General features: G+C 48.3%; 10 protein-coding genes, 1 long non-coding RNA gene, 1 other non-coding gene and 4 pseudogenes across 37 annotated transcripts; 9 read left to right on the top strand and 7 right to left on the bottom strand.

Annotated features, from left to right (window-relative positions):
- On the top strand, window positions 21,240-22,169 carry OR5BA7P (olfactory receptor family 5 subfamily BA member 7, pseudogene; annotated as a pseudogene).
- Window positions 28,528-29,455, top strand: OR5BA7BP (olfactory receptor family 5 subfamily BA member 7B, pseudogene; annotated as a pseudogene).
- OR5BA5P (olfactory receptor family 5 subfamily BA member 5, pseudogene) lies at window positions 48,708-49,663 on the top strand (annotated as a pseudogene).
- OR5BA6P (olfactory receptor family 5 subfamily BA member 6, pseudogene) lies at window positions 65,070-66,003 on the top strand (annotated as a pseudogene).
- Window positions 103,580-148,923, bottom strand: CTNND1 (catenin delta 1). Of its 16 annotated transcripts, XM_059874697.1 has the most exons (23): window positions 148,678-148,909; window positions 141,361-141,440; window positions 126,331-126,467; window positions 125,681-125,797; window positions 124,233-124,499; window positions 122,249-122,320; window positions 121,365-121,517; window positions 120,425-120,960; window positions 116,826-117,289; window positions 115,490-115,673; window positions 114,582-114,699; window positions 114,043-114,196; window positions 113,667-113,684; window positions 113,174-113,242; window positions 112,155-112,282; window positions 111,902-112,052; window positions 110,980-111,172; window positions 110,516-110,630; window positions 109,929-110,016; window positions 107,540-107,602; window positions 106,767-106,870; window positions 106,259-106,341; window positions 103,878-105,997 (listed from the first exon to the last, which is right to left on the bottom strand). In XM_059874697.1, exons 5-23 carry the CDS (start codon window positions 124,425-124,427, stop codon window positions 105,916-105,918), a joined length of 2,970 nt encoding a protein of 989 aa, XP_059730680.1. In that variant the 5' UTR covers window positions 124,428-124,499; window positions 125,681-125,797; window positions 126,331-126,467; window positions 141,361-141,440; window positions 148,678-148,909; the 3' UTR covers window positions 103,878-105,915. The 16 variants fall into 16 exon arrangements, with proteins under 16 accessions (NP_001179331.2, XP_059730680.1, XP_059730682.1 ...); XM_059874699.1 differs by lacking the exon at window positions 126,331-126,467; XM_010812882.4 differs by lacking the exon at window positions 141,361-141,440.
- Window positions 148,924-154,609: 5,686 nt separating this feature from the next.
- Window positions 154,610-163,564, top strand: BTBD18 (BTB domain containing 18). Its single transcript, XM_059875179.1, has 5 exons — window positions 154,610-155,505; window positions 155,675-155,787; window positions 155,923-156,040; window positions 156,671-156,838; window positions 160,976-163,564. Exons 4-5 carry the CDS (start codon window positions 156,715-156,717, stop codon window positions 163,033-163,035), a joined length of 2,184 nt encoding a protein of 727 aa, XP_059731162.1. The 5' UTR covers window positions 154,610-155,505; window positions 155,675-155,787; window positions 155,923-156,040; window positions 156,671-156,714; the 3' UTR covers window positions 163,036-163,564.
- An 84-nt stretch (window positions 163,565-163,648) lies between these two features.
- On the bottom strand, window positions 163,649-165,288 carry SELENOH (selenoprotein H). Of its 2 annotated transcripts, none has more exons than NM_001164092.1 (4): window positions 165,017-165,288; window positions 164,794-164,939; window positions 164,555-164,684; window positions 163,649-163,833 (listed from the first exon to the last, which is right to left on the bottom strand). In NM_001164092.1, the coding sequence occupies exons 1-3, from the start codon at window positions 165,139-165,141 to the stop codon at window positions 164,584-164,586; spliced, it is 372 nt and encodes a 123-aa protein (NP_001157564.1). In that variant the 5' UTR covers window positions 165,142-165,288; the 3' UTR covers window positions 163,649-163,833; window positions 164,555-164,583. The 2 variants fall into 2 exon arrangements, with proteins under 2 accessions (NP_001157564.1, NP_001308256.1); NM_001321327.1 differs by having other exon boundaries at window positions 164,580-164,684.
- A 1,048-nt stretch (window positions 165,289-166,336) lies between these two features.
- Window positions 166,337-175,033, bottom strand: TMX2 (thioredoxin related transmembrane protein 2). 2 transcript variants are annotated; one of them, XM_005200957.3, is made up of 8 exons: window positions 174,810-175,033; window positions 169,842-169,902; window positions 169,496-169,609; window positions 168,660-168,736; window positions 168,329-168,435; window positions 168,092-168,157; window positions 167,883-168,012; window positions 166,337-167,190 (listed from the first exon to the last, which is right to left on the bottom strand). In XM_005200957.3, the coding sequence occupies exons 1-8, from the start codon at window positions 174,996-174,998 to the stop codon at window positions 167,044-167,046; spliced, it is 891 nt and encodes a 296-aa protein (XP_005201014.1). In that variant the 5' UTR covers window positions 174,999-175,033; the 3' UTR covers window positions 166,337-167,043.
- Window positions 175,034-175,428: 395 nt separating this feature from the next.
- On the top strand, window positions 175,429-184,025 carry MED19 (mediator complex subunit 19). Its single transcript, NM_001105348.1, has 5 exons — window positions 175,429-175,673; window positions 181,307-181,563; window positions 182,683-182,779; window positions 183,090-183,184; window positions 183,276-184,025. Exons 1-5 carry the CDS (start codon window positions 175,457-175,459, stop codon window positions 183,342-183,344), a joined length of 735 nt encoding a protein of 244 aa, NP_001098818.1. The 5' UTR covers window positions 175,429-175,456; the 3' UTR covers window positions 183,345-184,025.
- Window positions 184,026-185,037: 1,012 nt separating this feature from the next.
- ZDHHC5 (zinc finger DHHC-type palmitoyltransferase 5) lies at window positions 185,038-207,326 on the bottom strand. Of its 3 annotated transcripts, none has more exons than XM_024975334.2 (12): window positions 207,266-207,326; window positions 203,218-204,415; window positions 195,784-195,905; window positions 191,666-191,823; window positions 190,347-190,519; window positions 190,105-190,207; window positions 189,460-189,551; window positions 188,915-189,047; window positions 188,366-188,489; window positions 187,960-188,072; window positions 186,655-187,511; window positions 185,038-186,251 (listed from the first exon to the last, which is right to left on the bottom strand). In XM_024975334.2, exons 2-12 carry the CDS (start codon window positions 203,319-203,321, stop codon window positions 186,086-186,088), a joined length of 2,145 nt encoding a protein of 714 aa, XP_024831102.1. In that variant the 5' UTR covers window positions 203,322-204,415; window positions 207,266-207,326; the 3' UTR covers window positions 185,038-186,085. The 3 variants fall into 3 exon arrangements, with proteins under 3 accessions (XP_024831102.1, XP_005201016.1, NP_001179692.1); XM_005200959.4 differs by lacking the exon at window positions 207,266-207,326 and adding an exon at window positions 206,663-207,030; NM_001192763.3 differs by lacking the exon at window positions 207,266-207,326 and having other exon boundaries at window positions 185,040-186,251; window positions 203,218-203,321.
- On the top strand, window positions 207,132-212,389 carry LOC112441555 (basic proline-rich protein-like). 2 transcript variants are annotated; one of them, XR_009490728.1, is made up of 2 exons: window positions 207,132-208,208; window positions 208,481-212,389. XR_009490728.1 is itself a non-coding variant. In XM_024975610.2 (2 exons), exons 1-2 carry the CDS (start codon window positions 207,199-207,201, stop codon window positions 208,498-208,500), a joined length of 603 nt encoding a protein of 200 aa, XP_024831378.2. In that variant the 5' UTR covers window positions 207,132-207,198; the 3' UTR covers window positions 208,501-212,389. The 2 variants fall into 2 exon arrangements, 1 of the variants encoding a protein (XP_024831378.2); XM_024975610.2 differs by having other exon boundaries at window positions 207,132-207,781.
- A 25-nt stretch (window positions 212,390-212,414) lies between these two features.
- Window positions 212,415-222,512, bottom strand: CLP1 (cleavage factor polyribonucleotide kinase subunit 1). Of its 6 annotated transcripts, none has more exons than XM_059874608.1 (3): window positions 222,427-222,512; window positions 214,085-214,732; window positions 212,415-213,479 (listed from the first exon to the last, which is right to left on the bottom strand). In XM_059874608.1, the coding sequence occupies exons 2-3, from the start codon at window positions 214,688-214,690 to the stop codon at window positions 212,808-212,810; spliced, it is 1,278 nt and encodes a 425-aa protein (XP_059730591.1). In that variant the 5' UTR covers window positions 214,691-214,732; window positions 222,427-222,512; the 3' UTR covers window positions 212,415-212,807. The 6 variants fall into 6 exon arrangements, with proteins under 6 accessions (XP_059730591.1, XP_024830855.1, XP_005216587.1 ...); XM_024975087.2 differs by lacking the exon at window positions 222,427-222,512 and adding an exon at window positions 220,923-221,072; XM_005216530.5 differs by lacking the exon at window positions 222,427-222,512 and adding an exon at window positions 214,998-215,591.
- Window positions 220,508-225,039, top strand: YPEL4 (yippee like 4). Its single transcript, NM_001303510.1, is given in 5 exon segments — window positions 220,508-220,618; window positions 222,872-223,196; window positions 223,383-223,426; window positions 223,764-223,872; window positions 224,024-225,039. Coding segments are annotated over 4 exon segments (384 nt in total). The 5' UTR covers window positions 220,508-220,618; window positions 222,872-223,055; the 3' UTR covers window positions 224,114-225,039.
- Window positions 225,040-227,865: 2,826 nt separating this feature from the next.
- MIR130A (microRNA mir-130a) lies at window positions 227,866-227,954 on the bottom strand. Its single transcript, NR_030799.1, has one exon. It is a non-coding gene; the product is annotated as a microRNA mir-130a (primary transcript).
- Window positions 227,955-239,130: 11,176 nt separating this feature from the next.
- Window positions 239,131-252,697, top strand: LOC112441661 (uncharacterized). The gene is made up of 3 exons (XR_003029522.2): window positions 239,131-239,788; window positions 240,271-240,330; window positions 252,505-252,697. It is a non-coding gene; the product is annotated as an uncharacterized lncRNA (long non-coding RNA).
- A 123-nt stretch (window positions 252,698-252,820) lies between these two features.
- SERPING1 (serpin family G member 1) lies at window positions 252,821-265,989 on the bottom strand. Its single transcript, NM_174821.3, has 8 exons — window positions 265,949-265,989; window positions 265,440-265,517; window positions 264,016-264,433; window positions 261,724-261,858; window positions 259,459-259,662; window positions 259,137-259,276; window positions 254,226-254,427; window positions 252,821-253,278 (listed from the first exon to the last, which is right to left on the bottom strand). The coding sequence occupies exons 2-8, from the start codon at window positions 265,491-265,493 to the stop codon at window positions 253,025-253,027; spliced, it is 1,407 nt and encodes a 468-aa protein (NP_777246.2). The 5' UTR covers window positions 265,494-265,517; window positions 265,949-265,989; the 3' UTR covers window positions 252,821-253,024.
- Window positions 265,990-276,571: the final 10,582 nt, after the last annotated feature.

Genomic DNA, 276,571 nt, shown 5'->3' with positions numbered 1-276,571 from the left:
CCTTAAGATGTTGGTAGCATCCCCACCTCACCAGGTGTGACAACAAAAGACGTCTCCTTGCTGTTGCTGTTCAGTTACTACACTGTGTCCGACGCTCTTGCAACCCCACGGACTGTAGCCTGCCAGGCTCATCTGTGCGTGGAGTTCTCTGGGCAAGAATCCTGGAGCGGGTTGTCATTTTCTTCTCCAGGAGATCTTCCTGATGCAGGGATCGACCCTGCTTCTCCTGCATTGGCAAGCAGATTCTTTACCATCTGAGCCACCAGGGAAGCTAAAAGATGTCCCCAGATGTTTCAAAATGTCCCCCGGGGGAGGAAGGAAGGCAGCTGGTTGGGACCTCTAGGCTTAGAGGACTTCCCTCCTCACCTTCCGTTCCTTCTACAGAAAGCAGGGCTGGGTCTCAGTCCTCCCTATCCGCTCCCTCGTAGCTGCTTCTTCCGAGCAATTCCTGAAGGTTATCTCCTTATCACATTTAAGGGCTTATGGCTGCTTCCTTCAGATTCATAGATGAAAAGGAGGAAGTGGTGATCATGGAGAAAAATCAAATTCTCAGAGGGCAGGGAGGAGAGGAAGAACCAAGAAGCGACTCAGGAGTTCAGATCCTATGGTAACCAAAGGTCCTGACAGACTGAGGCAGCATCGTCCAACAGAAACACCATGCAAGCCACAAACACAGGTCACACATGTTATTTACCTTTCCTGGTGGTACGTCACATTTAAAAAAAAAATTAAACAGGCAAAATTAATTTCAAAAATATATTTTACTTAACCCAATATGTCAATAGTCACTTCAACATGTAATCAATGTTTTAAAATTAGTAATAAGCTATGTTCTATTCTTTTTTCCCACAGGAAGTCTTCTACATCTGAAGTGTATCTTTCTCTTATATTTCAGTTTGGACCAGCCGTCTTTCAAGGGCTCAACAGCCATGTTGGCTAGCGGCTTCCATACTAGCCATGGCAGGACCGGGTTTTCTTTCAGAGGTTGAGGTTGCCCCCTGCCCCTCTCCCGGAACCAGAGAGCTTCCAGAGGCCACGATCTTAGCAACACAGTGAGGCAATCCAGTCTCCAAGTAGATATTCGTAATTTAGAGAACAAGATGCCCATTTCAAGGGGCCCCCGTCCCATCCAACGCAGCGTCCGCTCCTGGGCACATAAACAAAGCAGGCTGCGGGTTGTCCATTGGGTCCTTTTCCGAGAGGTGGACCTCAAACGTTCCACGCCACACCCCTCGAAAGGAAGAAAGTTCTAAATCCTCAGGGCGTACATTACGCTAACCCCACCCTGCACACGGACTTTCCCCCCGCCGTCAGCGAATTCCACCTGGCCTACACACACCCTGCTTCTCCGCAGAAGCTTGCTGTGCTCATTGCTCGCCCGACTCGAGACTGAAGACCCAAGAGGCCCTCAGACCTGGCCCTGTGTGCCATCGTCGGTTCACCAGCCCTTCAGCCACATCTGCTTGCTGCTAGACAGAGGTCGCGCTCAGTGGAGCGGAGAGCCTCAGTTCAGTTGATGAAGTCCCAAGCCTGAGGGACACATTCCTGGTTAAGGTACCAGACATAGGAGAGGGGCCCTTGTTGGAAACTTATAACCACTTCCCAGGCGGCACTAGTGGTAAAGAACACGCCTGCCAGTGCAGCAGACATAAGAGACTTGGGTTTGATCCCTGGGTCCAGAAGACCCCCTGGAGGAGGGCATGGCAACCCAGTTCAGTATTCTTGGCTGGAGAATCCCATGGACAGAGGAGCCTGGTGGGCTACAGTCCATAAGGTTGCAAAGAGTCAGACACCACCGAAGCAAATGAGCACGCTCAGTGAGCGGGACTCTCCCTCGCTTGTACCTGTTCTGCCAGGATACATCTCCTGAAATCTACTCATCACTGTTCACAGGTCCTGCAGGGCCTTGGATGGAAAAAGACAGGAAAACGGCTGAGGCTAAGACCAGCTAAGGGGGATCGCAGTTTCCAGTTCAAGATGGCGGAGTAGAAGGACACACGTTCATCTCCTCCTGCCAGAGCAGTCGCTGACAGTCATCAACAGGAGGACGCTGGAACCCACAGAAACAACACAACAAAAAAAGACCAGCTCAGGAAAAGAAATTCCAAAAGTTTCCAAACATTTTTTCACTGGATATGTTCCAGATAATCATTCAGCAGATCTAAAGGTGTTTATTTTTTTTCTTCTTTCTAATCTTTGAACCCCTAGTACATGATCTCTGACATATAGTAAGATCTCCATTAATACATGGATGAAGGGACTTTCCTGGTGGGCCAGTGGTTAAGAATCTGCCTTCCAACGCAGGGAGCAAAGGTTCGATCACTGATGATCATTGTCCAGGAACTGAGATCCCACATGTCGTCAGGGAACTCAGCCTTCACACTGCAACTAAAGAGGAGCCCTTGTGCTTCAGCGAAGACCCAGCACAGCCAAAAAAAAAGGTATAAAAGTGTTGTACGAGGAGGCAAATTCAGCCCACATGCTGGGAGAGGAGGGAGGTCTCTGAGAGGTCTCCATGTCAGAAGCTAAGGAAGGAATGATCCATCACCTACAGTCCTCTAGAGTCCTGACCCTTCACACAGAGGCTTGGGTGGACAGCTGGATTTATGACTCCCGAAGTCAGTCACTGCATCCTGCCTGCGCCAAGTCTGCGGCCCAGACAACCCCACAACGTGTCTGATCATTCAAGCCCAGTCCCAACCCTGCCGCTGCTGCTAAGTCGCTTCAGTTGTGTCTGACTCTGTGCGACCCCATAAACGGCAACCCACCAGGCTCCCCCGTCCCTGGGATTCTCCAGGCAAGAACACTGGAGTGGGTTGCCATTTCCTTCTCCAATGCAGGAAAGTGGAAAGTGAAAGTGAAGTCACTCGGTTGTGTCCAACTCTTAGCGACCCCATGGACTGCAGCCTACCAGGCTCCTCTGTCCATGGGATTTTCCAGGCAAGAGTACTGGAGTGGGGTGCCATTGCCTTCTCCGAGCCCCAACCCTACAGACGCTAATCCAGTCCCCTTCCATTGGGGCCATGGTTCAAGTTCCACTCCCTTCCCCATGTTTAGGAGTTCTCTTCAGTTCTGGCTCTCAGGGATTTTCTTTCCTGAGATTTGAGTTCAATCATATCTTTCAAATTATTTTATTAGGGCTTTTTTCCCCCTGCATTTCTGTGTTTGAGATAGAAAGGGGTTCCAGTCTCCTCTATTAAAGTAACCACAATAAACCCAAAATGGACTCATGCTAAGCCCCATATCAACAAAGCAAAACTTAACTAAATTTCTCTGCTCCCCCAGAAAAGGAAGCCCCGGTCCACCCAACACTGCTTGCCTACTCAGCACAAGTCACCTGATCAGCATCCAAGACTTCACTTTTCTCTGTGTAAGGAAACAACCCTGCTTTACCCAATCAGCAAGTGCCCAGTTTCGTTTTGTTTTCTAACTTTTTTAACCATATAGCACAGGAATTTTTATTCAATATGTTGTAATTAACTATGTTCAGTCGCTCAGTCATGGCCAACTCTTTGCAACCCCAATAGGCAGACTGTAGCCTGCCAGTCTCCTCTGTCCAAGGGGTTCTCTAGGCAAGAATACTGGGGTGGGTTGCCATTTCCTTCTCCTGGAATAACTATAATGAAATGCAATCTGCAAAAAATCAAACAAAAACCAAATGCCCAGTTTAACTTCCTTGTTCCTACTCACGTTGGCCTGTAAAAATCTCTCGCATTGCATAGCTCTTCAGAGCTCTTCCCAGTCTGCTAGACTAGATGCTGTCACTGAATAAAAGTCTATCGGATCACTAAATTATCTGTGGAAAGTTTTCTTCTAATATAGCTAAGTCTCCCATACTGACTTCAAGTGCTGTAGTTTTGTTGTTGTTTTTCAGTCGCTAAGTCCTGTCTGACTCTTTGTGCCCCATGGACTGCAGCACGCCAGGCTCCTCTGTCCTCCACCATCTCCCAGAGTTTGCTCAGACTCATGTCCATTGAGTCGATGATGCTATCCAACCATCTCATCCTCTGTCGCCCCCTTCTCCTTTTGCCTTCGATCTTTCCCAGCATCAGGGTCTTTTCTAGTGAGTCAGCACTTCACATCAGGTGGCCAAAGTACGGGAGCTTCAGCTTCAGCATCAGCCCTTCCAGTGAATATTCAGGGTTGTGTTAGGCTTATGCAAATCTGACCGTCCAAAGTCCCTGCTGAAAACCCTTCACTGATGCCCCACTTCCTTCAGAGTAGAGTCCAAAGAAGACATAGCATGACTCGAAAGGTCCTGCGTGACATGACCTAGTTGATTTCCTGGGTCGCCTCTCAAGCAACCCCATCCTCATGCCCTTCACGCTAACATCCCTGCAATATCTGCTGTGCCCCCCAAATCAGCTACGGTCTCTTACACCTCCTCCCTTCACATATGCTATGTATCCGCCTGGAAGATTCTTCCCACTCACCCAGACGTCCTTTCCCACAGTAAGCAATCCCTCATATCAACTCTGCGAGTTTGAGTCAAACCTCCACTTCCACATTTCTGCTCTCTTAGTCCACCCCAACTTGTCTCACTGTATGTTATAATTATCTATCCTCATGGGTTTTTTATTTTCTCAGGAAACACTTGCCCCACCCACCAGGTTAAGCTTCCAGCAATCACTGTGTTCTATTAATATAAAACTCTGCCCAGAGACAAATTTTCCAGGAGGGTGACACACCAAGGCTTCAGAGCTCCTTACCTACCAGGACTCTCCCAAGGCCCTGGGAAGGCCGTAGCTATGTGCTCACATCATCAGATGTCTTTTTGTAAAGTTTTAGAAAGAAGGTATTTTTAGCCGCAATTGGTTAAAACCACTGCCTCTTTCCACCTTGATTTCCCCCGCATCCCTGTACCTTTCTGCAGCTGTAGAGTGGCTGCTGAATGTGAGACCCAGCTAAGGGGTGGTTGAGATGGGAATACACTCTGCTTGGGTTTATTGCATATATTCTTATGATTTCTAAATAGCCTGGCATTTAGTTCAGTTATTGGTGGTCATTCCAGGACTTCCCAGGTGGCCGTAGTGGTGAAGAACCCACCTGCCAGTGCAGGAGACATAAGAGACACTGGTTTGATCCCTGGGTGGGGAAGATCCCATGAAGGACGGCATGGCAACAGACTCCAGTATTCTCGCCTGGAGAATCCCATGGACAGAGAAGTCTGGCAGCTACAGTCCATAAAGTCGCAAAGAGTTGGACACAACTGAAGCAACTTGGCACACATTGGTATTCATCCCAGTGGAGAACAGCTTTCAGGACATCACCCATTCTGCCAGCTCTCCCAGCATTAGGCATGATGGTGCGGAGTCAGAACTCAGATGACTGCACTCCTGTGGCCACAGCACTCAGATGCACACGGGCCTGAAATGCTCAGAGAATATACTCACAGATCAGATCAGATCAGATCAGCCGCTCAGTCATGTCCGACTCTTTGCAACCCCATGAATCGCAGCACGCCAGGCCTCCCTGTCCATCACCAACTCCCAGAGTTCACCCAGACTCACGTCCATCAAGTCAGCGATGCCACCAGCCATCTCATCCTCTGTCGTCCCCTTCTCCTCCTGCCCCCAATCCCTCCCAACATCAGAGTCTTTTCCAATGAGTCAACTCTTCGCATGAGGTGGCCAAAGTACTGGAGTTTCAGCTTTAGCATCATTGCTTCCAAAGAAATCCCAGGGCTGATCTCCTTCAGAATGGACTGGTTGGATCTCCTTGCAGTCCAAGGGACTCTCAAGAGTCTTCTCCAATACCACAGTTCAAAAGCATCCATTCTTCGGCGCTCAGCCTTCTTCACAGTCCAACTCTCACATCCATACATGACCACTGGAAAAACCATAGCCTTGACTACACGAACCTTTGTTGGCAAAGTAATGTCTCTGCTTTTGAATATGCTATCTAGGTTGGTCATAACTTTCCTTCCAAGGAGTAAGCATCTTTTAATTTCATGGCTGCAGTCACCATCTGCAGTGATTTTGGAGCCCAGAAAAATAAAGTCTGACACTGTTTCCACTGTTTCCCCATCTATTTCCCATGAAGTGATGGGACCGGATGCCATGATCTTCATTTTCTGAATGTTGAGCTTTAAGCCAACTTTTTCACTCTCCACTTTCACTTTCATCAAGAGGCTTTTTAGTTCCTCTTCACTTTCTGCCATAAGGGTGGTGTCATCTGCCTATCTGAGGTTATTGATATTTCTCCCTGCAATCTTGATTCCAATGTGTGCTTCATTCAGCTTGGCATTTCACATGATGTACCCTGCATATAAGTTAAATAAACTGGGTGACAAAATACAGCTTTGACGTACTCCTTTCCCAATTTGGAGCCAGTCCATTGTTCTATGTCTGGTTCTAACTGTTTTCCCTTTACTTCATTTTCCTTTTACTTCATTGCTTTTATTCATTTAAAATTATTTTTATCTAGCTATATAGTATGAATTGAAGCAGTATTTGAGTCAATACCTAATACGTTTTATTAGTCTATTAAAAGAAGACACCAACTGAGAAACTTTTTCTCCCATGGGAAGGTTATATATTTACTAATGACTAGTGTTTGCTGGTTCCAAATAGGAAAAGGAGTTTGTCAAGGCTGTATATTGTCACCCTGCTTATTTAACTTATATGCAGAGTACATCATGAGAAACGCTGAACTGGAAGAAACACAAGCTGGAATCTAGATTGCCGGGAGAAATATCAATAACCTCAGATATGCAGATGACACCACCCTTATGGCAGAAAGTGAAGAGGAACTCAAAAGCCTCTTGATGAAAGTGAAAGTGGAGAGTGAAAAAGTTGTCTTAAAGCTCAACATTCAGAAAACGAAGATTATGGCATCTGGTCCCATCACTTCATGGCAAATAGATGGGGAAACAGTGGAAACAGTGTCAGACTTTATTTTTCTGGGCTCCAAAATCACTATAGATGGTGACTGCAGCCATGAAATTAAAAGATGCGTACTCCTTGGAAGGAAAGTTATGACCAACTAAATAGCATATTCAAAAGCAGAGACATTACTTTGCCAACAAAGGTTCGTGTAGTCAAGGCTATGGTTTTTCCAATGGTCATGTATGGATGTGAGAGTTGGACTGTGAAGAAGGCTGAGCACTGAAGAATGGATGCTTTTGAACTGTGGTATTGGAGAAGACTCTTGAGAGTCCGTTGGACTGCAAGGAGATCCAACCAGTCCATTCTGAAGGAGATCAGCCCTGGGATTTCTTTGGAAGCAATGATGCTAAAGCTGAAACTCCAGTACTTTGGCCACCTCATGCGAAGAGTTGACTCGTTGGAAAAGACTCTGATGTTGGGAGGGATTGGGGGCAGGAGGAGAAGGGGACCACAGAGAATGAGATGGTTGGATGGCATCGCTGACTTGATGGACGTGAGTCTGGGTGAACTCCGGGAGTTGGTGATGGACAGGGAGGTCTGGCGTGCTGCGATTCATGGGGTTGCAAAGAGTCGGACACGACTGAGCGACTGAATTGAACTGATGCAATATTGCTCTTTACAGCATTGGACCTTGCTTCTATCACCAGTCTCATCCACAGCTGGGTATTGTTTTTGCTTTGGCTCCATCCCTTCATTCTTTCTGGAGTTATTTCTCCACTGATCTCCAGTAGCATATTGGGCACCTACTGACCTTGGGAGTTCCTCTTTCAGTATCCTATCATTTTGCCTTTTCATACTGTTCATGGGGTTCTCAAGGCAAGAATACTGAAGTGGTTTGCCATTGCCTTCTCCAGTGGACCACATTCTGTCAGACCTCTCCACCATGACCCGCCTGTCTTGGGTTGCCCCACGGGCATGGTTTAGTTTCATTGAGTTAGACAAGGCCGTGGTCCTAGTGTGATTAGATTGACTAGTTTCCTGTGAATATGGTTTCAGTGTGTGTGCCCTCTGATGCCCTCTTGCAACATCTACCTTCTTACTTGGGTTTCTCTTCCCTTGGGCTAGAGATACCCGTGGGGTATCTTTTCACGGCTGCTCCAGCAAAGGGCAGCCGCTGTTCCTTACCTTGGACCAGGGGTATCTCCTCACCGTTTGCTGCCATGCAAATAGGTTCATTAGGAAAGACTCAGAGGGAAAAAAAAAAAAAGATTTGACACCAAGATGTTTTGCTCAGATGGAAAAGAATCCGCCTACAATGCAGGAGACCCAGGTTTGATCCTTGGGTTGGGAAGGTCCCCTGGAGAAGGAAATGGCAACCCACTCCAGTATTCTTGCCTGGAGAATCCCATGGACGGAGGAGCCGGGCGGGCTACTGTCCATGGGATCACAAAGAGTCAGACACGACTGTGTGACTGGATAACCATGCCCCATCCTCACCTTTCCTCTAAAAAGGCTGGGCGGAAAGCTTTCAGTAATCTTGGGATTCTTAAGGCATGAGCCATCCACCTCTTTATATGGCCCTGTAATAAATGTTTCCCTGTTTCAAAAAAAAAAAAGTAGGGAACTTTGGACCCAGACATGCATAAAAGAGAATTGCTGTGTGACAGTGAAGGCCGAAACGGGTAGAACCCTGGGGAGAAGTGTGGCCAGCCCACCAGCACTGGGGAAGCAAAAGCTCCTCTCACAGCCCCCAGAAGGGAACAACATGCCAACACCCAGGGCTCGGGCTCCTCTGACTTCTCCAAAACCACGAGACATACGCTTTTGCTGTTTCGGTCACCCGGTTTCTGGTACCCATTACAGCAGCCCTGAAGCTAACGCAATGACCACGTCTCAGAAGTCACACGTCATCACTGCTTCTGCCTTCTGTTTATCGGGAGTGAGTCACCCTAGGTCCAGCCCAGGCTCCAGGGGAGGGGGACTAAGCCTAACCTCCTGAAAGGAGGACTCTCAGGATTTGTGTACCTGCTTCAGAACCACCACCAGTTCCGTGGAATAGGTCTGGAATCTAATAATAAATTCTCCTCCTTAGTTTAAGATGGCTCAGATTGGATTCTCTAGGCCTGCACTTAAATGTATATTTTTATTAATTTTTTTTGGAATATACTTGATTTACAACGTTGTTTCTGCTGTACGGCAAAGTGAATGAATTCTGTATATGCGCGCATATGAATACATACACGTGTGTGCATGCTAAGTCACTTCAGTTGTGTCCAGCTGCTTTCGACCCCATGGACTGTAGCCCACCAGGCTCCTCTGGATTCTCCAGGAAATAATATTGGAGTGGGCTGTCATGCCCTCCTCCAGGGTATATATATATATATCCACTCTTTTTTAAATTATTTTCCCATATAGGTCATCACAGAGTACGGGGTAGAGTTCTCTGTGCTGTACAGCAGGACCTTATTAGCTATCTATTTTATATATAGCAGTGTGTACATGCACTTAAATGTCTTTATTAAGTTCTTTATCTGTCACTCCTTTCTAATAAGTTCTTAAGGTTAAATTTTTAACTCTGACTCCCAGAAATATAATCTAGGGCTGAGAATATTTGTTCTAAAAATCGATTAATTGTGCTGAAATAACAACGTACCTCACTTGTGTAGCACTTAAGACTTCACATGGCACTTTCCCTGAAACCTGTGAGAGAGCAAGCAACAGGAAGACTGTGAAGCTTCTAAAAGAATGAAAAGTTATGATTTCACTACTAAATACATATTCAGTAACAACTAATTGATACCTGGCTTTTTACCCTTACCTAAGTACATCATGAGAAATGCTGGACTGGAAGAAACACAAGCTGGAATCAAGACTGCCGGGAGAAATATCAATAACCTCAGATATGCAGATGACACCACCCTTATGGCAGAAAGTGAAGAGGAACTCAAAAGCCTCTTGATGAAAGTGAAAGTGGAGACTGAAAAAGCTGGCTTAAAGCTCAACATTCAGAAAATGAAGATCATGGCATCCGGTCCCATCACTTCATGGGAAATAGATGGGGAAACAGTGGAAACAGTGTCAGACTTTATTTTTCTGGGTTCCAAAATCACTGCAGATGGTGACTGCAGCCATGAAATTAAAAGATGCTTACTCCTTGGAAGGAAAGTTATGACCAACTAAATAGCATATTCAAAAGCAGAGACATTACTTTGACAACAAAGGTTCGTGTAGTCAAGGCTATGGTTTTTCCTGTGGTCATGTATGGATGTGAGAGTTGGACTGTGAAGAAGGCTGAGCACCAAAGAATGGATGCTTTTGAACTGTGGTGTTGGAGAAGACTCTTGAGAGTCCCTTGGACTGCAAGGAGATCCAACCAGTCCATTCTGAAGGAGATCAGCCCTGGGATTTCTTTGGAAGCAATGATGCTAAAGCTGAAACTCCAGTACTTTGGCCACCTCATGCAAAGAGTTGACTCATTGGAAAAGACTCTGATGCTGGGAGGGATTGGGGGCAAGAGGAGAAGGGGACGACAGAGGATGAGATGGCTGGATGGCATCACTGACTCGATGGACGTGAGTCTGGGTGAACTCCGGGAGTTGGTGATGGACAGGGAGGCCTGGCGTGCTGCGATTCATGGGGTCGCAAAGAGTTGGACACGACTGAGCGACTGATCTGATCTGATCTGAAGTATATAAAACTTTTTATGTAACTTCATACATTCATGTATTCCCCACATGTTTATGGTCTACTCTGTATCTGAAGCTCAACTAAGTCTTGGAGGTAATGTGATAAGGAAGAAACTCCCTGTCCTCACGGAATATATAGTCTTGCATTCAAATCCTTGTCACGCTGTGTCCCAACCACCCCTGACTGGCTCTGCCTGCAACAGTCCACCTCTTCAGCTTGGGCCTCACTGAGCATCCCCGTTTTCTGGGTTCTGGGTGGAATATTGAGGCCAAGAGCCCCCGTCTTCGAGAAGTGGCTGCTCTAGAGGGGGCCAGATGGTCAGAGAAACACACTTGTCTGAAGTTTAATTTTAATGTTCTGTGAATACTTTTTCCCCTTGAACGCTGCAGGGGATCTGGGCCAAAGACTGTGAGTGGGTGAAAAGGAATAGAGAAATGAAACACTAAAAATGACAAACAAGGGAAGCAATGATACATTCTCACTTCAGAAATAACCAAGAAGAGATTGCAGGGCGGGGCTGATGTAGGTGTATGCAAATGATATGTAAATATGACATCCACACCAGCTCAAATTGTTACAGTCCTTTTATTTTGCATAGTTGAGTGTTGGTCCCTGGAAATGTTCTCCTGGGACTTATGGTGCAAAATTATTGACTGTTAACCTCACCCTCAGTAGCTATTTAATCAGGTGATTGAGTTGAAACACTTCTTCCCCATCTGGCCCTTAGCATCTCTTTTTGCACGACCGAGTTAGATGTGTAATCTTCGAGGTTTCTTCTGTGTTTATATATGGTCTCCAAACAGAGAGTCATCATTTTCTTTGCCCTCAGTATTTCCAAAGAAACTACCCCCAGGATCTTAACATTTCTTGAAAGATCACATCGTGGTGAATAGGCAGAAGATAAAGAGAGGATAGGAAAAGAGAGCCGTGGGAGGGCCAACAACAAAAGGAAGCATAAGAGAAGATACAAGCATAGAGATGACCCTGATAAAAAGGTCGTAGAAAATTTCCCCACAGCTTCCTAGGATCCACAGAAATGTGGAGCCATGGGTCATCTGTTCCCTCCCAGCAGGAGCATTGGCCAGGATGCTAGGTACATGGTGGGCTTCCCAGGTGGTTTATGCCAGTGGAGGAGACGCGGGAGACACGGGTTCAATCCCTGGGTCAGGAAGATCCCCTGAAGAAGAGGATGAAAACCCACTCCAGTGTCCTTGCCCGGTGAATCTCATGGACAGAGGAGCCTGGCGGGCTGCAGTCCATGCAGTCACAAGAGTTGGACACGACTGAGCAACTTCACTTTTACAGCATATCCTGCGTCAGTGTTTGGAACAAAATACATAAAACACAGAACATGCAGACACCTTGCTCCCTGCCCTTCAAGGTGCCTAGAGTTTGGCTGAAGAGGCAATACTGCCACATGTTTAGTGATTTTCAAAATGAGCTTAAGGTAGTTTATAAACCAAGGGCTAAGTGCATGTCCATGGTGAAAATGCTGTAGGATTTCAGAAGAAAGGAATATGGCTTTCAGTTCAGGTGATCTAGAGGAGGGGGATTTTTCAGCTTATTTTTTATATAAATGTTAAAGATTACTTTCCATTTGTAGGTATTATAAAATATTGGCTATATTCCCCATGGAGGGAGAGAATCTTAAATTGGACATTTAAATATAGGAAAGATACATCTTAATTGGAGAAGAAAGAAATCTATCCTAAGCTTAAGGAACAAGAACAAGACAGGAAGCAGAGCAGAACATTACATGCAACAGCTGAACGGATGGAGACCTGAGCATCCACGCTGAGAACCATGGGAGACGGAGCTGAAAGGTCAGCCAGAGGAACAGGCAGCTACAACCATGTTTCGGAAAAACGTCGTCCTCAGCGTCTTCAGTCCTTGAGGTTGTAATCAAGCCACATTAACACCAGCGGCTATTTGTGACTGGGGGAGAGTGTTTTGTAGTCATCAGCTCTCAAAGGCTCACTGCATCTACTTCCCACACACAGCTCCATCCTGGAATGAAGCACGTCAGCTTCAGTGAGCTTTATTTGCAGGAAGGTTAGCGATCCGCTGGCTAGAAGAGAAGCGGTGAGGGGTGAGAGGTGGTGTGAGTGAGAAAGGGAGCTGGAGGTAGGAGGCTGGGGTTACAGACTGTGAAAAAGGGGGAGGGGAGGAGGGGTGCCTGAGAGGTGATCTTTAGGAAGCAGAAATAGGTTCAGACAAAACTCCTTGCCACATGCTGTATGCAGCTCGGGGTCATTTCAGCACCCTGTGACTGGACAGCGCTCCCTCCAGGCCACTCAGAAGCTGGATGCAGTATCTGGTTCCAGTTCTGCCTCACATTCGCCTTTCTCTCCTTCATTCCAATCATAATGTACCAGTCACAGCCGTTCACCAATCTTCGGCCGGCTACTCTCATGATTTCTGACACCACCTTGGAGATACCAGCTCTTACTATCCCAAGGAAAATCTAGTCCACTACGACGGAATCAGATGGGTTACCCTTTTTGTCTTTGTTTCCATTCAAACCAAACCATATTTGGAAATTAGTGAATCTAAATTGCCATCTCTAATCAATTAAGTTCTCACTAACTGAGGCACACTTTGTGCCAGGCACCAAACCAGTCTTCACACTTCATGTGCCGTATTTCAATTGGTTCTTTGACATTTCTTGCAAGCAAGACTCTTCAACCCTCCTTTACAAATGAGGAACCTGGAAGTCAAAGACACAAGGTAATTTTTCCAAGGCTACACAATTAATGCATATCAGAGCCCGGATTTAAGCCTGGTTTAAGTTATTTCCAAGGCCACATTAGTGTGGACCACAGAATTTTAGGTGAAACAAAGATAACAAATTTATCTTCATAGTGATATTTTTAATTTGCACATGTTATATTTGCACATTAGGAGTGCAATGTGGTGGTCCAGTGGTTAAGACTCTGTGCTTACACGGAGGAAGCCATGGATCCCCTGGTCGGGGAACTAAGATCCACAAGCTTCGTGGCATGGCCAATTAAAAAAAAAAAATGTTTTGCCTATGTTAATTTGACGAGTTCCTAGAGTCCTTTGTACAGTTCCTAACAGGTACCCATTCCTGCTTCCTTCAGATATCAACAAGGACTTATCTAAGACAAAGAAACCACATGCAGTTTTTTGTAAATGATAGATATTTAACTGAGAGATATCAAATGAATTAAAAAATAAATTCCTACACACATGTAGGAATTTATAAAATTGGATAAATCCACATTGATAAAAATGGATTTGAATATGGAAAGAGAGAAAATACTCAAAGTGGGATAAGAGAAAGCTTTCATTTTTCCTCCATAGAGAAAACAGTTCAAATATAGACACAAAATCCGTCCAGGTCACAGATGAATCCACGGATGCAGAACCACAGGTACAGAAAGCTGACTGTAAAGTTACACTCGAATTTTCAGCTGTGCAGACAGCAGGCACTCCAAACCCCTGTGTTGCTCAAAAGTAAACCATTCACTCATTTAATAATTCCATTTAATTCAGTCGATTGTGTTTCTAAGCCCCTCCTAAGAACTAAGCCCTCTTCCCTTCAATCTTTTCCTCTAAATTTGCCATCCTCTGACATGAGCTTACTCTTCTTTGTATATTTACTTCCTGGGAGACAGTTGGTCATTCCTCTCCTCTGCTTTACACTCTGTAGGTCTATAAAAGGGCTTCCCAGGTGGCGCTCGGGGTGAAGAACACGCCTGCCAATGCGGGAGATGTAAGAGACGTAGGTTTAATCCCCGGGAGGAAGACAGGGCAACCCACTCCAGTCGTCTTGGTGAGAGAAGTCCATCGACAGAGGAAGCTGGTGGGCTGCAGTCCATGCCTCCGAGCACAAGGTCTGTAAGAAAACATCTGCTTGATTGATTCCATTTCAAAACAGAGAAGGAAGACAATGAGTTTATCCACATTTGGCAAACATTGTCTCATGTCAATCTTCACCATCACCCTTTGGGGTAAGTACTTTATCCTGTTTTGCAAAGGCAACTGACTCAAGGTTATACAACTTGTAAAAGTGATGAATCTAGGTTGTCTTAACCTATTTAATAATTGCAGAAGTCATGCTCTTTCTATCTCATTCTCTCCACACTTGCATGTAAATTGGCTCCTTTGGGCTCAGGCAGTCTGGACAATCCACACCACCCACAGGCATGCCTCCATTGCTCCATGTGCACTTGTGTAATTTACAGGCAACACGTGGTTATCAGCATCTGTGGGGAGAGAGCAATTATACCGACTTTCCAAACATATCACGTTTGTCTCGGGAACCCACAAGGTAATTTGTTTTTATAGCAGATTTTCCCCCAATCATGGTTTCCTCAAGCTAACACTAAGATAAATTTGAACTTTCTAAGTGCCCAGCAATGGCAGGATAAAAGTGGCTGAGCTGAGGAAGGCAAATCCCTGGTGGGGCTTGGGAAGCAGTGCCCGTGGGGAGAGCTGGCCGCACCACCGTGCCCACAGGCAGAGTGTCAGCCTGCCAGGGCTGCCGTGAAAAGCACCACAGAGTCAGGCACTGAAACAACAGGAATGTACTCCCTCACGGTTTTGGAGGCTGGATGCCAAACCCAGGTGCCGTCCGTCAGTTTCTGGGGAAGCCTCTCTCTTCCTGGCCTGTAGACAGTCAACTTCCTGCCACATCTTCCCATGGCCTCTGCTGTGTCTGCAGACACACAGGGAGAGAAAGACAGGCTTGCTGCCTCTTCCTCTTTCTGCAAAAAATCTATTCCTGGGAATTGCCTGGAGGCCCAGCGGTTAGGACTCTGCACTTCCACTGCAGGGGGGAACAGGTTCGATCTCCGGTCAGGGAACTAAGATCCAGCATATTGCACAGAGTGGCCAAAAAATAACAAATAAATAAGAAACATCATTCCAATCAGATTAGGGTGCTATCCTTATGAATTCTTTTAACCTGGATCCTTGACTATCTCCCTAATGACACTATCTCCTTATAGAAGATTGAGGCTTTGGTATATGATTTGGGGGGGACCCTGAACAACAGAGACCCTGAACTTGGAAATTAACACAAGTCAACAGAAGATGAAGAAGATAATGAACGAAATGAGGGTGAAGCAGAGGAAGAAACAAGCAGTAGCTGTACTTTACTGAGTGTCTGCTGTGCCCGAGGCAGGGCTTTCATAAGTAACGCTGTTTAATTCTCAGGACAAGCATGGAAGTGAGATTCCAGTACCCTTCCATTCATTTTTTTATTATTATTATAGTAAATTACACATAACAGTGAAAGAGGAGAGTGAAAAAGTTGGTTTGAAACTCAACATTCAGAAAACAAAGATCATGACATCTGGCCACGTCACTTCATGGCAAGTAGATGGGGAAACAGTGGAAACAGTGACAGATTTCATTTTGGGGGCCCCAAAATCACTGCAGTTGGTGACTACAGCCATGAAATTAAAAGATACTTGCTCCTTGGAAGAAAAGTTATGACCAGCCTAAACAGCATATTCAAAAGCAGAGACATTACTTTGCCAACAAAGGTCCATCTAGGAAAGGGGCTCAGCCTAGCCTGACCCGCCCTAGACTCACTCTCCGTGGAGCTCAGCATCACGGACTCGTCCTGCAGGGTTGGAGCCCAGGGCAGGTCCTCAGTGTCCAGCCAAGGTCCCCTGGGCCCTTCAGCAGAATAGCTGGGAAAACTGGCCTCCAGATTCCAGAAAGCCCCCACAGGGGCAAGACAACAATCCCTGCACCTAGAATTCAGAGTCCAGGGAGGAGGCTGGACGGCTCCCACCTCTCCTTCTGAGTCTCCCTGCAGCCAAGGTGGAACCACCAGCACCAGCTCCTCAAGGAGACCCTAACTTCCTCTGCCTCAAGACCAGACCAAGTGACCAGATTCTGCAGGGCATCATCCCTTCTGCCCTGAGACTGACCCTCCCAGAGTCCCAGGAGAGGAGGTGGGCCCGGTGTGTTTCAGGGCCTCCCTGAGCTCTGAGCCACCACAGCACCTGGGGTCATGAGGGGCAGAGCCAGCTGATGAACTGGCAGGAGCGGAGGCGGCCTCGGCTTCAGTCCTGAGGGCCGCTCCCTGTTCCCCTGAGCCGGGTGCCTGCCATCAGCTCTGAGTCCAGGAACAGCTCTAGAGAGAAGCCCAAAGACACGGGCTGGAGTGGACGTGAGTCCTGGAATCCCCCGCGTGCCTGGTGGGGAGGATCCTGAGTTCCCACTGGAGCTGTGCCAGGTGGGAGCACTGCCCGCTGAGGTGGGTGATTGTCCATCGGAACCCCTACTGAGTTCCCCAACCAGAGCTGGTTCAGAGAGCTGAGGTCGCCTGTTCTCTCCTCCTTCCTCTCCCCCAAATCTGGATGCACCCCACCCCCTACTCTGCCAGGCTGTAAGCATTTCCTGAGACCCCACTGCATTCAGGGATCCCCAGAAATCTCGCCCAGTGCCCCATGTTCAGAATGTAACTTGGGGCTAGGTGAAAGTTATCGCGCATCGAGTGTCTACCCTGCTTCCAGACGTGTGCTGAGTCACTGACACACGCTGTCTTGCTCCCTCGCAGGAACTGAGGAGACTGAGGCTCCCCAACGCCAGGTCCCCCGACTCTCCTCACATGCTTTTGGCCACGTGAACGCTTGCCGAAGCGGTGAGCTCCCTCCCCAGGCTGTCACCTGTTACCATCTCCTCCATCGAGCTCCACCTCCCTCAGTTTTCAGGGTCCAGCCCCGTCCCCCTCCTCAACTTTCTGAAGCCCTCACGGCCTCTCCAATGCTTCCTCCTGCCGAGTGGGCACCCCCCAAGTTCACTCCAGGGTCACAGGGTCAGTTTCTCTCTCAGCAATATTTAAAGATCCTAAATGACCAAGGCCTGGCTTTATGCTATTTTGAACAGTTGTTTAAATACTTTTGAACAAAGGGAATGGTTCAAATAGCTTTTGGTATCAGTCATTGTTCAAATATTTGCTGTTCACTTGATACAAAACTCAGAACAGCCTCTGCTTTCAGAAGTTAGTGTGATAGGGGAAAAAAAGCAACCTAGCAGAGGGGAAAGAAAACCATGGAAACATTGACCAAGCCCTGTTCAACAATACTTCATGCATCTGTGTGAGTCAGACTCACCCGCAGATTACAGCTGCACACAGCAAGGGAGTTCAGCTGGGGGAGGGGAGGGCGGCTAGCAGGGCTGCGGGAGGACTCTGCAGGCTTCGTGGAGGACATCTGGAGGCCCTTCACTAACTGGGAGCTCGGGGTGCATCTCTGAGGCTGTCAGTCAAGGTGATCATCCTTGAGAATTATTGATAGAGGTGCCTCGGAAGGAATCAAGCGTTCATCTGGGACTTGGGACAGGAGTAGCCAATTAGTAGGGAGCATAGTCTGTCTGGACTGGGGAAGATGGTAAGACGTGGGGAGCTGGGGAAGAGCACTGGAAACCTCCTTTACTGGGAAGCAGGATGAAGTTCAGCCCAAGCACAGGGCTGGATGTGATGGTTTGTGGCGGGTGGGGTGGGCCGGGAATCAGGCTGTCCTCCTAGGAGAGAAAAAGGAAAATGCTACTTTTCTTTGTGGATCAGAGGCTCATGGACGTTTGGATCTGGACAAAAGTAAACCCCCAAAGTAAGAAAGTTAGAAAGGGAGGAGTGTATATGACAAATACGTGGGGCATCAGGTGGAGAAACAGGATCCCAGGCAGGAAGCCGACTTCGCAGGTTAGACTTCAAGGCTCAACCATGCAATAGGATTCTGCCACACCGCCAGGACCCTGACTTCCAGCGATGCATAGCATAACCTTTGCAATAAACAGAAGGTTGCTCTGTGAAGGGCACAGGGTGTTCCAGTGAATTCCTCACATCCCAGAATCAGGAGACCAGCTGGGGGAGGAAAGAGAGGCCGCAGGGCAAGAGACAAGATTCCTGGAACTGATAGCCCTTCCCGTCTTCAGACCGGGGTGGTGTCCCTTTGGGGATAAGGGAAGACTTTCCGAAGAGCTCATGGGCCAAAAGGAACAAGTTTCCAGAACCGCAATTCACGCTTTTGTGAAAACAGCGTCCCTGAACGCGCACCTGTAGTCAAGCGCTGTGCTGCTTTCTCACGTTCATTTCCACAGTTGCCTTATCCCACTTCTAAGAGGAGATATCCCGCCTACCAGTAGAAGGCATTCCACCAGCACACAGAACAGCCAGGATACCGCAGGCAGAAAAATAAAGTCATAAACAGCTGCTGAAAACGTAAATGACTTTCATGACTTTATTTAAACAAACTGATTTTATAAAATGCATGAATATAAGCCTAGAAAAATATTTAACTCAGGTGGGAATCTTTCCGCAAAATGGAGAGAGCGTCTTTCAAAAGCAGCAGCTGACTGCTGCTCTGCGACCCCCTAGAAGCTTGGGATGGGGCGGGGGGAGGGGCAGGCTCAGGACGGAGGCAGCGCGTGTGAACCTGTGCCTGACTCGGCAGCGCGTGTGAACCTGTGCCTGACTCGTGTTGTACGGCAGAAACAACCACGTGGCAGAGCAAGGATCCTCCAGTTAAAAATGAGTTTTAAAAAGCAAACACATCACTGTGTGATTCTCGGCACTGAGAAGGAGCTCAGGGGATTAAACGACATCACCATAACAAGACGCCTTCTGTCCCATTTATTCATTTATGTTAACGAGGTTTCACAGAAGCTGCCGCTTCACGTGTAGTGTGTCTACCAGGGATTACCGCCGTGAGTGGACAAGGTACTTACATAGATCCTTGTGAGCTGGTCAGACGCTCCTTAAGTTGCCTCCTGCAGTCAGCTATGGAGACTCCTTTTCCTGGACACGTCTGGGTGGGTTCTTTGTGTGCTGTGGGGGCTGTGCTGGTGCCAAGATCTGTACCCAGGCAAGAAGTTCCGGGAAGGAGCCCTGAGTCGCAGTCAGGTTGTCAGCACCAGGCCTGACTTCAGGTATCTTTCATGCACAACCTTGATTTTGCTATCGAGGGATCAGAGGACTAGAGAGAGTCGAGCCAGACCCAGGAAGCAGGTCTCCTTGGTCCTGTCCACGGCTCCTCCTTCCTCCCCCGTCCCGTCACAGGAGGCGGGACGAAGATGAGGCTGTGGCATGTTCTTCTGTCAACTTCAATGCTTTTCCCTCCGTGTCCTCGATACAGGCCACCAGGCTTGGATGAAGAGGTTGGTGAGGTGCCCCTGGGCTTGGTTTGCAGAACTTTAGCCCAAACTCTCAACGAAGAAGGATTTGAGGAACAGAAGAGAGAAGAAAGTGTGGGGAAGAAAGAGAGGACCCTGGGCCTCTCCAGTCCTCCTAGGGAGAAACGTCCTGGAGGACCGTCCAGGAAGCCCCAGCACACCATGTACAGTCTGGTCTCTGAGGTGACATTTAACTCAGTAGATTCTCAGAGGACGAAACGGTTATGGTATAGATGGGGGGTGCCCGGAGGATGCTTAAGAACCACATAGGATGAATAGTCATACGTGCCGTCACACGGGTGAGCCCTGCAAAGATGAAGTGAAAGCAGGCAGGCCCCAAAGACCACAGATTGTGTGAACCCTATGACATGGAACATCTAGAGTAGGCGAATTCATAGAGCCAGAAAGTGGATTAATCGTTGCCAAGGGCTGGGGGAAGAGGAAAACAAGAGGTGACTGGTAATAGTTAACCGAGTTTTCTTTCTTTGGTGATGAAAGTGCTCTGCAATTAAACATTAGGGGTGGTTATGAAATGTTATAAATAGACAAACAACCACTGGTTTGTACGCCTTTAAACAGTGAAGTTTACGATATGTGAATGACATCGTGATTTTAAACGTCGGAATGAGGACTTCACTGGGGGTCCAGAGGTTAAGAATCCGCCTGCCCATGCAGGCAGGGGACACAGGTTCAGCCCCTGCTTCAGGAAGATTCCACATGCCACAGGGCACCTAAGCCCACGCACCACAACCACGAAGCCCAGTGCCTAGGGCCCAGCTCTGCAAGAAGCAAAGCCACTGCCCTAAGAAGCCCACACCCCGCAAGGAGAGAGGAGCGCCCAACTCATCACAGCCAGCAAAACCTGAGCACCGCGACGACCCAGCGCAGCCAAATAAACACCAAATAACTTTTTTAAAAAGAATAGAATGAAATCATCGTCAAATAGACTCATGAGCATTATTTGTGGATATACGCACAACAGAGGGGGGGAGTGACCTCATGTTTATTGATAACCTACTGTGTCCCACACATTCAAAGGTTTTAGATTTTATTTTCATTTCCACCAAAAAGCCACCTGAGAAGTAGACATCTTTTCCCTACTTTAAAGATGAGAAAAACAAGGCTCACGAATACAGCTTATCCAAAGAGACAGTACGAGTCAGCGGCACAGTCAGAACTAAGACAGGTCTGTCTGGCCGCAGTGCCCGTGTCCTATCCACTGTGATGTGATATTTTCCATTATTTCTTTTTCTTAATATTTGTTCATTTGTCTGGCTGTGCCAGGTCTTCGGTGAGGAGTATCTGATCTTTAGTTGCAGCAGCACACACTTAGGGGCAGCCTATGGGATCTAGTTCCCAGACCAGGATCCCAAACCGGAACCCCTGCCTTGGAAACATGAAGCCTTAGCCACTGGACCACCAGGGAAGCCCCCCATTTCTTCTTCTAAACGAAGACACTCACTTGACGTTCCCCCTCAACACACCTTGCACGTGCACGGGTGGGCACGCTCAGTAATACTGTCTGAACGGTGCTCAGTTGCCACCTCTGCAGGTGACGCCTGGAGAACTAGCCCTGCCGCTGGAAACTACACCCCCGACACCCAGCTCATCTTGCGGGGATTCTCCAATGACCTAGACCTCCAGAAGCTTCTCTCTGGAGGCTTGCTGCTCATCTATGTCATGACCATGGTGGGAAACCTGGGGATGGTGGCGCTCAGCCTCATGGACTCCCGCCTCTGCAGTCCCGTGGATTCTTTCTCAGCGTCCTCTCTTTCCTTGATATCTGCTACTCCTCTGTGGTCACACCCAGGCTGCTGGTTGACTTTCTGGCCTCTGACAGGTCCATCCCCTTCAAGGGCTGCGTGGTCCAGATGACCTTCTTTGTGATGCACGCCGCAGCTGAGAGCTTCCTGCTGGCTTCCATGGCCTGTGACCGCTGCACAGCCACCTGCTGACCTCTCCACTACGGCTCCGTCATGACCAGGGGCACCTGTCTCCAGCTGGTGGCTGCTTCCTCACTTTCAGTGGTGCTAATTCTGCTATCGAGACTGGGAATGTCTTTGCCCTGCCTTTCTGCGGGCCCAACCAGGTACTGCACTACTTCTGTGACATCCAACCCCTTCTCCACCAGGCCTGTGCCGACACAGCCATGGCAGGAGTGGTCCTCTATATCTTCTCTGCCCTGGCTACCTATCTACCTACTGCCCTCATCCTCACCTCCTACAGCCTGGTCTTGGTGGCCATTGGGAGGATGCGCTTGGCAGCTGGGAAGGAGAAGGCCCTCTCCATGTGTGCCTCCCACTTCCTGGCCATTGCCACCTTCCACAGCACCGTGATTTCACCTACGTCCAGCCTCATGGATCCACCGATGACACCAGTGGCCAGGTCGTGTCTGTCTGCTGCACCTTCATAACCCCCATGCTCACCCCCGTCATCTAGAGCCTCCGCAACAAGGAGGTGAAGGAGGCCCTGCATAGGAAGCTCCAGGTCAATATCTTTCCCTGCTGAGCCCTGCAAGGCTGTTGGAATGAAGAAGGCATCAGTCAGTTCAGTCATCAGTCAGTTCAGTCGCTCGGTCATGTTCAACTATTTGCAACCTCATGGACTGCAGCACGCCATGCCTCCCTGTCCATCACCAACTCCTGGAGCTTGCTTAAACTCATGCCCATTGAGTTGGTGATGCTATCCAACTATCTCATCCTGCGTCCCCTTCTCCTCCCGCCTTCAGTCTTTCCCAGCATCAGGGTCTTTTCTAATGAGTCAGTTCTTCGCCTCATGTGGCCAAAGGATTGGAGTTTCAGCTTCAGCATCAGTCCTTCCAATGAATATTCAAGACTGATTTCCTTTAGGATGGACTCATTGGATCTCCTTGCAGTCCAAGGGACTCTCAAGAGTCTTCCCCAACACCACAGTTCAAAAGCATCAATAATTTGGTGCTTAGCTTTCTTTATAGTCCAACTCTCACATCCATACATGACTACTAGAAAAACCATAGCTTTGACTACATGGACCTTTGTTGACAAAGTAATGTCTCTGCTTTTTAATAAGCTGTCTAGGTTGGTCATAGCTTTTCTTCCAAGGAGCAAGCGTCTTCTAATTTCATGGCTGCAGTCATCATCTGCAGTGATTTTGGAGCCCCCCCAAAATAACTCTGTCTCTGTTTCCACTGTTTCCCCATCTATTTGCCATGAAGTGATGGGACCAGGAAAGCATAGCATCTTCCAAATCACATGAAGAATTGATCTGACCAAGAACAGCCTGGTTTTGGAGGAGGTGGTAGAAGTAAGAGAGAAACACAAATACCGTACTTGGTGCAGAGCACTGCAGCTTTAGAGTAAATCAGTACCCATTCACATATTGAATCTTTGCCACCATTTGTGAGGGAGTCGTGTGGAGATGACCTCATTTTACAAATGAAGGCTATGCGACTCAGTAAAAGTGAATTAGCTTCCTGAAGCCACACAGCTGATGAGAGAGTGAAACTTCAGCGTCAGGATGTCCACATCAAAACCAGATATTTCAATTACACCACGATCACAAGTCAAGTCTCTTATTGGTGGCTCATCATGACTCCCAGGGAACCTCAGACCAGGGGCAGCACAATCTTCTGGTTTTCCCCAGGTTTAGTGACGTGGGGTAGGCTCCAGTGACTCATGCTTTCCTTCTGCTCCTAAAGGAAAGAAGACCAGGTCAGAAGTGTCCTTTGCATTTTCCTGCTGCTGCATTTGATAAGCTGTCCCATTAAATAAACCTCAGGGTCAAGAGAGAACTCTCCTCACACCCCTGCTTCCTAGCCAGAAGTATGTATGTGTGAATGTGAGGGAGGAGATCTAAGCAGTTACAGCATTATATAAGAGACTGTGCCTTAGGATACTGACTCCAAAAAGTTATATTTGGCCTAAGCATCTTTAAATGTGCATGTATTATGATGAGTATATGTGTTTTAGAGAATCACAGAAATGAAGACGCTGAACTTGACCTAATTTAAGGTTGAATGCTGGACTGGATGGCATGCTCTTAAACTAATGCAAATTCTTAACCTGGAGAGAGTTGGCTTCATTCTGAGATGTTTGGATCATGCAAAGGATTTTTTTCACATCTATCTCAAGGATGTTACTCTAACTTTAGAAAATCTTACTATATAAATAGGCTTATCACAGGATCATCTTTGAAAACAAAAAATTAGAAGAAATCTAAATGTTCTAATGCTCCAATACTTCGGCCACGTGATGCTGGGAAAGATTGAGGGCAGGAGGATAAGAAGGCAAAAGGGGATGACATGGCACTGACTCAATGGTCATGAATTTGAGAAAACTTGGGGAGATAATGAAGGACAGAGAAGCCCAGTGTGCGGCAGTCCATGGGGTCGCAAGGAGTCAGACACGACTTAGAGACTCAACAGTAACAACACCTTAAATTGACACAATGCGATAGGTCAAATATATTTCAATTTGAAAAACAAAATTAGGATTCCAAGGTTCAAACATGTGCAAATCAGACAGTATGATAAATTAACTGAGATTTACCTCTCATCCAGCTTCAACAATTAACAATTTATAGTATCTCCACCATCAGCACTCTTCCCACTCACATTTTAACTTTTAATATGCTGCTGCTGCTGCTAAGTCGCTTCAGTCATGTCCGACTCTGTGCGACCCCACAGACGGCAGCCCAACAGGCTCCCCCGTCCCTGGGATTCTCCAGGCAAGAACACTGGAGTGGGGTGCCATTGCCTTCTCCAACACATGAAAGTGAAAAGTGAAAGTGAAGTCGCTCAGTCATGTCTGACTCTTAGCAACCCCATGGACTGCAGCCCACCAGGTTCCTCCGCCCATGGGATTTTCCGGGCAAGAGTACTGGAGTGGGGTGCCATTGCCTTCTCTGAACTTTTAATATAATCTGTTATAATTATAATGTATTTTAACATAATTTTTAAAGTTGCAAGAATCATACAGGAAATCTATGTACCCTTTAGACTCACCAACTGTTTATATTTTGCACCATCACATATACATATTTGTACATATATACATACATGTACATAATACCTATATAAAATATTAATGTGTGCATGTGTGTGCTCAGTCATGTCCGACTCTGCAACCCCATGGACTGTAACCTGCCAGGCTCCACTGTCCATGGAATTTTCCAGGCAAGAATCCTGGAGTCAGTTGCCATTTCCTACTCCACATAAAATATTAACGAATATAATTCACTCAAAACCTTTATCACTCAATACTTCAGTGAGAAGTTCCTAGGAATAGCCCATACAGTTATCAAAACTGGGACATTGTGCAGTGATACAGTACTGTTATCTAATCCACAGTTCATATTTCGATTTGTCAATTCTGTCCAAAATGTCCTTTATATTTTTCCCTATGCATACACTCAGATAATTTTAAAGAAAATCCCTATGTTTTATCATTTCCTGCTACTTCATCTTATGACCGCACGTGTCCTCTTTTTCACGTTGATGCCTAGACTTTGCTCCTGGTCTTCCCACTGGGAAATCCAGGCCTGACTCAGAGCAGAGTGGAACCATCGCATCTCAGCCAGGAGTTCACAGGGCCAGATGCTCTGTACTTCTCTTCAGTTCAAACACTCATGATTCCAGAACCTCCACCACCCCTACTCCAGGAGCCTCAGCTGAGCCATCAAGGGACAGGCTCAGGGGAGCAGTGTCAGCTGACAAATAGAGAGGAGGCCCTCTCCCCACCACCCACAAAGCAGAGTCAGAGAGAGGAAAAGAGGGGGAAAGCCACAGCTGGGAGATGATCCGAATGCATTTTTGCTCCTGGTTAACCATTCCCTTGGCTCCTCCTTACACCCATTGGCATTTCCTGTGCTTAAATGCTAGCTTTGTTTCTGAAAATACAATTTTCTAAATTGCTAATATAAATAAACCCGTTCTGTTGACAAGGCTCCCAGCGCCTCCTTAGATGAGTCCCTGGTGGCTGATGCCAGGAGAGCTTCCCAGAGAGGGTCAGGCCCCAGGATGCCTGCCCCAGGGTGCCCACCCCCTCAGGGCTCCACCACGGCTGGGACACAGAACAGCAAGGAAAGGGGCTCAGCACGGCCTGACCCGCCCTAGACTCACTCTCCGTGGAGCTCAGCATCACCGACTCGTCCTCCAGGGTTGGAGCCCAGGGCAGGTCCTCAGTGTCCAGCCAAGGTACCCTGGGCCCTTCGGTAGAATAGATGGGAAAACTGGCCTCCAGATTCCAGAAAGCCCCCACAGGGGCAAGACAACAATCCCTTCACCCAGAACTCAGAGTCCAGGGAGGAGGCTGGACGGCTCCCACCTCTCCTTCTGAGTCTCCCTGCAGCCAAGGTGGAACCACCAGCACCAGCTCCTCAAGGAGACCCTAACTTCCTCTGCCTCAAGACCAGACCAAGTGACCAGATTCTGCAGGGCATCATCCCTTCTGCCCTGAGACTGACCCTCCCAGAGTCCCAGGAGAGGAGGTGGGCCTGGTGTGTTTCAGGGCCTCCCGGAGCTCTGAGCCGCCACAGCACCTGGGGTCATGAGGAGCAGAGCCAGCCTGATGAACTGGCAGGAGCGGAGGCGGCCTCGGCTTCAGTCCTGAGGGCCGCTCCCTGTTCCCCTGAGCCGGGTGCCTGCCATCAGCTCTGAGTCCAGGAACAGCTCTAGAGAGAAGCCCAAAGACACGGGCTGGAGTGGACGTGAGTCCTGGAATCCCCCGCGTGCCTGGTGGGGAGGATCCTGAGTTCCCACTGGAGCTGTGCCAGGTGGGGGCACCGCCCGATGAGGTGGGTGATTGTCCATCGGACATCCTACTGAGTTCCCCCACCAGAGTTGGTTCAGAGAGCTGAGGTTGCCTATTCTCTCCTCCTTCCTCTCCCCCAAATCTGGACGCACCCCACCCCCTACTCTGCCAGCCTGTAAGCATTTCCTGAGACCCCACTGCCTTCAGGGGTCTGAGACCATCCCTTCCAGCCCCCGACTCACTACATGTTCATAATCTAACTTAGGGTGGGATGAAAGTTAATGTGTCAAAAAAAAAAAAAAAGAAAGTTAATGTGTCTACCCTGTTTCCAGAAGTGTGCTAAATATACTGACACATATTGTCTTCCCGTCCAAATAGAAACTTAGAAAACTGCAGCTCAGAGTCCCTCTTGGCAATGCACTTTGCCCAGTAAATGTTTACCGAGGAGGGTAACTCCCACTTCCAGGCTGTCGCACAGCCTCATCTCCTCCATCGACCACAGGTTCAGCGCTGTTCAGTGTCCAGCCCTGTCCCTCCCCTTCCTGAATACCTTGCGGGCCACTTACAAGGATTCCTACTGCGGAGCGGTCACCAGGCAAACTCACTTCTGTGTCATGAGAGTCAGTTTGTCTCTCAACAATATTTCAAGATCCTAAATGACCCAAGCCACGTTTGATGCTCTTTCGAAGAGTAGTTGTTTGAATACTATTGAACAACATCAATTGTTCAAATATGGGTAACAGTAATTGTTCAAATATTTGCTATTCACTTGATAAATACAAAACTTAGAGCAGCCTCTGCTCTCAGAAGCCACAATGTGATAGAGGGGAAAAAAAAAAAAACCAGTAAGGGGCAGGAGGAAGACTTGGAAACGTTGACCAAGCCCTGTTAATAGAGTCTAAGTACATCCGTGTGAGTCAAGTTCAACCTCCAGCTTGCAACAGCACACAGAACGGGAACGATCAGGGCGAGGGAGGCTGGCTCACAGGGCTGAGAGATGATGCCTCACGCTCACAGAGGAAATCTGGAGAACCTCAGAACGCGTCCGCAAGGCTGTTAGTCAAGGTCATCGTGACTGAGAGTTATTATAGAAGAGCCTCTGAAGGAATCAAGTGCTCATCTCGGAGCTGGGGATGGGCGTAGTAAGTTAGGAGGGAACCTAGCCTGTCTGGGCCGGGGGATGATGATAAGAGGTGAGGAGCTGGGGATGAGGACCAAGAAGTTTCATTTATTGGAAAGCAGGATCAAGGAACTCAGCTGAAACCTAATACTAGATGCGACCGTGTGCCTATGTGTGAGGGTCCAGGGAATCCAGCTGTCATCCCAGGAGAGAAAAGGAAAACCATTAATATTCACTGGACCAGAGACTCATGGACATTTTCATTTGGGCAAAAGTACGGCCTTCAAGCAAGAGAGTTAGAAAAGGGAGAGAGAATATGAAAATACCTGGTATTTTTCTACTGGTAAAGCAACTGGGATACAGGGAAGGAAGCATCAAGGTTGAGCCCTGGGACAGGATTCTGCCCCCGGGACCCTGACTCTCAGTGCTCCGTATTGCGACCTGTATGTGTAGACGCATCACCGGAGAACTGCGACATGACCTCAGATTCATTGTTTACTTCACTCCAGATATTCAGAGGACTTCACAATTCATTTCTTTTTTTATCAAGGCCACAGAGAAATCCTGAATAGATGTACCTTCTCTATTTCATAGGGGAGAAAAATCAGGCTCATGGATGCAGCTTATCCAAGCAGACACAGCCGGTCAGTGCCATTGTCAGAATCAAGACTCAGGTCTGTCTGGCTTCACAGCCCAGCTCCTGTCCACTATGGCATGATACTTCCTGCTCTTCCTTTTTATAACATTTATCTACTTGTCTGACTGTACTCTATCTTCGTTGCAGCCTGTGGGATCTAGTTCCCTGACCAGGATGCAAAACCAGACCCCCGGCCTTGGAAACGTGAAGTCTTAGCCACTGGACCACCAGGGAAGTCCCTCCATTTCTTCTTGAAGCAGATTATACCCGCGTGGTATTCTTCCTCACTGTACCTTGCACGGATGGGCACGCTCAGTAGTACTGTCTGAGTGATGATCAGTTGCCACCTCTGCAGGTGACGCCTGGAGAACTAGCCCTGCCGCTGGAAACTACACCCCCATCACCCGGCTCATCTTGCGGGGATTCTCCAATGACCCAGACCTCCAGAAGCTTCTCTCTGGAGGCTTGCTGCTCATCTATGTCATGACCGTGGTGGGAAACCTGGGGATGGTGGCGCTCAGCCTCATGGAGTCCTGCCTCCACAGTCCCGTGGATTCTTTCTCAGCGTCCTCTCTTTCCTTGATATCTGCTACTCCTCTGTGGTCACACCCAGGCTGCTCGTCGACTTTCTGGCCTCTGACAGGTCCATCCCCTTCAAGGGCTGCTTGGTCCAGATGACCTTCTTTGTAATGCACGCCGCAGCTGAGAGCTTCCTGCTGGCTTCCATGGTCTGTGACCGCTGCACGGCCACCTGCCGACCTCTCCACTATGGCTCCGTCATGACCAGGGGCACCTGTCTCCAGCTGGTAGCTGCTTCCTCGCTTTCGGTGAAGCTAATTCTGCTATCGAGACTGGGGATGTCTTTGCCCTGCCTTTCTGTGGGCCCAACCAGGTACTGCACTACTTCTGTGACATCCAACCCCTTCTCCTCTGGGCCTGTGCCAACACAGCCATGGCAGGAGTGGTCCTCTATCTTCTCTGCCCTGGCTACCTATCTACCTGCTGCCCTCGTCCTCACCTCCTACGGCCTGATCTTGCTGGCCATTGGGAGGATGCGCTTGGCAGCTGGGAAGGAGAAGGCCCTCTCCACGTGTGCCTCCCACTTCCTGGCCATTGCCACCTTCCACAGCACCGTGATTTCACCTACGTCCAGCCTCATGGATCCACCGATGACACCAGTGGCCAGGTCGTGTCTGTCTGCTGCACCATCATAACCCCCATGCTCACCCCCGTCATCTAGAGCCTCCGCAACAAGGAAGTGAAGGAGGCCCTGCAGAGGAAGCTCCAGGTCAATATCTTTCCCTGCTGAGCCCTGCAAGGCTGCTGGAATGAGGAAGGCATAGCATCTTCCAAATCACACGAAGAATTGATCTGACCAAGAGCAGCCTGACTTTGAAGGAGGTGGTAGAAGTAAGAGAGAAACACAGATACCATACTTGGTGCAGAGCACTTGAGCTTTAAAGTAACTCAGTACCCATTCACATATTGAATCTTTGCCACCATTTGTGAGGGAGCTGTGTCAAGATGACCTCGTTTTACAAATGAAGGGTATGTGACTCAGTAAAAGTGAATTAACTTCCTGAAGCCACACAGCTGATGAGAGAGTGAGACTTCAGCATCAGGATGTCTGCATCAAAACCAGATATTTCGATTACACCACGATCACAAGTCAAGTCTCTTATTGGTGGCTCATCATGACTCCCAGGGAACCTCAGACCAGGGGCAGCACAATCTTCTGGTTTTCCCCAGGTTTAGTGACGTGGGGTAGGCTCCAGTGACTCATGCTTTCCTCCTGCTCCTAAAGGAAAGAGAACCAGGTCAGAAGTGTCCTTTGCATCTTACTGCTGCTGCCTTTATAAGCTGTCCCATTAAATAAAACCTCAGTATGAAGAGAGAACTCTCCTCACTTTCCTCATACATCTGTTTTCTAGCGGAAAGTCTATGTCTCAGAATTCTCAGGGGTCTGCGTGTGTGAGTGAGAGAGAGAGAGGGAGATCAATGCAATCATAGTATTATATAAGATGCTGTGCTTTAGGAGAGGGACTCAAGTATATATATGTATACATATACTCCTTCCCAGCTGCTGAGCGCATCCTCCCAATGGCCAGCAAGATCAGGCCGTAGGAGGTGAGGACGAGGGCAGCAGGTAGGTAGGCAGCCAGGGCAGAGAAGATATAGAGGACGACTCCTGCCATATACATACAAATATATATATACATACATATATTTGACCTAAATATCTTTAAGTATACCTGTAATATGGTGAGTGCATGTGTTCCAGAGAACACACAAATGAAGAAGCCGAACCTGACTCAGTTCAAGGCTGAACAGTTGACTTGAAGCTAAGCTCTTAAACTAAGGCCAAGACGTCATCTGGCCTGTGTGGGCCTCACTCTAGATTTGGGGATCATCAGTAACCTTTTTTCAGGTTTATCTTAAGGATGTAATTCTAAATACAGGAAATCTTACTATGCGTGCATGCTAAGATGCTTCAGTTGTGTCTGACTCTTTGCAACCTTATAGACCACAGCCCACCAGGCTCCTCTGTCCTTGGGATTCTCCAGGCAATAATACTGGAGTGGGTCACCATGCCTTCCTCCAGGGGATCTTCCCAACCCAGGAACTGAAGCAGCGTCTCTTAAGTCTCCTGCCTTGGCAGGGGGTGCCATCTGGGAAGCCCAAATCTTACTATGCAAATAGATTTATCACAGCATCACTTTTCAAAGCGAGAAACTAGAAGAAACCTGAATGTTCAAATACTTCAGTCCTTTGGCCACCTGATGCAAAGAGCCGATTCATTGGAAAAGACCCTGATGCTGGGAAAGATTGAGGGCAAGAGGAGAAGGGGACGACAGAGGATGAGATGGTTGGATGGTATCACCGACTCAATGGACATGGGTTTGAGCAAACTCCAGGAGATAGTGAAGGACAGGGAGCCTGGCATGCTGCAGTCCTCGGGGTCACAAACACAAAGAGTCGGACTTGTTAGCAACAACAGCAACAAACGTCCAAAGGAGAAAACCAATTAAGAGATTTCCCCACCCCCGACGGATTATGATATAGCCAGTGTTACGCTTGTGAAGATGACAGAATACACGGAAAGCAGCAGGTCAGAACATCTGTGTAATGGTGACTATGAGATAAAAATGAGTAGAAAAACCCTGGGAGGACCGCACAGAAGTGTAAATGGTGAGTGTATTAGAGTCGTAGCACAACGGGAAAACCTTTTTCTATCTTTCTCAAAAATTTTACAAAAAAAAAAAAGATTTTACAAAACTTACTTAATGAACGTGTTCAATTTTGACATTTTATTCTAAAAATGACTCATTAAAAATTCCTTTCAGGCAAGCTAAGTATGAAGATTTCTTACTTTTGTCTCCCTCCAGAAAATAAATATTTACTAAATTCCTCCTATGTTCTACATTCCTTTAACTAATAAAGCACATTTTCAGTACAGGACACCAACTAAGGTCAGGACTAGAACATTAGGGTGAAAAGACTTGTGAAAACTTACTTTAATTCACTCAGCTGTAAAAATATACAGGAGGCAATTAGGTACAAGTGTGGTAGGCCCTACCTAGATGAAAAGTCAGAGCATGTAGTAGTCAGATAGTTTACGCTACAGTAACAAAGAAGCCCCACAAGGCAACTCAACACCACAAAGGCTTCTTCCTGCACTAGACTGGAGACAGACCAGGGACTCTCCAGGGCAACCTTTGTCCACCCATCAGTATTCGAGCCTCTTTCATTCGACAGCGCCATCATCTCAATCTCAAAGTGTCTGCCAAGATTTTAATACTGAGGGAAACGATCAAGAAGGTCATGAAGAGTGCTTTCAGTAACCTGGCCCGAGGTTGGCTCACATCAATTCAACCACTTATGGCCTTAAGATAACTGCAAAAGAGACTGGGAAATGCAACCTTCCTAGTCCAGACATAGGAAAACTAAATGAGATTTTATGAGCACCTAGCTTTGCCTCTCACTGGCCAACCATGCAGTTGATTACACCATCATCCATACAGAGTTCTGTATTTATTTCAGATTAAATCTGAAATAAACTGCCGGCTAACTCGTGCGTCTACACAGTTGAGGTGGACTTACGGTGTGTGCTTAGTTGCTCAGTCGTGTCCAACTCTTTGCGACCCCATGGACTGTAGCCCACCAGGCTCCTCTGTCCATGGAGATTCTCCAGGGAAAAATACTGGAGTGGGTTGCCATGCCCTCCTCCAGGGGGACCTTCCCAACCCAGGGATCGAGCCCAGGTTTCCCACGTTGCAGGAGGATTCATTACCTCTGAGCCACCAGGGAAGCCCAAGGATACTAGAGTGGGTAGCCTCTCCCTTCTCCAGGGGATCTTCCTGACCCAGGAATCAAACCAGAGTCTCCTGCATTCCAGGCAGATTCTTTACCAGCTGAGCCACCAGGGAAGCCTGTTTCTTAGGGTGGAAGTGTTTGAACATCCTTTGACTGTGCTGAACTACCTCTGCTGAATCTTTTTTGAATCACACTAAGTTCATGATAGTACAACTGACAAGCAGTAAAACTAACTCTGAGACCAGCTAGCTGACTGTTGCCTGAATTTGGAGGTCATAGTCCTCTTGAACTCTAAAACTATAGCACAGGACATGTATACACTGCTGTTGCTTAGTCACTAAGTCGCATCTGACTCTTTTGTGACCCCATGGACTGCAACCCGCCAGGCTCCTCTGTCCATGGGATTTTCCAGGCAAGAATACTGGAGTGGGTTGCCATTTCCTCCTCCAGGGGATCTTCCCCACCCAGGGATCGAACTTGCGTTTCCTGCATTGGCAGGCAGATTCTCTACCACTGAGCCACCTGGGAAGCACATGCTTCTTAGACAAGGCTTAAATGTGACAAAATATATGCAAAATTTAAATTTAACTAAAAATAAAATATTATCTGTGGGGCAAATTTCCTTAAAATTACATAATAAATACACACCAAAGGCCAAGAATACAGATGAATACCAATGAAGGCTTTAATGACTACTCTTTTGTTCTGAGGCTTTTAAACATAAAGAAGTCCAAGCCTTAGTTAATAGCCCTGTGCATTCTACTCTGAAGCACACATTACCATATGTAAAACAGATAGCTGGTGGGAAGGTGCTGTGTATCAGACAGAGCTCAGCTCAAGCTCTGTGATGACCTGGAGGGGAGGGATGGTGGAGGTGGGGGGCTCAGGAAAGAGGGAGTATATGTATACCAAGAGCTATACTTCGCTGTTCAGCAGAAAATAATACCACGCTGTAAAGCAATTATACTCCAATTTAACAAAAAAAGAGAAAATACATTAGAAAAAATAAATGACGACTCGGTGATAAAGGAAAATATATAAATAAAACAAAATTAAGGCACAATTCAGCAATATTTACTAAGAAGAACTTTATCCAAGTTTAAACCGTGTAATGTATCACCCAGGATTGGGTTCGTACAAACACCTGCGTTCCTCAAGAGAGAATGAGAAACCACAAAAAAGAAAAGCATTTTGAAAACATGAAAGTCAGAAAACAGAAAGTACAAGTTAAGTGGGCATGTAATATGACTCTAGGGTACAATTTTAAAATAATAGACAATCCGTTGCTATCCACTTCAACAATACAAATGTTGAACAAATATTTATACTTTCAACCTGAGGAGTGGCAAAGTGGTGTCCTGTCCCATTCACCATTGTGTCTTCAAGTCTAGTACACTGCCTGGCACGTTGTAGACACTTGACAGGTTTTCCCCATCAATGAGTGGACGGGCCTCTACATGCTCGTTTTCCTTGGACAAGTGGCCTCATCATCACCTGCAAGCTTTTGAGAAATGGAGAATCTGGGACCCCACCCCAGAACTACCAGATCCGAATCTGTGATGGTTTTCTGTAAATTGGACTGACTACGTTGGGGAACAATTTGGCATCAAATTAAAAAATTGTCCCAGTCTTCCTGACCTGCATGGGAGACTCCAAGATGGGGGAGTAGAAGGACGTGTGCTCACCGTCTCCTGCGAGAACTCCAAAATTACAGCTCGCTGCTGAACAGCCGTCCACAGGAGAAGGTTGGATCCCACCAGAAAAAGACACCCCACATCCAAGGGCAAAGGAGAAGCCCCAGCAAGACAGTAGGAGAGGCGAAATCGCGTTTGGAATCAAACCCCATACCCACCAGACACCAAGCCAGAACTGTGTTTGAGCGTCTCCTGCGGAGGTCCAGGTCAGCAGTGGCCTGCTGCACAGGCGGGGGCTCTGGGGGCAGCACACCTGGGTGTGCCATGAGCCCTCTTGGAACAAGTCACCATTAACCCCACCGCAGAGCCGCCAGAACTTACACAGGACTGGGAAATAGCCTCTTGGAGGGCATAAACAAAAGCTTGAGTGCAATGAAACTATGAGCCATGCCGTGTGGGGCCACCCAAGACAGACAGGTGGTGGTGGAGAGTTCTGACAAAATGTGGTCCACTGGAGAAGGGAATGGCAAACCACTTCAGCATTCTTGCCTTGAGAACCCAATGAACAGTGTGAAAAGGCAAAAAGATAGGACACTGAAAGATGAACTCCTCAGGTCAGTAGGTGCCCAATATGCTACTGGAGATCAGTGGAGAAATAACTCCAGAAAGAATGAAGAGACAAAGACAAAGCAAAAACAACATCCAGTTGTGGATTTGACTGGTGATGGAAGTAAAGTCCAATGCTGTGAAGAGCAATAATACATAGGAACCTGGAATGTTAGGTCCATGAATCAAGGCAAATTGGAAATGGTCAAACAAGAGACGGCAAGAGTGAATATCGACATTTTGGAAATCGCCAAACTAAAATGGACTGGAATGGGTGAATTTAACTCAGATGACCATTATATCTACTACTGTGGGCAAGAATCCCTTAGAAGAAATGGAGTAACCATCATGGTCAACCAAAGAGTCTGAAATGCAGTACTTGGATGCAATCTCAAAAATGACAGAATGATCTCTATTCATTTCCAAGGCAAACCATTCAATATCACAGTAATCCAAGTCTATGCCCCAACCAGTAATGTTGAAGAAGTTGAAGTTGAACGGTTCTATGGAGACCTACAAGACCTTCTGGAACTAACAGTGAAAAAAGATGTCCTTTTCATTATAGGGGACTAGAATGCAAAAGTAAGAAGTTAAGAAATACCTGGAGTAAGATGCAAATTTGGCCTTGGAATACAGAACGAAGCAGGGCAAAGGCTAATAGAGTCTGCCAAGAGAACGCACTGGTCATAGCAAACACCCTCTTCCAACAACACAAGAGACGACTCTACACATGGACATCACCAGATGGTCAATAATGAGATCAGATTGATTATATTCTTTGCAGTCAAAGATGGAGAAGCTCTAACAGTCAGCAGAAACAAGACCGGGACCTGACTGTGGCTCAGATCATGAACTCCTTATTGCCAAATTCAGACCTAAATTAAAGAAAATAGGGGAAACCACTAGACCAGATATGACCTAAATCAAATCCCTTATGATTATACAGAGGAAGTGAGAAATAGATTCAAGGGATTAGATCTGATGGACAGAGTGCTTGATGAACTATGGACACAGGTTCATGACATTGTCCAGGAGGCAGGGATCAAGACCATCCCCAAGAAAAAGAAATGCAAAAAAAGCAAAATGGCTGCCTGAGGAGGCCTTAAAAATAGCTGTGAAAAGAAGAGAAGCGAAAGGCAAAGAAGAAAAGGAAAGATAAACCCATTTGAATGCAGAGTTCCAAAGAATAGCAAAGAGAGATAAGAAAGCCTTCCTCAGTGATCAGTGCAACGAAATAGAGGAAAACAATAGAATGGGAAAGACTAGAGATCTCTTCAAGAAAATTAGAGATACCAAGGGAACATTTCATGCAAAGATGGGCACAATAAAGGACAGAAATGATATGGACCTAATAGAAGCAGAAGATGTTAAGAGGTAGAAAGAATACACAGAAGAATTATACAGAAAAGATCTTCATGACCCAGATAATCACAATGGTGTGATCACTCACCTAGAGCCAGACATCCTGGAATGTGAAGTCAAGTGAGCCTTAGGAAGCATCACTACAAACAGAGCTAGTAGAAGTGATGGAATTACAGCTGAGCTATTTCAAATCCTGAAAGATGATGCTGTGAAAGTGCTGCACTCAATATGTCAGCAAATCTGGAAAACTCAGCAGTGGCCACAGGACTGGAAAAGGTCAATTTTCATTCCATTCCCAAAGAAAGGCAATGCCAAAGAATGTTCAGACTAGAACACAATTGCACTCATCTCACATGCTAGTTAAGTAATGCTCAAAATTCTCCAAGCCAGGCTTCAACAGTACGTGAACTGTGAACTTCCAGATGTTCAAGCTGGATTTAGAAGAGGCAGAAGAACCAGAGATCAAATTGTCAACATTCGTTGAATCATCAAAAAAGCAAGAGAGTTCCAGAAAAACATCTACTTCTGCTTTATTGACTATGACAAAGCCTTTGATTGTGTGGATCACAACAAACTGTTGAAAATTTTAAAAGAGATGGGAATACCAGACCACATGACCTGCCTCCTGAGAAACTTGTATGCAGGTCAGGAAGCAACAGTTAGAACTGGACATGGAACAACAGACTGGTTCCAAATCAGAAAAGGAGTACGTCAAGGCTGTATATTGTCACCCTGCTTATTTAATTCATATGCAAAGTACATCATGAGAAATGCTGGGCTAGGTGAAGCACAAGCTGGAATCAAGATTTCTGGGAGAAATATCAATAACCTCAGATATGCAGATGACACCACCCTTATGGCAGAAAGTAAAGAATTAAAGAGCCTTGTGATGAAAGTGAAAGAGGAGAGTGAAGAAGTTGGCTTAAAACTCAACATTCAGAAAACTAAGATCATGGCATCTGGTCCTGTCACTTCATGGCAAATAGATGGGAAAACAATGGAAACAGTGAGAGACTATTTTCTTGGCTCCAAAATCACTGCAGATGGTGATTGCAGCCATGAAATTAAAAGACGCTTACTCCTTGGAAGGAAAGTTATGACAAACCTAGACAGCATATTAAAAAGCAGAGACATTATTTTGCCAATAAAGATCCATCTCGTCAAGGCTATGGTTTTTCCATAGCAGTCATGTAGGATGTGACAGTTGGGCTATAAAGAAAGCTGAGCGCCAAATTATTGATGCTTTTGAACTATGATGTTGGAGAAGACTCTTGAGAGTGCCTTGGACTGCAAGGAGATCCAACCAATCTATCTTAAAGGAAGTCAGTCCTGAGTGTTCATTGGAAGGACTAATGCTGAAGCTGAAACTCCAATCCTTGGGCCACCTGATGCGAAGAGCTGACTCTTTGGAAAAGACCCTGATGCTGGGAAAGATTGAGGGCAGGAGGAGAAGGAGGCGACAGAGGATGACATGGCTGGATGGCATCACCGACTTGATGGACATGAGTTTGTGTAAACTCCGGGCATTGGTGACGGGCGGGGAGGCCTGGCGTGCTGTGGTTCATGGGGTTGCAGAGTCAGAGACAACTGAGCAACTGAACTGAACTAAAAAGTTGAACATGTTCATCCACTATGATTCAGCAGTTCTATGCGTAGGCATATAATCAGGAGAAATTTGTACGTTTTCATTGTAAAACATATACCAGAAATGCTGAAAGCAGCACCGCTTCTCAGAGCCAAAAATGTGAAAGCGAGACAAACATCTGTCACCTGTGGGAACGGAGGAGCGGAACAGAAACCCAACAGCAGCAAAAACAAAGGAGCTGCAGGTCTGTACTTCAAGACAAACATGTCTCTAAAACATAAGGTTGAAGGAAATGAGGAAGTAGCGGAAGACTGCTCATATTATTATTGCATCATTGTAATGTTTAAGGACAGGTAAGGGTCTAGCAATTCCACTCCCAGGTACAAAGCTTAAAGAAACAAAAACACTGTTTTGAAAAGATACCTGTGTTCATTGTTCACAGCAGTGTTATTTACAGCTGCCGAGGCATGGGAGCAACCGCAGTGCCCATCAACAGATGAGTGGATAAAGAAGAAGGTGGCGTGTGTGCGTGGTATGTGTGCGTACGTATATATATGTTGCTCTTTTGTTCACTCACTAAGTTCTGTCTCAAGTCTTTTGTGACTCCATGGACTGTGGCCCTCCAGGCTCCTCTGTCCTTTGGATTTCCCAGGCAAGAATATTGGATTGGGTTGACATTTCCCTCTGCAGGGGATCTTCCCAATCCAGGGATTGAACCTTCATGTCATGCCTTGGCAGGAGGATTCTTTATCACTGAGCCTATGTATAGGGCTTCCCTGGTGGCTACAGGGCTATAGCCTTACATACAATGCTTATATATAGATATGGCTTATTATATATATAGGGCTTATAAATATATATAATCTATATCAGGAAAAAGAAGGAAATTTTGCCACTTGCAGCTACATGTATGGATTTGGAGAGTATTATGCTAAGTGATAGGATTACCAGACCACCTGACCTGCCTTTTGAGACACCTATATTGAGATCAGGAAGCAACAGTTAAAACTGGACATGGTTCCAAATAGAACAGACTGGTTCCAGATAGGAAAAGGAGTACGTCAAGGCTGTATATTGTCACCCTGCTTATTTAATTTATATGCAGAGTACATCATGAGAAACGCTGGGCTGGATGAAGCACAAGCTGGAATCAAGATTGCCAGGAGAAATATCAATAACCTCAGATATGATATGCAGATGACACCACCCTTATGGCAGAAAGTGAAGAAGAACTAAAGAGCCTCTTGATGAAAGTGAAAGAGGAGAGTGAAAAAGTTGGCTTAAAGCTCAACATTCAGAAAACAAAGATCACGGCATTTGGTCCCATCACTTCATGGCAAATAGATGGAGAAACAGTGGAAACAGTGGCTGACTTTATTTTTCTGGGCTCCAAAATCACTGCAGACAGTGATTAAAGCCATGAAATTAAAAGATGCTTGCTCCTTCAAAGAAAAGCAATAACCAACCTAGACAGCATATTAAAAAGCAGAGAGATTACTTTGTCAACAAAGGTCCATGTAGTCAAAGCTATGTTTTTTCCAGTGGTCATGGATATATGTGACAGTTGGACTGTGAAGAAAGCTGAGTGCCGAAGAATTGATGCTTTTGAACTGTGGTGTTGGAGAAGACTTTTGAGAGTCCCTTGGACTGCAAGGAGATCCAACCAGTCCATCCTAAAGGAGATCAGTCCTGGGTGTTTATTGGAGGGACTGATGTTGAAGCTGAAACTCCAATACTCTGGCCACCTGATGTGAAGAGCTGACTCATTTGAAAAGACCCTGATGTTGGGAAAGATTGAGGGCAGGAAGAGAAGGGGACGATAGAGGATGAGATGGTTGAATGGCATCACCAAAGAGTCGCAAAGAGTCGGACACGACTGAGCGACTGAACTGAACTGATGCTAAGTGAAATAAGTCAGACAGAGAAAGACAAATACTGTATGATATCACTTTTATGTGGAATCTAAAAAATACAACAAACTACTGAATATAACAAAAAAGTAGCAGACTCACAGATACAGACAGAGAACAAGCTGGTGGTTACCACTGGGACAGGGCGGAGAGGGTTACCATGGGGGTAGGAGAGTGGATGGTACAAACGTTTGAGTGTAAAATACTCAAGGATGCATTGAACAACATAAGGAACACAGCCAATATTCTGTAATGACTGTTAAACCATTATAATATTTAGAACTGTATGCACTGATGGTAAAGCTATTTAAAATAAAGCAAGGAGTGATTACACAAAATTTGGGATAGTGCTTACCTCTTGTTGGGATGAAAACATGGGTGAAATTAGAGAGAGGAACACAGGAATATTCTTAGGTCGCAACTCTCGATGCGTAATCTGTGGAACACCAGCGTCTGTGTCCCCTGGGAGCTAGTTAGAAGCACAGAGTCTCAGGCTGTTCCCCAAATCTACCGAATCAGAATTTGTATTTTAACATGATGATCAGATGATTCACAAGCACATTAAAGATACTTGTAAGTTTCTATTTTAAGATAGATAGTGCATAAATACGTGTTTGTTTTAGCAATATTCTTTAAATGGTGTAGATTTGCATGGGTGGATGTTGAGGCAGGGTGGGGGGCGGGTACTGTTAAACTATGACTGCTCAGAATTGACAGAGAGTCTTTTGCCATCTAGCAGACAAGGAACTCAAAAGCGACTTGCACAATAATATGTAGGGTATGACACCAGGCAGCTTGGGATTGATCACAGTTCTGCCTCTTTCTAGCTGAATGATCTTAGGGATTTGTGCCTCAGATTTTTCATCTGTAAAATAAGAATAGTAATAGAACCTAATATTGGCATTGAGGCGCTAAACAGACTTAATACATGTATTAATGAAACACTTAAGACACTGCTTGGCACACATAAATGTTCAATAATTACTACCTACTATTATTATCTGTGGATTCATAGCTGTACTATAATAGAGCAATACAGATTTGCTCAGAAAAATTATCCAAAACTTGGAAATACTGGAAAAAGGTGAGCAGCATGTCTTTTCAGGGTCATTCTAAGGCTTTCTCTAACTCCTTGGGCAGCCAAGGATTTATTTAGGAAAATGAACCTGGTTTGATTGTTCACTATTGATTAAAGTTCCAGACTTAGTGAAGTTGTGTATTACTCAGAGTTTTGTCCAGTAGAAATGCAAACGGTATCTGTCTTATAGAAAATATCACCCCAGAGTTTACATTTTACTGCCATATAGCACAAGAACCGTTGGATATCTAACCCAACAATCTTCCCTGCATTCTAAACTTTCTTTCATTATGTTGATGGAGTTTCTTTTGTTAATTTTATCAAGTTTACTGCCTATAGTGATCTTTCAAATGCTCCTTGAATTAGCCTTAATAGCTTACTCTTTTCTTCCTTGATAAATTGCATAACCTCTTTGATGTGTTTCTCTTACATTTGTAGAAGTCACAGTTTTCAGTTTTGAAAACTGGGTTTTCATAGACTAAAGGATACAAGCCAAGTCTATGATAATGGTTGTCTCTAAAGAAAGAGAGGCTTGGAACTAGGATAGATCACATGGGGATTTCAGTGACCTTTAATGTATTATTTCTCTGATTTAAAAATAAAAGAGAGATCTGTGATATGTGGCAGAAGCCAACACATTATAAAGCAATTATCATCCAGTTAAAAATTAAAAAAAAAATCTGAAGGGGCTTCCTTGGTGGCTCAGTGGTAAAGAATCCACCTGCCAACGCAGGAGACACAGGTCTGATCCCTGGTCCAGGAGGTTCCCGTGGGCCGTGGAGCAATTGAGCCTGTCCCCACAACGCCTGAGCTCGCTCGCTGGAGCCGGGAGCTGCACCTGCTGAAGTCCGTATGCCTATGGCCAGTGCTCCCCAGAAGAGAAGCCGCTGCAGTAAGAAGCCCGCGTGCTGCAGGGGGGACTCGTGCCTGCTCGCTGTATCGAGGGGAAGGCCCCAGCAGCAAGGAAGACCCAACACCGCCAACAGTAAAGAAAGAAAGAAAATTACAAAATACATAAAATTTTTATGAAAAGATCTGAAGCATAGATAGTACAAACATCTACAGTTACTAAGCCAAAATAGTGGACATACGATATCATATTCGTCTCTGGGTGTTTTTAAGTTTCCCCAAAAGTGAAGCAGTAAAGTACCTAAGCAACTTTTAGGGCAAGATAGAAAGTACTATGCACTCATTAATCCCAAATTATTGATCCCACAGCATTTAAGAGGATGGAGGCTTTGTCTAAAGATTGTACACTGGGGGCCCAGGAGACATGAAGTAAAGCTCTGAGTCCAAAACTAATTAGCTGCGTGACCTTGGGTAGGAAACTTCCTTTCTTTGAATATCAGTTTTGTTGTCTGTAAGATAAATACTGAAAAATTATTTTCTTTACTTCACCCTACTTATGAATTTTGAACTGTAAATGGCGTGAAAAGAATTGCAAGAAAGTTTTTTTCTGTGGTGCTTCAGAGCTCTTTAAAATTAGTATTAATATGCACTCCCATGTTTATGGAAACATCTCTCAGGATAGCCATATGTGGAGACAACCCGAATGTCCATCACCGGATGAATGGATACGGAACGTGTGGTGTGAATATTCAACGGGATGTTCTCCAGCCGTGAGAAAGGCCATCGTGCCATTTGCAGCAACAGAGAATGGACTCTGAGAGCAGGAAGCTAAGGGAGAGAAGTCAGACAGAGACACACAAATACCACATGACACCACTTACATGAAGAATCTAAAAAACATCTGAACTCTACAAACAGAGGAAAATGGTGGTTGCCAGGCACTGGGAAGTGAGCCAGGTCTGATGCTGTTAGAGGCACAAACTTGCACCAAATGGTAAATCCTAGAGACCTAGTGCAGAAACAGTGAATACAGACAATACTTCTTATGGTCATCAAACCTTTTAAGAGACTCTGTGTGTGTTTGTCTTAATCGCTCAGTCATGTCCAGCTGCTTGCAACACTGTGGGCTGTAGCTCCCCAGGCTCCCCTGTCCACAGGATTCTCCAGGCAAGAACACTGGAGTGGGCTGACCCAGGGATGGAACCCAGGTCTCCTGCATTGCCAGGCAAATTCTTTACCGTCTGAGCCACCAGGGAAGCCTAAGAGACTAGATCTTCATTAATCCAACCACCAAAAAGAAACAATACTTATATGACAATTAGAGGTGCTACTTATCATTACAAGGGCAACTATACATAAAACTATCAAATTAGCATGTTAAACACCTTAAATTGGCACAAGAAATATGATATGTCAAGTGGATTTCAATTTGAAAAATAAAATTAGGATTCAAAGGTTCAAACATATACAAGGCAGATAGTATGATAAATTAATTCAGATTTACTTCTTATCCAACTTGAACAGTTAACAATTTTAGCATTTTTACCATCAGCTCTCCTCCCACTCAGATTTTAACTTTTAATATAACTTATTTGATAATTGTAATGTATTTTAACATAACTTTTTAAGTTGCAAAAATAATACAGGCTTCCCTCCTAGCGCAGTCGGTAATGAATCTGCCTGCAATGCAGGAGACCCAGGTTTGATTTCTGGTCAGGGAAGATCCCCTGGAGAAAGAAATGGCAACCCACTCTAGTATTTTTGCCTGGGAAATCCCATGGACAGAGAAGACTGGTGGTGCACAAGAGTCGGACATGACTTAGAGACTAAACCACACCACATACACCCTTTAGCCTCACCAATTCTTTATTTTTGCCCCATTTATATACACAAGGCGATGGCACCTCACTCCAGTACTCTTGTCTGGAAAATCCCATGGATGGAGGAGCCTGGTGGGCTGCAGTCCATGGGGTCACTAAGAGTCGGACACGACTGAGCGACCTCACTTTCACTTTTCACTTTCGTGCATTGGAGAAGGAAATGGCAACCCACTCCAGTGTTCTTGCCTGGAGAGTCCCAGGGACGGGGGAGCCTGGTGGGCTGCGGTCTATGGGGTTGCACAGAGTCGGACACAACTGAAGCGACTTAGCTGCAGCAGCAGCAGCATATAAACATATGTACATAATAAACACATAAAATATTAATGCATGCATGTGTTTGCTCAGTCTTGTCCAACTCTTTGCAATCCTCTGGACTGTAGCTTGCCAGGCTCCTCTGTCGTGGGATTTTCCAGGTAAGAGTACTGGAGTTGGTTGCCATTTCCTACTCCACATAAACTATTCATGTATGTAACATTCAGAACCATTATCACTAGGCACTTTAGTGAGCAGTTCCTAGGAAAACCCCATAGAGTTACCAAAACTGGGACACCTTGCCGTGATATAGTTTTGTCATCTAATCCACGGTTCATATTTAGACTTGTCTGCTGCTGCTAAGTCACTTCAGTCGTGTCCGACTCTGTACGACCCCAAAGATGACAGCCCACCAGGCTCCCCCGTCCCTGGGATTCTCCAGGCAAGAACACTGGAGTGGGTTGCCATTTCCTTCTCCAATGCATGGAAGTGAAAAGTCAAAGTGAAGTCACTCAGTCGTGTCTGACTCTTAGCAACCCCATGGACTGCAGCCCACCAGGCTCCTCCGTCCATGGGATTCTCCAGGCAAGAGCACTAGAGTGGGGTGCCATTGCCTTCTCCGTTAGACTTGTCAATTCTCTCCAAAATATATTCTTTATTTTTCCCTATGCGTCCACCTGATAATCTTAAAGAAATTTCCAGAATCCCTAAGTGTATCTTTTCCTGGACTTTATTTTAATGAACACTTGTTTTTCAGTCACTCAGTTGTGTCCGACTCTTTGAAACGCCATGGACTATAGCACGCCAGGCCTCCCTGTCCTTCACCACCTCCCAGAGTTTACCCAAACTCATGTCCACTGAGTCAGTGATGCTATCCAGCCATCTCCTCCTCTTTAATGACCATATGTGACCATTTCTCGATGTCGTTGCCCTAGTTCCTGGTCTTCCCATTGGGTAATCCAGGCCTGACTCAGAGCAGAGTGGAACCATAGCATCTCAGCTGAGAGCCGCTGGGTCATGTACCCTGTACTTCTCTTCAGCTCAAACACTCATGATTCCAGAACCTCCACCACCCCTACTCCAGGAGCCTCAGCTGAGCCATCAAGGGACAGGCTCAGGGAGCAGTGTCAGCTGACGAATAGAGAGGAGGCCCTCTCCCCACCACCCACAAAGCAGAGTCAGAGAGAGGAAAAGAGGGCGAAAGCCACAGCTGGGAGATGATCCAAATGCATTTTTGCTCCTGGTTAACCATTCCCTTGGCTCCTCCTTACACCCATTGGCATTTCCTGTGCTTAAATGCTAGCTTCACTTCTGAAAATAAAATTTTCTAAATTGCTAATATAAATAAACCACCCATTCTGTTGACAAGATTCCCAACACCTCCTTGGATGATTCCCTGGTGGCTGATGCCAGGAGAGCTTCCCAGAGAGGGTCAGGCCCCAGGATGCCTGTCCCTGTGTCCCCAACCTGCTCAGGGCTCCAGCAGGGCTGGGACACAGAACAGCAAGGAAAGGGGATCAGCACGGCCTGACCCGCCCTAGACTCACTCTCCGTGGGGCTCAGCATCACCAACTCGTCCTCCAGGGTTGGAGCCCAGGGCAGGTCCTCAGTGTCCAGCCAAGGTCCCCTGGGCTCTTTAGTAGACTAGCTGGGAAAACTGGCCTCCAGATTCCAGAAAGCCCCCACAGGGGGCAAGACAACATCCCTTCACCCAGAATTCAGAGTCCAGGGAGGAGGCTGGACGGCTCCCACCTCTCCTTCTGAGTGTCCCTACAGCCAAGGTGGAACCACCAGCACCAGCTCCTCAAGGAGACCCTAACTTCCTTTTCCTCAAGACCAAACTAAGTAACCAGATTGTGCAGGGCATCATCCCTTCTGCCCTGAGACTGACCCTCCGGCAGTCCCAGGACAGGAGGTGGGCCTGGTGTGTTTCAGGGCCTCCCGGAGCTCTGAGCCGCCACAGCACCTGGGGTCATGAGGGGCAGAGCCAGCTGATGAACTGGCAGGAGCAGAGGTGGCCTCGGCTTCAGTCCTGAGGGCCACTCCCTGTTCCCCTGAGCCGGGTGCCTGCCATCAGCTCTGAGTCCAGGAACAGCTCTAGAGAGAACCCCAAAGACACGGGCTGGAGTGGACGTGAGTCCTGGAACACCCCGCGTGCCTGGTGGGGAGGATCCTGAGTTCCCACTGGAACTGTACCAGGTGGGAGCACTGCCCGCTGAGGTGGGTGATTGTCCATCGGAAGTCCTGCTGAGTTCCCCCACCAGAGCTGGTTCAGAGAGCTGAGGTTGCCTGTTCTCTCCTCCTTCCTCTCCCCCAAATCTGGACGCACCCCACCCCCTACTCTGCCAGCCTGTAAGCATTTCCTGAGACCCCACTGCCTTCAGGGGTCCTGCCCACTACGTGTTCCTAATCTAACCTGGGCGTGAAAGCTAACATAACTTGCAGGTCTACCCTGTCTCCAGAAGCGTGCTAAGTGCATTAACACGCGTTCCGTCCCTATCGCACAGAATCTGAGGAGAACTGAGCAAGCTGAGGCTCAAGGAGGTTGAGTTGCTCTGCCGAGTCTCCTGACTCTTCCTCTGCATTTTTGCCCAGTGGAAATGTTCTGTTTACCGAGGAGGCTAATTCCCACTCCAGGCTGTCACACACCCTCCTCTGCACCGTCAAGCTGCCCCGTCGTCGCTGTTCAGGCCCCAGCCCCTCTCCCTCTCTGAAGCCCTCACTGTTCACTGCAACGGCTCCTACCACAGAGTGGGCACCACGCAATTCACCCCATGTCCCAGGAGCGGGTCTGTGTCTCAACAATATTTCAAGGTCCTAAATGACCAAAGCCCTGCTTTATGCTATTTTGACAATTGTTGTTTAAATACTTTTGAACAACTGCAATTGTTCGAATATTTTTTGCATAACAGAGACTATTCAAGAATTTGCTCTTTGCTGGATACAAAACCGAGAATAGCCTCTGCTTGAGAAGTTCTAATGTAATAAAGAAACAAAACAATGCAGTTGGAAGTGGGTGGGGAAGGAAGACTCAGAAAGGTTGACCAAGCCCGGATAAGCGAGTGTAAATGCATCTGAGTCACATTCAGCCTCCAGCTTGCAGCAGCACACACGAGGGAATTCCGCTGGGTGAGGGGAGGCCCCTGGCAGGGCTGAGGCAGGACTTCGCAGGCGTCATGGAGGACATCCGCAGGCTCTTCGCTAGCTGGGAGCCTCGGGTCCGTCTGCAAGGCTGTCAGTCAAGGCCGTCGTCAGTGAGGATTATCGTAGATGGGCCTCTGAAGGACTCACGTGTTCCTCTGGGAGTCGGGCGGGAGGAGTAGGTGAGGAGGGAACCTAGTCTGTCTGGACCAGGGAAGATGGTGAGAAAGGGGGAGCGGGAGAGGAGGACCAGAGCCCTCACTTACTGGGAAGCAGGATGGAGGCGCTCAGCCTAAACCCAGAGCTGAACGACTCCGTGTGTGTGTGTGTCAGTGTGTGTGAGTGTGTGTGAAAGTGTGTGTGAGTATGTGGGTGTGTGTGTGTGAGTGGATGTGTGTCTGAGCGTGTGTGTGAGTGTGTGTGTGAGGGTGTGTGTGTGAGTATGAGTATCGTGAGAGTGTGTGTGAGAGTGTGTGAGTGAGTGTGTGTGATGTGTGGGGGTGTGTGTGTGTTTGTGTGAGTGTGAGTTGTGTGTGTGAGTGAGTGTGTGCGAGTGTGTGTATGAGTGTGTATGAGTGTAAGAGTGTGTGAGTGTAAAAGTGTGTGTGTCTAAGTGTGTGAGTGTGTGTATGTGAGTGTGTGTGTGTGTGTGTGTGTGTGTGTGCGTGTAATCTGGCTGTCATCCTATGAGAGCAAAAGATAAACATCAACATTCATTGTGGACCGGAGACTCATGGACATTTTCATTTGGGCAACATTAAGCCCTAAACCAAGAAAGTTACAAAAGGAGGAGCGAATATGAAAATTACACTAGTCACCTAGGTGGGGAAACGGAAGTCCAGGGCAGGAAGCTGATTTTGCCGTTTACATTTCAAGGCTGAATCATATGAGACGATTCCACCACACCAGCGGGACCCTGACTTTCAGCGCTGCATACTGTGACCTGTATTTAGGGGTACAGGCACAAGAGAATGGGGATGACCTTACATTTACTGATGATTCACTATGTTCCTGGAGAAGGCAATGGCACCCACTCCAGTCCTCTTGCCTGGAAAATCCCATGGACGGAGGAGCCTGGTGGGCTGCAGTCCATGGGGTCGCTAAGAGTCAGCACGACTGATCGACTTCACTTTCCCTTTTCCCTTTCATGCATTGAAGAAGGAAATGGCAACCCACTCCAGTGTTCTTGCCTGGAGAATCCCAGGGACGGGGGAGCCTGGTGGGCTGCCGTCTATGGGGTCACACAGAGTCGGACACGACTGAAGTGACTTAGCAGCACTATGTTCCAGATATGCAGAGGTGTTCACAATTTGTTTTTTTTCACCTAGGGCACAGAGCAACCCTAAATAGATACATTTTCCCTCTTCCATAGTGACACAAATAAGGCCATGGATTAAGCCTATCCAAGGAGACACAACCCGTGTCTCAGCCGCTGACACAAACACCGCCACTGTCAGAACTAAGACTCAGGTCCGCCTGGCCTCCCAGCCCACGTCCCGTCCACTATGGAGACTCAGGTCCGCCTGGCCTCGCAGCCCACGTCCCGTCCACTATGGAGACTCAGGTCCGCCTGGCCTCGCAGCCCACGTCCTGTCCACTGTGGAGACTCAGGTCCGCCTGGCCTCGCAGCCCACGTCGCATCCACTGTGGCAGGACGCTCCTCGTTTACTTTTTAAATACGTATTTGTCTGACTGTGCCAGGTCTTCGTTGCCACATGTGGGATCTAGTTCCCTGACCAGGATTCGAACCCAGGCCCCCTGCACTGGGAGCGCAGTGTCTTAGCCGCTGGATCACCAACGAAGGCCCCATTACTTCCTTTCGAAAAAGACTTATACCTGCTTGGTGTTCTCCTGTATTGTACCTTGCACAGGTGGGCACGCTCAGTAGTACTGTCTGAGTGATGATCAGTTGCCACCTCTGCAGATGACGCCTGGAGAACTAGCCCTGCCGCTGGCAACTACACCCCTGACACCCAGCTCATCTTGCGGGGATTCTCCAATGACCCAGACCTCCAGAAGCTTCTCTCTGGAGGCTTGCTGCTCATTTATGTCATGACCGTGGTGGGAAACCTGGGGATGGTGGCGCTCAGCCTCATGGAGTCCTGCCTCCGCAGTCCCGTGGACTTCTTCCTCAGCATCCTCTCTTTCCTTGATATCTGCTACTCCTCTGTGGTCACACCCAGGCTGCTCGTCGACTTTCTGGCCTCTGACAGGTCCATCCCCTTCAACGGCTGCGTGGTCCAGATGACCTTCTTTGTGATACACGCCACAGCTGAGAGCTTCCTGCTGGCTTCCATGGCCTGCGACCGCTGCACAGGCCACCTGCCGACCTCTCCACTACGGCTCCGTCATGACCAGGGGCACCTGTCTCCAGCTGGTGGCTGCTTCCTTGCTTTCGGTGGCGCTAATCTTGCCATCGAGACTGGGAATGTCTTTGCCCTGCCTTTCTGCGGGCCCAACCAGGTACTGCACTACTTCTGTGACATCCAACCCCTTCTCTGCTGGGCCTGTGCCAACACAGCCATGGCAGGAGTGGTCCTCTATATCTTCTCTGCCCTGGCTATCTATCTACCTGCTGCCCTCATCCTTACCTCCTACGGCCTGGTCTTGGTGGCCATTGGGAGGATGCGCTTGGCAGCTGGGAAGGAGAAGGCCCTCTCCACGTGTGCCTCCCACTTCCTGGCCATTGCCACCTTCCACAGCACCATGATTTCACCTACGTCCAGCCTCATGGATCCACCGACGATACCAGTGGCCAGGTCGTGTCTGTCTGCTGCACCATCATAACCCCCATGCTCACCCCCGTCATCGAGAGCCTCTGCAACAAGGAGGTGAAGGAGGCCCTGCAGAGGAAGCTCCTGCTAAACCCTGCGAGGTTGTTTGTTGGCAAGAGGAAGGCATAGCGTCTTCCCAATCAGACTGTGAACCATCCCAGCCAGGAGCAGCCTGGTTTGGAAGGAGAGGGAGGAAGTTAGAAAGAAACAGCAGTATCATAGTCTGTGATGGTCTTATTTTCCAATGAAGGATATTCATCCTGTAAAAACAAACTATTTAAAATCATACAGTTGGTGAGAGAGTGAGTATTCACAATCAGAGCTTCCACACAAAAATCAGAGCTATTTCAATTACCCACAGCCACACGCCGTTTATCAGCAGCTCATCATAACTCCCAGGAAACATCACACCAGGGGCAACACAATTATTCTGGTTTTCCCACTGACTCAGTGGCGTGGGGGTAGGCTCCAGGGGCTCAGTTCCTCCTTCCTGTTCCAAACAGAAGATGACCTGGGTAGAAGGGTCCTTATTTCTCACTGCTGCTATGTTTTCATGAGCTGTCCTGTTAAATAAAACCTCAGGATCAAAACAGAACTTTCCCAATACATGTTTTTCTAGACAGACATTTGTACATCTTTTAATTCTCCAGAGTGTATGTGTGTGTATGTGTGTGTGTGAGAGAGAGAGAAAGACATTTAGGCAGCTACAGCATGGTCTAAGATACGGTGCTTTAGGAGGCTGATCCGAAAAAATTCTATCTTAGGAATTCCCTGGCTGTCCAGCAGTTAGCCCTGGGTGCTCCCACCACAGGGGGCATGCCTTCCAACCCTAGTGAATTAAGATCCTGCAAGCTGCTCAAGGCAACTCCCCCCAAAAAACTGTCTATCTGGCCTGAATAGTTTTAACTATACATGTAATATGAATATATATGTTTTAGAGAATCATACAAATGAAAAAGCGGAACCTGACCTAATTCAGGGTTGAAGGCTGGACTAGAAGGCCTGCTCCTAAGTTAACACAAAGTCTTCATCTGCACTGAGTCGGATTCACCCTGATAATCGGAATCACTAAAAAGCCTTTTTTCAGATCTTTCTTAGGGATGTTATTCTAAATTTGAAAGTCTTACTATACAAATAGGTTTATCACAGTATCATTTTTTAAAAACAAAAAAATTAGCAGAAATGTAAACGCTTAAAGAAGGAATACTATTTAAAGACTCACTCCCTGCATGGATTATGATAGAACCCCTAAATGTTATGAAGACTACATAATCCAGGGAAAACAGCAGGTCAGAACATCTAGAGTGTGATAAAAATGAGTAACAAAAAGCCTGGGAAAGTATTGGGGGCCAGAGTGAGGTACTCCGCCCGTGGCAAAGGTTATGAGGAAGGAGGCTCGACATACGCAAAGGCGGGATCGAGCCTCAGGAGTCCCCCTGGAAATCCTCGAGCATCTACCCCCATAACCAGAGCCTGCCTACTTTACTATTTTGTGCTCTCACCTACACCTCTGACTACGGGGGGCTGTCCCCCACCACCTCTTTCAGAGAAGGAGTTAACTTAGAGCTCCAGTTAATAAAAACTCCTGGGCGTGACAAGAGTGTTTTAACCTACAAACTCCTCTGAAGGTTCTCTAGCCTGCCTGACAGGCTTGTCCGGCCACATGTGATTGCTCACAGCATCCCAACCGTGAGAGGCACGAGATGCTTTAAACCTTCTAAAAACAGGTTCCTTAGAAAAGTTAGAAAACTATTAGTATAAGTATAATGGGCTGATTAGAAATTGTATTGGTGGAGGGTTTTTTCATTTGTTGAGCCAATGTTTGTTGCTAAGACTCCACATCCCCTGCCCTTACACACATTAATGAATATATAGAAGAAATAAGTATTAACCTTTGATATTAATCACGTTAGACCTTAGGCTAAGTAAATTCTTTCCTTAACTAAAACCCACTATACCCTCACCCTACAGGAATGTAACTTTATTTGGGTGGCGTCTGTTTTAAGAATAATCACCCCTGGAGAAATAAGTGTCCTGCTTGACTGACCACTGTCACAAGGAGAGGGTCATAAACTGTCAGCAGGCCCCCCTGGCCAGAAGATGATGTAACACCCCTAAGACCTCTGTATACATTTGTATGAAGCACCTGACTTTGATAAAAGTCAGGACTGCTGACCCCACGTGACTTTTGCCTAACATCTCAGTGTATAAAAGTAGACCATGGAAAATAAAGAATTGGGATCAGTTTCTCGAAATACTGGTCTCCCCATGTCTCTCTCTCTCTCACTCTGGCTGAGTCTCCATCTGGAGCGCGGAACCCGCCATGCTTACTAATTATGCCTGGGCTTCTAAGATCCGACCGGGGAGGCCTCAGTGTCTCCTCTCCTTCAGGAGAACAGAAGGACACTTGCGGCCTACATAAGTGGTGCAAGCTTCTTGTCTTGAAGTTTTATTGGTCTCCCGCGTAAACCAAGCTACTCAGCCTCTTTTCTCCACTGAATTTTCCTACTGAGCTATCCTCATCCTATTACTCTTTATATCTTTGATAAAATATTTAAATAAATAGGTCGCCGACACCGTCCCCGCTTCGAATACCCTGGATCAGCCGGGGCTGGACCCCGGCAGGAAAGTGTATATATAACAGAATCACTTTACTGTGGACCGGAAATTAATACAGTATTGTAAATCAACTATATGTCCATCAACTAGACTTCAAATAAAAATTTTTTTTTAAGTTGTATAGAGTGCTTTAAATTACCTGGCCTGAGGTTGGATCATAGCACTTCAACCCACATGCCATTCACCTGAAACCCAATCACATGACTTCAACATAACTGTAATGGAGACTGGGGAATATAGCCTTCTTTTTAATCCAGACATAGAAAAACTAAGTGATATTTAATAGATACATAGCTTTGCCTCTGTCACTGGCCAACTGGGCAGCTGATTACACCATCATCTGTATGAAGTTCTAAAACACCACCAGATTAACGTTGAAATAAACTGCTGGTTAACTCACACTTCTACGTAATTGAGGTGGACCGTTTCTTTGGGTGGGAACGTTTAAGCGTCCTTTGCCTGTGCTGAGCTACTTCTGTTGAGTGTTTTTTGAATCACAGACTAAGTTCATGGTTTCCTACAAGCAGTAAAATTGCTAGTTGACAGCTGCCTGAGGTTGGAGGTCGCACTTCCCTTGAATTCTAAAACTAAATGATGGGGCTTCCCTGGTAGTCCAGTGGTTAAGCCTCCGCCTTGAAATGCAAGACGGTTCAATCCCTGGTCTGGGAAGATCCCACATGTGCATGCGTGCTAAATCTCCTCGGTCGTGTCCAACTCTCTGTGACCCTATGGCCCACCAGGCCACCCTGTCCATGGGATTCTCCAGGCAAGAATACTGGAGTGGATTACCATGCCCTCCTCCAGGGGTTCTTCCCGATCCAGAAATCAAACCTGCGTCTCTTAAGTCTCTTGCATTGGCGGGTGGGTTCTTTACCACTAGCACCGCCTGGGAAGCCCTACATGCTGTGGAGCAACCCAGCCCGTGGGCCACAACTGCTGAGCCCGCATTCTAGGGCCAGTGAGCCTCAACTACTGAAGCCCACTCGCCTAGAGCCTGTGCTTCAGTAATAAGACAAGCCAGCTCAATGAGTAGACCGAGCACTGAAGGAAGAAAAGCCCCCGCTCAGAGCAACCAGAGAAAGCCCACATGTAGCAACAAAGACCCACCACAGCCAATAATAATAATAAAACAAATAAATAATTTTTTTAAAAAAAACTCATTTTCTCAAAAAAATAAGGCACAATCTGGTAGTATTTACTAAGAGGAATCTTATCTAAGTTTAAACCCTGTAATACATCACCCAAGAGTGAAGTGAAATGGCTCAGTCGTGCCCGACTCTTTTCGACCCCATGGACTGTAGCCTACCAGGCTCCATCCATGGGATTTTCCAGGCAAGAGTACTGGAGTGGGTTGCCATTTCCTTCTCCAGGGGACGTGTCCCCCTCATTGCAGGCAGACGCTTTACCATCTGAGCCACCGGGGAGGCCCCACCCAAGAGTGGGTACATGCAAACACCTATATTCCGCAAGGGAGAATAAGAAATCACAAAAAGGAAAGCGTTTTGAAAACACGAAAGTCAGGAAACAAAAAGTGCAAGATAGATGTGTATGTGATATGTCTCTACTCCACTATACTGATGCTGAACACATATTTATACTTTCAATCTGAAGAGCGGCAAATTAATATCCTGTCCCGTTCCCTGTTCTCTCCTCAACATCCAGGACAGTGCCTGATTGATTATAGCCACTTGTTAAAATATGCTCCATCAATGAGTGGATGGGCCTCTACCAGCTTTTCCCCTTGGACCTGAGGCATGGTCACTCCCTGAGAGCGTTTGAGAAATGGAGAATCTGGGACCCCACCCAGACCTACCAAATCAGAATCTGCATTTTAACAAGACCCCCAGGTGACTGGGGTACACATTAAATTCTGAGAAGCACCGATACACGTGCCACAATTGAGCGCTAAACTCAAGAATAAACATGGTATGCAATGCTCCTCCCAGGGCTCACAGTTTACCTGGGAGCACGTTCCCAGCGGAGCCAAAGCAGGACAAAACCAAGATATGACAGAACTCTGTCCTCTTCCTTGACCCCTTCACCACCATCTGTAACCCACATCAGTTCAGTTCACTCGTGTCCGACTCTGCAACCCCATGGACTGCAGCACGCCAGGCCTCCCTGTCCATCACCAACTCCCAGAGTTCACTCAGACTCATGTCCATTGAGCCAGTGATGCCATCGAACCATCTCATCCTCTGTCGTCCCCTTCTCCTCCTGCCCTCAATCTTTCTCAGCATCAGGGTCTTTTCAAATGAGTCAGCTCTTCACATCAGGTGGCCAAAGTATTGGAGTTTCAGCTTCAACATCAGTCCTTCCAATAAACACTCAGGACTGATCTCCTTTAGGATGGACTGGTTGGATCTCCTTGCAGTCCAAGGGCCTCTCAAGAGTCTTCTTCAACAACACAGTTCAAAAGCATCAATTCTTCAGTGCTCAGCTTTCTTTATAGTCCAACTCTCACATCCATACATGACCACTGGAAAAACCATAGCCTTGACTAGACAGACCTTTGTTGGCAAAGTAATATCTCTGCATATGCTGTCTAGGTTGGGCACAACTTTCCTTCCAAGGAGTAAGCATCTTTTAATTTCATGGCTGTAGTCACCATCTGCAGTGATTTTGGAGCCCAAAAAAATAAAGTCAGCCACTGTTTCCACTGTTTCTCCATCTATTTGCCATGAAGTGATGGGACCAGATGCCATGATCTTCGTTTTCTGAATGTTGAGCTTTAAGCCAACTTTTTCACTCTCCTCTTTCACTTTCATCAAGATGTAAGTGAAACCTACATCAGCGGTCCCTAATCTTTTTGTCCCCAGGAATCGACTTCGTGGAAGATAATTTTTCCACCAACTGCGATGGAAGGATTGTTGCAGGATGGTTCAAGTGCATTATATTTGTTGTGTGCTTTATTTCTACTGGGGTTTCCCTGATAGCTCAGTGGGTAAAGAATCCGCCTGCAATGCAGGAGACCCCGGTTTGATTCCTCTGTCAGGAAGATCGCTGGAGAAGGGATAGGCTACCCACTCCAGTATTCTCAGGCTTCCCTGGTGGCTCAGCTGGTAAAGAATCTGCCTGCATGTGGGAGACCTGGCTGCAATCCTTGGGTTGGGAAGATCCCCTGAAGAAGGGAAAGGCTACCCACTCCAGTGTTCTGGCCTGGAGAATTCGATGGACTGTATAGTCTGTAGGGTCGCAGAGTCAGACACGACTGAGTGACTTTCACTCATTTCTATTATCATTATATTAGCTTTGCCTCAGACCATCAGGCATTAGATCCTGAGGTGGGGGACCCCTGATGTACCTAAAAACGAGCATTAAGAGGAGATTCAGTGTGAACAAGGGCATCGTGTTGCCTAAGGGTGGGCTGATAGGACAGAAATGTCACTACCATTGTCTTAACCTTGGTGGGAAGAGTTGCCATCACGGGTAAACACTGTGTATGACTGTGGCTTCCCTTCCATAGTGTCCTCCTGGTAAGTGGACAGTCGCAACTCGGGGCTACCTTTCTGAGGCCCCCTTGCATACAGACACCGCCGTGTGAGCAGGTCTCACCAAAGGAATGCTACTGGAGGAGACATGCCATCCCAAGGACGGATTTTTTTTTTTTTTTCCAAGGATGGATTTTTAAGAAGTCAGTGGGTGTTACGACTTCTTGGCTCTCTTTCCTCTGCTGACAGGTGGAACAGGGAACTTCTAAAGGGCATCGCAGAGACACAGGGAAGGAACCTGGTTTCCTAAGTCGGTGGAGAAATGCTGCCTTGTAACCAGCAACAAAAAATAAACTCTTATTTTGTTAAGTCACTGAAATTTAGGGGTTGTTAACTAAAGCTGTTAGAGTTTCCATAACTGAAACAAGCAACTTCTGGGTATTTGGGACTTTTCACAAACTGGTAGAGTCCTCTCCTTACACCCAGGAGCCTTTCTGGGTGCTTCCATCATCTCTGCATTGATTCCAGCTTCCTACACCCAGGAAGAGCACCGGTCAAAGTGAAACCTAAAGTAAGCTAGGTCAATGTCATGTTGACAGCGGCGACTCTTTCCCTAGATATGCTGTGAGGTGAATGTTGTTGTCTTCCTCTTACTGCTGAAGGAAAGAGGATCTAAGTGAGGCAACTCTCCCAACGTCTCACAGTCTGTGAGAAGACGTGCAGGATCTGGATGGCCGATGAACATCCGAAAACCTCCCTAGCAACGAGGGAGAGAAAAAGTAAAGTCCCAAGATACAGCTCTGTACCCTCCAAAGTAGTGACATTAAAGAGCAGACAATCCCAGTGTCAGGGTGGCTCTGTGCAAACTGGACTGACCACTGCTGAGAATTGTTGTGGCTGTTTGGTCACGAACTTGTGTGGATTCTTTGTGACCCCAGGGACCGCGGCACGCCAGGTCTCCTCAGCCTGCTCAGACTCGCATCCACGGACTCGGTGATGCCATCCAACCATCTCATCCTCTGCCGCTCCCTTCCCCCCTTCCCCTCAGTCTTTCCCAGCATCAGGGTCTTTTCCAGTGAGCTAGCTTTCCGCATCAGGAGGCCCAAGTATTGGAGCTTCAGCATCAGTCCTTCCAATGAATATTCAGGGTTGATTTCCTTTAGGATGGACTGGTCTGAGCTCCTTGCTGTCCAAGGAAAATCAGCCAGTGTTTCCGCGTCCACGGAAGCAGGTCACCGCCCATGTGTGAGTGAGAACTCTGGCAGCCGGGCGTTCCCTCGTTACAGAGGTGGAGACAGGCGCACGGGCAGCTGAGAAGGCGGTCACCACGGAGCTACCGTTGGTGGGACACCTGAAGCCACTGCCGGAACTGGGATCGAACCGGGATCTTTAGGTCTTCGGTCTAACACCCTCCCAGCTGAGCTATTCTACTTCTGAGAATAAGTGGCAACAAATTAAGAAGTTGAACACATACATACTCTAGGATCCAGCCTGAGCAGAATTTCCATAAAACAGAAATCCTTGCACATTTGCATTACGAACCAGGTACCTGAAACACTCATGGCAGCACTTCTCTCGGCAAAAGAGTCAAAGCAGCACAAATGTCTGTCAACAGTAGGAACGGATGAATAAAATGGAGCTTATTCATAACAGAAGCTAAACAGCAGCAAAAATAAATGAACTGCAGGTCCATTTATATCAAAATAACATGCCATTCATTACATACCATTCCGTATCAAAATGAGTGTCTCTAAAACATATAAGGTTAAGTGAAATAAGAAAGTAACAGAGGAATGCATACAGTATTATTTCATTTATAGAGTTAGAAAACAGGAAATGACCCAGCAATTACTCCTGGCTATATGTATCCAAAAGAAATAAAAACACTAATTTGAAAAGATACGCACACCCCAGTGTTCACAGCAGCATTATTTACAGTTCCCAAGACATGGAAGCAATCTAGGTACCCATCAACAGATGAATGGATAAAGAAGATGCGGGTGTGTGTGTGTGTGTGGGTGTGTGTGTGTACAGTGGAATACTACTTGGTTCCAAAAAAGGAATGAATTTTTGCCATTTGCAGCAACATAGACGGACTCGGAGGGGATTATGCTAAGTGAAATAAGTCAGACAAACACAAATACTGCGTGATTTAAAAAAATACGGCAGGGCTTCCCTGGTGGCTCAGTGGTGAAGACTGCCGGCCAGTGTCGGAGACACGGGTTCCGTCCCTGGGCCAGGAAGATCCCACCCGCCGCGGAGCAACTAAAACTGCACCGCGAGTACTGACCCTATGCTCCGGAGCCCGGAAGCCGCAACTACCGAACCCCATGCGCAGATTCCCGACGCCCGCGTGCCCAGAGCCACGCCTGGCAACAGGAGAAGCCGCCGCAATGAGAAGCCCGCCCACCACAGCCAGGGAGGAGCCCCCACGCGCCGCAGCTAGAGAAAGCCCCCGTGCGGCAAGGAGGACCCAGGGAAGCCAGAATATAAAACAAATAAATAAAATTTAAAACGCATTATTAATAAAAATACAGCAAATAGTGACTGTTCCAGAAAAGTAGCAGGCTCATAGGGCTGGCGCTGGCGGTAAAGAACCTGCCTGCCAATGCAGGAGAACTAACAGACGCTGGTTTGATCCCTGGGTTGGGAAGATCCCCTGGCGGAGGAAATGGCAACCCACTCCAGTACTCTTGCCTGGAAATCCCCATGGACAGAGAAGCCTGGCAGGCTACAGTCCACGTAGGTCACAAAGAGTCCAACACGAACGACTAAAGTGACTTAGCCGGGCTGGGGAGGGCCAGGAGCACTGCAGGGGTGGGGGAGTGCGAGGGACAAGCACTGGGCGGAAGGCAGGCTCGAGGATGCGCTGTACAAGCCGAGAGCTTCAGCCACCCTTTGTAACAACTCGAAATGGAACATAACCCTTTAAACTTGCATTTAAAAATCATCAGGCTTAAAATTTAAAAAGAAAAGTAAAACTAAACAACTGTCATATTTAGAAATGTATTCACAGATGGTAAAGCTATTTAAAATAAAGCAAGAAGTGGTTACAGAAAATTTGGGATTTCTCTGGTTGCGGAGAAAAGGGGGGTGAAATTAGGGAGAGGCTCACAGGAGCGTTCTCAGAGCAGGATGCCCAGCGTGTAATCTGCGGACCACCACCATCTCTGCCACGAGGGAGCTGGTTAGAAACACAGAACCCCAGGATCCTCCCAAACCTACTGAGTCAGCCTCTGCATTTTACCATGATCCCCAGGTGACTCATAACCACATAAAAGATGCTGGCAACGTATTTTTAAGGTAGACAGTGCAAGTGCGTGCCTGCTAAAGCACTTCAGTCGTGTCTGACTCTTTGCCCACTATGGACTGCAGCCCGCCAGGCTCCTCTGTCCATGGGATTCTCCAGGCAAGAATACTGGAGTGGGTTGCCATGCCCTCCTCCAGGGGATCTGCCTGACCCAGGGATCAAACCCAGGTCTCCTGCATCTCCTGCATTAGCAGGCAGATTCTTTACTGCAGAGCCACCTGGGAAGCCCCAAATAGGGCATACATGGGTGTTTAACAATGTTCTTCAAATGGGGTTGATTTTATACACTTTTGCAAGTATATTTTACAATTGAGAACATTTTTAAATGCATAGTTCAAGTAGTTTTAAAATATTTTTCAGAATAAGCATAAAAACAAAGACCATGTATATATATAAGGGAAGACCACAAAGATGACAAAGAACTGAAACCAAACCCAGATAGTTATACTCAAAATCCAGTGCTGTCTCCACCCTTCTGTGCCTTTGCCCCAAGGCATTAAATGAACAGACTCCCAGGAATTGATCCTTTTCCAATTCTTCCTGCAACTGCATGGGCCAAAGGCCACAAGAAAAATAGAAAACTAATGGATGCTTTGGTGATTTGATCATTCTTACTTAGATATTCTGGGGTGACCTAGGAAAGTTATTTGCCTATTCAGGTAATCCCTGCCTCTCTTGGAAATATTTTCCTGAAAAATGTTTCAGAAAGTGGAATCCTAGAAATCCGAACTTTGTACTTAAATGTTTTATGTTTAGAAGGAAAGGAAAGAGAGAAGCAATACAATTCAGAATCCAAAAAAAAAAAAAAATTGTGAAGTCTCAAATATGATACAAACACTTAATTTGATTTTGCACCTGAATGAAACAGCAAATAATATGTACAATCTGATACCAGACAGTCTGGGATTGATCATAGTTCTGCCACTTTCTATCTGTATGATCTTAGGGATTTGTGCCTCAGTTTTTTTCAACTATTAAATGAGAATAAAAATAGTACCTAATATTAGTATTGAGGAACTAAAACGCACTTAATACATGTAAAACCCTTAAGAGACTGCTTGGCATAGATAAATGGTCAACAAATAGTAGCTACTATCATAGAAGAATTGAGTCTTTTGAGCTGTGGTGTTGGAGAAGACTCTTTCGAGTCCCTTGGGCTACAAGGAGATCCAACCAGTCCATCCTAAAGGAGATCAGTCCTGGGTGTTCACTGGAAGGGCTAATGTTGAAGCTGAAACTCCAGTACTTTGGCCACCTCATGTGAAGAGCTGACTCATCTGAAAAGACCCTGATGCTAGGAAAGATTGAAGGCGGAAGGAGAAGGGGATGACAGAGGATGAGATGGCTGGATGGCATCACCGACTTGATGGATATGAGTTTGAGTAAACTCCAGGAGTTGGTGATGGACAGGGAGGCCTGGCGTGCTGCGATTCATGGGGTCACAAAGAGTTGGACACGACTGAGCGACTGAACTGAACTGAACTGATCATCAATATTATTTATTAATTCATAACTGTATTAAAATGTAGAAATATAAACTTGCTAATAAAAACTGTCCAAAACTTGTAAATAATGGGAAAAAGTGAATAGCATGTCTTTTCAGGGTCATTCTAAGACATTACCTAACAAGACCTCCTGAAGATTAATTTAGGAAAATAAATCTACTTTCATTCACTGTTTACTATTTATTAAAAGTTCCAGATTCAGTGAAGTTACTATAGATATTAACTTACAGATTTTTGCCCCACAGAAATGCAAGTAATACCTGTGTTGCAGAAAAAAATAACCCCAAAGTGCCTACGTCCTTATCCTCCAGCTTCAACTATGAACAATTTATAGCTTCACTACTATTACAACTTCTCCCACCCAGATTTTTTTTCACTCTTTCAATATAGTTTAATATTTTACATTTATAATGTATTTTAACACAATTTTTAAACTTGCAAGAATAATATAAGAACATTGTGTCCTTTGGAGTTACTGTTTCTAATTTGCTCCACTTATTTAATATAAAACACTTTAAATATTCACATATAATTTATTCAAAACCATTTGTCACTAAACACTTTAATGAGCAGTTCCCAAGAACAGACAGTAGAGTTATCAAAATTGGGACATTTTAGAGTGATACAGTACTGTTATCCAATTCACAGTTCATATTAAGATCTTGTCAATTATCTTCAAAATGTTGTTTACATTTTTCACCATGGACCCATCCAGATTATTTTAAAGAAAATCTCCATGTCCTGCTACTTTATTTTAATGACCATATATATTTTTTATTTCATGTTGATGCCTAGACTTTGCTCCTGGTCTTCCCACTGGGAAATCCAGGCCTGACTCAGAGCAGAGTGGAACCATCGCATCTCAGCCAGGAGTTCACAGGGCCAGATGCTCTGTACTTCTCTTCAGTTCAAACACTCATGATTCCAGAACCTCCACCACCCCTACTCCAGGAGCCTCAGCTGAGCCATCAAGGGACAGGCTCAGGGGAGCAGTGTCAGCTGACAAATAGAGAGGAGGCCCTCTCCCCACCACCCACAAAGCAGAGTCAGAAAGAGGAAAAGAGGGGGAAAGCCACAGCTGGGAGATGATCCGAATGCATTTTTGCTCCTGGTTAACCATTCCCTTGGCTCCTCCTTACACCCATTGGCATTTCCTGTGCTTAAATGCTAGCTTTGTTTCTGAAAATACAATTTTCTAAATTGCTAATATAAATAAACCACCCATTCTGTTGACAAGGCTCCCAGCGCCTCCTTAGATGAGTCCCTGGTGGCTGATGCCAGGAGAGCTTCCCAGACAGGGTCAGGCCCCAGGATGCCTGCCCCAGGGTGCCCACCCCCTCAGGGCTCCACCACGGCTGGGACACAGGAACAGCAAGGAAAGGGGCTCAGCACGGCCTGACCCGCCCTAGACTCACTCTCCGTGGAGCTCAGCGTCACCAACTTGTCCTCCAGGGTTGGAGCCCAGGACAGGTCCTCAGTGTCCAGCCAAGGTCCCCTGGGCTCTTTAGTAGACTAGCTGGGAAAACTGGCCTCCAGATTCCAGAAAGCCCCCACAGGGGGCAAGATAATGTCTCTTCACCCAGAATTCAGAGTCCAGGGAGGAAGCTGGACGGCTCCCACCTCTCCTTCTGAGTCTCCCTGCGGCCAAGGTGGAACCACCAGCACCAGCTCCTCAAGGAGACCCTAACTTCCTCTGCCTCAAGGCCAAACCAAGTGACCAGATTCTGCAGGGCATCATCCCTTCTGCCCTGAGACTGACCCTCCCGCAGTCCCAGGAGAGGAGGTGGGCCCGGTGTGTTTCAGGGCCTCCCTGAGCTCTGAGCCGCCACAGCACCTGGGGTCATGAGGGGCAGAGCCAGCTGATGAACTGGCAGGAGCGGAGGCGGCCTCGGCTTCAGTCCTGAGGGCCACTCCCTGTTCCCCTGAGCCGGGTGCCTGCCATCAGCTCTGAGTCCAGAAACAGCTCTAGAGAGAAGCCCAAAGACACAGGCTGGAGTGGACGTGAGTCTTGGAACACCCGAGTGCCTGGTGGGGAGGATCCTGAGTTCCCACTGGAGCTGTGCCAGGTGGGAGCACTGCCCACTGAGGTGGGTGATTGTCCATCGGACGTCCTACTGAGTTCCCCCACCAGAGCTGGTTCAGAGAGCTGAGGTCACCTGTTCTCTCCTCCTTCCTCTCCCCCAAATCTGGACGCACCCCACCCCCTACTCTGCCAGCCTGTAAGCATTTCCTGAGACCCCACTGCCTTCAGGGGTCCTGCCCACTACGTGTTGCTAATCTAACTTGGAGTGGCGTGAAAGTTAATGTGTTACCCTGTTTCCGGAACCGTGCTAAGTATAGTGACACATGCTATCTCTCTACCTCGTGGAAACTGAGGAAACTGAGGCTCAAACTGTCCTTGCCATGCATTTTTTGCCCAGTAAACGTTTACAGAGGAGATTAATTCCCACTTCCAGGCTGTTGCACACCCTCATCTCTTCCACAAGGCTCCCCCTTCCTGATTTGTCAAGGTCCAGCCCCGTCCCTTCTCTTTCTGAAGCCCTCGCTGGTCACTAGAAAGGGTCCTCGAAGGCTCCTTTATTCCTGAGTCACAGGAGTCAGTTTGCTTTCAACATTATTTCAAGATCCTAAATGGTCAAAGTCATGCTTTATGCTATTCTGAAAAGTAATTGTTTAAATACTGCTGAACGACCTCAATTGTTCAAATATTCTTGCATAACTGTAACTGTTCAAATATTTGCTATTCTCTTGATACAAAACCTAGAACAGTCTCTGCTTTCAGAAGTTACAGTGTGATAGAGAAACAAAACAACCCAGGAGGGGGGAAAGAAAGTCTCGGAAACGTTGACCAAGCCTGGATAAGCGAGTCTAAATGCATCTGTGTGAGTCACAGTCAGCCTCCAGCTTGCAGCAGCACACACGAGGGAATTCCGCTGGGTGAGGGGAGGCCCCTGGCAGGGCTGAGGCAGGACTTCGCAGGCGTCATGGAGGACATCCGCAGGCTCTTCGCTAGCTGGGAGCCTCGGGTCCGTCTGCAAGGCTGTCAGTCAAGGCCGTCGTCAGTGAGGATTATCGTAGATGGGCCTCTGAAGGACTCACGTGTTCCTCTGGGAGTCGGGCGGGAGGAGTAGGTGAGGAGGGAACCTAGTCTGTCTGGACCAGGGAAGATGGTGAGAAAGGGGGAGCGGGAGAGGAGGACCAGAGCCCTCACTTACTGGGAAGCAGGATGGAGGCGCTCAGCCTAAACCCAGAGCTGAACGACTCCGTGTGTGTGTGTGTCAGTGTAAGAGTGTGTGTGTGTGTCAATGCAAGAGTGTGTGTGTATGTGTGTGTGTGTTTGTGTGAGTATATGTGTGTGTGAGTGTGAGTGTATGTGAGTCTGTGTATGAGTGTGTGTGTGTCAGTGTGTGTAAGAGTGTGTGTGAGTGTGTGGGTGTGGGTGTGTCTGTGTGAGTGTATGTGTGAATGTGAGTGTATGTGAGTCTGTGTATGACTGTGAGAGTGTGTATGTGTGGGTGCGTGTGTGTGAGTGTGTGTGTGTGTGAGTGTGAGTGTATGTGAGTCTGTGTATGAGTGTGAGAGTGTGTGGGTGTGGGTACGTGTGTGTGAGTGTGTGTGTGAGTGTGTGGGTGTATGTGTGTGTGAGTGTGTGTGCATCAAAGGAATCTGGCTGTCATCTTATGAGAGAAAAAGAAAACCATTAATATTCATTCTGGACCAGAGACTCTTCATTTGTGCAAAATTAAGTCCTTCAACCAAGAAGTAGAAAGGGAAGAGTGAATATGAAAAATGCCGAGGGCCCTGGTGAAGAAGCAGGGATGCGGGACCGGAAGCGTCCAGTCTGAGCCGTGTGCCTGGATCCTGCCACGCCGCCAGGACCCTGCCTTTCAGTGCTGCGTCCTGTGACCTGCCTGTGTAGAAGCAGGCACGAGAGAGTGGGGAAGGCACCTCACCTTCCCTGATGACTCACTGTGCTCCGGACAGTCAGAGCTTTTCCATTCATTCAGTTCACCCAAGCCACAGAGCAGTCCTGAGTAGATACATGATGTCTATTTCACAGGTAAGAAAAACAAGACTCAAAGACAACTTATCCAAGGAGACACAGCCAGTGAGAGGCGAGCTGAAATGAAGACGGGGGTCTGTCTGCCTTCACAGCTCATGTCCTGTCCACTAGAGCGTGACTCTCCCACGCATCTTGCAGAAGAGGACTTACACGCGCCTGGCGTTCCTCCTCGTTGTACCTTGCACAAGCGGACACACTCAGCAAAAATATCTGTTAAAAAAAGAAGACTACTACTATCCCTAAGTAGTCTAGGGATAGAAAACTAGTCTTTTCCCCACAAAGGTAGTTATAATTCTCCTCATGAAACCAAACAGAAAATAAAGATTAATTATTTGTAGAGCCAGTAATTACATTGAGGGGAGGAAGAAGGAACAGCAATATTATTCTTATCAACACAAATTTAGTTCTGCTATATAATTTACATGCAGGATCCAACTGAATCCTTACAAGAAACCTCGTGAAACAGGTTAGAATAAATCACCTGTCTACAGTTAGGGAAACTGAGTCTCAGAATGGTTAAGTGAGCTGCTCAAACTTATGGAAGTAGTAAGTGTCTGAGTGATGCTCAGTTGCCACCTCTGCAGGTGACGCCTGGAGAACTAGCCCGGCCACTGGAAACTACACCCCCGTCACCCGGCTCATCTTGCGGGGATTCTCCAACGACCCAGACCTCCAGAAGCTTCTCTCTGGAGGCTTCCTGCTCATCTATGTCATGACCATGGTGGGAAACCTGGGGATGGTGGCGCTCAGCCTCATGGAGTCCTGCCTCCGAAGTCCCGTGGACTTCTTTCTCAGCGTCCTCTCTTTCCTTGATATCTGCTACTCCTCTGTGGTCACACCCAGGCTGCTGGTCGACTTTCTGGCCTCTGACAGGTCCATCCCCTTCAACGGCTGCTTGGTCCAGATGACCTTCTTTGTGATGCACGCCACAGCTGAGAGCTTCCTGCTGGCTTCCATGGCCTGTGACCACTGCACGGCCACCTGCTGACCTCTCCACTACGGCTCCGTCATGACCAGGGGCACCTGTCTCCAGCTGGTGGCTGCTTCCTCGCTTTCAGTGGCGCTAATTCTGCTATCGAGACTGGGAATGTCTTTGCCCTGCCTTTCTGCGGGCCCAACCAGGTACTGCACTACTTCTGTGGCATCCAACCCCTTCTCCGCTGGGCCTGTGCCAACACAGCCATGGCAGGAGTGGTCCTCTATATCTTCTCTGCCCTGGCTACCTATCTACCTGCTGCCCTCGTCCTCACCTCCTACGGCCTGGCCTTGGTGGCCATTGGGAGGATGTGCTTGGCAGCTGGGAAGGAGAAGGCCCTCTCCACGTGTGCCTCCCACTTCCTGGCCATTGCCACCTTCCACAGCACCGTGATTTCACCTACGTCCAGCCTCATGGATCCACCGACGATACCAGTGACCAGGTAGTGTCTGTCTGCTGCACCATCATAACCCCCATGCTCACCCCCGTCATCTAGAGCCTCCGCAACAAGGAGGTGAAGGAGGCCCTGCAGAGGAAGCTCCCGCTAAACCCTGCGAGGTTGTTTGTTGGCAAGACGAAGGCATAGCGTCTTCCCAGTCAGACTGTGAACCGTCCCAGCCAGGAGCAGCCTGGTTTGGAAGGAGGGGGAGGAAGTAAGAAAGAAACAGCAAATACCATACTTTATACAGAGTGTTGCTAAAGCAGCTTTGCATCCATTATCATATTCAGTCTTTGCCATTGCACCGTGGAGCAGCCATCCTAAGGATGATCTCACTTTACAATTGAAGGAGATTTCACTCAGTAAACACAAGTTAATAAACTGAAGCAATTCGTGACAGAGTAAGTATTGTATTTAGAATTATAAAGAATTATATTTAGCCTGAACATCTTTGAATATGCATATAGGGGCTTCTCTGGTAGTCCGGTGGCTAAGAGTCCGTGCTCTCAATGCAGGGGGCCTGGGTTTGATCCCTGGTCAGGGAACTAGATCCCACATGCCAACTAAGACCTTGTTGTTCAGTCACTCAGTCGTGTCCGACTCTGCGACCTCATGGACTACAGCACACCAGGCTTCCCTGTCCTTCACCATCTGTCCGAGTTTGCGCAAACTCATGTCCGTGGAATCAGTGATGCCATCCAACCACCTCATCCTCTAAGACCTAGCACAGTCAAATAAATAAAAATAAATATTTAAAATAAACCAATAAATGCACATGCTATATGGTGAGTATATGTGTTTTAGAGGCTCACACAAATGAGGAACATGAACTTGACATCCTTCGAGGCTGGACGCAGGACTGGAAGGCACGCTCTTAAACTAAGGCAACATTTTTTTAATGCTTCCCTCTTGGCAATTTTTTGTTTGTTCTCCTGGGTCTTCGTTGCTGTGCGCAGGGCTCTCTCTGGTTGCAGAGCTCGGGGCTACTCTGCTGCAGTGCAGAGGCTGCTCACTGTGGCCGCGTCCCTTGCTGCGGAGCAGACACTCAGGAGCCGCAGCTCGCAGACTCTAGAGCGGGCTCAGGAGTTTGGCACACCGGCCCAGCTGTTTCGTGGCTTGTGAAGTCCTCCCACACCAGGAATCGAACCTGTGTCCTCCCCATTAGCAGGCCGACTCCGGCCCACTGTACCACCAGGGACGTCAAGACAGAGTCTGAACCCGGACCATGATGGCCTCACTCTGAGCTTTTGGGATCATCAAAAGACTTTTTTCAGATCTCTCTTAAGGATGTGATTCTAGATACAGACAATCTTACTATACAAAGAGGGTTATCACAGCATCATGTTTGAAAACAAAAACTTGAGAGAAATCTAAATATTCAAAGAAGGAAAAAACTAAACCCCTAAATGTCATGGTTGATGGAGAGACATAATAACATGGAAAACAGGAAGTCAGAACAGCGTGATTGCAACAATGTGATAAAAAGGAGTAGGAAAAACCCCGAGGTACACACAGTGATTCAAATGATGGTAAATGATGGTCTTACTAGAATAGTGGCTTGTGAGAAGACATTTTTCTATTTTTCTCAAAAATTTTACAAAACTTTTTTAATAAGCATGTTCAATTTTGATATTTTATTCTAAAAATGGATAATTTAAAAATCCTTTCCAGTAAATTAAGCATGAAAATATTTTACTTTTTGTGTCTCTTTCTAGAAAGTAAATATTTACTAAATTCTTCCTATGCATCACATTCCTTTAACTAATAAACCAAGTTTTTAGTACACACCTACAATTAAGGTCAGGACTAGAACATTATGGTAAAGAGACTTGATAAAAATTAACCTAATTCACTCACCTGTAAAAATACGTATGAGGTCATCTGGTCACCACCGGGTGGTGGGACCTGCCTAGGTTAATATCCAGAACATGCATTAGGTAGCTTTATGCTACAGTGACAACCCCACAATGTCCACCAGTTAACACCACAAAGGCTTTTACCCATACTAAGCTGGGGAAACACCAGGTGACTCGCCAGGGCAGACTTTATCCATCTGTCAATATCTGGACCCCTTTCCTCCGACAATGCCATCATCTCAAACTCGAAGAGCCCTCCAAGACTGTCAGGGGAAATAATCAAGAAGGTCATGGAGCGAGCTCTTAAGTGTCTGGCCTGAGGTTGGCTCGCATCACCTCACCCTCTTACAGCTTTAACATAACTGCAGAAGAGACTGGGAAATACAGCCTTCTTAGTCCAGACACAGAAAAAGTAAATGAGATTTCATAAACACATAGCTTTGTCTCTGTTACTGGCCATTGGGCAGTTGATTACACCATCTTCTGTACGGGGTTCTAAAACACCACCAGATTAAATCTGAAATAAGCCTCTGGTCTACTCATGTGCGTGCGTGCGAAGTCGCTTCAGTGTCTGACTCTTTGGACTGTAGCCCGCCAGGCTTCTCTGTCCCAGGGATTCTCCAGGCAAGAATACTGGAGGGGGTTGCCGCACCCTTCTCCAGGTTAACTCATGCTTCTACATAACTGAGGTGAACTGTTTCCTAGGGTGGAAATGTTTGAACAGCCTTTGCCTGTGCTGAGCTACCTCTGTTGTTTTTTGAGCTACACGCGCAGACCGTGGTGCCACCACAAGAGCAAAATGAACTCTGAGACCTGCTAGTTCACAGTCGCCTCAAGTTGCAGGTCGCAGTTCCCTGGAATTCTAAATCTACTGCAAAATGCAACACATTTCAAAATATAATACGTACACACACTATGATTCAGCAATTCAGTGAGCAGGCATACAATCAAGAGAAATTCTTGCAGATTCGCATTTTGAAATATATACCAGGAATGCTTAAAGCAACACTATTTCTCACAGCAAAAAAAATGCGAACGCAACTGTAGGAACAGATGAATGAAACAGCGCATGTTCATACACCAAAAACTAAACAGCAGCAAAAAGAAAAGAAGTACAGGTTATTATCAAAATAAATGTCTCTAAAACATAAGACTGAATGAAATGAGAAAGTAACGGAAGAATGCACTCAGTGTTACTCCATCTATAGAGTTCAAAAATAGATAATGACCCAGCAATCATTCCTGGGTGTGTACATACACATATATGTAAATATATCTCTCCAAAAGAAACAAAAACACTAATTTGAAAACAGGCACACACCCCAACGCTCATAGCAGCATTATTTACAATTGCCAAGGTATGGAACCAACTAAATGCCCATCAACGGATAAAAATAGATAAGAATTTATTATATAAAAATGCATCTTATTTATATAAAAGTTTATCCATTTATCAGTGGATAAAAATGAGGTGGTATGGACACACGCACACACACACACACACACACACGCACACACACACACACTGGAATCACAACGGACACACACACACACACGCACACTGGAATCACAACGGACACACACACACACACACACAATGGAATCACAATGGACACACACACACACACACACACTGGAATCACACTCAGCCATAACAGAAAAGCAAGTTTTGCCACTTGCAGCAAGACAGATGGCCTTGGAGGACATTGTGCTAAGTGATAAAAGTCAAACAGAGAAATACAAATAATGCATGACATCATTTATATGTGGAATCTAAAAACTACTACAGACTAGTGAATATAACAAAAACATGGCAGGCAGCGGAGCGAGGGTCACTGTGGGGGCAGCCGAGTAGGGGGCGCAAACTGCTGGCTGTAAAACAGACCAAGTGTGCTTTGTCCGTGAGGAGCCTAGCCAATATTCTGTAATAACTCTAAGTGCAAAGCAAGTTCTTAAAATTTTTTAAAAATTTAAATGAGCAAAATTAAACAATTATAATATTTAGAAATGTATTCATAGATGGTAAAGCTGTTTAAAGCAAGGAGTGATTACACAAAATTTGGGATAATACTTACCTCTTATCGGGGAGAAAAAGAAGGTGAAATTGTTACCAAGTCCAAGCTCACACTGCTCACCCCATGGACAGGCCAATAAATCCAAGAAACAGGTGCTGAGCCAAGGAATACAACTTTATTCAGTCATATTTGGCTGACTGAGAGGATGACAAATTACTGTCTCAAAATAACCATCTTACGGGGGGCCTGGATGCCAGATTCTTTTATAGAAGGGAGATGGGGAGGGTGCTCGAGGAAATAAATAAAAAGGCCGTTAATCTTAGTCTTGTAACTGTCTTCCAGAAGGCACGCCTTCAGCACGGGATGTCTTGCTGCCCTCCTTTCTGCCCTCCACAGGTGCGCGGGGCCTGGACAAAGGCACTTTAGTTTCACAGTCTGGCAAAGGGGCAGGGTTCCCCGAGGCAGGCCAGGATGTGTGATGATAACAGCAAAAGCAGAAGAGCAAGTCGAAGAAACAGTTCTGATGTGGAGTCAGAATCGGCTCGTCCTGGCCACAGGATGAGGAAGAGGCTCGCAGGCGCGTCCTGAGGTCTGCTACGGGAGATGTAAACTGGGCCACCACCGTCTCCATCACCCGGGAGCTGCTGAGAAACACAGAGCCTCCAGCTCGTCCCCAAACCCACGGATTCCGCATCTGCATTTTAACGTGGTCCTCAGGCGACTCTCAACCACATACCACATACCCGCAGAGTTCTATTTTTAAGGTAGATACTGCATGTGCTTTCGAGCTCAGTCATGTTCGACTCTTTGTGACCCGGTGGACTGCAGCCAACCAGGCTCCTCTGTCCTTGGAATTGCCTAGGCAAGAATACTGGAGTGGGTTGCCGTGCCCTCCTTCCAGGAATCTTCTCAACCCAGGGTACAAACCCGCGTCTCTCGTGTCTCCTGCATTGGCAGGCGGATTCCTTACCACTGTGCCCCTGGGAAGCCCAGACAGTGCGTATACAGGTGTTTACTTTAGCAATATTCTTCAAACTGCAGGTTTCATACACTTTCACTTGTGTATTTTGCAATTAAGAACATTTTTTCAATACACAGTTTGAATAGTTTTTAAGTATTCCTCAGAATAAATATAAAAACAAAGATCACATATAAAAAGGAGGAAGATAACAGAACTGAAATCAAACTCAGATATTTAGACTCAAAATCCAGTGCTGTTTCCATTCTTCCCTGCCTTTGCCCCAAGGCAGTCAATGAATGGACCCCCAGGAATTGATCAATTTCCACTTCCTGCAACTGCATGGGGCAAAGGCCACAATGAAAATAGAAGACTATTGGAAGCTTTGGCGACTGATCATTGGTACCTAGATATTCAGGGGTGGGCTAGGAAACTATTTTCCTACTCAGATAATCCCTGCCTTTGGAAACTTTTTTCTTTTTTCCTAAAAAATGTTCCTGAAATTGAAATGCCTGAAATTTGAATGTTGTATGTATATGTTTTGTCCATTTGGAAGGAAAGTAGGGAGAGAAGTGATACAATTCAGAGACCGAAAAAATATTATGAAGTCTCAAATGTGATATAAACACTTAATTTATATCTGAAGGTTATACACTGTATACGGAGAAGGCAATGGCACCCCACTCCAGTACTCTTGCCTGGAAAATTCCATGGACGGAGGAGCCTGGTGGGCTACAGTCCATGGAGTCGTGAAGAGTCAGACACGACTGAGTGACTTCACTTTCACTTTTCACTTTCACGCATTGGAGAAGGAAATGGCAACCCACTCCGGTGTTCTTGCCTGGAGAATCGCAGGGACTGGGGAGTCTGGTAGGCTGCCGTCTACGGGGTTGCACAGAGTCGGACACGACTGAAGCAGCAGCGGCGGCGGCGGCGGCATACACCGTGTATCTAAGTATTTAACTTATTAACAAGAGATTATACTTTAAATACTGATAACACATGTGCATACTCTCAGACGTGTCAAGCTCTTTGCAGCCCCATGGATTGTAGCCTGCCAGGCTCCTCTGTCCATGGAATTTTCCAGGTAAGAATACTGATAAACAAATTTTCTTTTTTTTTTTTTCTCATGGCTTGCAGGATCTTAGTTCCTTGACCAGGGATGGAACCCAGGCTTACACAGTGAAATCACCAGGTTTTAATTGCTGGACCACCAGGGAATTCTCTCAGATTTAATTTTCTCCTGGAACTTTGCAATTCACAAGTCCTGATGTATTTTGTTTATTTGAAATGGTATTTGAAAGGACAAAATCTAATTTTAATGTTGGATATAAAGATCTGCTGACAGTAATTAGGCAAATGATAGAGTAGGAAACTGTGGAACTATGAAAATGACTTTCCAACGCTCTTCTAAAATTTGTAAAGAGAAAATGTAACACTGATTGTCTTTCTCCCTTCATAAAGGAGACTGCAACCAGCTAAATCACAGTCTGCAGTTTGGTGGACTGTGAACTTCCCTCTGTTGAGGGTTAGCTGATGCTGATACTCAGCTTCTTAGGAAGAGGTGCTTATCCAAACTGCTCCAAATTCACCTGTGTGAAGAGTTTGACTTTTTTTTCTTGACAAGGTCTTTTGAGTTCCTCTTTCTGGAGTGAAAGTGTTGGTCTCTCAGACCTGTCCGACACTTTGTGATCCCATGATGGACTGTATCCCGCCAGGCTCCTCTGTCCATGGATTTTCCAAGCAACAATACTAGCGTGGGTAGCCATATTCCTCTCCAGGGGATCTTTCCAACCCAGGGATCGAACCTGGGTCTGCATGGCAGGTGGACTCTTTATCATCTGAGCCACCAGGGAAGCCCTTTCTGAAATAGGAGATGGCAACCCACTGGGGTATTCTTCTTTGGAAAGTCCCCATGGACAGAGGAGCCTGGAGGGCTACAGTCCACGGGGTCTCAAGGAATCGGACACAACTGAGCGACAGACACACACACACACTCTGCCAGATAGCAAAAGCATTCTCTTGGGCAATTCTGGGCAATCACAATCAGTTTAAAAGTACCCTCCGACCCTTCCCTAACACCCACCCATACACACACTCCTTCCTTTCCCAGAGCTGAGAGTACCAAGGAGTCAGGGTGGAATAGATAGCATCGTTGCCTGGTCCTCTGTCGTGGTGTCTCCGTGCTGGCCTTTCCCCTGACTTCCTCTTTCCGCCTGTTTCCAGTTGCCAGGTGACGTCATGGTCCTGACTCCATATCCGAAGGCCACGCTAGTCGCTCGGCCTCTCCTGGTGCACTCTCAGAGGGGTTGGCCACACTTGATACACTCTCAGAGGGGTTGGCCACACTCACCCTCTCCCATGCCACGTGGGGTCTCTGTCCAGCCCGGCCGTACACACACTTCTTTCCACCGCTCCTTGAAGTAATGGTTCCCTTACTTCCAGATGGCGGCTCTAGAGACTGGACCACAGGATTCCTTCTGGATTCAGCGGCCCAACCCCCTAAACTCACTACAGCTCTTTCCTAACTTGCAAGCCTAGGGGATTTTTATCTGGAGAGAAAGAAAAGCTCTGGAAAAACCTGGTTCTGACTGAGCACCTATTCTTGTATGCCTGTGGTTAAGGCACAAGTGTATGCCCTGGGTCACTGAAGACTCTAGCTTTTGAAGTTCAAAAGCTTTTTATCACAAAAGTTTTATCTCTGCCCTGAGTTTCCAAAACATATTTTAAACCTCAAAGGCCAGGGATTGACTTTTTTGGTATTTGCGCTATGCGGCACTAACCTTAGCCCAAGGTGTGGCTGCCAAGAGGTCTCTTTTGAAGAGGGAAAGATCATTGAGTTTGTTTGTTTGTTTGTTTAATTATTTTTTTAAAAATCAGTGTATCAAAATAAGATTCTACTATATCTAATTGTAAACATTCACACATTTTCTCCACCACTACACCTTATCTTTTAACCACAAACTTTGGAAATATATGTACAGCATTTTGTACATGTGTTTTAAATTTTGTTGTTCTCCTTTATAATTGAACACAGTTGTCAAACTTACTTAAATTCAATAAGCATCAAATTTACTTTTTTTGGCATATCCAATGGTATCTTTCTTTGTCTCAGTTGTAAAATCATTAACATCAGCATTTTACTTTTTCACTTTCCACTATACTTCTATAAATAAGGGTGAATATGCAATAAAATGTTCAAGTAGTTACACAAACATTGCCATATTTAGATGGGAGCACTACTCAGATGAAACTATTGGCTGACAGACAGCAGGACTCTGAGGGAGCATAAAGTGGTTATTTGTCTACAGAAACAGAAAAGTCAAATTTGGTCTAAGAAGGGAGTTTAGAGGTGCAGCTATATATGAAAGGACCGGTTGTATAAAAGTTAATGATTCCCTGGATTTTGATCCACTCATTTTTTGTTCACCCTTACCTATCTTCACATGTCTAGGTGGAAGCAATGAAAACAATTCTACTTATAACAGTTTTGAAAGTGTGAAACTGTTAGTCATTCTGTCGTGTCTGCCTCTTCTTGACCTCATGGACTGTAGCCCTCCAGGTGTCCCAGTCCATGGGATTCTCCAGGCCAGAGTACTGGAGTGGGTTGCCATTCACTTCTCCAGGGAATCTTCCCAAGCCAGGGATCAAACCCGGGTCTCCTGCCTTGCATGACATTCTTCACCATCTGAGCCACCGGGGAAGCCCTGTAATGGCTTTATCAAAACATAATTCCTGTATCCTACAGTTCACCTAAGCACAAAAAAATCCACACCTCGCCTCTTCCTTTGTCTCTCCTTTACTGTTACACTCACAAAATTTCTGATACCAGATGTTTGGGGTTTCCCCTGCACAACAAGCAATTCTCTGTGATACCAGCTAGATGTTCTACAATTCACCAACCAAAGTCAGCCCAGACCCCACAGGTGAGGGCTCAGTCCCACACGACTGTTCTCCACTTCAGACACCAAGCCAAGCAGTAGTCCCTAGGTTATCCACAACTTCAGTCTGACTCGCTTGCAAACTGGAGGTTTCCATGACTGCCCTCACCTCACCCTTGGACTCAATTATTTGCTGTAACAGCTCATAGAACTCAGGGAAACACTGACCTGCCTTTATCAGTTTATCGTAAAATGAAAGGCATGAAGGGGACTTCCCTGGTGGTCCAGTGGCTGAGAATCCACCTTGCAGTTCAGGAGACACGGGGTTGATCCCTGGTCAGGGAACTAAGATCCCACATGCCGAGGAGTAACTTAGCCCACGAGCTGCAACCACGGAGCCTGCGCACGGCAACTAGAGTCCACGTGCCACGAAAGACCCCACACAGAGAGACAAGGATGCTGCGGGCCACGACCTGGCACAGCCAAATAAACAAGTATTTGTAAAAGGTGTGATAAAGGACACAGATGAAGAGACAAAGGAAGAGACACGTGAGGCAAGGCCCAGCAGGGACCTAAGTTCAGGATCTTCTGTCCGTGGAGAGTTGGGATGCACCATCCTCCCAACATGCAGATGTGTTCACCAACCCAGAAGGTTCCAAACCCTAACCCTACTATTGAAATTTTTATGGAGACTTCATCATGTAGGCATGATGAGTTATTCATTCCATTTCCTCTCCCCTCTCTGGAGTATGGGCAGTGGGGAATGGACAATCCTTTTCATGGCTGAATAATGTTCCATTGGATCTACACCATTTAATGTATCCATTCATCAGTTAATAGACATTTGGATTGTTTTCCCCTTTTAACTATGGTGAATACTGCTGCTAGGAACAGTCATGTACAAGTTCATGCACAAGTATGAACACATATTTTTAATTCTCTAGGAACAGAATCGCTGGGTCATGCAGAAGCCCTAAGCTTAATCTGTTCAGGAGCTACCAGACTGTTTTCCAAAGTGTCTATGTCATTTTACATTCCCACCAGCAGTGTCTGAGGACTCCGGTTTCCTCCCATTCTTACTAATACTTGTTCATATCCGTCTTTTACCATTAAAAACATCCCCATGAATGTGAAGTGATATGTCTTGCTGTGGTTTTGATTTTCATTTTCTTGATGACCAAAAATGTCAAAAATCTTTTTATGTGCTTATTGACCATTTGTATATCTTTTTTGGAGTCAATGTGTATTCAGATTGAATGCCCATTATTAATTGGGTTATTTTCATTATTGAGTTTATGTGTTCTTTATATATTGTAGATACAAAGTCCTTTACAGATAATACAATTGGCAAATATTTCTTTCATTCAATAAAATGTCTTTTCATTCTTTTGAAAGTGTCCTTTAATGCACAAAACTTTTTAACTTTGATGAAGTCTACTTTACCTATTGATATGGGATGATTTTTTTGTCACCTCCAGCTCCCCCCAGAAAATTCAGATGTTGAAACCCTGATCCCTAATATGATCGTATTGGGTGATGGGGCCTTTAGGAGATAATTATATCTAGACGAGGTTGTGAAGGAAGGGCCCTCATGGTGAGATCGATGTGCTCGTAAGAAGAAACGCCAGAGCACTTGTTCTTTCCCCGTTTCCTCCTTCCTTTCCTGCTTTTTCTTTCTTTGGAGGACATAGTGAGAAGGCAGGTATCTGCAAGCCAGTAAGAGAGCTTTCACCAGAACTTGACTCCCCTAGCACTCTGATCCCAGACGTCCAGCCTCTGGAGCGGTGAGGAATAAATTTCTCTTGTTGAAGCCACCCAGTCTGTGGCATTGTGTTGTGGCAACCTGAGTGAAGAATTTATTTATTTTTTGTTTGCTTGTTTCTCTTGCTCCCGGTCATATCTAAGAATCCATTGCCAGATCCAAGGTCACGAAGAATTTTTTTTTCAATATTTTTGGAATAGAGTTGATTTACAATGTTGTGTTAGTTTCTGCTGTGCAACAAAGTGAATGGTTGTGTATATACATATATATATACATTCACTCAGTCTTAAGATTCCTTTCCCATATATGCCATTGCAGAGTATTGAGTGGCACTCTCTGTGCCATACAGCACTTTCTTATTAATCACCTATTTCATATGTAGCAGTGTGTATGCCTCAATCCCAGTCTCCCAATTATAGCCCTACCTCATTTATCCCCTGGTAACTATAAGGTTGCTTTCTCCATCTATGACTCTACCTTTGTTTTGTAAATAAGTTCATTCTTACCCTTTTTTTTTAAGATTCCACATATAAGTGATATCATGGTATTTGTCTTTCTGTGTCTGACTTACTCTACTCTGTAAGACAATCTCTAGGCCCATCCATGTCCCTGCAAATGGCATGATCTTACTCTTTTTTATGGCAGTGTAGTATTTCATTGTGTATCTATGCCACATCTCCTTTATCCATTCCTCTGCTGATGGGCATTTGGGTTGCTTCCATGTCCTGGTTATTGTAAATAGGGCTGCAATGAAAAATTGGGGGTACATGTATCTTTTCAAATTATGGTTTTCTCTGGATATCTGCCCAGGAGTGGGATTGCTAGGTCATATGGTAGTTCTATTTTCAGTTTTTGAAGGAAGCTCCATACTGTTCTCTGTAGTGGCTGGACCAATATTCACTCCCACCAACAGTGTAGGAGGGTTCCCTTTTCTCCACACCCTCTCCAGCACTTTTTAAATGATTTATTTAGTTTATTTTTGGCAGTATGCAGGCTCTCCCTAGCTGTGGCAAGCAGGGGCTCCTCTTCATTGCGGTGGCCGGGCTTCTCCTTGCGGTGGCTTCTCTTGCTGCGGAGCATGGATTCTAGGCACCCCGGCTTCCATGGCTGCAGCCCACGGGCTCAGTAGCTGTGGCACTCGGGCTTAGCTGTCCCAGTGCGTGTGGAACCTTCCCAGACCAGGGATCAAACCTATATGTCCTGCACTGGCAGGCAGATTCTCATCCACTGTATTACCAAGGAGGTCCTCTCCAGAATTTATTGATTGTAGATTTTTTGATGATGGCCATTCTGACCATCATCAGATGGTATGAGATGATATCTCATTGCACTTTTAACTTGCGTCTCTCTAATAATTAGTGATGTTGAGCATCTTTTCTCTGCTTTTTGGCCATCTGTATGTCTTCTTTGGAAAAATGTCTATTTAGGTCTTCTGCCCATTTTCTGACTGGGTGGTTAGGGTTTGTTTTTTTTTTTAAATACTGAGCTGCGTGAGATGTTTGTATATTTTGGAAATTAATCCCTTGTCAGTTGCTTCATTGGCAAATATTTTCTCCCATTCTGAGGCTTGTCGGTCGTGAAGATTTACCTGCATGTTTTCTTCTAACAGATTTTAGGTTTTAGCTCTTAGACTTGGATCTCTGATTCACTTTTGGTTTAGTTTGTATATAGTGTGAGCTAGAGATTCTGCTTCACTCTTCTGTATGTGGATACCCAATTGACTCAGCACCATGTAAGGAAGAGATTGTTCTCTATTAAATACTCTTGGCACTGATCAAAAATCAACTGGCCATAAATATATAGGTTTATTTTTGAACTCTCCATTCTATTTCATTGATCTATATGCCTATTCTTATGCCAGTTTCCACACTGTTTTGATGGCTGTAGCTTTGTACTAGGTTTTGAAATTAGTAAGTGCGAGTCTTTCAACTTTTTTTTTCTAGATTGTTTTGGCTATTCTTGGTCCCTTGAATTTCCATATGAATTTTAGCTTCTCCATTTCTGCTAATAAGCCAGTTTGAATTATGATAAGGATTGAGTTAAATCTGTAGATTCTAATTGAAGAGTATTGTCATTTTAAAAATAGTAAAACTTCTTACCCATGAACAGGGTACATCTTTCAGTTAATGTAGATCTTTTATTTTGTTCAACAGTATGTTGCCATTTTCAGAGATTAAATTCTGGACTTCTTTGTTAAATTTATTCCTATGTATTTTATTCTTTTTTCACATGACCTTAATTTGTTTTCTTAACTGCATTTTTGGATTGGTCATTGCAAATGTGTGTAAATACAATTGATTTCTAACAACTTTATTGAGATATTCATAAACCATACATCTCACTCATTTAAAGTGTGTGATTCAATGGTAGAAGTAAATTGATTTTTGTATATCCTATATCTTATTAACTTACTGAATTCTTTCATTCTAACAGTTTTGGGTGGATTTCTTCAGAACACAGGATCATATTACCTGTGAAAAGAGATAGTTTTATTTCCTTTTTTAAAAATCTGGATTCATTCTCCCCACCCCAACCCTCACCTCCATCAGCACTCCTCAGCCTCACTGCTAATATCACTGGAAAGAAACTCCAGTACCATAAAAGTTGTGAGAGCAGACATCCTTTTCTCTTTCCTTTTTTCCTTTCCTTTCCTTTCATCTTCTCTTTCCTTCCTCTTTTCTAGGGGAAAATCATTTAATTTTTCATCAGTAAGTATTATGTTAGCCAAGAGTTTTTCATTGAGGTCCTTTATTGGATTGGGGAAATTTCCTTCTATTCCTAATTTGTTGAATGTTTTTATAAAGAAAGTGTGTTGTATTTTTCTCAAATATTTCTTTCTGCTTCTATTGATTTATATTATGTCAGTAATAATGTCCCCTTATCCTTATTCTTAATTTTAGTCACTTCAGTCTTCTCTCCTTTTTTCGTCCGTTTTGCTAAGTTTATCAATTTTGTTGATCTTTCCAAGGAACCAACTTTTAGTTTGTGTATTTTTCTCTATCAGTTTTCTGTTCTCTATTTAATTTTCATTCTATATTTGTTTCTCTTGCTTGCTTTAGCTTTTGCTCATCTTTTCCCCTTAAATGTCTTTAGGTGGAAGTTTAAGTTATTGATTTCAGATTATTCTTCTTTTATAAAATTGATGTTGACATCTGTAAATTTCCCTCAAAGTACTGTTTTAGCTGTATCCCATAAATTTTATTATATTGTGCCTTCAATTTTTTTCATCTCGTATTTTCTAATTTTCCTTGTGATTTCTCTCTGATTCATTGATTAAGGAGTATATTAATTCCCCCTATCTGTTAATTTCCAAAATTCCTTTCAGTTCATGATCTATAATTTTGTTTCATGTGGTTAGAGCACACTAACCAGTTTCCATCTTTTCACGTCTGCCGATGCTTGTCTGGCCTGCTGTCTGTTCTGGAGGACGCTCCATGTGCACATGGGAATAATTTATATTCTGCTCCTGCGGAGCACAGTGCTCTACGGACGTCTGTTGGGATGCACGGGTTTATATTGTTCAGCTCTACTTCCCGTTAGTCTCCTGCCCACTTGTTCTGTTATTGAAAGTGAGGTGTTAAAGTCTCCAGCGATTATTGTCAAATTGTCCAGCTCTCACGTTGCTTTTGTCAGTTTTTGCTCCCTATATTCTGGGACTCTGTTGTCAGAGAGATATATATATAGTAGTTGTTATGTCTTCTTGATGCATGGGCCCTTCTTTCATTGTAAAATGTCCGTCTTTATCTCTAGTTTTTTTGGTTTTGTTTTAAATCTATTGTCTGATATTATTATAGTCCCTCCAGATTTCTCTTGAGGTGCTGTTCATTTTCTTCATTTTTTTGTCCTATTCTTTGGATTTCACAATCCCTTTTGACCTATTTTCAAGTTCACTAATTCTTTCTTTATCCAGTTCAAATCCACTCTTGATCCTCTCCAGTGAGTTTTCTAGTTATTTTACTTAAAACTTCACTAATTCCATTAGATTCTTTCTATAATTTCTGTTGAAATTCTGTAGATCTGTAGATAGTAAGACATTATTATCATAGCCTCTTTCACTTCTTTAAGCATGGTTTCCTATGGTCTTTGAATATACGAAACAATGACTACTTTGAAGTCTTTGTTAAGTCTGACATCTCTCCCTCTCACAGGCAGTTTCTGTTGCCTATTTTTTATCTTGTGTATGAGTCACACTTTCTGGTTTCTTTAAAAGTTACCTAATTGCTGAAATCAGACACTCCACTCCACATAATATATTGCAGCAACTCCAGATACTACCCTCTTCCCTCTGTCTCTAAGGCTTGTTATTGCTGTTTGTATGTTTTTATTATTAACTTTCATTGGCATGTGTTGATTTACAGTGTTCTGTTAGCTTCTGCTGTACAGCAAAGTGAGTCAGTTATACACATACATATATTCACTCTTTTTTAGATTCTTTCCCCACACAGGTCATCACAGAGTGTTGACTAGTCCCCTGGTTACACAGTATGCTCTCATCAGTTACTGTCTATGCGCAGCAGTGCGATACGTCACTCCCAGTCTCCTGGTTCATCCCTCACACCCCCCAGGTCTCTAACCTTTGTTCTCAGCATGCTGTCTGTCAGCTGCAAGAGCCACAGGCGTGCAGCTCAATTCCTGTCAGTGGCTGGGTCAGCAGCTCAGTCTGTCAAGTAAATAAAAATGAAGCAAGTGTCTAAGACTTACTAATGCATATGGAATAATCCTGCTTTGAGACTCCAGGATATACACCTAAGCTAGCTTTACATTCTCCAATGCATGCTAATAATCCAAGTCAATCACAGAGGATAAAAGCCGAACCATGACCCCATGAAATTCATCACAACTCCTTGCCATGTCTTTGACAAGATTTAAGTAGGAAGCTTAGAAGGACAACTCTGAATGGCTTTCATTCTAAGAGGTTAATGGAGATGATCAAGTAGTAATACCTCCTTGTTGCTCTCTGATTGACGGAAGAACCCCTCCTTTTTCTCTGCCTTTGGAGTAGGCCCAGGTTTGCCAGAATATAGCAGAATGAGGATGAAAGTTGGAGAGAATACGCCCAGGGCTGTCATTAGATTTTTCCTGGTAATAATCACAAATGTTAATGTGTTCCCTTTACATCACTGCAAGTGATCCAAGCAGAATCAAAATCCAACACAATATAATGTAAAGAGATTTGCCTGATCAATCAATTCCAATTTGGGAAATCTATATTACTGAGCATGTAATACATGTATACAAAGATAGGCAAAAAGATATTCAGTGAAGCATTATTTGAAAGGGAAATACTTGTCCATCAGCAGGAGAAAAATGTACATCAATACAAAAAAGATCAAATAAATTTGAAGTGAAAGTGAAGTTGCTCACTGACTCTTTGTGACCCCCACGGACTGTAGCCTACTAGGCTCCTCTGTCCATGGGATTTTCCAGGCAAGAATACTGGAGTGGGTTACCATTTCCTTCTCCAGGAGATCTTCCCGACCCAGGGATCGAACCTGGGTCTCCCACATTGTAGGCAGACGCTTTACCGTCTGAGCCACCAGGGTACCATATGATAAAATACTGTGCATAGGGATTGATATGGGCAGATATATTGTAAATTATATTGTTAAGTTTCAGAGAAAGACACACAGAAGAAAGAGGTGAAGGAAGGACAAAGGGAGAAAGGAAGAAGAAAAGAAAAGAAAGCAGAAAAGAGGAAGGGAAGGCGGAATACAGAAGAAAGCTATATACAGAGGTGCCTTTCTTTAGGCCGCATAAACACATAGGAAAGTTTCTGGATGAAATACTTAACAGTGGATTTTTTATCCTGTGAAAAATTGAAATGGGTTTGAGGGTAGAGAGGAAAAAGGGAAGATTTTGATATTCTATTAGCTTCTGTGTTCTTTGAATTTTCTGCTCATTGAAAAGTAACTGAGTGCCCATCTTTGGTTCCGCTTTTACCCTCTGTGACGGGCCTCAATTCTTAGCATGCATGGCAGGCACAAAGTGAATCTAAGTGCCATCTGCCCTTTACAGAGCCCATCTTTGGGTGAAATGTTCCCTTGGTGTCTCCAGTTTTCTTGAAGAGATCTCTAGTCTTTCTCATTCTATTGTTTTCCTCTATTTCTTTGCACTGTTCACTTAAGAAGGCTCTCGTATCTCTCCCTGCATTCTCTGGAACTCTGCATTCAGTTGAGTCTATTGCTCCCTTTCTCCTTTACCTTTCACTTCTCTTCCTTTCTCAGCTATTTGTAAGGTCTCCTCAGACAACAACTTCGTCTTCTTGCATTTCTTTTTCTTGTTGACGGTTTTAGTCAGTCACTGGAAGGACTGATGCTGAGGCTGAAACTCCAGTACTTTAGCCACCTGATGCACAGAGCTGACTCACTGGAAAAGACCCCGATGCTGGGAAAGATTGAAGGCAGGAGAAGGGGGCAACAGAGGATGAGATGGTTGGATGGCATCACCGACTCAATGGACATGACTCTGAGCAAACTCCAGGAGATAGTAAAGAACAGGGAAGCCTGGCATGCTGTAGCCCACGCGGTCATAAAGAGTCAGACGCAACTTAACAACTGAACAACGACAAGTATTGTCAGACTTCTGTGGTGGCCCAGGAGCTAGCACTCAAGGCTCCCAATGCAGAGGGCCAGAGTTCAATTCCTGGTCGGGGAGCTAGATGCTACACGCAACTACCGAAGATCCCACATGCCAACTAAGACCCGGTGCAGCCGAATAAATAAAACACTTAAAACAAACAAACAAAAAAAGTAACGAAATAGGAAATAAAGAACATTGGTATCACCCAGAACTGAGTTGGAAATTCTCTCCACCATTTACCGTGTGACCTGGGGTGAGTGGCCTTTCCAGTTCAGTTCTATCACAGTTACGGTAAAGACAACACAGCAGCCTTCTGGGACGCTGTAGCATTAAATGAGATAAGGTATGAAAAGGCTTCTATCACAGTCTCTGGGAAAAGCTGACACTCAAAAAAAACGTTCCCTTCTGGCTAGATCACTGTGTGCTGAACTTTTAAGAGCACCTTCTCACGTCACAGACACTAAAGCGCAAATGCTGCTACTACTACTAACAAAACTTAATAGTTACTGAGCTCCCCGCAGGTGTCACTCTCCCATGTGTTTCATAGGCATCCTCTCATTCAGACCCCTATGAGATACATAGCATTATTACCCCAATATTAAGGATAAGGGCAGAGACACAACTTATCACCAAGTTGTTTTTTTTTTCCTTTTGGCCATGGGATCTTAGTGACCCAACCAGGGGTTGAACCCAGGCCCAGAAGTGAGAGCCTAGAGTCCTAACCACTGGACCCACAGGGAATTCCCAAAGACCAAGTTTCTAAGACTCCAAAGGTATCATTCTTAACAACTATGCTTTGCTCATTGACATTTTAAAAGACTTTGATATATTAGTAAATTGATTTACCAATTCAAGCTGGATTTTGAAAAGGCAGAGGAAACAGAGATCAAATTGCCAACATCCACTGGATCATCGAAAAAGCAAGAGACTTTCAGAAAAACATCTACTTTGCTTTATTGACTATGTCAAAGCCTTTGACTGTATGGGTCACAACAAATTGTGGAAAATTCAAGAGAAGGGAATACCAGACCACCTGACCTGCCTCTTGAGAAATCTGTATGCAGGTCAAGAAGCAACAGTTAGAACTGGACATGGAACAACAGACTGGTTCCAAATAGGGAAAGGAGTATGTCAAGGCTGTATATTGTCATCCTGCTTATTTAACTTATACGCAGAACACATCATGAGAAACGCTGGGCTGGAAGAAGCACAAGCTGGAATCAAGATCGCCGAGAGAAATATCAATAACCTCAGATATGCAGATGACACCACTCTTATGGCAGAAAGTGAAGAAGAACTAAAGATCCTCTTAATGAAAGTGAAAGAGGAGAGTAAAAAAGTTGGCTTAAAGCTCAACATTCAGAAAACTAAGATCATGGCATTTGGTCCCATCACTTCATGGCAAATAGATGGGGAAACAATGGAAACAGTGAGAGACTTTATTTTGGGGTGCCAAAATCACTGCAGATGGTGACTGCAGGAAAGTTATGATCGACCTAAACAGTATATTAAAAAGCAGAGACATTACTTTGCCAACAAAGGTCCATCTATTCAAAGCTATGGTTTTTCCAGTAGTCATGTATGGATGTGAGAGTGGACTATAAAGAAAGCCGAGCAAGAAAGACTTGATGCTTTTGAACTGTAATGTTGGAGAAGACTCTTGAGAGTCCCTTGGACTGCAAGGAGATCCAACCAGTCCATCCTAAATGAAATCAGTCCTGAGTGTTCATTGGAAGGACTGATGCTGAAGCTAAAACTCCAATACTTTGGCCACTTGATGTGAAGAATTGACTCACTAGAAAAGACCCCGATGCTGGGAAAGATTGAAGGCGGGAAGAGACGGGGACGGCAGAGGATGAGATGGCTGGATGGCATCACCAACTCAAAGGACATGAGTCTGAGTAAGCTCCGGGAGTTGGTGATGGACAGGGAGGCCTGGCGTGCTGCAGTCCATGGGGTCGCAAAGAGCTGGACACAACTGAGGGCCTGAACAGAACTCACCAATGTAGACATCTCTCAGCAACGTATGAACGTCTTCAGCACACTCTTAGTTATATCCGCATTGGAAATGTTTGGCTACTTTTATAAACTCCTAAAGTGAGAGTACTTTATTATCATTTGCATTTGCAATATTTTTATTACTGGCAAGAGTAAACAGTTTTCCATAAATTTATTACTTGTATAACTTTTTATCATTAATTTATGGTAATAAAGTCTCCTGAGCATATATTACCTGAACTTTTTGTATAATTAACGCTATAACCATTTGTCATCTTTGCTGTAATTTTGCCACTTTGTGTGTCTCATTTTATCTTGGTTACTTGCATAAAGAAAATTTAAATGTTGGTGTAATCTAGTGTGTCTTTTCTTTTTTTAATTTATTTTTATGACTTAAAAGTTCGTACGTTAAAAAAAAAAAAAAAAAGACTAAAGACAGGCCACAGACTGAAAGAAAATATTTGCAAGACAGTTACCTGAAGAAGGATTATTATCCAAAATATATGAAGAAATCTTAAACCTCAACAATAAGAAAACAAACAATGCAATTTAAAAATGGACAAGACACCTGATCAGACACCTCACAGAAGAAGATATACAAGTGACAGATAAAGATATGAGATAAGCACTTAAGGAATCACAACTTAACACAACAATGAAACACCCCTACACAGCTCCTGGAATGAGTGAAATCCAAAAGAGCAGCAGCACCCGTGTTGATGAGGACGCAGGGCAGTAGGAGTCTCTCACTCGTCACTAACGGGAATGCAAATGCCACAGACACTTTGGAGGGCAGTTTGGCAGCTTTTTACAAAACGAACCATACTCTCACCATACGATTCAATAAACACACTCTTTGGTATTGCCCCAAACGACTCTGAAATTTTATATCCACACAATACTTGAATGAATGAATGTTTACAGCAGCTTTACTCAAAACTTTTAAAATTTGGAAGTAACCAGAACAAATAATTCTAAAATTTGCATGGAAACACAAAAGATCCCAAATAGCCAGATCAACCTTGATAAAGAAGAACAAATCTGGAAGTATCCCATTTACTGGTTTCAACTATACTACAAAGCTACAGCAATCAAAACAGCTAGGTACTGACACAAAAGCAAACACATAAATCAATGGATCAGAAGAGAGACCAGAAATAAACCATATACAAAAATAAACTCAAAATGGACTAAGAACTTAAATGTAAGTCCTGAAACCATAAACCTTCTAGAAGAAAATGTAGGCAGTAGACTCTTTGACAACAGTCTTAGCAATTGGCAGGGGTGGGGAGTGGGGTAGGATCTTTCTTCTCAGGAAAGGAAAGAAAAGTGAAAATAAATGGAACTACATCAAACTAAAAAACTTTTTCACAGCAAAGTAAACTATCAGAACAAAAAGGCAAGACTACTGAATGGGAGAAGATATTTACAAACGATATATCCAATAAGAGGTTAATATCCAAATTATACAAAGAAGTCATAAAACTCAACATCAGGAAACTTTATGCTGGTCCAGTGGTTAAGACTGTGCTTTCACTGCCAAGGGCCTTGGTTTGATCCCTGGTGAAGGAACTAAGATCCCATAAGCTGCAAGGCATATACAGGAAAAAAAAAAAAAAACAACTAGGCAGCAAAAAAGCAACTGGATTTAAAAACGGGCAGAGGACCTGGATATTTTCAAAGAAGACATACAGATGGCTAAAGACACATGAAAAGATACTCAACATCACTAACCATCAGGGAAACTAAAATCAAAACCACAGTGAGATCTCACCTCACACCCATCAGAAGGGCTATCATCAAAAGGACAGCTAGTGTTGGTGAGGATGTAGAGAAGAGGAAACCCTCATGCACTGTTCGTGGGAATGTAAATCGGTACAGCCACTATGGAAAACAGTTTGGAGCTTCCTCAAAAAATTAAAAATAGAGCTGCCATCTGATCAAGCAACTTCACTTATGAATATTTTCCCAAGAAAAGCAAAAAACTAATTTGAAAAGATATTTATTTGCACACCAATATTCATTGTAGCATTATTTACAATAGCCAAGATATGGATGCACCGTAAGTTGAAAAGGAGAAGGTGATGGCACCCCACTCCAGTACTTTTGCCTGGAAATCCCATGGATGGAGGAGCCTGGTGGGCTGCAGTCCATGGAGTCACGAAGAGTCAGACACGACTGAGCGACTTCACTTTCACTTCCCACTTTCATGTACTGGAGAAGGAAATGGCAACCCACTCCAGTGGTCTTGCCTGGAGAATCCCAGGGGCAGGGGAGCCTGGTGGGCTGCCGTCTATGGGGTTGCACAGAGTCGGACACAACTGAAGCGACTTAGCAGCAGCAGTAGCAGTAAGTTGAAAAAGAAAATCTTGCCATTTGCAACAACATGGATGGATCTAGAGGGCATTATGCTAAGTGAAATAAGACAGAGAAAGAAAAATAATGCGTGATATCACTTATATGTGGGTAACTAAAAACAAACAAAAGAAAATAAAAACAAACTCACAGATAGTAGAAATAAATGGGTAGTTAGTTGCCAGAGGGGAACGGGATAGGGAGGGATAAATAGGTGAAGGGAATGAAGAGATATGAACCTCCAGTTATAAAATAAATAAGCCACAAGAAAGACTTCCAGCATAGGCATATGGTCAATAATATTTTATTAACTTGTTATGGGGCTAGATGACTACTAGACTTACCACACTGACCATTTCATAACGCATGCCAATGCCAGATCACTATGTAGCACACCTAAAACATTGTATGCCAACCATATTTCAATTTTATTAAAAAGTTCATAATCTATTGACACTTTTTAATCATGCAAAATAATTAGAGACTAATGTGAAAATACAGTTGACCCTCAAACAACATGGGTTTTAATGGTGCATGGGTCCACTTCTATGAGGATTTTCTCCAATAAATATGTACCACAGTATAACACAATCCATGGTTGGTTGAATCTGCAGATGTGGAAACTCAGATACAGAAAGACAACTGTAAAGTTATATGGTTATTTTTTTACTGTGTGTAGCATCGGAGCACCTAACCCCATCTTGTTTAAGGATTAGCTCTATATAGTTGAAGCCTAAATTGCTTGGTTGAAATAAATATTATAGGAGTTGAGGTCTAAGCAGACACTGACTAGATTTGACATTTCAAAGAAGCTTCCCAAGAGGTTAGGATTGATTAGAAAAACAAAAATGTCCTTTAATAGGTGAATGGATAAACACACCATGGTATATTCATACAATGGAATCTTTTTCAGTAACTTTTTTGTTTGTTTTTTTTAGGTAAGATGTGGATTTATTCAGATTCAGAGAGAAGCACACTCCATAGAGTGTGGGCCATCACAGAGGGTAAATGGATCGGGGGCAGGGGGTGGGGGGGTGCTTATTCAGCAATTAAAAAAAAAAAGAGAAAAAGAGCTATCAAGTCATTAAAAGACATAAAGGAAACAAACACGTATTGCTAAACAAAATAAGACAATCTGAAAAACGTGCACGAGTCTAACTATAGACATTTTGAAAGAGGCAAAACTATGGAGGCAGTAAAACACAAACAACAAGAAAAATCACAAAATCACGACAGAAAAGTCACTGCCAAGGATTAGGGAGGAAGGATTAGAGGAACTCAGGACTTTTAAAGTAGTGAAGCCTTTCCATGGGATACTGTAACAGTGGAAACACCATCCATTTGTCAAACCCACAGAAAGAGAAACTCACCCAGAGAGGGATCCCTTACGTAAACGATGGACTTCAGTTAATAACAGTGTATCAACCAATGTTGGCTCATGAATACATGATATTAATAATAGAGGAAGCTGATTTGGGGGTGGAGGCTGGGGGTAAGTAGGGAGACAGTAAGTGACAGGGTATCTGGAAGCTCTCTGTACTTTCCAAATTTTTTGTAACTGCTCTGAAAAACATATCATTACTTTTTTCCAAAGAGTTTCAAGCTCTTCTCCCCAAAATCCAATATTCACCCATTTTTAAATATAACCTAAAAATATAAATATATTTAGATATAACTTTAAAAGCTAAGAAATGGGGACTTCCCTGGTGGTCCAGTGGTTAGGAACCCACATTCCAGTGCAGGGGACGAAGGTTCGATCCCTGGTTGGGGAACCAAGATCCCACGTGCCACGGGGCAACTAAGCTGACACAGCAACAAAGACTCAGCACAGTCAAAACAATACATTTTAAAATCTAAGTAAATGCAGTATGTGGTGTGAGAGGAAAAAAAGCTTTAGATTTTTTTTCCTAATTGTTAACTCCATCATCTCAACACCATCTACTGACTTTTCTCCCCTCCGCTTTGTGATGCTTTATAATAGTCTTATGTACAGAAGGACCTATTTCTGTGCTAACTCATTTAACGCTTTAAATTACAAATTCAAAATGATCTAGTCATCCCCCGGTAAGTTTGTTTATTCTTAGCTTTCTGTGTCCGTAGTTGCTGCAAAACAACTCTATTTCCTTTCAGATCATAGACTGTCAGAGCTGATAGGAACCTGAATGACAATATCCGAATGGCTCATTTTCTAGATGAGGAAACTGAGGGCCTCGAGTACATAGACTAAACTGCGACCATGCAACAGGTTAGAGAAAGCAGTAGTACCTAAGTGTTTATCCCCTGTGTCAAAAGATAATCTAGATTTTCCAGTTTTTCAAATGGTTTAACATTAGAAAATTTCAGAGATGTGTTCACTGATTAATTGGGCTTTAGCAGGCCAAAAAAGGGGGACCCACTTCAAGTGAGCCTCAGGAAATCTCGGAGAAGACAGAACACTGGAGCTCTATTTGCGCCTATCCCTTAGCCAAATCTCTGAGTTCTAGAATGGAGGGAACTATAAGAAACGGCAAAAGCAGATGGGTAAAGCCACTCTTAAGCAGGGCTAGGTGAGTGAAGGGTCGTCACTAGAGCCGAAGACCCAGAGTTGGCCAACGAGGACGTCTACTCACCAAAGGAAGGAATTTTATTGCCATTTCAAGGCAGGAACAGCACAGGAAAAAGAGAGCAGTGGTCTGAGCAGAGGTGCCAAAGGGGAGATCGCTGGAGCCACGGCAGAAAGAACAAGCAGAAAGCAGGCGAGTCTCCGGAGAGCTCAGCACACCAACGGCCACCGGGCTTGGGGTTCACAGTCCCAAACGCTGACGTGATATTTACTCCAGCCTGGAGTCTCTGAGAGGATGTGGTGCGGGATTTTGTTCTAATATTAACAAAACAGACCTCCTCCTCCTCCTCAGGACAGAACAAGGGTTGCTCCCACTGGTCCTGTTTGCGCACACTTCACTGTAGTACCTGGCTTGTATGCAGACCCTCTGAAGGATTTTCATTAGGTAGTACAACTTCTATATGCGGTAAGACATTCCCGACGGAATAGCCTTTCTCGAAAACAGTTCGGTTCCGGTGTACCAAGAGCCTTGAAAATGCCGTTAGCTTTTGACCCAGAAATTCCTCTTCTGAGGAAATAGTCCAGATGACAAAGATTGACACACAAAGGTGTTTATTACAGCATATTTATAATACTATACATAAGGAGCATACCTAAGTATCCAACAACCGGGCAAAAGTTAAATAAATAATGGTATATCCATTTGATTAAATACCATGCAGCCATGAAAAACAAAAACAAAATACGGTCTTGAAGAATTAACTGGGAAATATTATAAAACAATGTTAGACAAGAGAAGCCGGCAACTGTGTTGTTGGTATTGTATAAGCTCTATTATTTTTTTTTAATAGGAAAATACTAGATGGAAGCATGCCTTTGGATGATAAGACCCAAGATTATGATTAACTTTATAGCTTCTGCTTAAAAAAAAAAAAAAAACTTTCTGTACTTTCTAAATTGTTTTCAACTATGATATTTTTTAAAATGCTTAAAGCCAGTAAAAACAATCAATTAAAACCAACTTACTCAGTGACCTTCTCTACTCTGTCACCAGTTTTAAACCTCAAGAATGTACCTGGACTTGCCAGCATTTTAGGAGTAATCCCGCAAGCCTGCTTACTGCACCTGCTACCCCGTTTACCAGGCCGCCTAACCCAGAACCGCGGGCTGCCACTGCAACGGCGCGTCTGAGACGACGCAAGCGTGCACACGCACAGGACATCTTGCTTTGGGCGGGGATCTGCGTCTCCAGAAGCAGGGGCGTTTCCACTCGAGACTGGGGAAAGCAAATACACCGAGAATGGGTTTAAGACCAAGGAAAAGGGAGCAAAGTGGCTTCCTTGGACGTCACTTGGCCGTCTAAGTTTAGGACTTTCCTGGAAATGAGACCTAACTCCACTATCAGACTCCAGAGCTTCTCCAACAATGGTGGGGGCGGGGGACGGCTTCACTACAGCCCTAGAGGACCAGGATCCCGAGTTTGAACCATTGTAGCCACAGGAATTCCAGTTGAGCTATTTCAAAGCCTGAAAGACGATGCTGTGAAAGTGCTGCACTCAGTATGCCAGCAAATTTGGAAAACTCAGCAGTGGCCACAGGACTGGAAAAGGTCCGTTTTCATTCTAATCTCAAAGAAAGGCAATGCCAAAGAGTTCTCAAACTACGGCACAATTGCACTCATCTCACACGCTAGTAAAGTAATGCTCAAAATTCTCCAAGCCAGGCTTCAGCAATACATGAACTGTGAACTTCCAGATGTTCAAGCTGGTTTTAGGAAAGGTAGAGGAACCAGAGATCAATTGCCAACATCCACTGGATCATGGAAAAAGCAAGAGAGTTCCAGAAAAACATCTATTTCTGCTTTATTGACTATACCAAAGCCTTTGACTGTGTGGGTCACAAGAAACTGTGGAAAATTCTGAAAGAGATGGGAATACCAGACCACCTGATCTGCCTCTTGAGAAACCTGTATGCAGGTCAGGAAGCAACAGTTAGAACTGGACATGGAACAACAGACTGGTTCCAAATAGGGAAAGGAGTCCTTCAAGGCTGTATATTGTCACCCTGCTTATTTAACTGCTATGCAGAGTACATCATGAGAAACGCTGGACTGGAAGAAGCGCAAGCTGGAATCAAGATTGCCGGGAGAAATATCAGTAACTTCAGATATGCAGATGACCCCACCCTTATGGCAGAAAGTGAAGAGGAACTAAAAAGCCTCTTGATGAAAATGAAAGAGGAGAGTGGAAAAGTTGGCTTAAAGCTCAACATTCAGAAAATGAAGATCATGGCATCTGGTCCCATCACTTCATGGGAAATAGATGGGGAAACAGTGGAAACAGTGTCAGACTTTATTTTGGGGGGGCTCCAAAATCACTGCGCATGGTGATTGCAGCCATGAAATTAAAAGATGCTTACTCCTTGAAAGGAAAGTTATGACCAACCTAGACAGCATATTCAAAAGCAGAGACATTACTTTGCCAACAAAGGTCCGTCTAGTCAAGGCTATGGTTTTTCCTGTGGTCATGTATGGATGTGAGAGTTGGACTGTGAAGAAAGCTGAGCACTGAAGACTTGATTTTGAACTGTGGTGTTGGAGAAGACTCTTGAGAGTCCCTTGGACTGCAAGGAGATCCAACCAGTCCATTCTAAAGGAGGTCAGTCCTGGTGTTCTTTGGAAGGACTGATGCTAAAGCTGAAATTCCAGTAGTTTGGCCACCTCATGTGAAGAGTTGACTCATTGGAAAAGACTCTGATGCTGGGAGGGATTGGGGGGCAGGAGGAGAAGGGGACGACAGAGGATGAGATGGCTGGATGGCATCACTGACTCGATGGACATGAGTTTGAGTGAACTCCGGGAGTTAGTGATGGACAGGGAGGCCTGGCATGCTGCAATTCATGGGGTCTCAAAGAGTCAGACACGATTGAGCACTTGAACTGAACTGAGCCACAGGTAAGTGACTGGGAGGGGAAGAGGAAACAGACGGTGAAGATAAACTGAGTCTGTAGAGCACACTTCCTCTAATTTTACCGCACTTAAGAATTAACCAGGGAGACTGCTTAAATTCTTGATTCCCAACCTCTACCACCAAAAACTGATTTAATAGGGTAGAGCCTGATTTGGGGTAGAGCCAAAGAATACTGCATTTTTATCAAGCAATCCCATCACCACCACCCCCAAAAGGCTTCCCAAGGTGATGAGCACAGCTTTAAAAATCTAGAAACTCTGAAATTATAGGCAAAACACTGTGTGTGTGTGTGTGTGTACGCGCGCGCGCACGCACACACACTTTTCTGAAGAAAGTTCATCGCTATCATCAGATTCTCATGGAGTCATGCAATTCAAGATGGCTAAGACCTGTCTTGAGGAGCACAAAAAGAATTAGGGAAGCTTCATTCAGGTGTTAAGTCGGAGGGACAAGGGCAACATTAAAAAAAAAAAAAAGAACAAAAACCGTCGAACTCTTAGAAACACCGCAAAACCAAGGACGAGGGAAGTCAAAGTCAGTGAGGTGGAGGAGACTGAGGATGAACCGAAATCACTTTCACCTGTGAATCTGGATGGTTAGCAGCTTGCATTTATTAGCCCCAGGACCGTGGTGGGTGGATGTGTGGCTTCAGGGGGTCAGGGGGACCTCAGCTACAGGGGACAGTAACGGGAGGGAAGGTCAGTGCGTTTGCCTCAGCGGAGACCCCAAGGTTGTGGAGAGCGGGGAAGAAAAGGTGGTTACCTGCTGGGTTTTACAGCCTGCAGTTCGGCAGCTGCGAGAAGCTAGAGTCCCTGCAGCAGCAGGTGTGGGGGGCACACCTGAGGCAGCTCAGCCGCGAAGGGGCAGGAATGACGGAAGAGGCCGCCGTCCCCGACCCCCCAACACCATCCGTCACGGCGCACAGAGGGCCAGACCAGAGGCTGTGAGGGGAGACTTCAGCAAGGAGGCCTCCTGGAGCCCTGCTGAGAGCGGGGTCACAGAGGGGGCCGGGGTTCCAGCCCGCACTCTAGAAGATGCTCAGAGACACCGGCTCGGTTACAAGAGGGAGCATCGTTTCCACACCCTCTTCGTGGCCCTTGGCGGCCTGGGAAATGACTATCACAAATTATTACCATAAATGGTTTGGCTCCTGGGAATCTGGGGGAGAAGGGAAACACGATGTGTGGCTGAGTCCTTTTGCTGTCCACTGAAACTATCGCAGCGTGGTTAATCGGTTATACTCCAGTATAGAATAAAAAGTTCAAAAAAGTTTACCTCCTGGATCAAATCCTCATTAACTAAATTCCCCTGAAAACAAACTTCTCATTCCGTTTGTGATATCACAGCAGTTTCATAGCTTATTTCCCTACTTCCAGTCTTTTGCCCTAGAGCTCAAGGGATAGTCTTTAATTGTTCCCCTAATAGAGATTTTTTAAGCTTTAGAACCCTGTTTTTTTTTTTTTCTAATTTTATTTTATTTTTAAACTTTACATAATTGTATTAGTTTTGCCAAATATCAAAATGAATCCGCCACAGGTATACATGTGTTTTTAAATGAAATTTATTAAATTGGAAGCCCCATTTAGTAAAAGTTAGAAGCAAATGTTCTTATTAAAATGCATTGGTGAGCCGATGTCCCCTCTGTTGGGCACCACTCTGCCATCCCTATAGCTACTCTGGAGGCGACACCACAGAACCCTAGGTGTCCCGGGTGGTTTGAAACCCACTGGCCCGCTTCCAGCAGCAAAAGTCCTTATAACCCAAGCATTACAGCTGTGCCTCCACCCCTCTTCCTAGTACCATTTCCTGATACCCTCTCTGCACCCCTGTGCCACAAATACCTAGAACACTTAGCTCCCAAATGGATTTTCACTACTTGTCAAAACTTCTGATTACAAGGAGTTTCAAACATACATAAAACCCCAATCTAATATTGTAATAAACTTCCATCTACGCATAACCCAGTTTTAATGGTTATCAGCTCACAGCCAATCTTGTTTCGTTTCTACCTCCCTATCACAGCAATTAAACAATATCCACTCTTACCCCACACGACTTGGAAGTAAATTTCCTCCTCACGTTCCCTTCACTAGAACTTCATGACATCGCTCGGTTTGACAAGGAATTAATTATAACCAACAATACCAGTGTCACATCTAAAAAATAATCCCTTAGTAAAAATCAAGTATCTAAAGTTCAAATAACACTAGATTTGAACTAGTGTTCCAGTTTCCTCATAAAAAGTTTTCATATCATGATCCAAATAAGTTTCATGCATTGTGATCGATGTGTTTTAATCTAGAGATTGTTATCTTTCAGTCTGCAGGTATGCATGCTTCTATCTTTTTCCTTCTTGCAATTAACTTATTTTAAAAATTAGGTTGTTTTGTGATTCTTACCCCATTTTGCTAATTGCATCCCCATGGTGTAGTTTTAACATTTCCCACATCCTCTGTATTTCCTATAAAATAGTAATCAGATAAAGATGGAGAAGGCAATGGCAACCCACTCCAGTGTTCTTGCCTGGAGAATCCCAGGGACAGGGAAGCTGGTGGGCTGTCGTCTATGGGGTCGCAGAGTCGGACACAACTTAAGTGACTTAGCAGCAGCATGTAAAGAGGTTTGATTTGACTTTGGTTTTGAAAAACCACTTTGTAATACTATCTGATTCTCCTTTTGTGACGTTAGCCACGGCTGATCCTCAGTGCTCAAGACCTGTTTATTCAGGATTGCAAAAGGGCAATATCTCAATCACTCTGTTTGTTAGATGAAATGTTTTTATAAAATAAACTTCCCCTTACCTACAAAGATGCCCACACCTCAATACTTGTGCACATTATTCTGTCGGCCCGGCATGACACATCTCCAGCTGACGGAATGCTAGCTGTCCTTTCAGACCGACCTAAACATCGCCTCAGTGAAGGCTTGCCTCCCTGCCAGCAGAGTTCACCCTTCTTCTAATGCTGGAAACATATCATTATAACACTTATCTCACTGACTCACAGATTTAATGCCTCTATCCCTGGGACTCAAAACAGAAATAGCCTTTGGCTCTAGCATCTGAGTATTTACTGAACAAATATGTGCAGGGTTTCACTTTAGAAAGTCATTACATAGGTGACATTATATGAAATGCAAGTCACAGAGCAGCTCACAATGAGATGACCATCACTAGAATGGGGGGCCTGGTGGGCTGCCGTCCGTGGGTCGCACAGAGTCGGACGCGACTGAAGCGACTTAGCAGCAGCAGCAGAATAAGAGCAGAATTCAAGACACATTACAAGTAAAGGCGGAGTAGAGCTGAGATACCAAGTGGCCACCATCAAACTTTAACCTGACCGCGGGGAGACCTTGGGGCCTACCTTTTAAAAAATACAAAGAAGATATGGCGAGAATCAGGTGGAACTGGGTTTCTTCCTGGGAATTCCATCAGCAACAAGTCAGAAGCAAGCTAAATCTGAACCCTGGTGGTACATCAGTATTTAAAAAGGGAAAGTAGTCCTGAAAGAGGACAAGAAGAACTAGAGAATTCATTTCCTAGCATGCTGGTGATGAAACTAGAGAACTCTCTGGCTGGTAAGCAGTTTTTTTTTTTTTTTTAAGAAGCTGCATGGTTTCCTAAGGCAAAGAGAAATAACGAGCCTCAGAGAGTAGGCTTTGCCTTGATGTTTCATTTTTGGATTTATTTTTTCCTTCTGATCCTCTATGCTATTTATTTGAGTCTTGCTCTGGGGTTTGGAAACACGGAGGGTACAGATTCAATTTTCTTTTTTTTTTTTTTTAATTCCAATTCATTTTAACTGTTCTTCCTTTGATGTAAAACTAAGGTTCCAAATCCTGAAGAACTCCAGGAGTCAGCAGTTCAGTCAGCAAGGTATAAAAATATTCTGTCCTCAACTTCTTGTCTTTAAATCAGGTTGACCAATCTACACACAAGACAGCAAATAATTTTTATTTAAATTTTAACTTTGCTTTGTTGGAGATTTCTCGGCCCTGATCTCTGCCTCTTCTTCCACGTCATTGGCTGTTCTTGTTCTGAACACGCTCTGTCCCAGAACTGTTCTAGAGGAAGGCTCCTCACCGCCCCTGACCTGTATTATAGAGAAGGCTCCTCACCGCCCCTGAACTGTATTATAGAGAAGGCTCCTCACCTCCCCTGAACTGTATTATAGAGAAGACTCCTTCACACCCTAACCGTTTAAACCCCCCCCTTTGAACCCCCCCCCTGAACTGTATTATAGAGAAGACTCCTCACCACCCCTGAACCTGTATATAGAGAAGACTCCTCACCACCCCCCTGAACTCCCGCCCTGAATTTATAGAGAAGACTCCTCCACCACCCCAACCGGGGTGCTATTATAGAGAAGACTCCCCCTCCTTTAAACCCACCCCTAACCTGTATTATAGAGAAGACTCCTCACCGCCCCTGAACTGTATTATAGAGAAGACTCCTCACCACCCCAACCTGTATTATGAGAAGACCCTCACCACCCCTAACCTGTATTATAGAGAGACTCCTCACCGCCCCTGAACTGTATTATAGAGAAGCTCACCGCCCCTGAACTGTATTATAGAGAAGACTCCTCACCACCCCTGACCTGTATTATAGAGAAGACTCCTCACCGCCCCTAACCTGTATTATAGAGAAGACATAGAGAAGACTCCTCACCGCCCCTGAACTGTATTATAGAGAAGACTCCTCACCACCCCTAACCTGTTTTATAGAGAAGACTCCTCACCACCCCTGAACTGTATTATAGAGAAGACTCCTCACCACCCCTAACCTGTATTATAGAGAAGACTCCTCACCGCCCCTGAACTGTATTATAGAGAAGACTCCTCACCACCCCAACCTGTATTATAGAGAAGACTCCTCACCGCCCCTAACCTGTATTATAGAGAAGACTCCTCACCGCCCCTAACTGTATTATAGAGGAAGGCTCCTCACCGCCCCTAACCTGTATTATAGAGAAGACTCCTCACCACCCCTGAACTGTATTATAGAGAAGACTCCTCACCACCCCTAACCTGTATTATAGAGAAGACTCCTCACCGCCCCTAACCTGTATTATAGAGGAAGGCTCCTCACCGCCCCTAACCTGTATTATAGAGAAGACTCCTCACCACCCCTGAACTGTATTATAGAGAAGACTCCTCACCACCCCTAACCTGTATTATAGAGAAGGCTCCTCACCGCCCCTGAACTCTATTATAGAGGAAGGGTCCTTACCGCCCCTGAACTCTATTATAGAGGAAGGGTCCTCACCGCCCCTGAACTCTATTACAGAGAAGGCTCCTCACCGCCCCTGAGCTGTACTGTAGAGGAATGCTCTTCTCCCCTCCCTGTATCCCCTTCCCTGGAAGCTGAGATTGTTCTATCAGAGGAAGGGCCAGATCTGAAACCCCATCTGCTTCTTGCCTTCTTCCTTCTCTACTTGTTTTAAGGTGATAATCTCTATTTTTTTAGTGGTTATTCTAGCTAATACATGTTTCACAAAAGTCGTAGTTACTCAGTACCCTCATTTTCCTCCTGAATATGAAAACATGGAAATTAGTTTCTGGTATCCCCAAGTTACGTGCTATTGTCCAGTACTTTAATCTTGTCCATATATCCCTTCCACAAACTATATATATTTTTTTAGTTAATGGTAACTTACCAACGTTATTCACCACTTTCTGTGTTCCTTTTTGCCTCTAATTTTCCACATAAGATCATTTTCCTCTGCCTCCTGAATCCTGTATTATTACCACCTGTGCAAACTCTGCTTTTGTCTGAAAACGTTTCTAATTAGCCCTCTTAAAAAATAAAAAGTTTTAATAAGTGTCAGCTTCCGTGATAACCATTCTTTTGTTAATAGGATGCAGTGTAAGAACTCCAGTGTTTTCCGGCATTTACTGTTGATGTTAGCAAGTCACCCAGCTGGGCTGCTTTCTAATGTCTATCTGCATTTTACCTCTAGCTGCTCAAGAGAGAATTTCACCTCAGTCTCTAGATATGAGTTGCTTTATATCTTGCTTGGAATTCACTGGGATTCCGTGCTTTTCATCAAACCTGAAAATGTACCAACGGTTACCTCCTTGGATATCACCTCGTCTCCTCCTGGAGCTCCAGATACCACACTAGATCTTATTCTTGTCTGCTTCTCAACGTTGTCGCCGTTTCCCGTGCTTTCTTTCCGTCTCTTTGGACAGCGTTCTGTATAATTTCTTGAGATCTTCCAATTCAGTAGAACCCCAATTGCTCCAATCAACTTAATCTTCATCTTTATTTCAAATTTGTCACTTCTCCTGCAGAACAACTTTTCCCAAAAACATCTGCTGGGTTGTCTTTCGCCATTTCTTACCGTCAGACTTTAGTTCATGAGTCAAAAAGTTTTCTTTGGCCCCTTGTCCACTCATGGTGTCTTACTTCTTATGCACCTTATAATTTTTAAGCAGGGCCGTTCGTGTGTTTTGGGAGTTTATATACAGGATTTGAGGCCTTCAAGGGATTGCATCTACTTCTGAAAATCACCTGAAGGCACAAGCAACTGTAAGATAGAGTCGGGGCGGCGGCGGCAGGGTCCAGAAAAGAACCAGATATAGCTTTTGGACATTAAAGAAGCCATTTCAGGCCTAAGCCATTTGGTGACCCACGCCTGGCCACTATGCTTACCCTTAAACAGGCCACAGTAATAAAGGTCTAAAGGGAACAGACGAACAAATTGTTATCCTGCAAGAGAAGTAACAGTAACCAAAGTAATTCATCCGTTGTAGAGACTTCCCAGTTCTAATAGTCTGAAGCTCTTTCTTGAGCTGTTTTTCAGAATTTAGCCCTCCTCCCCTTTCAGGGTACTCAACTACCAGAGCAACTGGAAACCAAAGGATGATGAAGTTGACTTTAACTGGCTTCAATCAACTAAAGCTTGGACTCTGTTGATCCTAGCCCCAATCCTAGGAATCCTCATGCTCAAACCCCTTCGTGAAGATGTACCCTTAGCTTGAAACTTCCCCAGTTTTGCTGTTCAGAGAGACATTACTTTGGGAAAGATCTCTGGTGTTCTCCTCCCTTTTCTGATCTTTAACTTGGCTGTGTCTTTTGGCCGGGCTCCCACCAAGAGGCGAGTCCAGTTTTAGGGTAATACCATCAAGGTTGAGACAAATTCAGTTCCTTGCTGCCTTCTATATCTTGTTCACCTTTACACTGAGGGTATCCGTTTTACCTGGAGTCACCTTCTAGATTCATTTCCTGTTTCCCATACTCTCCACTGTTATTGTTCACAGGTGGTGCTAGTGGTAAAGAATCTGTCTGCCAATGCAGGAGATGCAAGAGACACGGGTCTGACCCCTGGGTCGGGAAGATTCCCTGGAGTAGGAAATGGCAACCCAGTCCAGTAGTCTCGACTGGAAAATTTCATGGACAGAGTCTGGTGGTCTACAGTCCACAGGGTCACAAAGAGTCAGACATGACTGACTGAGCACAATACAGTATTTTGTCCATAGTAACTAAAATGGGTAGTAAAACCTGCTGAGCTTGGCAAAAGCTAGCTCCAGTTGTCACGTACTTCCTACAGTTTCCCCTGCATTTTGGAGATCTATGAATTTCTTACTTTTGTGCTTATTCAGCAATGTTTATAATTATTTTTTTTTAACAAATACATTTTACCCAGTATCTTGTTTTTGCTGAAAGTCTTCCCAGGGTATTCAGTCCACAATGCCAAAAAACAGAAGCCTGAATTGGTTCCAGCTATACACGGAGAAGGCAGTGGCACCCCACTCCAGTACTCTTGCCTGGAAAATCCCATGGACAGAGGAGCCTGGTGGGCTGCAGTCCATGGGGTCGCTAAGAGTCGGACACAACTGAGCGACTTCACTTTCACTTTTCAGTTTCATGCATTGGAGAAGGAAATGGAAACCCATTCCAGTGTTCTTGCCTGGAAAATCCCAGGGGCGGGGCGGGGGGGGGGGCGCGGGGGGGGGGGCCTGGTGGGCTGCCGTCTATGGGGTCGCACAGAGTCAGACGTGACTGAAGTGACTTAGCAGCATACACACTACATTCTCCTGACCCTTGAGTCTGACAAGAGTGGGCTGTAAAAAGGCCCAGAGTGCCAAGTTCGCAAAAGGCCAGTGCTAACTTTGCCTTAAAGATGGAGCAAAGGAAGAAGACTAGAGCAGTGAGGTGCCCAGCACATTACCATGAATATCTCGTATTTCTCTTTCTCGGGCACAAATGCCTATGGCATTCAAACTACTGTCCATTAACACTAGAAATACCTGGGGAGAGACAGCAAGATAGTAACCCTTCTGTATCCTAAATAAAACTGGAAGAAGCTGTCTTTTCAAACAATAAAGACAGAAACATACACGGTGAGAAGCATGGTATTTTGCCTCAGCTAAGTAGCTAGTTGCCACATGCTCACACTATTGGTGGCTCCCGCAACTGCACTGACACGCGCAAGGCTCTTGACTCAACCCACTCATGGGTAGTGGGCCCTGATCGTTTCTAGAGGTCAGGAGTCCAGTCTTTCACCGTCACTGACTGGGTTAAATTCTCTGCGGAACTAAGATTCCGAGAGTCACGTGGTGCAGCCAAAAACACTTTGCTCCTACAATGTTTTTTCTGTTTTCTTTAGATAGGTTGTCCTTGGGAGTGATTTTCTTTGGATAGGTTGTCCTTAGAAGTGATCTAAATTTCCAGACACATCTCCCTGGTTTTGGTCAATGGGGCCACTTGCTCCCCAGTTGGGATACTCTATTTGTAGCCAAAAATGACATTTTTGTTAAAATTTGTTAGGGAATTCTCTACTGCTCTGGAGGCTCCATATCAAGGGAGAAGTTCATCTCCCATCCACAGAGATGGCATGATTTTGCAAAAGACGTTTCTCCTACCTACATGCCTGTCACCAGTATCTTAAATTCTACAGTCAATTCATACCTTTGAGACAAACGTTGTTTCCTCAATGAACTCTTTTTTTGTGTGGCTGTCACCACACCCACCATGAAACTAGTATTACTGCCAGTGGTGCTGAAGCCAGTCATCCTGGATTCTATTATAGCCTGAGGCTGAAATCTTAAGCAAGTCTTCAGATCAGTGTCTCAAGTTGCAATTAACTCACCACAGGTATTTGAATAACCTAGGTTACTTAAGATTTCAGGATTCCTGAGTCCCACCTATTGAAGCAATTTTTGGAAAAGCAGCATGGAAATCTGCATTTTTAACAAGCTTCCCAGGTAATTCCTGTGTACTTGCTCCAATCTGTAAGACTACCTGTAGGTGGTCTACAACTATCTATGAAAATACCAAGATGAATCTTTACTATCCAGTACTTCAGAAATAAACAGTGAAAAATAATGGTCTAGATGGTCTAGAATAACTGGTTCTTAGCTCTTCCTGGCAGAGAAGGCAATGGCACCCCACTCCAGTACTCTTGCCTGGAAAATCCCAGGGACAGGGGAGCCTGGTGGGCTGCCGTCTATGGGGTCGCACAGAGTCGGACACGACTGAAGCGACTTAGCAGCAGCAGCAGCAGCTCTTCCTGGGTGAGCTATTTCTAATTTGTAACAAAGCACATTAGTTCAGGAAGAAACCAGTGGCTAAGTGAGGTCACAGCTCTGAGCTCAGTCACACAGTATGTCACAGTGAGACTCACTGCAGCTACTACTTCACAAACATGCTCACAAAAAAAGCATCACTGAGGCAGAAGAGTGGCTGGGCATAACCTATTACCACCTCTGCTGGGAGTGGGGAATAAAAACTCAGGCTGTAAAGATCAGGGAATAAGTTGGCAAATCTTGACAAAATACACAGGATTCCTAAAGCTGGTGTTGAGAGACACCAAGAGGCTTCAAAAGTGTTACTAAATCAGTACCAAGAAACAAGATATATGGACTCTGTAGATCCTTCTTTCTAACACCTTGTTTTAGTTAAGGGCGGAGGAATGTTTTAAAAAGAGCACATTGCTATCGATATGAGAAAGGGTCCATCCGTTTCATTCTCTCATCTAAACCTCATGTACACAACAATGCCTGATACCTGGAAGATGCTGAGGAAATATTTATTGAATGAGATAAAACAAATGGACCAATCCAGGGAGAGGAGAGTAACGTTTGTGTAGCTCAATGCCAGCGGATAATAAATTTAACAGAAATGAAGGCTATTCACCAATAGCCAGCATTTTCTACATTTAAAAAAGACACTCAAGCAGGGCTACCGAATCTCTCTATAAAGCAAACTCTAAGAGCTTTCCGGCTCTGCGCTTCACCTTTCTAAAACTACAACTGCCGGACACAAATCAAGCTTTGAAAGGTATCAGCTACAATGCTAAGATGTCCTGGTCTTACTAGTCCAAGAAAGTTTTCATACCTGAGACCTAGTTCAACAAAATTGAGATGTGAGCATCACCAGCAATAGCTATACATCTTTAATCTAAAGACTAGGCATACAAGAAGCGTTTTACATCCATTCTCGTCTTAACAAGCTAACAAGGCCCCTTTCCAGAGGTCTTAATCCTTGGCCTCTACACTGTAGACAACCCCTGGTAATCTGAGTACTTGCTACCCACCCATGCTACTTGGTAGGACACGGAGGAAGCGATGGGCCTGCCCCTTACCGTCTTACTAAAGGATGGCAGACAGCCTGAGAAGCAACCTCATGGCCCAGTGAGCCTTTTAATTCTTCATTTCCATACTTATTAGGATGACAGCTGGAGTTGGTAGCTTCTAATCTACTCATAAATATGTTCAAGAGGGTCATGTATTGCAGAGCTCTACTCAATGTTAGTTTTGACAGATGTCACAAAAGAATCCCAGTGACTAAGAAATTTATTAATTCTTTATACTTCAGTTTCCTATCTAAGTTAAGCAATAAGCTTCCCATGCTCTACATTTGATTTTTAAGAATCTTCGGAGGAAAAGTGTTTCATATATAATTAAAAGAATGTTCCTTGTTAAGAGCTGGCATTGGGCTCAAAATTAATCCATGCTGGTACAATCCCCTTCTGGGTGCTCTGGAGAGAAAAAGGACACTGATATATAATGAAGTAATCGAGATGAAAAGGAGAGAAGAGATACAAGCTTAAAGTGAAGAAATGACACAGACCCCCCACATACACACTTTAAAAACTTTATTTGTATAAAAACTCATTTGTTTTTAAAGCATTAACAAGAGAGAAAGAAAAACAGGAAAGGCCTGGCGCAGAAGACACGCCCCTCAGTGTTCGGTGGGAAGCTGGGATTTTTGGTTCTCTGAAATTGAATGTTTAGTGTTTTAATAAATGAAAATAACAGTTAAAGGTCCCCAAAAGCCTATGGCTGTTCTATTACCCACACCCCACCGACAAAAAGAGCACCAGGAAAAGAGCAGAAAAAGACGAGAGAAACCAAGAGTGGAGCCAGGGCTGGACGGGCCGTCTCCCCTGTGCAGTACGCTTAGTCAGAGAGGAAGAGGCTCCTTTTTGCCAGAAAAGGAGTGGGAAGCAATGTGAGGAGGCAAAGGGGTAAATAAGGAACTTTAATGCATAGGAGAAGGGGGGTTGGGGGGTGGGTTGTGCACTTTTCTCCTACCCCAAAGCCTCAATATATTAGGGAAGGGGGAGGGAGGAGAATAAAGATTTCCAGTTGCATTTGAACAGCGCTTTTAGATTGAGGGGAGGAGTAAAAAGTAAATAAGGGACAGGGTTTAAAAAAAAAAAAATCAACCGCATAGCAGCCGATTCCTCTAGCCCAACCTGCAAATATACACTAACAGGAGGAGGGAAGGGGCGGGGCAGGCAGGGCGGGGCGGGAGGCGGGGATGGACACGCCTTCCCTGTCACCCCTTCAGAGGTGATGGTGATCCTGGGCAACCAACCTCATCTGGAGACTCATCAGAACAGGACTTTTGCAAAACCCCAACATATACAGTTGAGCAAAAACCTTCTATGGCTGAAGTCAGAGGCTGTTCCAATTCCCAGTGGAGAGACAGAGGGTCTCTAGGTCCCTTCTCTTCTTTCTGCTATTTGGGGCCAACAGTAGGTCAAAAAGCAACAAAGTATAATTTGCAAAATCATGAGAAATGAGACTGCAGAGGCAAAGAAAGGCACATGGAAGGGAAGGAGGAGATGCACCCCAGGCCAAAGGCACAAAGACGAGGCAGAGCCAGGGGCAAACCCCACCTTTTCAGGGTAGAGGGGGCAGGAGTATGTACATCAAGTCCTTTAGTCAGCCAGCCAGTCCAGGGTGGGGCGGGGGCAGGACGGGGCTGCAGGGGTGAGGACAGGAGACAGCAGGGCAGGGGGAGCCAGCTGGGAAGCTTCCTGCCAGTTTCGGACTAAGTGAAACATGTACATTCCTACTAGCTCCTCCCAGAGGCTCTTCTCCTCCCCGAAGACATCCTTCTGCTCCTTTGCACCCAAAAAAGTCTTCCTTGACACGTTCTCCTCTTTCTACAGCCTCTTGCAAACAGCCAGGCCGAGTCAGCAGACATTACCACGGACTGGGGGAGGAGGGTTCGGGACAGCCTCAGGGGGGCAGACGTGGCAGCCGGGGTTGGCAGGAGGCTTGGGAAAGAGATTTGGGGTGCAGGTCCTTGGGTGGTCCCGCCCCACAGAGGATCAGGGCAAGGTCTCTTACTCTCCGCTCTAGGAAACCTTCACTTAGTCAAGGGCCCTTGCCAAGTGGGATGTGCCAATGTTGCCGGCCTTCTTTGCTTCAAAAATAGTCATTAGGAATAAAAGAAGAGCTCACACTTTCCATTCTCAAAAAAAAAAAAAAAAAAAAGTCCCTTCCCCACCAGGAAAAGAAAAATCTTGATTAAGAATCATCAGTTTATCAGATTGCTGGACACGGCATGTATAGCATGTAACTTCCGGTTCTTTCCAAGGTTTCCAGTGAAGGTTCCCACTCTCTCCCTCCCTCCACCAAGGCCAAGAGTTCCAGGGAGAGCTGGCAAAAAGAGCTAATCTGCAGCAGTTTCTCAAGATATGTCTATAACTGAGTCAGGCTTCTCGGGAGTGACTGGAGGGGTCTGGAGGGGGGAAGAGGGACAATTAAGCTTCACTGGAAGCAGTTAGGGAGTTGATGGAAAGAAGGCAGCCACTTCAGGGCCATCAAGGCAGGAGGCAGCCTGGCAGTTGGCACAACAGTCCAGCGAAGAAAGGGAAAATCATCAGTCCATTTCACCACCAAAAAATAAAAGTACATATATTATAAGCCCGGATGTAGCGGAGAGAGTGGTGCTAAATCTTCTGCTGTAGGGGAAAAAAAAGAGAAAGACATGTTAGTAAGGTTGGCAATAAGGAGAACCAAAAGACAGAGGAACAAATCTGGAGGGAAGGAAGTGGCATAAATGGAAAATCAGATCACCAGCGGCCTCCTAAGAGGTGACAATCACAGAAGCAGCGCCCCTACACCCCACGTGGCCGAGAGCAATCAGATCCGCATGATTGGCAAACCGCTGGCACACAGAGCCTCGTTCCTCGAGGACCATCTTGGGGGTGGCGAGGACATACCATGGCAGGGCAAGACATGGGCTCCCCCTCATCCAAAACAACACATCCAACTCCTCCTCCAGAGACTCCTGCCCCTCGTCCTGCTGTGAAACATGCCATGTGTTAGTAGGAGAGCAAGGAAACAGGAACCTCACGAATGAGTGCAGACCCAGGGAAAACCCCCACATCTGTGAGGTCAAACAGGAGGAGGCAGCAGTAGTGAGGGAACGGCAAGATAGTCCAGAAAAGTCAGGAAGAGAAAGCGAGTGCTGTGAGGGAAAATCAGCTGGCGTTAGTCACACACGCAACACATTCACAACCTTGCTTCTCCCATCTCGACCATCACAGAATTAACGGCCCAAGAAATCTCAACATGAATCAAAAGTCCTACTTTTTCCCTAAAAAAAAAAAAAAGCCTCAAGAAAAGGATGCCATCTTCCACTATACCCTCTTCTCCTAATTCACAGAACATGCAGGCTTCAAAACAGAAGTGGCCTGAGAGGGCCAACAGTACATAAAGAGGATTTACCATCAGGGGTGCTCCCTTCAGTGGCTCCATTTCGCCTAGGTCTCCGGGTCGGTCCAGTGTTCTGTTGTGGTCCCCTCTTTCATTGAGTGTGGAATAGTTGTTATCTAGTTTAAAAAAAGAAAAGGAAAACTGTACACAGAGAGACGGTGTCCCCTCCAGAAGGGCATTACGGTCTGGCAGGCCTGGACATAAAAAACGTACATCTCCCTGGGAGGGCAATACATGCCGCATGTGATAATGAAGCTAAACTGAAGAGACCTGTCTATGCAGAGAACTGGGGTTAGAAGACAAGAGGTGAGGCGAGCTGCAATGGTAAGGCAAGACCTAACGAAGTAGCCAGGACTTCAACCAAGCCTTTGGGGAGAAGACAGCTTAGAGAGCAGTTGGGAAGGGCATTCCAACAGGAGACATCACAAGAGCAAAATAAAGAGAGTACGGAGTGAAGAGACAGGCCAGCAAGTAGACCAGGCGGGCTGCAGCAGGGAGAGCGGGCCGGCCAGCCGCTGCAGCAGGCTGTGAAGGGACACAAACGAACTTCTGCGGTGACGCAGAGGCACAGAGTGGTTTCTTTTTAGCCTCTGAACATTTGGAAATGTGGCGAAAGGTAGACAGATCAGGTTTTACTAAATCTCTTCGAACCCCTCCAGTGAACATGCAGCCAGCGCTCTTGAGGACGGCAAACAGCCAGGCTGCTGGAGAGAAGTGCGGTGCTAGACAGTCCTCGTCCCAGTGACCTGCTCCTCCACATGCTTAGGCACGGATTAATCACCTACCTAACGATTTCGTATTTGATCCCATACTGCTCATCTGAATTTCTTCCCGATCAGGTTTCTTATCTATAGGGAGTCAGAAAGTTATCCAGGTCAAAAACCGACTCTTCAAACTTTACACTCATCATAAAATCACTCTCGGTCTGTCTCTCCTTCCCCTCCCTCTCATCAAAGTTTTACTGAGCACCACCCACAACTGCCAAGCTCTAGATAAAAAGAGATCCCTCTCCTACAGACTCTAATATAAGAAACCATTCACTCTACGCCAGGGGGCTTCAAACCATTAGGTCTCAAAGCTCCTTTATATTCTTAGAAATTACGAGGCTCCGAAGAGCGCTCACGGGTGCAGGTTACTTGTATTAACAGTTATGGCACTAAGAAATTTTAAATACTCATTTCATTTAAAAATAACAGTAAACCTATTCCATGTTAACATAAATCATACTTTTAATTTTTAAAAAAAGCATTATTTTACATTTTTGCACATCTTTGGAGTTGGCTTAAGAGAAGGTAGCTAGACTCCCATATTTGCCTTTGTAATTCAATCTGTTGGGATGTTATTTAGGAGAAGGCAATGGCACCCCACTCCAGTACTCTTGCCTGGAAAATCCCATGGACGTAGGACCCTGGTAGGCTGCAGTCCATGGGGTCGCTAAGAGTCGGACATGACTGAGCGACTTCACTTTCATGCATTGGAGAAGGAAATGGCAACCCACTCCAGTGTTCTTGCCTGGAGAATCCCAGGGACGGGGGAGCCTGGTGGGCTGCCGTCTATGGGGTCGCACAGAGTTGGACACGACTGAAGCAACTTAGCAGCAGTAGCAGCAGGGATGTTATTTGGGATGAACTGTATGAAGAAAATCCAGCCTCACACAGATAAGAAGTTGGAAAAGGGAGGAGAATTTTAACAGTCCTTCAGATGATGGTGACCATTCTTTATAGTATACTAATACTCAACAAGTAGAGTTTTCTTTAAGGTCAGCACAATGTGGAATCTGAATCCAAACCAACGCTCTCTTCATCTTCTGTTAAATTAAAACCCATTTGTCTGTTTTGCACTTTGAATGGATCAATTAACCCTGTATGATTTTGAAAATCATGCATTGGTCACCTGGAAAATATACTGGTTCACAGTTATGCAGATCTTCTAAAGTTAACATATTTCATGATATAATATATTAAAAAAAAATCACACTCACTAAAATCACCAATGAGTTTATCAAAAAGTACATTAAATATTGGGATTTTACCAGGCTCACAGTGGCAGATACAAGTCTTCCAAAATTAAAATTTTCACTTGAAAATTCAGGCAGCAAGTACTTGTCAGTTACTTTTTCCCAAACTGACAAGCTCTCTGCATTCATTTTTAAGTAAAAATGGTGTTTCCAAAAAAAAAAAAAAAAGGTGGCTTAGTTCACCTAGTAACTCAAACAGCACAATTCTCCCCCTCAAGATAACCGTCAGGCTCTGGTGCGCTGCGGGCGCCGTGTGAGCACTCCCTACAGCATCTACGCAGAACATCAAGGAATCCTCAAGAGTAGAACCCATAAAATCAGTAACTGTTACAGTTCATCAAGTACGTTCTGAAGTGAGACTGGCTCGTTTCCCCCCCCCCTGCCCAAACTCGCTCCTCTTGTAACAGCAAGTAAGTGGCAACAAAGACTCCAACAGCTGGCCTGGTTTGGGATCACTGCCTGGTTTGCGCTCAGCCCCCAGCAATAGAGCAAGCACCCCCCATGCTTCTGTACCGTCAGTACCATGTCAACAGATTTGATGATCCTCAGACCACATTTCAGGCAAAACCCCAGTGTCGTTAAGACAATAAGGACTATAAAAGACACAAGTGACAATCACGTCACAAAACAAGATATGTCATTTGTCTTTTGAAGAAAGTGTTTGCTCACACGGCAGTATTTAAAAGACAGAACCCAGAAGAACAGAGCTATGTCTGGAAACAAGTCGTTTTTGTTGTCCCTTTCCTGGTTTGCCTGTACTTTCTAATTTTTCAACAGTAAACGTACACTACTTGGTATTATATGAAAATTTAAAAGGGAAGAACAATCCTTTTGCAATATTCAGATCTCCCTTAGACTGATGGTAGGGTTATGTCCTGATAACCTAAGCAGAGAAACCAGAGCAGGGCTCACTATCGGCCATCTGTAGTCCACAGGCAGAGTCGGGGGTCACACCCAGGCCAACTGCCTGTCTTATCTTCTGATGCTCTCCTATTTTGTAAAGGCCCGTGCTATAATCCCGAGGTGAAGTATAACCTCCTCCACCAAAAGACAAGCTTGTTCAGAAGTAAATGCATATCTTATTCAGTTAGATGGCAGGCCCACTAGAGAACAGCAGAGGTGGAGTGAAAACAGAGAGGCGTCCCCTCACCCTGTACCTGATCTCTGGCTCCGGTCAATGAGAGGGAGCGTGCTGTCATCATAGGAGTGGCTGCTCTGGCTCCGAGAAGCATTGTTCAGGCTCACCTGGGGGCACACGCGAAACGCAGTCACGTCGCAGAGTACCGAATTCACCCACGCCCTGCTCCTCAATGGGCCCAGACTTTAGGGCCTTATTCCCAAGTACACTTCTTACCAAAAGGTGACCTGCACGGGTTAAACAAACACCTATATACTGAGACAAAAGTAGGATGCGATGGCTTTGATCTGTGTTTCTGAACCAATTACAAAGGCACCAAACGCTCACACTATCCAAAGGAAATACAGTCTCAGAAAATGGCAAACTCCTTCAAAGGGCCACCGGTCAACACTGCCAGCAGCACTCACACTGCGCTACGACACAGCGCAAGACCAGGACTACTTCCGGCACCATTTGGGGGGAAAGTAAATAAATGATTTCTTTACACAGAGACGTGGGTCAAAAGTAGACTCAGTGTGACAGTGAAACAGAAGCAGCAAAGAAAGAAGCATTACCTGAAACCAAGGGGAAGAGAGGGGAAAGCCTCAGTCCCAAGAGTCACTCTACCTGAAAGTCTGACTTCTTCCAGCCTTCCTTCTCCAGTGGCTTCCGCAGCTCCTTATACCCCCAGATCGTCTGTAACACAAGCGCGGCTGCTCGAACTTCTTTTTCTGAGCGGTTCCTTTTAGGGAAATAAAACCAGATGGAATGTGGATGTAAGACCAGGAAAGAAGCTGAGAGCATGTCCTCTCTAATACAATGTAACATAAGAATATAAGTCCCCAAATAGGCAAGACCAGGTTTTCACCAAGTCCAGTATTTTAACTCAAACAGTAACAAAAAAATGTCTGACGGAAGAGTCTTATCAATTTATGGGTCAACATTAAGACAGAAAAGAGAGCAATATCTCCTTCATTCTTTACAGGTAAAAAAGGGAAAACAGCCTGCAGAATCGACAGGGCAGAGCCCCTCCCCAGCGCCCTCTCCCGCACTCACGTGCCCCAGCTGTGACCGGTAAGTGTTACTCTCACCCTGATTTGTTGATCAAAACCAGCTTCTCAATACCCTGGGTCTCCCGGAGCTTTTTGGCAGCCTCCAAGTTCTCAGCGATAACTTCGTTGATGGTGTTCAGAATAGAGACCACAGTGTCCTCAGAGAAATTCTGCGAAGAGCTCTGCTGCCCTCCTGGCAGATTCTTGACCAAGTTAGGAATGGCATGTTTACCTACAGCGGTAAGACGGGAGGCATGTACACAAGGGAGAGCCAGCGGAGCCAGGCTCTGAGGAGCCCAACACTCACTGCACTGACCATATCAAGAGCGGGGACCACCCATGAGAATCAGCTTCATGCTCCTGTAGGACTGTCACTTCAGAAGGGCAAAGGACCAGGAACAGCCATGAATGCACTGTCCTTCCTGTCTGTCTACTTATTCTCCCCCTTCAGTCACATTAAAACAATCTGGATACTTTATGTCAAATACACTACACGGTCCCGGCAGGTCTCTTGGTGAGAACAGCACATTGAATACTACAGTAGTTTAATACAACAATCACTGTGAATTTGAAAAAAAACAAAAACTGGGCTCTGCTTTATTAACTCTGGAGAAATTACTTAACGTCCCGACCCTCAGTTTTCTTTTTCCATTTAAAAAAAAAAGAAAAAGTACCTTTGTAAAACAGTGACATTTAAATGAGAACATACAGATATGCTTAACAATCCCTAGAAACAAAGTACATGCTCAACAAATAAGGTATGATTTTTCAACTTTTAAAGAGTCATCACCTCTTCTCTTTCCAAGAACCATTAGAATATAATCCTCTCTAATGCCCCAGATTCACAAACTATGGAGGACTAGGATTCTTCCTCAGCTGTTTCAACAAATAAACTCAGCACCTGCTGAATAGAAGGTGCGGTAGCAGATGCTGAGGTGGCGGCTAACAGCCAGCTCCTTACCAATCAACTCTTTGTTGCGCGCATCCACAGCAAGGTTTCTCAGGGCTCCAGATGCAGCTTTCACAACCCGCTCGTGTTCATTGGTCAGGAGGTCAGCAATGGCGGAAAGAGCTTTCTCTTGACGCAGAGCTGAGCGGATGTATCGACCATACTACAAGGAGCACATGGAAAGAAGCAGAACAGATTACAAACGATAGCAAAAGAGTAAGCTAAGTCCTTCCATCCCCAAATGCATCTTATACAAGGGTCTCACCGTCCAGCGCCCAGCACACAAGTTCTGGATGGCCCCAGCTGACGCTTCTAGGATGGCGGGATTCTTGCTCTCTTTGAGGAGTGAGATGTATATCCGAACCACCTCCGGCTGAAATAAAAGCTCATAACCTGCACAAGAAAGGGCAAGAAAGCAGAGGGTGCTTAGCAGTGCCTACAGAGCAGGCTCTGGCTGACTACAGACCAGTGTTAGGGTTGACTCTGGGTTGATGGGTTTATGTCCCTATACAAGCAGGCTCTCTAAACACCTTCCCCCAACCCAAGAGCAAAGTCAGATTTGACTACATGCCTCCTCAAGAATAATTCGTCCATGTCAAAAGCAGGACATGTATCAACTCATATGCAATTCCTCTCTCTCCTTCCTAGTCTCTTTTCTAGCCACAGTTTACTCTGGCCATGCCCAGCTCTCAAGGGCTTCACTTACTCATCAACGGCACTGAAGAGTTAAAGATTTCTCATCTCAAATGATGGAGAAGGAAATGGCAACCCACTCCAGTGTTCTTGCCTGGAGAATCTCAGGGATGGCGGAGCCTGGTGGGCTGCCATCTATGGGGTGGCACAGAGTCAGACACAACTGAAGCGACTTAGCAGCAGCAGCATCTCAAATGAATTATCTCTAACTTAAGTGAGTCATCCTGCTCACCCTAACTATGATTAAGCCAAAGGGTCTCTCATAGATTTAACAACATCTAAATTTTAATATCCACGGAGAGCTGTGAATTTTGGACTCACCATATTGATGAACATAAAAAGTTCCTGGTCTAGACTACCATCAAGTCCTTACCCTCAAGTAATCTGAATAACTGCCATGACAAGAAGTCCTTTGAAAGTCAGTTATAATATTTCAAATTTCCAAATACTTTAATCACCACTTCAAATTCCTTAAGTCGGGGGGACAGGACAGTGAACACACTGTATAACCTAGTGGTAGGCTGCCAAACAGTTCATGCGTGGACGATGTTTACGAGAACCATGGAGCCTGAGAAGAGTAAGATAACGTACCTCGAGCAGGACTAGTTCTTTTAGGGAAGTCCACTGTATCGTTTGTTGGATCCTCTGTGGGTTTTTTCCCTTTGGAAATTTAAAAAAGAAAGTGGGGGGAGAAGGAAGTTTAAGAAAGGAAGAGTCCACTCAGTATATTCTTTATTCTTCAGTCAGAATGTTCCCATCAGAGATGCATCAAGAGGGGCATAAGACAAAACAACAAAGAAACCAAGACAGGATCCCCAAGAGCAGAACACGCGCAGCAGCCGGGTGAGCTAAGGATGGCAGCTAGTGCTGCTGCTGTCCTCCGTGCCGGGAACAGGGGCTGCTGCCCAGAAACAGGTGCCGGGAGCCGCTCGCTCAGAAGAGCGCGACCAGGCTCAGCGGCCTTCCTCCAATGAATTTTCCTACATGCATCCACAGGGAAGGGTTAGGCAAGGAAATGCCAAGAACGCTAAAACCCAAACATGCAAATTAGAGGTAGGTAAGCCGCTTAAAAGATTCCACTCACCTCTGGAGAACCACTCATCTTCCAGCGCGTCACCCAAGGTGGAAAGGAGAGGAGAGAAATGAAGGAAGAAAAACGCAGGAGAGAGTTGTCAACAGGATCACGGGAAAACAAGCAGGGAAGCACAGAGGAAAAGACAAACACAGGAAACAGAGGAGGAGGGGGAGAAGGCCCCAGGTCAGCTGGCTCTCAGCCTTCACTGCCCAACTATTGATCCTGACACCACCACCACCAGCACCAGCGTGAAGCACACGGCACAGGGGACATCCCCGACTGGGCAGACTCCAGCACTGCTCAGCACGCGTTCCACACGCACAGCCAGACAGCTTCCTCTCCCCGTCCTGCACGAACGAGCGGGGGAGCGGGAAGCAAGCCTCACCTTTGCCTTTCTTGGCCCCAAAGCAGCTGGCAGCATGCGGCCCGGTACTGTTGGCGACGCTGGGAGGCGCCTCCTGGTAGCGCTCTGCTTGCGGGATCTCCCGGTGAACTTGATAGGACAGGTTCCGAAGGAGGCAGACGCAGTTCTCGACAAGCTTGGGGTCACAAAGAAAAGGCCCAGTGAGAGAGAACGACAGGGGACCTTCCAGCACGCACAGGTTTCCACGATGAGCCTCAAAAGCACAGCCCCACTCATTATCTCCCATAATGCCTCTTAAGTGCCCCCAAGCTTCTCAGATTCTTTCAGCCTCAGGCTAATAAAGGTTTATGCTACCATTTGGTGTGCAACATAAAACTCAACGTCACATTGACTTTTTCCTAATTAGAAAAAAATGGAAGTATGGCTAAACAGCTCTAAAATATGTAGGTAGAGGAAATTCCAAAGCAAACAGTTTTCCTCTAAGGTGGGGGCCGGTACAGGTATCTAACGTTATTTGAAAGCCTGAGATGATAGGTCTGTCTTACGGGTACCTGACCTACCTTGCTATCCGAATCTTTCTGTCCAATCTCAGCCTGGACAATGAAAATGAGAGCATCCACCAACCCATCGCACTCCCGAAGTTTCCGGCGTGCTTCACTCCTCTCCGAGCTGACATTCCTGAGGGGAAAGGGGAAGCTTCGAGATGCCTGAACTCCAGAAAGCCTCTCTTAGTACCCCTAGGCCCTGCAAGCCTCCTTACTGCCTTTCCGCGGTCACAAACAAAGAGTATCTGTTAGGGGAGGCACTAAAGCTGACGGAGAGCGGACGTTCCTGCTTTCAGGACACTTATGACCAGGCCAGGGGTGGGCACATAGATGGAGCAGACCAACAGCAACAACGTCAGACAGAACAGACGCTGCTCGTGGGCAAGCGCAAATGTCGAGTGGCGGCAGGGCACACAGGCACATGTCCCGAAGAGAGAACACACTGCAGCTTATAGGACACAAGACAGAGAACTCGGGAGAACGTTCTGGAAGACAAACACCTGAGTCTGGCCTCAAAACAGAAACAAGCAGCTGCGCCCTGCAGACAGGGAAGGGCTCTGCCCACTCTGTCCTTCCAGTATGCTGCACCCATGTGCTGCATGTATCGCAGTCTGACTTGAAACACAATTAAAGGCACAGACACACACAAGCCCAGGACTAGACAACGGCCTTACACCGTTGGTTTTGAACAAATTATATTAACAAAGTCAAAGAGGCACAGAAGTGAGGAAGATGTGTGGGAACCGCAAGTAAAGCATACAGTATGCCAGGGGGTAGCAATGGGCAGACGCACAGGACAGGGTCATGGACGCAACACAGACCGGCACGGAGCCTAAACGACAGACTACGGGATTTAACGTGCTTCCAAAGCAGTTTCAGTCTTTAGAAGCCCAGTCCTCCCACGCTCCCAGCCCCTCTGTTACCTGAGGCAGCCGGCGGTATTGGTGAGCACGGACTCCCACTCGACGTGGCGTGGCTTACAGTCTTCGCTAGGTTCCCGCTCCCACCCCGAATGGGGAATGATCACTTCATCCGTTAAGGCGTGCAGCGCGTGGTCCACGATCTCCATTTTTATGGAGTCATGGGATGAGAGATTCCACAGGGTTCCTGGCAGAGACCACTCATCAGACAGTTCTCCAGCACCAAGACAGTACGTCTGAAGAATGCCAAAGAGAAGCCCCTTTCCCAGCATTTCTCAGTCTTCCCCAATGACCAAATACCTTGTAACAATATTCAAGCTTTAGTTTGTTACTCATGACAACGTGTTTTACATTATGGCTCAATACAAACATACACATCATGAAGTAAGGTTTCTAAAACAATAATTACTATAAGCAATACTTTCTGGGCCCGCTATACCCATTTGTTAATCTCACCAGCACTGACATTTTGGGCCAGATAATTTTTGTTGTGGAGAGCTATCCCGCCCATCATTAAATGAGTAAATGTCAGGAGAAGGCAATGGCACCCCACTCCAGTACTCTCGCCTGGAAAATCCCATGGACGGAGGAGCCTGGTAGGCTGCAGTCCATGGGGTCGCTAGGAGTTGGACACGACTGAGCGACTTCACCTTCACTTTTCACTTTCATGCATTGGAGACGGAAATGGCAACCCACTCCAGTGTTCTTGCCTGGAGAATCCCAGGGACGGGGGAGCCTGGTGTGCCGCCGTCTATGGGGTCGCACAGAGTTGGACACGACTGATGCGACTTAGCAGCAGCACAGCAGCAGCAGGCCTTCACTCATCAGACACCGATGGCACTCTGTCCCAACCCCCAAAGCCCCAGGTTCTGACAATGCACACACTGCACACACTGCAATGTCCTCTGGGGGCAAGCTCGCCCCGACTGAGAATGATCATCTGTGCTGTTTCTCTTCCTTTCTTTCTCCTGGGCTGCTGACTGTGATCCACACAGGCTAGCGGAACACGCCCCAGTCACCTCAGAACGACTACTGGGCAGTGACACAGGTCCGCCGTCACCAGCTCCTGTGAGTTTAAAACAGGAGCCAAGGATCTGGAATTTTAAGGGAAGTCTTCTGCGTTTAACACATTAGCAAACAATGCTTTAAAATCAGACTTCCCTGGTGGCTCAGACAGTAAAGAATCTGCCTGCAGTATAGGAGACCCAAGTGCAATCCCTGGGTCAGGAAGATCACCTGGAGAAACGAATGGCAACCCACTCTGGCGTTTAAAATCTGGAAAACCTTGCACAATCTCCGACCCTAAACCTAGAGGCTCCCCCTCGGGCCTGGAACTCACCAGTAATCACTTCAGTGAGGTCCATGTCACGGGCCTTTCGGAGCAATCGCACGAGAGCAGGAACACCGTCACAGTTTTTTATAGCGATCTTGTTCTCCTGGTCACGCCCAAAAGAGATATTCTTGAGAGCGCCACAGGCTCCAAGGTGCACCTCCTTTTTGGGGTGGTCTAACAATCCCACCAGCACTGGGACGCCCTTGAGCTTCCGGACGTCCGTCTTCACCTTGTCGTTGCGGTAGCACAAGTGCTGCAGGTACGCAGCCGCGTTGGACTTGACGGCGTCCAGGCGGAACCCCAGCATGGCGATCACCTCGGGCAGCTCCGGCTGTCTCCAGTTGGGGGGCGGGGGCCCGCCCTTGCGCAGGCTGTCCAAGCTTGCCAGACTCCCTCGTTCGTGCTGGGCCAGAGGCGCCCAGTAGTACTGGTCTGATGGCACCTCCTCACCAATCATGTCTTCATAGCTCCTGCGGTGTCAGAAGGACCAAGAGAGAAAAAAGAATACACCGAGGTGTCATGCATGGTTCTTTGGAGAGCTCTCATTACCCCTCATCTTCAAGGAAGGAAGAACCCCAGCTCTAGTATACTAGATCTCATGTCTCCTTTGCATAAAGAATATACTGATCGATTTTTCTTAAAGAGATAAGACAATAATTTTACAGGCATCTGCGATTAGATTAAAGCTATCATTTTTTTCTGTGACGTTTACTAGCAACAAACATTTGGACAGTTGATCACAAAAAAGAACCAAATCCTGACTGCTTAGTGCTTGAATGGTACCTGATACCTAGTAAGTTCTCCAGATAGAGACTGAAATAAACCTTCAGACAGCAGAGTTAAGGAAACCAACGAACTTGGCAGCAGAGAAATCAGGGAACAACGTTTGACACCAGCTCTCGTGAGGCATTTACACACAGGAAACAGCTGATGGGATAAGGCTCTTAAACACATTTCACCTGTAAGCCTGTCCTTACCCTATTTTGGGAATTATTTTTTAAAGCGAGAAAGCGAGATTCTTACAGAGTCTCTCTTTTTTTTGCAAGTAACGGCAGTAGAGGACACGAAGGACTTAGCTTTGGTACTGACGAGCTGTAAGCTTGAACGTGAGTTTGCACAGTTCATCCCAAGGTCATCTCTGCTACTCAACAAATGGGTTTGAGACAGGATTTCTAGTCTCCAATTTCTAAAGACAACACTTCCAGTTCTGCCAAAATACACTCTAATGGCCACCATCACATTTGGGATACCCAGCCACTGAGAAAAGAGCCAGAGCCAGAGCCACCGAAGGTGAAGAAGAATCTAACCCGGGACAGGCTTCCTCCTCGGTGCTACCGACCACCACTAGAGGGTGAGTCTGTCACACTGTTATTTACTCCTAACAGCCAGGAAGGAAGAGACCCATCATCTTCGAGCTCATCTCACTCAGTGGCTCCCGCAGGAGAGGGGAGAATCCATTGTGCGGAGCACTCCAAAGAAGCCTCTCGTTTACTCCACAAAACCACTGCCCCGTCAGCAAACCCTCGAGGTTAGCCTGAGCAGAGGGCCGGCCTCAGAGCTGCCAAAGTTACGCTCAAATACAGTTCAAATGGACAAAGCAGTCAGTCAAAAAAAAAAAAATCACTATTTTTTAATATCACTGAAACAAAATACACAGGTCATATAGCTAAGAGTTCAGAGTCGGCTGCGAAACAGCACAGCAGGTAAGATTCCATTTCAGAGGGAAAATAAGGTCAGAGTGTGTTTACTTGTGTAAGGAAAAGAACACAAAAGAAAAGCATAACAATGTTAAGGGAAGTGCTTTATCAGTGGATGGTTTGATGGTTTTACTCTTATTATTATTTTAATATAAAGCAATTGCAGAACAATCACCATAACGATTTTGGTCACGTTTACAAGTGGGTCATGACATTCTTTCCTTTGTCTTACAAATAACAAAGCTGTGCCCAGAAGGATCAGATGACTCGCCTTCGGCTACCTGGCTAACGGCAAAGGCCCGGCTAGAACCCAGGCCTCAGGTCCAGAGCTTCCTCCACTCATCTCTCGGCCCCGCGGTTTTCACTTGACCTTGCAGTGCTCTCCGAGGCCGAGAACAGGAAGGAGCAAATGTTCTTGGCTAGTCGAGCAGGTTTCTAAGTCCAGCACCACCCTGGGATAAACCCAAGAACCAAGCCAAACCCTCTTTATGTCAACTGCTCCAACCAGGGACAAGTGAATGACCTAGCCACCAGCACTCACTCAACCCACTCAGTCCACTAATGAGGAAGTCAGGAAAAGCACGCCTGTCGCCAGGAGAAGGTGCCGCCACCCGAGGCCGCCTCCTTTGGTGATGGCTGTACCTGGTGTGCCCCCCAGCCCCACCCCGGGAATAAAACATGAGTCACATGGGAGCTGGATTTGCTGTCCAAAAGATTCCTGAAAGGTGAGTGACTCAGGCTTAGATAATGGGGCCTCTAGCCTGGGCCCAGCCCCGTCTGCTGTTAACCAAAGCTACCTAATATGAGTAAAATGAGCACCAAGGCATCTGCTTTAGAAAGTCATGACCTCACACAGAAATTCAGCAACAGCTGGTAGGATATTCTTACCATTAAGACATCCGTAAATCTTCTCCTAGAATTCTTCTTATTTCTCTTTGCTCAGAAAACACTGCTCTCTGATTTATTCTAAAACAAGGTTGGCAGCCCATGGGCCACATCAGCCCTGAAACTAAGAACGGTTTTCACATTTTTTTGTGGTTTTTGCTCAGTCACTAAGTCATGATCGACTCTTGTTGACCCCATGGACTGCAGCATGCCAGGCTCCCCTGTCCTCCACTATTTCCCAGAGTTTGCTCAAATTCATGCCCACTGAGTTGGTCATGCTATCTAACCATATCATTTCATATTTTTAAAAGGTTGTAAAATGAACAATGACATACAACAAAAACAATATATCATTTGCAAAGCCTAAATCAGTTCCATGGTCCTTTATAAGGTTTAGGGCTTTCCTGATAGCTCAAATGGCAAAGATTCTGCCTTCAATGCAGAAGACCTGGGTTCAATCCCTAGGTCAGGAAGATCCCCTGGAGAAGGGAATGGCAACCCACTCCAGCATTCTTGCCTGGAGAATTCCATGGACAGAGGAGCCTGGTGGGCTACAGTCCATGGAGTCCTCCCACACGACTGAGCGACTAACACTTTCACTTTCAACTGTCCATCCGGCTCCTGAAAGCCTAAAATCCTTAACCTTGTTCTTAACACCAAACAAGAAGTGGAAGAAATTCACAAGAACAAGTATTCAATAGCTTCAGATATCAGGTTCCAAACGGGGGCGTCAAATCTTAGGCAGAAAATAAACCAACTCTTGACACAGAACCAAAGGCCTCTCCTCAGGACACAGACCAATTAACTGTCACAGGTTGTTTTCTATAATTAGAATATATGATATTTATAATGAAAAGGAGACCAAAAAAGTCAAGTCAGCATTTAGTAAAATCAGAAGAGGGACGATGAGGATGGTCTCCTACAGACACAGGCCGGGGAGGGGCCCAACTGCCTGCGCTCCCCGCGAGGAAGCGCACCCCTTCCGTCTGCCAGAGGCGCCCCGCCGCCCTCCTCCCTGCCCACCTGAGGCGCCGCCGCGGGTCAGAGGGCGTCCCCGTCCGCCGGCCCGTGCCGTAATCGGACATCATGCCGTAATCCACGTCATCGTAGCCCATGCTTCGCTGGTCATCCTCCAGCCCGTAGGGCTCCGGATGGAAGCGGTGCAGGTCCACACTGCTCCCGCCCACCCGGACCTGGGGCTGCGGCCCGTAGACGTCCTGCCGGCTGGGCGCCCGGTAACCTTCCATGCTGGGCCGGTACCGCTCCTCGATGCGGGTCACCCGCGACAGGCTGCCGTAGTTGTCGCCGCTCCCGGGATACCCGTCCTCGTAGTGGCGGCTGTATCCGTCGGGAGGGTAGTGGAAGTTCCTGGGGAGGGTGGCCGTGCCTGCTTGCCCCACGTAGGGACCAGGGCCCCCGTTGCCGTTCTTGCGGAAGTCACGCCCCAGAGTCTGGATGTAGCTGTTCGACACCGCCGAGGCGTCTACAGGCAGCCCGTCGGGCCCCATAGGGACTGGCTGCACCGTCCGCGTCGTCACCGTCTTCACCACTTTCTTGACCTTCGAGTAAGGAAACAGAAAACGAACGTTAATGACGTGAACAAATTAAGCGTAAACTCTAGACCCCTCTAAGAAATAACCCTGTGTCCCCAGCTTGCTTTCCCTAGAAATGCCGAGCAATCTCACCGCCTCCCCGTCGATCTTCCGGGAAGTCTGCCGGGAACAACACCGCACTGGCAGTCACAGTGCCTCAAGGAAAGCTGCTGAGACTCCCTTCCTCATTCCATCAGGTTTTCTCATATCTCTTCCAGCTTCCCTGTGCAGCCCGGGAGCACTTTCTCTACGCTTCACTACAGATCACTGGCACTTCTGCCACCCTAGTGAACTGCCCAGCCCTTCCCCCTGATAAAGGCCACAGGAAGACCTCCGCCCTCACCCCAGACCTCACACAAGGCTCAGCTTACTGTGGTCTCTGTGCGCCGAGTGGTTCCGTCGTCCGAGGTCTCCACGGAGACCACAGACATGGCACCCTCGGGGTCCTCTTCCGTGTAGGTCTCCACAATCTGCCCCGGCTCCTGCATCCTGGGGACAGTGCTGTACAGAAGGTGGCTGTGATCCTACACGGCAGAGAGAAGAAGGAAAGAGCCACTCCTAAGCCATATACACTAATGATCCATCCCAAGGGGCAGCACAGTCTCCCTGAAGACAACACATCTTCTGTGGGCCCATAATTTTTAGGAGTGACTGTTCCCACTTTCCCAACTTGTACAAAAGGGCAGAAGATACAAGTTCCCAGTCCCATTCACCTAACAAACAGGAACTGAGTTAACTACAGCTACATCAGCACCCCCAGTGGCAGAGGCAGCAGACAGCACCCCAGGTCTAGTCATCCAAGTGAGCATGAACTGTGTAAAAAGCAGCTGTATCTGTATCTGAGTGATCCTTCAAATAAAACTAAGTTTACCCAATAAGAACCTTTAAGATGAACCAGAAAACCTCAGTAAGAGCCATCTTCTGAATGGCTCAATGTGATTTTTCAGATATGCCTAAGGCTCAAGACCAGCTAGATTTCAGGTAGGGATTTCTGCAAAGTAGAACCACACCCACTCTAGAAAAGGGATGCAGTAATGGAGGGATCAAACACTAAATCAATGGCCAATATAAGTCCAAAATAAAACCATATATATACTTTGAAGCTCCACTTTTTTTCATTTTTTTCCACTAAATGAAACTAATTAACGAGAGTTTACAACGTGCCAGGTAATTTAGAAGACACCAATATGCTCTCAAGCTGGGAAAGTAAAAAAGATATGAACAAGCAACCCAGACCTTGAACCAAAAGAGGTACCTGGGGTCCGTTGAGGCTTAGATCTGAAAATTTCTGTCGCTCAAGGTCAGCATCGCCCACAAAGCGGCCGTTCTGAAACAGAGCCCACAAGAAGACAATTCACTTTGTGGCCTTCTTCTGCTCCATCAAACACAAACGACCTTTTTCCAAACAGGAAAAGGGCTTTCAAGAAGGCATTTGTGGCCCAGAGTCCGTCTGTCAGTACAGATAAAAGAACCACATCGTGCCTTAGACTCAGCACCTCAGACGCGCAACTGGGCCTGGAGCTCAGGTGGCCTGGGCCTCTGGAACTTACGATGGTGAGGGCTCTGAGGCAGAGGTGTTTGTGCACGTTGGTCAGTTTTGTTCAGCGCCTCCCTAGCACCCTCAACAGTGCCTGCACATACTAGGCACTCAAAACTCTTTTCTGAATAAGGTAAGTTCCCTGTGAAATCTTTTTGGAAAGCCATAAGAACATAGGAAAGTTGGAAAAGCTAGGGTGGGGGGTTTCCAAAAGCCTTTACTGTTTCATGCATCTTCATGCTCTACAACCATGGGAAACGCCCACACCAGGCGGCTTTCTACAGAAAGAAGCAAGAGGTACGAGTTTCTCTTTTCAAGCAGGAAGAAAATAAGCATCTCAGCCCCCTTCAAGCAAACAAATGTCTCAGTATCTTCATTACCAATTATAAGATCCACAGAACACATTCAAAAATGCCATTCTTAAGTTGCTCCATCTGAAGCAGCAGGAAATAATCTAACGACCGTATACTATGTAAAAACACATTTGACTACTCCCCTTCACAAAGCCTACAGTGAGATCAGCCACCTTGAGAGACTCTTCCCCTACCCTACTCGCATTACGTAGGTCATGTAATGCTGTAGGGAAAGGAAGTTAAACATTATTTTCAGGAAGAAGGAAGGGTGTGGTTTCACTGCTGAGCAGAAGTTAAAAATAAAAGAGAGAGACTCCATGTACTAAATCCTGGAATTCCCCACCACCTCCAAGGCTGAGCGCTCCTGCTCTCCTTTGCAATATATACCCCTCCAACCCTCAGCCTCTATTCTTGTTCCTGTAAAAATCCTAGAAGCCCTGCAAACACATGGCTTCCAAATTCCTGATCGTCCCCAATTGAAATTACATCCTCTCACTCAACAAGCTCCGTAGCCTGAGGGACCTTCTCCATTTCAAACATTAATAAGCAATCGTGAGCATGAGCGTTGCTCTTGATTCCCATCAGGATCTCCTAAGATGAACTCTATCAGGCAATGCCTATTACACACACACATACACACGCACACACGCGCACACACACAGACAAAACCTCAGACAGATTACATCACAGCAAAGTCAGACTACAGAAACCATAGGAAACACAAGATACTTCTCGTTTCGAACACCAACTCACTTCAGAGTCACATCCGAGTCAGCCAACCCAGAGACCACTGGCTCCTGCGGTCATCTGGCTTAAATAGCAGCATGATGCTCCCTCGCCAACTCTAACCAAAAGAATTAACAATGACCCCCTTCTCCAAAAAATGACTTGAACAGCCAACAAAAAAAGTGTGGAGCGGGAATACACAATTTACCAACACTGCCACGCCTCTGAGCAAACTGCTCTGTGAGGGAGAATGAGAATGCAAGATGTCCAACTTCCCCAACCACGAAGCAGGCATTTAATATCCTTAATTTTTGATATGGAGGAAGAGGGAAACCAGGGGGGAAAAAAAGAAGTTAACTTGAGCACAGCTTCAAATTATATGATCTGCCACTACCAGAACGGCATCCCGACCCAGAAACCCCACTGCAGCCGACAGGAAGTCAGATGGATGCTTCGAGAGAGATGTCCACGTAACTCGGCAGAGCAGCAATGTCCTGTCTCAATCAGTACCGAGCACCCTGCGAAGGTGATCACTAGGCAGGGGCACGGGATGCCCGCCGTGCGGAGAGCAGCCTCCCCGAGGGGTCCGTGTCTGCGGGCAGGCCTGGCGGACGGAGGGTTACCTGGTGCCGGCGGGTGAGCGTGCCGTTGGCCAGGAGCGGGCTGGCGTCCTGCGGGGAGACGCGGACGCGCTCCAGCTGCGCCGAGACGTGGCGCCGCTCCTCCTCCAGCGCCCGGGTCAGCTTCTCAAATTGCGCCTCCTGCTCCTTCACGGAGGCCAGGATGCTGGCGGGCGACTCCACCTCCGAGTCGTCCATGGAGGTGAGGGCAGGGCAAGAGAAGATGGCCCACTGAGGGAGGGGGGGAGGGAGGAGGCCCCTCACTGCACACTACCGGGGAGGCGAGAGAGGGAAGAGAAGGGCACAGGTCAGAGAGGACAGGTGCACGATTCACCCCAGAGCCAGAGATGCCCCTCGCGGTCTGCCTGCAGCGCAGAGAGAGAGCCGCCACCAAGCCTGGGCCCGCCACCGGCGCCTGCACAAGCAGGGTCCTCTGCCCACGACCCTCTGTAACAGCGCCTGGGACCGCCGCTGAAAGCGAAGGTGCGACCAGCCCCGTGCCCTGCACGGTCAGTAAGAGAGGACGGGGCTCAGGACTGCTCACACAGGAGATTCAAGTCAGGCTCCTTTTCTCAGCGAAGCTGCAACTCCGCACCACAGACAAGCATTCAGGGTCCGGCGGGACAAGCCGCCTCTCGAGACAGAGGGGCAGGACAGATCTTAGTTCACGTCTCCCAGATCCGAACACCGAAACTGCGGCAGTGGTGACAAAACATACTAAAGGAACTTGCCAAGTCATAATACCAAGAAGGGGGAGAAGTGAAAAAATATTCCTACCGTCAAAGGCAGGAAATACAACTAAGGCCCTCAAATTGAGTACATACATAAAGGGGCTTTTCTACTCTTCAAAACTGTACTACAATATTGAAGGCAGAATGTGTGCCTTGGCTAACGGACAAGAAAGCAGCAGAATAAAAAAGACTACGTGCAAACAGGAGCCATTTTCAGTGGCCTCCACATCTCTTTGTGGAGTAGGAAAAGGAGCCATCATATGAAACTATAATCAAGTTATCCCTTCTAGCAGTTCGTAGACTAACCTTTAGTCGATGGCTGGGACTTCCTACATCCCTGTCATCCTGAAGAAAGCTCTAAATAGGCTCCATTTTTACATCTTTACTTATTCCAACTAAAGGCAAACATCCAAGCACCTAGAGAGGATTTGTAACTACCACCACAAATGACAGTTACTCAGAACTGAAGAGTGCCCCATACCCTGTGACGTGAACTACCGAGTTGGCTAATAGGTGGAGGGGCACCGCAGTTACACTGTTGGATTGATTAGGGATTCTCTCTTACAAGTTGGCAGTGGGAGACTTTCTGGGGGAGTCCCAGATGTACTATGTTGAAAGGTGGGTTTCAGAATAAACCCTCTATTTCCCACCCTCTCATCAACACCTCCAGAAAAAAAGCACTTAATTTTTTATTGTTAATAAACATATTTATATACACACCTGTTAAGAGAAGGTCGCAACTGATTGGTTTAACAGAAAACAGCCCAGGCTAGATCCAAAGTGTCATGGGAGAAGCATCCCAGCCACCACAGCAAGGAGGAAGCAGGAAGGAGAGAGCTGTAGGAATACGTGGAGGAAAAACAGGAGTGAGAGGAAAATAAAATATATCTAATGTATTAAAAAAAAAAAAAAACGAGCAAGGGCAGATATGGGGGAAAAAACAATCTAGGAATGGGGGTAATTTAAAACATGACCTAGAATTGCTTAATGTGACAGATGCCCTTTGGACTTGACTGTTTTCAAATACACGGACCCTGAATGTAGTTTTCAATAAAACTGGATTCTGCGGTCATGTCAGAGTTTCCCCACCTGTACTTCTGCAGAGCACTAGGAGCAGGTTATAATACGGATAGAAATTCATTTACCCCCTGTTCCCAGCAACCAAATTGGGAAGAAAGAGAAAACTGCTTTTGGAACGCCCTTCCGCCTCCTCCCCACCCCTGAGGCAGAAACGTCCAGAGCCCAGTCCCAGCATGCCCACAAAGACGTTGGGAAACCAGTGCAATAGTCGTGCTGGGGAAGGCGTGTGGGGACTAGCCAGGCTCAGCCTTCGGCTTCAGTTCCCTTTCCCACGCTCCCCAGGGCCCTACCAAGCACAGACGCGCAGGCCTGTCTGCTTCAGTGTGCACGCAGCGTTCAGCAAGCACGAGTATCCAGAGGAACTGACAAGCAGGCGCCCAACAAACTCCTTGGGCTTCCCCGGTGGCTCAGCTGGTAAAGAATCCGCCTGCAATGCAGGAGACCTAGGTTCGATCCCTGGGTTGGGAAGATGCCCTGGAGAAGGGAACGCCTACCCACTCCAGTACTCTGGACTGGAGAAGTCCATGGACTGTATAGTCCATGGGGTCAGGAAGGGTCGGACAGGCTGAACAACTTTCACTTTTCAGACGCCTTAATTAATTCTCCATCACCCAGACTCCTCCCAGTGGACCAGGCCCTCAGTCCAGGAACGCGGTCCTCCGGCCTCTGGGCTCCCACAGCCACTTACCAACCCCGTTCTTCCTCCAAGTTCAAAGGCCGCTGTCGCTTTCTCAATCCCCTACAGAGCAACAAGCCATTCAAAAGTCTTTTTTTTTTTTAAATATTCCTCCCTTTCATTTTTATTACTTAATTTTAAATACTTGTGCTTACCCACTACATCAATGACCTACGAACCTTCCATACTGAAAGGACTCAGCTCGAGAGCTTCTCCCAGGTCGGTCTGAACTGTAGTTACTACTCGGGCAGTCTCCACCCTGTAATTTTCTTTGCTAATAAAAGACCAAACTACCACTACTATCGAGCATACAATGACAACATTCCCTGTTGCAAAGAGAAACTGTCAGTCTGCCATAAAATCGCTGCCTTTTGCCCCCATGACTTTAGGAAGGGTAAGGGGGCTCTACCCAGGGCTCCAACTTGGGAAGCAGGATCTGGAGACCCAGCCCTAACTTGGAGAAGGTGAAAACATGAAGAAAGAGAAGATCAGATTCCTAGGACTAAAAGCATGGGGGAGGCTTATCTGCCCAGAACAGGGCAGAAGCAGAGCTTTGCAGGACAGAACTGGACTCAGAAGACACACCCCGTCCCGGCTCCGCCACTAGCCACCGACGGCAGCAAGGCCTGCCACGTTCTCGTCTCTAAGGCGCCAACACCGCCAGCCCAGCCTAGCCCAGAGCCGCAGCGAGGAGCAGCTGCAACGAGGTCCATTATATAAATGTGACGTATTAAGTTGTTTCAAGAGTTAGTTTTTATCTTCCAATTACATTACTTAATGATAATGCCTCAGCCTAAAACTATTTTGTGAACTAGAAGATGAAATTAACTGAGTCAAAGGCATACCTGGGTTCTAAGGAATGGATGAGCTGGTTTTCCTTCTCCAGAACTATTTACTAGGAGGTCCTACCTACACCAGTGTTTCTGGGACGTAGGGGGCTTCTCTTCAGCGCCTGGCAGCCATCACAGAATTACACATCTGCTATAATCAACTCTCAATTCCCTACTTGAGGCTTTAGCAGTTTATTAACAAGGAGAAAGGGAAGGTGAAAAGAACTAACAATCACTGAGTGTTTTAGATTTATTATCCTGGCAATCCTTCCAAGGACTCTAAGGTAAAGTTTTACTGCAAATGAGAAAAAGGGCTACAGGTGAAGAAATTACCCAAGGTCTCAGTTAATAGCAAATTTGAACTTAACTCCAATATAAAATGATAGTCCAACACCTCTCTCCTGTAACTCTTAAGAGGTTTATTCCCAAATATCAAAAGAAAGGGGGAAAAGAAAAAGTTTCTACTTATCTTTAGGTTAACGGGTTACCCATAATGTCTCCATATAAGAAATAAGTGGGAAAAAAATAAATAAATGGAAGGAAAAGGAAAGCTTATGTGGGGGAAGAGAATGAAGCAGTTAGGTAAGCTATAGAGGACAGTTTTCATTCCAATCCCAAAGAAAGGCAATGCCAAAGAATGCTCAAACTACCGCACAATTGCACTCATCTCACACACTAGTAAAGTAATGTTCAAAATTCTCCAAGCCAGGCTTCAGCAATATGTGAATGGTGAACTTCCTGATGTTCAAGCTGGTTTTAGAAAAGGCAGAGGAACCAGAGATCAAATTGCCAACATCCGCTGGATCATCGAAAAAGCAAGAGAGTTCCAGAAAAACATCTATTTCTGCTTTATTGACTATGCCAAAGCCTTTGACTGTGTGGATCACAATCAACTGTGGAAAATTCTGAAAGACATGGGAATACCAGACCACCTGATCTGCCTCTTTAGAAATTTGTATGTAGGTCAGGAAGCAACAGTTAGAACTGGACATGGAACAACAGACTGGTTCCAAATAGGAAAAGGAGTACGTCAAGGCTGTATATTGTCACCCTGTTTATTTAACTGCTATGCAGAGTACATCATGAGAAACACTGGGCTGGAAGAAGCACAAGCTGGAATCAAGATTGCTGGGAGAAATATCAATAACCTCAGATATGCAGATGACACCACCCTTATGGCAGAAAGTGAAGAGGAACTAAAAAGCCTCTTGATGAAAGTGAAAGTGGAGAGTGAAAAAGTTGGCTTAAAGCTCAACATTCAGAAAACGAAGATCATGGCATCCGGTCCCATCACTTCATGGGAAATAGATGGGGAAACAGTGGAAACAGTGTCAGACTTTATTTTTTTGGGCTCCAAAATCACTGCAGATGGTGACTGCAGCCATGAAATTAAAAGACGCTTACTCCTTGGAAGCAAAGTTATGACCAACCTAGATAGCATATTCAAAAGCAGAGACATTACTTTGCCAACAAACGTCCGTCTATTCAAGGCTATGGTTTTTCCAGTGGTCATGTATGGATGTGAGAGTTGGACTATAAAGAAATCTGAGCACTGAAGAACTGATGCTTTTGAACTGTGGTGTTGGAGAAGACTCTTGAGAGTCCCTTGGACTGCAAGGACCCAACCAGTCCATTCTGAAGGAGATCAGCCCTGGGATTTCTTTGGAAGGAATGATGCTAAAGCTGAAACTCCAGTACTTTGGCCACCTCATGCAAAGAGTTGACTCATTGGAAAAGACTCTGATGCTGGGAGGGATTGGGGGCAGGAGGAGAAGGGGACGACAGAGGATGAGATGGCTGGATGGCATCACTGACTCGATGGACGTGAGTCTGAGTGAACTCCGGGAGTTGGTGATGGACAGGGAGGCCTGGCGTGCTGCGATTCATGGGGTGGCAAAGAGTCGGACACGACTGAGCGACTGATCTGATCTGATATGATATAGGACATCACCTCACAACTTTGAGACCTGAGTCTCATGCCAAACATACACAGCATAAAAAACAAATTATCCTAGAGACCAGAATCTGCAAACCATTAACTAATTTTGGCAGTTAAGAGTCAGGAAAGCCTCAAGACTATAGGCCAACACCTTTACCGGTTTGCTACTTTTATTTTCAATAGATTACACTTGTCCTCACTAAAAAAAGATCACTGGGAATTCCCTGGTGGCCCAGTGCCAAGGCCCTGGGGCTTCACTGTCACAGCCCCACGTTCAGTCCTTGGTCAGGGAACCAAGACCCTGCAAGACATGCAGTAAACACCCCCCAAAAAAAGATCACTAAGGAATTCCCAGGGTGGGGGAGGGAAGCAAAGTGAACAGGTGAAACGTGCAACTCACCGATCACTAGACTTGCTGAGAATACCCTCTTTATTCTTAACAAGCCAAGACCTATAGACCCTGAATCTACAAGGTTCCCATATTCAAGTACGGACAACAGTAAATATCCAATCTCTTCTATAAGAATTCTAAACCAAAAAAAAAAGTTGAATTAAATCAGATACCCAGAAAGACCAAACAGTTCAACAATGTCAACCAGGTAACAGGGCAAAAAGTCACTTGCCTACAGCACAATCCCCACGATGATGTTCTACTGTAAACAGGCTGCAGAAACAGTTTGGAATTAGAATTCTTAAAGGTTAAGAATATCAACTTTGGAATCACACTGACTGTGTTCAAATCTCAACCCTGTTGCTTCTTAGCTATGTGACTTTGGGCAAATCTCTCTAATCCTCAGGTTTCTTTTCTGTAAAATGGAGAAGCAGGGAGAAACAAGACACACGGGACAGCTGCAAGGATGAAATGAGAGGCTCCATGGCAAGCACTCAGCAAACGCCCGACGCACAGAGAGCTACTGCTACCAACACTGCTGCGAGGAGGCCAGTCCTGAAGACTCACTAGGAGGACTGATGCTGAAGCTGAAACTCCGGTACTTTGGCGACCTCATGTGAAGAGCTGACTCACTGGAAAAGACCCTGATGCTGGGAGGGATTGGGGGCAGGAGGAGAAGGGGACGACAGAAGATGAGATGGCTAGATGGCATCACGAACTCGACGGACATGAGTTTGAGGAAACTCCGGGAGTTGGTGATGGACACGACTAACACTACTACAAACAGCTAACATACAGGACTAAGGTTTTGGAGGTGTTGGGTTTGGGGAGGTGTTGGTTTGGGCAGGTGTTGGGTTTGGGGAGGTGTTGGGTTGGGGAGGTGTTGGGTTTGGGGAGATGTTGGTTTGGGGAGGTGTTGGGTTTGGGGAGATGTTGGTTTGGGGAGGTGTTGGGTTTGGGGAGATGTTGGTTTGGGGAGGTGTTGGGTTTGGGGAGGTGTTGGTTTGGGGAGGTGTTGGTTTGGGGAGGTGTTGGTTTGGGGAGGTGCTGGTTGGGGAGGTGCTGGTTGGGGAGGTGCTGGTTTGGAGGTGTTGGTAAGGCATTTGAAGAAACCACTCGTCTCCGCAGGCTCCCCTTTGCCACTAGCTGTAGTTCTATAAACTACAGGCTACAGGAATTCTTCACACTCTTAAGGGTCGTGAAGTCACTCAGTCGTGTCCGACTCTTTGTGACCCCATGGACTGTGGCCCACCAGGCTCCTCCATCCATGGAATTTTCTAGGCAAGAGTACTGGAGTGGGTTGCCATTTCATGCTCCAGAGGTCAAAAGACCTGGAGTTCAAGACCTGGCTTTGCCAGAAACAGACTGTGAGACCTTGGAGAAGTTATAAATAACCCCACGTAAGCTTTACTTTTTGTTACTTTTCAGAGTTTAGCTTTATAAGATATGTAAAACTGAAGACAGGGTGACTCTGAACCTCTCTCCCACCTCCACACAATTCAGCGAAGTATATCCAAAAAGATGACCAAAATTAGGCACATAAATCTCTGTGGAAAGAGGAAGATTATTTGTCTTCAGATGGAAAACTCTAAACCCCACAAAACAGTCTTTGGGCTCTGGAAGAAACCAAGAAAAAAGAAATGTTATCTTCTGTAGCCAGGTTCAAAGGCAGCGCTGTTCCCTTCTATTTCTTCAGTACAGAATCAAAGATAAAGTTATGTCCTCCCTCTAAACGCAATGATTAGCAAAAACTTCATCATCCTAGGGATTCCAAACTGCTTTTTTAAAAGGTACAGACTGAGCCATCTACTGAAGAATACACCTGTATAAAACATAGCACCTGTAACACTACAGAACATAATCAAACCAAAAAGCATAGGCATTCTAAACATGTAAAGGTATTTATTTGCCTTGACTGGTATTTGCCAAGTTCAAACCAAAACAGTCCAGTTCAACCACACAAAGAGAAAATCCACACTTAATTTTTAAATCAAAAGGAATATATTTTGTCGATAGTTTTCCAGGGCTTCTTATCACAGAGTGCTTATACCAAAGTCCAAAGTCTAAGCACCCCACCCACCACTTGAAGTTCCACCATCTGAACTGAGAACAATTGAAAGCTCAGTCAGAACAATTCTAGTATTTCTCCCTGCTGGATAGACTTGCTCCTACACTAACCCAAACCCTGGACAAGATCTGCAATAAGACGGAAAGAGGACTATGTTCACTTCCCAACCTCCTGCCAACTGGGCACTTCTCAGAATTACGTGGCCTGCTTTATGACCGGCCCAGCTTCTCCACTTAAGAGCACCCAGAAGGCTGACGGAAGGAGTCTCTGCAATGAAGGACTAGGTCTCACCGTGTCCACCACTGCGTGCACTCGAAGTCCCTTCAGTCATATCTAACTCTTTGCGACCCCGTGGACTGTAGCCCGCCAGGCTCCTCTGGCCATGGGATTCTCCAGGCAAGAACACTGGAGTGGGCTGCCATTTCCTCCTCCGGGGCGTCTTCCTGACCCAGGGGTGGAGCCTAGTCTCCTGCCGTGGCAAGCGGGGTGGGGGTGGGGGGGGTTGTTACCACTAGCGCCACCTAAATCTAATGAATTAAGGGAGTCTCTGGTAAATCACCCTCCTCTTAGAAAAGAGTGATCATGCTATCTCATTGGAGTTTCTGAGGAAAAAAAAAAGGAAAATACATGAAACTTTTGGGCTTTTTGGTTTTTTTTTTGTTTGTTTTTAAAGAAATACTCCTTGTTAAAAGGCAGCTGAGCTAGCAATCCCTATAGGTCACTTAGGACACCTTAAATATTCTAGTTACCTGTTCCAGGATTTAAATGTTTTTTGCTGTGACTTTAAAAGAAAAAAAAAAAACAAAACACCTCCACCATCTTGACCCTAAATTCAGAAACCAGATGGAACATTCTTATTGCTCTTTTCCCCTCCCAAGTATCCTGGGAACCCCCCAAACCGTAATATACTAAAATGGCTAAATGCTAGGCTGGCTTTGAAGCAAAGTAAGGGTGCGGCTCTCGTCTACAGAGGGGGCCCAGGACTGAAATGGTATGGAAGGAAACAAAACCTGCTTCTCTGGAGGGCGTGTGACACACAGGCAGGACTGGTCTAACAAGTCCTCCCGATCTCTCAGGCCAGGCTGCCTCCTCCTCCTCCCCCACTAACCACGTGCCTCTCCAAGGCCTTCCACCGGGACAGATAGCACTGAATTTTCTCTCAATCCAGAGAGTCTGAGACACACTGAGCTACTTACCTGTATCCCTGTTGCAACCCTGCCAGAGGCACCTTAGCCAGCCTTATAAGGAGAAAGCAGAGCTTCAGGGAGAGGCCGATAAGAAAACAAAGATAAGAAGGAGGGGCCAAAAAAAAAAATACAGAGGGAGGTGTCAGACTGGAGGAAGGGGAGAGGCCAAATGCCTTTCTCCATTCTACAAAAAGTGGGAGAACAAGAGGGAGGTCAGCATACAAAGGGAAATTAGGAAAAGTCTACTCAAAACGGAACTTCACTTCTGTCTCATAAAAGACAAATCCTAAAATTAACTAGGACACCTTACACTCTTCACTACCACAGGCTAGGAAAGAAAAAATCCACGGGAAAAAAGCTTAACCTTAAGGTTTACTAGAGGTCACCCAACTGAGCTCACATTCCTTTTTTAAAGTGGCAGCTTCTCACCGACCCGCCTAACTTTCTATCTCTGGTATTCCCACCGACTCTTTTGCCCATTATTTGAAGATGACCTGGAAAAGCTGAAAGCATGTAACTGAATCACATCTACAGTCCAGCTTCCTCAGAAAGCCCTGAGCCCTAAAATGAGCAACAAGACACCGGTTCCATTAGGTTTAGGGTACGCCTTTTTTGACACAAGCAACAAAGAGACAAGTGTGAGTCTATGAAGACATCATGAGGTGTGAAGGTCCTATTTCAGCCACAGGGCAGATGGCTGAAGGAAATGTTTCGCTCTAAAAGAAGAAAATCTGACCTTATAGGGGGAGAGTATTTGTGAGTTATTAATTACTGACCTCTGCCTATAAATAAACACACACACTCTTCCCAACAACCTGAGGTAGCGTTGGCCCCTTCTGTAGACGAATAAACTTGCACATCAGAAGGATTCCGTCTCCTGCCCAAGATCAACACAACTAGTGAGTGGCAGAAACTTGAAAGACTGAGTGAATATGAACTTTCTATGTTTCTTGTGGTTAAAAGTCATTCTAATTCAAATACAGAAGGTGACCAAAAGTAACTTTTGGGTGGGGGGATGGAGGGGTGGTGACAGAGGATGAGGCGGAAGCATCTAGACCTTTGGGCACTACCTTCATTTTAAAGAGCAAGACTTTACTCAGTTCTGGAGAAGAATAGCCAGAATTGAAATACCTTAGATTTCTCATTTTAAAAGGAACAAGAACTCAAGAGAAAAGCTAAAAGAAACAAAAGAAGTATTACTTTGCACAAAATCACCTACTTTTCCCCTGAAAGGCCTGCTATTGAAATCTGGCTACTTGCCACATTCTCTAAGCAGAGCGCAAGAAAGAAAATCTAATCACAAATATCCCTACTACCATTTTTAATGTGACACCTCACTAAACCAATAGCAGAGATCGGAGGTGGGATAGAAAACAGAAGGAACTAGAAGCAGGGAAGACTGTGCTAGCCAGCATCAGAACAGAGGGGAGGGATTGTTCTAGTGGTATGTCAGCAATCTGCCTCTAGGGCAGCTGTCCTCCAGGGTAATCAAAGGCCGCTTGTGTGTGTCCTTAGGGACGAGCCAGCTCCGCAAGAAGTTGAAGACTCAGCCACCCAATCCACAAGTTGAGAAGAGATGCCTGATTCACAGCTAGAATGGAGGGCAGGGAAAACACAAAACAAGGGGAGCTGGGGGTGGGGAGGGGTGGGGGCGCTCCAGGTGCTGGTTAAGTCTAGACGGAGGGGGAATCCCTGACATCGACCAACCGCAGCCCACTGGAGCGCAGGGAACTGCCAGTACCTCTCCATACTGAGAAACGGGGGTGCGGGCGGGTACCTCTCCATACTGAGAAACGGGGGCGCGGGCGGGTGCTTCCCTTGGTGATCCAATGCTAAAGGCCTCACGCTACTGAAGCAGGCAGCCCAGGTTCCAGCCCTGGTCAGGGGAAACGGATCCCCCATTCACTGGCGCAGTGAAATGAATAAATACAAAGATTTTTTTTTTTTTAAGAAGTGGGTTTCTCCAGCTCCGTATGGACTAAGGCATCAATTGGAATTGCCCCTTTCTACGATGCATGAGACACGGTGCTCGGGACTGGTGCACTGGGATGACCCAGAGGGATGGGATGGGGAGGGGGGTAGGAGGGGGGTTCAGGATGGGGGACACATGTACACCCATGGCTGACTCATGTCAATGTATGGCAAAACCACTAAGTAATTAGCCTCCAATTAAGATAAATAAATTTATATTTTAAAAAAGGAATTGCCTGTTTCTATCCTTTTCACAGACTCAACAGATCTGCAATATATACCGTGAATAACATAAAATAAACATCTACCTCCTTCTAATATTCCTTCCTTAATTAAATCCGAGAGATCTATAAATAGTAGCAGCGCACATTAAAAAGTCAGTGAGATCCCAATATAAGAGACGGTAGCCATTTACTTAACTCGAGTGCTAAACGCAAAAGGCCACAGTCACAACTCGCACTCCCCGGCCCTCGGAGAAGCTCGCTGCCCCAAGACCCACTAGACACACAAAGGCTCTCTCTTCTCAGTAGAGCCCGGCAGCGGAGGGGCTCTCCAGGGACAAAGAGATTTCACAGGAGAACCACAAAGACATCGCCCCTCTCGGCTCCCCCACTCCCAGCTTTCTCACTTCCTGTCACAGTAGCACCAGACCACAGTCTCCCAGAAACAAACAAATACAAAGTGCTGGATTCTGGGCTGCAAGCCAACCGCATTCCAGGGCATCCTGTCTACCAATCGCCAGCCCGAGCTCCCACTCTGCCCCGCGCAGCTCCTTATCATGTTCAGGGAAAACAACCCTCCTCCCTGCCCCAAGCTACAGGGGACAAAGCTCGGGCCTTTCAGCATCGGCGGAGATATCCTGTGTGAGGACCTAAGGGCTCAGAGGGCCTGGGGCGATTTTCAAGGCTCCTTCTTGGCTAGTTTCTTCACCTGGGGGACTGGGGATTTTAAAGCTGCTGCTGGTGTTATACTCAGCTCAGCTGTGTGTGATATATCCCACAGAAAGCTTCATCATGGCAACCTGATCACCAATCCGCATTCAGTCAAGAGAATACTCACGCCTGGGAAAACAACTTCGGACACATCCTCTATCCTGCTCTCTATCACCCATTTCTACTGTTTAAAGTCTTTCAAACTCTTCGCCACAAGCTAAAACTGCTTTCTAAAAGGCCCCACAGAGAACAAACAAAAGGCAGCAGACTCCACCCTGTGTAGAGGCGGAACAGGCACCAGCAGATGCCAGAAGCAAAGTTCTCCCTTTCCCCAGGGAGTGAAGGGAGGTCTCCTAGGGGTTGCACAGTAGTTCTTGCAGCAAGAAAGGTCGACACTACAGCAGCTTCCCTGCTCACTGCTGCCCCTGGAGTGGGTCAGGGGCTGTATGCAGGTTTGGCACCTCATCAGGAAGGAAAATCTCCCTCCCTATAAGAGCCCTCAGCTCATACCAAGAATGGGATATATGATACATTTTTTTATTGTCTTATACAAGCCCATTGGGTGTTAGCCCTAAACTCCAGAAGCAAAGACGTAGAAAGAAGTCAAGCCCTATTAACCAGATTCTTGAAATCCAAAGTAACACCCTTTGCCCCCAGGGCTCAATTCCCCTGGCGTAAAGCACAGCACAAGGTTTAGGGCGCAGAGCTCTCAAACCAGGGGGATATTCCAGGCAATTAACGAGTGAGTAATACACAGTTATTTCTCATCTTCTCCCCTTCCTTTCTCCTTCTTGGCTCTGCTAGAAGCTCCCTATGCAGAAACCTGATTTGGATGGTACATGTTGATGCAAAAAGACATAAGTCTAAAACAGCACAATTAGAATGAATTATTCCATATCTGGCTATGATATAACCAGATACAAGGAGGTGGAGCAGGTATAGACACAATAATCAAGTCATTCTAGGACTGGACAGAAAAAAGAATATTTAGCCGTATTCACCCTGTATTTCAGACCAGACAGAGCCTTGCCACTGCAAGCTCTATCACTGAGGCACACGCAGTTTGAAATCTCTTACACAGCGCTGAATCAAACCAACTCAGGAATAACTTTAAACGTTCGTATTAATTTAAAAGTTAGTATTCTTACCCAATTCTCCTTCATTCATACTCCAGGCCAAATACATTAGTGGGAGATGGTTATATCAAAAGCAGATAAAACAGCACAGTAGGAGAGTTTAAGATATCTTTTTTTTAAGATACTTAAAAAAACACACACCCCAGACAGAGAACCGGACACACCAGTATCTATGCTGCTGTTACTCCAAAGGGATACTCAGCAAGTTCTCTGCCTCAAATTGAGCAGGTGAGACAGAAAATGCATGCTGACTCAGAAAGACAGTCACCCCACAACGTGAGGGAAGGAAGCAGACCAGTACAGCCAACTGATCGCAGTTTAGCACAACTTCACGCTTCTACTCCTGTCCTATCTCTGGCTGTTTGCAGACAGTCAGAAAACCCAACCAAAGAAATAACAAAGAAGTAAGGAGAAAGTCAATGGAAGGGACCAAGACTTAAGCTGAATACTAAATGGTTGGGAAAGTATGAATCTGTTTTGCTATATAACTTCACACATACCCCTTTTCTCCCCGTCAGCCCAAAGCTGAAAGAATTGGAAGGAGGTGAAGCAGAGGAAAGAATGTGATTGGGAAAAGGTTTTGCTACATTCCAACTAGCCAACATCCCACATAGCATTAAAAGTGCCCAAGGATCCAATCCCACTACTGAGAGTTGCTAGGACTCAGCTAACACACACCCAATTCCTCTACCACCCTCCCCCTAACACCCTGAAAAGAAGCATAATGGAGATAGCTTGATGAAGGCACCAGCTGTTTCCCCCACCCTCCCTCCCCCCAGCCCCAGAGACCACAGTTCAAACTCACATCAAACACTTAATACAATTGACTGGCCAGTAGGAAGGAGAAGCCAGAACTAAAATAGCAGGAAGAGTGCCAACTGGCCCCACTTAGAAGGAATGCTTTCTTGGCTCAATTTAAAAATAAGAAACTTCTGTCATCCACTCCCCTCTGCCCATTTATGCTCTCCTTTCCACAACCTACCCCTCAGTATCAAATGGATTTCAGTTTCTTCCCTCCTTGATCTATTTTCAAATGTCAGGGAATACAGGGGAGGTATAAGGTTTAATGTAAAATAATGTCTTGGAGACTGGAAGGCTTCCTGGACTGCAACAGCAAGCGCAGCACAAAGCTATTAGATAATGTCAAGTAGAAAGCAGTCCACGCAGCATCCATCTCCGGGTTTTAAGAAGGGAACAAATGCTTCTGCTCCTCCACACTGATATGACCTGACCTCCCCAGGCATAATAGCCAGTTAAAGCACTACTGTGACCAGCCCCTCCCCCAGCCATTTCTAAGTGGGCCAGCATTAGCCAAGGAGGAAGGGAAGGAAGCCGGCACTTCCTTTTCAGACAGGAAGTAACATTGGCCCTTCCTGCTGAGTTTTAAACAAATTGTCCAGCTGAGTTTCAATGTTAACATCCTCTCCTGAAGTCGTTCCACAATTTCAAAATGGAGAAGGGAAATGGAGATGTGGTCTAAGTTTCCCTTCCCCCTAAGAGGCAAGTCCTCCATCCCATACTAAGCACTGGCAGAATCCCCAAATCCGACAGTGACATCAGTCATTTATTTCAAAACAACACAGGATACAGAGGTAGAAAGCTTCCAACTACCCACTGACACCATGAACTAGTCTCCTCTATTTCTCATACTAAGTCACCACCCATCTGAGAAATCATACAGATCTGTAGCTTAACTCAAAAGTTCCAATTTTGTGGTCCTCAAACCTGAGTGATCAGAATCACCTGGGAAGCTGTTTTTAGAAATATCTCCCAAATCTACATCCCCAGTCCTCACACCTTACTATCTAGGTGCCTCAGAATTCATCTTCGTAAAAAGCTCTCAAAGCGGTTCTGACAGCTGCTGGGAACCACCATCCTGGCCTATCCTGACAACCCTCTGCCCACCACATTCCTCTCCCAAAAAGGACACTGGTTGTAAAATACATTATTCGGACCTGCTTTACTGTTCATTAGACAGCTCGTTATTCAGTTTGGATTAAAGTTTCTTTGAAAGTATGGAATTAAATATATAGATGGCCAGAATGATACAATACTAAATGCTATATTTCAGGCTCAGAACCTAAAAGGAAGAACTATCTCACTACTTTGGAATCCTGAGTTGCTACAGTGGAGGATATCCCTATTTACACTGCAGATTGGAAAACCCAATTATTGTTTCAAATGACTCAGTTTAACTTTCCTCCAAGGAACAAAGAGCTATACCACATTTCCTAAGATTGGTTCCACATTCCATCCCAAAAGAAGTCTGAAGTCTTAAATCTAACATTCAAGACCCTAGATAATTTTAGCCCAGTTGACAATATAATAGAAACACCAGAAACTCTAGATTCACGTGTTACCTCTGACACTTATCCAAGTAAGTCACTTTAACTTCTGCTTTGAATAGCAAGTGAATAGTAAGATGTTTTTAGAAGGAGCATAAAGAGGAGTATTTCCACAAGGAAGCATGTCACCAGAGACTTAGGAAAGAAGAATGGCATCAAAAGACTGACTTTCAAGACAACTATAAACATCTGTAAAGCAGTGATTTAAAGCAACTCCAGAATTTGGGGAATCTGATTGCCGAGAGTATTTCCTGCAAAATGATACAGTTATCTGACCAAAGGAGAAGGGGACAGGAGGGAAAAAAAGTTTTCTGATCGAGGGCATCTCCCAAGGATGATATTAGGTAACAGAATGACAACTAGATAGGTATAATTAAAGGGAAAAGTAGATGGTAACCAGGTCAAGCTACAGGGTTAAACCCCAAACTGAGAGAGAGACCCAGAAAGAGACAGAGACAGTCTTTCACTGAAGGACAGACTAGCAAAACAAGAAATCTTGCAAGAGAAAGAAAGAATGGGTGATTCGAGACAGATTCCTCTGGGAATCACTATGCTTTTACTTTCCATTATGGGGGTGCCACAGAACACTGATGACTGCACACTAGTGCTTCTTCAATCCCACCAAAGCCAACCAGGCCAAGGGGTTCAGCCTATGTTTTAACACCATTACTGCTTAAACATATTAATACATAAAAAGGGAAAACAGACATACAGTTAGTTATCAGGATTGATCACACCCCCTGATGTGCAAGACAGTAATATGGATACGGTGACCTATAAAATGGACCCTGAAGCTATTTAATCTCAATGATGAGGGCTGTGAGGAAGCAGGAACTTTTGGTCCAATGAGCAAAACAAAAAGCAGCAAATAAGTGGGGTAGGCATAATATTTGGTCATAAGCCAAATCAACAAATGTACTAAAAAAAAAAAAAAAAAAACTCAATGTACTCAAATGTACTCAAAAAGAAGGCTGTCACTTCTACTGTTCATAGAAATTTGACTCTGTAGATCAGTTGGTGGAGAAACAGATTTCTCTAGGGAAGAAAAATTTGATCTCAGTTTCCACACACACACAAGCTTGTTCAAAATAGCTGCATTACTTTTATCATTCTCCAAGACAAGGGTCATCCACCTATGCAGATTCTGCTACTTTGCGATTTCGTGCTGACTATTCTGCAATGGGACAAAGATGGAGGCTGGGCCAGGTGTTGCCTCAGCTCCTTATAAAGCACACACAAAAACTCTCTCTCAGCTGTCGTCTTTGGGGTCTGCGGCGAGGAGACTGCCGGCGCTGCACAGTGCGGGAGTCCACACGGCCTCCCCTGACATGCGCACACTCATGGGCCTCTGAACGCGTCTGCCACCCCATCTCTCTTGCCTGCTAGTAACAACCAGTCTGTTAGGGCCTTTGCACTTTGTACCCTTATCTGTGTGACTTCATTCCGATTTCTTTTAAGTCTCTTTCAAACATTATTTGTAAGCGAGGCCCTCCCTAACTGCTCCATATTAAAACAAGCTCACTCCTGCCCTTGCACTTGCTATTCACCACTCCACATATTTGGCTTTATTTTGTTCCTCAATAGTGCTATCATACTCTGACTTACTGTGTATTTACTTGCTCACTTAATGCCTATCTTCCTCCAGCTGGAATGTGAGCTCCGTGAGTCCCAGTGGGTGCACAGCAGGCTCTCGGATCTCTTTCAAACAAAGATGTTTCACTTTTTCAGTGAACGCAAAAAATTAAACTTTGGAAAAGTAAATCAACATTATTTCATTTTTCTTTCTACAAATTTCTTTCTAATTGTGACGTTAGGCCCATCAATGGGGGTCTCAAGTAGTCTTACCTGCAGATTTGGCTGACCTTCAGCAGGGCAGACATTCAATGGTCAATTCTTCCCTGGTTTACAAAGCAGCCAACAGAGAACTAAACAGAAGAGAGGTTACAGAACTTCCCCCATCCCAACAAAGAAACAGTGAAAAGAAATCAGATTGGCACCAATTTCTCCTTTAAAATAGATCACTCTATTTTAAAAGTGTACTGAATATACACCAGCTACTTTATTTCAATGAGATTTACTTCATTTGCAATAAAATGGAACCTGTAGGTGCTTTGATAAAAGTACTGAAAAGTTGACCTAGTTTCTATAACAATGCCTTATATCCTCAACCACCAGAATACATTTTGGGTTTTTCAAATATAAGCTCCCTAAAACAAATATCTTTACTCCACAAAGACACCTCTCAATACACGGCCGCATTCAGTACTGAACAACATGGGAAACACACACAGAACCGATAAATACCCCGTAAGTGACTTCCTTTTACTCCAGGAAAGTAAGTATCTTCTGCTCTACTGAATAAAAATGAGCAATTAATTAGTAAATGTGGGTGATATTTGAAAATGGGGGGGAAAAAACCTTAATCTGAATTAGAACCCAGTCTTCTTGAATCATAACAATTAATCCTAATATAGACCTAACTGAAATAACCAAATTCAGTATCCTAATACTCGAACCTTCACCACATGAGTACAATTTATTCTATTTTAAAAATTAGAAATTTCTTTCATATTAAGTGTTAGTGAGGCAAAGTGATGCCCATGAAGACCACCAACCTAAGGGGAAAAAGATAGGGGAGGCAAAAAGGTAAAGGAGACACCAAATAAAAAGAGGAAAGCGAACGAAAAGGAGAAACAGGAGAATCAGTAGAGGGAAATGTGGGTTTAAAAAACCACAGAGGACTTCTCTGGTGCGCAGTGAGTAAGAATCTATCTGCCAACGCAGGGGACACAGGTCTGTCTGATCCCTAGTCCGGGAAGGTCCCACAGGCTGAGGGGCAACTAAGCCACAACTACGGAGCCCATGGGCTCCATGGTCCCAAAAGAGAAGCCACATACTGAGAAGTCCACACACCGCAACTAGAGCAGCCCCCAGTTCGCTCTGTCGCAAGCAGAGAAGCCCATACGCTGCAGCAAAGACCCAGCACAGTCACAAATGAACACCTATGGGGTTAGGAGAAGTCATGATAGGAAGCTATAGAGAGCCAACAGAAACGAAGTGTAAAGGCTTTCCAGAACACTAGTTTCATGGGTTATTTGGTATGAGGGAAGGAAAAACTTAGGCTGGAAGAAACCAAAAGCTTCCAGACAAGGCTGCAGTTAACACATATGTATTTCCCACAGGCCACAGTTTAGTTTTCCACATATAAGAGCAGACAGACCACTTTCACAGAAGCACACTTCTCACAGGAAGCACTGATGAACTCAAAATCTCTGTGTGTCTCAGTTTTGCAAATGTCCCATAAATAAGGGTTGGAAATAGAAAATGATGTTTCCTTAACATTAAAAAGTGAGGTTTATTTCAAGAGAAGACAGTAAAAAAACCACCTTCATCGCTGTGCAATTGCTTCCTGTACATTCAAAACTAACGTTATCCTACAAAATCCCGGTTGGACAAGTGAGACATCAAGGGAAAGAAACTGGTCCGAAATTAAGAATAATAAACCCAAACAAAGCTTTTTCAATCCACTCTCTACCAAAATTAAAGGAAGTTTACCCTTGGATGCTAGATTTCTGTCTCCTGTAGATACAAAAAGATGGGAGAAATTGTATTGCTGTTTTTTCCCCCTAAAGTATCCAAATCTCCTAAGAAATTTGCAGCTTTGGCTGCCACCAGCTTCTCTTCTCTCACTCACGCCTCAATTTATTAAGAGCTATCCATTCCCACAGCACCCGTACTTTGGACTACCCTGCCTCCACAACTTAAACTTGCCTATCGCTAAAGGCACTTTTTGTCTATTTAAAAAAAAGAAAGAAAAGCCTATTCATCCAGGATACCCATTTATTCTGTAATAAAAGCATCTATATCCACCACAGAGTCTCAGGTCTTAAGACACCTTAAAGGAAACTTAGTCAGACAAATGATGTTTGAATTCATTCAAAGTATTCATTCTAATAGCAAAAACGAGGTGTTCCCATGAGCCAGACAACAGCCTATGAATTTCGCATGTATTAAGTCACTTCATCATCACAACAATCCTATGCGACAGTTAATATCATTGTCCTCATTTCACATACAAGGAGATCGAGGCATAGAGCAATTAAACAATCTTCCCAGGGCTACTTCGCTAGTTAAGTGGTAGAAGATTTGAACACAGGTACCCGTCTATGGTCAGACACGACTGAAGCGACTTAGCAGCAGCAGCAGCAGCAGTCCAGCTCCAGCATCCACGCTCTTAGCATGCAGAGCTGCCCTGCTTCTATATTTGTGGCACATTTAGATTGGAAATTCCCTGTTTGGTCAGCATATTGATCAAAAAATACAGAATAATAAAGCATTTATGGCAAAATTTTAACAACTGGTGTTAAGGTGAATGAAGGATATACAGGAGTTATTGTACTCCTATTCCAATTTTTCTGAAAGTCTGAAATGTTTTCAAAATAAGTTTTATCATCCAAAATGGGGCATGTTTTGTGACCAAATTACCTGTAGGCCATCAGAGAAGACTTTGAGAAAAGAAAACTCTCGATCTTTATAATGTCCCCACTACATGCCTAATCTAAATGCCCACATCATTCCAATCAGGTTTAAGGACTCACTGGAGAGGAAAATGGCCTTAAAATGGAAAATACTGTCCCTGCACCAGAATAATAAATATTAAGTATTGAGAACAGGGTCCACATTTAATAATCAATAACATGCAATTCCAAGTAGAATGGGGGGTGGGGGGCGGTTACTTCCAAAAATACATTATACAATAAAACTAAATACAAATCAATCCATACCTTCATATCCCACTGGATAGTTCTAACTGAACAGTCGTTCTTCCCCGCCTTTACAATCTCCCTGCCAGGAGATATCAATGCCCTCTATTACAAACCTTGGAGGCAGCTGCGTTTAGGCAGAGCAATCCCTATTTCAGCGTCTCATAGCATTTAACCCCTTTTGCAAGGAAAGAGAACATGAAATCACATAGTAGTAAGCTATGGCTCATTCCTTTAGGCAAATTTCTTGTTACTATTATTCCTAATTTCCCAGAAAATTAATTTGGGTTCTTAAACTCATAAACTTTCCAATACACTTTGTGAACAAAATCTCCTAGTTTCATAGCGAAAGCAGTGACAAAAAATGTATATATATAATGATGTCCAAACATACTTTATTTGAAGCACTAATGTTCAAACTATCATTTCAAGCTTTTTATGTTTTTATTAACGAGTATAAAAACCATTTACTTCCAACACAGCTGAAAGCAATACTTCCCTGCTGCTGCCCTAATATGTTCTGGGTAACCAGTTCCTCCCCTCTAGAAAATGGTTACATATAAGGTTTCAGTGGCTGAAGTTAACAGCTGCCTATAATATGAGATGAACTGCCTAGGATTCTTAACTATTTACACTATTATTTGTACTGCTTGCCCAGAAAAGAAACAGGATTAAAGAAAAATTCAAATTTTAAACCTTCAATTCTTTCTAAAAACTGTATTTAAAAATGGAAGGTAGGCAATGTATAAAAAGTTAAAACTACAGACTAAATTTCAAAATCACATAGCAATTTTATTCATCTTTGTTGAATTTCTTCCCATCTCAACTTCCTTTCAGCCTTCCCCACAAAAGTCCCTCACTGATTCCCATCGTGCCTTATTTAACCAAGATTTACTGAGCACCTCAATATATCACCAGGGCTTCCCTGGTGGCTCAGATGTTAAAGCGTCTGCCTGGAATGCGGGAGACCTGGGTTCGATCCCTGGGTCGGGAAGATCCTCTGGAGAAGGAAATGGCAACCCACTCCAGTAATCTTGCCTGGAGAATCCCATGGAGGGAGAGCCCTGATAGGCTACAGTCCGTGGGGTCGCAGAGTAGGACATGACTGAGCGACTTCACTTCACTCGATATATCCCAGACACTAAGACAGGCGCTAAGGGGATACAGAGATAAGACAGTATCTACACTCAAGCAGGTCAGTATAGGGGAAAAGACAAAAAAAAAAAAAAAACAGACAATTGTAATACAGTGTGATAAACATTATTTGAACTACCTGCTACAAACCTCTCCCTGCAAATGGGCAATTCATTCCAAACCCAAGTCAGAAAATTCTCTGGAAGAAATTTCACTGACAATCAAATAAAGTTTGAGGCATTTCCAGTAGGTTTAAGAATTACAGGACAATAATGAAAAAAAAAAAAAGAATTACAGGACAATAATGGTGTGCATATGGAAAGATCCCTGTAATAAAGTTGAGATAATATCCATTCTAACATATCTAGCTCCTTACAGCTTTATGGAAAATGGATTTTTTACATACACTACTCTACCTCGGAGCATGCAGGAACTCTAAGCAAGCACTGACCTTCCTCAGGATGAAGCACTCCTGCCTCTCAAAAGGGCTCAGTTTAGTTCTGGCTCTTGTTTCTATTCTCTCTGGAGAACGGCAGTGTTTTAGCGGTTAAATCCACTAACTTTATATAGTCAGAACAGGGTTTAATCCTGGCCTTGGTCACTTACAAGCACTGAAATTTTCAGCAAACCTCAGGTTCTCTGAGGCTCAAATTCCTTAAAAAACAAAAAAATAAACCAAAAAACAACAAACAGAAAGTTACTGTAGGAAATTAAATAAATAGTTCAGGCAAAATGGTTAGCACTCACTGAGTAAACAAGGTGGGGGCGGGAGAGGGAGGGCTGGCACTTAGGAACAGGGGCACCAGGTACCAGAGCAGAAAGCAGTGAATTACACCGAGCTAATCACTTTGGTATTCCAACTGAATAATGATCTACGCTTAATTTATTTGCATCCATCCTCTCTCACTCATCTCTAGAGATCATCTACCTCATAAACCCAAGGCTGAAATTGCAATTACTCAGAGCTTCTTTTTAAGATTTCCAACAGTCCCCATTTTTATCCTAGCTGAAAGAACGTGTTCTAACCCCTTTGACTCTCCATAAGTGAACCCTAAGAAAGGAATTAAGACTCTAGACACCCAAAGGAGGCCCCTACCTAGAACACAGACCATACCTTAGTCATATAACAAAGAAACCAACAGCATAGAGGAGTCAAACAAGGAAAGGAAAATCTGCAGGACTCATACTTACTTGTCATTTTCTACCCCCAAACCAAAATGAGGAGCAAAACAAAAAATAAAAGATTTACTTATTCACACTCTTCCTCTATTTCCTGGAAGAACTAGCAGAGGTGAGGTAAAAGACGAATCTTCCATCTTATCATTCAAAAGGCTCTAATAGCACACACCAGTCAAAACAATGCCTCAGTTCGTGGAAATAGTCCTGGACGCTTTACAACCAGGATGCTCACTGCAGTGATACAAAGCCCAGTGTTTAAAGCTGGACCCAAACCACCACCACTCAGCCACCCAGAACCTGTTTTCAAACTGCCTTTGTACTCGCTCCGACTCCCTCATCCCTCCCCCTAAAGGCTGAGTGGGAAACGGACACTCTGGCAGCAGCACGACCGATCCTCCAGAGATCCTCCAAGAAACCCCCTAGGCTGCAGTCAAGGCTGAAGGGAGCTTTCGAAAATTTGGAAATGATGTGACTACAGCCCAGCAAAACACACACGTCGTCCTTTCTCTTTCTTTTTAACTGCACTTGCTATAATCAGATGATCCAGACATTAAAACCTTACTGTAGCCCTTGCATAAATTAGATTAAAAGGGACAAAGTTCAGTTTCCTCTGAAGCTACAACCTCACAAGAATGAGATTATCTTTCAAGAAACAGTCTTGTCCTGGAAAAGAAATTCAAGGAAGTGTTCTAGTCTAAAAAGAATTAAGGGGCGGGGTGGCGTGGGGTGGGGGGTTCAAAAATCAGAGGATTAGTATAGATACATACCAGTTTAAATCTAATAGCAGCTTACATATTAAGGACCATCCTGCTACAATTAGAGCAATGTCTATTGCAGTTATAATTTTGCAGATGATTCGCATTTTCAAAGGGAGAAGGTAGGGAACATCCAGTTTTCAGCTACCGAGGAGCCGGCTATATGCTTATCTAGTATTTTTGCAAGAATGTATGTGCAAAACAAAAACAAATCTTAAGATTAAACGTAAGATACGAAAGCACAGCCATGGGCCTTCAGTTCTTAAAAGATTTCTGATTTCACAGCAAGTTAACCAAATCAAAAATGCACCTCCAAAAAAACAACTTTCAGATTGGTTTAAAAATAAGAATTACCCCTGTTCTTTCGCAAACGCACCCTACACACTAGAGTCTATATTAAGTGTTTCAGCCTGACCTTTTTTGAATCCCAGCCTCTTTCAGAGAGCACAAAGCTGAAAATGTCTCTTGTGTGCTACTTTAACTCAGGTGAGCTAAAAGGCATGGCTAGAGGTTCCTTATCCCTTTAAGCACGGACACCAGACATCATGGTACGTGCAGACTGAACATATAATACCGCCACAAATCTTTGCCATCAAAGGTAGTTTTAGAAGGAAGGGGATGGCAATCCAGTTACCAAGGATCTATCTGTTTTCTTTTACAAGGCAAAGCAGGGAGGCTAAGTCTAGAAGGCGAAAGAGGCTCCCACCCACCACACCTGAAAAAGTAAAAGAGGGATCCACCCAGGAACAGCAGGGCTGAAACCGATCTGGGCGGTTCAAACTCTCCAGGGGGAAATATCACTATTTAAGCTGCAAAGCTCCCTGCAACTTTCTGCTTTCACAAATTTAATGACAAAAGGGAGAAAAAAAACTTTTGAAACATATTTAGAACCATCTGTATAACTAGCTTCCGACCCGGACAAATTCCTTTCCCAACCCACACACAACATGCCAAAAAAAACCAACTTTCGGTTTGGGCTCTGAAAACAGAAGTTTGTTAGCCTAACCTAGAAAAAAACACATACAATCAAAGACCACACCAAAATGTAAATTTATGGAACAGCTCTCACCCCTCTGAATCTATTCATCTCCCTATATTAGACCTAGAAGTTTGTTTCTGGGTCTTGAATATCTTCCTTTGCTTTAAATACGATAAAATACCAAAATTCCCCCAAATAAGTAGAAAGAAAAATTAATAATTGTTTAAAAGTCACTCGTCAGCATAACAGACCCTCTCGTTTTCAAATTCCCTCGGTTACCATAAGACAAAAATTCAACTTGGCTTATCCTGCTTTACCCGTCTATACACATATTTTTTAAAAAGGCACACACCTCAAATGTGGACTTCTGAAAACCACTTCTTTAAGAGAGAAAACCAAGGCTCCGTCAATGTGCTGAGAAAGACAAATCCAGCAAGGTAGTTGCTTTTTCGCCACCTCTTCCTCCTTTCAGGATCTTTCCTGCTCTTCTTTCTCTCTCTCCCCTTTTTTTTTCTCTCAGATCCAACACCTAAAATGGAAGTTGCACCCAGCCAAAGGCTAGGGAGCCTGGGTGGTGACAAACTGATCTGGCAGCCCTACCCCCTCGCTTTCCTAAGTGATGTCAGCCCCTGAGAACTTCCAATAGGAGCTGGGCATAAATCAGGGAGCTGATTTTATCCAATAGGAAACTTTATTATAGGAAACAGGGGAAAAAAAGCAAGAGGAGGAGAAAAAGAGACAGGGGGAAGTTTTATATATATATTTATGTTTAAAGTGGAGACTATATAATCTCTAAGGAATTACTGCAGAGCTGGGAGGAGTCGGGGAAGGGGGCTGAAGGAACAAGGGCTTTCTAGAATGGCATGCCTAAGAACCACGGTTCTCTTTGATGGTGGAGTTCTTGCTCCCTCCTTCCTTTCCGGGTAGGGGAGAAAAAAAGCTGATTTTATTTGCCTGCTGTGATTTGGTTTGTTGCTTTCTACCCCAGAGCATTTCCCACAGGAAGACAGGATGGGAAGGAGCAAGAAACACTAGAAACAGGGCTACAGCGTGCTGGCTGGGGTAGCAGGGGATATCTGGGGTGAATTCTCAATTTTATTCTGGTTTAAGTGCATTAGAGTGAATTAGAAAAACAAATACTTCGACTTAACATTTTTAGTGTCTATACTTTCAACTGGGCTTCCCTGGTGGCTCAGCTGGTAAGGAATCCGGCTGCAATGCCGGAGACCTGGGTTTGATCCCTGGGTTGGGAAGATCCCCTGAAGAAGGGAAAGGCTACCCACTCCAGTATTCTGGCCTGGAGAATTCCATGGACTGTGTATCCATAGGGTCGCAAAGAGCTGGACGCAGCTGAGGTACTTTCACATACACACATACTTTCAACTAGAAGGAAGCTGAATCCACTAGGCTGTTGAAGAAAATCAGTCTTCTCATTTGCCCCAAATCAAAATAACGTGGGCTTGAGGGGCATAGTAAATGATATCCCATAAACAAGTGATATATTTGGAGACAACAGCACGTGCAAGGAAAACAAACTCTCACATCAAGAAAATTCAATCCATTTGTGAAGTTCGGGCTTAAGAAGGTCTAGTTCATACATTCTCTTTACGCTTGACCTAAACAAAGGATTATAACAGGTATTCTTTTTCTCATTAAGAGTTATCTTTAATATGTTCTCAGACTATTAGGCCATGAAGGGCAGAGATTGAAAATTTTTTATGCTTACAAAGACTATTATATTATGGTCATTAACTATATGAAAATGATAATGATGAACTGAAAATTTCCTTTTTCGTTCTTACTGAAAAATCTAAAAATCTGAAGGCTGCTACCAAATGAATCTTCATAAAGTTTTCACAATTTAAAACAGTGGTTAAGAGCACAGGCTCCGCAGTGAGGCTGACTGGCTCCAACCGCCTCTCCTAAGTATACCTAATCAAGTAAGTGTGCTGCATACTCTGTGGCTCTCCAGGTGGCGCAGTGTAGAGAATCTGCCTGCCGATGCAAGAGACTCAGGAGAATGGGTTGAGGAAGATCCCCTGGAGAAGGAAATGGCACCCCACTCCAGTGTGCTTGCCTGGAGAATCCCATGGACAGAGGAGCCTGGGGCGGGCTACAGTCCACGGGGTCACAAAGAGTTGGACACGACTGAGCGAGCAGCACACACATGCTACACACTGTGCAACCCTGGAAAAGTTATATAATTTCTCTGTGACTCAGTTTCTTAACTATGAATGGAGATAATAACTATATCTCTCTCATAGGACTGTTGAGAGAATTAAAATACATATAAAGTTCTTAAAATAATACATGGCATACAGTGTAAACTCAATAAGTTATGATTATCAATATCTACCCTGCCAAAAAATTTTCAATAGCTCACCATTGCCCCAAAATAGCAACCAATGATGAGGCATCCATCATGTAAGGGCACTTTGCACTCAATATCCCTAACTTCTAAAATACCACCATGGAGACAGTATTACTACCATTTTACAGATGAGAAAATCAAGGCTCAGCAAGGTTAAGAAACTTGCCTGAGCTCAACCAGCTAAGGAGTAAACCCTTATCAGTCTAACTCCAAACCCATGCTATTTCCATCCCTTACACTGTGGTCAGGATAAAGGCCAAGCTCCTCGTCTGTTTTCAAGATCCATATTTATTCATCCAATACATTATAGTAACATTTATTAACCATAATCTGACCCTCCTTATCTATCTAAACTGGAATTCCACTCCTCAGCATGAAAGTGCCCTTCCAATCAGGTTTAGACCCTCTCATTTGGTCTAATGTGGCCAAAAAGAACTTCTCTCAGAAGTGCTGGAAGACCAAACAGACATCACAGCACCTGTCTGATGGGCTTTAAACAAACTAGAATGGGAAATGAACACATTTGACAAAGAAACAAACAGGCTTTAACTCTCATTGCCTAAGAATCTTTTCCAATTACCTTATCACATCGTTTACCTCTGCTGCTGCTGCTGCTAAGTTGCTTCAGTCGTGTCTGACTCTGTGCGACCCCATAAACGGCAGCCCACCAGGCTTCCCCGTCCCTGGGATTCTCCAAGCAAGGACACTGGAGTGGGTTACCATTTCCTTCTCCAATGCATGAAAGTGAAAAGTGAAAGTGAAGCTGCTCAGTCGGGCCGACTCTTAGCGACCCCATGGACTGCAGCCCACCAGGCTCCTCCGTCCATGAGATTTTCCAGGCAAGAGTACTGGAGTCGGGTGCCATCGCCTTCTCCCTCTTTTACCTCTACTGTCCATCTATTCCTAGTCCTGTACAGCAAGTTTAAAAGCCAAAGATGATTGTCAAGGAAAACAACACCAGAAATCAACCAGTTTGTTGATTCACTGGTTCCTAGATGACAGCCATTATCTAGAATAAGCTATGATTTTCTAGAGATGGATTAGTCTCATTTTCTTCACACCACCACTAACAGATTGCAAATATTTTGACTTCCTTCCTTCATGCATGTGTGTCTGTGCGTTTTCCTGTCTCCCCCACCAGAAGATAAGCTCCATGAAGGCATTAAAAATTCTCTTTCTAGTGTATCCCCAGAGCTCAGCCTTGTATATCAAATTTAGCAACACATGAATAATGAAATGAAGTCTGTTGTCTTACTAGTTAAATAATCCTGGACAAGTCATTTAGCATTAATGAATTTGTAGATAACATTCAAAATAAAATTATATACAAATTTTTGAGGTTTGACAGAAAACAGCAAAATCCTGTAAAGCAATTATCCTTCAATAAAAAATAAATTAAAAAAAATTATATACAAATTTAAACAGTTAACTCAGTGATGAAAAGTTGTTAAATTTATCTGAAACAGCCATCTTCGAATAAAGAATCATAAGGATTAACACTCACTGAGGGAAAACCTGTTTATACTCAGTGAATAGAAAATAAAATTAAAAGACGTGTTCCTTTTGGGTTATTTTGAACACCTACTGTAAGCCATGCGCCCTTCTAGAGGTCAAGGATAATGAGACAGACAAGTACCCTGCTCTCAATAAGTTTACAGTCTAGCTGGGTCAGGGGAAATTGCAGGTGAACAAATAAGATGTCAGATGGAACACTATGCAGAGATCAAACAGACTGACGAGAAGGACTTGCGGCTTGTTCTAGATTGGATGTCAGGGACAAACTCTCTGCACAAGTGACATTTAAGGGAAAATCTGAATGGTAAGAAGCAGCCAACCTTGAGAAAATATGAACAATGGTAATTACTAATGCCAAAGCCCTAAAGTGTGGGGCTGAAATATACTGGATCCAGCAGAACATGCTGGAAATGAGGGAGGTATAGGTGGGAATCAGAGTATAAAGGCATCTATAGGTTAGAGAAAGGAGTTTTGATTTTATTCTAGGTGAAAGAAAGCCTGTGGAAATTTTAAACAGCAGAATGACATAATCCAACCAACATTTTGAAAAGGTCTGGCTGCTTATGTGACAAATGGATTAAAGTAGAGGGAAGAGTGAAAGCAAGGAAATCCGTTTGAAAGTCAAGTTGCAGGGATATGCAGCTGACTGCAGAAGTAGCAGTAAAAATGGAGAGAAATCAGTGGCTGTGTTCAGAGAAAAAGGGCTGTTTTTATTGGAGCCTTTTCTCCCCCTTTCTTTTTTTCTTTCTGTTCTTCATTTTGTTTTTAATGCATGGAAGACTACATTCAGTACGCATTTTACAACTCTCAAAGTTTAACTTCTCCACCCACAACCATCATCACATACACACAAAGAAAAGATATCATAAACTGAACTATGAAATAAAACTGTACTTAAAAAAGAAATGTTAAAATTATTATATAGAGCAGAGCATTGTGCTGTGATGACTTTACTTCTAAAACAGCCTAAAACTATAAATGCCAAAGAGAAGAAATTTTTTAAAATCCAACTCCAAAAAAAAAAAAAAGTCTACTCATACAAAGGAAAACAAAACATTTTTACTTCTTTCTCTGCTCTGATGGCAACACATTACCATCCTAAGTTTGCCATTTTTGAAGCCTTGGGTAGGATGGCCATTTTTCATTCCCTTTATAAAATCGACTAACACAAGATTTAACTAAACTGTTGTTGCATTTAAAACAAACAAACAAAGAAGTGAGTCCTCTCTACCTCTTGAAAATTAGTCTAGTCCTGATAACAATATATTTCTGAGAGGACGCAATATTTATATTTTCTTGACAAACGCTATAGATTCACCTACGGCGGCACTGCACCTGACGAGTCAAGGCTCCATTTCCACAGTAACAGATGCTGCAAACAAGTATTCCGTCTTTTTCCCTTGCTTGCTTTCGTGTGTATGTGTATGCGTGTGTGTATGTGTGTGTGCCGGAGAAGGAAATGGCAACCCACTCCAGTGTTCTTGCCTGGAGAATCCCGGGGACGCCAGAGCCTGGTGGGCTGCCGTCTATGGGGTCGCACAGAGTCGGACACAACTGAAGCAACTTAGCAGCAGCAGCATGTGTGTGTGTGCGCGTGCGTGCGTGTGTGTGTGTGTGTGACGCGCTGGCAGCATCTAAAATTCTGTCCTCCTTCTGCTAAGTTTTATGTCCTTTGACGAACTGCTACCTCTTCAAAGTCTGACAGCAACCCCAAATGTCATTCTGTTCCTTGCTTCTTTCTTCATCTCAAGGGCAGGGAGCTCAAACTAGGGAAAATATTACCTGACTTGGCAATCCATGCCCCGCCCCATATTTCAACCACCTCAGATCCTTTTGAAAAGATATAAGATAGCAATCAAGGCACACTTGAGCGCCCAGTACTATTCACCGCTCTCCGCTTTGTCCCTGGACAGGTTCCCCGTCTCTCAGGTACCGTCCTTCCTGCCTCCGGCCGGGTGACTGCACCACACTTTGTCCCCGGTGGCGTTGGATTTGGCCGGCTCCGTCCAGCGCAGGACGACACCGGGCAGCTACCTGAAGCCGGGACCCAGGTCCTAACACGCACGGGGCAGAGAACTGCTGTGCGGTTCCGACGCGGCTTGGCGTGCTCTCAGAATGTGTGGTCTCTAGATCATTTATTTTTTGTCTCACCCCTGAAAACAGCTTGTTTCTGACCAGGAAGTGCGCTAAAGACCTCAACACTCGAGATCCCTCCGGATGGAGAGTTCTGCCCCCACCTCGGGTCATCAGGTCTCCCAGATGTGGGTCTGGGGTGGAGTCTATGACAAACCTGAAATCAGGAGTTAGCCCAGGAACCTTGTTCCAGAACATTCCTGGCCTCAGGAGCCACCTAGTGTGAGAGACATGTGGGACCAGGTGCGACTGGCGCCATCTGTAAGCCTTCGCCTCCATTACGTCTGGGGCGCTCTTAGCAGGACCAAGGCCATTACCAGCCTCCTCCACGGGAAGCCGGAGGTGTCCTCCCACCTCCTTGGAGCCTCTTTTCCATTTGTTTTCATCGGGTGCCAAGGATGAGGCCTGCTCCTACAGAATCCCTCCCCGGCGGGCCCTTCCCCCTGTCTCGCGCCGTGGGAGCCCTCTTGTCCCCAGCCCCCAAGTCCCTCGAGACTTAGCTTCCCGCCCAAAGCGCCCCTCGCCCTGTGATTGGCTGTCTGAGGGGCCTTGGCCAATGCGGGATGACGTATTCGCCCGGCGTCAACCCGCGAGGCTGGGGGAGGAGGAAGCACGTTGGGTCCGCGACGTGCGTGCGTGTGGTGCGCGAGGACGGTGGCGCGAGGTGTGTGGTGCGAGGTGTGTGGTGCTGGCTGCGTGGCCTCAGGCTTTCGCTGTCAGCGCCCCCCACCACCACCGCCCTGGTGCACGCGTGTGCCGGGGCCCGCGCCAGGACAAGGGCATTGTGGGGGCGGCTGCAAAGCCCGTGCGGCCGGAGGCGACAGTGAGGGCGAGCTTTGGATTCGGGCCTCCGGGACCCCCACGCTCCATTCCCAGAAACCTTCGCGCCGAGAGGTCTCTCTTCAAAGGAGTTGGGCCCGGGGCGCCCGGAGCTTGCGGAGCGCCCCGTTTTGCAGGGCCTTCCCTGAAGCCCTGCGTTCCCCGCTCCGCCAACCCCGATTCCTTTGGTTCTGGACAGGGAAGGAGACCTCGGGACGTTGTGCAGCTTTGCTAAGCCTCCCCGCGCCAGGCTGGAGTGTGGGAGGAAGCAAGGCAGTCTGGATCGAGGACCCAAGCACCGAGACGACCGCAGGAGCATCTCCTCCCGCAGAGCTATTCCAGGTTGGGTCTGGGGGCGAGGCCCAGTGCTGGTGGGTCGGGAAGTCTCCCCCAGGGCCTATGTTTGGGCCCTTGCAACCGCTGCCATCCTCCACTTCCGTGTCTCTGGCTGGGATGGAATTGAACCTACGGTTTCTTAATTTACCTTTTCCACTCGTTTCTTTCCCGATAGTTTGACGTGAACCGTTTGGAGCCCCAGTGCCACCTGACGGAAACCTGCATGCCGGGAAAGGAACGCCACCTGTGCAGCGTGTGGGGATCTCGGTGCAGAAAACTGGAAACGTAGTAAGCCCGGAGTCCAAATACCCAGCTTGTGCTTGGGAAGGGATAGAATCTAGCATAATCATCCTTGCTTCACTGTTAGCCAGATAGTTAACCAGATTGACAAACCTAAAGGCTAAATTCTGTACCAATTTCCAGGCGGAAACAGGCTTCCTCTGGACAAGAACATCTGAACCAAGGGTGGCAGTCTTGTTATTTCGGTTGGAGACCTCACCAAGCCCAGCAGCTTCTCTTCTCTGCTGTGCACCCTCTGCTGGTTAGTGTGATAGAGTGAGCTTGGAGAAAATAAGGCGTGTGTGACTTCTTAGAGATCATTTAATACTCAATAGGTGTTTTGTTAAAATGTGTTACATGTGGGAAGTATACCCATGAAACTCAGAAACGTGGTGCTCAGGAAAAATATGAGCAGTCAGCACCACGGGAGTTGAGTCCCTGGTGATATGAACGAGGAAGGCTTAAGGAAAACAGAAATTCCACTCGTGTAGTGCCAGTTCTGTGCCGGGCACTCACACTGCTAAGCGGTTTGGTAGAAAGTGACTCATTAAATCTCTCAAACAGCCTTATGAGGTTAGTACAGGACTATTATACTTCTCATTTCCTAGCTAGATCAGAAAATAAGACTCAGAGAAGTTAGATAATTTGCCTGAAATTATATAGCTCAGCTAATAAGTAACAGAGCTGAGATTCAAATCTAAGGCTATCAATGAGCTCCCATCTGTAACCACTAGGATATTCTTAAGATACACTTGGGGGCACAATCCCTGGATTTATGGTTCCTCAATTCATGCTTTTGTCTCTTACTTTCAAAATTTCTCTGTCATTTTAAACATAAAGAGAAAAAAACTAGGTATAACCATGCCTCTGAAAGGTGTTCTTTCACCCACAGGAATCTGATCCATGAAAACCCAGAAAGGTTGTTAAGAGATCAACATGTGCTCTCCTGCCAGTCCCAAAATCCTGTACAGGAATCCCCGGTTCCTCCGATTAGCTTTTCTGCAGCTTTATCACCAGCAAAAGAGTGGTGTGTTCTGTGATGTCCTTCTGCAGGCAGAAGGTAAGAGACTAGTAGGGACTCAATTGAAAACTCACCATAGACTAAGAGAAAATGATTTTAGGGCCAGGCAGTGAAGAACAAAACCAGGAAAGTGTGTAATGATTGCCTTTGAGTCCTGTTTGGTAAAGAGCTTTTTCTAGGACGGGTACATTTCTCAAAAGTGAAAGTGAGATTATACTCCTTTTAAAAAAAAATGAATTAATTATAAAGCTTCGTAAGTGTAGAAATTCTATAAAATGTGGATAATACGGTAATGGGATGATTGTGAAGATTGAGTTTAACATATGTAAAACACTTAGGTACTTTTAATGTTGTACTAAGCAGAATGTAAGTATTAATGGTCCTATTATGTACTTTTCTGCTTTCTTTTTTATTTATCGTTTTGGGCTGCGCTAGGTCTTTATCGCTGCGCCGGCTTTTCTCTAGTGGCGGTGAGTGGGGACTCTTCATCGAAGTGCGCAGGCTGCTCCTTGCAGTGGCTTCTCTTGTTGCGGCGCATGGGCTCTAGAGTGCACGGGCTTCAGTAGACGGGGCCCTGGGCTCGAGAGCACAGGCTTAATAGTATGGCTTACTTGCTTCTCAGCATGTGGGATCTTCCCAGACCAGGGACTGAACCTGTGTCTCCTGCATTGGCTGGCAAATTTTTTTACCACTGAGCCACCAGGGAAGCCCTGTGTTCCTATTGTCTTGCCAAGCAAGTCACTTCGTCTCTTGGCAGTTCACTTTCTTCATTACCAACATTGTATAACACCCTCCAGTTTACCAAGTACATACAGTATAGTTTAGTTTCTCATCTTGATTTTCACGACAGCCTTGTGATATAAAGAACGTTGTTGTATGGTTCCAGTTCTATACAGATGTGCAAGTTGAGACAGTGATTTAAGTGACTTGTCTGTTGGTTCTCTTAGAAGAGTGGCGTTTCATTCCTTTATTCAAAGTAAACCAAAAAAGTATACTGTACTAGCATGGGCACATAGTATATATGAAGATAAAGCCCATCCTTGTAAGGAGACCATATAAGGGGGAGATATTCCGGTAACCAATGCATTCAGATAACGAGGCAGTGTAATAAATAATATTGGGGTAGATATAGGCTGATACAGGAGTGCAAAAGAGGCACCTACTTAACAGACCTGAGGAGGTTGGGAGATGGGGTTAGGGAGATTTTCTTGGAGGAAATAACCTCTTAGATGAGTTGTGAAGGACAAATAGACGTAGGAAGAAGTGGGGAAGGATTTTTCCAGGCAGAGAAAACAGCATGTACCGAGATTGAGAGGTATGGGCCAGAGGTTTGCAAGTGGTTCATTATGGCTACAGCACAGATTGTAAGAAGTGTATTGATCAGAGCTGTGGCTAAAGAAATTAGCAGGTCTGAAGTGTTATACCAAAGAAGATGCTCTTGTCCTCAGAACACTGGAATTATACTTGTAGATTTTAAAGAAGAAGGTCATAACTTGTTTAGAAATAGCACTCAGGCAATGAGGGGAATTATTAGATTGTTATTGAGTCCAGATAGGAGGCTGTTTCGGGATCCAGGAAAAAGGGAATTGTGGCCTGAACTAAGGCATTGAGAATAGAAAGAAATATATGGTTTATGAGCTATTAAAGATAAGTATTAAAGAGGTATACGAATGTGAAAATTGGACCACAAAGAAGGCAGAGTACTGAAGAATTGATGCTTTCAAATTGTGGTGCTGGAGAAGACTCTTGAGAGTCCCTTGGACATCAGGGAGATCAAACCAGTGAGTGCTAAAGGAGATAAACCCTGAATTCATTGGAAGGACTGATGCTGAAGCTGAAACTCCAATACTTTGGCCACCTGATGCAAAGAGCTGACTCATCGGAAAAGACCCTAATGCTGGGAAAGATTGAGGGCAAGAGGAGAAGGGAACGACAGAGGATGAGATGGTTGGATAGCATCACTGACTCAATGGACATGAGTTTGAGCAAGCTCCAGGAGATAGTGAAGGACAGGGAAGCCTGATGTGCTACAGTCCATGGGATGAAGAGAGTCAGACACAAATTAGCGATTGAACAACAGCAACAAAAAGAATTACAAAATTTGCTGCAGTTAAGAACATAGACTGAGGTAGTCTTGGGTTCAAATCTTGTCCCTGCTCCTTCAGTTCAGTCGCTCAGTCATATCCGACTCTGCGACCCCATGAACCGTAGCACGCCAGGCCTCCCTGTCCATCACCAACTCGGAGTTCACCCAAACTCATGTCCATTGAGTCAGTGATGCCATCCAACCATCTCATCCTCTGTTGTCCCTTTCTCCTCCTGCCCTCAATTTTTCCCAGCCTCAGGGTCTCTTCAAATGAGTCAGCTCTTCACATCAGGTGGCCAAAGTATTGGAGTCTCAGCTTCAACATCAGTCCTTCTAATGAACACTCAGGACTGATCTCCTTTAGGGTGGACTGGTTGGATCTCCTTGCAGTCCAAGGGACTCTCAAGAGTCTTCTCCAACACCACAGTTCAAAAGACTCAAGCTTTCTTTGCAGTCCAACTCTCACATCCATACATGACTACTGGAAAAACCATAGCCTTGACTAGATGGACCTTTGTTGATAAAGTAATGTCTCTGCTTTTTAATATGCTGTCTAGGTTGGTCATAACTTTGCTTCCAAGGAGTAAACGTCTTTTAATTTCATGGCTGCAGTCACCATCTGCAGTGATTTTGGAGCCCAAAAAAGTAAAGTCAGGCACCGTTTCCCCATCTATTTGCCATGAAGTGATGGGACTGTATGCTTAACTAACTGTAATTTTGCACATTACTAGACTATGCCGTCTATGGGGTCACAGAGTCAGACACGACTGAAGTGACTTAGTAGTAGTAGACTATGCCAGTTTACTCATCTGTAATAACAACTACCTCACAAGGTTGCAGTGAAGATTAAAATTAATTCTGGTAAGAGCCTTAGGTGCCTGGCACCTAATAAGGACTCAAGAGTTATTAGGTTTTTTTTTTTTTAAAGAAAACTTAATATTTGATTAGATGCAGTGAGTAAGAGAAAAGGAAGAATCAAATATGACTTCTAGTTTTCAGGCCTGGGCCATTGGGTGAATGTGTTCTTATTTTGAAGTAAAAATCAGGAAGTTTTGGAGTGTGGGGAATGGTGAGTTTACTTTCTAGAAAGCTTGCATTGGAGGTACTTGTGGGACATCCCTGTTGTCTTGCAGGCTGTGGCATGCTTAGTATTTCAGAAGAGGTATCTGGGCAGGGTTGCATCTGGGAATCATCAGCAAGCCTTTGCTAACGGAAGCCATGAGAGAGGGAAAAATTTCTCCAGAAGTGCCCATAAAATGAGAAGGTGGCTCAGGACAGTGGATACCACACAGTGGAGAGATTTCAGGAGAGAACTGAGCCCTAACTGAAAAGTGAAAGTCACTCAGTCGTGTCCGACTCTCAGCCCTGCGCCAATCTCTGCCAGGGTGGTGGCTTCCAACCGGCGGCCTCGAGCCCCCCATGGACTGTAGCCCACCAGGCTCCTCTGTTCATGGAATTCTCCAGGCAAGAATCCTGGAGTGGGTAGCCATGCCCTCCTCCAGGGGATGTTCGTGACCCAGGGATGGAACCTGGGTCTCCTGCGTTGCAGGCAGATTTCTTACTGTCTGAGCCACCAGGGAAGCAAGCTTCCCTGATTATCCTGATTATCCATATCCAAAGCTCATGATCTTTTGATTAGGTCACAAGCAGCTTCTGTACAAATTTTTAAGCTCTTGGGTGAGTCAAAAACATTTATTCAGCAAGTGTTTGAGCCCCTACTTTGTGTCAAGTACTGGGTATTCTTCAGTGAGTCAGACAGGCACCGTTCCTGTCCTTGGAGCTTAGAAGTTTCGTGAAGGAGATGGACAGTTCCAGTGCAGATAGCTGAATGCTGTGATAGCTAGCTAACCCAGACGGGATGGCGGAGGAGGGGTGGGGAAGGCTTTCTGAAAGCCTAAAATAAACCTGTAAAGATAAAAACTGAGTTAGCTGGGTAATGGCAGGATGTTCCAGGTAGGCAGAAGAAACAGATTTCTCCTACTTGAACTTCCATGAGGGCAACAGAAGGGACAGCACATTCAGGCATAGTGTCTGTGTTTAACCCGCGAGCGTGCCGCCGGCCTGAGGTAAATACTTGGGTTTCCCTGCAGGTGAGGCAGTCCCAGCTCACTGCTGCATCCTGTCAGCCTGCAGCCCCTTCTTCACAGAGCGCCTGGAGCGGGAGAAGCCAGCCCAGGGTCGGAAGGTGGTGCTTGAGCTCGGGGGCCTGAAGATCAGGACCCTGAGGAAGCTGGTGGACTTCCTGTACACCTCCGAGATGGAATTATCTGGGGAAGAAGTCCAGGACGTGCTTTCCGCAGCCCGCCAGCTCCAAGTGTCTGAGCTCGAATCCCTTCAGCTAGAGGGTGGGAAGCTGGTGAAGGTCCCTCAGGGTCGAAGGCTGAACAGGGAGTGCCTGCAGCCTCCCAGCCCCGCGCCAATCTCTGCCAGGGTGGTGGCTTCCAGCCGGCGGCCTCGAGCCCCCCTGCCTGTCACCCAGGCGCCCTGTCCTCTCAGGGCAGCGAGACTGAAGTCCTTGGGGAAGGAGGAGGGGCCCCCAGAGAAGAACCACCAAGAGAACCCGGAGAACTCGTCTGGCGCTCTCCTACTCAAGAGGAAGGCCAGGGCCTGCCCAGCTCCACAAGAACCAAGTGCTTCACCATCGAGCCACAGTCAGGGACCCAAAGAGAACAGGAGTGACCCTGCCCTCGGTCCTATCTCACTCTCCCCACCCAGCTTGTACCCCTGCGTAGACGAGCGACTCCTGCCCAGAAAGATCAAGCTGAGCCGCTCAAAGCCGTCTCCCGATGTCTGCACATCCAAGCCTGCCAGCCTCCTCAGTGGAGCCAGCTCAGTGCCCACAGCCCCTGGCCGGCGTCTGTGGCGGCAGAAGAGTACAAATAAAGAAGCACCAGAGGACAAGCAGAAAACGGGGCGAGCTAGTCCCCTCAGGAGCAGCCCAAGTGCATCGGGTCTTGGGAAGACGGCTGGGAACAAGAAGTGGAGCCCCGAAGCCAGGACTCCTCACCCAGACTCAGCAGAGGAGGGGCAGGTTGGGAGAGTGAAGCTTCGAAAGATAGTCAACGGGACCTGCTGGGAAGTCGTTCAGGAGCCTCCCCTCAGAATCTCTCAAGATAGCCCTCAAATCCCAGAACTCAAAGACTCAGGAGAGCCTCTGGGGACACAGCCATCCTCAGGTAAGGAGCAGGACCTGTCTTCCGCGAGAACAAACTTGTGTGAGGACTCACCTGTGTGCTCCAGGCTACAAGACGTTTTGCTCTCTGCCGGCAGCTCCCCAGAGCACCCAGTGGAGAAGTCCGAGTTTGGGTCCAGCCCAGAGCTGGTAGGAAAGGAACCTAGACTGGACATGGGCTGCAGAGAGTCCTACACATTCAACCCAGCCCTGCTTGGGCAGCCCTGCGAAGCTGAGGAGTACCGCATCACCAGTGCTGCCGCCACCAGCGAGCTGGAGGAGATCCTGGATTTCATGCTCTGCGGCTCCGACATTGAGCCGCCCATGGAGTCTCTGGAGAGTCCCCGGGCTGAGGGCTGCAGGACCCCGAGTTACCACCTGACAGAAACAGGCAAGACCTGGATCGAAGGGGAAGAATGGTGTTTGCCAGACGTGGAGCTCTGGCCCAGGGAGCTCACAGGACTGGAAAAGGAACCTCTTAGTGAGAACAAAGAGCCAGCTGAGCCCTTCAGCCCCCTAGTCCTGCCCTCTGAGAACAAAGAGCCAGCTGAGCCCTTCAGCCCCCTTGTCATGCCCTCCGAGGTAAGTGAGGGGGAGGTGTTTTCAGTGGGAGGCTCTTGGACTCCAGACCTGGAAATTAGCAGCTCCCAGCCACTGGAAGGTCAGAGAGACAAACTTCTCCAAATGGACTCCCTTGACCCTCCCCAAAAGTCCTGTGGAGACCTCTCGCCTCCCTGTTCAAACTGGGTGGACGCTGGCCTGGAAGTGTCCCTATCAATGGATGAGGTATTATACCCAGCTCCAGAGGCAGGCAAAGAGGGATCTGGCAACTCGGAGTGGGTGGGTCCACTTCCTGCCAGCCCTGAAGAGGAGATTGATGTAGACTCACTGTCAGAGGGGATTCTACCCATGGGTATTCTCTCCGTGTGGCCTGACCCTTCCTCAGAGTCAGAAACAGAGGTAGATATACTAACGTAGTGGCAAAGCGGGGAGGGCGGGCCACAGGGACTGGGAGGGAGGGACATGCTGGCTAAGAGGCCGCCAACAGGCCAGCATGTGTCCCTGTGCTCTCAGCACCAGAGGCAGGCACACCTGAAGCGCTCCTTCCCTCCCCAGGCTTTTGGAGCCAGGCAAAAGTCATTCCATAGATAGAAGATTATGAACTCGAATCCCCTTCTTTTATAATCTTGTCTTCCAGTTAGTGACAAGTGAAACAATAAACTCTGTGGTCACCAACTCTAGTGAGTCATAGGTGACAGCCAAAGCCAGTCTCCCCGATCAGCAGGCACCTGATCCCTAGTACCTGGTCTGTATGGCTTAGTCACTGCCGGCATGGGAAGTGTAGCCAAAGCTCCATGGGGCTGGGAAGATGTCCTGCACCATCACTTCTGAGAAGTGAGGTGAGAAAAATAGTTCCTTTTATTGCCTTTTCCCCCATAGTTTTTACAAGTGTTTCTCATGCTCTATTAAGGACCATAGGAGACCCAAGTTAATCGGTGACCTCAGGCTATGAGGAACACGAGGACCAATCCCATAAGACTGGCTTAGGGCACCCCTTCCCATATTAATAAATTTACTTCAGGACTCAGGCTTTATGTAAACTCAAATCCTTTAATTTTTATTAAACCAAATCCAAGAACTTTTCAATGTCTTACTAGAGGACTGCCTCACAACTGAACCCTCATTTCTGGAGGGGAGGAAACCACAGCTTCAGGGACATGACTGAAGTTTGGCCATGTCCCGTCATAAATGCTCCAACATCACCAGGGACAGAGGCTGTGAAAAGGAGAAAGGAAAAGAGTTAGAGAAGGGATCCAGGTAATCCTAGCCAGCCCTCCACCACTGGACACAGCTCAAGGGGTGTACACACACACCGCCCCCATCTCACTCAACATCAAGTGCCTGACAACATGCCAAAGCCCTGTCTGCAGCACTCGGACAAAGACAGGGTCGGGTTCTGTGCCCAGGAGTGCCGGCATCACCACGCAGGGCTGGCAGCATATGCTAACACAAGAGGCAGTAGGCATACCTGAAACTACACAGAGATTTGGCCAGGGAGAATCAACACACACACAAATGAGGGCATCGGTGGGTTTACAGGAAAGTGAGCTGTTTTTTTAGAAAACAGAAAATCGGCCCATACTCCAAGGGACACAGTTCTCTGCATCCTTTAAGGTCACAATTTGCATTCTCATAGTCATTTACATTACCAACGGCATTCCACGACTTAGCGCAGAGACACTGGAATGAAACATAAAGGGAGCAAAGGGCACACTGAATAGGAAATTTTTTTAGGGGGGGGTGGGGCGACTTTCAATTTCCCACCAGGAAAAAGGGGAAGAGGTATTCCCACTAGAGGAAAGCCCGAGAGCAGAAGCGAGTCATGGAGAACCTACGTCCTGTGTGAAATCGGGGATCGGGGGTTTAACAGGAAGGGCTGCTTCGCCAGCAGCCGCACGAAGATCAGCCCCACTCCCCGCCATTCGCCATCTCGAACCTCAGCGAGACGCCTTCTGCCCCACCTCCCTACGAAAGGTACTTCTTCAGCTCCTCCAGCACCACGTGAGGCTCCGGAAACTTGAGTTTGCGTGGGGGCCCCTTCTTAAGACCCGTCCAGAGCTCCGCGCCTGGGAAGAAAGGCCACGTGAAGCGCAACGGCTATGGAACCCTGCAGCCGTTCCCCGAAGCCACCGGGAGGCGGCGGTCTGGAGGCCCCCGCGCCCGGCCCGCACTCACTGCTGCCGTCGGCGCGCAGCAACGTCACCTCGAAGCTGCCCCTCCGCGGCCTGGCGGGGTTCACCTTCACCGTCAGCTCGGGGGCCTGCAGGCGCAGCGCCTGGCTCAGGGCCGCGGCGTTGCGCCCGTAGACTCGTCAGCTCGTGCTGTGGGGAGAGGGGCGAGGTCAGAGCCCGGCCCAGGCCTGCGGCGCCCGCGCCCCGCCGCGCCCCGGGCCGCTCACCAGTGCTCGATGACGACGCTCGGCCCCTCCACTCCCCCTTCCTGGCCGCCGGCCGGCTTCTCCCGCTTCTCGGCCGCAGCGGCCAGCGCCGCCTCGGCCTTCCGCTTCCTCCCGCGGGACGCCATGGCGCCTGGGGCCCGGCTGGGGACAGGGCACAGCCGCGGGCACAGGCCAGCCCGGCTCCGAGCGCCGAACCGCAGCCCAGGAACTCAGCTCCCGACGTGAAACCTCTTAAGCTGCGGCAAGCGTGGCGCAGGGCGCACACGTGGTCTGGAGGCGGGGCCGCGGGCGAAGCCGCGCTGCGCGCAGACGCGGGGAGGTGCGGAGCGCCGCGCCCAACCACCTGGCTGGGGGCCGGGTCGCTGTGAAAACAAGTCTTCACGCAGGCGTTTCTGTAACCGCGGCGCCAGCTTGAACGGTGTCCATCAGGACTGCTACCCAAAACTTCGCTCCTGGGACCCACGGATCAGTCCCAGACCGAGTGTACAGCTTAATTCTGGGGTTAAGTAAACTTTGTTACGGGTGCAAGGTTTTGATTTGAAGCTTGGATTGTTTCCTAGTCTTTAAAGCCAAGCCAATATTATATCTCCAATTCATTTTGAGCTTCTTCCAAGTTAATTGCTTAGATCTAACGTCGGTAATCATTCAGGATCCTTCATTAATATGAATAAAAGTAAATTTACTATTTTGTTTACATCATTGATTTTCAAGTGGGATGTTAGTAGGGTGTTAGTAATATCACCACCATTTGAGGAACATTTTTAAATGCATGCAAAGGTCCTGAGATTTTGACAAGCCTATCTATGTCTATTTTGAAAAGATGCCCAGGGATTTCTTAAGTCCTACTCATCCCTCATTTCCTCCCCCTTCTCTCTCATTAAGGTCTGTATTGTCATCATAATAATCTAGTAGATTCTTCAGTTCTGTTGGATAGCTACTCTTCAAAAGGGCTTCCCAGGTGGTAAGTGGTAGAATCCACTTGCCAATGCAGGAAACATGGGTGTGCTCCTGGGTTGGGAAGATCCCCTGGAGAAAGGAAATGGCAACCCACTCCAGTATTCTTGCCAAGGAAATGCCATGGACGGAGGAGCCTGGCAGACTAGTCCATAGGATGACTGAGCGACTAAACACCAACAGAGGGAAGACCCAAACCTGCAGCTGTCCACAGTGTGGGGACCTGTGTGCAGCATCTGATGAGCTAATCAGGATGGCCTTTGAAATGAAGAACATGGCAGAGTCCTCTGCAATTGCCTGGCTTTTCTAATGCAGGAGCGACCAACACTTCCACTTGTAATGCATGAATCACACACAAAGGCAAAATAAAGTAATTCTCAGTCTCTTTATTGTGCAAAACCATCAACTGGGTGTGGGGAGGATGCAGGAGGGTTAAATGAGCCATCGTCCAGGGCCCACCACACAAAGGAAGTCTCCAACTTCTATTCCCCTTCTTCCCAATCTTCATAAAATACGTAGATTATTCAGTAATCTTCAAAGAGAAAAGTCTGTGGTTGAAGGTTTTTCCTTGGGACCGGTCACAGGCTTACACTTTTTTAAGTACAGGCCAGACTAAGCCAGAAGGGCCTAAAGGAGTAAGATTCCTTGAGGGGAAAATCTCAGCACTAACTCTGCACCTTGGCCTGTTTGTTAGGGTTTAATCTAGGCTAAGTAGGCTGCGTGGCGCCACCGTGAGGAATGAGACCAGAGCCTGATGGAGACGTCGGGCAGCACATGGTGGCTGACGCACTGGCCCCGCTTGGAGGGCAAGCCTTCTCCCTCCACCAGACAAGATCTTTCCCTCCCTCCAGTGAAACAGCGGGCCGCAACAGTGGGGGCCTTCCGAGAGGGTGCCTGTCATTGCCCTGGATGCCTCTTAAAAGTCAGAAGCGATACCCTCCCCATCTAGGCATAGCCAAACAGGGGAAACATAAATAAAAGGCCCGGGTCTCAGGCAAGGCTTGTGGTTACACAAGGGCAGGGCCCCTGAGGTGCCGGGGACTGACAGGAGAGGAAGCACTGGAGCAGGGGTCCTATTTGTCCTTCTTGCTCTCCTCATCTGGCACGGCAGCAGGCACAGCGGCCACAGGCTGCTCCTCGGGGATCTTATCTCCAGCCTTTGACAGCTTCTTGGCCCGCTGATAGAGCTCATTCAAGTTGAATTCTCGGATCACATTCTCCTGTGCAAAAGGGACACACGCATCAGGGTCAAGCTGGAAGGGAGAGTCGTGTCTGGGAAGAAGTACAGTTGACCGTCGAACAGGGGTGTGGTTGGGGCACCGACCCTTTTGCAGTCAAAAATCCATGTATAACTATAGTCAGCCTTCTGCAACCACAGTCCGGCTCCAGCCGACCACGCAGGCTGCGCAGCACTGTAGTTTTTACTATTGAACAACATCCACACGAGCAGACCGACACAGTTCTGACTCGTTTGTGCAAAGGCCAACTGTATTTACACAGTCTAGGAAGGGAGGAAGCAAAGGACAGGAATCTAACCCAGATCTCTTTTTTTGGGGTACCTGAAAAAGTCAATTAATATTCACCTATTATGTGCCAGTCACTGTGCCAAGAATTATAGCTACATTATTTAATGTAATCTGCAAAACAAAACCTGTAAGCAAATGTTACCCTCTCCAATTTACTGCCAAGGAAACAGACTGTAAGAGCCACCGAGACTGAGTCTTAACTAATAACCGTTCCTTACTGCTATAATGTCTGGCACGTGGTAGGATAATTTGCTGAGTGAATCCATGAATGAGACCTAATAAACAGTCCACACTCTCAAAGCTTGTGGGCAAGTAGCAGAACTAGGAATCAAACCCAGGGTGCGCTCCAAACTGACCTCCTGTGAACCACCTGCCCGCTCATGTACCTCCGAGAACGTCCAAGAGACAGCCCGGCCCTTCTTGTCGATCTGCGGCCGCCGCATAACCTCCTTCCCACCTTGGAACAGGATCAGGGTAGGCAGCTGCTTGGTGAGGGGTGACGTGCTCACCTTGTACCTGCAGGATCCAGAAGGTTCTCTGTAAGTGCATCTGCGTGTATCGCCCCAGGGGAGCCCCTGCCCAGGCCCTCACATACCGTGTACTAACGTCAGTGTAGCGTCCAACGTCCACCTTCCCAAAATTCAGCCCCGTACAGTTGTATCTGGGAGGAATGTATTGTTTCACAAGATGAGAGAGAAGGAATCAATGAAACAGAGGCACAGATACCTGAGGGTGGGGCAGGAGTGCCTTTGGTTGCAGTGTGCAAAAACCAAGGGCAAACCAACGAGAGGGAAGGGACAATTTCTACCGCCCCTCCCTCTGTCCCACTCACTTGAGCGAGAGGTCAGCGTAGATAGGGGCAAATGACTGGCAGTCACTAGACCAGTTGGCGAAGAACTCCACGATCCAAGTGACCCTCTTGTCCCGCTCCAGCTCCTCCTGCCACACACAGAGAGGAAACGGTGAACTGAATTACACCGGCTCCTGGAAGATTCAGACTTTAGCACCTAACTCCTCATCTCGGCTTCCCCATACCTCTGTAGACCCCACAATGAACCAGTGCCCTTGACTTCCATCCTGAAGCACGGCTGTTCCTCTGAGTAGGGAGCGCAATGACAAAATCACCCCCAAGGCACCCAGGAACGGGGAAGAAGAGTACTCACATCAATGGTTTTGTCACTGAAGTACTTGATGTACTCAGGGCCCATATACAGGGGGGGTTTGCAGGTCATCAGGAACACTAAACACAGAAAAAGGGTGTCACAGGTGTTAACTGCAAAGTGGCACTCGCCATCTACCTCTGTAAGGATTAAGTCACACGCGCCCGCAGCTGCCGACCTTCAACACCCTCTGAAGGAGCTCAGGGTGCAGAGCAGAAACGAGGCGCCCTGCGCTCAGGGAAAAACTGGCAGTACGGGTCTTCCGATAGTTAAATATTCTCAGGAGCCAATTTTATGAGCTCAATTCGTGCATCTCCTCACATCTAGAAAAGCACCAAGATTCTTTATGGTGACAACGGTTTCTCGTGACTGGCAGAAAGCTTCATGAGACTAGCACACACTTTCTATAAAAACATATGCTGAGTGCATGTACTCCCCCCTTCGCCAAAATCAAATACACACTGTCCTTTCCTCCCACCTCTCTGGACCAGTTCCTCAGAGCTAACTGAGGTGCTGCCTCCCAGCCTGCAGGCCTCGTTTTCCCCCAATTAAAACTTACCTTGCAGCTCTCATGTTGTGCATGTTAAGTCAGCACAGAAAACATATAAGGCCTTGAGTAGGGGATTTACTTTCAAACCAACCCAAAGATTCCAAGTACCAAAGACTGCGTTTTGTAGACATACACAGACACATTCCCTTCCTCTTAAAATACAATCTCTGTAGGTTCTCACCATCTGAGTCTCACAGTTAATTGGTTATAAGCTATGGAAGACAGGTATGGAGAAACTGGTTTGGTGCTGGAATTTGGTTCCCACAACCAAGTCTTACACTCTCCTTACCTATGCAGAGTGTGATATAAAGCAGGCCCATACGGATATCCAGGCGGAAGAAAAGAATCGCATTGGCCACCTTACTAAACATGAAGATGTTGCCTACATGCTGTTCCACGGTGACTGAAACACAAAGATGTCAGAGGTCAGGCTGGGCTGCGTGCTCCCATGTTCTATTATTTGTCCCTCTCCTTGGAATACTTTGAAACGGGAGAGGGGGGAGAGGATAAAAGTCTAAGGGCAAATTCAGCCTTGGCAGAGAATGAGGGACAAGTTCACCAAGTTATGCCCCTCTCATAACATGAGGGGAAGACTCCGGAGGTCCTTGGTCTGAACTGCGGGAAACCACACTTACTGGACCTGCGGTTCTTCATCATCACGATGGCGCTGAGAAACATCAGGATCTCCACTTCTCTCTGGAACAGAATCAGAGCGTCAGGAATGGCATGAATGGAAACGATTTGGGTGACCAAGGGAGCCAAATATGTGATACAAACCAACAGAGAAAAAATGAACGAAGATCCAAACTGGGAATGCTAACAGTAGAGAAATGACAGGACTCAGCTAAGCAGCAGTGCTGGCTTCCCAGGTGCGCTAGTGGTACAGAACTCACCTGCCAACGCAGGAGACACAGAGGGGCGGGTTTAATCCTGGGTTGGGACAATCCCCTGGAGAAGGGCATGGCAACTCCAGTATTCTTGCCTGGAGAATCCCATGAACAGAGGAGCCTAGAGGGCTACCGTCCACGGGGTCGAAAAGAGTCAGACACAACTGAAGTGACTTAGCACGCACAAGGGGTAGTGGGGAAAACACCAGTCAGAAGATCCAGGCTCCAATTCTACCGCTACCACAAACTGCCTGTTGCCTTTCAGCAAAGTACTTCACCTGGGAGCACGGGCTTCCCTAACTGAGGATTAAAGAAGATAAGAAGTATGAAACAGTTATATAAAGTATATGGTGTAAAACTGTAAGATACTACAATCAACTCAGCATGACTCTGGTATAATATAACTTTCCCTGGTAAACTTTCTCAATCATTCCCATCAGTACAACAGATGGTTATTCCATTTGTTTGGTTTTAAGGTAAAACATTCCTCTCCACCTAATATTCAGTGATAATCCATGCACCTTGAATATAACCTGAGAGCTGAAGGAGGCCCTTCAAACCTCTCAGAGGGACTTTCAGTACCACTAGTGTGCTGTTCGTCCTCACCTTCCAGAAGGTAAGTTGCATGTGAGTTAAGTGAGACAGACAATGAAAATGACAAAGACGCAAACTTCAAAGAGTAAAGACTGCAGTGAAGAGTAACAAGGACTTTGTGAGAGATTGCACACGGGGAGGGCCTTCTGTAGACTGGAGGGTTTGAGGTGTTCCATACCTTTCTGTTAGTCATACAGGATCCAAATCATTATTTCAGACAGAACCAATTAACTGTGATTTACGGCTGGCAATCAGGGACCTAGGTTTTTAGCCTCAATCTCCAACAAAAAGCAACTGACTGGATTTAGAAATGGACATTGAATGTGTGGGGCGGGGGGTGTAGGTAGGAAATATGACAGACCTTAATAAATATTCCACCCGAGTAGAAATTAGGAAGAGTTTTCAAGAATGAAACTGGCTTTAAATTTATAATAGCCAGGACATGGAAGCAACCTAGATGTCCATCAGCAGATGAATGGATAAGAAAGCAGTGGTACATATACACAATGGAGTATTACTCAGCCATTAAAAAGAATACATTTGAATCAGTTCTAATGAGGTGGATGAAACTGGAGCCTATTATACAGAGTGAAGTAAGCCAGAAGGAAAAACACCAATACAGTATACTAACGCATATATATGGAATTTAGAAAGATGATAACAATAACCCTGTGTACGAGACAGCAAAAGTGACGCTGATGTATGGAACAGTCTTATGGACTCTGTGGGAGAGGGAGAGGGTGGGAAGATTTGGGAGAATGGCATTGAAACATGTAAAATATCACGTATGAAACGAGATGCCAGTCCAGGTTCAAGGCACGATACTGGATGCTTGGGGCTGGTGCACTGGGACGACCTGGAGGGATGGTATGGGGAGGGAGGAGGGTTCAGGAGGGGGAGCACATGTATACCTGTGATGGATTCATTTTGATGTTTGGCAAAACTAATACAATTACGTAAAGTTTAAAAATAAAATAAAATTTTTTAAAAAAAGTGGCTTTTATAATTATGCAAAGATTTAAAAGAGAATTATGCCCAATCAGGAGACCAAAGACAGGACTAAAAGGAATATACTCTAAAGACAGAATGCGTCTGTGGTAAAGACCAGCCATGTATACTCCAAACCTTACTTCCTTCTTCTCCTGGACATACTGCATCTAGGGAGAACTGTGTGACCAGCACTCCTAAACGCACTGTGAGCAGAAGTGACGCACCACTTCTGTGCCCAGGCAGTTAAGAAAGGGGATGCACATCCTTGCAGGACAGCTTTCTTTCTCCACCTGCTGGCATGGTGCTGGGATGATCTTAAGGCCATCAGTAGGAGACAGGACGAGACTGGGTTCCAGAATAACTGCATAAACAAGAGCTCCCTTGGTTGTTTGCTTGTTTATTCACCGTTTTAAACTTTTTTTTAAAGCTAATTTTATCTTTACTTGTTTTTGGCTGTGCCGGGCCTTTGTTGCTAGGCGGGCTTTTCCCTCATGGGGGTGAGCAGGCTTCTCACTGGGGTGGCCCCCTCATTGCAGAGCAGGAGTTCTAGGGCACGTGGGCTTCAGGAAAGCAGTGCGGCTCCCGGGCTCCAGAGCACAGGCTCAGTAGCTATGCGCACCAGCTGAGCTGCGCCACACCACGTGGAATCCTTCCTGACTGGGGATCAAACCTGTGTCTCTTGCATTGACAGGTGGATTCTTTACCACTGAGTAACCAGCGTAGCCCTGTTTCAAACTTTTTATTAAGGAAATTCTCAAACACACACCAAATCAGAGAGGATACTGAAGGGTGGCAGAATACGCCACTCCCAAGTACGCCATTTTGGCATAAGGATTATTTTGAGTCTAAAGGCAACTGATGAGAAGTAAAATAAAGAAAAGCTCCATGCCCTTCCCTTACGTGTCTAAGAGTAGGACAAAAATTTACCTTCTTTACCAAGGACAAAACTAATCAGGGGAGATAACTTTAGATGCTATCAGCCTGGAGATAGCGCCAGAGGGATCTACTGTAACAAACTCGCCTTTATCTACCATCAGTTTACCTTTCCAATTTTCAGCTCCTGCAAACCTAAAACTCCTTCCTTCTTCATCCTGTCATTTCTCCACAAATCTATTGTTCTTTGTTGAAGATGCCATATAAGCTGGAATTCTAAGCCTCTTTGTCACTGATTTTTCCCTGGGTATCTCCCTTGTACATAAGTTACACATGTTAATAAATGTGTTTGTATTTTAATTGACTTCAATCTGTCTTTTATTACAGTAGTCTCAGGCAAGACCTCAGAAGAGCAAAGGGAAAATTATCTTCCGCCTCCTACAATACCTTAGTAAACCCCTAATACTCAGTTTCAATAATAATATTTTGCCAATATGGCAAAATATTTCATCTACACTACCCATTTCTTTTGCTGAAGAAACTTAAAAGCAAATTGCAACTGTATCATTTTGACTATAAAGATTTCAGTACATACTGCTTACAGATAAGAACTTCTTTCTTAAACTAAAATACCATTATCATATCTAACAAAATTAATACTACTTCCTTGTTGTTATCTAATACTTGGCCCTTATTCAAATTCAAAGGTTGTGGGTGTATGTGCTTACACACTCAGTCCTGTCTGACTCTTTGCAGCCCCATGTACTGAAGCCTGCCAGGCTCCTCTGTCCATGAGATTTCCCAGGCAAGAATACTGGAGTGGGTTGCCATTTCCTTCTGCAGAGGATCTTCCCAACCCAGGGATCAAACCCTAGTCTCTGCACTGGCAAGTAGATTCTTCACTGCTGAGCCACCAGGGAAGTCACATCCTTGCTAACACTATCTACCTTAATACTGTAACTTCCAAATCACCAGGCTAAATGAGTAAAACACAGATTTTCCAGGAAGACAAACAGTTATGAGTACTATATAGTTAAAAAAAATAACAGAGTAAAAAGAAAACATAACACCTTCCAGTATTTTGCATATAATTAGGGAAGAGTATTCAGAGAAATTAATTGCATAAAAAGTCCCTTTTATAAAAATCTTTATTTCCATCCACTTACATGTTTGAGTCTTATTTTGGTTAAAGTGGGATAGATAAAAATAGGATCTTTTGAAGAAGATGGCTACATCTGAGCTAATTAATAACACTGGGAAAGGATAGAGTATGAAAAAGTGTGAAGAATAAAAAGTAAGGAAGCAGGTTCTGTTAAAGTTCAAGACTCATTTGGGCCTTTGGGAAAAAAAGACAAAAACTCAGGTGACTGTCTTTCCTCAGTACATGTATGTGGCTATTCAGCAGAGGGCAGAAAGCTTCATTTTACACTTTTTTTTTCCCCCTTAAAACATGCAGAATCTTAGTTCCCTGACCAGCGATGGAACCCAGGCCCCCTGCAAGTTAAGTACAGAGTCTTAACCCCTGGACTACCAGGGAAGCCCCTCAAGTTATTTTTCTGAGTGGTCCCTCCATTCCAGTTCAGGGAGGACTGCAAGAGGCTTGAGACGGATTTCTTTACGTTTTTTTTTTTTTTTTTTTTTTTACAATTCCATTTCCATAGGCCTAACAATTTTATTTATTTTTACATCCGGCAGTATGCGGCACAGAGCCCAGCACACAGTCCGCCCTGTGAGACTGTTAACTTAATTTTAAGAAACGGCTGTGTGCTGTTACCATGGCTGAAGACTGGTTGCAAATCCTCGTCGCTCACTAGTTGTGTGACCTTGGACGAATCTCCTAACCACGCCAAGATCCGTTTCTTCATCAATGAAACGAGAATACCAGAGATACTACTTGCCTTGTACAACTCACTGGTTCCTCAACAGGCTTTACTAACGAGCAACACTGGAGGAGAGTGCGAGTGCCCAGTTTGGGGAGGACTCTGGTCGAGCATGGACTGGGCGGTGGGAAGGAGCTTGGACTCAAAAGGCAGAAGGCTTAGACTGTTGGGCGAGCTAACCGGCTGCTTTCCCACCCTAAACCAGAGGAGGTTTAGGCTGGATAACAATCCACGCCCTACACTCTTAGTAGTCTGTCAAGTCCGCTAAGAGGCCCGGAACCTGAGGCGTTCTCAAAACGGCCAGCCTCGGGGCTCCCGGCTGCGACCACCAGGGCGGGGACAGTCAAGGTCGTGGGGTCCCGAGGAGGGGGTCGCTCACCCAGTCAAAGTCACACGGGTTGCCGTCTTCGCGTTGCGTGGGGAGACTTTCACAGACAGGGGGCAGCTTCCTCACGAGTAGGAAGGCAGCAGAGAGCAGGGCTGACAAAAAGTAGTAAGGTCGGGCCAGCCATCGTGAAAGTCGCGGGACCGAATACACGAGAGCAATCAAAGGCGCTAGGACCGCCATCTTTCCGGCCCCCTGAGGCGCCGGCCGCTCTCTTCGGCTTCCGTAGGTCTGGTCCCGCCTCTCTCACCATTGAAGGTTTCCATTGGGCCAAGTGTCAGATGCCCCGCCTCTGGACCCGGAACTAGATCTCTGATTGGCCCCTACGGCAGGTAAGGAAGGTGAGAAAGGGGTTTGATATGTTATTGGCTAACCTAACTGTCGCTTTTTCTACCTAAGTCATTTCATTGGTTTCAAGCGATTGTTGCGAGCGGAGGCCTCGGAAAATTTAATGAAGTTAAGGAGTATTTCCGGAACGTTCTCAGAAGGCGACGGATGTCGTTGCCGGAAGAAGGTAGGCAGGGCCAGAGGCAGTCCAATGGTAAACGGCTCCTGGAGGAAAAGGGCAGTACCCGGTGAAAAGATTAACCAATGAGAATCATAACGCCAGACACCGGGACGGCGCTGGGGCGGAGGGGACGATGGAGAATTTCACGGCGCTGTTCGGGGCCCAGGCTGACCCGCCACCTCCCCCAGCGGCACTCGGCTTCGGACCCGGGAAGCCGCCCCCTCCGCCGCCGCCGCCTCCGGGCGGGGGGCCTGGTCCGGCCCCGCCCCCGACCGCCGCCTCGGCCCCTCCCGGGAGCGACAAGTCGGCGGCAGGCTGCGGCCCCTTCTACCTAATGAGGGAGCTGCCAGGTGAGTCCGAGGCGCGGCCGAAGCCGGCCAATCTGATCGCCGCGAGGTGGGGCTGGGCGTGGCTCCTAGACGCCAAGGGAGGTGAGGGGTAGCCCGGGCGGCGGGTTCGGAGATTTCGGAACTCCGTGTCGGAAAGGACTGCGAATTCACGGCCAAAGGCACGACAGGAATTCTCGGGATGGACTGGGAATGAGAAGAATGGGGCTCTGTGGCCGCCTTTCACGCTCCGCCCTGCCTCTGACCCTGACGGTGGTTTTGTGACTCCCTAAAAATTACTCTGGTGGTTCAGATGGTAAAGAATTCGCCTGCAATGCGGGAGACCGGGGTTTGAGCCCTCAGGCGGGAAGATCCCCTGGAGAAGGGAAAGGCTACCCACTCCAGTATCCCTGCTTGGAAAATTCCATGGACGGAACAGCCTGGCGGGCTACAGTCGATGGGGTCTCAGAGAGTTGGACACGACTGAGCGGCTAACTCTGAAAAAGCACCCAGGGTTCGAGTTTGGAATTTGAGAGTCCTGATTTAACATCCTTGCGGACCTAGTTCCTCATCTGCTTCCAACTTCCTGTTGGTTTGTTGCCTTTTTTCTCTGGGCCTGGAAACAAGTGAATAGAACTGGACCAGATTCTTTCCTCATCTGTTGGAACAAGTGAATAGAATTGGACCAGATTCTTTCATTCAAAAAATATTTCGTTGAGCACCTATTCTGTGTACCAAGGGGTACTGTACACTGAAGATACAGCTGTGAACAAGGCTGACAATATCCTTGCCTGTTTGGGAGTTTACGTGCCCATGGAGGAGGCAAAAGGTACAGGGTGAAATCGCATAGCAGTTATGGCTGTAGGAAAAAAAAAATGTGATAAAGATTTAAGGGAACGGAACTGAGAAGGCAATGGCACCCCACACCAATACTCTTGCCTGGAAAATCCCATGGACGGAGGAGCCTGGTAGGCTGCAGTCCATGGGGTCGCTGAGGGTAGGACAGGACTGAGCGACTTCACTTTCACTTTTCACTTTCATGCATTGGAGAAGGAAATGGCAACCCACTCCAGTGTTCTTGCCTGGAGAATCCCAGGGACGGGGGAGCCTGGTGGGCTGCCGTCTATGGGGTCGCACAGAGTCAGACACGACTGAAGCGACTTAGCAGCAGCAGCAGCTGCTTTAGCTAGAGTGATCAGAGAAGCTCTCTCTGAGTAGGTTACTTTAGAGTTAAAATGTAAGCGCAGAGAAAGAGCTAGCCATTCATGAGTGGGAGAAGGGATAACTGGATACAAAAAAAAAATTGAAATCAACAGCCCCAATGTGAGAAAAATCTTGTAATGTTTGAGGGACAGAAGATCAGCTGGACTCCAGTAAAGTGAACAGAGGAGTGATAGGAGATAAAGTGAGAGTGGTAGGCAGAGGCCTGTATTACACATTTAGATTTTAACGTAGTATTGACCAGAAACATGTCAATACATTTTTTAGAGAGTGAAACCATTAACATCACTGTGGGAAGTTGTTAACGCTTAAAATTGATCAAGGATTCAGTATACAACTTATCATTGACATTATCATTTGCATTTTGCTCTGTTAGGTTTTTATTCCAGCCTTGTGCACCTTATAAACACAAGTTTATTTTCATAAAATTTTAAAAAGTGACACATCATGAAATTTTGAGTGAAGAAAATTTTTTCAGTGAATTTTATGCAGATACGTTCTCTTATTGTCCAAGCAACATATTTACTAGTGTTTCAGAAGATGATAGTTGTTCCGAATATAGTTCTGATTCAGACGATGTAACTATTAGACCAACAAAGAGACAAAAAACCTTAGTGATTGTTTTCTGATTCGGAAAGTGCAAATGAAACTCATGGTGCTGGAGAAGACTTTACAGGTGTGTCAGCTGTAATTATTGAATGTAATAATGCAAAGGACTTCCCTGGTGGCTCAGACGGTAAAGCGTCTGTCTACAATGCAGGAGACCCGGGTTCGATCTCTGGGTTGGGAAGATCCCCTGGAGAAGGAAATGGCAATCCACTCCAGTACTATTGCTTGGAAAATCCCATGGTCAGAGGAGCCTGGTAAGCTATAGTCCATGGGGTCGCAAAGTGGTGGTGAAATAGCTGAATTAATTATCGCGTTAGTTTGTGCAAAAATCCCCCTTTCAGTGATGTTACTGCTTAGTGGTCCAGGAAAGAGATGGTTTGGACTAGGCGATAGCAATGGAGGAAAGAAGTAAATGGATGCAGGATAAATGTTAGAGGTAGAACTGACAGGAATGAAGGATTGAATATAGAAGTGGAGGAGAGAGGAATTGAGGATGATTTCGAATTTTTGGCTTGAATAACAGGGTTGATGGTAGTGCTGAGGTCAGGAAAGAACAAGTTTGAGGAGGTGGAGATCAAGTCATTTTAGACGTTAGTCTCGGGGACGTCTTTCAGTTCATCCCACGTCCATAGCTTTGACTGTACGGACCTTTATCAGCAAAATGTCTCTGCTTTTTTAAAATGCTGTCTAGGTTTATCATAGCTTTCCGTTCAAGAAGTAAGCGTCTTTTAATTTCATGGCTGCAGTCACCATCTGCAGTGATTTTGGAGCCCAAGAAAATAAGTCTGTCACTGTCTGCGTTGTTTCTCCATCTATTTGCCATGAAGTGATGGGACCTGATGCCATGATCTTAGTTTTTTCAGTGCTGAGTTTTAAGCCAACTTTTTCACTCTCTTTCACCCTCATCAAGAGGCTCTGTAGTTCTTCTTCACTTTCTGCCATTAGAGTGGTGTCATCTATCTGAGGTTGTTGCTCTTTATCCTAGCAGTCTTGATTCCAGCTAGTGATGTTTCAGTAAGACGTTTATACGTTCAACCACGAATGTAAGTCGAAGGAATTTGAGCTTTTTCCTGAGGGAATGGGAAACCATTAAGATTTTTGAACTGAGTACAGCTTCGAAAGGTATCTGGAGAATATGGGTGCCAGGTACTAAAATAAAGGAACCACGAGTGAGGTGGGGAGATTCGGAGGTACAGAGTCCACGGAATCCCCTGACAGTCCGGTGGTCAGGGTGCCGTGCTTCTGCAAGGGGTTTGATCCACGGTCAGGGAGCTACAATCCCATAAGCCTCCTGGTGCAGCCAAAAAAAAAAATGAATCTGCAATGAATTAAGAGAATGTTGGAAATGGAAGATTAGTTTTCAGGAGTGGAATCAGGACTGAGGAGAGAGATTTATAAATCATCTTCATAGAACTGATGGGCAAAACAGAACATCGGATGGACTCTTTTAGGTTAAAGAATTTAGAAAAAGCACAGAGTGGGGAAACGGAAGGAGGCAGTGCTGATATGAGAAGCACTGGGCCCCTGAGCCTCCTGCCCATTCTTCAGCAACAGCTGGCGCAGAAGACAGCGCAACAGAATAGGGTAAGGCCTGTCAACAGGGAGGGAAAATAGCGTGTTCATTTAATGTTTATGGAGCACCGGTGACACATGAGTGAACAAGGCATTTTTCTCAGCTCTCGGTGGGCTGATAGCTCAGAAGCTGAGTTTTCTCAAGTGAATGGTTATAAGCAAGTCACTTCTGTCATTTGGACCCCGCGTGTTCATCATAACTAGACTGTGAAGTTGTAGGTTAGATACTTCTACTCTCACCACTGGACCCTTGTTAAATTACTAAGAGGAGAGTGAAAAAGCTGGCTTGAAATGCAACATTCAAAAAAACGAAGATTGTGGCATCCAGTCCATCACTTCATGGCAAATAGAAGGGGAAAAAGTGGAAGCAGTGACAAATTTTATTTTCCTGAGCTCCAAAATCACTGCAGATGGTGACTGCAGCCATGAAATTAAAAGGCACTTGCTCCTTGGAAGGACAGCTGTGGCAAACCTAGGCAGTGTACCCAAAAGCAGAGACATCACTTTGCTGACAGAGGTCTGTCTAGTCTAGTCAAAGCTGTGGTTTTTCCAGTGGTCATGTATGGATGTGAGTTGGACATAAAGAAGGCTGAGCACCAAAGAGTTGATGCTTTTGAACTGTGGTGTTGGAGAAGATTCTTGAGAGTCCCTTGGACTGCAAGGAGATCCAACCAGTCCATCCTAAAGGAAATCAACCCTGAATATTCGTTGGAAGGAGTGACGCTAAAGCTGAAGCTCCAATACTTTGGCCACCTGATGGAAAGAGCCAACTCATTGGAAAAGACCCTGATGCTGGGAAAGACTGAAGGGACAAGAGAAGAGGGCGGCAGAGGGTGAGATAGTTGGACGCATCGCTGACTCGATGGACATGAGTCTGAGCAAACTCCAGGAGACAGTGAAGCACAGGGGAGTCTGGCGTGCTGTGGTCCACAGGGTCTCAAAGAGTTGGACACGACTTAGTGACTGAACAGCAACAACAGCAATTCTTTGAAAAAAGTCAGCCATGAAATGTTTATACTGATGATGCCTTCTACTTACAGACTTTATACTTTTCAATATGTTTTCATTTGAACCTTGAAAAAACATTGTTTTTTTTTTTAAACATTAAGTTTAACATTATGATAGCTTCCATAGATAAGCAGAAACAGGCATATACAGGATTATAATTTTAGTTGCCCAACTTCTAATCAGACATTTCTTTCTTCTAGGCAGAGCTATCATATCTGGTATTATAGGAAGAATAAAGATGGTGGTAACAAAAGTTACCAGCAGTAGCTAGAAAAATCTGTTTTTCTCTGTAAAGGTGACTGGAGTTTCTTGCTAGTTTAAAAAAAAAAGGAAGCAAGACACTCACCACTGGGTAATGCTATGCTATGCTATGCTATGCTAAGTCACTTCAGTCGTGTCCGACTCTGTGCGACCCCATGGACGGCAGCCCACCAGGCTCCCCCGTCCCTGGGATTCTCCAGGCAAGAACACTGGAGTGGATTGCCATTTCCTTCTCCAGTGCATGGAAGTGAAAAGTGAAAGTGAAATCGCTCAGTCCTGTCCGACTCTTAGCGACCCCATGGATTGCAGCCTACCAGGCTCCTCCGTCCATGGGATTTTCCAAGCAAGAGTACTGTAATAGTCGGCCTTAAGCATGGTTGTAGCTGAGCTGTGAAGTTAAATTATTCTAGTCACAGCCAGAAGTATTAACTTCTCATTAGCATATTGATGAAACACAGAGCAATGTTTAGCACAGATTATAAGCACTGTATGTTATTACTCTGGTTAGACTGTCTCCTTGATTGGGTTAAAGCGGTTTCCACCACTGCCCTATTTGGATTTTTGCCTATTTTTTCTCCTCATTCCAACCTACCATTCTATAGTATAGTATTTTTAGTGTTTGTTATGTGTTATTTATTCTTGCTATTTCTTACTCAAAAATAACTTTTCTTTATTGGCAATTCTAATTTAAAGATTCCTTATTTAGGTTAAAATATAGTCTTTCACTTTCCCTTCTAGGTCAGTGAATTAAAAAAAAAATCTTTATTTTTGGAAAAGACCCTGATGCTGGGAAAGATTGAGGGCAGGAGAAGAGGGCTACAGAGGATGAGATGGTTGGATGGCATCACCAACTGAGTGGACATCAATTTGAGCAAACTCCGGGAGATAGTGAAGGACAGGGGTCGCAGAGTCAGACGCGACTGAACAGCTACACAACAGCTCTTGGAACTGATTCTTCTCCTTTCTCTTCTCCCTGTATCCTCCAGGCAGCACGGAGCTGACAGGCAGCACTAACCTGATCACACACTACAACCTGGAGCATGCCTATAATAAATTCTGTGGGAAGAAAGTGAAGGAGAAGCTGAGTAACTTCCTGCCCGACCTACCCGGGATGATTGATCTGCCTGGTTCCCATGACAACAGCAGCCTGCGCTCCCTCATTGAGAAGCCCCCTATCCTTGGGGGCTCTTTCAATCCCATCACAGGGACCATGCTGGCTGGCTTCCGCCTGCACACTGGCCCGGTGCGTGCCCTCCTGGGGAGGAGGGGGGCAGGGGGGAGGCCCGGTGCGTGCCCTCCTGGGGAGGACAGGGGCAGAGGGGAGGCCCGGTGCATGCCCTCCTGGGGAGGAGGTGGGCAGGGGGGAGGCCTGCTGCGTGCCCTCCTGGGGAGGAAGAGGGCAGGGGGGAGGCCCGGTGCGTGCCCTCCTGGGGAGGAGAGGGGCAGAGGGGAGGCCCGGTGCGTGCCCTCCTGGGGAGGAGGGGGGCAGAGGGGAGGCCCAGTACGTGCCCTCCTGGGGAGGAGAGGGGCAGGGGGGAGGCCAGTGCGTGCCCTCCTGGGGAGGTGGGGGGCAGGGGGGAGGCCCGGTGCGTGCCCTCCTGGGGAGGAGGGGGGCAGAGGGGAGGCCCAGTACGTGCCCTCCTGGGGAGGAGAGGGGCAGGGGGGAGGCCAGTGCGTGCCCTCCTGGGGAGGTGGGGGGCAGGGGGGAGGCCCGGTGCGTGCCCTCCTGGGGAGGAGAGGGGCAGAGGGGAGGCCCGGTGCGTGCCCTCCTGGGGAGGAGGGGGGCAGGGGGGAGGCCCGGTGCGTGCCCTCCTGGGGAGGAGAGGGGCAGCGGGGAGGCCCGGTGCGTGCCCTCCTGGGGAGGTGGGGGGCAGGGGGGAGGCCTGCTGCGTGCCCTCCTGGGGAGGAAGAGGGCAGGGGGGAGGCCCGGTGCGTGCCCTCCTGGGGAGGAGAGGGGCAGAGGGGAGGCCCGGTGCGTGCCCTCCTGGGGAGGAGAGGGGCAGAGGGGAGGCCCGGTGCGTGCCCTCCTGGGGAGGAGAGGGGCAGAGGGGAGGCCCGGTGCGTGCCCTCCTGGGGAGGAGGGGGGCAGGGGGGAGGCCCAGTACGTGCCCTCCTGGGGAGGAGAGGGGCAGGGGGGAGGCCAGTGCGTGCCCTCCTGGGGAGGAGAGGGGCAGAGGGGAGGCCCGGTGCGTGCCCTCCTGGGGAGGTGGGGCTAGGGACGGAGGCCCGAAGGCTTCACGATGGTGGTCCTCCCCACGTCTGTACCTAACATACTGCGCAGAGCAGGTGATGGGAGCAGAGCAGATGACGGGAAGGGGGTTTCCGCCCGCTGGTCACTCAGCCCTTCCTTCGGCTCCTTCAGTTGCCGGAGCAGTGCCGCCTGATGCATATTCAGCCGCCTAAGAAGAAGAATAAGCAGAAGCACAAGCAGAGCCGCACCCAGGACCCCGTCCCCCCAGGTAAGAAGCTGTTGTCTTCCAAGCTGGAAAGCCACATGCTCTGAGTCTGGTTTGACCTTCCTCAGTTAAAAGCTCAGTTAAGTTCCTCATGAGCCCTGGACTCCCAGCTTCTCCTTAGAGAAAAAGCTGACATAATGCAGCCCCCCGGGCAGGCGGGAACTCGGGCCGGGGCTTCAGCGGAGCCTCTGAACGCGTCCTGGTTGCGCGGAGAGAAGCAGCGCCCTGGACTAGGGGTTTTCCTCACATCCCAGAGCTCTAGCGTGCAGAATTTGGGGCCCGACCCGTGACGGGCACCTCGTATCCCCCCCAGAGACGCCGTCTGATTCAGATCACAAGAAGAAGAAAAAGAAAAAAGAAGAGGACCCTGAGCGGAAGAGGAAGAAGAAAGAAAAGAAGAAGAAGAAGGTGCGGTAGGAGCCTGTGGCGGCGGCCCGTGAGTCCCTGTCGGGCCCTCGGTAGAGGTCCCTCCTCTTCCTCTGCCCTCCTTTCCTTCCAGAACCGACACAGCCCAGAGCACCCTGGGATGGGCAGCTCTCAGGCCAGCAGCAGCAGCAGCCTCCGCTAAGGGCCGGCGGACCCTGCCAGGAGGACTTCCCTGCTGGGCTGGAGGCGGCCCGGGTCAGCGCCGGGTGCAGGGATGGAAGCCGGTCAGCCGGAGGAGCCTACAGGGACAGGCTGGGCTCCCGGCGGCCTCCACCCGCCTCGCTTTCTCGCGGACACCTCTTCCCCTCCCAGGAAGCTTTCTGTTCACCTCTTGTGTGCAGTTTGTCTGATGTAGGACTTGGTCTGATTTGTTAGGATTTTTATTCTCTTAAAATTGCATTTATCAAACTGGCTGAAGCGTGGCTGCCTGTCAGGAGGTAAGTGCCTTTCCGTGGGAGTCAGGGTATAAGCCAAGGTGTGCTGAGGTCTGAGGGGGCTCGGACCTTGCATGGGATGGTCTCCTCAGCAGGTGGGGCAGCCGCCCGAGACCGGGGAGCAGGGTCCAGAAGCGGAGTGCGCCGACGCCTTCCTGCCCCAGGCTCGTTACCTCCCTGTCTCTAAGGTTGCCAGCTAGTGCCTGGGTGACCTTCCTGCTTAAGGCCGGCTGTGTCCTAGGTCAGTTCATGTGGCAACTCGGTAGTTGATGGAGCGAGCACCCAAGAAGTGAATTTCAGCAAGGTTGCTTCTTGGTCAACCCTGTGGTTTTTTTAAAAAAAATAAATTTCTTGCAAGCAAAGGTAAATGATTCTCTTTATAATAAGAACTACTTTTGATTTTTGTCACTCCTTAAGACAGTGAAATTATTTGGCTGATGTGAATGCCTATCTAAGCTTCTAAGACAACAAAAGGCAGCCTAAACTAGCGAGCTCCCAAATCTTTGGCTACCTGATGCAAAGAGCCAACTCAGTGGAAAAGATGCTGATGCTAGGAAAGATTGAGGGCAAGAGAAGGGACCAGCAGAGGACGAGAGGGTTGGTTGGGTGGCATCACTGACTCATGGACGTGACTTTGAGTGAACTTGGAGAGACAGTGGAGGACAGGGAAGTATGGCATGCTGCAGTTCAAGGGGTCGAAGAGAGTCCGATGCGACCAAGTGACTGAACAAGGTAAAGTAAATCCCTTCAGTGTTTGCAGCAGGCCAGGCAAGCAGAAGCTACCACGAGAGCCCCAGCCGATGTCGTCTTGACCTAAGCCCAGCGTGGCATGGCTGAAATCCACTGGGATGAGCCCCAGGGTTGATCCTAGAGTAGCAGATGGAAAACCACTCATTCTGCTCATGTTACCCTAGGATTTCAGAGCGAGGGTTTACAGACTTCAGTTATAGACATGAAAATAAAGGGTTCTGGCTGGCTTTTTGAGATGAGTGTCTAAGGGTGTCTTATTTAAATGAGGACACAGCCTTCTGCTTTCCACAGAAGAGAAGGCCCGTGTGTCCCTGTAGTCTGCCTTTCACAATCAATCAGCCACTGGCTCGCCTCTGGCTGCATCCAAAGGAGCTTTACCATCCAGAGAAGATTCTGTTAAGGGACTGAAGGCAAAAGTCAGAGCTCTCTAAACTCTGAAATTACAAGTTTTGGTCGTTACAAGACTTTTTTTCTGAAACATCCAATTAAATCACTGAAATAAAAACAGGATCTGTCTTAAGTGGTTCTCTTCACCACAGCCCTACTTAAGGATGGGCCCGGACCAGAAACACTTAGAAGGTCGTCCTTGTAACTTCCCATCAGAGGTCAGTCACCCTGCCTTAAGCGCACAAAACAACGCAAGTCGGCGGGGCTGGTTAGATCAGGATTTCTTTTTATTCCTTGTTGGTTTAAAATGGCTAATCAGAATAAAAAATAAAAGGGCCTCTGTCTGGAGGCTGGGGTCGCCCCTGTTTTTGAAGGTGAGAACCCAGGTATCCCCTCTACCCAGCACCATACTGAGGTGGGCAGGGGGGACCCCCAAGGGACAGCTGGAGGGGCCTAGGCCTGCCGCTCCTTCTCTCCATCCCGTTTTTGGCATGTGATGAGAAATATTGCTTTTTGGATTCTTCTTTCCCGGCCTTGGGTTTAAAAATGACGTTAACCATGTGAACGGGGGAGGAGGGCTTTGAGGGGCCCGCTAAAGAAGCCTGCTCTGCTCCCTCTCCCCCAAGAAGGGGGGCTACCCCAGTATTGTTGCTGGAGCTCCGCCAAGCCCTTCTGACCACCCCACCACCGCCACCAGTCAAGGGGCTGAGGCGCCCTCCTCCTCTGACAGACCCTGCCCTGCCTCTCCTCTCCCTGGGTGTCTCTCCTGAGCACCAGCACAGGGTGCTGTGTCCTTGGACGGGAGCTGGGACCAAGAGCGGGAGCCGTGGGGAAGAGGAAGACCTCAGGACGTCTCCCCTCTTCCGGCTGGTCTGAGGAACAGGAAGAGTAAGGGGCCCCGCACACACCTCCCTCCCTCATCTGCCCATCCCAGGATAGATATATAATTTCTTTGATATTTATAATATATATATATATATATATATATGTACACACACACCTGGTAACGCAGAAGAGGAAAAAAATAGAATCCGTAACAATAATAAAAAAAATTATTTCTGGTTTAAAAATGATCTGGTTCCCTCCAGGGCGAGCAATTGCACAAATGTCCACTGAGTCTGGTCCAGGGGGTGGGGGGGGGGGGTCTAGAAAGGTGAAGGGGGGTCGCCACCCCAGTCTCGGGGCCCCCACGCTCTGGCCCCCCAGCCCCCGCATCTTATGAAACGCCCCTCTTCCTCTCGGAATCGGCGGTTCACACATGGCCGTGCCGGGGAGGGGGCCTTTGGTGCAGGTGCAGAGGAGGGGGCCGGGCTCACACCGAGATCTCGTAGGTGGTGCCCCCCACCCCCGACACCTTCTTGACGCCTCCCCTCGTGGGGCTGCTGAGAGGTGGCTGGCCCGGGCCGGGGGGGGCTGAGCCTATGCTCTTGGGCTGTCCGTTGGATTTGCTGTAGGCGGTCTTGAGCTGTACTTCATCTCTGGGAAGTAAAGGAGAGCGGGGTCAGCGTACAACACGACACAGCAAAGGGATGCACTTTGAAACAGGTTGAGAGAAAACGCAGTGCTCTCTACATACACCTCGCTGACCCAAACACCCCCTTTCATTTTATTGCCCCGTTGACAAGCTCTCCCCTAATTATTCCTCCTCCCCAGGAGCAGCCACACTGCTCACTTCCTCTCCGGCAAACAAACTGCTTTTTAGGGAGATGAAACTAAGGGAAACGTCCTCTCCTCGGCCTTTCGAGAGGCGAGGCCCAGGGAGGAAGCAAGAGGAACGGGAAGGCAGGGCTCTCCCCAGGCAGGCCGAGCCGGGTCCGCGAGCTTCAGGAACCCCGAGGCCGCCTGCAGGCAGCGTACTGGAGCCAGGCCGAGGACACTTACTTGGGCGTCAGTAACGGCTGCAGGGCCACTTCCTCCGTCTCCGGGACGCCAGGGGGGGCCTTCTGGCTGCTGTAAGACACGGAGCGGCCCAGGTAGGGGGCGGGCAGGCCTGGTTCAGGGGAGGCGAGTCCCCGGCCCCTCAGCCCATCCGGCTTGCCGAACCGGGGGGCCACTGGGCGTGCCAGTGGCGTCTTGCCCAGGGGTGAGCGCTTGGAGTCGTCAGAGGAGGAACTGGTGCGCGGCGCGTGGCCCGAGCCGGGCGTGCACTGGACGCCCGAGTCCCCCAGGCCCGGCTCCTCCTCGCGGCCCGGCGGCGGTGACTGGCGCAGCAGCTTCTCACGTTCCTGCAGGGAGGCCACGATGTGGCGCGACAGGTTGTCGTAGCGGACGGGCGAGGGCTCGCGGGGCGCCGGGCCACCGGGCGCCAGGCGGGGGTGCCGCTCGGCCTCCCGCTGCTGGGCCAGCCGGGCCGACAGGAAGGGAGATGTGTAGCCCAGAGGCGGCTCTGGCTCCGGGCCCGCCTGCACAGACTCGAAATCGGGGCTGTCGGAGGGTGTGAGCAGGCTGTCGTAAGACAGGCTCCCGTTTCGCGTCTGGTTGGCCAGGCTCTTGTAGGAGGTGGAGGTCGTGCCCTCGGAGCGGATGGACTGCAGTGGGCCCAGCTCGAAGCCCGTGCCCTGGGCGGACTTGAGGCTGGAGGAGCGCGAGCCACTGGACAGCGGGTCAAAGGGGAAGCCTTTGCCCAAGGTGGGCGAGCGGAAGCTCTCAGGCTCCAGGCTTGGCTCCGAGCGGTAGCTGGGCTGGCGGCTGCTCTCTGCGATGGAGGGCGGCTCCTTCAGGCTGTCCCCGCGACTCAGCTGAGGGAGAAAGCAGAGCTGGCTCTAGCCACCCTTCCCGCCAGACGCAAGGCCCCGGAGCCCAAGGAGTCGTCAAAATCAGTGTGTGTCACGCACCAGCAACATGCTTAGAGTTCACCTGCATTCCCATGTTTAACCCCCGAGGCTCATCTCTGATTAGGAACAGCAGGAAGTGAGGCGCAGACAGGTTAAGGAGCGTCTGCAGCGGCGGAGCTGGGCTTTGAGCTCAGCTGAGGCTGTCCTCAGGGCCTCATGGATGGGGCCACAGGGGCCCCTCTGGGGTGAAGGACAGGCAGCAAGGAGACTCAGCACCACCAGTGCCGACAAGGAGCAATACGCCTTTGCTTCTCTTCTCTCCCTTTTGGTGCTTCCTCCCCTTCGCCCGTCCCCGTTTTCCCAGAATGGGTGGCCTACATTCCAGCCCTACTTCCTCGCGAGCACTCAGTACCTTGGCGCTGGATGAATGAGGCATGGCGGCTGATGCGCTGCTGCTGCTGTAGCCCGGCCGGTACTTGTACATGGTGGGTGTAGGGGGGCTGTCCTTGCCCAAGAGGCTGCTCTCTGCAGGAAAAGAGGCCCAGGGACATACACGAGTGTGCTGAAACCAAGACTACAGACTCAGCCAGCCCAGAACCAGAGTGAGTGAGTGCACACACACAGCTGGGCGTGCACTCTGGCGGCACACGCACGCAGCAGCCCCACCACGGCCCAAGCTCCGTGGGACCCCTCTCCCGCTGTCTGCAGAAGTGGTTCAAGCACCGCCTTCTGGGTTTTCTCAGTCACAGCGCAGCGGCCTCCCCCAGCCCTCGCCCGTGCCATCTCTGGAGTGATCTCACTCCTGCGGCCACACTCACCCTCATTAGTGGCCAAACTGAGGTGTGTCCGTAGCCCCGTGTAACGGCTCAGGTCCGGCTTAGGAGGTGGGGGCGGTTCTGCATCTGCTGACTGGCTTTCTGTTACCTCCAGGCTGCCTTTAGACTGGAGAAATGAGGCAGAAGGGAGGGTCAGGGCGACTCGAAGTACAAAATGGGGGGAAGGAGGGCGGGGGGCATCATCATGTGCTTCTCAACTAGGAAAGGAGAAACCAGTCACTCTGGGGACGGTGCTGGAGAGAGAGGTTTTCCTCAACAAGGGTTTCATTCTGGCATTATTTCCACCAACTACTTGTTGAGCTCCTGCCACCCGTAAGCTCTATGTTAAGTCCTAGAAAGGCTTGCGGAGGAATGGACTCAGTTTCTGTTAATGAACTTAAAATGCAATGGGAAAAGTAGTTACGTATTTAAGTAACTCCAAAACAAACCAGAAAGTGATAAATATGGTAAGAGATTTAAACAAAGCAAGCTTCCACCTCTGCCGTGGAGGCAGCTCCCCGAGGTGCCCGGCGTTACCCCCTGCTCCCCTACCTTAGTCCTCCTCAGCTCCCCCTGGATGCCATTGTCCATGATCTTCACGGTTATCTGACCGTCTGACACTTCGGGCCGAAGGAAGGGCGGTCTGATGACAATTGTCTTCTCTTTCTTTGGTCTCCCCAAATACCTGAGTGTTAGGAGTGAGAGGGCTTTTATTCAGTCATTTAAAAATATCTACTGGCTGCCGACCCTATGGAAAGCACTTTTACAGATACAAGAAGGAGTCCTAGCCGGCCAGGGCAAAGACCAGAATTGAACTGATTTCTCTGATTCTATGGAGTACAAGACCGACAGCAAGCCCAGGCCTCTGGGCTGACACAACCAGCTCGAGGCACGCTGGAGTAAATCTCATTCTCACCTCTCCAAAGGGAGTACCATCTAAAGAACGCACCAGACTCACAGGGTCTGAAGGTCGGCACTTCAGCACTTCCCGTTCTAGGAGAACCTGCCCTAAAAGGCAGACCCCCACACCAGAGCCAACCCAAAGACAACGGACGTGTGTGACCGAGGGTGAGCACTGGAGCACGGGGCAAGTGTACCTGGGCGCTGGCGAGCTGCAGAGAACACGGCTGACGTTGTTACAGCAGCCATTGGTGAAGGGGTTCACGCCTCCCCGGAACTTACCCGTGACCTGGACGGAGGAGAAAGGACCAGGTCAGTCAGACAAGGGCACCGTGACCTCCAGAAGCCAACACACCGTCGGCGACAACTTACTGTGCACCCACTACTGGGAGACCTAAGAATGAGTAACATACAATCCTGCGTGTATGTTACAAAGAAGCGCGTCTTTGTGGTGACTGCGAATGGGAACTCTAGTCGGGGTCGTCAGTTCCATTTCTAGGTCCATCTCACAGTAGCTACCTGACCCTAAACATCAGTTTCTTTATGGAAAGTGGGGATCTCTACGTACGAGTAAGCAAGTCCCATTAGCTACTACCACGTGCAGGGAAGGAACTACAAGCTTCCTGAGGGCCGGCCCAGGTCTTCACCGTTTCTACTGGCTCAGAGCCCAAAGCGTCCAGTACCGAGGACACAGTCTATAAATGCTTATTAACTAAGACATGGCTTGTTCCCATGCTTACATGAGGAACGTGGACACCTCATCACAAAAAGTATACGCTAATCCCTGGGCTGAGACACAAGCCTGCTTTCCCATCACGGCCTCCCATCACGTCTCCTCCTACCTGTTCATTGGTGGTGCGTCCCCTGGCCACCAGCACCACATGGAACCCCGTGAGGCCAGCGACCGGGATGAAGAACAAGCCAGCTACACACATCACGGCCATCCTGAAGCCAGCGGTCAAGGAGAGCAGAGCCCCATGGTCTGGCCCGCCCCGGGCCCTGCTGTGGCCGCCGTCCCTAGGACCCCCGCCACCGCAGACCCCCGCCCCGAGCAGTCCAGCGACCCACAGGCCTCAAAGGATACGTGACGGCCGTGCGGACCCCGGAGAGCTCCTCCATGTGGTAGAGGACGTAGAGGAGGCCGAAGCCAAACACGCCCGTGATGTGGGCCGTCAGGGAGAGGAGGAAGAGGAAGAAGTAACGGTAGTTCCGGCGGCCGATGCAGTTGTTCACCCAGGGGCAGTGGTGGTCGAACTCCTGCGGGTGGACAAGGCAGGCTGGGGCCACGGCAGACAGAACTAAACGCTGCTCTGAGCGATGTGTGGTCACGTTCACCATTTAGTTGCAAAATGTAAAAACAGGCCCCTGCAGCTTGTCTATCGCTCCGTAGGGCTTCCCAGGTGGGAGAGAATAGTAAAGGACCCGCCGGCCAAGGCAGCAGGCCTGAGAGACACACGTTCCACCCGGGGTCGGGAAGGCCCCCTGGAGAAGGAAATGGCAATCCACTCTAGCGTTCTTGCCTGGATCATCCCATGGGCAGAGGAGCCTGGGAGGCTACAGTCCAAAGGGCTGTACAGAATTGGAACGACTGAAGTGACTTAACACATCAATCTGTAACCAAGACCCTCCAGAGGTTGATCAAAGGCCAAGGCCATCTCTCACAGTTTATCCTATGGGACCAAGGAACTCTGACAGGCACAAATGTCAGAGGCTTGCAAATCCATTAAGATTTTTCTTTTCTTTTTTTTTAAAAAAAAAAAGGCTCAGAAAAAAAATCTAGTAGGCAACTGCTTATAGCCAAGTAAAAATGGACTGGGAAAAGGGTTAAAAATAAAAGACAAGGAATGCAGAAGGACAGAAAGAGAAATATAATTGTATAATTTGTTTTGTGTGTTTTTAACTTGAAAATTGCACATTTCTTTTTAAATTTTTATCTGAGTATAGCCGCTTTACCGTGCTGTCAGCTCCTGCTGTACAGCAAGCGCATCAGCCATGTGTAGCCATGGACCCCTTTGTGTGGACCCCTGCCCGCTGAGGTCACCACAGGGCACTGAGCTCCTTGTGCTGGATGGTGGGTTCTCATCAGTTACCTACTGTAAAAGGTGAACGAAGCAGCATGATGGCGTGGGAGACAGAGCGAACACGGAGCCAGGACAAAGAAGCGAGAAGCTGGGCCAGGGACGGAAGGCCAGAGCTCTGACTGGGGGTGGGAGAGCCTGTGCCTGCCCACTGGGGTACCGCCCGCAACAGGCCGCGCACAGGGCGCCTCTCACACGTATGTGGCTGCCAGCACTCTGGCAGAGCGAGAACAGCCCCAGGAGCCGCCCTGGGCCAGAGCCCACAGGACCCACCCCGATTCTTCGGGCAGGCCGCAGATGGCCTGGGCGTCCCGCCGGCGCTCACCTCCACGCAGTTGTCGCAGACGCTGCAGTGGGAACAGCGGGGAGGCCGGTAGAAGCGGCAGGTGGCGCACCATTTCATGCGCACCTGGATGCCCTTGATCTCCACGGTTTTGTAAAGGGGCGCCCGGAAGTCGTCTTCTTTGTCTTCATCCTCTTCAGCTGTAGAGAGGAAACGTTCCTGAAAACACGGCTGTGCCGCAACTGTACTAGGCACTGGGGACGCAGTGACACTGCCTTCAAGGAATGCAGTCTAATGAGAGGGAGGCCAGGGACCGGCAGCTTGACGCTTCGAGATCAGCTCTACATACACCACCGCGGAAATGAGGAAGTAATTTACACTGGGGAAAGCGGTTAAGAGGATGACTCAGAGGCGGCTCCGATACGGATAGGCTGGGATTCTTAGTTTACACATTATGAATATATTTCAAAAGAAATATATGACTTACATATCAAAGTACATATATAATGAGTCTGCATAAAAGCTCAATATTTACAAGTACACGACTGAACTACAGCAATCCAAACGGGGGAGGAACGAACTAGCATGAGCCTTCTCTCCATGCACAGCCCCTTGTCAAAGGCCTTCCCCTGATTCCCCATACCTGTCTGTACTGTTCTTGGTTCCAGACACTGTCTTTCCCTGAACGCCCTTTCAATTCTCAGCTATCAGAAACTCATACAGCAGAAAGCAATACAACACTGTGAATCAACTGTGACAATAAAAAACTCACCACCCCACTTCAAAACTGAAACATTATTTGCCTTCATCTACAGTAGGCAATTTTCATTAAATTATTAATCTAAAAAAAAAAAATACCTGTGGGAAAGAAAAATTAAATAAGTGATGGTGTAGTGATTATTAAAGTTTTCAAATTTACTGACTAAGGGAAATGCTAACAATGTAACTAAGTGAAAAAGGACAAGGTAAATTACTGTACAAACTAAAAGATCCCATTTTGAAAACAAAAATAGACACGCATGTATGTGCTACAGGTGTATGGTATGTATAAGCATTATATGTGTAAGTCTTCAAAATGCTGAGTGAAGGAAAACATATGACAATGTAACAGTAGTTATCCCTGGGCTGTGAAATTACAGGTGACATTTATCTATTTGATGGGCTTCCCTTATGACTCAGCCGGTAAAGAATCCACCTGCAATGAGGGAGACCTGGGTTCGATCCCTGGGTCAGGAGGATCCCCTGGAGAAGGGAAAGGCTCCCCACTCCAGTGTTCTGGCCTGGAGAGTTCCGTGGAGTCAGACACGACGGAGCGACTTTCACCATCTATTTTATACTTTCTACATTATGAAGGTTCTACTTGTTTAAAGGAAAAAATTCAAACGCTACTTATTTTGAAATAACTGATTCTTCCACACCGTCGTCTATCAGAAGTGAGCTCTTTCTCTTCTTACAGTTCTACAGTTTTTTGATTACTCTTAAAAGTCACCAGTGTATGTATCTATGTAAATGTCTTCCCTATCTTCCCTTCTAGACAGAGCTATTTGAAAGCAAGGACCTTAAAAAAAAAAATCGCAAATGACCATAATCATCAGTAAATATTTGCTAAATGACCATTAAACACTTGGTACAGCAGCCTTCCTTGGCGTTAGGATCTCAAAGCACCTCCTGGTACGCTCGCCTTTGACACAGAAGCCGCAGAGCACGGCGACACGGGCTTTGTGAGCGGTGAGTCTTAGACACGCCTCCCCACGCTGCAGCTGCTGCCCAACCCCAGCGTCTCTCTTGAGGCAACCGCAAGTGTGAGAGAAAGTTAGACGCCATCAGCAAAAACCGCCAGCAGCCACTCCTCCTACCTCATCCCAGCCATGCTGGGCCTCACTCTCGCCTCCTGTTCCAGAAACAGCCCAGCTCTGTGAGCAGCACCCTTCCGCCAGGAGAGGGGAAACGCTCTTCCTCCCGGTCACTCTTCAATTACCCACTTCCCTCAACTTCAGTCTCTCTCTCTTCTCTGGCTCCACCTCCTCATACTGCTGCTGCTGCTGCTAAGTCACTTCAGTCGTGTCCGACTCTGTGTGACCCCACAGACGGCAGCCCACCAGGCTCTCCCATCCCTGGGATTCTCCAGGCAAGGACACTGGAGTGGGTTGCCATTTCCTTCTCCACCTCCTCATGCTACCAGCATGCTAATGCCTTCTGTATCACAAAACAAACGAGACCCTTCCCTCTCACCGAAGACACTCCACCTTCTGCCTTCTCTGCTCAACTTCCTGAAAGAATAACCTTAATCCTCGAGGACGATGCTCCCTCATGTTCCATTCCCTGGCTTACGAACCACTGCAGTTTCGGTAACTTCACTGTCTCTCTCCCACATGCATAAACACACGATTAAAACTATTCTTGTTGGGAATTCCCTGGTGGTTCAGTGGTCAGGACTCGGCGCTTTCGCTGCTGGGGCTTGGGTTCAATCCCTGGTCAGGGAACTAAGATCCCCTAAGCTGCACAGCAGGACCAGAAAGTAAAGATTCCTGTGTGTGTGCTGTATCTTTTTGGCCATGCCATGAAGCTCTGCAATCTTGGTTTCCCAACCAGGGACCGACCCTGTGCCCCCTGCAGCGGACACGCAGAGTCTTAACTACTGAACAACAGGGGTGTCTCAAGCAATTCTTACTAAGATCACCAATTTCTTAATTACTAAAACAACGGGCAACTTGGAGTTCCCACACCGCTCAACTTCACTTCTGGTAACGCCAACCGTCAGCTGTGTCGTTAGCTCCCTGGGCTCCCACTTTGTGCATTTCTCCTCCTGCCTTCTCTTCTTGCCCAGCTCTCCTCAATGGCTCCTTCTCCTCTGCTCATTATTAATCGAGGCTGGTCAGGCTGACACGCGCTCCTTCCTAACCTCATTCTACTTTCTCTAGACAGCCTCACTCCTGCTGCTGACAGATCTACAAGACTGAGGACTCTGCCACGAGCCTCACTCCTCAGATGCGACCGGGTAAACTGCACCTGACGATCCACTGAAGTGAAGTGGAATGGAGTGAAAGTCGCTCAATCGTGTCTGACTCTTTGCAATGCCACGGACTATACAGTCCATGGAATTCTCCAGGCCAGAATACTGGAGCGGGTAGCCTGTCCCTTCTCCAGGGGATCTTCCCGACCTAGCAATTAAACTGGGGTCTCCTGCATTGCAGGTGGATTCTTTACCAACTGAGCTATGAGGGAAGCCAGAACGATCCATTAAGTATCCCAACGTGTCTAAGATGCTCTGTCTTCCCTCCAAAACTGCTCAACGTTCCTGTAACTTGGATCTGAGTTCATGAAAACCAGCATCCAACCTATCTTTCAAGTTAGGAATGGTGGAACCACCCTAGACAATTCCTTTACCCTCTCACTCTCACCTAATAAGTGATTAGTCGTGAAAAATTCTCCTGGGTCTAAATCTGTAAATCCAGCTTTGAATTCAAGTTCATCTGGTTTGCATTATTGCAGTAGCCTCCCAAAAGGTATCTATTTGTTCTTAAGAATTACTTTTGTGAAAGGAAATCTGATCCCATGATTCCTCTTGTTCAAGACCTCTTGCTGTCCAAAGGAAGAACTGTCATCTGTGCGACATACAGTCTTCCACCCTGGGCTCTGGTTTACCTCTGCCCCCTGGCCTGACCCTGCACTGTCTTCCACCCACCACATTCTGTGTTTCCCGGTCACAGTTCAGTCACACGCTGCTTCCTCTGCCTAAGTGCCCTTCCCTCCCATCCTCCACGTGGTAAGATCTTCTCTCCCCACCTCCAACAGCATTTCCCCAGTTTACCTGGGCAGGATAAGTGCACCCTTTCCAAGGTCCCACAGAACCTTGTTCATGCTTCCGTTACAGGTTGTATCACAGTGTTACTCTCTGATTTATCTTAGATATTATCAAAGCTAGCAATAATGCCCAACCCATACGCCTGAAATAAATTTCTGCTGAATGAGTAACTGAAAACCAGAGTTGACCCAAAGTGGATCACAGGCCTAGAAGTTATAAAACCTTGACATGCTTTTCACCATTAAACTACAGGAGTATCCCAAAACGCAAGACCCCGAAGGCCCCAGACCAATCGTTGTACGCCAAAACTCATTTTTCTCAAAGGCAGTTCCGAGAGAGAAGAGGGAGATCTTACCTCGAGGGAAGACCCCTGGGTCCATGAAGGTGGCCATGCTGAAATTGGCCAGCACAAAGAGAAACACCACCGCATTGTAGACGGGCACTGCAGGCGACACGGACAGGCTCAGCCCTGGACAGCTGCACAGATAATAAACAGAATGAGGGGCTGCCTCGACACTCAGGACAGCGGCTGTATAAAAAAACATAGGTGTGTGCGCCCCACACCTATATACACATCTCGTGTGGCTCACCTTCGCTGTCTCAAATTATCTTCATCCTCCCCAACAAGTGGGTCTAGTTTCCCAGGGAAATGCTCATTTTAGATCAAGGTACAAGACTCATAAGCCCTTGCACTGAAGTCTGTGTTCTTCAAATTCATTCCTAACCTGTGGATCGCCCACGTGTCATGGCCTCTGTCCTGACCTCCTCTTAACCAGGCCCAGGAGCAGGGACTAAGAATGTAACCGACACCAGCTGCAGTCCTGCTCTGGGACACCCCGAGGCCCCTGGCCCCCAGCCATGCCCCACTGACCCGCACGCTGGCCCAGAGCAGGGACCACCACCTGCCTCGCTGGCTCCAAATCACTCGCCACTGCTTAAAGTTTCTTCAGATCCATTATAGATACAAATCTGTATCAGATACTTCAGAGAATTCTATTCAACTAGAGGCTAGTTCTCAGGGTAAACAAAAGGAAACCACTCATAGATAAGGAAGGATACCAAGACCCTGAGATCAACAAATGAAGCAGAAGAGTGGAGGAGAAAAGAGAGAGAGAGAGAGAAGGTATCAGACCAAAGTGGCCCTAAATCCTGCAAGGAAAAGCAGCAGGCCACATGCATCGAGTACTCCAAGTTCAAACCACGAGAAGGCTTTAGGGAACTTCTCCTTGACACCAAGAGTGAGCTGGGCCTCAGCTTCCGTCAGGACAGAAGCCTCCGGAATGCAGCCCGCTCACCCTTCCCCAAGGGCGGTTCCTGCAAGTGTCAGGACAGCTGATGAGCTGCCTGCCGGGTCCCTGGTATCAAACGCCCTCTCTCCCGGCTCAGCTCAGAAGAACTTCCCACTACAAGACAGTGGCTGAACACCCTAATCTGCTCTGTGGCTGGGAACTTAATCTCCAGAATTAGGCCAGCATCTGTCCCTGTCCCCCTTCACCCAGAGCAGCCGGAAGGAGAGGAAGAGTTCGCTGAAGGAAAGGAAGAGGCGCCAGCAGGACAAGACTCCGGAGACTTAATCCACGGCAGGCCTGGATTCTGCGGAGAGCGGATCTGTCTCCAGCCGAACAACAAGCACAGCCCTGAGTGGTGATTCAGGACGTTCAAACGAACGGAGCTCCTCGGTGAGGAATAAACCAACGACAGGGCTTCCCTGGTGGCTCGGCAGTACAGAGTCCGCCGCAGACGCGAGAGACGTGGGTTCCATCCCTGGCTGGCAACATCCCCTGAAGGACGACATGGCAAACCATTCCAGGATGCCTGCCTGGGGAATCCCGTGGACAGAGGGGCCTGGCGAGCTACAGCCCACGAGGCTGCAAAAGACTCGGATGCGACTGAGCAACAACACAACATGACAGCAAGCTAACAATAAGAGGCCACGCTGGCGGTCACAGAGCCCCTCGCAAGCCTCCACCACCACCATTTACTCAAACTCCATTTACTGTCACAGAGCCCCTCCCAAGCCTCCACCACCACCATTGACTCAAACTCCATTTAGCCAATCACTAAAAAAGACTGAAGCAAACATTCACGATGTGCCAGGGTGTCTTAGGTAGTAACTACCAGTTAACTCTGCCTCTCTTGATGGGCCAGTACCTACTTGGGAGACAAAACCATGAAGCTAGAGCCAGGGCAGTGATTTCAAGGAAAAACAGACCTCCAGTAACGGCTCTAGTTTTATTCTGCCAAAGTCTCCTAGGAAGCCTCTTCCTCTGGGGGCTGATTCAAAAAAGTTGACCCCACACCTTGGCAGGGTTTGGGGTGGAACACAAGCAAGAAGGCAGAGTCTTCACACAGCCCCACCCAAAGCACGACCTCCTAGGCTCCTCTGAGGGAGGGAGAGAAACTGAAAACCAGTCATCCAGGTCAGAGCCCCTCCCTGCTTCTTAGCTGTCACTTCAATTTCCACCCAGGGAAGAGGAGAAAGGGTGACTCACTTGACTCCTACAGCCTGGGAAGATAATTAGAAGGGGAAAAGGAATTAAATCCTTAGAACACTGAGGTCTCTGTGATTTAAAAGTCTCATTCCTAGAACTGGCTACTGTGGCCTCTGGAGCTTCGGAAACAGTAAGGGTCCTTCCGTCTCTGAGTGCAGCTACAGTGGACAGGGACACGCCGGCCCCTGACAGAGGTCAGTCTTTCTGAGCCCATTCTTTCCTCAGTTTCTGCATTTCCAAACAAAGCAAATCGCTCCATTCCTAGGACATCCTGCCAACCACCAGCCCCTGGATAATGAACTTCGCCCCTTACAACCTTCTGGATATCAACCCCTCCCAGCTGAAGTGTATGACCCTAGAATCAAGTTCCCATCTCTGTTCCAAAATAAAAAACAAAAGTTCCAAAATAAAGCCGACCCCACTGTGGCAAGGATCTAGAAAGGACGCAAATAGCTGCACGGCACGGGCGAGCCCTGCTCCTAGATTCAAGTCAAAGACTACTGCTCCCAGCCTGAGCGCTCCAAGTCAGGCACCTCCCACCAAGGAGAGGCCTTGCGAGCAGCGCCTGCTCCTGCCATATCCCACATCCTGCCTGGCTCCAGGAGGGGCTTGCCATTGCCACAGTACTTCGCCAGATTCCTAGGTGACCCCCTCAAGTGGCCTGTCTCAATCTGCTGCCTTTGATGGGAGGAGGTGAGACCTGAGCTGAGGAGCTGTTGGGGCTCGTCCTCCGCCGAAGGCGGTAATCACAGAGCTCCGAGCGCAGGGAGTGGCGTCACTCAGAAGGCTGGCTGACTCACGGGTGAGACTCCCAGACCTACACCACCCCAGGGAGAACAGGTTCTTCTGCCCGCCGCTCCAGCACTCCTGTTTCCAAGGCCAAATAAAATTGGAGCTGCTGCTGCTGCTAAGTCACTTCAGTCATGTCCGACTCTGTGCGACCCCATAGACAGCAGCCCACCAGGCTCCCCTGTCCCTGGGAATTCTCCAGGCAAGAACACTGGAGTGGGTTGCCAATGCCTTCTCCAAAATTGGGAGGATGGGTTTCAATACTCACAGTACTGAAAATCTGTTCCCCAGCCCTAACTCTTCCATATATATATATATAATTAAATTCCTGGTGAAAAAACTAAAGTAGGAGTCAAGAAGCTTTGGATTTCAATCCTGTCTTCATCAATGCTTTGCTATTGTAGCCTTAGGTAATTTACAGGAAACTCTGCAAGCTTGTTACGTCAGCTACATCATACAGATATGAGAATGAAAGAGACAATGTCTGAGAAGAGCTTCCAATTCCTTTTAAACTAGCTGGCTTAGTATGAGGATTCACAAGATAGAAGCAGCAAACAAAACACATTATTAACCATCTCCATCATCATCAATTATCATTCCAGCCCCACCTCCCTCCCTAACTGCACTTCCTCGGTCTGGATATCAGATTCAAGAACACCACAGAGGTATTTGCTCCTAAAGCACAGGTCTATGCATTCCTGCCATGCCTAGCACCTACTCCGAGCGTATGCGGAGTGTTCCTTGGTGATGAGGCAAGCCTAGAAATAACATCCCACTTCTTGCCCGGGGGATCCTCAAGATTCCACGGAAAACAATCCCTTCCCTTCTAGGTGGGTAAATTTCTCAGGAAACACTGGATTTGTCCTGTCTTCTCCAGACTGTCAAGCAGCCGAGTACAAGATGCAGGACTTGGGCATGTATTCCTGGATGAGAAAACAACGTGGGAAGGAAAAGAACCACCACTGCTCAATTAATGCCCTACATCACGAGGCTGCTCCCACTCAAATCAGGTGCCAGCACCTCTGCAGTCATGAGAAAGAAACCCGGAGGGAGTCACCAAGCTTGCCCAGCTCAGCCGGTGAGACGCTGGAGGGGCGAGACGCAGAGACGGGAAAGGCGGAAGCTCCTCCACGGCTAGGGCCTTGGTAGGACCAGCACGGGTTTCTGGACAACCCTGACTTCCCTTCCTGCAGAGGATGACTCTCGGCCCAGACTTTACCCCCATGCCCGCCCCACCGGTTTTAGAAACAGACACCTCGGACACTGGCTGACATCCCACCACAGCTCAAGGAGGCTTTAGAGGATGCGATTCAGGGACTTATTTCTAATGGTATTGCTAGGAGCCCTAAGGAGGTCTCGGGGTCCCCAGGAAGGCAAAGAGGAGATACCCAGGGTCTGGGGCTCTATGTGCCAGCCTCTCTTGAACCAGAGCAGTCCTACCCTTACACTTTATATACTGGGTTCCACAGAAGAGCTCAGTGGGGAAAAAAAAAAAAAAGGGCATATTGCTTAAATAAACTCTCTAGGTCAACTTCCTCATTATACAGAGAAGACGGAGGCCCGCAGCAGCTAACCAACTTTACCAGAACCAGCTTCCCCAAACAAGGCTTATTCCTCTCCCCTGGAATTGCCCGCTGCCCATCACAAAAGCCAGCAAAGCCAGGTGGGGTCCAGGCCAGTGACCTTAAATGCAGGGTCTATTACCTAACCGGGACCGGGAGGTTCCTTTAGCAGGCCCCCGACTTCCCAAACAGTTGCAAGAGTAAAGAACCACAGGGTCCCCGATAGCTCCTGCTTGGTTTCAGTGCTGGACAAAGGCTGTAAACGAGAGGTCACGGGGGAGACCTCAGCAGTTCCAGGCGAGCTCCTCTGGAGCAGAACATCACGTCTTGCTGACCACACCCAACTGCTAATTTCTGCTCAACGCTTTCCCTGCTTGACAAAGAAACACGGAGGGTGAACTGTGCCTAGTTTCCACAAACTACACCTGCCAATCAAGAGGGCTCCTCCTCCTCCTCCCAGGCCTGTAGGCCCCAGAGGAGCTCTCACCTGGGGCCTGCCCTGATGTGAGAACAGCCAGCGGCAGCCGGGTGGGGGAGTAGGGTGGTGGCAGGGGCCAACTCGAGGCCCAGCAGGAGCTGGTTCCAGAAGAGCCTTCCTCCAGCCTATCTGAAAGCAGTCTTTTTCAGGTGTGTATGTTTTAAATGGAGCACTGAACCTCAGAAGGGCTGGGGCAGTTTGGGACAAGAGTGCTACCTCGAGCCAGGCACCCGCGTGCGCAGGCGCTGCGACGATCAGATGCAGAGGAGGAGAAGAGCACTGCAGAGGCCACGAGCACCAGGGCCCTGAGACAGACAGGGTGTCCATCACGTCCCCATGAGGCAGGCAGGGGCGAACCCGGAGCGCAAAGGCCAGCCAGACCCGCGTCCCGAGGAGACTGCCGGCGGAACTCGAGTGAAGTCTTAACGTGCTTCTCACTTAGGGTTAGAGGCAACAATGCAAGTAAGAGTCAAGCCTGTCCTCCAAAACCCTTTCTCCTGGAGCTGAGAGCGCAGGGAGTAAGGAGGGCCCCTGACTTTTCTGGCACCAGGCAACAGGAAAGTAGGTTAAACAGCTTCAACTATCAGTTGAGAAAATGCCTATGTCAGGACAACTCTTTGTGGCAAAACTGGTAGAACCAGCCAAACACTTCAATGGCTCCAGAGGAGCAAATTAAGACCGAAGATTCTGCTTGCCCCAACTCAGGAATGGATGGGTTGAAAGAGAAACCACAGAGCCAGTCCCCAATCTCTTCGCTTCCCAAAGGCTTTGCCTCTTAAAGGAAACGACTCCCTCTCCCATCAGGTGGGTGGAAGGGTGTCACATTAGTCTTGAACCTGCCCCTCCTAGCAGCGCCACAGCTGCAGCAAAGACACCGAGACCTCGTGTAAACACCCTCGGTAAAAACACCGACCCCACGCAGTGGCCGCGACGGCAGAACCCAAGCAAGCCTGACACCGAAGACTCAGCCCTCCTTTTTGGAAGGCAGGGTTGAACCCGAGGGACTCCACAGGCGTGCTCAGGCCGAAGGGCCAGGCCCAAAGACTCTGTGACCTGTCTGCTCTGCCAAGGGTGAGGTGGGAGGCGGGATGATGCTCAGACCTTAGACAACAGGTTCATCCTTCCCTTGTTTAAAAACCAAACAGAAAAACGCTGCATTTACTTTACTTCTGCATTATTACTCTTTTGGCCAAACAACCCAGTTTTGAGAATTCCTTTTGGCATCAGAAGCTCTATTTGGAGGGAGGTGGTTCCTTCCCTCCTATCACAGACTTTAATTTCTGTTCTACTTTCTCCCCATAACAGTAACTGCCCGCTTCAGTCATCCTTCAATGAGTCCAAACTGCTTTTATTCCCGATCACTCCAATTCATCTTCTTCTTGCCAGCCACCTCACACTGGCTCTAACCAGCACCCCACAATTAGGTTTGAGCCTGAATCACAGCCGAGTCAACACCCCAGAAAATCTAGCATGCTCTGATTGTTTCAAGAGCTACAACTAGAACACTAACTCAATGACTCAACAGTTTAAGGCTCAGAAGCCTGGTGTATGTTAAATTATAAACAGGTAACAGCAAATACGCTTGCCAGGTAGTCGGCAGCTCAAGTAACAGGGAAAAGAATGAAGACAAATCACTCAGATCCCCTCCAGTAACAAGCAGATGAACAAAGGCTGAATATCCTAAGTGGGAAGTCTTTCAACGCCAACTGCTTTTCCTAAAAGGACCATGGAATGGGAGAAATGCCTGCCATCCCCTTCAGCAGGAGCCGAAGTAAAGGAAGCCTTCTAGGACTCTCTTCTTGACCTGCTCTTTCCCAGTGGCCTTCACTTCTCCAGCTTCGACCCTAAGAAAACCAGGGCTTCCCCGGGGGCCGAGGGCCGAGGATTCAGTGCCTGTACCGTGGGGCCTGGGTTCGATCCCGGGCCAGGGAAACATCTTGCACGTCACACAGCACAGTTAAAACCACACCCACACCACAACGGAAACCATCTGAGCAACACTAAAGGCCAAAACCGTCTCAACTGCAGACCCTCTAAATCAAGTCTGAGATTATCCAGGACTCTGAGTCCCCACAATCGCAGGTCTGAGCTTCAGTGAACCTGGGGAAAAGCCACGACTACTTGACGAACCTTCCGTCGAGTCCAGTTCTCTCACAGAACTGACTGCTGAGGCTGCTTCATCCTCTCTGGTGACTCCCTCCCACCTCCTTTCTAGTTCAGAATCGTCTAATGATGAAAATGGGTAGGAAAAGAGGAAGACATCTGTGACTCCAGAGGAAGGGAGGCGGGGAAGGCAGAGGACCGAGCAGAGAGCCTTAACGCTTCTCACCACACCTCTGGGTTTCCCTTTACCTGTGTTAGACCTCAAACACTCCCAGTCACTCGGCGTTGCGAGTAAGGAGCCCAACTCAAGAGGAAACATACCGCCTCCCCTCCCCACCCCACACCACTGCTGGGAGGAAACTCACGTAAAGGCAAAGAAGAGGGTTGTGGCTCCCACTAAGAAGATGGCAGCTGCTGAGACGGGAACATACTTGCTGGGTTTGAACCTCTTTGCAGACTCTGCGGGCATGTTGGAGCTCTGCTGGGAGATCTGCCCTGCCGCATAGCACAGGCCCACACAGCGGCAGAACAGACCAGAACACGGGACAAGGGGAGGCCACGGAGAGCGGAGGACCGAGGAAACCAGGGACACAGAAAGCTTGGAACCACCACCCTTCCCCCTCCCAAATCAAAGCAAAGGTCAAGAGATCTCCAAGGAGGGAAAGCACATGGGAGGGGGAAAGGTGACTCCAGATGACGAAGAACCAGCTCCCCAGAGCAAGGCGGGAGGAGCGATTAAGAAACACAAGCGGTACAGCTTGAGACCCGGAGACACACAGGAGGCCGCACACATGCAGAGGGCCGCAGGTAGAGAGCACGGGCGGCTGGGCAGGCCGGGCAACAGCGCATGGAGGGAGGCAGGTCCTCCGCAGGGAAGGAGGGGAGGAGGCGGGGGAGCACGGAACACCTCTCGCGAGGAAAAGTCTTCCGAGGAGACACCAGGACCACCTCACTCCCACCGGAGGGTGAGCGGCCCCCGAGAGAGGTGCCCTGTGTTTCTACTTCAATCCAAGAAGGGACCTGGGGCCCCTTCCAGCTTTAAAGAGAACTGCCGTCACTGCAGTCCTTGTCCCTCTCAGGCGGTTTTCTCCACGCCACCACTCCCACACCTGGACTTCAGGCCTTGTCGTCTGGCAGTGGCAGTCGTGGTTTAATTTTATTTACTTTCTCTTGATGGCTAAAGCTGGGCAGCAGCTGTTACAAGGTTGAGTTGTAAATCCTTTTCTTTGAAGGGGGGAGGGAAAACAGAGCCGAGGGTGTGCACGGGCGCAAGCCTGTCCGTCTTCAGTCTCTTCTCGTTACTCCCAAACCCTTCAAGGGCTCCGTTTCCTGCAGAGTTCATGCAAAACTGAAGGGAAACACAAAATTCCCGAAGCCATGTTCTTCCCAATAAGCAAAATAAAATGAAGAAAATCAATTCCACTTGATGATATGTTTGGAAGGTCACTGTGGATGAAAGCAAAATTCCCAAGAGGTCCCTGTTTCCAGGTTAGTCAGTGTCTCTGATCTTCTTTAATCTTGGGCTTTCTGGATACAGAGTTCAACTAGGTTATGGTGCCTCACCTGGAGAAAAACAAATACCTTGATCAGAGAAATGTTTTCACGGCATTTCTTAGGAACACTGAGGCTAAAACCCCATAAGGTATCCTATTAAAATGTGCCCTCTGAAAGAAGATGATTTTCTACTTCACTATGTGTATGTGGGAAGGACTCCGAACTGGGAGGACAGTGGGCTCGAATTCTTCCCTCTTCCAAGCGCTCTTCATTTTGAAGAAAGAAAACCATGGCTTCACCTGGCCTAAGAGCATCAGAGAACTAGCTCTCGGCACAGAGGGGGCCCGTCCCACCTGACACCAATGGCAGTAACAAATACCAAGAATATCAAAATCGGAAAACAAACAACAGCACAGCAGAGAAGGGCGGTCCTAGAAAAGAGACTGCCCTTTGAACAAAGAGAATATTTATTGCTACAATGAAAAAAGTAGGACAAAATTAGGACAGTCAGGCTCATTTCCTTTCTATGTCTCTCTCGCTCTTATCCTTCTATGATTTTAGTCACAACCTTAAGAGAGGCAAAAGCTGAATTTCTGGTCTTCTGAAATAACTCACGAAAGGACCTGGATGAGAAATGTCCCTGCACTGAAAGGTGAGATGCCCTCTAGGAGAAACTGAGGCAACCAGAGGGGCTGGTCTTTCTCTTCCCAAGTCAACAGTTTTCTGCTCCTATACTGGCCTAATAGGAAGTCAAGGGACCCCACCTTCCCTGATATGATTAAGAATAGCAATTATTTCTGTTGATGGTAGTAGCAAAATAACACTTTGCATTGTATGGGATGCTTTTCATCTAGTGATGTCAAAGCACTTAACTCACATTATCTGATGACACAGTTCCTTATCCCACTCCATAAAACTGAAGGTTAGAGAATGCCTGAAGCCGTCTACTAAGCAGTCAGGTTCAGAACTCACAGTTCACAGGCCCCCTCTGCCAAAGCAAACCTTTCCTACCTTTCTCATCTACTACACCACCTGTCTGCTGAAGACAACTTGGAATCTGCAGACCAAACATTTTACTTAAGGTTTGTTTTTTTTTTCCCCCATCCAAGAGGTGTGGTATCTCCCTAATACCAAAGACAGAGATGAAAATATCAGAAGTTTTGAATAGTGAAATATGAATGTACCCTGGAATCCATCACTTCCTCCTTTCTATGGCATAGGAGACAAATCTTCCTTCAAGATGCGCTCATGCGCTTTCTCACTCACACACATAAAATGTTGTTTTAGAGGGCCACACAGCATTATTAGAATAGAATGATTCCTACAGGAATCAAAGCCAAACTTTCTGAATTTAGGCCTCAGTAACTTTGTTAACAGCAAAGAGCAAATTCTTAGTTTGCACACAGTACTATTAAACTTTTCCCTCAAAGCCTCAAAGATTGGAGAAGATAGAAAATTGCACTGCTTATATTTTATCTAGGGTAGGATATCATTTAGATACCATATGTTATTTCAGATTATATTTTTCTGACAGGAAAAAAGTCACGTGGGCTAGTATTGCCAAAGTAATTCAGAGTCATAAAAGGCCAGGCCATTTGGGGAGGACAGTACTGGGAAACAAAAGTGATCAGCCTAAGATATTTAGAGGATATATATTAGAAGTGACAAGACAAAACCTAAGGAGACACTGGGTCTACTAAAGACACACCAGGTCAGAGCAGAAGGATGTTCTGTGAGTAACCGAGATGAGACTGCAGCGTGAGTGTGGTTCAGCAGAACCAGCAGTCTGGACCCACACTAGTATGACCAAGGTGGACAGGCACGTGTGTGACACCGCCAGGCAGAGTACTCTACGGAAGGCGACCACGTATACTGTGCTGTTTCAAGGCAAGTACCTCCTTAAAGGGGTGAATGGACAGGACAGCAAGACTGAGGGCACAAGTCCTGTTTGTTAAGATAAAGTGGTGTAACAGTATAATACTGCAAATCCGAATACAAAGTTATCAGTACGTCTGGAATAATCCACACGTCAAGATACCCGCTGAACAGCCAAAGAGGGGTTTAATATGGGTGTGATCTTTATAAACCGAGGTAGCAAGGTACCTGGCCATACTAATCTTGTATTAGGTGGGTTTTAACGACTAGGTGATACTGACTACTCTGTAGAGATTTAATATTGTACAAAGGGATCCCGGGATTAAAAAATAATAGGGGAGGCGAATATAAGGTCAACCTAGACAAGATGGCAATACCCAAGAATCGAAAACGCCAAGGCAGAGACGCTGTCTAGAGGATAACATATATCTGATCCCAAACCTCCTTCCAGAACTTTTACTTCTCATTTCGACGTCTCCATTTGGCCAGGTCGGTAAACACTTTCAACCTTCCTGCCCCACAGGATTCCTATAGGCAAAATAATGGCCAGTGCAGTGGAGCTCCCACTTGTGAAAAGTACAAAGTACTGGGAGCAGGGAGCTCCAGGCTGGTGGGGGTAGGGATGGAAGCGGGCGGATGCGAGGGGACAGGTAACAGGATGAGGCTTGGACCACAACAAGGGTCGGTAGAGCGGGGAGAGGGACTCGAGCCGCAGGGAGAGAGCGGAGCCCAGTGCCCACCCCGGGGCCGGGACGCCGAGGGTCGCCGTCCGGGGCAGGATCGGCCCACAAGGAGGACCGGGTCGGCGGCCGCAGGGGCCCGGGTCCCCTCACGACCCGGCCCTGAGGGAAACCCCGGCCTCTGCCGGTCGCTCTTCTCCGGGGCCCGAGGGTCCGGCCGCGGCCGGAGGACCCGGCCCGGACACGGAGCGGGGACTCCCACCGCCTCCCCTCCTCGGTCCCCCTTCCCTAGAGGTCATGCTCCCCTCCCACCCCCGGACCCCGCACTTCCGCTTCCGCAGAGGCCAGCGGCCCCGGCACTCACCCGCGGCCAGCTCCGCGTCGCCGCCGCCGCCGCCGCCTCCCGGCAGTGCCGTCCGGCCTCTGAGAGGCAGCGCGCGGCCCCCGCACGCTCCGCGCCCGCCCCGCGACGCGCGCGCCCGCCCGGCGACGCTCGCCTTCCAGCCGGCGCGCGGCCGTTGCCCTCAGGGCCGGGTCGCCCGCCCTCTCCGCGCTCCCATTGGCTCCAGGCGCCGGGCGCGCGCGTTGCGTCTCGCGCGGGGCGCGTTTCTCTCATTCATGCGGCTCACGCCGCCGCGCCCGCCCCCGCGCGCGCTCCCATTCACCGTGCGGCCCCCACCCCCACGCCTCCCTAGGGCGTGCGCGCTCACCCCGGCGACCGCGGCGACCTCGCGGCCTGATTGGCTGCGGGAGCAGAGCGCCGCGCCACGCGAGAACACACGAGAGCGCGCGCGCGCAGGGCCGTCGGGCTTCGCCGGCGACTGCCCGGGGAGGGTCGGCGTACTGCGCGGGAGTCAGAAATGGGGGAATGGTCGGGCAAGTAGGTCCCCTTTTCCTGCGTCCCGCTTTCCGCCCCTCCCGTATAGACGCAGAAAGCCTCAGAAGCAAAATATAGTTATATGTGTCTTCTGAAAGTTCTCAAGAACAAGCCGCCACCCTCCCGTATTCCCCAAACCCCCCCACCTCAATAACTGTGGTACCAGCCAGACAGGCTTCTGAGGTAACCAATCACCCTCGGGCCCTGGCGTCTTCCTGTTTCAGCCCCTCCGTGCATTGGCCAACCCCCGGCCACCCCGCCCCTTTTTGATGGCGAAAACTTTATTTAAAAAATCGATGTCACCGTCCCCAGTCCGCGAGTTCCCCGGTACCAGCAGAGGTGCAGGATGATGGCAAGGCCTGGGCTGTCGCTTGTGCCTGGAGGGTCTGCCGCGACTGGAAGACTCAGTTTAGAGGACGAGTTAGTTAGTGTTAGTCACTCAGTCCTGTCCGACTCTTTGTGACCCCCATGGACCCCTCCAGGCTCCCCTGTCCATGGGATTCTCCAGGCCAGAATACTGGAGTGGGCAGCCGTTCCCTTCCCCAGGGGATTTTCCCTTCCCAGGGATCGAACCCAGGACTCCCAAGGATTCTTTACCAGCTAAGCCACCAGGGAAACCCATGAATACTGGAGTGGGTAACCTATCCCTTCTCCAACGGCTCTTCTGACCCAGCAATCGAACCGGGGTCTCGTGCATTGCAGGCGGATTCTTCACCAGCTGAGCTACCAAGAAGGGCGAAGCTCCAGCCAAAGATCCGGAGAGAAGAGAGAGGAGAGCCGGCAACAGCCTTGGGGCCCCAGGGCCACCCGTGGGAGGGGACGCCGGGAGTGCGCGCGGAGGCAGCAGCGGTCCCTGGAGTAAGAGTTTCAGTTCAGTTCATTCACTCAGTCGTGTCCAACTCTTTGCGACCCCATGGACTGTAGCCCACTAGGCTCCTCTGTCCATGGAATTCTCCAGGCAAGAATACTGGAGTGAGTAAGCCCTTCCCTTCTCCAGGGGATCTTCCTGACCCAGGAATCAAACCGAGGTCTCCCACATTGCAGGCACATTCTTTACCATCTGACCCACCAGAGATATGTGTATATGTATAACTCACTTTGCTGTACACCTGAAACTCGGTTCAGTTCAGTTCAGTCTCTCAGTCATGTTAGACACTGCCCCAATGGATGGCAGCACACCAGGCCTCCCTGTCCATCACCAACTCCCGGAGTCCACCCAAACCCATGTCCATTGAGTCGGTGATGCCATCCAACCATTTCATCCTCTGTCGTCCCCTTCTCCTCCTGCCCTCAATCTTTCCCAGCATCAGGGTCTTTTCCAATGAATCAGTTCTTCACATCAGGTGGCCAGAGTATTGGAGTTTCAGCTTCAGCATCAGTCCTTCCAATGAACACCCAGGACTGATCTCCTTTAGGATGGACTGGTTGGGCCTCGCTTAATTGCCTTAGTGTTTCGCTGTAGCACAGGGGCTGGACGACCCCACGCCTAACCTTGGGCAGTCCGGAAATACAGGCCAAAGGAAGGAAAAGGTTCTCCAGAAGGTGCTGCCCATGGCAAGCTGCTGGCCAGTTCTGCCTAGATCTCAGCACCATGGTTTGCCCTATTTACTCCTACACAGCTGTGAACCCAAGAGCAAGGCCCAGTGTTCTCTCCTGATTTAGCTCAAGGCCATTTTCTGCTCTGGCTATTACATAATAGTCTTTCAAAAAAGTGTTCCACCAGCCAGTTCTCTGAAGCCAAGGTTTCTCACCTGTGAAGTGTGATTCTAAATCCTGCTGTCTGTCCTCGGCTTTGGTGTCACATGTTGCTGCTTTAACTGCTCTGATGTTTAGAAGCTGAGCGGCAAGGGAAGGAGAAGGCCTGCCTTCTGTTTTCTGAGGTCTAGCCTAGTTCCTTTTCTGGCATGGCATGTGTCAACAGGCTGTAGTTCATTCTGGCTAAAGGCTTCATCTACCATTTCTTGCAACACACTGGAGAGTTCTCTTAATGACTGTGTACTTTTTAAAAATGCAAAGTTTTTAAACTTTCTACCTTAGGGTAGGTAAAGTTAAGGTGTTATTAGAGATAAAATTTGTTATTTGTAGAGGCTTTCCTATTTGTAAAACAGCTTAATTTGTTTCCTTAGGGAAAGATAAAATTTCATTTATCTGTATTTTTCTTGGGTTTGTTGTCATTATTTTTTGGCTGTGTGGCACACCTTGCAGAATTCTGGTTCCCCAGTCAGGGACCGGGCCTGTGCCCCCTGCACTGGAAGTACAGGGTCTTGACCACTGAACAGTCAGGGAAGTCCCTTTTCTTGGACTTTTAAGACTTCATTTCTCCAAGTTCACAAATTAGGCATTTTCCTTTTCCCACTTTCAACAGTCTAAGAACCTATAAATTGTTTTGTCTCTTGGCTAGACAGTGCTAAATGGGAATGAGCATTGGACAGCCCACTGACCAGCCACATACACTGAACTCCCCTAGGACACTGGATTACTGAACACCAAGCTCTTAGCTAGATGAGTACTGACAGTGGCATAAACTATCCCAGGGTTTAGAGAGAGATTCCATTTTCTTTTCCAATTTTCCTTAGAATTGTGCAAGATATTTCCTGGAAAGGATGTTTAATAGAACACAAGATTTAAATTGATAGCCACTTCTGAAAAGTATTGCAAAATCTAGACTAAAACAATGAGATATCCAGACCACCAAACTTCACGTAAATTACTTTGCTATGTATGTCAAGCAATACCTCATAGTTTCTCCTGGTGTAGTTTATCGGTATTTTCAAAGTATCTGTACTTTTTTATCCTCTCTCCCAAAGTGTCCTCAACCTCAGATCCAATCTAGATGCCCAAGTAAAAAATGTGGGTATCATTTTTGATATCCACAATCATATCACCTTTGATTCCACGTGCTTTTCCGTACCACCCCCATCAGCAAGTCCTGTCAGTTTTACCTCTGAAATCTCCCGAGGCAATCTACTCAACTCTCTCTGCTGCCCTCTTCTGAATCATTAATTCTCACGCTGACCCTACCTCAAAAGTCCAACTTGTGTTCTTGCTTCTTTTCTTGCCTCTATAATCCATTTTTTGCCCAGCAGAAATCTTTTCAATGTAAATTAAAACATGCCATTCCTGTGTTCAACCACCTGCAATGGTATGAATTTTTGTGCCCCGCCTCCCCGCAATTATGTTGAAATCCCCAATATTAGATGAAACCTTTGAAAGACGCTTAGATCATGAATGTAGACCTTCATGAATGGGATTAGTGCTTTTATAAACAAGGCTCCAGAGAGTTCCCTGCCCCTCTCACTCTGTGAGGACACAGTTGAAGCAGGTAATCTGCAACTTGGAAGAGAGCCCTTGGCAGAATGTGACTATGCTTGGTTCCTTGATTTTGGCCTTTCCAGCCTTCAGAAATCTGACCATTTTCAGATGTTTGTAAGCTACCCAGTCCGTGTTTTTGTTGTTGTTCAGTCCCTAAATCATGTCTGATTCTCACAATCCCATGGGCTGCAGCACACCAGGCTCCTCTGTCCTTGACTATCTCCCAAGAGCATGCTCAATTTCATGTCCATTGAGTGAGTGGGTAGGTGATGGTATCTGACCATCTCATCCTCTGCCACCCTCTTCTTCCTTTTCCTTCAATGTTTTCCAGCATCAGGGTCCTTCCAATGAGTCAACTCTTCGCATCAGATGGCCAAAGTATTGGAGCTTCTTACCTCTCTCCCATCGTTTCCCACTCTTCTTGGATTACAAAAGCCCTACACTATCTGGTCTTTGCTGCCTCCCACCCCGGCCTGAGTTTTTCCCTCTCCCCTTGATTTGCTATGTCACTCCCACCATGCTGGCCTTTCCCTTCATCCAACACACTCAGCTTGCTCCTTTTAGGGTTTTACACTGCTTCCTCCACCAGGAAGATTCTGTCCCCATTGCACACAGCCATTCAGGTCTTAACTCAAAACGTGTGCTCAGAAGAGGCCTTTCCTGACCACCTGATTTAAAAAGCCTCCGGGCCGCTCCGCCTCCTATGGCCCAATCTTAAGCCTCTCTGCACAGCACCTCACTTTTTATGTTTACTGTAAGCTCTGCAAGACTCTGTCCATCTCATTCCCCCATCTAGAAAGGTCCCTGTCACACAGTAGGTGCATGATAAAAATTTGTGAAAAGAATCAATGGATAAGGTCATCATGATACTTATTCAATAATACAAGTCCAAACTAGGGAAACCAATTGTTTGCAAGAGATCAAAGAGATGGGCTGTCCCGGCTTATCACCTGGAAGCTCAAATGTATTTTTTGACTTGGGATCTGATTCCAATTAAACAGACAACAGGACAGAGAGCAGAGAGCTGTAGCTGAGAGAAAACGAGCTATCTCTGGATAATATCCAATCTGAAATCTCACCCCAAGTTTACCACCATCTGTTTAGTTCCTTATATTAAACCCATCACTGACAACAGATTTAGGATCTATTCACCCAAGTGCAGAGGAAAAGGAAACCCATCATAAATATTCACCTGCTTAGCTCACAGGTGGGCTCTTGGCTTTCTTCTTCTCTAGGCATTCAGTAATACATCATTCCAATAATATTTCTACAATGCTTAGGGGGAAAAAACCCAAGCTTTAAAAAATGATACCAACTCCTGTGCTATGGCAAAAATATTTATTAAAATAGTTTTTTCTTTTTTTCCAAGTATGAACTTTATTGGGAGGAGTCCTTTGAATTCACTCTTTGCGGACAAATGAGATAACAAGTAGTATATGCAGAAGATAAAATGGTAATAAATGAGTCCACGTGGTAGCACAGTGAAAGAAAGGGGGCTTCTCTGGTGGCACCTTCGGTGACCTAAGAAACCTTTGGTTCACAACTGGAAGAGTTAGGTGACCACCACCTGTTTTTAAGAGGTAGAACGTATGCTTTCTGGTAGTCCACCATTTACCCAGCAGCCTGGCCGCAAGAGGTGCTCATCCCTCAGCCCGTATGCCCTTGGTGATGGCCGGAAGGCCTCCAGGCCCCAGGCAGCAAGGCTGCCTGCGGATCGCTACTTAAGATCCATGAACCGGATATCCATGATGAGAAGGAAGTTCTTGGGCAGTGGGCGGGGGGCCGGAGAGAGAACGGTGAACACCTGGTGCTCCAGGTCCACACTGGTCACCACGATGAAGCCCGCCACGCTGGTCTCGGAGAGGTTCTCCTCTGTGCCCTCCGCCGTGCTGACGCTCAGCAGGTGGTGCACCATATCTCGGCCGGGGGTAACAGGCACCAGCTTGAGCTGATTGTCTTCCTGAGACATGCCCAGAGGCAGGCAAGAGTCTGGGATGGTGGGTGCCCCGACTTTGTAGATTTTCACATCTGAAAATTTGACGTTGAAGGCATGGGGATAGAAACAGCCCCGGAACCCATAGAAATACTCACGGATGCGCTCATCCCGGCATTCCCGCCGGAAGTCCTTGGAGCGCTCCACCACACCCCCCGACTTGGGGAGCAGCACCGTGCGGACGAAGTGAGGCAGGTCCCGTTTCAGTTCATTGTACAGCCGTTCTTGATCCAGAACCACAACGACATCCACCTCAAAGGCTGAGGCTGCATGGACCAGGGCCTGGTAACCAGAGCCCTTGACCCAGCCACAGGTGTTAATGACACAGCCGCTCACCGAGGCCCTGCGGTTCACTTCACACCTCTGGTTGAACACATCGGCTAAACGAGATGTAATCTGCAGAAGAAAGGGTCCACGTGAGGGAGAAAAGGCACAAAACGAACCCTCGGCCACACGATCCTTCCTTAGCCTAAGTGGTATCAGGTTCAAGAAAAAGGACATTCCTGATGGCGGTGGTTTTAACCACATAACATGGAGTTAGTTTTCATTTTATGTTGTTTTTTCTGTCTCTGGTATTTCATGTCCCAAGTTGAAATGTAATAAATTACTTAAGAATGAAGTGAAGTCGCTCAGTCGTGTCTCACTCTTTGCGACCCCATGGACTGTAGCCTGCCAGCTTCCTCCGTCCATGGGATTCTCCAGGCAAGAGTACTGGAGTGGGTTGCCATGCCCTCCACCAGGGGATCTTCTCAACCCAGGGACTGAACCCGGACCTCCCTCATTGTAGGCAGATGCCTTACCGTCTGAGCCACCAGGGAAGAATAGGACCTACTTAAGAATAGGTCCCTAGAAATGTTTAACCATCTGAGGTTGAACTATTTTTGAAACTGTCTTTTCCAAAACCCATCACCCTGGAAGTGATGGCCACTGAGAGGGGGCAGAGAGTTTTACCTGGCAAACGCCGGCCCCCTCCCTCCAACCGCCTTGCCCTGGGCTCTGACCTTATTATAAAGCTTGATGTTGGTGCCAGGCGTGGTGGAGCCGAAGTGGTACACCAGCGGGGCCTGGATGGAGAACCCCTCCTCAACGTCCGCTGGCCGCTCAATGTACAGGGCCCCCATGGTGCCGGGGATGGACACAGAGCCCTGGCCCACATCCAGCTCCACGTACGTGGGCCGGCGGCCCAAACGCACCGCGTAGTTGAGCAGCAGACGGCACACGGTGGACTTGCCCACGTCCGTGGGGCCCACGACCATCACCCGGGGGCCTCGCTCCTCCTCCTTCTCTGCCTGCCTCCGCATCTGCTCCAAGGCCGTATGCGTGTTGAGATAAAGCAACATTGGGGTATCCTTGGAGACGTAAGCCACCTCGGTGCGGCCACTGAGCTGCAGCGAACAGCCGTGCCAAGTGAAGACAGCCACCTTGGCGCCGGCATCAAAGGTGAACTTCTTGTTTCGGGTCAGCTCTGTGCCGAAGATTTCTGCCATGCCAGCCAGCAGCTCCAACTGAACTGACTGCGACGCCTCCACCTCAAAGCGAAGCTCTGTCTCCCGCTCCAGTTCAAATTTAGTTGTTGGCTTCTTGTCATCATTGGCCTCCTCTCCCATCTTTCCTGTGTGGCTGCTTTGTCTGGAACGCCAAAATCAGATCTAAACAGAAGTTAGGACTCGGTTCAAAATCCTCCAGAGGATGTTTCTCCTTTGCTTTATTCTTCCCCCTTATCTCTCATCACCACCTGTCCCACTATATATCTGATTACTGTCTATCTACCCTTACTAGAAGGTAAGGGTTGGGCATTTTGGTTTGGTGCTGTAACTCCAGTACCTAAAATAGAGCTTGACAACCAAAAGGCACCTCTGTAAAAACACCGAGTGGATAACTAACTCAGACGTCGGCGGAAAAAAAGATACCTACATACTGACAGACTTGATTACAGCACGTTTGTTGCTCCCTTCATCACTATCACTCTTTCGGGTACTCCAGACTTGAAAAAGCTACAGATGCCCAGTCCCTAATCCTTGGGTCAAAAAAAAAGGGAGTCAGCAATCTGGAAGCAGAGCAGAGAATACCCAGTTGGGACTCAGAAGCAAACAGCATCAAGGAAACCGTTCAGCAACCACCAGCAGTGTCTTTTTCACTTAGCTCCTCTCAACCTTTTCCTCCGCTGTCAACTGGAGGCGCTTACAGTTCCCCACACAAAGTTCTGTTCTGGGGATTAACCGGGATGGTCGGAGGGAAAGAAAAATTTTAGTAAACTAGAAAGCGCCGAGGAACAGCAAAGAATTATCTCCGATCTAGATCGCAGCTCCAGGTCTAGCATTCGTCCCAGCCTCCCCAGGCACCGAAATCTGCGCAGGCTCTAAGCAGGCGGCGGCTGCGATCCTGAACTTACTACCTCACCTGTACAGCCACGAGCTCAAACCTCGAAACCAAGAAGACAGGACCTAAGCCCAGAAGAGAGACGGGCTCACCGAGACCCACGCCGAAAACAAGCATTTCCACACTTGCGCAGTGGGGAAGGAGCGGCCGCGCGGGGCCCCCTGGGAGATGTAGTTGTACCAGAGCTGTCGCGAGCGGTCGCGCTCTCGCCGCCGCTCGGCCCTCTGGGACTTGTAGTCAATTTTTTTTGACCGTGACGTCAAAGGTGGGCGGGGCGGCTGCCGTCTTTGTTCGTCAAGCAGCCGGAGAAGGAAGCAGGAGGCGGGGTGGTTACGCCCCCGTGCGCGGCGGGGACTGGCAGCTGAGGGGACGGTGGCCGCTGAGGCGCCGTGGCTGCGGGCCCTCTCCCCGTCGCTCCTGCTCACCTGCGGCCCGAGAAGGGGAAGGGAGGCGGGCAGGGGAGGGGGCTCACCATGTAGGCCCCACAGCCGCCTGGAAGCGGGGCGCGGAGCCCTGTGTGGATACGAGGAGACCTAGGGATAGAGAGAGGTCAGCCAAGCAGCTCATCAGAGACTAACTGGACTGCCATCCCCGTCCTGACACAGCGTTTGACCCCTGGAGAGCATTACAGAGCATTTTACTTAAATAAGAGAATAAAAAATAAATTTCTTCCAGTTACTCTGCAAGGCAGTCATTACCCAACAACCCCTCTCCTGTTAAGCGGAGAGCTTTGCTGGGGACTCTTTCCCTCCCCAAATCTCTGCCGGTTATACAAGGGCAATCATTCACCCCACAAGCAACAGGTTGGGCCACATCTATACGTTCAGACGGTAAAGGTAAAGCATCTCTGCAAGGTGGGAGACCCAGGTTCGATCCCTAGGTCGGGAAGATCCCCTGGAGACGGGAAAGGCTACCCACTCCAGTATTCTGGCCTGGAGAATTCCATGGACAGAGGAGCCTGGAGGGCTGCAGTCCATGGGGTCACAAGAGTTGGACACGACTGAGCGACTTCACTTTCACTTTATACACTTCTGATGCGTTTGGACTTGGGAATATTCTTTGCCACTTGCTTGCTGTGTGACTTTGGGTATATCACAGGTTTAGACCCATGTGTTGTTTGGGTTTTTTTGACTGTATAATAGAGATAACAATTTATCTTCAAGTTGTTTTGAAGCATGAATAGGATAATGCATGCTGCTGCTTCTAAGTTGCTTCAGTCGTGTCCGACTCTGTGCAACCCCATAGGTGACAGCCCACCAGGCTCCCCCGTCCCTGGGATTCTCCAGGCAAGAGCACTGGAGTGGGTTGCCGTTTCCTTCTCCAAGGATAATGCATATAAAGCACTAAACCCAATGCCTGTAGCATAGAAAGCATCGGATGTGAGCTCTTAAGGCGTTACTATAGATTGAGGATGAGAGCTATAATGAAGCCATCTGTTTGTAGTTTACATTTTTCAAAGCCCTTTCAGGTGTCCTCTTTCACAGCCACCTGTAAAGTCAGCTTTATTAAATTTCAGGTGAGAGAGGAGACTAAGACAGGTGGAGGGATTTGCCCAAGCTAGTATTCAAACCCTGGAGAAGGCAATGGTACCCCACTCCAGCACTCTTGCCTGGAAAATCCCATGGATGGAGGAGCCTGGTGGGCTGCAGTCCATGGGGTCGCTAAGAGTCGGACATGACTGAGCGACTTCACTTTCACGCATTGGAGAAGGAAATGGCAACCCACTCCAGTGTTCTTGCCTGGAGAATCCCAGGGACGGGGGAGCCTGGTGGGCTACGGTCTATGGGGTCGCACAGAGTCGGACATGACTGAAGCAACTTAGCAGCAGTAGCAGCAGTATTAAAACCCAAGATTTTGGAGTATGAGTTCAGTTATTACATAGTGAATGCATAGTACTAGAAGCCACATCGTGCTCTATGGGCTTTAAGGGTATAAATCCATTTAATCCTCACAAGAATCCTGTGAAGGACATGCTGTAACTGTCATCCATTCGTTAGAGATGAATACTTTCTTCAGTCCAGCTCACAGAGTTAATCCGGGTGGAAAAGCCTAGGAAGATTTTCTGGGTTGCCTTTTTCCAGCTGGCCCCACCTTAGCCCTCACTTTCTAAGAGTGCCATCCTTACTTCTCACGTTTCTCTCTTGGATGCGTGTGTGTGGTGTGCTGAGCTGCTTCAGTCCTGTCTGACTCTTTGCAACTCTATGGACGGTAGCCCGCCAGGCCCCTCTGTCCATGGAATTCTCCAGGCAAGAATACTGCAATAGGTTGCCATGCCCTCCTTCAGGGGATCTTCCCAACCCAGGGATCAAACCCACATCATGGTTCTTTACCACGAGTACCACCTGGGAAGCCCGTCTGTCTCCGATGGTTTGCTTTAATTATTTAATGCACTCACCGTGCAGGTATTAGTTCTCCCGTGAACTACCAGGTATCCTCTAATTGCTCACCATTCTGCAAAAATCCAGTTCTAGGGCTTCCCTTGTGGCTGGTAAAGAATCCGTCTGCAATGCAGGAGACCTGGGTTCAATCCCTGAGTTGAGAAGATCCCCTGGAGAAGGGAACGGCTACCTACTCCAGTATTCTGGCCTAGAAAATTCCATGGACTGTATAGTCCATGGATTGCAATGAGTTGGACATGACTGAGCAACTTTCACACACACAGAAAAAGAGTCCAGTTCTAGTCTTTCATTTGCAAAATCTTCTATGAGCTCATCCTCTCCTGTTCACACGCAGTCCACTTCCCAGATCTGTTTCTTTGCCTCCACATTCTCTCCCTTGAGGCAGTTTCTCCCAGTTATTTAAAGTCATCATTCTTTTTTCTGTTTCTTTCATTTTCCTTGGCCATGCCACGGAGTTCCCCAACCAGGGATAGAACCCATGTCCCCTGCCTTGGGAGTGTGGCGTTTTAACCACTGGACCGCCAGGTAAGTCCCAAGGTCATCTTAATTTGGATATTAAATAGCCATCTCAAGCTGAGTTTAGGGAGAAAAAACCCCTCCCCCTCCTTTAGGGCCTGCTCTCCATTTTGCTTCTTAAACACAGAAAGGCTCAGGGTGCAACATTGAAAGCATCTGTGCTTGCCCACACTCTTTCCTCACGTTCAGTCTTTCACCAAGCACTCCTCTCCTCTCCACCCCACCCTCAGATAACACTGCCCTCACATGCCTTTTTCATTCTCCTCTCCAGCTAAATTCGTGATCATCTTCCTGAGTTCATTTAATTTTTTGCTTCTACACTTTCAAACCTTGCCCTAAAAAACTACTCACTTTCCTTTTTCACACTTCCTTCTATTTTCCTCAACAAATTCTTCCTCCACTTACATTTCCTTCCTCATCTCTGTCCAGATGAGAACATTTCCCTCTTCTTTCTTTACTCAGTGCTACCTGTCAATTCCAAACCTCTGGTAACATCACTCAAGATACCGACTTTGTGTTTTCAGAATCTACCTTAAACTGAAAGATATTCTCGGATGGTTTGCTTTAATTAATTCATTCACTGTGTTGTGTATTAGTTCTCCAGTGAACTACCAGGTATCCTGAAGAAATATTCAGAATTCCTTTCACTTTTCATACCCAGTTAGCATTGCCTCCCATTAACCTCATTTCCCTACCTTAACTTTTCACTCCCCCCTTTACTTGTGAAAAAGTACTTTTTCTGAACGTTCACCTCGGTTAGAAATCTAGGTTTTTACCTTAGAGGGTATGTTCTGTGTCTACATACTTCAGCAACTTGCAGAGGGCAAAAGTTTATGAGAAATATTTTGGCTCACATGAAGTATAACTGGAAACTGACAGAAAAACAGCACGAAAGATGTTAAGTTCTTCATAAGACACAAATTTGGCATGTGCCTCTTGAGCTATCAGAATTTAAGAGTAACTCCACGCGGGGTTGAGGGGTATTCAAGTTGAGAACACTGTTTTGAAATGCCAGTAACTACTGTTTACTAGCTGCCTATCAGGTGCCAAGCTTTTTTTTTTTTTTTAGATGTTTACATATTATCTCACTTTACTTCACATGTCCCTGTGGTAAACATCAGCTTCATTTAGCAGAAGGAGAAAACAGGGGCACACAAGTTATCAGTAACTGGCCCAGTGGTTCCTGGTAAGTGTATTGGCAGAGCTGCGATTCCAACTCACGTCTCTTCCGAGACCAAAGCCAGACACTTGGACAACGTCTGAAGATATTTGCAACTCAACTACTGTTTTTTGAGCATCTTCTGTAGGCAAAGCTCTGCACTTGGCATTGCAGTCCTGGGATGCAGAGAGGAGTTTCCTTTTTCCCTCAAAGTTTAGAGCCCAGCAGAGAATCTTATGTAACATGGGTGTCTCCGTGCGTGAAGCACAGTTCATTTGGAAGTAGTCGATAAGAGGTTTGCCTGTCAGAGGTCATTTTTGGTTTGTGACTCCTTCGGGGGCGGGTGGAGGGGGGGGCGGTGTACTGAACCGGAGGCTTTGAGGCTTGGAAGCGCCTGGTACAAGCTTGGGGGCGTCCCATGCCATCCGTGACCATTAAAATGGCTTGCTTTCCCCCGCGTCAGCATCAGAGCTGAAATGGGAAATGTAGCATCTTGACTGAGCGCACGGTGGGTCCTGACTGTGCATCCGGCTCTCAGCCTCTCGTCTTTGGTCCAGCCCCGCCACCCGTACCGCGGGCTCCATCCTTGCCCAGCCCTGTCCTCCCCCCAGCTTCTGGCGGTCTCCTTGGCCACGGGGCCCTCCTCCCCAGCACCCCGGCTCCCCTCCCTGCCCGCCCCTGGCTCGCGCCCCCGCCCCCCGGGCATCGCTGCCCCAGCCCCAGCCCTCGACGCCTGCCCGCTGCCTGCCTCTCAGCCCGCCTCCTGTGTCTCCCAGCCCCGCTCTGACGTGGGAGGTGAGGGGGGTGGGGGCCCGGATGACTCACAGTGTTATGATGCAGTCCCACAACACACAGCTACATTCACCCACAGACCGGGGTACCGGCGGGAGGCCGCCTCTGGCCGCCCCCCCGCCCCCCGCAGCTGGGCCAGTTTGGCAGCCCGGGTCTGGAGCCCCTCACCACCACCCTCCCCGCCCCCCGCCCCTTCCCCACTGAAGGAGCGGAAGGAGCCGCGAAGAGAGCGCAGAGAGATTGAGAGAGAGAGGGGGAGATAGACGGAGATCTCTGGAGCCGGCCTCAAGGTGAGGGGGCAGCCCTTCTCCAAGCACACCTTTCCCCGTCTGTGCGTCTCCCCCTCGGGCTGCGCGTGGCTTTCCTCCCTCGCCAAAGCATTTTCCATCCACCCTTTGTCCTCCCTTCCCCCTCCCCGCCTCATCCCTCTGCGAGCTCTTCCCGGCAACTTTGGCCGCAGCCTCAGGCACCCCTGTTTGATCAAGCAGCCCTGTTTATATTGTTTGGCCGCTGGGGTGCAGACCCCCCCCTCCCCCGCCACCAAGCCCGCCCCGGGAGCCTGCTGCGCGGCTCATCACTGGGACCATACCGTACCGAGGATGCCAGGCCTTCGGGGGGGCTCGCGGCCTCCGAGCAGATGCGAGCATCCATTGTGAGCAGGTGTCCCCCTCCCTTTTTCCCTTTTCCTTTTTTTCCCCCCTAAGAGGCACGGGATTCGCACCTGGCTCCGCCAGCCTCCGCCTCTGCCGTCAGCGCCGCTTGCTCAGCAACCCCTCCCTCCCACCCCCTCCCCGCGCCTCCCACGGTCCAGCCGCGGCTCACTCGGGGGGCCGTCAGCACCCCGGCGCGCTTCTGCCCCCGTCATTGGCTCCCCTTGCTTCTCCCGGTCATCTGAGATGGGGAGAGAAGTGACCCCGACGCACCCTGCCCCGCTCCTCCGAGAGGGGCTCTCTGTGCAGCCTCCCCTGGGCGGGATGGGGAAGCAGGGAGGACAGGCGGGGTGAGGCTGGGGGTCCTTGCCCCCTCCCTGGGCCCCGGGAAAGTGGAGCGGGGGGGCGCCAGGTGGAGCTTGCCGCCGGGAACTCACTGGCGGGCAAAGTTGAAGGCAGACGTGTCCAGCGGAGGCTGGCCGGTGTTCTGCTGGTGAGGACCCCAATGTCACCCTGAACTCAGCCCAGGGTGCTCTTCCTGAGTCCCACCAGGGGCCGAGGGCCTGAAACGGCCGATGCCCTCTGCCGGGAGGCTTTGCAGAGAGCCGACCTGGCGGCCCCAGGCAATGCTGGAACAGCTGGGGTGCTGGTGGTCCCCGCGGAGGGCAGGACGGAGCCTGCGCACCCCGGCTCCTCTGCCTACTGTTGCCAGGGCACCCGGCTGGCATCCCCGAAACAGACCGGCGCTAAGCCACACAGAGCCGGCCAGCAGGCTCCACCGAGGAGCGGGCCGAGGCTCCCTGGCTTATCAGGGCCGGCAGAGGACACCTCCCGCCTTATCCCTGCCTCCAGCACCCGCGGCCACTGTGGGGCTGAAGCCTGCGAATCCTCCTCAAGATTCTTAATCAGAACCAGGCAATTCTTTTTATCTCGCGTCACCCAGAGTCCCTGCCCCTGGGAGAAGGGGGAAAGAAACATCCTGTACCTTGTGCCCCCAAACCACGGGGCTGTGACGCTGCCCATCATGAGACACCGCGCCCGCGCCGCAAACACGGCCCGGGACCGCCGGCCTCTCTGACACCGGCCCTACTTGCCATTGGCCCCCAGCGGTCAGACGCGCCCAAAGGGAAGATCATTTCTCTCCTATGCTGGGTGCTTCACTGAGAGCCAAGGCAACAGTCCTAGAGGGCAGTAGAGAGAGACAGACGAGCTCAGAAGCTGAGAAGACAAGCCCAGTGATGCTCCCGGGCCAGAATGAGCGAACCCAAGCGCAGGGCCGGGCAGCAGCCCCGTCCGAGGCCTTCGGTCCCAGCAGAGACGTCCATCAGGCTCTGGGCCCCCGCCCCCCGATAGGACTGGAGTGTGCCTGTCTGCCTACCTGCCCGCGCTCCTTCCCTTTCTCATCACGCTCCTCCCACCCACACAAATCGTGTGCTGGGGCCAATTACCTTGCAAACCGAGGTCACGGGAAGGAAGGACCGGCACGCACCCCCAACTTTTTCAAGGCTTTGAGCCCCAGAGACACAGAGCCTACCAGCGCACGTGGGACGCATCCTCACAAAAGGATGGAAAAGCGAGGGAGGAAGGAGCATTTGCCAGTGACGCGGCTCCCATGGCAGCGGGCCGCTCCCAGTGGAAAATGGTGGAGGCTGGCTCTGGCCCCAGGAGGGCGAGACACCGCCTCCCGGGCTGAGACCCCCCCCCCCCCATCCGCTGCGGGGCCGGCCCGAGCAGACGGTCAGTCCGGGTGGCAGATGCAGTGTGAGCGCGCGCGGAGCGGGGCTGCTGCGGATGGGTAAAGCAGGAGTGGAAGTGATCGCAGGCGCCCCGGCTCTTCCGTGCCCCCGGCAGGGGCCCCCCCGGCTTTCCTGGTGACCCTGCCCTCCTTCCCAGGTGACCTCCATTTCTGCCTGGCTCACGTCTGGGGGGGCCCTGGCCCGGCAGCCCCCCCGCACCGCTCCAGTCCTGAAACACGGCTCTAGCCAACCTGCTCCGCTGCTTCACCTGCGACCGTCTGTGCGGGGGCTGCACGGCGCCTGCGCCCCCCGCCCGCCAGGGCATCGTCCTCCAGCCCGTCATGCCCAGCTGCGACCCTGGCCCGGCCCCCGCCTGCCTCCCCGCCAAGACCTTCCGCAGCTACCTGCCTCGCTGCCACCGCACCTACAGCTGCGTCCACTGCCGCGCACACCTGGCCAAACACGACGAGCTCATCTCCAAGGTAACGCCCCTCCATCACTCCCACCCCCACCCTCGCCCCCCGCATCAGATTCCTCCAAACATCACCCGGGGATGACACCACGAAGCCTGGCCTCCCTCCTCCATGCCCCCGCGGGGGGTTCAGGGAGCGCGTGACCCCCGGGGTCAAGGGTTCCCCGCAGTCACCGCCCGCCCTGTGTCTCCGCAGTCCTTCCAGGGGAGCCATGGCCGAGCCTACCTGTTTAACTCCGTGTGAGTCTACCCCTCTCCCTTGTGCGTGTGTGCGGGTGTGGGTGAATAGCTTTCCTCTCTGAAGAGAGGGGCTGAGCCGACCGAGGAGGGTGCCCTGCGCCCTCTGGGTTTGCCTCTCCTTTGGCGGAAGCCCGGTCTGTTGCTCTTTTGTGGGGAGCCCGGGAGAACTGGGGTGCCAGGCGCTAGACAGCAAGGGGTGGGGTGCTGGAGGCAGGGCTCTCAGCTGGGTGAGTTGCGCTCTCTCCAGAGGCTGGGCCTTCTGGGCTGTTTTGGGGGTGCGCTGACGGAGTGACACACCGCCCCTCCCCCCCGCGTGCTGGGTCCTCCCGTCTCCCAGGGTCAACGTGGGGTGCGGGCCAGCTGAACAGCGCCTCCTGCTCACGGGGCTGCACTCGGTAGCTGATATTTTCTGCGAGAGCTGCAAAACCACCCTGGGCTGGAAATATGTAAGTACTGGGGGGGAGGGCCACCCGTCAGGTGTCTGCCTGACCCAGAGGGAGGCGGGAGCTAGGAGTGGGGGGACCGGGTAGGGGGCGGGCTTACGCTGGCGGCGGTAGGCGGACCCGTCGGCCCACATTGCCGGCCTCCCCCCGCCAGGAGCAGGCTTTTGAGACGAGCCAGAAGTACAAGGAGGGGAAGTACATCATTGAAATGTCGCACATGGTGAAGGACAACGGCTGGGACTGAGGGCTTCCGGCGGCCTCTGCCCTCCCGACGCATGCCCCACCCTCCCACACCTGCCCCCGCCCGGCCGCGCGTCCATACCAGCATGAGCACTGCCCCACCCCTGGGGGGGACCCTGCTCCCGCCGTCCCTCCCCCCGCCGCCACCCCATCACGCCCAGGCCCCCCTGGAATGGGGGTCTGCGGTACCCCAGGGGTGTTGAAGGTTCAGGCGTGGGCAGCAGTCAGGGAGAGGCAGAAACGGAGGGGAAAGGGGTGGCGTGGGGACTTGTCGCCCCCAAGGTTCTGAAAACCGAGGGGCTGGAGGGGCAGAGACGCAGGCTTAGAGGACCCTCGGGAGGAAGCCGTGTTTGCTCCACCTCTGCGAGCGAACAGAGGACCAACCTCGAGTCTTGGCACTGGGAGATCCTAGGCCACAGAATAGCAGGTGAGAAAAGGCTCGAAGTGGAGTGAAATGCTGACCTCAGATGCCGGGAGGTACCGGAGTCTCTTAAGGGTGACGTTTCCCCCCCCCCCCCCCATTTGCAGCAGCCAGGATTCGTGGGGTGGGGGGCGGGCGGAAGAAAAAAAAAGTCCGGAGTCCCAGGCCCTGGGAGATCATCAAAGCATCCCAGGGGTTTGCATTTTACTCCACTTGGCAGTTTACCTTGGCACTGAAGAGGCACTTTCAGTATCTGACCTTTGCCATGGGGTGGGGTCGGGGGAGGTCCCCCCTGAACAGCCCCACACCCGGCTGGCAGTCTCCAGAGCGAGCAGGGTTGGTGGGCGTCCTCCGGGCCGGCTACTGCTCCCTGGGACCGAGGCCCTCGGAGGGAAGGTGGGGGATCAGTGCCATGAGGCTAGGCGTCCTCGCGGCTGCCACCAGCGAACGAAACTTTTGTATGATATATAAAGTGTTCGGGTCTATTTTTAATAAAAAGGGGAAAGCAACACGTGAGGCACTCGGTCCTCTGACTTTTCTTGGCAGGTACCATAGATTGTCCCATGCACACCCCTGCCCCAGGCCTGCCCCTCCTCCTCTGTTGTTTAGCAGCTAAGTCGACTCTTTTGCAATGCCATGGACTGCAGCCTGCCAGGCTCCTCCGTCCATGGGGTTCTCCAGGCAAGAATACTGGAGTGGGTTGCCATTTCCTTCTCCAGGGGATCTTCGGGAACCAGGGATCAAACCCAGATCTCCTGCATTGCAGGCAGATTCTTTACCATCTGAGCCACCTGGGAAGGCCGCCCTTCTACCCCTAGGGGGCAGCAATTGCTCTGTCTATGGCAAGACACCAGGGGATGGAGATTCAGGTGAGGTTTTGCTTCTGAGATGGTTTGTTGTTGTTGTTGAGTGAGATTCCAGCGGGAGCATCCTTAACAGCTTCTGTCTTTTGGAGCCCTTGACAAGGAATCCACTTTTGCCAAGTTTGAAGAGATTCATTCCAGAACAAGAGCTTTCTTGGGTCCCATTGCCTTTCAGCCTGGTTCTGGAATCTTTTGGTCAGCTCATGGCTGCTCTTAAAGCTAAAAGGAAAATCGATCAGCCAAGGTGCTGCCCTGGCAGCGGTTACAAACTGGAACAAAACAGCTCAACACTGCAGCGTCAATGCAGCCACACGACCCTCGTGCGATTGTTGGCAGTGCTGTGAAATTCTTATTGTTGTGCAGTCACCAACAACTGCAGGGAGGGTTGGATGCATCATAAAAATCTTTTTTTTTTGTAAGCTAGGTTGTTATTTCCACATTCATTCATTGGTACTGTAAATATTTGTAAGAGCACTTCTTCCTTGCCAGGCCTTGTTTAGCACTGGCAAAGCAGTGGAGAAGAAGGCATTCATGGCCTGACTTCATGGAGCTTCCTGTCTAGTGGGAAGACAAACAAGATGCAGGCGCTTCCAGTAGAAGGGGACAGGGGAGTGAGCGCAGGGCTTGTAGTAGAGGCATCACCGAGAACTGAGGAGAGCAACCTTTGCAGAAGTGATGACTTTGAAAGCCCTTGAAAGCTGAGAGGCTGCGTGGGCAGAAAGGAAGAGTAAGGGGAGGGGGTAGTTCAGGCTGAGAGAACTGTATCAGGCGGCTCAAGTTGAGTTAATTTGAAGAGAAATAAAAGTTTCTTTCCTAAACTGGAGCGCAGATACGAGTGGGTGAGAGGTGAGCCAGCCCAGGAAAGACAGGCTGGGGCCATGAAACACTCAAGGACTTCATCCCAAGGGCACTGAGTAAACACTGAACATTTCTTGTCCTTTAACAAGTGGACTCACATCACCAAATGGCCCAAAAAGAGGCTCAAGTAGAAATGCTAAGAATGAAAAAGAGACTTGAAGCTAACTGTAGTCTCAGACACTGTTGTCAACATCAGAATGCAGAGACTGTTGGGGCAGAAGAGCTCTGGAAGACACAGGGGCTAGAAGGCAAATCAAGCCCTGAAGGAATGATGCCCAGCACCCCCATCTGAGAGGCCTCGGGTGCCCAGCACCCCCTTCTGGGGGGCCTCGGGGTCTGCCCCAGCACCCCCATCTGGGAGGGCTTGGGGTCTGTCCCAGCACCCCCATCTAGGGGGCCTTGGGTGCCCAGCACCTCCATCTGGGGGGCCTCGGGGTCCGCTCCAGCACCCCCATCTGGGAGGGCTCGGGGTCTGTCCCAGCACCCCCATCTAGGGGGCCTTGGGTGCCCAGAACCCCCACCTGGGAGGCCTTGGGGTCCGTCCCAGCCTGCCTGGCGATGCCCAGAGCCTTCTCTCAGGTTCCAGCAAGGGACCCAGAAACCCTGTCCTTCTCAATCCCACTTCTTGCACTAAAGTTCAGGAAGGCTTGTCCTTGAATATTTCTGACCTTGAACATCAGGCACAAACTAGCTGCCTTCTTAAAGCTCCCCAAATCTGCCTCTCTCTCAATTTACTTATTAAGCCAACTAGGAACTGTGGGAAACAGGAAAGTAAACGGCACCCATGAGTCTCGGTTCTTTGTAATCTCTCCTGGAAGAATCATTATGCGAGTTGGGTTCAAGGGATCCTATGTAATCTTTGCGATCAGGCCATGGGGCGGGACTGTCCAAACGTCGGATGCTCAGACAGGTGTCAAGTACCCTGTGACCAAGAGGGGTAGGTGGAGAGGAGGTCTCCTTTTTCTGCCTGAGAGCCAGGGAAGGAGCTGCAGGCATGGAATGCAAGGGGCGTACAGCCCCTCCCTGGGGTGCAGTCCTTTCGGGTTAGCCTTTTTTCCTTGCCTGTGCACCCCCTTTTTCTAATGGAGGTCTACTCTGGACCAAACAGTGATTCAGTCTTCTCCACCCACCCTCCAATCCCAAACTGAGTCTGGGAACTTCTTAGCCAACCAGTCACTCCCTCCTTTCCTCCTTAAAGCATTGAACCTTTGGAAGATACTCATCTACAACCAGCAGGTGGCACCAAAAACCCTCTACCCCTCAGCTCAACAACCTTCCTCAACCCGCTCCAAGACTGGTAAACTGTGATTTAGGACAGGATTAGATACAGGCTCTGAAACGTTAAGCACCATCAAACTCTGGCCGTGCTGCTTAAGCCTCTCCTGACTCAGTTTTTCCATCTGTAAAATGGGGATGTTACTTTTCTGTCCTGAGGACCCACCATGATGCACTTGGTGTCTGGCACACAGACTGCACACGGATGTGCTTCCGTAAGTGTGAGCTATTCGTCTGACTTACTCAGAGGGAGGCCTCCTGAGTTCCCACCAGGGTGGCTGAGGGGTGCCCAGGCCGGAGAGGAAGGTCGATGCCCGGGAGGCAGCCGGCGCTGGGTAGCGCTGCACAGCCAATGCCCTTTTAACATTGCACTGCTAGTGACAGGCGCAGACAGTAGCACAATGTGAAAAGAGCTCCGGCCCGCAGCAGAGGGGCGCCGGCCCTGCTCCCAGGCCCCTGGCTTCCCCACCCCTTCCTCACCTTCAGCACAGCTCCCCTCCTTTCTCCAGTGTCCCTTCTGTTTCCCTCCACTCCTCCTCCTGTCTTCTTCCTCACCTCCTTTCTAACATGGAGACCATCTTTCCCCGGAGGTTTCAGGGCAGAGGGAACAGAGTGCCAGGAAGCAGCCTGGCATTCCGTCTTCACGGGAAGATGACTGGGAGACACCCCCGCCCCCAGATCCGGAGGTGAGGAGAAGCCGGGTTTACCTGGGTTTGTAGGTCTTGTCAGCTTCCCTCCAGAGAGGAGCTGGCTGGCCCAGACCACAGAGCTTCCTCCCCGCTCTAAAGCTCTCTCTCCTTTTTAGTTTAGATAAAGGGAAGGTCTAGGCCTTCACGGGACAGTCTCGGATGGGGGCGAACAGGCCGCACAGAGAGACCCCCAGGTCTGCAGGCGGAAGCTGTGGGTGAAGTCCCACCTCTGCAGCTCCTCTCCGAGGCCTGCAAAATCCACTGAGTGGATTCAGCGTTGAACAAAATGGTGCGGTTCATTCCCTCGCCATTAGAGACAGGCTTTCCTTGGCAGTAGGGTCAGAATCTGTTTCCTGTTTATCCAGGGACTCCGGTTAGGGGGTTTTTCAAGCTCACCGGCATCTTCAGACGTCCCCATCCTACCAGGTCTAAGGGGCTTACACCCCCGACAAACAATCCTGAGACCGACCAAAGGTTCAGAGTCGGGCAGAGATCTGGGGCAGCAGGCTCCTGGCTAGAGCTGCGGCCCTCGGGGGCCGGGCTGTGGGGTAATTCCGGGGTGCACCCATCAGAAAGGCCCCTGGGGGATGCCCTGTGCCCTCCCCGCTGGGAGCTCTTCCTGGGGGGGAGGGGGTTCCCTCCCACTAGCTCGAAAAGCAAGAGAGCCTGTCCCCTGCCTTTCCATGCAGTCTGTTCCTGTAATCGGGGCCCGGGGCCCACAGTTCTAATGGACGGAGATCCAGGCTCCGCGAGGGTCGGTCACCAGCTTCTGCTGTTGGGTTGAGCAAAGCCGTCCCCGTGGGGAACCGGACCATGTCAACAAGGGGCCGAAGGGCCAAGAGCATGGGCCAGCCAGCTTCCTGGAGGCCAGGGGGAGATGCCCCCCAGGGGGCCCAGATCGCACCCGGGGTGGGGGGCGGGGGCCGGACCCCGCGGCTCTCACGGCCCCCTCCGCCCAGAGCCGGGCCCCCCGGTCCGGCCGCCGGGCGGGGCCCTCCCCCGCCCCGGGCCCGGGAGCCGCCCCCCGGCTCCTGGCAGAGGCGGGCGTGGAGGCCGAGGAGGAAACGGGGGAGGGGCGGCTCAAGTTCCCCGCGCCCCACTCCTCACCGGCCACCATCTTCCGGCCCTGGCCCCCCGGAGCAGCGGGGGATGGGGCCCAGCCCGCGGCAGGGAGAGAAAGGGCAGGTGGAGGGGCGGCGGGAGCGGCGGGGCAGGCCGGGCCCGCGGCCATGGCGACCAGAGGGGCAGCCCGGAGGGTCCCAGGAACGGGGCGCGGGGGGCGGGGTGAGGGGGGCGTGCGCTCCTTCCACACCCAGCTCGGCGCCGCCCCCCACCCCCACCGCCCCCGGGACACACACACCTGAGGCTGGACCACACACGGGCGCGCGCGCACACACTCCAGCCACACTTGCTGCACGGCTCAGCTTACTACACACTTACCCAGACGGCGTGCGTGGCGGGGAGCCCGCAGCTCGCGCTCCGAGCGCACCCCTCCAGGCCCGGCAACTCTTAAGGCAGGGGCGCGCCTCACCCCCGCGCGCAGCCCCCCGGCTCGTCCCACAACTTCTCCCGACGCACAACTCCGCGCTGGGTTCAGCCCTGCGGCCCCTGCATTCCCCCCTCAACGCCCCCGCCAAGTCCCCTGTGCCCCACAGCCCCTGCACGCACACACACAGACACACACACACCCCCTGCGCGCGCGCGCACACACACCCCTGCGCGCGCACACACACACACACACCCTGCGCGCGCGCACGCACACACACACCCTGCACACAGACACACATACACGCACGCCCGGGCACACACAGATGGCCCAGCGGAGCCCCCCGCCGCGGCCCCACCACACCCCCACTGGAAAGGCGCAGGGAGCCACGCCAGCACGACACGCCTGCTGCTCCCCCGTCTCAGTTGCGGCGAAAGAAGAAACCAGAAGAGATGCCCGCGCGGAGGGGACGGCGGGGGCAGAGAAGACGGAGGAGGGGCCCGGCCCGCCCCCGGCCCTCGCCGAGAGGATGCGCCCCCCCAGTGCGCGGCGCTGGCCCTCGGGGCGCCCCGATACCTACACGCCGCGCCTCCTTCCGCTCCTCGGCCCGCCGCCTCCCTCTTCCCGGGCCCTTTCTCTGCCCTCCCCGCCCCGGCGCCCCCCGCCCCCCCCGGCGCCCCACGCCCCCCGCCCGCCGCCCTCCGGGGCCGGGCTCGGGCCCCGCGGCGTCCGCGGCCGAGACGGGGGCGGGGGGCGCCGGGCGCCGCGCCCGCGCCGGGCCCCCCGCGCCCCCTTCTCCTTCCACACTCCCTGCCGTCCATCTTGAATACTTGGGATTCTTGAATGGAGTGAGCAGGATCCGCTGCCCCAGGCTCCCATTGGCTGCGGGTTCACCCTTTTGAAACGAGATCCTCCCGCCCATTGGCTGCCGGGCTCCCCTCTTCGCCCCCAACCCCCATCCCCCGCGCCCCCCCACGGCCAGCGAGGTCGGGGCGCTCCCAGGCGCCCCATCCGCGGGCCTCCCCCCACATCCCACGGGCACCCCCCCCACCCCTGGAGGTCGGCCTCCCGGCTCGTTCTATCACGTCCCCCATCCGGCTGCAGGTGAGGGCGGACCCGGTTCCCGCCAAATGCGGCTCCCGAAGCCCGGCTCGCGGACGCCCCTGGTGCCGGACTCGGAGACCCTAGGAGACGAGAGGTGCGATTTCCTGCCCGCCTCCCGACGCCCCTTGAGCCGAAGTCCCTCTCCAACCGGGACCCTCCTGGCCTTTCAGCCTCAGCCCAGGCGATCAGAGCAGCGCTCCTGAACCAGCCAGCCCCCTGGGCTGGGCAGGAAGAGGGCAGCTCCGGAAAGATCTGGGCCCTTCTGAGCGGCTTCAGCCCCTGGTTGCCGCGGGGCAGGTCTGACCCTACCAGGAATGTGCAGCATCTGGAGCTTTGCTCCGTCACACACGTCCCCTGGGACCAGCCCGCCCAGCCCCGCCCGGCCCAGTACTGGGCCCACTCGGAGCTGGAAGCCCAGACCGGCACGGAGGAACTAGGGAGCCGAGCAGTGAGTCAGGCCTGGACGTGGGGGTCCCTTTATTCTGGGCCCTGATTTGCTGTAACACGCTTCTCGAGGTCACGGTCTCCTCTCTGGGCCTGTTTCCTGATTTACAAAAGTTCGATCTAGAACTTCCTATAGAAGTTTCTATGTAAGGATGGAAATGATCTGTACTGTACCATCCACTGTGGTAGCCACTAGCCACGTGCAGCTACTGACCCTTTGAAATTTGCTACTGTGACAGTTGTTCAGTCGCTCAGTCCTGTCCCACTCTTCGTAACTCCATAGACTGCAGCACACCAGCCTTCCCTGTCCATCACCAACTCCCAGAGCGTACTCAAACTCATGTCCATTGAGTGGATATAATGGCCATCCAACCATCTCATCCTCTGTCACCCCCTCCTCCTACTTCCCTCAATCTTCCCCAGCATCAGGGTCTTTTCCAAGACTATGACTGAGGAAATGGGGTTCTGATATTATCTGATTTTAATCACTTCTAATAGCCACATGTAACCCGTGACAGCAGTCTGGACACTGCAGGTCCAGGATGCTGGTGTTCCTGCTGGTGAAGAGCAGTCGAGGAATCTTGCTTGGCAGAAAGTCTTTTCTCCTTGTTCCTAGGTGCAAAGTCCTCCAGATCCAACGTGTGTCAGTGTCCAGAAAGTGAGGCTTAAATCCCTGCCCCCTTCATCAGGAATGCTTTCCTTACTGCTGTCGGATTGTCAGTCTGCTCTGTGGGGCTGAAGTTACACATACCCACAGCACACAGAAGGTTAGGGGTAGTAGAGGATTTGCAAGTTTGCCCAACCTTCATGTTTTTCCAAGGATAAACACCATGAGTTAGGGTGGGGGATGTCCTTGGCCCAAAACTTCCCTCGTAGCTCAGTGGGTAGAGAATCCGCTTCCAATGCAGGAGACCAGGGTTGGATCCTTGGGTTGGGAAGCGCCCCTGGAGAAGGAAATGGCAACCCACTCCAGTATTCTTGCCTGGGAAAATCCCATGGACGGAGGAGCCTGGAGGGCTACCGTCCACAGGGTTGAAAGACTGGGACACGACTGAGCGAGTAAACCACCAGGGGCGCACAGCACTTAGTGCATCTTTCCTGAGCTTTACAAGGCGTGTGGGGTCTTACTTCCTGGACCAGGGATTGAACCCCTGTCCCCTGCAGTGGAAGCATGGTGTCTTAATCGCTGGACCCGGAGGGACGTCCTCTTCAGAGTTTTTGTGAGCCCGCCAACCCCACCCCGCTGCTGCCACACACACCATTAAGTTCATTCAACAAATGCACTTCTCTGACCCAGGACATAGAGGACCTGGGGTGGAAATCCACCAACAAGACTGATGCTGAGGGACAGCCAGCTCCATGGGAGAGGCTGAGCTCCTGGCTCTGCCAGGGTGATGAGAACGTGGGCAGCTCAGAGCACGTGTCCTAAGTCAGGGTGGTTCAGAGACCCCAGTGTGCACCACCCCCAGCATGAGGAACAGAAGCTGTGAGGCAGAAAACCAACTCTGGGTTTATCCTTGGGTTGACCAGGAGGCCGAATTAGCAAGCAGCTGTGATTTCTGCAGGTGGAGTGGAAGGGTATGAGGGTCCAAGGTTCTGGTGGTTACAGGCAAAGACTGGTGCATACAGGGCCCTAACCCAGCAGAGAGAGGAGCCACAGGGGTTGGTAAAAGGGACTGGGCACCTGCCTGAGCTTGTATGGTATTGGTCCAGTCCCCACTCTTGGAGGACGTCTGCTTGGGCAATGCGCTGTGGGTAAGGGGAAGACCCAGAGCTGCCTGGGGAACGGCTTCTGTGCTCAACACTGCGTTATTACAGCTGAAAACTGCTAAAAGACTTCTCTGGTGACAGACAGGTAAGGAGTTCGGAGGCAAGGATGGCTCCCAGTGGGGAAGGGAATCTAAGAAGTCTTCCTGGAGGAAGGAGCATCTGACACTTGAAGATGAGAAAGGATTTAAAGGAAAAAAGACGAGGACTTCTCTCTGGTCCAGGGGCTAAGACCCCACGCTCCCAGTGCAGGGGGCTCAGGCTCGATCCCTGATCAGGAAACTAGAGCCCACGTGCCTAAGACTTTCCAGGCCACGACTAAAGATCTCGCATGCTTCAACGAAGATCAAAGGTCCCGCCTGCCGCATCTAAGGCTGGCACAGCCTAATTAGTTATTAAATAGAAGACAAGAAGATGGGAGGAAGGAAGACCAGGAAATGGCAAGAAGAGGCAGCAACACAAAGGCTGGAAGATGGAGAAGCAGCGGTCTGTGCTTAGAATGGGTTGTAAATTCCGTGGGACCCAGGAGGTAGGAAGGAGAGTGGCCAGGATGGAAAGTCAGGCTGAGACAGGTGGTGGCAGACTTGGACACTTCCCCCTGGGCCTGGCTCGGCTCCAGTGACGTCATGTTTCTTTCTCTTTTTTTTTGACATCATTTTTCTTGAGGACGCCCTAACCCTTTTCCCTCCTGAACAGTGATGCTTCTCAACTGTTCGTCAGGCTCCCAGCGCCTCCACCCTCAGCCTTCTGCAGCTTCTACCTTCGTCTGCAGGCCCCCATGTGCATTCCACAAACATCCTTCCCACGGCAGAACGGACTCTCCTCGGTCTGCCTCAGCTCTGTGTCCAGCCTCTGGATTCCCTGTGCCCAGGAATGAGCCTCACAAAGCTCCTTTCTCTCTCATGTCTGTGCTCAGCCCTCCAGGCTCCTCTGTCTGTGGAAATTCCAGGCAAGAATCCTGGAGTGGGCTGCCATGTCCTTTTTCACTTATCACATTTTAAACTCCATCACATCTTGGGAGTTTAAAATGGAGGCCAGGGGACTTCCCCGGTGGTCCAGTGGTTAAGACTCCACCCCTCCACAGCAGGGGGTGCAGGTTCGATCCCTGGTCAAGAACTAAGATCCCCCATGCTGGTCAGCTCGGGGTAGGGGTTGTGGGGGAAATGAGGGCCAGGAGCAGATAGACATGGTCTAACTTGTCATCATTTCAGTCACTCAGTCGTGTCCGACTCTTTGCGACCCCATGGACTGCAGCATGCCAGGCTTCCCTGACCATCACCAACTCCCAGAGTTTACTCAAACTCATGTCCGTCGAGTCGGTGATGCCATCTGACCATCTCATCCTGTGTCGTCCCCTTCTCCTCCTGCCCTCAATCTTTCCCAGAATCAGGGTCTTTTCCAATGAGTCAGTTCTTGGTATCAGGTGGCCAGAGTATTAGAGTTTCAGCTTCAGCATCAGTCCTTCCAATGAATATTCAGGACTTATCTCCTTTAGGATGGACTGGTCGGATCTCCTTGCAGTCCAAGGGACTCTCAAGTGTCTTCTACAACACCTCAGTTCAAAAGCATCAATTCCTCGGCGCTCAGCTTTCTTCACAGTCCAGCTCTCACATCCGAACTTGTTATAGGAGTGTTAAAAAAGGCACCAGGAGCTATTTGGCTCCAGCCTCCGCCCCTACATTCTTTCCCCCTTGTCTGGGAGTTCCAGAATGCTCCTGGGCTCTGCAGAGGCCTCTCTTCCGCATCGTCTGTGTCCAGGATCACTCAGGAGGTGGCCCTCTGCCTTTCTCACTGATCTCCAGGGTCCCTCCAGATCCCTACTCGGGTATGTGTGTGTGTGAGAGCTCAGTCGTGCCCAGGAGATCAGTCGTGTCCGACTCCACCACCCCCTGGACTGTAGCCCCACAGGCTCCTCTGTCCATGGGATTCTCCAGGCAAGAATACTAGAGCGGGCTGTCACTTCCTCCTCCAGGGATCGAACCTGTGTCTCCTACATGTCTCCTGCATTGCAGGCGGATTCTTTGCCGCTGAGCCAACAAGGAACCTCGTGGAACTGGGTAACTGTGAGTCAGCAAGACCTTCTGTCCCAGTCCTCTGCCCCCTGGAAGGACCGAATCCGAAACACTGGAGACATGCTGCCTCTCTGTTTGAACGTCAGTGGAGGGGACCGGGCTTCATGGCTCCACACTCACCGAGCCGAAACAGGCCTTTCCATGAGGAGCTCTTTCCTTCCCCTCCTTCCACAATGAGCTGTTTTGTGTCTCCTCTCGACTGCTTCTGTGTCTGAGGGCTTCCTGTGTGGAAATCTCTGGAATCACTGCTGGGAGACATTCCTAGCCCCGAGGTGCTCCTAGGTGAGGGTTGAAAGGCAGACATATGAAGAGGGAGTCTGAGAGCCACAAGTGTCCAAAGAGATGCGAGAACCTTCTCTCTGAGGCAAACCCACCTCCCCGAGGTCTTGATGCTGGTCTTGCTTCATCAGTCGCCCCGTTTACTTGCATCTCCGACCCCCTTCCAGGAGCCCAGAGCAAGGGTCAGCGAGTTAGAGCCCACAGACCGGGTCCTGTCCGCTGCCTGCTGCAGATTCTTTTGTTTGTTTGTTTGTTTGGGACATTTGGGGTTTTGTTTGCTTTGGGATTTGTTCTTTGTTTTTGCGATTAAGGTTCACCGGGACACAGCCCTTGCTCCCTGGGTTACACACCGCCTGTGACCGCCGTTGCGCTACAGTGGCCGGGTTGAGTGGTCGTCACCGCAGAGATCCCACAGCCAGCACAGCTGAGTCTGTTTCTTAGCCGGCTCGTTACAGCAAAGGCCTGTGGATGCTTAGGGCCCTGATGTGTCGGCTGTACCAGCGCTCAAGGAGGGCCACTGAAATTACCCCGAGATGGGGATGGAAAGACGTCGCAGAGGCGTTCACCATCAGCCTACACCGAGGCTCAAATCGGGCCAGGTCGACCACTTCTCAGAGCCGGTTGGCTTTCCACATCTCTCCTTCACGTCCCACTCACTCGTAAACCTGTGCAGTCCAGCCCCCGCCCCTGCTTTCCACTGAAACGGTTCCCACTAGGACCACCCCGACCCCCTGAAGCCTGGTCCGTCATCCTTTGCTCAGTCCCGCCACGCTCAAGCTCTCTTTAGCACCCGCCTCTCTTGACTACATCCATCTTGAAATTCTGGTGGCTTCCAGGAGACGAGACCAGCCTTGAGTTGCCTCTTCTGCGATTCCTTCTCCGGTCCCTTCCCTTGGGTCTTCTTCCTTCCCCTCCTGCCTAAGCACACGCTCTGCGAGGATCTGCCCAGGGCCTCTGTCTTCCCTCGAGGTTTCTCGCTGCACAAAATCATCCCTTTGCCTGCTTTTAATATTAATACTCACGTTGGTGTGGGTGTCTTTCCAACGTCTAACTTCTGACCTGACAGCCCAGATTTCCATCTTCCTGAAAAAAAATTCCCGGCAGTCCAGTGGTCAAGTCATCACCACCCAGTGCAGGGGATGTGGGTTCGATCCCTGGTCAGAGAGCCAAGATCCCACAGCCTTGCGGCCAAAAAACCCCAAAGAGAAAACAGAAGCAAAACTGTAACGAATTCCAGAAAGGCTTATAAAAATGGTCCACATTAAAAAAAAAAAAAAAAAAGGTGGTGGAAGGGGGAGGCCCAGGTTTCTAACAGAATGCTACAACTCCTCAGATGCTTGTCTCCCTGACCAGACAAGGCAAATTCGTTCAATATCAGTTATCAGAGGTAACATGCTGACCCCTGCCCTGCCCTGCACGCGTCTGCCTATCCTCCCATCTCCGCCTTCATGGCTGCTCATCCTAAGAGATCCTGCCCTCGATGCATCCCTCCTCGGGGGCAGTCTCATCCATTCCTGCAGTTTCAACAGCCACCTGTGCGTGAATCACTGCCCAGTCCATCTCTGGGTGTGTTTTCAGCTGCCTCCTGCATTCCCAGCGTATGAGGTAGGTGTCAGGTGTTTCGGCCTGCCCAGACTCCATCCTGAACGTGGTAACTGCCCCTTAGCTTTCCTTTGGGGAGACAACCGTCCCCTGCTTTCCCTCCGCGTGGGTCACCCAAGGCTGACCTCATCTGCCCCTTCGCGGGGCAGTCCCAGAAACCAGGCGTATCAGTCGTCTCTGGCTGTGTAACAAAATAGCCCCAAACACAGGGGCTTAAGACAGCACACATTTATTTTCTCGCGGTTTCTTAGGTTGGGAATCTGGGCAGGCTTCGGTTGTGTCCTCGGATCGTGGTCTCTCATGAGACTTTAATCAAAGTGTCACCCAGCACTCGGGTCTCATCTGAAGGCTCAACGATGCTTTCAGAGTTGTGGGCAGGATTCAGTTCCTCAAGGGCTGTCGGGCTGAGGGTCTCGGCTCTTTGGTGGCGATTGGCCCCCCCTCGGTTGCCGGCCACGTGGGTGTCCGCCCGGTGGAGGCTTGCATCAGCAGAGCCAGCAAGTCTGCTAGAGAGACGGAAGTCAAAATCTTCGGTCACCGCATCCCAGAAGTGACAACACGGCCATGTTGCTGCATTTGATTGGTCAGAACTAAGTTAGTCACGAGGAGAAGACGACACAAAGGTGCCATCTAGGAAGCAGGCTCGCTGGAGGGGGGCAACTTCGAGGCTGTCAGCCACAGAAGTTTTAGCCAATGAAACCACAATAATTGAGTCAAGGCTGGGTATCTAATCAAAGCCAATCAGAATTAGACCTGAGATGTTTGCCAGGACTTTGGAGAGAGTGGAGCTGCTGGCATTGTTCTGGAGGAGAGGGTAAGCTTGAAACTGCTGGAGGTCATAACCACTGTCTCGTGGAGGAGAATCTGCCTAAACTGGAAATGGATTAAGGAACAAGAAGGCGAGAGATGGGGAGAGAGATACGCCCGATACAGCCACACCTGCAGCAGAACCTCGAGAGTCTTTGGTGATATCAGCCCGGATGTTCCTTCTGCTTCCATCGATTTCAGACGAATTCTGCCACCCACAGCCCGAGGGTTCCTAGTGGATAAAATGTCTCAGAAATACCTGGATTCAGTTTGCCCAATTATCTTACCTTCGTCTCCCCAAGAGAGCTGCTGCTTTTCCTAGGTTCTATTTTGCGGATGAAAGCATGACACAGTTGCTTAGGGCAAAAACCTTGATGTCATTTCTGCCCTTCCTCATCTGCTCTGGAGGTGAAATAGCCCGTGCAACATGGACTCTATAGAACCGTAGGAGAGACTGTTTTCCTTCGCAAAGATGGAGGAGGCTCTAACGTGACCCAGAGAAAGGTAAGCTGAACAAGTGAGCAGGTTTTCCTCCTAGTCGTTTGAATTCTACAGAATTTCTGGAGGTGAATCCCATGATTTAGAGGAGGAAAATAGTGTACCTGACTCTCATATCAAAACATACCAGAGACAAAATGAAATTCTGACACGCTGCCTGGTGACCTTGGCGCTCGGCTGGTGTTGTGAAAATACTCCCTCTGACTCTGAGGCAAATCATAGGGAGTTGTGTCGTTGGAAAGTCACTCATACTTTCTTTGTCATCTTTCTCCTTGGAGTCCCAATCGTGATTCCGATCTTTCCCGTTCTTTCCCTGTGCCTCTTTCTCCTTGGAGTCCCAATCGTGATTCCGATCTTTCCCGTTCTTTCCCTGTGCCTCTTTCATCCAGAACTGCTCTGAATCCTGTGCGTTTAGATGCTATTCGCCTGTCAGCTTAATATCCACCCTGGGGTTTTGGATCATCCTCTGAAAAGCCTTCCTTCCAACCTCCCCTCCATCAAAGTGTGAGTCCACAACATGGACCTCAGACCATTCATCTGCCCCGAACTGTGATGGCTCTCTAGTGCCCAGACCACATTTTCTAACCTTTATTGGGTTGCTATTTTTTAGTCACTAAGTCGTGTCTGACTCTTTGCGACCCCATGGACTGTAGCCCACCAGACTCCTCTGTCTATGGGATTCTCCAGGCAAGAATACTGGGGTGGGTTCCCATTTCCCTCTCCAGGGGATGTTCCCAAACCAGGGATCAAACAGTGTCTCCTGCATTGGTAGGCAGATTCTTTATCTCTGAGCCACCAGGGAAGCTTTTATTGGGTTAAGGACCCTTTTTTTTTTTTTTTTAAAGCTGATGAAATCTGTGGGTAAGGTAGATCTTTCTAGAAAAATCTATATTTTGTGTTTTGATGTACATTTCAAGATTATGAACCCTCCGGAGTCCATTTACTACATATTGCGCCCGCCTTTCATCAATTCAGGTTAGACCTTCATACACAGAATACGTTCTGAACTTCTTAGCGTGGCATTCAGTGCCTTCCAGACTGAACCCTACCTGCCTTTCTAATCGAAGCTTCTGCCTCGTGCAGTCCTGGTTGGTTTATGTCTGATTCCCCATCAAGCCCCGAGTCTCCCTGAGAGGAGAGAGTGTGCCTTTTAATTTTTCCTTGTTACATCTCCCCAGACAGAATGACAGTTTCCCAGGGGCAACAATCAGAACACTTAGTACAAGATCAACTCTTAGTTCACTACTAGATTTTTTAAAAATTATCTTATTATGGTAAGTATGCTTAATATTTAACATGAGATTTACCCTGTTAACAGATTTTAAAGTGTTCAATGCAGTATTATTGACAACAGACACAGTGTTGTACAGCAGATCTCTAGAATTTATTCATCTTTCCTAATTTAAGCTTTATGCTGGTTGATTAGTAATTTTCCATTTCTCTTTCCCTCCAGCCCTTGGCAATCACTGTTCCATTCTTTGATTCTGAAAGTCTGACTACCTTGGAAACGTCGTGTAAGTGGAATCACACAGCATTTGTCTTTCTGCGATAGGTTTATTTTATTTAGCGTAATATCCTCAAGGTTCACCCACGTTTTCACTCATTGCAGAAGTCCCTTCTGGTTTTAAGGCTGAATTCTACTCCAGTGTGTGCCTTTACCACATTTTCTGTACCCATTCGTTGTCAATGGACATTTAAGTTGTTCCCACATCTTGACTATTATGAATAGTCTTGCAATGAGCAACTAGATTTATTAATTTCTAGCAGCAAAAGGATTTTAGGGTGACATGCCAAGCCAGTATGATTCAATGTCATATGCCCCAAATCTGTATCTGCAGAGAGCTCTGATTTCAAAACCTTCCAGTTGTCGTGGACACCACAGGGACAGGGACTGCTCAGACACTGTGCCATGATTTTGGTTTAGAAAATACAGGTCTCCACTGGGGAACTTTTTACTGCCTTGGCCAATACTAATATCAGGAATCGTTTTCGGCAGCTGGAGCCCTTTGGGACGCTGGAGAAACTTAAAGAACCAGCTCCGCTGGTGGATTCTCAGGTGAGTTTATTGATTTCATATTGCAGCTCTCGGCTCCACCCCCACCCACAGAGCAAGCCAGAACAAGACATAGGAATGTCTCCTCTGTTGCTCCAAAATGGGCTTTCTCAGGAGATCTCCTGAGAGTCTCAGGAGAGGTGCAATTTCCTCTTGCCCTCTTTGGCCCCATTTAAAAATTCCCTCCCCCACCCCCACCTCCCATGGGCGAGGGACATTTCGTATCACACGGTAGGAAGTAGAAAGAAGACAACGGGAGTCCATAGCAGTCCAAGACCTCTGGGGACCAGGGCTCTGTCTGGTTTGACACTGTATTTCCAGGGCTACAGCAGTGCCTGGCACGTAGTGAGGCCTCAAATTATACTTGTTGAATGAATAGATGGGAAAACAGGAGAAGTCAGTGGTCTTGGCTTCTAATCTGTAAGTGTTTGTCTCCAGAACCTCTGTGCTTTCTCTGTGGGCCCTTGGTGTCTTGTGATTTCACCCAACAATCAGCCCTAGAGGATCTGGGTCCCGCTAGGCCTGTCAGGACCAATGAGATGACCTCAGATCTCTCTCATATGCAGCAAACCCATCGTTGATAAGTCAGAGCCCTCCTCGTGTGCAGGGGCCTTACATGATGGTATCGGTGTGCTATGGTTGGGGTTATCAGTTAATATTAGTTTCTACCTCATGATCCATAATGGCCACTCAAGCTCCAGCCATCATGTTTTATTCCAGCCTATAGAGGGGAGAAACGAGGACTGAAGAAGGATGTGCTCCTCTTTTAAAGAGACTTTCCAGAAGTTGTCTATGATACTTCTCCTTACATCCCACTGGCCGGAACGTAGTCACGTGATCCCAGCAGATTTCGAGGGAGGGGTTCTTTATCTTTCAGGTGGCCGGGTAACCGACCAGCTAAATACCAAGGGTTCTATTAGAAAGGAAGAAGCGGGGCGCGTACTGCGGGGCACTGTTGGCGGAATGTTGGCGTGCTTGAGGAGGTGGTTTGGCCTGGGAAGTCTGGCCTTGCAAACCAGAGGGCTTTCTCTCTGCGCCCATTCTCTGCTCTCGTCTGGAGTGGTGGACTCCAGCCCAGTCCCGCGTGAGGGTGCAGGCGTCCACAGCGGTCAGAAAGCGTGGCCGCTGGGAGGCAGATGGCCACAGGCTCAAATAGGCCTGCAGGCCTCTCTGTTCCTCCCTTTATGAAGTGAGGAAAACAGTACCTATCATGTACAATTACGGCGAGTGCTTCACTCCTTGGAAATCCCTGGGACAGACTTGTGGCCCATGAATGGTGCTTTTTTTTTAAAAAAAAAAAAAAAAAGAATTGTGGTTAAAAAAAATATACAATTCACCTTTTGGGCCATTTTTAGTGTATAGCACTACTATACTACTACTGCACGTTGTCATGTAACAGATTTCTAGAACCTTCTCGTCTTGCAAAACTGAACCGCCCCAGCTATTAAAGATCAAGACCCCTGCTCCCTCTCCCTCCAGCCCATTCTATTCTCTAAGAATTCGGCTCCGTTAGACCCCTCGCATCAGTAGACTTGGACGTTATTTGTCTTTTGTCCCTGGATTACTTCAGCAGTGACCAGAGGCAAATAGTGTCCAGGTCTACTGATGTGAGCATGACGTCCTCAAATGTCATCCATGTTGTGGCATATGGCAGAATTTTCTTTTCTTTTTTCAACTGAGTCACAGTGCATTGCATGGGTAAACTTCATTTTCTGTAGCCACATATTCTGGGTCCAAATGGATGTTTAGATTGCTTCTGCCTCTCAGCTGTTGTGATTGATGCTGCAAGATGGGTGCTTCTTGGAATTTCCCTGGCGGTCCAGTGGTTTGAGTTTCCATGCTTCCCATGCAGGGGGCATGGGTTCCATCCCTGGTCTGGGAATAAGATCCCACATGCCGCACGGTGCAGCCAAAAGCTAGACATACAAATAGCTACAAAAGAGAATGGTGCTTCTTATCAGAGACTAGTTAGCATGAGGGACTAGTTCTCCCCTTTCTTTGAATACGTTTGGCGGGGAGCTTCATGGTTTGCTGGTTTTTTGTTTTCCGGGATGTAAATAATTGTTAGATGAAACATCTTAGGTGGAAACAAACCAGGTGGATGGATCTGGGAGTTCTGGAGATGTTGCATATTTAGAGGGACAGGGGACAGGGAAAGGGGACAGTTACAGAGTGCACATTCCCTTTAGGTGGCCCTTTTGAATAGATGGGACATCTGCAGTGCTGTCACACTGTTGAATCCCAGAGTCATGAGCATTCCAGGCTCCAGACGTTTCATTACAGGCAGGGTGCAGAACCATCACCCAGCTCCCACTGAAACCAGCCCTCCACGAGTCCTAAATCCCGACCCCAGGGACACAGGCCTAGAGCAGCAGGGAGGAGGAAGGACCATGCAATGCGAATGTGTGATTCCTTCCTTGAGAAATAACCCGTTAGGCAAAACCCTAGCTGATAATAACGACGAGAAGCGATGCCTCGGGTTTCCTACCTCCAGCGGTTTCCTCAGGAAACATAAAGGTAAGAATAATGTCGATGTCATTGTTTTAGGGAAAAAAGGATCTTTACCCAAATACGGACGTTGCCCACTTTGAATCAAAAGCGTTTATAGGCCTAGATGGTGTCTGCGGTATTCCCAAGGAGCTTCCTGGTAGCTGGAGTGAAAAGGCAACCACTCATGAACATGCTGCTGTTGACTGGGAAGCGCAGAGGGCACTCCTGTGGGAGGGGAGGACATGGCTCGCATTGGGCTCAGGAGAATGACAGCATCTGAATAAATGGACGAGGAGTTCCCTGGTGGCATAGTCGATATGAGTCCACCTGCCGACGCCGGGGACACAGGTTCAATCCCCAGTCCAAGACGATCCCACGTGCTGGGGAACAAACAAGTCCGTCCGTCACAACTACGGAGCCTGTGCCCAGGCCTGTGCTCTGCAGCGAGAGAAGCCACCGCTGTGAGGAGCCCGTGAAAACATTGCAACTACAGAGCAGCTCCTGCTCGCCACAGCTAGAGACGGCCCGCACGCAGCAACGAAGACCCAGCGCAGCCAAAAGTGTAAAAACTAGAAACAGGATTCAGAAAGGTGTCTCCCTTTTGTTTCATTTCAGCCAATAGGTACTGAGTGCCCGCTTGGTAGGTTCCAGGCTCCCTGCTTGAAGCTGAGGCTAATGACAAAAAGACACGGTCCCTGCCCTCCAGGGGTTTTTCAAAATTATCTAGGCAAGGAGAGCAGCTTTTTCTTTTTTTTTTTCAATATTCATTTTATTTTTCTTTTAAAAAAAATTAATGTATTTATTTTAATTGGAGGCTAATTACTTTACAATATTGTAGTAGTTTTTGCCATACATTGACTTGAATCAGCTATGGGTGTACATGTATCCCACATCCTGAACCCCTCTCCCACCTCCCTCCCTCCCCATCCCATCCCTCAGGGTCATCCTGGTGCACCAGCCCTGAGCCCCCTGTCTCGTGCATCGGACCTGGAGCAGCTTTTTCTAATGAGGACCACACTGCCCTGGTCCTCACGCTGTGAAGGGACACAGAGTGATCTCCAGAGGACCCGGTCCCCACGAGGCAGGGCTGGATGAGCAGGGGTGGGGACGGGGGCTGACCAACCCACTGTGGCCGCAGGGCAGGAGCTGGCCTTGCCGGTGATCCTGGAGCCGGCCGTCAGGCACCCGTGTGTCTGGTAGCCCCAGACCCCCCCTCTCATCTCATGTAACCAGGCATCTTCTGCTCGGCCCCTGACCCTTGGCCCCGGGGCTCCTGTTCGTGTCCACTGTGGATCTCCTTGAGACTCTGGCCCTGAGGCTGGTTTAGGAGAGAAGAGGAGGACGAAGTCCCCGTGGGGTTTCCAGGAGGAACCCCTCAGCTGTGAGCAAGCCCTTCACACCTGAGACCTGAGCTGGGGAGTCCCCAGCCCAGAGGTGGGGCAGGCTGGGAGACGCACCGGGATCCCAGGCAAACTGCAGAGTCTGGTTTGAATGCAATGGAGCCTTCCCAGCTGGGGTGACCTTGAGCAAATCATTTCGTCGAGCCTCTTTTTCTTCATCCGCGAAGCGGGCAAAACAGTACCAGGGATGATTGCAAAGTTTCAGGGAAATGCTGAAATGGAAGCCCGGTGTGGGGCAGGTGGGAAAATCCCCGCGTGAAGGGGGCTTAAGCAAGGGAGGGGAGTGGGGGATTCACGGGAGCCCCCTGGAGAGGAGAGGCGAGGAGGGCGTCAGCTGAGCCGGACCCTGCCCCTGACTCTGTGGAGCCGGTCTGCTTGGTCACCCAAGGAGAAACGGGGCGACGGGGGGCGGGGCCGGGCGGCCAGGCTGTCACCGCAGGATGATGGATGAGCCTGTTTCGGGCTTGTAATTAACATGGAGCAGCTCTGAGATCCTTCCCCTGGAGGAGTGCTCCCCGGGTGAACACTCCAGGGAGTGCCTGGGAGGCCCTCTTCAAGGGCTTGGAGCTGAGGCGGGGTGTAGAGTTGCAAGGAATTCTGACACAACCTTCCAGAGGTTTGTACGTGTGTGTGAATGCGAGTGAATGTGTGTATTTGTGACCCAAATATTAGCGTTTTTTAAAAAATATTTAGTTATTTTCTTGGCTGCTTTGGGCCCTAGTTGCGGCATGTGGGATCTGGTTCCCTGACCAGGGACCGGACCTGGGGCCCCTGCTTTGGGAGCGTGGAGTCAGCCACTGGACACCAGGGGCTTCCCTTGTGACAGCGAATGCGTGTACGTGTGTGCGCATGCGCACGTTTGCATGTACTTGAACATACCTGGGCTTCCCTGGCAGCTCAGCTGGTAAAAACTCCACCTGTACTGCAGGAGACCCCGGTTCAATTCCTGGATCCGGAAGATCCGCTGGAAAAGGGATAGGCTACCCACTCCAGTATTCTGGACTGGAGAATTCCATGGACTGTATGGCCCATGGAGTCGCAAAGAGTCGGACATGACTGAGCGACTTTCATATCTATGGGCTTTCCAGGTGGTGCTGGTAGTAAAGAACCCGCCTGCCAATGCAGAAGACGTAAGAGACGCAGGTTCGATCCCTGGGTGGGGAAGATCCCCTGGAGGAGGGCGTGGCAACCCATTCCAGGACTCTTGCCTGGAGAATCCCATGGACAAGGGAGTCTTGCAGCCTGCAGTCCATGGGGTTGCAAAAAGTTGGACACGACTGAGCAACTTAGCATGCACAGCAGGCACACGTATCTATATGAGTGTACACGTGTGCTAGGTTGCTAATCAAGACATGGTTAAATATACAATGAGAGGAATATGTAAAATGTAGATTTTTGTCTGGGTCACTTAAAGAGGACTTGCAGTTTGAACAATTCTCTTGGCAGGTAGGTAGCCCGGGTCCCCAGGGAGGAAATAATGGCTTGTCCTCGCCCCATCCAGGGCAGGTCGGGATGGAAGAGGTGTCCCAATTTGCTTAAAAGCTTTTTTCTGGGAGAAGGGGAATTCATATTTCCCCAACATTTCTTCTCAAAATTCAAGATGGTGGAGATCTCCCTGGTAGTCCATGGCGAAGACTCCGTGCTCCCAATGCAGGGGCCCGAGTTCGATCCCCGGTCAGGGAACTAGATCCCACGTGCCACAGCTAAGACCCTCTGCAGCCAAATACATATATTTTTTCAAAAGTCGAGATCGTGGAGAGATTTTGGTAATGGGTGAGTACAATTTCAAACAAGTCTTAGGACAAAGAATACGTAAGGTCGTTACAAAAAAAATTACCTTGAGAAAAATGGAATCTAGGTTACTAAGCACTGGGGTCTACTTCCAACTCTGCTATGCGCCAGTTTAGAGGCCTTGAGGGGCTGGATTAATTACTCTCTAAGGCTCCATTTTCCATTGGCAAAAAGAGGATAATAATGATATGAATTCTTGAGAGTCCCTCGGACTGCAAGGAGATCAAACCAATCAATCCTAAAGGAAGTCATCCCTGAATATTCATTGGAAATACTGATGCTGAAGCTGAAGCTCCAACACTGTGGCCACCTGATGCGAACAGCTGATCATCTGAAAAGACCCTGATGCTGGGAAAGATTGAGGGCAGATGGAGAGGGGATGGCAGAGGCTGAGATGGCTAGATAGTATCACCGACTCCATGGACATGAATTTGGGCAAATTCCAGGACCTAGTGAAGGACAGGGAAGCCTGGCGGGCTGCAGTCCATGGGGTGGCAGAGTCAGACACGACTGAAGTGACTGAACAACACGGTGGTGTGGGGCCATCATATTTTATTCAAATTCGAAAAGCAGCAAATCTCCTTAAATGAAAAAAATCAAGGTTGCATGATTTCAGGATTGGTATGCTGAGTGGTTTCCCGACTGTTTACAGCTTTGGCCACCTAGCAGCGTCCTTCGAGTTGGCAAAGTAACTAACCTCCGTTACGTTTCCATCGTTAACCACACTGCTGCTTATGTGTATCGTAACCTCCGACAGTGACATTACTGACAAGTGTGCTGTTATTCCAATATTCAACTTTATCATTAAAAACATTTTCTGTATCCTAGAATGACGTTATCTTAGAATCATTAAGTGGCTGTGTTCGTGCCAAAAAACACTCCAAAATCAATAGCTTTGTAATGGAAGTTAGATATGATAAAAAAAAAAAAAACACTATGAAAAAGCCCAAGTAACTGTCATAACATGCCAAGAAGTTAATTTAGGAGTGCCTGCTCAGTGAAACACGAGATTTTTAGTGTTTAGTAAATGCAAAATAGCGCAAATACAGAAGTGGTTGAAGATCCCTCTCCCTGTTGCCGTTTCTGTCGCTTGGTCACTAAGTCACGTCCGACTGTTCGCGGCCCCACGGACTGCAGCACACCAGGCTCCTCTGTCCTCCACTCTCTCCCGGAGTTTGCTCAAATTCATGCCCACTGAGTCGATGATGCCATCCAGCCATCTCGTCCTCTGTCGTCCCCTTCTCCTCCTGCCCTCAATCTTTTCCAGCATCAGGGTCTTTTCTAATGAGTCAGCTCTTAGCATCAGGTGGCCAAAATATTGGAGCTTCAGTTTCAGCATCAGTCCTTCCAATGAATATTCAGGGTTGATTTTCTTTAGTTTTTTTTTCCCACTTTATTTATTTTTTAATTGAAGGATAAATGCTTTACAGAATTTTGTGGCTTTCTGTGAATCATCAACAAGAATCAGCCGTATTTACACCCACGTCCCCTCCCTCCCGAACCTCCTTCCCATCTCACTCACCATCCCAACCTTCTAGATTGTCACAGAGCCCATGTTTGAGTTCCCTGAGTCTTACAGCAAATTCCCATTGGCCATCTATTTTACATATGGCATTGCAAATTTCCATGATACTCTCTGTATACATCTCACCCTCCATTTCCTTTGGGATTGACTGGTTTGGTCTTGCTGTGCGAGGGTCTCTCAAGAGTCTCCTGCAGGACCACAGTCGGAAAGCGTCAGTTCTTTGCACTCAGCCTTGTTTATGGCCCAGCTCTCACAACTGTACACAAGTACTGGAAAAACCACGGCTTGAAAGACGGACCTTTGTCAGCAAGGTGATTTCTCTGCTTTTTAATGTGCTGTCTTTCATGATTATTCTTCTGGAAAATACAGTGTCAAATTATGTAAGTCAAATTATCCAGTGTCTTTGGTAACATATTTTTTCATAAGGTGTGATCTCCTCTTAAAAGAAATTATGCAACCTACGAAAATTTCTCAGTTTGGTAAATGCTCAGTGCCTGTTTAGGTGGTTTTCATTGCTACTGTGGTTCTCGATCCTAGCCCTAAGGGTTTATGGGGACCAAGCAAATTCTCACACAGCATGTGGCTCAGATCAGGAAGTCTTCTGGAATCCAGGCAGAACCTAAAGAACCACTGTTTTGAAAGCAGTGGCTGAATGAGTATAAACTGTTAATTTTGGAATCAAAGTGTAAATCCCCACATCGGGGATCTAGGGCTTCCCTGGTGGCTCCGCTGGTAAAGAATGCACCTGTAACACAGGAGGCCTGGGTTCAGACCCTGGGTTGGGAAGATCCCCTGGAGAAGGAAACAGCTACACACCCCAGTATTCTGGCCTGGAGAATCCCATGGGCTGTATAGTCCACCGGGCGGAAAAGAGTCGGACACGACTGAGCGACCTTCACTTTCGCTTTCGGCTGCTTCAGAATCTTGGAACAGGTACTTCCCTGGTCGAGTGGCTAAGCCTCCTTCCTCCCAGTGCAGGAAGTTTGAGTTCAGTCTCTGGTCAGGGAAGTAGATCCCACGTGCTACAACTAAGACCTGGTACAGCCAAATAAATAAATATATAAAAGTATTTTTAAAAAAATCTGGAAGAGATCATGTGTCCAAGAGGCTACACAGGACCAAGTTTCAACAGTGACACCACACGGCAGTAAGGACTCACTGCAGCGCAACTCGAACCACTTCAGGATTTTTTCTCAGAATCGGTTCAGTTCAGTTTAGGCGCTCAGTCATGTCTGACTCTTTGAGACCCCGTGGACTGCAGCATGCCAGGCCTCCCTGTCCATCACCACATCCCGGAGCTTGCTCAAACTCACGTCCATCACATCCGTACCATTCACCAGACCCACCAGGGGAGGACTGGGTCCCTGGGGATGGGTAGCAGACCCCCGGAAATCTGCCTCTCCCAGGGTGGGACAGCGGGGCAGGTCAAGAGGGCGAGGGTCTCAGATATGTGTGTCTATGAGTGTGTGGCCTTCTGTCTTTCTCAAAAGTGACACTAGCCAAATGGAAGAGCTGGGGGTTAAGGATGCCAGTCACAGAGATAGCAGAAAAGGAAGAGTGAATTATACACAAGCAACATGACACCTCATGTAAACCTAATAAGTTGTTTCTAATATCATAATGATACAGACAAAAAGTTCTTGATGCCTTCAGGAAAAATGTCAGCGTAGCAAGTTTCTGCGTCAATTCGCTAATACTTTCTGTACATACACGCTAAGTCCGCTGTGGTCAATTAGAAAGGTGGTTACCATCATTCTTGCTTCCTTAAAGGCATGCCTTTAGCAAAAAGACTCTGCCGGTCTTTTCTTTAGAAGTGGACACGTTTGTTGAATTCCCTGGCGGTCCAGTGGTTGGGACTCTGAGTTTTCACTGCTCAGGGCCTGGGTTCAATCCCTGGTTAGGGAACTAAGATCACGCAAGTTGTGAGACATGGCTGAAAAAAAAATGTGGACAGCTTTTCCTGACTCTTTGAACCTAAGCTGGACCGGTAACTTGGTTTGGCCAACAGAACGAGGCATCAGTGATGTGATGTTACTTCCTGGCTTCAGACTCGAGAGACTTTGCTTGTCTCCATCAATTTCTTAGACCCTTGCAACCTCCGTTTGAACAGGACCAGACTAGCCTCCTAGTCTCCTCCTAGAAGAGGAGAGACCCGTTGGAGCAGAGTCCGTGAGCCAATTCGTTTCAGCCAAGGTCCCAGCCGTACGGAAGAGACTGTACAAGCCCAAAGCCAAACCTTCAAACCCGCCAGCTAAGCCCCCAGCTGACTGCAGCAGGCAGCTAACCAAGGCCACCCTGACCTGCGGGGCCCTCATGGACTCACTTACTCACCAGCTAAGTAAATGTTAATCATATTAAACCAAACCCCCCAAACTGACACATGCCCTCTTATAAGAAAATCCTCAGAACTGAGACTATTTAAATTCCCTTCACTCTCAGACGTTCTACTCTGTCTAGATGTATAACAGTCTCTTCTTTCCCCCTACCTGGATGTGGTGATTCATTCATTCAATCATTCATTCACTCAATAGTTTTTTTCTTTTTTGTCTTTTTTTTAAGGGTAAAGCACTTTGATAGGCATGGTGGGGACATGGTGTAGGACATAAACAGAGAGATCTGGTTTATGGTCTCGTTTGGGCAAAAAGGAGATAAGCCTGGCCAAGGAAGCCACCTGTTCAGACAACCCTGAATCAATTTACAGACGTGTGGTCTCAGGGCTTCCCAAATGGCTCAGTGGCAAAGAAAGCACCTTCCAATACGGGATACGTGGGTTCCATCCCTGGGTCGGGAAGATCCCCTGGAGGAGGGCACAGCAGCCCACTCCAGTCCTCTTGCCTGGAGAATGCCATGGACAGAGGAGCCTGGCAGGCTGCAGTTCATGGGGTTGCAAAGAGCTGGACACGACTTAGCCACTGAGCACACACAGTCTTTGGATAGTTGCTTAATCTTTCTGAGTTTCTGCTTCCTTGTCTCACAAACGGAAGAAATACCTGACTCTCAGCATGGTGGGGAGGATCAAAAGCTCTGTAAAGCTCTGTGCCCGTGGGTCAGGACCACCTTTTCCTTCAGATTTGGGGTTGGCACTCAACACCGTATTCATCGCATCAGGGTTTCCCCAAAGAGGGGTGAATCTTCTGACATTTGGGAGGTGACTGCTTTCAACAGTTCCTCACGGAAGACTCAGTGCAAAGCCAGCCCCCTTGATGGAAATTTGGCGTCTTCCCAGGAGGCCAAGGAAACGGGAAGAGAAGGGCCCGCAGAGATCACTCTGTACACGGAGCGGGATGAGTGTCTCCCCGCACCCACCGCACTGCCGGTCACGTCTGGATGACTCTTGACTGTTAGCCTTGGTTGGAAGACTGAGCTGCAAGGAAGGCTCTGTCTGGGGACCTGGCCTCTGAGGTTTTGCCCCCAAAACAATCCACACGGGGAGCTGGGTCCGGAAGCACAGGCTGAGACGGGGAAGCAAGCAAAAGTGGATGAATGACAGGGAAGGGTTAAGCCATGAGCACCCGCCATGTCTTCTATTTCCCCCTCTCAGAACCCGCCCGACAGAAACCAGAACACCTCTCAGAAACCAGAACATGTGTGACCTAGAAGCAGCACACGGGAAGCTTGACCTCCCCGAAGGGCCAGGGGCTGAGTCCGTGCTTCCCCTGCAGGGCGTGGGGCGGGGGGTGTGGGTTCGATCCCTCGTCGGGGAATTAATATCCCACACGCCACATGGTGCAGTTAAAACACAGGAAACTGGTACCTCCGATCCTGCCTTTCAGCCCTGAGCGTGGCACCCCAGCCCAGGACACGGAGAAGGAGACCAGCCTAACTCCGTGGGGGAGGCAGGGTAAGTGGGAGGGGTCAAGGACGACCAGGCCTGCAGCTGAAGGGCTAAAGTCAGAAATTAATGGGCATGTTTAAACTGACAACACTGTAACAAGGAGAGGAGAAGAGGCCACAGGAGAGACCTGGTGGGCTGGGGGTGGGAATGGGAGGGATGGAGAAACATAAATAGAGACAGGAGACGGAGACAAAATGATGGGATGAGAGCCAAGCAGAATGGGAAAGAGGGAAAGAGAAGGGCTCAGAGTTGGAGCATCCGTGAGTCTAGCGGTACAAGCTGGAAATGGGGACACCATGTTGAGAGACGTCTTCAGAGACTAAAAAAAAATGCTCTGTGTTAGAAGTGTATCTTCCTTATCTGTCTCCCCCATCAAGGTGTAGATCTTAAAGGCGGGCCTTAGGTTCACGTCACCTTTGTCTCCTCTGCACTTAGCACAGTGCCAGACACATGCTGCGTGCTCAGTAAATTGGTTGAGCAAAGGAACTATGAAGAAAAGGCAGGATTCGGAGATAGAAGGCGAGGGACATAGAAGAGAGTGGCTAAGAGCTCAGACTTCGGTCATAAGGATGTACTTTGCAATCCCAGGACTGGCACCTAAACTGCAGGATTCTGGGCAAGACTTAGCCTCTTCAAGTTTAGAGTTTACCATATACAGTTGTGAGGATTGATGTCTGCAACCTGCCTGCCAGTGCAGGAGACACAGGAGACGAGGGTTTGATCCCTGGGTTGGAAAGATCCCCTGGAGGATGAAACGGCAGCCCACTCCAGGGCTCTTGCCTGGGAAATGCCGTGGGCAGAGGAGCCTGGCGGGCTACGTCCACGGGGTCACCACTAAGCGTGCAGAGCTCTCAGCGGACGGCCTGTGTCAGTTCTCAACAACGTGAGCTACTGTTATTACTGTTGTTGCAAACAAATGAACAAGATACAGGCTGTGATAAATAGATCGCATTGGAAGCGCTCAGTGAGTGGCTCCGCCCTTCCACTCTGTAGCGCTTTCCCACTCTGCTTCTAGGTCTGGCCATGTGCCTTGCTTTGGCCAACAGGACTATGGTAGACTTGATGCAAGCCGAGCCGCAGGGTGTGGAAAGGACTGCCTGTCTCTGACTCTTCACTTGGAAACTGTGCCACTGCAGGTGAGCGTTGCTGGAAGGATCCAGGAGACGGATGTGCGGAGGAGAGCCAAGGTGGTCCAGCTGAGGCCACTGTAGGTCAGTCACCCCCGGTCACCCCACCAACTCCTACAGACGTATGCGCGAGCACAGGGAAGGTCTGCCTGGCCCAGCCCAGATCGGTGAGTTCAGCCCTAACCCCCGGACTTCTGTGAAATAATAAACGGTTGCTATTCTAAGCCATTAAGTTTGGAGTGACTTGTTACACGGCAGCAGCTAGCTGATACAGGGGCCATGGAGGCCCTCGTCCTGTAAAATTGAAAGACAATGACAGAGAAAGTCACGGTTTGCCAGGTTTTATTTGTGAAGTCCGCTGTATCTGTACCAGAGAAGGTGGCAAAAAGTGCTTTGGAGGGGTCACGGTAAGGGAGGAGGGAAGGACCCCAGGGGAGCCCTTCGGGTGGAGGCAGGCCTGAGGTGGGAGGTGGGGAGGGGCAAGTGCAGAGCGGGCTGCAGCTAGGTGAGCTGAGGCCCCGGGGCGGGCTCAGCCCTTGGGGTCGTACACCCGACCCATGAAGACCGGGAACTTGTGCTGCTGGTCCCAGAGCAGGAAGAGGAAGGGCTGCTGCACTTCGAAGAGCAGCAAGTTGCGGGCCACGGAGACGACCGAGGCCGCAGTCGCCTCCACCCCGCTCTCCGTCAGCTCCAGGGTGGCCTGGTGCCGGATCCCAGACACCTGCACGTCTGGGTCCTCCGTCAGCCCGCACAGGTTGACGTCGTAGATGAAGTCAAAGTAATCTAGGGCGCAGACGGGGGAAACAACGCGTCAGAGGCCTGCACGACTGTCAACACGGGGACGCAGCCCGCGTTCAGCAGACGCTGTGAACGGAAAGCAACCTCTAAAAACTATAAAAAGTGAAATGTAAAAAATAGTCATTTAAAGTACTTTTAAAATTAAAATATTACGTTAAGAAACAAAACCAAAAAAGACCAGCACGGAAACCTCAGCAGTTGGAGACGTGGATCCTGATTTCCTGGGCTGATCCCAAGTTCCAACCCTCTCTTTCTCCTCCTCTTCCTTGGTTATCAAATTGTAATCACACTACAGTGTGCCTTCCAGTCCCGTTCGTGGGCTCCTTAATCCGTGGGCCCATCTTCACTCCAGTCACCACTTCCTCTCAAGTGGTCAGAGGCCTGGCCACAAGCCCCCCAAAACCCTGACAAGTGATGCCTCGGCTTCCTCATCAACAAGGATCTTGGAAACGAGGTGACGAATCAGAAGGAGGACGTTCGTTCTCAAATGACATCACGTACCAGGGCGTGAAACGAGATCAGGAAATGAGATCATCTATTAGGAGACCAAGTTTGATAAAAGAAAACGAAGGGATATGTATGGCACGCATTTGTCTTCAGTTGCTCAGTCATCCGACTCTGTGTGACCCCATGGACTGTAGCCCCCCAGGCTCCTCTGCCCATGGGATTCTCCAGGCAAGAATCCTGGAGTAGGTTGCCATTTCTTCCTCCAGGGGATCTTCCTGACCCAGGGATCGAACCCGGGTCTCCTGCATCTCCTGCATTGGCAGGCAGATTCCTTACCACTGAGCCACTTGGGAAGCCCAACCTGAGACGATGGATGTGAAAAACACTCAAGACAGTGTTGACCACATTTTAAGGCCCATCCCCCCACACACACAACCTCTTCTCCTCTGGGGGCCTAGGATCAATCCGGGGCTGCCAGGACTCACCCAGCATGTCCTGACTGCTCTGCACTTTGATGCGAGGCATCGTCAGGTGAGTGGGATGGAACTTGGTCATCTCCAGCTTCTTTATGACAGCTTTGAAGACGGCGGTGCTGAGAGCCTGCTCCAGGTCTTGGAGATGGTGTTTCACGGTCTGGGGCACCAGGATCACAAAGCTGAGGTTGTGAGACAGCTGCAGGCGGCCCACCTGGAGAGGAAGAGACGCACCTTATCAGTCTTCCTGCCCTGCTCTCTCCTGGCCCCTACCTTCTGGGACCCGAGGCTGGTCTCCAGTCTGTACTGTTTCAGGAAGGAGCCAGAACTAGGCTCGCAGGCTTTGCCACAAGATGGGGTGGCCAGGTAGGCAAACAGCGCTGGTCTCGCCCTGTGCTGGTGAGACACAGAGAAATGAGCTAGAGTTTCTGATTTCACAGGCTGAAGGTCACACCCATACTCTGCCACTGATGAGCTGTGCGATCCAGGCAAGCAATGGGACCTCTGAGCCCAGTTCCTTTCACGTATGTTGTGCATAAAGTGCAGAAAGCACATGATGTACCATCAGAGTTATCGGGTCTGTCCTTTCAAAGACTTTGGATGGCTTTTCCCTGCCTGTGAGGGTAGGTATAAACCTCCTGGTCTGGCATTCAACATGGTATACAAGCTGATCCCAGCCTACCTTTGCAGTTTGCCGGTAGAAAGACTTAGAACTGGCGGCCAGACAAAAGTCGGAGAGAAGTACAGGAGCCACAAGTGCAATACACGAGTGTTCTCAACTCGGGATGATTTGCCCCCAGTGACGTTTGGTAACGCTCAGAGCTGGCAGAAACGGGCGCTCAGAGTGCTACTGGCGTCTAGTGGGTAGAAGTCAGGGTCGCTCCTAAGTCCTGCAGGGCCGGGGACAGCGCCTTATACGAAGAATCACTGACCCAAAGTGTCAGTAGTGCCAAGAAGGGAACCCCAGATGGAGAGGACAGAAGAGACTATCACTGAAATGGCATTAAGGTCGAGGCTGAGAGATGGACAAGAATAATCTAGAATGCAGAACTCAACTGGGCGATGAAGACGTTAACTGAAACCAGTCAGTTGTTGGAATTTGAAAAACTGGCCCAGAAGAAGCAGGTTGCACACTGCTGTATCACGGGGCGAGCACGGCCACTCGGGCGCTGTCGGCAGAGGGGCTGCACGGGGTGCTGGCCGGACGCTGCGCCCTCCACATCCTGGTATGGGCCTCGCCTGTCTGACCAAAATCACCACGCTCTGGCCTTGAAATTTCCAGCTAGTAACCCTAGCGTACTTGAGTTGGTAAATCTAACCCCCTTCGTTGGGGAAATACTCCTTAAATCCCAGGAAAATTTAGAACGAAGTATGGGAATGACAGAATAAAGCAATTCTATAGTATGAACGCTGGGTGATAAGTTCAGAGTAATCTGTGTTTGTTATTTAAAATAGCGTGTATAATTTTTAAGAGTCAGACATGCTAGCTTCATGCTTTTGGACAAAGAGGGGTAGGATAGGTGCATTCGGTTTGAGAATAAAGTTGAGATGTTGATTGAAAGTTGATTTACTCTTCAGATTTAATTTTCATAAGTGGGCTTCAGGTGCCACAAGATATGGACAAACAGGGGTGTGATTCTGTCCAGTCAAGTATTTAACATGTTAAAAAAGAAAATCAAGTATGCCAAATGTACGAAGTATATTTATAAAGTATATAAGCTCATAATGCTTAGGGGAAGATTAATTAACCATATTTGTAAATGAAACAATGGCTTAAAGGAGTTTAATCTGGTCAATGTGGTTTAATTAAAGAACAAATGAAAGTGTTTTATAAAAAATTATGATTAATAATGTAGCAACTTCAGCTAAAAATTTAAAAGCTTAAGTAAAACTTTGATTTTGAATTTATAATGTGACCACATCAAATAAGTGAAGTGAAGTGAAAGTCAACTCAGTCATATCCAACTCTTTGTGACCCCACCGACTGCAGCACACTAGGCCTCCATATCCATCACCAACTCCTGGAGCTTGCTCAAACTCATGTCCATTGAGTTCGTGATACCATCCAACCATCTCATCCTCTGTTGTCCCCTTCTCCTCCCGCCTTCACTCTTTCCCAGCATCAGGGTCTTTTCCAGTGAGTCAGTTCTTCACATCAGGTGGCCAAAGAATTGGCGGTTCAGTTTCAGCATCAGTCCTTCCAATGAATATTCAGGACTGATTTCCTTTAGGATTAACTGGTTTGATCTCTTTGCAGTCCAAGGGACTCTCAAGAGTCTTCTCCAAGACTCTATACTCTTCTCCATGGACTCTATACAGTGCATGGGATTCTCCAGGCCAGAATACTGGAGTGGGCAGCCTTTCCCTTCTCCAGGAGGTCTTCCCAACCCAGGGATCGAACCCACGTCTCCCGTATTGCAGGCGGATTCTTTACCAGCTGAGCCACAGGGACGCCCATATCAAATAAAGTATTTGTTTAAAACCCATGGAACTGTAAAGAGTGGGGAAAGTGGAAGTGAAAGCGTTAGTCGCTCAGTCGTCTCCGACTGTTTGCGACCGCGTGGACTGCAGCCCGCCAGGCTCCTCTGTCCATGGGATTCTCTAGGCAAGAACACTGGAGTGGGCTGCCATTTCCTTCTCCAGGGCATCTTCCCAATCTAGGGATCAAACCCAGGCCTCCTGCCTTGCAGGTGGATTCTTTACCGGCTAAGTCACCTGGCCAAACCCAAAGAGTGGGAGGGGGGTTGCATAAAAACCCTCCTCCTTTGTCATTAAAAATCCCTCACCCTGATACTCTCCCCGCAAATACTGTGAGTTAGAGTGATGGCCCAAGCCTGCCCGGCATCCTCACGCTCTCTGCCTTGCACACGTATTCTGGTTCTGTTAAACAGTTGGCAATACTGAAAGCCATTGGGTGGGGGTGGATGGATGGAGACGTGGAGAAGGGCATGGGTGGTTAAGAGTGGTCAAAAGCAGCCGCTTCTGTGACATCTTCCTAGCCACTCATTCTGAGTGAGTTGCTCCCTTTAGCATCTTCCATTGAACATTCGTTTATTCAGCAAACATAATGAGCACTTATTATATGTGGCATTGCTCTCGGCCCTCAGATATTGTAGGGAAAAGAGAGAGAAAGTCTCTGATCACAAAATCTCAGAGAGATAGACAAGACTGCAATTAAATAGGCAAATAGACAACGTAATTCAGATAGTGGTAAGAACCCTGCTTTTGAACTGTGGTGCTGGGGAAGACTCCTGAGAGTCCTTCTGACAGCAAGGAGATCCAACCAGTCCATCCTAAAGGAAATCAACCCTGAATATTCATTGGGAGGACTGATGCTAAAGCTGAAGCTCCAATACTTTGGCCACCTGATGCAAAGGGCAGACTGCTGGGGAAGATTGAGGGCAGAAGGAGAAGGGGGTGACAGAAGATGAGATGGTTCGATGGCATCACCAACTCAATGGACACGAGTTCGAGCAAACTCTGGGAGACAGTGAAGGACAGGGAAGCCTGGCGTGCTGAAGTCAATAGGGTCACAAAGAGCTGGGCACGACTTAGCAACTGAACAACACAAAGACAATACAGTCCATGGATATATTAGTAACAAAACATTATTAGGAATAAGACAGGGTGAGGAGGAGGCGACTTTAAGCAGGGGGAGGTCTCCTCCACCTAGCTGACCTTTTAGCTGACACCAGATGAGCCAGAGGAACAAGGTATGTGACAATCTGCCTGCAGAGGGTCCAGCAGAGGGAAAGGGTAGGAAAGCTTCCAGGGTGGAAACAGCCCTGGCATGTTCCAGAACAGGTCCTGTCTTTCTCAGCCTGACCCCGCATCACTGGGCATCTCCTGCTGTTCCCTGTCTCATAGGTCTGTGCCCTGCTACCTTAACAAGGCAGAAATATCTGGTCACTCATGTGCACGGCGCTATATTTAAAATGGGAAACCAACAGCGACCTGCTGTGCAGCACAAGGAACTCTGTTCAGGGTTACGTGGCAGCCTGGAAGGGAGGGGGTTTGGGGGAGAGGGTGCACGCACACGTAGGGCTGAGTCCCTTCACTGTTCGCCTGAAACTATCACAGCATTGTTTAACCGGCTATGAGTGTGTGCATGTGTGCGTGTGTGCTCAGTCCTGTCCGACTCTTTGTGACCTCATGGACTGTGGCCCACCAGGCTCCTATGTCTATGGAATTTTCCAGGCAAGAATACTGGAGTGGGTTGCCATTTTCTTTTCCAGGGGATCTTCCCGACCCAGGGATCAAACCCACATCTCCTGCATCTCCAGGATTGGTAGGCAGATTCTTTACCACTGAGCCATCTGGGAAGCCCTAACTGGCTGTACACCAAGACAAAATAAAAAGTTTAAGAAAGAAATAAATAACAACATAAGGAAGAAAACCAAGAAAACATCTGGTCTCTCTTCCTTCCCTCTTCATTCACTGAAATCATACTGTTCAATTTCTGCCAAGGAACTTAAGCCATTTAACACATGCACACGCATGCATTTACTACATACATGAACACATGGATATACCCAGACGTGTGCACACATATGTACACAGATGCATGCGTACACCGGGACACACACAGGAGTTCCTAAGCAAGCAGGGTCTACTGGTGGGTTGACTGGGAAGAGAAACCAAGACACAGAACAGGAACACGACTCACGTTTTGCCATTTGACGCAGTAGAGACGCAGGAGGAAACTAGAATCTTGCTTTCCAACCTCAAATATATAATGCCTCCCTTGGCCCAGGCTGGAGAGGGGGAGAAGGAGAAAAGATAGGGTGGAAACAGAGATGGAAGCAGGACAGAAGATGGGTTTTCAGTGGAAGGGTGCGCCCCACACCAATGGAGCCAGAGCAGAAAGGAAGTCAGGACGCGCGAGAGGCTCTGAGACAGGAGTGGGGAGGGCCAAGAACTCACCCGGGCGTTCAGAGTCCGGTCTGTGAAAGAGGCCACAGGGTACTTCTTGCTGTTCATCATGGGCACTTTGATGGCAGAGGATTTGAGGTGAAAGGGCTTTGTGCTTGTTCTGCCTTTATCAAAGGCTATCTTCCACTTGGCTAGAGGGAAGAGCAGGGGGAGGGTGACTCTAAGGCGTGTGGGGACCGGAGGAAAGGGAGTTAAATGCTCTGTGGGCACGGGGTGGGGCAGGTACCAGGGATCCAGGGGTGGAGCTTGGGGTTGAGTGGGTTTCAAACCAGGAAGGGAAGGAAGATCTCAGGATGGGGAGACTCCCCCTTACCGCTCAGGGCGACAGCGTTGAGGAGGATGAGGCGGGTGTCCTCAGGCAGGCTGTCCAGCAGCCGCCTGATCCTGAGGTTGGTCTTCTTGGCCACCCAGTCATTGATAAGCTCCAAGCTGGCTGTGCTGTCATTTCCCAGGGGTCTCGGGCTGCTGCCATAGAGCCTCTGAGAGGCCTCGGCGAAGGTGTCCTTGATGGTCAGGTCTGCAGGGATGGGGAGGAGGGTCGGGTGAGAGACGCAGGCTCGAGATCCGGGACATCCTCTCCTCTTCCGGGAGTAGCCCTGCAGAGGGAGCTGGCTTCTACCCCATGAACGCGGTGTGGAGCAGGGCTGCAGCCCCTCCTCTGACAGACGCTCCGTAGCCCAGACCCTGAGCTGAGAGCAGGAGGCCCTGTCCCAGGCCTCTACTGCTGGGCGGCCGTGGCTCAGCAAGGCAGCTCTTTGAGATCTTAGCTTGCATTTGCCCGTATTTTTCTTCTTTTCTTCCCTTCATTCAGACTGCTTTCTAGTCTCAGTGGAAGGTTGTAACAGGACTTTCTGGGTTTTGCTCTCCAAAACCCAGGCCTACTAGAGAAAAAAAGTGTTTGAAACAAAAAATTTTCCTGAACTAAATACTAAATATTGACTGCAGCTGTGTTTTCTGCCAACCTAGCAAGACAGAGGATAAATTCGATTTATAGCAAATGAGTAAAAAAGGCAAAGTTTCTTGAACCCCTCTGAGTCATAATTTTCCCATCTCTAAAAGAAGTTTTTTTATTTTTTTTTAAGATGAGTTTTCTTTCTTTCCTTCTTTTTTCTTCCCCATATTTTCTCGTTTATTTTTTTTGGCCACGCAGAGCAGCACACAGGCTCTTAGTTCCCGGACCAGGGATTGAACCTGTGCTGCCTGCAGTGGAAGCGTGGAGTTCTAACAAGTGGATGGCCAGGGAATTCCAATATTTTCTCAGTGTTTTTTTTTTTTTTTTTTTTAACAATGAATGAGTATTGCTTTTACAGTTAAAAAAAAGACAGAATTTTTTTCCCCAGTTTAAAAGTGGATCACACTAAACCTGTAATTTTTAAGCTCAGGAGAACTGAGGTTTCAAATGTAGTCATGTCTGAAGCCCACAACACTAAAGGGCTCTGGTTGAGGCTGGGTGGGAGTTCAGAGCCCACCTGGATCCATCCGGTCTCACAGAAAGTGCTGCCCCACCCCCCACCCCCATCCCCTCCCCCACCCAGCCCCCTCCCCTCAGCCTCCCTCACTCCCACTCCCACCTGCAGCAGTTCTGCAGAAACCTCGGGCTCTGGGGAACAAAATCTGAACGAACTGCATTAGATCATTTTGGAAGCTTATTGCTCTGATGTTGTTGTTATCGTTTAATTGCTAAGTCACGTCCGCCTCTTTTGCAACCCCATGGACTGTAGCCCGCCAGGCTCCTCTGTCCGTGGAATTTTCCGGGCAAGAATCCCAGGGTGGGTTGCCCTTTCCTCCTCCAGGGGGATCTTTCCGACCCATGGATCGAACCCATGTCTCCTGCATTGGCAGGTGGATTCTTTACCACTGACTGCTCTGATCACCTCACCTAATAATGCAACATGCGTAAATGGCAACAAATTCATGTAACAAACACACAAAGAACAGGAGGCCCAAGACCCCCTGACCCTGGTTCACACACTTTCTCTGTTTTTTGGCCTCACAGCTGGCGGGATCTTAGTTCCCCAACAAGGCTCAAACCTGAACTCGGCCAGTGAAAGGTCAGAGTCTTCAGCACTGGGCCCCCCGGGCATCCCCAGACTGACATGGTTTGGTCTATTTCACGCCTAGAGCCCTCCAGCCCTCCAGCCCTCCCTGCTCCTGAATGCAGAGGACTGTTCTTACTTTGATGAAATTGATGACTGCAAATGACTTGCCCACGATCTCACCTGGGCACCTATCTGGCACCCAGGAGCCACCTGGTGTTTCTCAGGCCCCGCCCTGCTCTGCATGCCTCCCCACCCACCCCCACCCTCACCCCCCCAACCCCTCCCCCCCGGCTTCTGGTTCTAACATTCCCTCTGTCCTCTCTTTCCCCAGTGCTACAGATGGATCGTTTAGTCACTCAGTCATGTCCTGCTCTTGCAACCCCACGGACTGTAGCCTGCCAGGCTCCTCTGCCCATGGGATTCTCCAGGCAAGTATCCTGGAGTGGGCTGTCATTTCCTCCTCCATCCCCAGTGCTAGGCACCCACTCAAATCCTGAGGGCCCAGCTCAGCCCCTGCTGTCCTTCCCCCTAACACTCACCTGAGCTGTGGAAGATCTGAGAGAACGAGGTGAAACCTTCGGACATGAAGGCCCTCAGGGCGTGGTGGACACAGCTGAAGTTCTGGGGGTAAGAGAGGAGGCGCTCCAGGCTGACCCTGGTTTCTCCTCCAGCCCCTGCAGCCAAGAGCAGAGAGCGGAGGGGGGCCAGGGTTAAGAGACCAGGCTGCAATGGTGGGGCTGGGGGGTTAACCCCGTATCATCAGAGCCAGAAATGGTTTCAAAGACAACACATGTCAGAAAGAGAAGGGTGGGGGAATTATGAACAATCCAGAATTTTCTAGGACTAAATATTCCCTTCCTGCATTTTCCTACCTAATTTTAATACCACTTGTCACCCAAAGCCTGGTCCAGTCACCACCTGTCCCACACAACCTCTTATTTAGTCGGTTCGGGTTTACAAAGGTTCAGCCTGTAACCAGGGACACTAGCTCGTCATTAAGAAGAGAGAGCAGAGACTCATAAAAGATGCCCAATTCCCTTTCCCTTGTTCATCATTAAATACTGATTGTCCACACCTTCTGGGTAGTAATAGAATTCAGCAAGCACTCACTTTGTTCCAGGCATCGTAGGTGCTTCTCCCATAGTATCTCTTTGAATCTTCACTGTAACCCTTTTATGTAAGGACAGTTACTATCCCCATTATGCAGATGAGAAAACTGAGGTTTAAGAGAGGAAGTAATCTACTCATTTTAAGATCATGGAGTTCATAACTGGAGGGTGGACAAAAAATTCAAGCCAGTTTTGGGGGAGGGGCAATAACAAAATTAACTGAAACCAATCAAACGAAATGTGCATCCCAGGGGACACTTGGCCGCATGTGGAGACATTCTGGGTGTCACACCTGGAGGTGTGGGGTGCTGCTGGCATCTATCGGATACAGGCCAGGGACGTTAGGATTCTGGGACTCTAGTTGAAAGGTTCCCCTGTTCCTCACTGTATTGGCTGCAGTAGCCTTCCTGGAATTCCCCTTTGGAGCAACAGCTGTTTCCATTGCCTGGAGCACTTTTTTGTGCCATTTCTAGGGTAAATTACCCCAGGGGACTTGACAGTGGTCTTTCAGGGAAGTGGAGGGATTAACACTTTTTTGACCTCCTGCCACATTAGGCACTGGGCTATCTGGCTAATTTTTCTTTTTTTAAGGGTGGCTCAGATGGTAAAGCGTCTGCCTGCCATGCGGGAGACGATCCCTGAGTTGGATAGATCCCCTGGAGAAGGATACGGCACCCCATTCCAGTACTCTTGCCTGGAAAATTCCAGGGACTGAGGAGCCTGGTAGACTACAATCCATGGGGTCGCAAAGAGTCAGACACGACTGAGCAACTTCACTTTCACTTTTCACTTTCACAACCATTTCCATTTTACACAGAGGACTCAGGCTCAGAGAAGTTAAGTGATCCACCCAAGCTCACATAGCTGAAAAGCAGCTTTGTTATGGTTCTACTCTATGTCCCTCTCTTGTCGTTTCCTTATGGTCTTACCCTGAACCATGATGGATGGGCTGCAACCTTATTTACATGCTCTTGCACAGGTCATAGGATTTTATAAGCCATGCTCAGTCACTAAGACGTGTCTGACTCTTTGAGACCCCGTGGACTGTAGCCTGCCAGGCTCCTCTGTCCATGGAACTCTCCAGGCAAGAATACTGGAGTGGGTTGCCATTTCCTCCTCCAGGGGATCTTCCTGACCCAGGGATTGAACCCATGTCTCCTGCAATGGCGGGCAGATTCTTTACCACTGAGCCACCTGGGAAGCCCTTTATTATAAGTAGTGCCTATTAAATGATTGTTAAATGAAAGAATAAATGTAAGTTCCAGAATAAAAAGATTCCCACCCCCAACGCAGCCCATTTTCACAGCTTCCTTCCTTTGGCATAGCTGTATCTATATCCAGATACCTACCCTGCCTCAGTGAGTGAAAGTGAAAGTCACTCAGTCATGTCTGACTCTTTGTGACCCCATGGACTATACAGTCCGTGGAATTCTCCAGGCCAGAATACTGGAGTGGGTAGACTTTCCTTTCTCCAGGGTATCGTCCCAACCCAGGGATTGAACCCAGGTCTCCCTACAGGTGGATTCTTTACCAGCTGAGCCACCAGGGGAGTCCAAGAACACTGGAGTGGGTAGCCTATCGCTTGTTCAGCGGATCATCCCGACCCAGGAATCAAACCTGGGTCTTCTGCATTGCAGGCGGATTCTTTATCAACTGAGCTATCAGGGACCCTGCCTCAAGGGAACGTCAAACACAGGAGCTGGAGAGAACTCGGGTTCTTACCAAGCAGGATTTGGGTGAGGAGGCTGGCAATGCTGAAGGGGGAAAAGATGAAGTTGGTCTCCCTCTTCTTCAACACTGAGAAGTCCTGGTAGAGCCTCAGGGAGAAGTCTGTCAAAGCCTCCCCCAGCACCGCCTCTGCTGAGCGGATCTCCGAGTCAGAGCAGGAGGTGACGGGCGCCAGGCAGAAGGGCTCAGCAGTGGGCTGGATAGTTGATTGGACCGGTTCAGTGGCAGGCTGGCTGAAGGGCTTGGTGACAGTGGCTGGCACGACGGTCAGGTTAGTTATCGGCAAGGTGGGAGAGTCCTCGTTGCCTTGAATGGACTCACCATCGAGAATACCTCCTTTCTGGCTGTCTCCTTCACTTTCCCCTTCTTGTAAGTTCCCTGGGCCGACGATCATATCTGAGGTGACTCTGTCCTGTGGTTCAAGAGACTTTCTTTCTTTCTTTCATTATGAGGCACAGTCCCCTTTAAACACAAACACTCAAAGAGAAGGTGGGATGGGTTGCTTGGTTGCTAAGTCTGTCCGACTCTTTGCGACCCCATGGACTGTAGCCCACCAGGCTCCTCTGTCCGTGGGATTTCCCAGGCAAGAACACTGGAGTGGGTTGCCATTTCCTGCTCCAGGGGATCTTCCCAACCCAGGGATTGAACCCGCGTCTCCTGCATTGGCAGGTGGATTCTTTACCACTGAGCCGCCAGAGCATCAAAGGTGGGATACCAGAGAATTGTTCCTGGCAAAGCTTGGTAGGACAGGGGCCTGCCCTGGAGCCTCACCATGGATTGCTTCAGAGAAAGCCCGCATTATCCCATTTAACTGATAAAAGAAGCCAATAACTGAGACAAATTCAGCAACTAGCACAGGGTCTTAAGAGAAGCTGGAGGAAAAACTAGGGGTCAGACTTGGGTCTCTGCTTCCAGATGCCTTGATCACCACCACATTATCTGATCCATCTCAAAGGGCAATGCTAAAGTCAACTTCCGCACACACCCACCGAATGCACAAGCCAAGGCAAACACCCCCCTTTCTCCCTGTCTCACCCCTTACCCCTGACCTCCGGCACCACTGGGGGGAGCCTTCCCACCCTCACCCCGCAGCTCAGGTTTCCACGAGGAGCTCTTGCTTTTTAGTTTCAAAATGCTGTCCATCTCCTTCGCCTTTCTGCTTTATTCTCCACCTTGTGCAGCAGGGCTGGTCAGCTCGCCTAAGTACCAGGCTCCGGGCCACCACAGCGGGTACGGGGTGGCGGGCCAGGCAGGATTAGACCCTAGGTGGGTCTGAGTCCTTGCTCTTTCCAAGCTGTGTACTCAACTCTGGTGGGAGGACCCCTGGTGTCGATCTCAGGAGGAGCTCTCGAATTCCCCGGAGCCAGAAGGGTTAACCTCAGCCCTGCTCCCGCCTGGCCCGCGCAGGGGTCACTCACCCCAGCCAGCAGCAGCAGCAGCAGGAGGGTCAGCGGGGTCAGCCTGGAGGCCATCTGGGAGGCGACTTCAGCCCGGACCTGCAGGGTCAGCCCGCTTCGGGTGCCAGCTCGGAGCCTGGGGTCTGGGGGCCCCCCCGCACGCCCACCCCCACGGAGCCCGCCCCCATTCAACGCCCCCTCCCGCCTCCCGCCCGGGCGCCTCCTCCCGGCGCCTCCCCCTGTTTTGTTGTTCCCAGACCGCGTCCCTTTCCCGGCTCGGCTGGCCCCTCGTCCCAGCCCCCTCCCAGGCCCGGGGGCTGGTCCACCTGCTCCATCTAGAGGGTCCCGCTGCAGCTCAACAATGAGGCCGGGCGGGGAGGGGGGCGGTCGGAGGGGGCCGGGGGAGGGGAGGGGAGGGAAGGGGCACCGGCGACGCCCAGAGGCCGCAGAGACAGGGGGGCCTGCGGGAGGGAGGGAAGTGAGGACGGGAGACCGCCTTCCTCCCCAAACCCCCATCCGCCAGCACAAACCTGCTCCTAAGTTCCGATCGCTGCGCTGCCTCGGCCGACTCAGCGGCTAGTCCCCCAGGGTTAGGGAGGCTGCGATGGGTGGGGGTTCGGTCGTAGCTATTGGTTGGCCCAGGACACTGCCCAGTTACAAATTAAGGCGGATAGAGGGCTGGTGTGGTTTCCCGTAAATCAGGCTGGGCCGGACCACTTGGTCCAGCCCCCTCCTGGAATTTCAGTTCAAAGCCCCTGGAGATCCCGGCTGGGGAAGCTGGGGTGCAGATCTCAGCTGGGCACAGCCGGCGTCCTGCTCCCTCTGCACCTGGCGGTGATGGAGCCATCCCAGACCCCAAATGTCCCAGACCTGCAGCTTACCAGCAAGCTGCCTTCCTGGAACTGCTCTTTGGACTGGATCCCTAAAGGAACGCCCTGGAAAGAGGCCCAGCGGTGCCCATTTGATGTAATAGCTAAGAGCCTCTGGCTCACTTGGTGAGCCTTCTCCTGAAGATAAAGCCTAAACTGGACCTCCTGAGGTCCTGATTTCACCCCTGCTCTCCTCCGTGGCTGTTTCCCCTTCTTTTCTTGGCTACCTGGAGTCCGTGGTTCTACCTATCTGTAACACGCAAGGAATCTGGGACACCCAGTCCAGCAAGCTTTCACCTTAATGAAAAACAGAAAACTGGGAAAACCAAAACCAAAACCAGAAAGAAAAAAAAACAACCCAGAAAGCTGGGTATCTGTGTCGAGGGGTGGGAGGCTGGAGACTGGGGGCCGATGGACCCCACTGTGAGACCTGGCTTGTGTGTGAACCGAGCAAGTTGCTTTCCCTCTCCATACCTAGCTTCCCTCCCAGGGTTCCCAGGTAAAATACAGGAAGAAGCTCAATTAGATTTGAATTTCAGATAAACAAAGAAAAGTTTCTTTGAAAATATGTCCCATGCAATATTAGGACCTACTTACATTAAAAAAAAAATTTTTTTTTGTGGACGTTTATCTGAAATTCAGATTTAACTAGACATTCTGCATCTTATTTGCTAAATCTGGCAACCCTACCTCTGCAAAACACGGTGGTCTCTGGTGGCCTGATACAGCTCTGATGGCCTGTGGTCGGGTCACTGCCAGGCCTGTCCTGTTTGGCACATTCTGGAAAGTTGGCTGCTAGTACCAGAGCTGCTGTTCCAATGGGCCGACCAGGAACAGGGGCAAGAGAACACTTATGGGCTGCTGGGGGCATCCGTGGGAAAGACTCACAAAGACGGTACCGGCTTCTCAGGTCCTCATTCCTTGGGGCCACAGGGGAACCTCCCAAGTCGGGGGTGGGAGGGAAGTCCCTTTACATCAAGCCCTGGCCGCCAACAGCTGTACAGGCAGTGATACTCCTCTGTCCCCCGGGCTCGAGCTGCGCCAACCTGAACATAGGAGACAGCTGAACAAAAAGAAGCTGGTGGAAAGCCACGTCCTTCATCCTTTCATTAATGCTCATGACATCTACGACATGGGTGCTAACATTAATTCCATGTGAAACGAATTTTAAAAAATGAGACTCTGACTTCCCGGGTGGCGTAGTAGATAAGAATCTGCCTGCCAATGCAGGGGACCCAGGTTCGATCCCTAGTCTGGGAAGAGTCCACGTGCCTCCAGCTAGGCCTGTGTGCCACAGTTGCTGAGGCCTGCCCCCCGCGCCCCCGCCCCCATGCTGCAGGTACGGAAGTCCATGTGCCCAGAGCCTGTGCCCCAGAGCCAGAAAAGCCACCGCAGTGAGAAACCCATGCACCACAATGAAGGGTAGTCCCCGCTCGCCGCAACTCGAGAAAGCCTGAGCACAGCAACGAAGACCCAGAGCTACCAAAAATCAATTAATTAATTAAAAAAAACGAGACTCAACAGAAAATTTTTTGATTCACCTGACATCACACGGCTAGTGACAGAGCCAGGGTGTGGACCACGTCTGTCTGAGCTCCAGACGCGGCGCTAACCCCTGTGGATTCCCGGCACAGGACATGAGCGCGTCTGAGGCTGGCAGCAGAGTGAACACCCTGTGTCCGGCGGCAGGACCGTGGAGCTCCGAGCACCAGGGTCTCAGGGCGGACAAGGACCGGCGCAGAGGTCTTCCCAAGCTCCTCCGGACGTCCCAGCTCTTTGCCAAAGCATCTCTTCTGGACATTTAAACGGTGTCTCTGCTTTGTGGCTACTGTCTTGCCCGATGAAACTGGGAACCAAGCTGAAGCCCTTTACCACTGTGAATGGCCTGAGGTTGACTTAAGCAGGGTGTTTACCTTAGTGTGGGCAATCGGATGGCTTCCCTCGTAGCTCAGTTGGTAAAGAATCCACCTGTAATGCAGGAGATCCTGGTTTGATTCCCGGGTCTGAAAGATCCGCTGGAGAAGGCATAGGCTATCCACTCCAGTATTCTTGTGCTTCCCTCGTGGCTCAGCTGGTAAAGCATCCACCTGCAATGCGGGAGACCTGGGTTCAATCCCTGGGTTGGGAAGATCCGCTGGAGAAGGGAACAGCTACTCACTCTAGTATTCTCGGGCTTCTGTGGCTCAGCAAGTCCAGGGTTTCTCTGTCATGAGAACCTTCCCTTCCAATGGGTGAGGATGGATAAGCTCACAGGAGGCCCTTTCCCCTCCATGTGTGTGCACGGCTTCTCCTCCCTGTGGGGTTCCTGGTGTTGGATAAATTCAAGTTCGCACTGAAGCTCTTTCTGTAAAGCGTTTTATCTTTTTTTTCCCATCTCTGGTCCACCCTCAGGTACCAACTGCTATGGGTGAAGCTTTCTGACAACCTGCATGCCCGCGGTTTCTCCTCGGAAGAAGAATTACCCAAAAGCCAGGATTAGGGCAGAAGACTCAGGGTCACCAGACTCCCAGAACACAGAGAATCATTCGGAAGATTATTTCCTCGTTTCACTCACAGAAGCCACACGAGTATCACTACAGACGCAGAGAGGTTGTGATTATGCACAAAGAGTGTCTTGGGCATTAGGTCTCAGTCCTCTCTTCGGAACCCTAGCTGAGGAACACCATTCAAGGAGAATAAAATTTTGTTTTTTTTTTTTAATTTATTTATCTGGTTGCACCAGGTCTTAATTGAGCCTGTGGGATCTAGTTCCCTGATCAGGGATTGAACCCGGGTCCCCTGCATTGGGAACCCAGAGTCTTAATCCCTGGGCCACCAAGGAAGTCCCTCATTTCTTATTTACTACGGACCAGGGCCCAGGGTCTGTAATGTCAGATGTTGACCTGCCAAAAAAGGATAAGATGCAAATCTTTTCTGTCTGCCAGAGAGGCGAGTGAGGTGGAAACCATCTCTTCTGTATTAGCCCTGCCAGGTAGACCAGATGCACAGCTTTACCTAGGACGTGTATGATTTTTAGCTAATCATCTCTCTTATGTATGTGCAGCAACACACCGCCTAATCGACCACATGCGCGCGTGTGCGCACACACACACACACACACACACACCAGCTTCTTGCATTGTTCTTTGAACCTGCTCTGTCAATCTGATGGTTGTCTCATTAATGGTCTTGCTGCATATTTGTGTGGGAAGCATGTTTCTGCCATTCTGAGGGCTGTGTCTTAGCTTTCCTTTTTTAACTCGTTTTTTTTTTTTTTCCTGGAGGGGAAGAGTCGGGAGAAACATCCACAGTGGCACCGGGGCAGCCCGGCCCCTACCCTGGCTCTCCCTTGTGTGGGGGGTGGTGCTTAGTGAGGACGGGTGGAGCGCTGGCTGAGCCTGTCTCTGGTTTCCTGTAGTCTTCTCTGCGCAGGCCAGGGTTGGCCGCCGTGGCTGATGGCCGGGTGAGGGTTAGCAGCCGATACCCCTTTACATCTTCTCACCAAGCTGCCCCCTGTGGGCTGTTTCCTGCCCCACGTCGTGTGACGTGTACATATAGTGCAGGAATATTCAGCCGTGAAAAGGAAGGACATTCTGTAACACGAGACAACAGGAGTGGGCCTGGAGGACACGATGCTGAGTGACAGAAGCCAGACATAGACAGGTATTGCCTGATTCCACTCACGCGCGATGCCTCGAGTAGTCAAATCCATAACATCAGAGACTGGAATGGTAGTTACCAGAGTTGGGTGGGAGATGGGAATGGAGAATTATTGATCCCTAGGCATAAAACTTCAGTTAAGTAAGAAGAACAGCCCTTGGGAATTCCCTGGCGGTCCAGTCAGTGGAACTCCATGCTTTCACTGCTGAGGGTGCAGGGACAATCCTTTGTCAGGGAACTAAAATCCCAGAAGCCACAGCCAAAAAAAGAGGTAAACAAGCTAGAGACCTGCTGTACAACACTGTCCTTACAGCCCACACCAATGTACATTAAAAAATTAAGAGACTAGATCTCCTGTTGTTATCACAATAAAATAAAACAAAACCCTCTATTTTCATCTTCCATCGGTCAACCGGTAGGACATGGTTGGCAATGAAAGACAAAGACGTGGGTTAGGTCCGAATAGTTACTGAGAAGCACACACCAAACCCTGACTCACAACCTATTTGAAGACCCTGGAAGGTCAAGGAAAATAAAGCTTTTCTGATTGGAACAAAAATGTATTATGACTCCCGATGAGTATTCTAAATGGGCTCATTTACTTCTTTCTAAGGAAATTTTATGGGCTTCCCTGGTGGCTCAGACGGTAAAGAATCCACCTACAGTGCAGGAGACCCAGATTCAATTCCTGGGTTGGAAAGATCCCCTGGAGAAGGCAATGGCTACCCACTCCAGTATTCTTGCCTGTAGAATTCCACGACAGAAGAATTCTCTGTCCTGGCAGGCTACAGTTCATGGGTTGCAGAGAGTCTGAGATGACTGAGCAAGTAACACTTTCACTTTCAAGGAAATTTTATACTATTCTTTCAAAATTACCACTACAACATCACATGTGTACTTTGTAAAAATTTTCAAACAATCCAGACATTTATAAAATGAAAAGTTATTCCAGATACAGCTTCGGGTAACAGTTTCAAGTGTATTCTTAGAGACTCTCTAATTGTGAAGTTACATCTGCCTCTTACACACATAATTATTACTCTTCCATAATTTCTTGTCTCATCTGAGTGTCACAGACATTGTTCCATGTCGTTCCATGCCGCTGTGCCTCATTCTCCTCACGGCTGCCTGTGTTCCTCTGCATGCATGTATCACCAGCCATGGACGGAGGTTCGTGACATTGTCCAGGAGGCAGGGATCAAGACCATCCCCATGGAAAAGAAATGCAAAAAGGCCAAATGGCTGTCTGGGGAGGCCTTACAGATTGCTGTGAAAAGAAGAAAAGCGAAAAGCAAAGGAGAAAAGGAAAGATATTCCCATCTGAATGCAGAGTTCCAAAGGATAGCAAGGAGAGATAAGAAAGCCTTCCTCAGCAATCAATGCAAAGAAATAGAGGAAAACAACAGAATGGGAAAGACTAGAGATCTCTTCAAGAAAATCAGAGATACCAAGGGAACATTTCATGCAAAGATGGGCTCAATAAAGGACAGAAATGGTATGGACCTAACAGAAGCAGAAGATATTAAGAAGAGGTGGCAAGAGTACACAGAAGAACTGTACAAAAAAGATCTTCATGACCCAGATAATCATGATGGTGTGATCACTGACCTAGAGCCAGATATCCTGGAATGTGAAGTCAAGTGGGCCTTAGAAAGCATCACTACGAACAAAGCTAGTGGAGGTGATGGAATTCCAGTTGAGCTATCTCAAATCCTGAAAGATGATGCTATGAAAGTGCTGCACTCAATATGCCAACAAATTTAGAAAACTCAGCAATGGCCACAGGACTGGAAAAGGTCAGTTTTCATTCCAATCCTAAAGAAAGGCAATGCCAAAGAATGCTCAAACTACTGCACAATTGCACTCATCTCACATGCTAGTAAAGTAATGCTCAAAATTCTCTAAGCCAGGCTTCAGCAATACATGAACCGTGAACTTCCTGATGTTCAAGCTGGTTTTAGAAAAGGCAGAGGAACCAGAGATCAAATTGCCAACATCTGCTGGATCATGGAAAAAGCAAGGGAGTTCCAGAAAAACATCTATTTCTGCTTTATTGACTATGCCAAAGCCTTTGACTGTGTGGATCACAAGAAACTGTGGAAAATTCTTCAAGACATGGGAATACCAGACCACCTGACCTGCCTCTTGAGAAATCTGTATGCAGGTCAGGAAACAACAGTTAGAACTGGACATGGATCAACAGACTGGTTCCAAATAGGAAAAGGGGTATGTCAAGGCTGTATATTGTCACCCTGCTTATTTAACTTATATGTAGAGTACATCATGAGAAACACTGGGCTGGAAGAAGCACAAGCTGGAATCAAGATTGCCGGGGGAAATATCAATGACCTCAGATATGCAGATGACACCACCCTTATGGCAGAAAGTGAAGAGGAACTAAAAAGCCTCCTGTTGAAAGTGAAAGAGGAGAGTGAAAAAGTTGACTTAAAGCTCAACATACAGAAAACGAAGATCATGGCATCCTGTCCCATCACTTCATGGGAAATAGATGGGGAAACAGTGGAAACAGTGTCAGACTTTATTTTTCTGGGCTCCAAAATCACTGCAGACGGTGACTGCAGCCATGAAATTAAAAGACACTTACTCCTTGGAAGGAAAGTTATGACCAACCTAGATTGCATATTCAAAAGCAGAGACATTACTTTGCCAACAAAGGTCCGTCTAGTCAAGGCTATGGTTTTTCCTGTGGTCATGTATGGATGTGAGAGTTGGACTGTGAAGAAAGCTGAGCACCGAAGAATTGATGCTTTTGAACTGTGGTGTTGGAGAAGCCTCTTGAGAGTCCCTTGGACTGCAAGGAGATCCAACCAGTCCATCCTAAGAGATCAGTCCTGAATATTCATTGGAAGGACTGATGCTGAAGCTGAAGCTCCAGTATTGTGGCCTCCTGATGCAAAGAGCCGAGTCATTAGAAGAGACCCTGATGCTGGGAGAGATGAAAGGCAACAGGTGCTGGGAGCAGCACAGGACGAGACGGTTGGATGGCGTCACCGACTCAGTGGACGTGAGTGTGAGCAGACTCGGGGAGATGGTGAAGGACAGAGGAGCCTGGCGTGCTGCGGTCCGTGGGGTCAAAAGGGGTGAGTCATGACCTGGCGACTGAACACCAGCCAGGCGCCTCCCTGTACTGTGCTTCCAGGAGGCTCCCTGTGGCCTGCCTGCTTTTACTCTCCTTACTCAGCAGCTTGCCTGGCTTCTCTGCTACATTTATGCCTCTAACCTTTGGTTCCAACTCTCTGCTGTCACCTTTTTGGGTAGAAAACCCAGGTCTGGACAGTTCACTCAGTTCTGAATCTGGTTCCTCCCGGACTGGGATTTCTTCTTTTGACCCACTGCTCCTGACTGCCGCCCCCGGGGATGACAGTGCCTGCCCCAGCCCCGGGGGGCCAGCCCGCCTGCCCAGCCCTTATCCATCCCCGCCTGACAAGGTGGGCAGGGAGCCAATATCCTGGTGCAGCTGGAAGTGGACGCAAAGCCCCCGTAATCGCTAGCCCTGCTGAGGACTCTTCTCCGCTCCACCCTCTAACATGTAATTACCTTTGCCCTACAAACCTTGCAAGCATCTCATCATACAAATATTTACCTGCTACAAATGGGAGTTTTTCAGACAGAAGAGGGGCTACACATTCCCCCCTGGCCCGGGGCCCTGTAGTCAGTCACAGGGCAGAAGGGAAAGCACATGTATCTTTGAGTCACCCTGACTCGGATTCAAATCCTGTTTTTCTACTTTAAAAAATTATTATTTAAAAAACATTATATATTTATTTGACTGTGCTGGGTCTTAGCAGTGGCACACAGGATTTTTAGTTGCGGCGTGTGAACTCTGAATTCGAATGTGGGACCTGGTTCCCTGATCAGGGGTTGAACCCCTGCCCCCTGCATTGGGAGCTCGGAGTCTTAGCCACTGGACCACAGGGGAAGTCCTTACTTTTCTACTTATTGACTGTCTTGGGGAAGTGGGGGGTGTTAACCTCTCTGAGGAGTCACAGTTTCAGAATCTGATTGATATGGAGGTTGTACTATCTCCCCTACAGGGTCATTTTGAGGATTGGGTAAGACAGGTGACAAATACTTAAAACGTATTTGAAAAGATAGCTTTTGAGTGCTGATGACTACCTTCCCGTAAGTTCCAGAAAAAGCCATCATTTTTGTTTCCCATTAGTGTGGTCATAAATTGGGTGCTCATGAATGGGGTTTGCATCAAAAGGGGTTTGTTCTTGAGTCAAGCATCCTTGCAAGCCCATCTAGACTTTTAATTTTACTTTTATATTTTGGTCTCATCTCCCGGCCTGTGGGACCTTCGTTCCCCAGCCAGGGATCGAACCCACATCCCTTGCACTGGAGGCATGGAGTCTTTACCACTGGATCATCAAGGAAGCCCCTAATTTCATTTTATGATGAGACACATAACCCAAAAGAAATCTGCAATGGCCGCCCGGTGTCTTTGTGTTTGTAACATTAAAAAACTACAGTGATTCATAGAGAAAATTACACAAGATAAATGTACAGTTTAACAAATATTATAAAGTTCACATCCACGTAACCACCACCCTGCTCAAAAACTAGGTTATTATTGTCAAGCTATAAGCACCCTCTGCTCGCCTCTTAATCCCAAGTCCGTTTCCCTACAGGAGGCCACGGTTGGAATGTTGCAGTCATCACTTGCTTACTTTTCTTTATATACTTGCCTCCTATGTCACCACTCTTAGACAACAGCGTTAGTTTTGCCCATTTCAGAAACTTATATAAATGAAATTGCAGTGTGTATTCGTAAGCATCTGCGTTTTCTCGCGAGCAGTGTGCTTTTATGATTTGTCCGTACCGTGGCGTGGAGCTATGGTTCGTTCATCTCCGTTGTCCTGTAGAGTTCTGTTGTGTGAACACACCCACAGTGTCGTCTGCTCTGGTACGGATGGGCACTCGTTTCCAGCTCTGTACGAGGCAGCTACGAATATACCTGTGCATGCGGCCAGTTTCTCTAGGGTCTGTACCCAGGATGGTCATTTCTGAGTCAAAAGGTGTAAGCACCTTCATTTTTTCTCTACCACTTCCAAAGTCAGTTTGCGATTTAAACTCTCATAGCAATTTATCAAACTGTTGTGTTAGACCTTGGGATGGTGAACTTTATGAATCAAATGGACTGGGCCATCGTGCCCAGTATTTGGTTGAACATTATGCTGGAAGTTTGGATATTTCTCTGGAGCATTTTTTTTTTCATAAGATATTAATATTTAAATCAGTGGACTTTGAGTAAAATAGATCACCCCTTATAATGTGGATGGGCCTCATCCAATCAGCTGATGGTCTTAATTGAACAAAGACTGCCCACCCCTAAACAAGAAGAAACTCTGCCAGCAGACAGCCTGTGGACTCTACCAACGATTCTTCCCTGAGTCCAGCCTGCCAGCCTACCTGATCAGGTTTAGGACTCACCAAGCCTCAGAATCATGTGAATCAGTTCCTCAAAATAAACTTCTCTCTTTCTCTCTCTCTCTCCCCTTGTCTGTCAAACATCCAGAACACACACATACACCCACACCATATAAATATGAGACTCTGCACACCCAGTGCAAATGTTCCAAGTTTGACCCTGCATGCCATAACTAAAGAGCCTGCATGCCTCAGCCAAGGTCCGGTGCAGCCAAATAAGAAAATAAATATTTTTTAAAATTTTCTGTCCTAACTTGAACCCTTGACCTCCACCTCCGGCTCTCTGTATGGGGCTGGAAGGTGGTAGGAGACTGACTAAGCTCTCACCCAGGGGGTCTGCCCCCATCCAGTCCATCAGCAGGCCTTTCAGTAACATCTCCAGAACGTATCCCGAATCCACTCACCTGTCTCGTCTGGGGATGACCCCAGTCCCCCCACAGTCCTTCGTCACCGGAGCACTGAACAGCTCCCTAACTGGCTTCCGTGCCTCAGCGCTGCCTCTTCCATGCATTCTGCATTTGGCAGCCAGAACTGTAAACAAGAGCAGATGATCTTCCACGGAAGACCATTCTGACGGAAAGTCACACCAACGACTTTCTTTCCGCACTGATAATAAGATCTCAGCCTGTCTAGCCTGCGAGGCTGGGCCCAGCTGACTTCTGCCTTCCTGTCCAGTCTCCCCTGGTATTACTCAGCTCCCCTATCCCATCAAGTCCCCGCCTTCTAGAATATGGACACTCTTGCTGCCTCTGTCCTTTCTGTTCCTGGGACAGGACTTTGCCTTCACTTTCCGCGCGGCTGCTTCATCCTTTGGATCTGAGCCTTTATAATTATTCTTTTAAATATTTTATCTATTGATTTGGCTGCACTGGGTCTTAGTTGCGGCATGCCGGATCCTAGTTGCAGCAGGTGGGATCTAGTTCCCTGGGAGGGGCTCGAACACAGGCGCCCTGCGTTGGGAGCACAGAGACTTAGCCCCTGGGCCACCAGGGAAGTCCTCCGTTTGAGCCTTTGAATGCCTCTCCTCGAGGGGCCTTTCTGAGCACCTTCACTGTTATTCTCTACCACAGTGGCCTGTGGTTTTTCACTATGTTTATCACGAAAGACAGTTATTTTTTTAATTTATTTGTTAATTGGAGGAAAACTGGTTTACAATGTTGTGCTGGTTTCTACTGTACTGGACGTACCTTTCCT

The sequence above is a fragment of the Bos taurus genome, chromosome 15 (genome assembly GCF_002263795.3).
Source record: "Bos taurus isolate L1 Dominette 01449 registration number 42190680 breed Hereford chromosome 15, ARS-UCD2.0, whole genome shotgun sequence".
Lineage (NCBI taxonomy): Eukaryota > Metazoa > Chordata > Mammalia > Artiodactyla > Bovidae > Bos > Bos taurus.
Note: the sequence above shows the minus strand (reverse complement) of the source record. Positions and strands in the feature narration are given on the sequence as shown.

Coding starts and splice junctions, on each gene's coding strand:
- CTNND1 (XM_059874697.1), bottom strand. CDS start 124,427: ATGGACGACTCGGAGGTGGAGTCGCCCGCCAGCATCCTGGCCTCCGTG. Junction 114,197..114,581: donor AGAAAGATTCGGATAGCAAG/GTAGGTCAGGTA, acceptor TGTGACCCCAAG/CTTGTCGAGAACTGCGTCTG. Junction 107,603..109,928: donor TGACCGGAGCCAGAGATCAG/GTACAGGGTGAG, acceptor GACTCCCTATAG/ATAAGAAACCTGATCGGGAA.
- BTBD18 (XM_059875179.1), top strand. CDS start 156,715: ATGTGCTCTCCTGCCAGTCCCAAAATCCTGTACAGGAATCCCCGGTTC. Junction 156,839..160,975: donor TGTCCTTCTGCAGGCAGAAG/GTAAGAGACTAG, acceptor GTTTCCCTGCAG/GTGAGGCAGTCCCAGCTCAC.
- TMX2 (XM_005200957.3), bottom strand. CDS start 174,998: ATGGCGGTCCTAGCGCCTTTGATTGCTCTCGTGTATTCGGTCCCGCGA. Junction 169,610..169,841: donor GATGAAGAACCGCAGGTCCA/GTAAGTGTGGTT, acceptor TTTGTGTTTCAG/TCACCGTGGAACAGCATGTA. Junction 168,158..168,328: donor TACGCTGACCTCTCGCTCAA/GTGAGTGGGACA, acceptor CATTCCTCCCAG/ATACAACTGTACGGGGCTGA.
- MED19 (NM_001105348.1), top strand. CDS start 175,457: ATGGAGAATTTCACGGCGCTGTTCGGGGCCCAGGCTGACCCGCCACCT. Junction 175,674..181,306: donor CCTAATGAGGGAGCTGCCAG/GTGAGTCCGAGG, acceptor TGTATCCTCCAG/GCAGCACGGAGCTGACAGGC. Junction 183,185..183,275: donor AAGAAAAGAAGAAGAAGAAG/GTGCGGTAGGAG, acceptor CTTTCCTTCCAG/AACCGACACAGCCCAGAGCA.
- ZDHHC5 (XM_024975334.2), bottom strand. CDS start 203,321: ATGCCCGCAGAGTCTGCAAAGAGGTTCAAACCCAGCAAGTATGTTCCC. Junction 190,520..191,665: donor TCTGCGACAACTGCGTGGAG/GTGAGCGCCGGC, acceptor GTCCACCCGCAG/GAGTTCGACCACCACTGCCC. Junction 190,208..190,346: donor GGGGTCCGCACGGCCGTCAC/GTATCCTTTGAG, acceptor CGCTGGCTTCAG/GATGGCCGTGATGTGTGTAG.
- LOC112441555 (XM_024975610.2), top strand. CDS start 207,199: ATGCTCCCCTCCCACCCCCGGACCCCGCACTTCCGCTTCCGCAGAGGC. Junction 207,782..208,480: donor ATGGGGGAATGGTCGGGCAA/GTAGGTCCCCTT, acceptor CGTGCATTGCAG/GCGGATTCTTCACCAGCTGA.
- CLP1 (XM_059874608.1), bottom strand. CDS start 214,690: ATGGGAGAGGAGGCCAATGATGACAAGAAGCCAACAACTAAATTTGAA. Junction 213,480..214,084: donor ACATCAAGCTTTATAATAAG/GTCAGAGCCCAG, acceptor TTTCTTCTGCAG/ATTACATCTCGTTTAGCCGA.
- SERPING1 (NM_174821.3), bottom strand. CDS start 265,493: ATGGCCTCCAGGCTGACCCCGCTGACCCTCCTGCTGCTGCTGCTGCTG. Junction 264,434..265,439: donor TGCTGCTGCTGCTGGCTGGG/GTGAGTGACCCC, acceptor CTTGAACCACAG/GACAGAGTCACCTCAGATAT. Junction 259,277..259,458: donor CAACGCTGTCGCCCTGAGCG/GTAAGGGGGAGT, acceptor TCTTCCCTCTAG/CCAAGTGGAAGATAGCCTTT.